Source organism: Gymnogyps californianus, chromosome 4 (genome assembly GCF_018139145.2).
Source record: "Gymnogyps californianus isolate 813 chromosome 4, ASM1813914v2, whole genome shotgun sequence".
NCBI classification, from domain to species: Eukaryota; Metazoa; Chordata; class Aves; order Accipitriformes; family Cathartidae; genus Gymnogyps; species Gymnogyps californianus.
The window spans coordinates 68984767-69273124 of record NC_059474.1 but is presented as its reverse complement, the minus strand read 5'-3'; the positions used below and the strand labels follow the sequence as shown (position 1 = coordinate 69273124).

General features: G+C 40.8%; 3 protein-coding genes across 6 annotated transcripts; 2 read left to right on the top strand and 1 right to left on the bottom strand.

Moving 5' to 3' along the window:
* The first annotated feature begins 66389 nt into the window (after positions 1-66389).
* SMAD1 (SMAD family member 1) lies at positions 66390-118164 on the top strand. Its single transcript, XM_050896189.1, is given in 9 exon segments — positions 66390-66415; positions 89690-89974; positions 89977-90312; positions 104835-105092; positions 107764-107880; positions 111722-111943; positions 113996-114252; positions 116762-116908; positions 117745-118164. Coding segments are annotated over 7 exon segments (1395 nt in total). The 5' UTR covers positions 66390-66415; positions 89690-89913; the 3' UTR covers positions 116906-116908; positions 117745-118164.
* Positions 118165-119781: 1617 nt separating this feature from the next.
* MMAA (metabolism of cobalamin associated A) lies at positions 119782-146801 on the top strand. 4 transcript variants are annotated; one of them, XM_050896499.1, is made up of 8 exons: positions 119782-119977; positions 135118-135239; positions 140484-140959; positions 142039-142161; positions 143580-143750; positions 144065-144150; positions 144753-144902; positions 146438-146801. In XM_050896499.1, exons 3-8 carry the CDS (start codon positions 140539-140541, stop codon positions 146723-146725), a joined length of 1239 nt encoding a protein of 412 aa, XP_050752456.1. In that variant the 5' UTR covers positions 119782-119977; positions 135118-135239; positions 140484-140538; the 3' UTR covers positions 146726-146801. The 4 variants fall into 4 exon arrangements, with proteins under 4 accessions (XP_050752456.1, XP_050752459.1, XP_050752458.1 ...); XM_050896502.1 differs by lacking the exons at positions 119782-119977; positions 135118-135239 and adding an exon at positions 139517-139551; XM_050896501.1 differs by lacking the exons at positions 119782-119977; positions 135118-135239 and adding an exon at positions 139817-139867.
* Positions 146802-170785: 23984 nt separating this feature from the next.
* ZNF827 (zinc finger protein 827) lies at positions 170786-281916 on the bottom strand. The gene is given in 15 exon segments (XM_050896187.1): positions 170786-174921; positions 177784-177961; positions 178055-178246; positions 181252-181418; positions 182903-183074; positions 184587-184724; positions 204870-204973; positions 209518-209575; positions 210283-210531; positions 226505-226738; positions 238418-238699; positions 238702-238900; positions 249217-249389; positions 254182-255192; positions 281832-281916. Coding segments are annotated over 15 exon segments (4008 nt in total). The 5' UTR covers positions 281875-281916; the 3' UTR covers positions 170786-174113.
* Between the last annotated feature and the right edge of the window lie 6442 nt (positions 281917-288358).

Sequence of the window (288358 nt, the reverse complement as noted above, 5' to 3'; positions counted from 1 at the left end):
GTACAACAGTGTCGTGGTTTAACCCCAGCTGGCAACTAAGCACCACATAGCCGCTCACTCACTCCCCTCACCCAGTGGGATGGGGGAGAGAATCGAGAAAAATAAAACCTCGTGGGTTGAGATAAAGACAGTTTAATAGGACAGAAAGGAAGGAAAAATAATGATGATGATAATAATAATAATATGACAATACTAAAAGAATTAGAATATACAAAACAAGTGATGCACAATACAATTGCTTACCACTTGCTGACCGATGCACAGTTAGTTCCCGAGCAGTGATCCACCCCTCCCAGGCAACTCCCCCCAGTTTATATACTGCGTATGATGTCATATGGTATGGAATATCCCCTTGGCCAGTTTGGGCCAGCTGTCCTGGTGGTGTCCCCTCCCAACTTCTTGTGCCCCTCCAGCCTTCTTGCTGGCTGGGCATGAGAAGCTGAAAAATCCTTGACTTGGTATAAACGTGACTTAGCAACAACTAAAAACATCAGTGTGTTATCAACATTATTTTCCTACTAAATCCAAAACAGTGCATTATACCAGCTACTAGGAAGAAAATCGCTCTATCCCAGCTGAAATCAGGAGAAACAGAAATGATAAAAAGCACATTGTGGTAAAAGCTGTTCCTTCTACTCTTGAGGAACACTTGTTCATAAAATGTCTTGAAGATGTTGGTCTGAACTCATAGGTCTGTGTAGTCAAGAAATATTGACAGGTGAGGCAAGAAAAGTCATTTAAAAGGTTTCTTAAGTCATGAATTGCGTTCTAAGCATGGCTCACCTTGGAGCAGCAGAAGTACTGAATCCTGGTTTCCCACAGTTTTGTGTCTTCTGTCTTTACATCACCTATACCCCTGTCCTGCCACAACAATAGCACGAGCTTCCTGCCATGTTTTCTTATTTCTAGATGCCACGCACATTGCTCAGGCACCCCATTAGACTTTTAGCTCTCTGACGTGCCTTGTAATACGTTCATCTTCCCTCTGTGCTCCCAAAGTGCTAGCCGAACAAGAGGTAGCAGGTGTCGTGCCTGGTTCTGAAATACACTGTGGTTTTGTGCTGAGGGGCTTGGCATGTGCTCATTATCTAGCCAGAAGGCCAAACAGGCCAGGTAACTTCAGTGTTCCACAGCGACAGTAATTAGAGTCTTTCTCCTTGAATCGGATATTGATTTTCCTGATACTTACAGAATCGTATCATCGCAGAGACTTCTGTTCCTCTGTCGCATTTGTTCACAATTTGCATATTGATTCCAAACATGTATGAGAGAGAAGAAACCAACAGATAATCAAGGAGACAGGATAAACAATCCTTTTTTTCCTTTTTTTCCCTTTTTTTCTTTTTTTTTCTTTTTTTTTTTCAATCTAGGGTAAAAGTGGTAGTCTTAACGTTAAAGATAAATGAAGGGTTTGTCTTTATGAGTTTATAATGCCTTTCACAGTCAGATTTTGACTCCAAAGTGGGAATATGTAAGTCTATCTGTAAACTTTCAATTAATTCAAAGCCAGATTTGTTACCTGAGGTATTGGGTGATCAGAAGAGAACAGAAGACCACAGGGAGAAGTTTGTGAAGTAGTTGGTACATATGTAGAGAAACATTACATGCATTAATATAGGATTCTCGTATAGCTATGGAGTTAGATGAGGGGTCTGGAGTGCTGTGCGATATCGAAGTATGCTCTGAGGCCAAGAAAACTGATACGAAGGAAGATGGCAGAGCCATATCCATTTAAAATAATGTCTTTAGTTGTATAAAGATAAAATGTGAGTAACTGGGTTCAAATTGGTGTAGGATATTACTGTAGGTAATGTGAACGGTTACATTGTACCCAAAAAATATACTCTTTCCCCAGTTTCTTTATACTAACATAGACTTGTATTGGGTTTGCATGGCAAGGTTTTGGTAGTAGAGGGGGCTACAGGGGTGGCTTCTGTGAGAAGCTGCTAGAAGCTTTCCTTATGTCTGTTAGAGCCAATGCCAGCCGGCTCCAAGATGGACCCGCTGTTGTCCAAGGCCGAGCCCATCAGCAACGGTGGTAGCGCCTCTGTGATAACATATTTATGAAGGGGAAAAAAACTGTAGAAGAAAACTGCAGCTGGAGAGAGGAGTGAGAATATGCGAGAGGAACAACTCTGCAGACACCAAGGTCAGGGAAGAAGGAGGGGGAGGAGGTGCTCCAGGCACCAGAGCAGAGATTCCCCTGCAGCACATGGGGAAGACCATGGTGAGGCAGGCTGTCCCCCTGCAGCCCATGGAGGTCCACGGTGGAGCAGGTGGATGCGCGAAGGAGGCTGTGACCCCATGGGAAGCCCGTGCTGGAGCAGGCTTCTGGCGGGACCTGTGGCCCCGTGGAGAGAGGAGCCCACGCTGGAGCAGGTTTGCTGGCAGGACTTGTGACCCTGTGGGGGACCCACGCTGGAGCAGTCTGTTCCTGAAGGACTGCGCCCCATGGAAGGGACCCACGCTGGAGCAGTTCATGAAGAACTGTAGCCCGCGGGGAAGGACTCATGTTGGAGAAGTTTGTGGAGGACTGTCTCCTGTGAGAGGGACACCACGCTGGAGCAGGGGAAGAGTGTGAGGAGTCCTCCCCCTGAGAAGGAAGGAGCAGCAGAAACAACGTGTGATGAACTGACCCAAACCCCCATTCCCCATCCCCCTCTGCCACTTGGGGGGAGGAGGTAGAGAATTTGGGAGTAAAGTTAACCCCAGGAAGAAGGGAGGGGTGGGGGGAAGGTGTTTTAAGATTTAGTTTTTATTTTCTCATTATCCTACTCTGTTTTTGATTGGTAATAAATTAAACTAATTTCCCCAAGTCGAGTCTGTTTTGCCTGTGACAGTAATTGCTGAGTGATCTCTCCCTGTCCTTGTCTCGACCCACGAGCCTTTCGTTATATTCTCTCTCCCCTGTCCAGCTGAAGATGGGGAGTGATAGAGCGGCTTTGGTGCGCACCTGGCATCTAGCCAGGGTCAACCCACCACAAGACTGTTACAGAGAAAGAGTCCCACCTTTTCCCCAGGCTTGTTCCAGCTCCCTCCTCTTGTACCTAGACTGTCCTTCATAAAAAGTAATTTGCTGTTGTTTTCAACAGCTTTGTTTCATCTGGATCAGAAAACTGATGCAGCTGACTGCTCGGCTGCAAGTACACTGATGTCAGTAAAAAGTGGACAGGGGGAGTCCATGATACGGGTTAGGAAGTGAAGGGACATAACCCTGTTTACAGAAGTAAATGTGTGACTGCAGCTAGAAAAAGTGAGGAGTCTGGCAGCGGTATTTTGTTTCAAAAGCAGAAAAAAATACTGTCTGTAACTCAGAATGCATAAACAGTAGCATATATTAGAGAAGTGGTTTAAATCAGCCATCATGAAAATTAATCAAATCAGTGAACAGGAAACTTTGATTTAAATGATTGCTTTTAATCTTGAATTACAGTTGTATTTTTTCTTAAAGACTGATTTTTCACTGATTGGTAACCATTAAAATGTGCTGATTATAGTCTTTATGCATAATTTAGCATTTTTTTTTGCTAACAAAGAGGGCATGCTATAGCTACATCTGAGACATTTCAGACTTTAACAAAACATTTATATGGATTCTTAATTTTTACATACATTTTACTATTTTAGAAGATGAGGACTGTTTCATTTCTTTTTTTACTAGATAATTATTACACTTTTACTTGTGTTTCATATCAAACTCCTAGTGGATAAATATGGGAATTGAAAGAAAATCATGAGGAAAAAATCCTTTATAGTTGCTTTTAGTTAAATAAGATCACTATAAATGTATTTGAACCTTCTTCTTAAGAAGATTATCTAAGTATGTTTTGCATTGAAAAAGGTCTTGTTAAAAAAAAGAAACTATACTTGTAGGAAGAGAATTTAATTGGTTTGATCACTCAGTCTTTCAAGCGTGTAGAACTAGTAGAGATCATCCTGTCCTTTCCATCTGTTTTTTATTTATGGAAGGAAATAATGAAAAAAAAATCAGCTGAAAAAAATTCATTTAAGTGAGCTAGTTGAATAAACAGAAATGAAGGAAATACTGCCACGTTGCTTGCAGAAAAAGATGCTTGTCAAAAACTGGTTTAACACTTCAGCAAACCGAGATTAATAGTTCAGCAGCTTGACTTTCCTTATAGCTTGAACAGAAAGTCCAGACTGCTTAATAATATTACTTTTGTAGTATTTGTTTTGTAAAGCAAACTTATTTAAAATTAAATTTTAAATTAACCAACCTGATTGATATTATTTTATTTTAGAGACCTGGAGAAGTTACCAAGGAAGAACCGTTTTTTAGCCTTACACTTAAATCGAGCACAACGTCAGGATCTTCTAGAAACCAGGTACTTTTATTCATGTTTAAGAAGGCTGTACATGATTGGAGGAGCCTGTCTTTTACCAAAGTTAGAAAAAATATCATTCAAATCTATAAATCTCTAATATTGCTGCAGAATATTCATTCTTTGACTTCTGATGTGTTTTGAAATGAGCAGCAGTTCATACTACTATCAACTTTGCTTGAAGTAAATGCAATGAAATAACATTCATCAATAAAATCAGGATAGATCATGTTACTAATAAAGCTCTAGCGATAAATAAAAAAAATAATATACAAAGAGATGGACCTTGTATGAGACAATCTTGCTGAGTAATAAGAACTGTTTTGGGGTTTTTTTTGCCATTCCAGCTAGAGCCTTCTGGTGCCTATGGTGCTCTCAGCAACAGAATAAGTGAAAGTCTGTAGCAGTTAGATGCAGTGGTTTTCCTTACGGTTATAAGGCTGGTGGCCATATATTGTAGTTCAGCTTATTAGCCTTTAGATGGCATTAGCTCCTTGGAACATTTTAGGTTTTAATTTTTCTACCGTGTTCAAGTGTGAGATGAGGGAACACAGCAATGACTTCTGAACTGGTATTTTGTTAGGGGAACACAGTCAGTACACTCAATGCATGCTGCCCCCTCCCCCCTCCCCCCCCCCAAAAAAAAGAAGAACATAAAAAGAGATTATTGACTGAAAACATAAAGGATGCAGCCCAGCTCCAGAGCACAGGGCTGAGAAACGTCCAATTCTGAGCTCAGTCTGTCCCCAGGCATTGTACTACAACTACTCTGAGGTGTAAATAAAGCAGCAGGATATTGTCAGGTTGTTTTCCCATCTATTCTGCCTCTGCCAGCTGTATACAGGCACAGAAGTACACTGTTTTGTTGGCTTGATGCCATGGTAGGCTCTTTGTATGCTGAAGTGATACATTAGTGGCTCCCTGTGCTGTGGCTAGGTCTAGTTCTATTGTTGATGTGTGAAGTGACGGTATTGCAGTACATAGTTGTGATTAAGATTATGAAAAGAAGTATAACCCATAGCACACTGTTTTGCTGAAATACCATTGTGTTCCTAGGTTTTGTGAACCACTGCAAGTAAAATTGTTTGAAACTATAGATTTTCCACATACTGTGTTGCATTTCAGTAGGATACAGGGCTTCTGCATGTTTTTAAGTACAAAATTCATGTGCGTTCTGTCTAAGAGATAGTATTAGTTCAGTTTATGATGACACATAGGGGCTTTTAAACTGTGTATGCCTCTACAGCAGAATGTTTTCAGTGAGATGCCAAATTAACTGAATGATGCATTAACTGAAAAGGAAAAGAATTGAGTAAGGCTGCATAGTTAGCAATGTGCAGTTCCTCCTTAACTGCAGACCTTTTAAGCCTTTTTTCATCTCAGCCTCAAAGCACAGAACTTCTTTAACAAGTGCTGCCAGATCCATTTTGTAGTTGAGGAAACTGGAACATCAAAATTTGATGATACGCACGTGATCGTCCAGGAAGTGTCTGACATATCTGGAAATGAAACCTGGGTGGATTCCTGATCTCTGTTCTTGTGCCTTAACTGCCAGATTAATTTTCCATTTGCTGTACATCTTTATATGGTAATAGTGTTGCTGTTTTCCACGAGATAGTCTGAGCTAGTGTCCAGATTAGAACAATGGCTATGACAACTGTTTTCTCTTTGATAGAGTACCATAAAAATGCACAGTGCTTTAAAGTAAGCACGTGTCAACAAAGAACACAAAGTACTGAATGCTGCCAATGCCTGTTTCCTTGGCTTAAAAGTGTCTTCTTTTGTGTGCATGAAGTTTAGACTCCACAGGATGCTACTCCGTGGATTTCCACTGTTTTTTCTGAAGTCAGTGAAGCTATATAAGTCAGTAGCTATATAAGTGAAGTCTGAATTTTGCCTTCTAGTTTCAAAGTCAGCATTTAACAGTCAAATAGACATCAGTGTATTTTGTGCTGGCTTTTATCTCAATGGTATACCACATTGCAGTTGAGTAGACTTTCATTGCAGCTGCATCTCAGTTTGACTTAGTAAGGTTGCTAAAGGAATGTCCTGTTCTCATGCCATATTTGTCTTGCTCTTTTTTGTAATTTATTTACTTTGGAGAACTGAACCGGACCTGAGCATCTGTTTCTCAATGAGTTTTGGGGGCGCGTGTTTTGACCCAGTATTACAGATGGTTTCACTAAAGAACATAACAGTTAAGTGATTAGTCCAAGGTAATTCAGTGAATGGCTCAGCCTTCCTGAAAATGTTAAACTCTTCTGGCTCCTTGTCTTTTAAACTAGTCTAGCCGCTAAATCATATTGGCTCCCAAATTAAATGAAACTTTAAGAACTGGAAGTCACTTTTCATACTGTCTAATTGCCCATCTTATGTGGGAAAATGTCTGTAAATATCCTGCCTGGGAATCCTACCAAATTTTTTTTTAATAATGTTAAACAAAGCTTTTTGCATCAAATAGTTTATTATCTGTTGACATTAATTCACAGGGAGTATACATACGTAAAGTTGAGCACATGTTTTACTGGAACAAAGCAGGAGTGCGCAGCACCTGTGAGGTGAAGTTGTATGTGATCTGCCCAGCAGAAAATAGATGCTGTGTAAGAAAAAGAAGATAGTTTCTGCTATAGCCAGTATAAAAAGAAAGGGAAAAAGTTATCTCAGAAAAGCATCTTTTCTTGTATAGTGATTTTTAAAAGACAAGCATTTCCAGTTACTGAAAGTTTTTCTTTCCAAGTATTATTCCAAGGGTTTCTTCTCTGTACTCTTTTCCCTTTCCCATTCTTTTTGTTCCAGCCTGGATAGTATTATGATGGCCATGGCAATTTGAGGCAGTAAGTGAGGAAAGATTTGTGAGGAGAATCTGTTATTAGACTGATATAGTGGTAAAAAAATGGCCATACTTTAAGGCACAGGTGTGATCTGAGGAAAGGTTTGTTTGTCCAGTACCTTATCTGTATTTGTTACTGTGTCATCTGGTTTAATAATAAAAAAAAAACCCTTGGCTTTTATTTTCCATTTGCCTGTCCAGTTTCCCTGTCCATCTTTGTTTCATTTGTGAAAACAATTTGTGAAAACAAAGTAAGTCAAAATGTGGAGAAAGTTGAATAGAAAAGGAATGCTAAAAGGTTTTTTTTACTTATTGACAGGGGATTTTGTTTGCTTTTGGGAGAGGGAGATGGCTTCTAATAGCAAAATATTATTTAAAAACAAATCAGTAAATGCTACTGTATAAATAACTTGTGCATATAAATTAATGTAAGAAAAAAATTGTTAACTGAAGATATGCACCTTATTATTTTAAAGTTTAACTTGCATCTTTGTATCTTTTTAAAAATACAATTTTATTCTGCATATCAACTTCATACACAAAATATGTGCGTCTTTCAGTTCTGTGGCTTACAATGTAATATTACCTACTGATGTAAAGGTATTTTACCCACATTAAATCCCAATTTCATATTTCTTTTAACATTCTTAAAATACAAGCTATTTTATGTAAATACCTCTCTCAATAAAAATCCTTCCTGATTTGCTAATAAGGTGAAGCTAAAGATATGTACACCTAGCTAAAGAGTAACCTGAACCAAATTCTAAAAGTTAAAAATACTTCCGAACTGGGAGAAATCAATGTTTGAATACTGAGGTTTTACACATCTTTAGAAGTGGATTGACATATCTGTTGCATAATCAGCTATTCCAGAATAACAGCTCTTGCTTGGATAGGCTCTTCCAGAACAAAAAATGGGTTTATTCCAAAATAATCAATCTTTTTACAAATTAGAATTACTCTTTAATGATTGGCTTATTGTATGCTGAAATAAAGTACTCACCTGAGAAGAGCTGGTTCAACCAAATAACCCCTTTGTAACAAATATTTTGGTTAGTTTCTCTGGGGTAGCTATGGTAAGATGTTGGCATCCTGAGGTTTTCAAACAGGGGGAAATTAAGTAAGTTTTGACTGAAACAAGTACCTAGCTCATTCTATCACTCCTAACTCATCAAGACATATAGTATGAAATTTCGGAAGAACAATATTTGGGAGATCTTTCTCTAAAACAAAATGTTATGTTTCAGGTGGAGATTGCTTGATTTCTTGTTAAGTAGCATTCACATTCAGTTCTCTTCAACATTGTCATACTTACTCTGGCAACAAACTCAGCTGATGTGTTTGGCTGACATTGTTCGCCTCTGCTCTGAGTTTAGGCCGCTGGAATTCTTAACATTTCCAAAGGGGTTTCCATTGGTTGTTACAGATTCAGAGCTCTTCCTGCTGTGATAGCAGACCATTGTCTCATCCAGATATTAGTCCAATGACGAGGCAGCAGAGTGGTGACTGAGACAGATAGCGTCTTCTCCTACTAGATTAATCACATATTTGTCTGTCAAATTACTCAACTTTCCTCTGTCGGCACTGGAACTGAGACTGTCTCTATTCTTGCCAAAGAGTATTCCCCTATCTTTGGCTATATTTTAAGCTTTTCCAACTTGTGCAGGCTATCTCTGCCTATTATTTTTCTGACATCATACATTTTGCTGTCAGTAATCCAGCAACACACAAATAATTTGTTTTTTATGTGTGTAATTTATGCTCCAGAGTTGAGTAAATTGCTGCACTTCAGACCCAATCCAAAGTCTAATGAAGTCATTGGAAACATTCCAGTTGACTTCACTAGGCTTTACATCAGGCCCGTAAGCAGTACTTGCCTGCCACTGAGTCAGAACCTAGACAAACAAAGCAGAACATTTTTTACCATTCTTAGCCAGTCATGTTAAGGAAAAACAGCAAACAAGATTCAGAATACAGTTTAAATTATAACTGTATCAGCTGCTAGTCCTAAATAGTGCTTCATTCAAAGACTCAGTTTGACAATAAAAAAACCTACTTAAGCATCACTGCATTAAAGGATTGGAGAAGAGGCTTCCTTTATTTATTTCTGATTTTTTTCTTATATTTTAATTGGATATTTAGTGGATTCTACATCGTGCTAACATGAGTAAAGCTCTTGTGATTGCTAAATGTTACTTTTATTTTCAAAGTCTCCTTTTTACATGTTACAGGGAGCAAAGTGCTGCAGCTAACAGCAAATGTGTGAATCGCTTGATGAAACAGAAAATTAAAAAGAGAAGAAAACTAAACAGTATTTATTTTCTCTTCTACAGAATCCAGGTAGGACTGTGAGAAAAGGGGACTCTTTCTCCTCCTAGTAATGCTAAAAATTGCATGAACTGTTAAACTTTTCTTGAAGGAACTGAACTTGAAATGTTTAAAAGAAAAAAAACCACCACACTATGACTTTTCCCCAGGGGTGCAGCAGCCTTTGTAAGGTAAACAAGCTGTAGCAGTGTGCTATGGGTGCAGGTGGCTAATTAGTGCTCATCACTCTCTTTAATCCCAGGGGAAGAGAGAAAACCTTTTAAATCTCTATATCAAAAATTGAGGTAGTCAAGCTGCAAAGGAAGCCATGACAAGCTGACTGTGTAGAAGCTGTGTGAACAGTTAATTCAATTAGATCTTTAATGCAAATATATTTGGTATACTGTTGCATTTGCATATCCCTCAGCTAGGGCTTAAGTCAACATTTTTAGTACCTCTATTGAAAATAAATTTGTGAAATATATATAACTTCAGCATCTAGAAGACAACAGATTAAAGTACCATTCATTTACTAAATGAAAAAGATTAACTGAGTTTTAGGGTGCCAGAAAAGAATCTGGCAGAACCTGAAGAATCTGGCGGAATCTGCCAGAATCTGAATATCTGGATTCTCACAATTCTAAACAGGTCATATAAGATCAGATTCACAGATTTAATTAGGTATCTAATTTCTTTTTGTCTGTAATGTTATTAAGGATCTGGTCCCTAGTTTTGCAGGTCTTGGTTCTATGGATGTTTCTCTCAACAGCATGTCTTCAAAAATAGAAAAAAAGGGGAGGGGAGGAGGAGTGCTTTTAAAGTTGGATCAGCTCTCTGATCTGGTTTATTATTCAGCTCCACAGACAATTGCATTAGAACAAACAGGGCGTCAGCACAGGCGTGGAAATGATCAGTGATGAGGAAAGGGGGCTGGAAGCACTTAGCGAGCTTTGTCAGTGTGAGAAGTGTCCTTGGAACCAGAGAGCCTCATTTCCTCAGGCCTCATCTGCACTACAAAGTTTTCTAAGAAAAGTTGTCTTGTGTTCCCACACAAGTTTGTAAGCTGGCAAAACACAACCCTTCCTTTGAAAGAAACTGTCTTCCCATACCACATCAGCCCTCAGCCATCAACCACACTGCTAATGACATAACAGCACTGGCACCTAGAAGCTTCTGCTCTCCCCCATAACAAACTTTTTTTAACCAGTAAAATTTCATATAGAGATAGACATGCTGCCCTGTCAAAGGCACCCAGGTGGGCATGTGCTCTGGTGACACTGCAAGGTCAGCAGATGTGAGCCAGTATGCTCAATAAGGTCTTCTGCCGCAGAAGAATAATGTCTTTGCTTCCCATACCTGGGAAGTGATGGGACTGGTACTTGCATATCTCACGGAGGTCTTTTGAGAGGTGATAGTAAAGGATTCCGGTACTGGGCTCCATATGAGCACTTTGGTTATATGGATAATACCTACTATGAAAACTACCCTTAACTGGTTTCTTGAAGAACGGTAAGTTAGAGGCTTCATCTTGAAATCTGTTGATTAAAATAGCACTATTACTATGAAGAAGGATTGAGTTCAACATTTATAAACTATGTGGTTTTGTCCATGTCACACAAAGTATTGTTTTGTTTTAAGATTGTCAGGGATAGTTTTACAGTTGTAAGATCTTGTAATGTTTAATATTTTTCTTATAGGCCCACCTGTAATGAGGAGATTATTTAAAAATACCACTACTCCAAAGAAAAAATGTCTTTCTAGGTCTTTGGGGGCAGAGGAGGGAGAAAATTTTGCAGGTATGAACCCCCCAAAATTTGAACCACAACAGACAAGAAACCTGAAAGTTAACGAAAAAATCATGGAAACACCGATTAAAGGGGGAAAGCAATAATATTTTGGTAAAATAGACCTCAGCTGTTTAATTAGAGCAGGAGCGAAAGAGGGAAAAATAATTTTATCAGTCTCAGTAATAGTAACATCATTTCGTACTCCCTGTTGTAAGGAAGTGAGGATTTTGGTATTTCCAGACCTTCAACTTCTCCACTATATTTTTGTTCTGTTTTTCAATGGAAGTGAGCCCTTTGCATTCAGACCGTTACTGCCAGTCCACTGTAATAATCGTTAAACCTATTGGTCAGCCAAACTTGATGGAGAAGTAGGGACGTCAAAGGCATTAGGAGACCCAGATACACCGCCTCCATGGTGGGAGAAAGCTGTTCCAACCCATCATCTTTTGCCTACAGGAAGCTGTAGTCACTTGCCTAGTCAGTGTGGCTACCAGTGAGGCAAACTGCTTGCAATCACTCTACACCAGCCATAGCACGTATTGCCACTTGCTAATCCAAAATAGACAGAACACCTAGAAGAGGACTGGGAAATAGGGAGAGGGGAAGAAAGGAGCACAAAAAAAAAAACCCAGGAGGCAAGTAATGTTAGTTAAAGTAGGATGTCACCTTGTAGTAAACCAGACTGTCTTTATTGCACTGCTTACCGAAATGATTTGGTCCCTGCAAACCATTTTCTGAGACCACCGGTCTGCAAGTGTATTTACATTCATGAAATGTAGCGTCTCAGAGCATTGCCATGCTTTAGATCAGGAAAATCTTACATTTAAAGACAACTTATTAATCATAGTTCTTACAGATAGTTCTACAGAAATAGCTGAATTTAAAAAAAAGAAAACATTTTCTATTCCATTCACATCTGGGAATGATAGGAATGAGAGGAAAATGGAATTTTATATCTATGAGCAGGTTTCCAGAATTTCATTTAATTGTATTTGGGAGACTTGTCTATTCATGTTGTAGCGTTTACACGGCATGGTGACTGATACTGCACTGCTTGGTAACTGTTCAGGCAGGAAAAACAATATAGCACAAAAGTAGAAACACATGTAGTAAACCAGCTTGGTGCACACAACAGCAGGAAGTCCTTGTGAATGCAGCAAGTGCGTGAGGTAGATACCATAGCAAAGAAGCCAAAACCAGGATAAATATTTTTTATTATTTCCTTACACAAAATACTTGGATCAGTTGCACTCTCCTATGATTAAGCCAACAACATGTTTCTTTTCTATTAATACTGACAGTGGCAAGTGGTTATGCAAAGAGGTGTACACCAGTGAAAGCAGTGGAACTGAATGAAAATTCTGTTCCTGTTCCCCACCTCAATATTCAATCAAATACACTAAATGGAGCGAATGGGTTTATTTTAAAAACTTCATTGTATTAATTGTCTGAAGAATGTCTGCAACACAAATAGGACTACTGTTTACATTTTGAAACTGATATTTTTTTGCTAAATTAATTCAGTTCTAAAAATGCTATGTAAGATATGCACATAAAAATTCCAATTCCTCACAACATCCTCACTTAGTGGAAACTTGAAAAACTAGGCCATGATATACAAATGCCTGTTTCTGTACTAATATAGTCTAGGCTAAGGCTTTTACAAACTGTTGATAATTTCTCATTCTGATGGCAGGTGCTGAGAACATTGCGGAACAGCAGTCTGATTTGGAAAAATAAGACCACAATATGCATAATTTCAAAAGTATGAATGCCATAGTCTCAAATTTAGGAGGGCTTCTGCTGTTGGTTTACATTATTCCCTCCTTTATGCAGTAGTATCAGAAAACGCACTGTTTATCATGATAAATTCCATCTGAATCATAATGAATGTGGTTTTCTCCTCATCCTTGAATACAGGGATATAAACCATTATTACCAAAAGCACAGAAAAAGCCAAGAAATCTTCATATTTCTTCATTGACTCCATCTTCATTGAAACATGTTATTGCTGTGATCTGAACATAAATTTCCCTGCGTTTGTAACTTCTGGCAATTTTCTTTTGAGTTTAATATTAAGACCTCTTTTACACTAATCAGATTGATCCTATCTTTCAACCAAAAGCCTTCATTCTGTGATTCTGTGATTATATAGATTCAAAATATCTTTTCTTCAAAACCGTTACCTAAAATAGCTAGTATTAATAGATGTGGGATGTAATACTATGGAATAACTATTTTGTATGAAGAAGACAGATACAGATACTGAACAAGTAATTCAGCACTGCAGCGTTAGCCCTTCTTTGTTATCAAATGAAACCTTAAAAGTACATATACTTTCAAATACCACTTTTATCTAGACTCTGAAAAATTTGAAAATAATGTAACTTAAAACTGAGAAATGTTTTCCCTGTCAGCTGTAGTGAGAATAATGTACAGGAAAAGGTGATGTAATGATCATATCACTTACATTATTCTCTCCCTAATGAATAATCTTCCACACTAAGGATGAGCTCACTTACTATTATTGGAGTCACATCTGTAGGCCACAGTACACTGCTGAATGTACTAGAGTTTTGATGCTGTATAATCTGCCTGTAGCTAACACTTTTCATTAGAATTGCAAAACCATTATATGTACTGCATATGGAGTAAATTTCCCTCATGAGGAATCCAACAGAAAAAAAGAAACAAAGCTTTTATTTGCAGCAGTTGTACTTGGGATTCACACCCTTCCTAAGCACAGCTATATCTTTCTTTGAAAACCAGTCCCAGAGTATTATTAGTTTGGAACATCTAAAACATGTGATGAATGTTTTCTGTTCTCATTTCAGCCAGAGCTCACATGAGTGATACAGTAGTCTAAGTTTAATTTCAAACTAAGGATAGAAAATCCTCTCTATTTCTATTCCTATTTGTAGCTTCAATGCAGACAGTCAGTGTGCTCAGTTGTGAAACTGTGTAACTTAGGTAATGTGCTTTCTGTAAATGATGAATCATATTCTTATTTAAAACTGGTAAAATGAGTAAGGCTGGGAGTCAATTTGGAATTCAAGAAATAACATAATTAGAGCCACCAACTAATGTAATTCAGTATTATAAATGTCTTGAATACACAAGCTTTTATTAATAATAATGAAGCAAGAATGGACGGAGAGGAATATAGTGTGCGTAGAAAGTCTAAAAGAAAGAATCTCTCCCTTAGAATAGGCACATTCCCTTATGCCGTTCACATTCCATGCATCTAATCCAAGAATTGTACTGGGCTGGAAAGAATACTAGGAACATTTTAGGCTCCGATTCAGGAAAGGGTTAAGCATGTGCTTAAGATTACATGTGTTTTGCTGAGTGCAATACTAGGAGCTGAACGTAGCAGGCCAGATTCCCTTTCTGTGGTGGTGGTGTGTATTTGTGGCAGCAGTGATTCTATGGCTAACTCTAAGCTTCTCATTTAAGTAGGAATTAAGTTTTCTCACTTCAGTGATTTGTCTCCATATTTATAAAACTGCTTTGAGAAATCAATTTTCATAACAATTTTTGAACTAAAAAGATATCAAGGATTGCGAAGGAAACTTAACAATCATTCCTCTTCCAAATATGATCCCAACACTGTAATCTTTCCCCTTAGCTAAACAACCTGTCATCACAAATCCAAAACTAGACGTGTATATATACCCCCATGTACACAGACATACCCTTATATAAGCAGTAGTTACAGTTTCAGATTCAAGAACTTTTCATATTTTACAGATCATCAGGAAGAAAATTATTTCCCTCTCATTCATCAGTCTTCATGCACATTAAAGGAAGCCCCGTGATTTCTATTCTCTTACACTTTTCCCACCTTTTTTCCTTTCTGTTTCTGCTTCTCATGATTGCCACATACATTAAACTTGGGTGGGACAGGCTGAGAAGTTGGGAACTCTGCTGCCCAGGCCTTATACATGTCAGCCACCTACTCCATCTCTGCTTCATCTCAGCTGTGCTTTACGTTTCTTTAGCTAGCCAGTAAGTTAACCTGCAGGCGTTTCCTGGATTCCTGCAGAATTCTTGCCCTTGAATTTATTTTTTTTCTGATTAGTAGACAGTTCATTGTCGCTTTCTCCTGTGAAGCTGCTTTTTTTCCTTGTTCAGAATACTGTGATTTTTAAAAGAAATGAATTAATAAAAACAAGCAAAAGCAAACAGGTTAGCATGTGAATGACGCAGATTAAACTTTTGAATACATTAGGTAAAATCTCCGTACATCCTGCCTACCAGAGTAAGAATGCTCAGTTGTACATGTGAGATAATTGGTAAGTTTACCTTCCTGGGTAGTATTAACCCACTCAGGCTCCCCCACATTGATACTCTGATGTCCCCGTTCTTACAATAATTGAGCTAGCTCCTAGTACCCCCTTGACTACTTCATAGCGTTCTGGCTCTCAGGGTCCCATGACAGAATTAGTCAATGATGTCTGTATGTATGAAGTGGGTGAGTTGCTGGGGTGATCTGTGGTCCAGATACGCTGCTCTGTGGAAAGTTCTTTTCAGGTGACCCTAGCTGTAAGCTGGAGCAGCTTGTTAAACTTGTGTTGAGGTTTGCACCAGCCTCAGGACTTGCCCAACTGGGCTGTGCTAACAGAAAAGTCCCCAGTTTAGATATAGCTTAAGAGGTACCATACCTCCTTGAAGACTTCATGTCTTCTATCCCTATGGTTATCTGTAGAAATTAATATCACCAACAACTGGCATTAGTGGAAGCTTGTCATGTGTAGAGATTTTCACTTGCTTATTAAAATTTGAACTGGACTCATTGCAGTGCAGTGACATTTTGTCTTCCTCTCTTACGTTTAACTGCACATCTTTCTTCCATCACTGTAAGAAAACATTTTAAACTTTAATTTTTGGGATATGGATGTTTCTTCTAGATTTACTAAATGGGGCCTACAGTGCTTGACACATTTCATGAACACTTTTTATGTTCTGTTTCTATCAGCTCTCTTTCTCCTAGCTGTGTACCACACCCTTTCCTTTGAGAGACATCAAGATTGATCCCCTGCCCCATTTCAAGACCTGAATAATTCTACAAAATTAATGCATGATGTCACCTATGGCTAGAAATAAGCCATTATGTCCCTCATCACTATATTAATCACTGAATTATTCAGCTCACTCTCAACCTTCATACAAATATATCACATTTTATAAAATTTCTGTCAGTTGATATTTTTAGTGGATAAACATCAGCCAGCAAAATAAACACTTCCATTCCATAGTATGAGATAGAAAGTAGGAAAATATGTTTGATTCCTCATATTAATTTCAGTTGTCCAAGTATTTTTTCTCAGAGTTTGTGTCTAGTCTTTGCCTGTGTAGCCATATTTCTGTAAATCCTAGAACAGATCAGTTTTGTTCTGTGCTGTGCAACGCCAAGTGAAAGCATCAGCCTGTAAACTGACAAGCCAGTGAGTAACTTTCCTCTGTCTCAGACTGCAAAATATTCAGAAATACATATGTATATATGTGTATTTTTTAACTACAAAATATATCTTCAGGGAATGTGAAATTTCTATAATCGCAGCAATGGGCACAGGGTACCGTAAAACAAGAGTACAGATGATTACAGTTTGCACAAAGTGAATGGAAGTTTGTTTCCCCATAGTGCAGCAGGTAAGGAAAACACATAAAACATCTTTGTCGAAAAGAGACGATGTTTCTGCATAAATGCACAGCTTTTACTTTTACAAAAAGCAGTTGTTTCGTCAATTTTCTCATTTAGCTTCACTTAAAAAAATCAGGCACAGGAAGAGTGAATTGAATGGAAAATAGAAATAAAACTGTTTTCTGTGAAGAAAACAGTGAAGGATTAGAAGTCTTTCAGACACACTGATCAGGCTGCCTTTTTACTCTTCACTCCTGCTTCAGCATTTGCTACCATGCTTCATTTCATATCTCAAAGCTGAATTGTAGTCTACAGCAGTCCTTGAAAGGGTTTTTTTTTTTTACTCCTTGATTTGAACATTTTTGAGTCAATGCTTCGTAAAGTGGTGAATACCTCGCAAGAACCATGTGATGAGAACATGCCTCCTTGATAGGAGTATCTGACATCAAAGTGTCTGCATCATAGAATAGAATCATAGAATTATAGAATCATTTAGATTGGAAAAGACCCTTAAGATCATCGAGTACAACCGTTAACCTAACACTGCCAAGTCCACCACTAAACCATGTCCCTAAGTGCCACATCTACACATCTTTTAAATACCTCCAGGGGTGACCACTCAACCACGTCCCTGGGCAGCCTGTTCCAATGCTTGATAACCCTTTTGGTGAAGAAATTTTTCATAGTATCCAATCGAAACCTCCCCTGGCGCAACTTGAGGCCATTTCCTCTTGTCCTATCACTTGTTACTTGGGAGGAGAGACCGACACCCACCTCGCTACAGCCTCCTTTCAGGTAGTTGTAGAGAGCGATAAGGTCTCCCCTGAGCCTTCTTTTCTCCAGGCTAAACAACCCCAGTTCCCTCACCTGCTCCTCATAGGACTTGTTCTCTAGACCCTTCACCAGCTTTGTTGCCCTTCTTTGGACACGCTCCAGCACCTCAGTGTCTTTCTTGTAGTGAGGGGCCCAAAACTGAAGACAGTATTTGAGGTGCGGCCTCACCAGTGCCGAGTACAGGGGGATGATCACTTCCCTAGTCCTACTGGCCACACTATTTCTGATACAAGCCAGGATGCTATTGGCCTTCTTGGCCACCTGGGCACACTGCTGGCTCATATTCAGCCAGCTGTTGACCAACACCCCCAGGTCCTCTTCTGCCGGGCAGCTTTCCAGCCACTCTTCCCCAAGCCTGTAGCGTTGCATGGGGTTGTTGTGACCCAAGTGCAGGACTTGACACTTAGCCTCGAACCTCGTACAACTGGCCTCGGCTCATCGATCCAGCCTGTCCAGATCCCTCTGTAGAGCCTTCCTACCCTCAAGTAGATCAACACTCCCACCCAACTTGGTGTCGTCTGCAAACTTACTGAGGGTGCGCTTGATCCCCTCATCCAGATCATTGATAAAGCTATTAAACAGAACTGGCCCCAATATTGAGCCCTGGGGAACACCACTTGTGACCGGCCGCCAACTGGATTTAACTCCATTCACCACAAATCTTTGGGCCCAGCCACCCAGCCAGTTTTTTACCCAGCGAAGAGTATGCCCATCCAAGCCATGAGCAGCCAGTTTTTCCAGGAGAATGCTGTGGGAAACAGTGTCAAAGGCTTTACTAAAGTCCAGGCAGACAACATCCACAGCCTGACGTACATCCTGGAGTAATTTGTCTGTTTAGAATATTGCTTACTGCCAGTCTTCCTCTTACGGCATATAATAAAGGACAGTCCAAATATAAAGTAAAATCAGTAGAAATCTGGTATTGCTGAAAAAGAAGAAAAGTTATTTCAAGTATAAGGATTATGGGTTCAGTTTTTTTCCAGTAAGGATCCAGAAGATTGAATTAGTTTCTGAAGTAAATCTAAATGGTTTACTTTGGAAATCAGATTGAAAACCCCAACTTCTTGCATGATTTAAGTGCTTTCTTGTTTCATTTGGGTTTGATGTACCACAAGAGTCAGACACTTTTGTGTTCATGTTTCAGTGCAGATGGTACTCAGGATAAATCAGTACATACATATGAATTGTCTTCACAGTTAATGTTAAAAGGCAGCTACTTCTGGGTTTAATCATGGTTACTGGTTATCAGTGCAGAGCAAAACTATGGGAAATTACAAGAGAAGTGAGATTCAGCTCAATGGAATACAGTTATCCAGATCAGTATTTCTCTATTCATCTTTCATTTAATCATATGTACTGGACTCAAGTTTTATATCTTGTTCAAGGAATGGCACTTCTAGGAGCACAAAACGCGTGAGTTTTTGGGATTTGTTCAGTAAAAACAATACTGCCACTCACTATAACTAACTGTATGAGAGCTTCATTTTTAGAGCTCTTATTCTTGACACCATGTCATTACATCAAAATTAGAGTTTTCATTTAACAGGTTAGTTTCTTCCTAATGGTTGCTAATAAAGGCATGAAAACATGACCCAGATGTGCTTCTTTTCATGATCTCTGCTTTCAAGATAAGTCAAAACTGCTACAAGATAAACCCAGTACCAGTATTCTGGGAGTCATGTCTCTTAAGTAACTCATCAATACTTTGTGCATAAGGGGGGTGAGAATTTTACAACAAGCTCAGCCTGCAAAGTATGCAGATACATACTTCAGCATTTTCACTAAATAGTAAAAAAATTGTGAAGGATTAACTAATGTTGTTTCCTCTTGCTTTCTAAGAGGGTCTGTGGTACCCTCTCTCTGCCACTCAAAATGGGAGTAATTCCACACTGGCAAGCAAAACAATGAAAGCCTCATGTCCTGATGTGCCCAAGACTTTTGACAGGTCGAGCCCAACTATGCAGCCACAATTACATAGTGCTCCAAGATGTCTCCTTTCCTAGTGTGGGACCAGTTGTATCCTGCTTACATACGTGAAATCCACTGGGCCAGAACACAAGGGATACAGCGTCCAGCTCAGTCATGCAATGATATTCACCATAAGAAAATTAAAACTTATCAGTGAGAGAGACACAATTTTCTCAACAGTCTCTCTAAGGCACCTAAGAATTATTGCAAATCATACTATCTTCTTTTCTCTGTACAAGGTAGACTTCTTGACCTGACTTCACTAATATGAATATACAAGAAGATACATATTAAGAAGCAAAATAGCAAATAACTAATGAGATATTTAACAAAAACAAAACAACCCACTGCATACAGTTCTACAAGCTAAAAAATTATCACATTTTTAATTTCAAAATATTTTTTAAATTGTGCAATAATACACAAGTAGATTTAATTTCTAAATGAAATAGCTTATTAGAACAGCTGGTTTCGCACACAAAACCTGTGAGTGAATATTATCTTTAAGTTCTACATTTTCAGGTGCTTTGAGATACATTGTCTCTGATAGATGCCTACTATATGAAATGCAGAGAGTAAGCTTTATCGATTTTATTTAGCCTAATGTATAAATTTATGTCTGATTTCTAAGTTCACTACAGGTAAACATCCATCTGCCAACTCTGAGAACAAATGTTTCAAGTATCAGAAAATTAGCTGTAATTTTAGCTGTATGATACACAGCTAAACCTGATACACCAAAAATAAAAATACTATAACTACTGTTAAAATTCCCTGTATTACAGATAAGTAATCTAGTGTGCTGTTGTATTTATATTATATATTCTGATTAATGGAAACTTAAATATTTAGATTTCAGTCATCTTTTTTTTCATTTCATGTTCCCTTTGTTGTAACTCCTGCCCTCTGACTGAGAAAGGATTTTTGAAGCCTTCTCCAGCCTTGGCTGGTAGGATAGCACTAAAATCCATGCAGCTACTGAAAACGTCTTTCTCTCTCTAGCTGCAGAAGCCTACACGCCTAATCCCAGAGAATTAATAAATCACATAAAATGGACAGTTAAGGAACTCCTGGACAATTTAGGAAGCACTGTCAGCCTTTCCCTCTGCCCATGGGTTCCCTACTGATGTCTACTCCAGTGGCCTACCTCAAGACTCTCACCAGATGTGATCAGCTGGGTTTCACACTCAGGGCGGTGGTGACACAGAGAGCCCATTCATCCTGCTGCAGAGCGCATGGGCAACTCTAACCCCCGACGTGGAATCTCCAGGCAGCTCAGAGCCCCATCTGGTAGCCATTCAGATGATGTGAACTCAACTAGTATTTGAAACGACTTCCTTCTTCTTTCACTATGCCCCATTGTTGTGATGAGACATCATGACTGATGTGAAGCCCAAAGCTTATTTCATGTTATAGCATTAGCAGCAAACAGTTTTATGAACTTCTTCCAGCCTTCTCAGAAGCTTGAAGGATGCGTGAATGTGGAAGCTGTCAATTTTCATCAAAAGTTGAGATAAATGCATAGATGGATAGGTTTAAGCATCTGTAAGATAATTTATTTCAAAAACATCTAAGAAAGCAACTGGGTAATTATTTACCACTTTGGTTACCATCATTGAATGTAGCTGGCAGTGAAAGGCATCTAAATTATAGTTCTATCCTGGCATTTGATGGATTATACCAGAATGTGAACAGAAGAAATATTTCCATCACTGGGCAGTAGTATCTTTCAGCTTTCATTTTACAAGTTGATAGTGTCTTATAGAAGACAGTAAACGGGAGGAACTCAGAAGATTTTCTAGATACTTCTCTTACTGTCGCTTCCTGTAAGGTTTGTTACATTATGTAGTATTTAAGCTTACTGATGTAATGCCAAGTTCCTCCAAATTTTAATCAATTTGTCAATCAGATTACTGTAGAAATAGGTCTGAAAACAGGAAAAAGTATGATATAATCAGAAGAGAAATGAGTCATATTTGCTGCCCTAAGGTCTAGAGTGACCTAGTGCATTCCATTGTACACTCGAGGATCTTAATTTGCTGGTCAATTGTAAAATGCACCTCTTGGTACATCTGGAGTCTTCCAGCTGTGTTCACAAAAGTATTAGATCAGCCTAAGTTGGTTGTGAAACCACAGGGTAAGATTTTTAACTAAAAAATTTAACTAAAGGTTAACTGGAGTGACTTGGATTAAAAAATGAGACTTTGTAAATACAGAGAAAATTACAGTAGTCCTATGTGAAGCTTGAGAAACAAATGCCTTCTTTAAAAAGGTGAAGTGAGGACCAGAAATTAGGGTTTATCAATTCAGAATTTATCTACTTGAGATCTTGCATCTAAACACAGGAAAATCTTCAGAGCTATAGGTCCATTATGGGACCCATAGGTAATAGTAGTCTCCTTACAGACAAAGAAAGCCTTAATCTACCTGCATAAATGCCAAGAAAAAGTCCTGAAATGTGTAACTTGAAATCAGAGCTGTCGCCACCAAGTTTCTTCAGGAAAACACCTGACTTCCATTCATTCCCTGAATGCAAGCTTCACAAGTATGCTTTTCACCATGAGGCAGATCTTGAGCTAGAAGTAGCCTGTTCTCAGATACAGTTCAGGTATATTTCAGTGCAGTAGAAATCCCCTAAAGGATGTACAGGGTTTACATCAAAATTAATGTAAAAGCTCTTAGGATGATATTCCAATATAGCCAGCTCCTACCTCAATTTTGATGTCAAATTTCATGAATTCAACTCTATCCTAATCCTAAACTGTGTACACCTTCCCATGGTGCCTCAGTAGAGTATATATCATATATGAAACACTCTTGCATATTTAAAGGCCTAAGAGCCAGGAATTAGAACTGGTTGGCTCTTAGGCCTTTAAATATGCAAGAGTGTTTCAGAGCACTCTGCTGAACTGCTGCAAAACTTGAAGTACAACTAAACCCTGTTACACTTCACCACTGCTGGTGCACTTAATAATAGGCCACCAGAATCTTCAAATGTGGTGCCAGGATCATTTACGCTAACCTAAGCTCATGGGCAGTGCCGAAAGGGGAGATCCTACTCTGCCCCAAGGTGTGCATTTCGACAGCCTCTCTCAGGTGTGACACTGGCATTTGAGCAGCCAGGAAATATGCCAGATGACAAAATTGATCCAGCTAAAAACTATGTCACCAGAAGAAAATAATCCATCTCAGAAAAGTGAGGTGGGGTGGAACCCTTTCTTTAAAAATTTAGATCATTTTAGCACAGTAATGATCCCCTAGGCTGGATCTTCTGTACTTAATGGATAATGACGTCCTGCCTGCTTTTTAAGCAGAAGATCTACATATTGAACAAGCGTGCTGTCTAATTATTGCAGGAATGGAAGGACAACTACAGTGCAGAACATACTATACAGTAACTATTTTTAAGCTATTCATGTGCCGGAAATTTGCATGAGGAAGAGGATTCTCATGTGAAAGAGGATTTAAGATTTTAATTCAGATGGTCAAAGTTAATGACTTTTTTGCTCTGACCACTGAAGTCTCCTAACTGTGTGGAACAATGAGCAATGGCATGTGAGTAGATTCTTATTTTGAGAATCTTGTTGCAACATAAATTTGTTTTATATAAAAGGTACTGCCTAGAGAGCTTTTTAACTGTAAATAAAAAAGCATTATGCAGGGACCTATAAAAGCATAATTCACAGGACAAATATTTCATTTGAACTAATGCAAAAAATAGTCTGCTATATTAGGTCATAAATGAAAATTAATATATAGAGTCTCTTGTCTCCGACTATTCCCATCACCAGAATATGAGATACTTTGGCAGAGGCCTACACAAAGAATAATCTCTCCTCAAAAAAGCTCAAGATAGTGATAGTGGGAATCTTACAAGCCAACAGTGGGAATAGACTCATCAGTATTTGTGTGGGCACGCACAAAGTCTGTCTGTGCTAAGCTTGGCTGAAGCCACTGCTATGAGTCACTCACAAATTTAAACAAAAAGCATTGTGGAAGATTAAACAGAGACTGAATAAGGAGTTCACAGCCTTCACCATGTGTATTTAAGATCCTGTTCATTTTACTACAGATTCACAAAGTGAACAAAACAAGGGAGCATTTAACGAGTGTTGAAGACAAGTGTCTTCAGTGTTCCAGGTTTTTCCTCATTCTCCCTTCTACTCCGTGCAGCAGTTTGAAGGCACCTAAAATAATTTGTTTAAAATGTACTGTAAATAAGTGTTTTCTCATCAAAAACTCTCTTCACATTTCAGTGCAGCTAGCTGAGCTATGTTGGTGTAGTAGAGATCAAAATTTAAGATGAGTTGTTTTGAACGCTTATTGACAAATATTTTGAAAATGTAAGTCTCTTGTCATATTTCTTTCTGACTGAGGAAAGCAAAGAATTTTGAGAAGGGATGTCTTCAGATTTGTAGGTGGAAAGACAGTAAGATGGGGCATTTCTGTCAGCTTTATATAAAACAAACATGTAGAAAGCAATAACAAGTGATACAATAGCTGTGTTATTCTATTACTCTACCAGTAAGTACTGGTAGTTTCTGAAGGGTATAGAAACAAAGGGATTGATTCTTCTATTCTGGTTTTATAGATCTCTGATGTTCAAGGCCTGAATATTCATTTTTCAGAAACAGAGGCTTTCTAGACAGCTTTAAAAAATAAACATAGTTTAAGATACTATGGAAAGGATCCTATCTTCTTTGCCTTTTAGATGACTATCTAGTTAAGTTTGTACTTACACTGTGGATATATTTGTCAGCTGCTCCTCTGGAAGTAACAAATGCAGGAGATTGTTCCATTATCTTGTAAATTAAATTACATACTAGTTAGCTGAGATGTGACACCGCCAGTGTACTGCAGCACATAATTCAATCCTATTCCATTTTTCTCGTATTTGTGTGCCACTTGTAAAATCCAGATGTATTGCCAAGCTCTTCAAACACATTTCCAGCAGCAACATGAGCTGAACAAGAGCCTCTCATTCCTTGACAGACTCCTCAGGCAGCTGCGTGGATGGCTTTGGAGTTTGTGCTCTTTCATGTGGTTGAGTTGCTGATGGGCTGTTTTGTCTGCTTTGCCCTCCTGGGTATCAGTTCCCTTTGATTTTGAGGAATTTCCACATCTTTATCCATCTGAGAATACAGTTCTGTGTAAAACTCTTCTGAATTATGCAAAATGTACTTCTTCATAAGAAAAATGTATCTTCTAAATCCATGACCTGGATTACAGTTGGATTGCATAAAACCTCAAAATGTGACATTGAACATTTGATTTCAACTTTTTATTTATCTGTTTATAATAAAGGGCATCCTTAAAAAGCACAACCTGATTATAGTATATGGAATATCAATAGAGAAACAAAAAAGAGAAGTTACGTGTTTTCCTGCAAAATTTCTCAAGCTAAATTTTGTGACTGCTGCGTCCAAACAAACTATATGTATAAGATATGGTTGTGTAGAAGCAATGGCACCGAATTGTGTTTTTAAACATACTCCCGAATATTTCAAAAACTGGCAAAATGTTAAGAGTCCTCTTGCTCTTCCTTCTCTTTGATCGGCTGCAACTCCTGTCTGTGCTCCCAAGATGTTAGGGGCACTGTTCATTTCTAGCTGGTTGCAAAATGGTACCATATGTAATCACATTAGCTCTTATATTTGCTTGGAAAAAAATGGTATACTATTTCCCTACGTGTAAGAGATAACACAGAGTTAAACTGCGTAGTTAATATGCTAATGAAGATTACAAAAATAGTTAAGATTAGTCCTAGGCTCCTGAAAGTCTTTACTTTGAATTGCTAACATATGACAAACCGTTAGATGTAAAATCTTTGAGTGTTTGTTAACACCGTTGAGCCTGTTACCACTTGTTACCAAGCTGCGGACACTGGTTTTTTCCCTTAGGGTGACTGTTTGTTAAAGAGAAGCTTTATCACAGTAGGGTTCCTGACATAACAATGTTTACCGTATAGCAAGAACAAATAAGTGCTCATGGCATCTGCAGATAAATACAGAGAATGTGAACAGTGATGACAGAAGGCGAATATGGTATTTATGATAGTTCAGTTAATTAGTATGATTAAATTAGAGACAGATGGGATAAACTGCAGCATACAGGCTAGTAATTTTTTCGACTCTGAGTTATTTTAGTTCAAATGATCTTCTAAGGGAAATGGAAGAAGCCTCTAGACTGAACAAAGCACACTGCTGTGGTAAGTAGGATGACTTAATAAATCTTTTTACCACTGTCTAACTCCTAGGCTACATTGTTCTAAGTCTTTATGATCTAGGGATATAGGGAGCTCCCTGACAATAGAAATGGTAGCATTGAGCTTGAGAATATGTTTATTTCTCCCTGATAGACTTGCTCTTGTCTACCAGCAAAACTTTCTTTTGGAAGTCTGTTGAAATTATGATCCCATAAAGTGGTTTATACTCCAAGTATAAATTTTTGACATACTGTTTAAAAAATGACAAAATCACAGTGAATTAAAAAGTCCTAAAGAACTGAATTTGTAAATGCACACTTAACAGAGCTCTGTCATAATAGTGACACTCTCAGACCTAGTCCTGTCCATCCATTAACTGTATAAACTGGGATTGGTTGAAAGGGTTGCAGTGAAAAGGCGGGTTGCAGGGCTGCTTTGATATGCCAGTGAAACCAAGGCTTATCCCTCTCCATCTCACACCATTGAAAGGTTTGTCTGGTTAAGGTGAGTACAGGTGAGAGCTAGCTAGAGATGAGTCTGAGGTAATGCTGGTCCACTGGAAGCAGACAAAGGTAAGGTGAGATTTGTATCCATTTCTTTATGGATGGCATATAGCTGCCGCTTGTGTTCTCCATCTGAATAGTTTGAGATCCTCAATGGCAGTAAAGCAACAGCACTCATTTCCAAAAAGGCTTATGTTCTGTCCGTATCTAGTCAGAAAATAGGAATCAGCATGGGCCTGTATATCTTCAACATTATCTACTCATGGATAGATTATTGGAATGTACAATATAGGAGTTTATTCCATATATCAGCACAGCAATGAAGAACTGGTACAGAAATTGCTTGCACTGTGTTTGGTTAGGCTACCTAAGCCTTTAACTCGGGTCTGAATTAAAGCTACGACAATCATTGAGTGCTATTTCTCCTCTGGCTCTCAGCAAGTAGACAAGCAGAGAGGGGAAATAAAATGAATGCTAGTTCTGCCTTCTGACCAAATCTGTCAACCAAATCTATCAGTAAGAACTGTTGAGCTGAGCTGATTATTGTAATTTGCTGCTTGGTAGGCATGGTCTCTTTTCCTTTCATGGAGTAATGAAGAGAACAGGGAAGATAATTGGGGTCCAGAACTCCTATCTCTGAGTGAAAGTGCTTCTCAGTGCTTCATCTGATAAATAAATCGGTTTCTGCCCACCCACCTTGGTAAAGGGAGGTGCCTTGAGCCACTTACTGGGCCTAAAATAGGCAACGCATGGATGAGAGTAACAGACAGATGCATCAGCTGCTCCGTCAGAAAATTAAAAGGAATTAGTAGAAATTTTATACTGTAGTAGTTCTGTCTGTATTGATGATAGCTTCGCCATCTAACAGACAGACTGTAAGGAGAACGCTTTTTTAGTAATGGTGCATATGCAATTGGATTTGGATCTGTCAAATTATGGCTATATGAGATGTTCAGACACGCTGTCTGAGTCTGCATTTTTCATTTTTTTTGTGTGTTTTTTCAGGCAGATGTTGTAAATTAGCTATAAAAATATTAAAGGCAGGCAAAAGTCCGTTCTGGTAGTTTCGAGCGTGATGTGGAATCCACACAGACTTGCTCACACAGATGCTGAAACTGATATGACTCAGCAAAGATCCTGAAGTGACTTGAAATGATTTTCTGCTGCCATTTGCCCACTTCTTGGCATGCAGCATCAGCCACACATCTTATTAGCTTCCCAGAAATCTGTGAAGTGTTGAGCTCTGATGCTTTCCCTCAGCCACAAAGAGACATGAGTACTTTAACCATTAGTCTCCTTTAGCACAGCCAAATAAATACAGTCTAGTGAATGTAACAGGAAACTTGTCAATATAGAGTTGCAGCACCATGGCAGTCACAGTTTAGAAGTAAGATTCCTATGATGTTTATAAAGTAACTTAAAGGTAGCCAGAATTTTGCTCCGTCTTTTAAATAAACTTGACTAATTTACGTGGTAATTCACCAGTGAGTTATCAAGCATTGCTTATTGAATACATAAAAGATTGTCTCCAGTTATGGTAAAACACGCACACTATTTTAATCAATATTGAAAGTAGTTATCAAGAGGATTTTAACTGTATCTGCTGACAGATAAATGTACATGAATAATGTACACAGATATGCTTTTACTGCTCTGTCAACTTTCTCTTCTGTAAGCATAGATACAGGTAATACCAAGGAGCTGTACAGTAAGGAGGTTTTTCCTCCTATATCCTGAATTGTTTGTATATTCAAGTCTAATAAGCACAGTCCACGGTCTTCTATTCAGCAGCTACATCAGTGTGGCCATATTGTTAAGCAATTGAGTTCGAGCTCTGTGATAAAGTAACACAAATTTGTTTCCAGCCTTATACCTTACAGCACGTTAAGTGTGTGATAGCTGGTGATAATCTGGTACAAAGAATCAAATTCCCCTCCCCTCTGTCCTCACAGTAAATTGCTGACAGGCTTTCCTGATGGTCTCTTTAAAGTAGAAGAGATGCAAGTATTTTAAAAACACCTATTCTTAAGGGAAAATAGAGTCTGAAAAACAGGGACTCCATAAGCATAAACCTACTATTTGAAAGCACTTTGACTCACCATCTGTGTCAGTCCCAGAAGTGTCAGAAGAGGCGGACTGCTATGTGTAAGCAGTTTACCTCATCAGAAACCAAATGCTAGTGGCTATTTATTTGCCTTACTTTCAGAGGAGTGATCAGGATGCAAGTCTCAGCACTTTCTATGGTTGTGGGTGGAATGACAGAGCTGCTGCTGTGAGTGAAGCCCAGTAAGTATCTCTGAAATTATCTCTTATCTCTAGAAAGTGTCTCTTAAAGCTTAAGTTTTAAGAAAGTCGAGACTTTTACACATGAACACAAGGTAATTTAAGGGTTTTTTCTAGCATCAGAGGACAGACTATGTTAGGATAGAGATGTAACTGGAGTCTAGTAGAGTGCTAAGTGTTTTCATCTTTATAATTGAGGCCTACTGGTTAGGAGAAAGGAAATAGTGGTAGTGCTGCTTACTAAATGGGGCACCCTCAAGGGTATCAGTCAAATCTTTTTCTTCAAAATTTGCTTGTTTGCTACTGTATTTATGACACTCCTTCAAGATCTCCTTAACAAAACAGACAATTTCCTTGCTTTCCCATTCTTCAAGTGTGATAATTATTGAGATTTGAACATGGCTAGAGATGAAGTTTATTCATGTACTTGGAGCAGATTATCCTTTGAGAAAATGACAATATTTGAGCTAATTGTCAAGTGTATTATCATTGCTTGTAACACACCTAGCTAATGGACAAACTGTAAACTATACCAGTGTGGGCTACTACATTCCTTATTGTACGCTGCTGCTCTTATAAATGACTGTAAAAATACGTCTTCAAGGAATTCTGTAATAAAAGTAACTATCTTGCAAGAAGTCAGTCTTGACTAACAGGAGGAAATCAAAAGCTTACTTTAGTGACTGAGACAAATAACTGGAATTCGTAACACGAGGAGCACTTTTGTTAAGCCAGCATTTGCCATATATACATGTCACTCAGAAGAGACGCATGCATCAACTTCCTAACAGTGTTTCTTTTAATTCATATCAAACAGTCTGTTATATACTAAGGGATGCCTATTTAGCCATGAAGGCCTAGCTTAGCATTTACAACACCTAGAAAGAAGGTTGTTAGCCTGTCAGAATGGCTCAGAATACCTGTGTTAGGTACCCAGACCCTGGGTAGTGTCAGTGGAGAACCAGAGCTATTTCTGGACCTAATCAGGTTGCTTTGGTGACAGTATGAGCATAACCTGTGCTTTGGTTATGCAATGGGGAGCATTTGCCCAGCCGCCTGCATAACACCACTGTTGCTGTATCAAGTCCTAAAAAGACCACAAAACCCACACATTTTGGTTAGCAATACCATCTTTTCCGTACAGACTTCCACATGTAACTCTGTGGGGCAGCTGCCATGGCCATTACAGGCTATAAACATCTCCTCCTATAAATTCTTGCTAAACCCCCAATAAAGGCTGTGTTTGTTAAACATCTAATTTGACATCCTAAAGGCTGCTATTGTCATGTAGTCCCAGAATTGAAATGCGGTCTTTTTTTAACTACATTTTTTCTGTCTCTTTTTTTTTTTTTGGTACTTAGTCTGCATCTCTTAGATACTGATTTTTCCACTGAGCTTCTTTATCTTGCAAACATAATGTCAGCAATTGCAATGACTTTTTAGGTGTATCATAGATACAGGTGTATGTTATGTATGGTTGTAAAACTTACTTTGTCAGCCTAGGTGCTACAATGTTTTGGGTTTTTTTTCTTCTGAATAGAGTGGTATATCTTTCTTCAGCTTATCTGCTGTATATATGCAGTGTACATTAGTTCTCAGTTTTCTTCAAAGGGACTACCTTTTCCAGTGCTCTGCATGTCAAGAGATATAGGGAGAAGTGGAGGTTGATGAGTTATACAACATGCAATAGTATTTCTTTCTAGCTCTTCTTTCAGTGGCTTCCAACTTGATCCAGATAATCTATGGATAACAAAACTTGTAAAAATACTAACACTGGTAGTGTCATTTTTGAGATTTAGAGCCAATACTCAGCCTAGGATGGCTCGAGGCACTAGTACACACCATTTCTTAGTTACCCTTCCCAGTTATCAGTATTCTTTATTAATGTTAATTTTTACATAATTGCTTAACAACAACAATATGCTTGCCATAAAATAAAGATCTGAAGTGTTTGTTACATAAAAAGAAACACACCAAGGATATAGCTACCTTGGCAAGTCTGGAAACAACTGAAAATACAGAGGACTGTTTTGTAGTATGGTGATTTTCTTTATAACCAAAATAGCTAGGAATTTTCTTAAAACAGTGTCTAAGTTCTGTAGAGACTGAAATACCACAAAGTGGCTGCAAGAGAGATTTTAGTATAATATATTATTAGCAATTGTTATTATATTTCTGTGGTTGCATGAAACTGGAAACAAAGTCTAGTGGCTTTTTTAATTGGTTGGAAACTGAAGTGCCAAGGTATTAACAGGACTGTCTCTTCTTATCCTGCAAACAGGCAGTTTCAAAGAATGTTTATCAGTATGAAAATGGCTATCTATGTACATATATATGAGTTCTGCATGACAGAGCTAAATGACTTGACAGCTATTTCTGTCTCCAGATATGTGTTTCTGATACCACAGCTCACTTTCAATAAATGCACAAATAAGGTTTGGATTATTCCGCAATTTATTCAATTCAGTGAAAGGTAAGCTGCAGACAGGATTTGCATCCATGAAGATTGTATGAACTGTTTGTTTCTCTCCTTTTTTAAACAAACTCCCTCATTATCAAAGATGCCAATTCAGAAAACAATATGAATCTGAGTATAAAGTTAACCATTTTAAATCTCATTAGCTCCAGTAAATCTCATACAGGCTTTTTAAATGATTTGCTGAATAGGAGACAGAGTTCTCAGCTACATTAGGATTAATATGCTTTTCACTCTTAGCCTTTCTAAGCGGTTAATCCTGTGCAAAATCCACCTTCACTCTTCTGATAGCTCGCTCTTTTTCTTTTTTTTTTTAGCTGGTTTATAGGAGCTTGTTGAGATTTTTTTTTAATTCATTTGTGCATCTAAAAATATTGGGATGTCTGCTTGGCTATCACAGGTTTAACCTTACTGCTGAGGTTTGGTTATGTGCCGTGGGTAATGGAAAAAATGTAACCATTCTACAGTGTTTTAAAGTTAAAGCTTAGTACCTTTGAATATGTACCCAACTACAGAGGAGTTTATACCTAGGTGTTGCATTCGCATCTACTACTACTTTTTCTGTTTATCTCATTTTTTCAAAACCAGTTAAGACAAATATATGTACATATTTCTGAAAGAGATGAAACTTGTTTGTTAATCACAGAAATTCTGGTGTAAATACAGCTGTGGCCTCTGAGAAGAATATAAATATAGAACAACATGAACATACAGGTTGTTTATGACAGGTATTTTTCTGTTTGTTTTATCCCTTCACTCTTGACTTAATCATGTGGCTTTTAAAACTTGTTGCCTACATGGTGTTACAAGTTATAAAGAATAAACCCCTTAGGTTAAAGTCTAGCATGTTCATTTTCCTGAATAAGCAGTAACACTAAAAAATTTTGTTATGTCCCAACTAAAACTGATAACTGTAGTAGTGACAAGCTCTTTAACAATATTGATATTTTAATTGATACTGATAGGATTCAAGGCTAACACAGAACAGTGACTTTGCAAACTTCTCTAGATGTTTCTGTACATGGACTTTGTACAGGCACAGATGGCTCCTCTTTAACTGTTGATAACAGTTTAGATCAGCCTCCCTATTTGCAGATTCACAAAACAATTCTTAAGGCTGTACAGCTATCTGGCTAGCAAACTTTCATTTGCTGGTTTTTCTGGCTTATCTTTCTGTGACCCCCTGGAAGCAGTCCAGAGACGTCTTGAATTCCATGAGTTCCTGCAGTTCTGTGGCTCACCGGCTGAAAATTGTTCTAGGCTCTAGGCCTATTCACAGAACTACTTTAAAAAATTGTCAGAAAGATTAAGTTATCTTGAAACTCCTTACTGTTTCATACATGCATAGACACAATCACTTTTGTTTTCAGTATGAAATGATAACTGAAGTTTATCAAAGTTCAGTTAATTCTTTAGCTAGTTAAAATATGAAGAGGAAAATCTATGAACGCTTTCCAGTTTATTTTCTCTTGGTTTTAATCCGCATTTAAAACTAATAGGTTTTAAGAAGAGGTTTTACGTCTTTAAATAAGCTGAAATAAAATACTGCTAACATAAATTAAAACACTTCATACTCTCTAGCTACAGACTTGAGCTTTTGTGTTGAGATTTGAGAGCTTTAAACCACGATCTTCCCACAGATTTTGAAGTGACCCAGACAACAATAAAGCTGCCTATGGCTCTGAAAATCACACTCCATGCTTGCCTGCCTAGCGTTGTTGGCCAGAATAGCTATTCAGGGTAATTGTGCATATGTGTACTGTCTTCCAAAATAAATCAATGATTTTGTGGAATAAAAATGTCACAGTGGGGAGTCATTCCAGGCTTATACCATCAAAACCATTCCAGAATAGCTGCATTATTCGCTTTTCCCATGCAGTCCTGCAGTGGTGTCCATGCTTTGTCCATGTTTTGTTGGTTTGTCTGATTAAAAGCTTCTACTTGCTTGTATAAACTAGATTTTAAAAAGAAGAGAGAAATTAATAGAAAATCCCAATCGCTTTACACTAACAACAAATATTAGCTCAAAGGCTAGGTCATTTAAAAACAGTGACATTCTGAAAAGGTGCTTCTCTCTTAATCTCCACCATTATATACAGTGACACTATTTTTTTTTTCCTAGCATGTATCAATTATGTATCTCAGGTTGCATGTTCAGTAAGCAAAAGATGACCTTGCACAAACTACACTGACAATGTGATTTGAGCAAAAGTCTTCGCTTAAAGCTAAAAATATTATCTCACATTATAAAAACTCTAGGTATTTCCACAGTGTATAATTTCAGTATATGAATTATGGTTTTTTAAAGTGTTAACAGAAAAACAGGATGATATCCCAATATAGAAGCTGCAGAAAGCAACAGGTATGGCTTATGACACAAACTCTGGACAGTGATGCTAAAATTAGAGGCTGATGAAGACCTAGAAGGTAATTTGGAATGTAGTTAGAATACCTGAACATAAGAACTACTCACATGAAGACAGACTAATGCATGTAGCCTGACTTCCATTTTGGAGCAACAATGGCCAGTCACAAACGCTTAGGATAAAGACAATAAGAATAAGCAAACAGACAGTGATATCCGTTTGTTAATCCTCTGAGCTAGTCTGCTAGTTCAAAACAAGATGGAAATTCATGTGACCTTTGCAGCAGTGTACTAGAGCATTCTAAATAGTTCACCAATGTTGTCCCATTCAGATGGTAAGTCAGGGTATGATGTGCCAGTACAAACAGAGTCATTGCATACTGGATTTGGACATTAATTCAGAAAGCTGGTGTGCCAAGGCCAAAGGGAACCCAGTAAGATAAACCTGACTATTCAAGGTCAAAACCCAGGAAAATAATGACTATGTTATTCAGGCCAAGTGCTGGAATGAGATGGGCTGGTCTGGGGATGTATTTAGCTGAATGCTGGGATTAGTTTTCCTGTTGGTTTGCATCTAGTTGTTGTTTGACATAGTGTCCAAGAATGTGGAAGATCTGACTGAGGTTTGTTTTTCTCATAGCTGAGGCAAAGTCTCAGGACAATATCCACAAAGGAGGACCCTGTGGATTCCAAGATGTTTAATAATTTTGTGCTTCAGCCTTTCCCTGATACATACCTGATAGGCAAACATATAGAGATATTTTCAGGGTCTTTGTCCTTTGTGCATTCCCCTTCTGCATAAAACTTAGTAGGAATGTAATTGCCTTGAGACCTTTATGCTTCCTCCAATCTAGCTGCAGTTGCCCCATGGATGAAAAAGGTATTCAGGTTGGGAGAAAGATATGTGCAGAGACTCTGTGATCATAATGATTTTGTTTCCATTAGGATAAAGAATAAAGAGAAATTTTATTAGTAATTCTTAAGAAGTTCAGGAACTCCTCAGCTTTCCAAAACTCTTAATGATAAAGGAAAAATCTCTTATGTATTAATGCAACATACCTATCCTTTACCTTCTCTGTAATGGGCCTTGTCGCAAAATAATCACAGCTGACATGAAGACAGTGGTTCAGCCTAAAACCAGAATTCCATCATTGTGGTAAAAACAAAAAAGCTCTCACTCTCAGACTGTGCCTTTAGCTTAGTAACCACAAGGAGGGGAGAGAGATATTATTGTTGAAGTGGGAGGTATCAAAATTCTAGCAAGTAGCTGCTTATCTGGAGTATGCTCACCCCGTATGCATCAAATTGATTCCTCTGTTGTACTCAAATCATAAAAGTCACCTAAACAATGGATCTGCAGTTAACAAAGATGGTATATACATACTATGAGTGGTATATAGGGGTGCTGGTAGTGCCTTTCCAGAAGGCAAGGTGTCACCATCAGTGGCATGTTTACTGTATTTAAGAGAAATGGCTACTTAGCATGATCTTAAACTCTAATTTGGGAAAGAAAAAATACAGTCTGGAACACATCTCTAGAAAGTTGTCAATCCCAGTCTTCTTTTAGCCATATAGGTATCTTTTTCATATATTATTGATTAGATTATATTGGTCTGCAATCTGCGTGAGCTGCTGTGGAAGCTTTTTTGGTCTGACAGCAAAATCATTATAACTGTCATCACAGTTATTACCTTTACTAGTAGTCAGAGTAGTAAGATAAAGTATCAGCTGGAAGTAGAGGCTAGCATTTTGTAGCTTACCAAAGCCTGTGGCTGCCTGTCCTCTCCAATTTGTGAGGCCTGGAAGACAACAGAAATTTTAGAATGTTTCTAGTTTTTCTCCTTACAAAGAGAGCCTTGAAAATATGGCATGATTAAAAAAAATAAATCACTGAGGTAGAAGACTGGTCACAGATTTTTCTGAGAGTTAACAGGTTATTTGCAGTTCTCTGACAGAAACTTAGTTCTGGAAACAAAAACATAGCTATGTGCCATGGGATTGCAGGGAAGGCAATCTGTGAGGCTATCAACCAGAGCATGAGGCTACGGCAAGCTCCCTAACAGGTAGCAGGAAGGAGCATCTCAGTAACACAAGATGCAGTTTGACCAGGTGGAGCAGACAGCACTGATAGTAACTACCTGGCTGACCTAAGTAATATAGGCCAAACATTCAAAGGACCTAAAATTGCATTATGTATGGCATTACAGCATTGCCGATTACAAGATTTTCTTGTTCCAAACAGCATTACAGGATAGGAAAGCTGGATTTTCTCCTACTATGGAAAAAGAATTAAGGTTTCAGAACCTGTTTTATGCAGCAGTGTTGGCAAGTTTTGTAGGCATTACACCTCTGGAAGATTTAGGACAAAAAAAGTGCTTCTTTCTGGCAATAGCGAAAATACTTTCAATACTGAGCTTTTATTCTGAAACCAGGTATAAACAGATACATTAAGAACAGCTCATAGTTTGTGCTGTGCAGGCTCCTTTTTACAGACAAATATCTTTCTTCTGTGTCTGTACAACTCTTCCCTGTGGGCACTCTGACCAACTCCACATTGCTGCTCATGCCACTACAGGCTGCTCACAGCTGAAACTCGGCCGTAGTTTTTCTTCTGAGCTGGCATATCTGCAGCCGCTAAATATATATTGACTGGCTATCCTGCTCTGTGGGTCCCTCTTGCCATCAGTCTCCTTGCTGTCACTGTATCTTTGCTTGCCTGACTGCTTCTACAAAAGGTGCTCTTTAATTGTGGTGGCAGCTAATTGTTGGGAATTTGATAGCCAAACACTGAGATGCCAAAACAAAATAGGCATGTTTGAAAATTTAGGCTTTCCATCTTAATCCCATGACGATATCCTGGCATCAGTGTGATACTGAAAGGTTGCTGAAAGCCCTAGACCTTTGTTACTGGCCATACGCTGTTGTCTCTTGGATGTCTTTAAAGTGCTGTTCATCGTTTTCTGCCAGTCACTCTTGATGAAGTATTTTTCCCATTAGCATGTGTACTCCTGCCTGTCTTAGAAGCGAAGATACAGAGCAGCATGGAGCTGAAGCTACTCCACTAGGGACTGCCTGACATGACTCAGAAGCAACAGCATGAGCTGAGTGATACTACCAATGTTAAATCAAAACTACATGTAGAGGCCGCACTGAAGACATTTGGGGCCCGTTTCCAAACAGTTGTGGTCAAATGGCAGGGAAAGGGTATAGCAAAGAAAATAGCTTTCACATCTAAAGCACCCGCTGAAGATAGATACCAGTACATGCTGTGGAACTAGAAGTACTGAAGATAGAGGAATGCATTTATTTTGTGGACAATATCAACTATAAATCTTAATTGTCTGTAGCGTTTAATAATCTAGAATTCAGCTGAATACATAGGCAGCTTCTCTTCACCTTTCACTGCTGTTAGCTCAGGCCCTGGCTTGTTTGGAGAGTTGTCATTTGAAAATATTATGTATGCCAGCAATTATGCCAAACTGTTCTGTCAGTAGAGCGGATCAAGTAGTCAAAATGATGCACCATTTACAAAGTGCTTAGTTTCTCATTTGCTTACTACAGCATATGAATAAACATCAAGCCGTGGTCTACACTGAAGAAAAACTTTCCCACAAATTCTTAACACTTCTAACCTATATTTGTGAAAGAGATTTAAAAATCATTGGAGGTGTGTAGTTTCAGCTCTGGCGACACATTGCACTTGCAAAGTGTTTATCGGGTTAGGAGACCCTTCTTTATTTGTTTCCATTTCAGGATACTAATATCTCTCAGGCTTTGCTAACAAAAGGGTTTCCTTTCAATAGCACTGTGGGAAAAACACAACTACATTTGAATATTGTCTGTATGACAGCTTCCTCAGGCTCTACGGCTGACAGCTATACTGATTAAGAGTTACAGGTTCAAAAAATCTCACAGTAGGCAAGGCTCTGCTGACTTTAATAGAAGTTACTTACATGATGACTACAAAATCAACGGTTGTTTTTCCCATATAAAGACTTGTTTGAGAGAACAGGTCTTCAGGAAGACTTGTTTAAATACAAACCAAGTATTGGATTTTTTTAAGAAGCAGCTACTCAATTCACACTAGTACAAAGTCAGAATCATTCATTCAAGGATTTTTTTTTTGTCACTAGAACATTAGGTAGGTTAGCAAAACAAAAGCGTTCATAGCTCAAGGTCTTTTCTGCCTGTTGTAGCTTTTAAACAAACCCATTTCTGAGTTTTCCTTTTGCACCTTTTTCCCTAGACTGATTAGCCAATGTTTGTTGTCTGTAGTTCTGTAATTTCCACTTCTTGGAAGATACGTAAATTAAGGAAACTTTATTATCTTGGAGCTTTGTGTTTCCCTGAAAAAAGCAAAAGGTTTACTGTTACGGTTATGTGTGAAAAGTCACCTTCTCATATGTAAAGAGCTCAGCTTTCTGTCTTTGTTTTGATGTGGGTGTGGATTAAGCGTTTAACAAAAAGTGTTGGTAAAGTTCACGCTACTTAATGCTTTTGTGAAGACTTGCTTAAATACAAACTTTCTAAAATAAAATGTAATTCAAGTCTTCTCAATAAACAAAGATATTTTAATTCCTTCTTTAGCTCATTGATACTCACCTGGGAGCCTTTGCTCAGTTTAAATACTGTCTACATCAAAAAAGAGTCCCATCTTTTATATTTGAAAGCTTGGGTGTTTTTCCCATCTCTAACACTTGTTCTAATAAAAGACATTACCTCTTCCCGCAAACCTTGCTTTATTATATTGTAAAGTGTAGCAGAAATAGAAGGAATTCAAGAGGTTATTACAGAGAGATTTCTGAATGATAGACCAAAAAGATCAGAACTTTTTTAGAGAGGGAGCCAAATACCTGACAGAGGTATAACAAATCAAAAAAAAGCAGAAAGAAAATAAATTGAACACACCTGATTACCTCTGGCACTCTCAGAATGTCAGAACAAAGGTTTTGCAACTAAACTGAAGAGCAAAAATACAAATGTTTGCTTTTCACTGGGGAAAAAAAGATTATTATTTCTTTCTTTCTATGTCTTTACTTAAAATGTCACCTATCCTTATTGCCTATTAGCTTCTGGTCTCTGTTGCAAGAACAGATGAATTTTAGTATTCATCTTTTTGCAAAGAATTTTTGAAGTTCTAAAAAGATGTCAAATTTAATTTTATCACTCAATATAGTCTTCCAACTGAGTGCTGATTTTTCTTTCAGCTACTCCCTAGCATTTGCACAGGGCCCGTTAAGAAGCAGCATGGAAATGCCATCACCAACCCCATCTGCTGAGAGGAGGTTTGCAGTGGGATTTAATATGAGTATTCGGTTCTAACAAGCAGTTTCCTCTCCAGGGAATGGCATATCAGACTGCACATCACAGTGCGAAAAGAGACAGCATCCAGCACTCCTCTTGGGTGCTAGCAGTTGTACCCATATTTTCAGCTACATACTTCTTGCCTTGTGCTCTGGGTTTTTTTCTGTAGTCTATGGGTTTTATACTAGGTAATGAGTGGCAGAAGAAGCAAAGAAGCAATTGGTTTGCCCTTTCAGAAAGCACTGAAGTAGCCAAAAAATAAAAGCCTTTTGCATCTAATTGCCCTGGAGATACATTTAGCAAGGGCATTGCAAATGCAAGTCTACATAGATACTTCAGGGTAAACTACTGTCAACTGTACTGATGCCTGACAAGTTCTTTGCTCTGATCTATTTACATTGCACCAGTTTATAGCCTGGTGACCAGATTAAGGTTTGTGTTCACCGTATTTCTGTTGCATTGGAAATGCTGTTTGTGTTAATTTTATCTTGATTTAGTACAGCAGCATACAGCATTTTCTTTGAAATATGAGGGATTAAGAGTTTTACCAGGAAGCTTCTGTGATTTCAAAACTCCCCGGAGAAAGGTTGGCTTCCATTTCTTTCTCAGTCAGATTAAAGTCACTTCCTACATCTGCATGGTTATATCATTCATACATAACATACATAGGTAGGTCATCATGATTTGTAATTAGGACATGGTTTGGGGACCCAGAAAGGTCTTATTTTCCAATACCAGCTCTGCCACTGATTTCATGAATAATTGTGGGCAAATCACTTGGTCTTTCAACCTCAGTTGCTGCATTTATAAACAGGAATAACATCTGATGAGGTTGTGCGTGAGTCTTGATTAATTTAGGAAGGCAGGCACAATTCTCCTTATGTTAAAAAATGGTTAAAGTTTGTCTGATAGCTATTACAGGCAAAATCATTACAGACTATGAACTTCTTAGCATATCAATGGGCTTAGACTTGGGAATACCTTCTGAACTATAACAGTAAGGGGTTGACAATTTTGCTGTGGGTTTTTTTGTCTTTAATAGGAGGGAGAGACAAGCTTGTCTTTCTTACTCACACTTTTGTTATCAATGTGACTGATGTCTTGTAGGATGGGACTGGTGACTCACAGAATAAGAGTAGTAAAGTGTTGCCCTGTGAGGATAACTTTCTGCAGGATGCAAAGGAATTTTGTGATTTCTAGCAGTGCTAATGGCAGTCATGGGGTGAAAAATATTGCACATAGGGCTGGAAAAATAGGGACATTCATTTTGACTTACAAAGATTTTTTTTAAGTTAATATCCATTATTTCTAACAAGAATTGTATCCATAGTTCTTTGCATTAAATAGAGATTTGTAGGGGAAATGGGAATAGTCTGTTCAGGTTTGTCATGTTCACCAGGCTAAACCGATCTGCCTAATTGCATACCACAGCATCCAAACTGTAGAATTGTTTAAAAAAAAAAAAAAAAACCCACAAACAACAAACTTCTCATTGCAACTAGCTTATCCTATGGCATTTAAAATGTATCTTTGTAGAGCCTAGTAAAGCAAACACTTCAACCTTTTAGTAGTTATCATGAGTAATTAACTGTTAACAGTGTTCTCAGGAAAAGCGTGACATTTTGTTAATGTTCTACAGGAACATATAAATATAACCAAGGGAGAAGTTTGTTGTGAGCATCACAAAGATAGCTGACACAGAAGAACTGGGGTAGATTGTAATGTGAGAGAAAAGGAAGGAAGATTAATTACTAATACATTTGCTGACATTCACCTTTATAGTCTCAAATCTTGTGGTAGCATCTCTCCTCCAACCTGTGAAGAAATATAGGGGTCTGACTCCCTTAAATTTAGTGAGTTTGTACCAAAGATGTGTTCAGTGGATAGCATTTTACGTTAAAATGAAGGAATATTTCTCTTGAGTTTTCAGAAGCAATTGCCTTTTCCAGGTGGATGATTCCCATTTGACTTACCCAGCACAGAATTATTATTTTGCTAGCTTAGTGAAAACTCTGTAGTAACTGAAAGTAATATTCCCATTTCGGTTTTCTGATACTGACTGTGGCCTTTTTTAGAGGAAATTCCTCTGCCAAGAAGAGGAAAAGGATTATGACAAAAAGTGATACAAATCTCATAGACAGCTTTTAAGTGCCAGGCCACTGTCTCGCTAAGGACAACACTGCATATTCCCAGCAGGACACTGATCTTATGTGTATTTCAGTCTTGCACTTCTGTTGGGTGAGGGTATCACTTCCCCAGGGAGGTATGCCTAATATTTGAAGAAGCTTTAAGGAGGGAGAGAAAATAATATGCATATCGTGGGAGAGGAGAAAAGAGAAGTGGGAAAAGAGAACCGGGAAAGGCAGCTGACTGGAGAGAGCATGACAATAGATAGCATAATAAGTTGAAATTGGGGTATAACACAGCTCATGGAAAAAGTCTTTGCTTTCAAGTGGCTGGAGTCAGAGAAAATGGTGACAAACATCAAATATGATGTTAAAATGGTAAACATAAAGCTCTGTTGTTATTCTGCCTGTGATGTTAGCAGGTGCTCACATTGGACGGGGTGGGAAGGAGTGGCTCCCCCAACAAGGATGCAGGAAGGCCACGAATATTCTGTCCAGCCTTTGTCTCTTCCCTCCTCATTTGCTCTCTCTCATTCTCCAACTCCCTACCCCCACCCAAAAACTTCCTTCTTTCTGGCCGTTTTGCGAGGAGTGTGACATTTCTACCAGCCCCCTCAGGATGGCTGGAAAGGAGATGAATGGGAAGAAGGGTTTCAGCTGGGGCTGAGCTGCCTTCTGTGCACGCAGCAGTGCTAATGGACTGGGAAGAAACTGCCTCCTCCGCCTCCGTGCTCTTCCCTCTCCTGGCCCAGGGTAAGCCATGCTGCTGCCACAGTGCTGGAGGCCCGGCGGCGCTTCCTCTTCTGCCAGAGCCCAGGCTCACCGGTTTGGGCATGGCAGCTGTGGAACGGAGCTATGAAGGGCAAGGCTGTAGGGCAAGAGGCAGTTGTCTCAGGAGGTGCCTTTGCAAGCAGAAGATGCAGGTATTAGGGAAATGAGGGGAAGGCCCTGGAGGCAGTGCTTTGATGAGGCTCTGAGGAGTGCAGAGAACCAGCGAGAGGTGCAAGGGGCCCCTGCTGTAACACAGGCAGTAGATTTGAAGAGCTTTGCCTGGATGGAGCCTGCACATACTTTGCTATGTACTTTTACAGGCAAAGACTTGGGCAGAGAGAACAGAAAGTGTGCACTGTTTCACTCGGAGAACTGGAACACCCGGGTTGGGGCAGGCAAGAAAGTGGAGGTACGAATAAACAGGAACAGGACAAAGAAAGATGACAAAAGCACTGAAAATGTGAACAATAATTTTAAAGAACCAACAGGAGTTGGAAAACTTCCCAAAGCTGAATTGATTGTAATCTAAAGGTTGTATCAGCCTTGAACTCCTTTTTCTCCCTTGCTTTCAGCAACAGGTGAAGACTGTTTTGGGAAGCAAGGCTGGAGGTAAAGAAACCACTGGTCAGTAGCTAGCTTAACTGAAAAAGTGGAACAGCGTTCTGGCTAGCTAGGGGCAGAAGAAGCAATTTTCTGTGTCTTTGTTTTCCCAGAAATGATGTTTGGTCATCTTAAAGTACTTTGACATAAAACCTTTTATGTAAGCAATGCACCACTGTGACCTGCTGTCCAGCGATAGCGATAACTTTGTCTTGATTGCAAGGTTGTCTTTTTGTGATACAAAGTGGTTAGGAAATACACCCCTGTTCTTGTGAGGCAGCTCAGTGAACAAATGCAGCTTTTTGGAATACCTTACAAGACCTGCATTTATGTTATTTAAAATAGATCAAATGTTCCACCTGCCTCAGTGGGCTACTATGGTGTGGGAGCAACAGTCAGTGGCAGGAGCAGAGGGATAGTTTATGCCAACGTTTCTGTGAAATCCACATAGTTCTGTGAATCTGCATCATTTAGGATCCTAAACTACTCTTCCACAGTGGCTAGATTAGAATATTTGCAAGTTCCTCAAAATCTTTCCTTCTTACTGACATCAGTCTCTTCTGAATTTGCAAATTGCTTTTCCCACCATCACTGATCTCTTGCTAATACCATCTTTCTCATTGACTGTACCTGAAAATGCAAAAGCATGATTCAGTGGATTATCACCTGTTTATTGGTAAAATCAGTATATGCGCCTGTGGAATCTCTCACTCTTTAGATGTGCTTGTCTAGACTTGGATAAAAGGTGAATTTTTGAGAACATGTTAGCTAGCTTCAACCTAATTATCTAATCCCATGAACATGCTAATGAAGTTTGCCTTGTCAGTATCAGAAACTTAGACCATGTTAAGAGTTCACTCACTAACAAGTAATAAAATAACCACTGTATTATTGCACTAAAGGCAAAACTGGACTAGTTTGGGGCAGGTGATATAAAGGAAAGGGGGGAATCTTGAATCTTAATGGGCTTTGCATAGTAGGAAGATAATTATTGAAAACTAACTCCCCACTTCCATTGCTCTCAGCCATGTGTTCTGCCCCTACCTTTGAATCTTTTCTGATATATGTTGTATGCTCTTATGTTCTTTGTTTAGATCACTTACCTAGTAAAAGACTAGACATCTCCTTTTTTTCCTGGATCACTTTTCTCCTAGATTAGTGATTTGAACTGGCTCAGGAAACGGGTCTGACAAGCTCTGAGGACAGCAGCAGGTAAACAAAGTAATCACACTGCTGGGAGAAGAGCAGGGAGACTAGGTGAGCAGCAGTGGTGAGCTGCGAGCTGCTGGATCCTCTGACCCCATCTTGTGTAACTTCATTTCCACAAAGGTATTGAACGGTTTTGGAAGGTTTAACAAAGCAAAGCTGTTCTGACAGCAGTGGAGTCCAGAGACGAGTTGACCGCTCTCTTTTAAGTTCCACTCACAAAATGAGCCCTATTCACATGGGTCATGAAAATGCAGTAGGTTGTGTTGCTGCTTTGCTTGCCTGGGCATCTTGATTTTGCTTGAATATGTTTTGAGTTCCACTGAACTTCTTTCTTGGGAGGCACAGAAATCAGGGTATCTCCCAAATACCATTTAACTGTGGCACCGAAATGAGACATTGCTCACAGTTAATTGAGCAGATCTGTGACTTTATCTCCTCCCTACTGCTGAAATAGTTAACGGTGTTGACATGTAAATTATCCTTACTGTTCGTTTAATAAAGAGCAAAAATTGTCTCTCCCAAACAAGTACAGTCCACCCAAGGAACCATTACACAAATACCCCAGGACTTCCTCCCAGCTACTTGGTTGGTTAATTATATGCCCCACCTCTTCCTTATCAGACTAGGAACCCTATTTCATCATCAGGAAAACTATCATCACAGACACAACATAGCCAGCAGCGTTTATAAGATAACTGCAATCCCTTCACCTAACATGCACTGTCAAAACACTGTTGGCCAACTCATCGTCAGAGTACACTGACTGTCATACTCGCTGTGGACAGATAAGTGCTGTGCAGAACCAGCCACTGTGCAGATTTCACCAGGGGTGTAATATTTGGACATAGCAGAATTACCCTCTCCACAGCTCGCATACTTTCCAGTTGTACTTGTCAGCCCAGCGACCCTGGTAATCAAAAATGACAACAGTAATGGGAAAAAACCTCTGACACTATTTGCAGCTTCTGCATCCATCCCAGTCAGATGAACAACTACCTGCCTTTGGGCTCCTGCGGTACTTCTGGAGCCAGTTTAACTGGTTCGGATATGGCACAGTCTGCTCTGCCAAAGCCAATAGTGCCTGGGGCACCCAGGACAGCCTGTTGTGCCTGTTGGTAGTGCAGAGGGTGCTTCACTCTTGCTCGGTAGCTTTTCTTTTCCATGCTGGATGATCTTCTTAAGAAGGTCACTACAGATTCGGATGCCATTGATTGTTTTGTGACTGTTTGGGTGAGTTCTGGGACTGTTTTAAACCTTGGCTTGTTTAAAAATAAAAAATGCCTCCATAAATAACAAGGTGGATAGAGAATTTCTGTTTCTTAGAGCTGTCTGCTATTATAGACTTTAACATAGAAATCAAATTGCCTGTTTTCTGGCACAATGCAGGAAGAAGCTCAAGGATGGGAATATGCCACTGGGGAAGTGAAAGGAACAGTGGGGATCTCTGTAAGCAAAATGCTTGCAAAGATCTGTTTAACCATGGCTTCAGTCATATCGGCATGTCACACTATCTGTGTACCTTTGCTGTACCTGTGAACCAGAGAAGGGAATTAAGTGCCTTTAGTTCTTTTTCTTTCCCAGACTATGTTACAACTTGATAGGTCCTTTATTCCCATTCCCAGCACAGCCGTGCACACTGACGCAAGGGAAAGGGTGCTATAAGTGAAATGTGGGCAGGTATAAACTGTGTGTGTGCAGGGGGGAAATTATGGTGTTTGGCTATACAATAAGCCAATATTACTGCTGAAACTACAGCCTGAGGCGCTACTTCCCCAAAAAAATAAAAGGGGGCAGCTGGAATATTTTTATTGTGTCTGAGTTTGGTTACCCACTTTGCAGTGTAGCCCCACAAAGTGGCAAAGCTGAAGGGACAGGATGCAGCAGCATGAGGTCAGGACAAACAGAAGGAGGATGCTGGGAGTTCCTGTAGCCGGCAGCGTCTGCACGGGGAACCACAGCCTCGGACCTCTGGCGAGCTCATGAAGTCACTTATGTGAAGGCTTGGACAGTAACTCAACACAAATGAAGTTGTAGGTGTAATGATGTTTTGAATCAAAACAAACTAGCTCAAAATTTAAATCAATAACAAGTGCTTAAAGCTATCATTCAGAGAGAACTACTACTGGCATAATGGTCCGCATTTTTGAAATGCAGATCAGTGAACCTCTCTGAAGGCCATTTGTTGGGCTCCCTGTGAAATTATATGTGGCTCCTGAGATAGGGCTTTAATGCAAAATGTATATCAGCATATTCTTAACTGTAGGTATGTGAATTGCTCATTGAAGTCTTGCTTACCTACATGGCTGAAATGAGACATAGGATGTTGTTTCACAACACTTTTAGCTGACATAAGCCAGCACTGCTGCCCAAAACAGTGCAAGGGTGAAGTTAGAAGATCCAGTTAGGCCAAACTAACAGGTCATTGCTGCTGAAAGGGGTGGTTCTTCTGTCCGCCCCCTCAACCTGCCTCCCTGCTGCTGGCCGTGCACTCCTTACACTTCTCTTGCCCGGGCTCTGCTATTCCTCTGATCCTTCAGTGAGCTGTTCCAGCTCCCATGCAGTTAAAACATGACAACAGTTGTCCCATAGTTTAATGAGCTGAGCTGGCTCACTGCAAGGTTGCTTGGGATTTAGGGCTGCACAAGGAAGAAGGACCTGCCTCCACAGCTGCAGACAGGTGTAGAGGAGAAGGGAAAGAGGGTGTGGGACTGATGTTTTTGGCAGCAGCAAGCTATTAAATTGGCTCGGCTGCATCTTCTAGCTGCACCCAGAGCTAACCCTGCTGCAGTCCCACCTGGCTCTTGTTTTTTGCTTCCCCACCACCTCCCTCCTTGTGCCAGCACCAGCATTTGCACCGCCAGCTGATGAACTGCGCCAGGCGTCAAAGCCAAACCAAAAAAAACATTGTTTAGCTTTATCCAAGGTCAGCTTTACAGATGAGTGGCAAGGGGGCAGGAAGGAGTGGAGTATGGGAGTGGAGGGAAAGACACTGGGGTTTTTTTCAGCAGCAGTGACTGCTTAAGGTGTTAGTGAAAGTACATCCCTGGAGGCCTGGTACTGTGGTTGAGCCCTAGAAAATGAGACATACTGAGTTTCCAGAGCGTATTTGCATGAAGCTCAAAGGGAAAAGGCAGTGGATTTCTCTGTTTCGCATTTTGTTCGCTGACTTTTTCCAAAGGGTAACTTGACCCAGTTATCCATCCCAGGCAATCCCAGATTTCTCCTCCTATTAAAATCACCCCGTGATTTAGTGAGGAGTGTGTAAATGAATCACCTTGTCAAACAAGTGGAAAAAAATACACTGCTTTCGCTTTTTGAAATACATCTGACCTGTTTGTTTGCTAGATATTTGTTTTAAAACATAATAACTGTTATTACTGCTGAGACAAACACAATACAGTGCCAAAAACTAAACTGGATTCGCTGTCGAGTTTGCTTTTTTAAGTTCCAGTTACTCAGGCTGTCTGTTTTCCGTTCCAAATCATCACAAAACAACCAGATTTAACTTCTCAAGAAATGCTGGATTTACTTGAAAGAACTTTGCAGACATTAAGAGGTTGTTGAATGTGTTTTAGTGTTGGCTGTAATGGCTGAAGTTTAAAAGCTTGAATTTTAGATTACACAAGACTAAGGAGCATGGAGGAAAAAATGGGAAAGTTGGACTGATGATGTGAATGTAGCCCACGCATCGGCTGCAGAGCTGAGTATACAATCACACTTTTTCTTAAAAATAGCCCCAATAAGCTACCCCACAAAGAGTTGTCATGACATGACTGAGAAGGCAGCAGAGGGTAGGAATGAGGTGGTGGGGTTGGAGGAGGAATGGGATAACAGCTGGGCCCCTGAAAGAAATGTCTGTATGGCTGTAACCTGCAGGGATGTCCCGATGGGCTGCAGTCAGAAAGAGAGAATAAGCAGTGATGCGGAGCGTGCGAGCAAAAGCAGTGATACGCTAAACCTGCCACCAAACACTATGTTCAGGGAAACCTCACGCCAGCTGTGGCCTTGTTTACAAGTATTTAGGATAACTACTTTTCTATTTATGGTTGGGAAAAAACCTCACTTTGCCACATTACAACCTCTTTACGGCAATTCAGTGAAAAGTTCACCATAAAAATGAGACCAACTACAGAAGCCTTTTTCTGATTATGTGTTTTGTTGGTTTATTTCCTCTGATACTGAAAATTTTTTTACAACATCTTATGCACATTTATAAAGCTCTTTGGTATTTGTTTCATGCCAATGTTTAGTTGACCATTATTGGCCGGGTATACTATTTTAATGTGCAGGTATTTTTTTCTGTCATACCTATCCTTGGATGTGGAAATAAATTGAGCTTCTGCTGCTGTTCCTTGCAGGATACTGAAATGTGCTATCTGTATACATGTATACAAGAGCAGCTGCAGTGTTCATGGGGAAAAAAGAAGGGTCAAGAAAAAGGATGAAGAAAATTAATTTTAAAATTTAAATTCACTTTAGATTTGTAATATTTTTTCTGCAGTAATCGTGCTTCTGTGTTACCTTGCTCTAAGTAATCTGCTCCATTAATTGAATGTGTGTGTTTTCAAATTAACCCTTGGAATCACAGACTAGATGAGTTCAAGGTAATTTAAAGATGTATTTTATGAGAGTCGGAGCTATAGATATCACCAAATGAGATGCAAGAAACTATTGTAATTCAGTCAAAACTTGGGCCAAGTAAGCCCAAATCCAAAGTATTCATTCCGCGAGCAGACCTCATCCTTAACATCAGCTTAAGCCAGGTTGGCCATGTACACAGATTTTTAGCATGCTATAAAATGCTTTTAGGAACAGACCATCTTTGGGCAAGGTCCACTATCTTATCAGAAGCAAGAAGAGAAGAACTTTTTCACTAAAGAAAGAAATATCGAAAGGTAGGCTTATATTACCACATTACTAATGATAATGATGAAAATAATACTGCATGGTATTAGAGCTATTTAGAAAGCATATCCTCAGTCAAAACAGCTTGTTGGTTTCCTTCAACAAAGCTGTTAGATTCCTTCAGACTCTGCCCGCTCTAGAGAATTTAGCTGTGCCATACTGTCTGCTGCCAAGCACTTCCACTCCCTGTCCTCTGTGGAACTGAGGACACCATCTTTATACAGTAGCCTTTTTGTACATTGAAAGGCTTATTTTTGGAAGGCTACACCCATGGAGCAATGCTGAGCACTGCTTGCCAAGTAAGGTGCCAGGATGCTGTGGCGTACAAGTTCCTATTTGTACCAGCTCCTGATTGTTTCATTGCCCTGTAGAGCGGTCTGATCCTGATTGAAGTTTTATATGTTCTCAGCAGCAGTGTGCTTGCCTGCCTGTGTTTTCGAGTGCTCTTAGACTGTCCATTCAGATGTTACAGTGTGGGCCAAGCAACTTCCTCCAGAGCTTTTGCCAGGATCACTCTGAACCTGAATGTTTGACACATGACTGAGACCACCATTGCTTCTGAGTGGTGGCCTTCTAGCGTATCAGACAGTATCCAAAGCAGTGGCTCCTTTTTCAGTTGTCTAAACCAATCTTGCTGCTGCAGCCCTTCTTTTGCACTAGTGCTGACCTTTGTCTGAGCTGTTCCGTTATGCTAATCCAGCAGAAAATAAATTCAGTAGAAAATAGTTTTCTGCCACGTAAGGAGTATTTCTATTACCTTTCACATCTGTCACCACTACTTTTGTTTAGCTTGTGTCTACAATCCCCTTCTCTATTCTTCCTGTATGAAAACATTATTTGCTTGCTGTAAGGTACAAGTTATATCGGTGGCTCTCCAGAGGGAATCACATGAAATTTCTTCACCTTGCCTAATGACTATAAATTGACTTTTTTTGTTTATGTCTGTGCATGCATATATGTTTGTTTGATTTTGGTTATGTATTTATGGCTTTGTGTCCTTAAATCTCTTAGTACATTAAAATTGCATTAATTTGCACTGCCCATTTAAAATGTCACCTTTTTTTTTAACCTAAAATGTAGTTTGATACTATAAAGATATAAAAGAATGCAAAATTTTTATAAATTAAAAGTTCAACTGTTCAAAATGAGGGCAAAAGCTATTGCATTTTGATTTGGTTGAGTCTTTTCATACAAGCTCAGAACATAATTTAAGAACAACTTCCATATTTTGCAAGCATGGCGCAATAACATACAAATATCCCATTGACACCTGAAGATTTAGAACCGTATTATTCAAGACTCTTATACTTTAGGGATTTTTGTACTTTGTGTCATGTATGCTGCTGAAATAAAGGCATGTTACACCTATGCAATTTCATCACCTTGTCATTTAGACTGGACCATAACATAACCTGAGATGATGCAGGCAGGGGAAATACAACATACCACTCATTTCACTAACTCACATGCTACATGCTGAAAAATGTTGTTACTCGTGTTGATAACCCTGTCATGCCCATTTCTATTAAGGCTTCACAGTTTAGTCTTTGGAAGTCGCTAGTGATGTTGAAAATGATGAAGAATGATGAAAATACTGTATGAGCTAAACTGTGAGAGTCTCTCTGTCCTCTCTCAATCTGTTCCCACTGTTGCTTTCACTCACACATGGTGTTGTAAGGCAATTAATATGAATTGAGTTTATTCATTTTGTTCATCCCAGAAGTATGAAGTTTCATGCATGTATGCCAAACTTATTGTCTCATATACTGTAGTTCTGTTTACCCATGTTTGGAAGTTTCAGAGAGCTCATCAGAGGAAAATAGATACAGTTTTTCCATTGCACAATGGAACAGGCACAATGTTAGACCAATATTATACCTGTCACAAAGAGAATATTATGCCTATGTCCCATTGTAATATCTTTGTTAGTTTAAAGACCCCAAGTCCCTCAGGGAGTGTCACAAATCCATATAATGTCCCTTTGTGCTAGATTTTTGTATTTCTATGTCTGATTTAGTAGACAGATGTGAAAAAGCATATGAAGCCAGATAACTCCCTAGTAACTACACAGCTGCAGATGTTGAAGAGACCAAGTTATTCTGGCTAAGGTCAGTATTAATTTATGCTCAAAACTTTCCTTCCAGACATGCCATTTTTTGATGGTATAATATATCTTACTGTTATTTTGGGCTGCTCCCTCCCACATTGATCAAACTGCTTCCCCATCTGTGGCCTCTTCTAGCATAAAGTTGTAAAGCATTCAGATCCCAGTATTTACTTTTTCTGGGCAAGGGGAGTAGTCTTAATTCACAGACAAAAGCAACAGTAGGTTAAAAAAGTCTCAAGACAGCAGAATTTCAAGGCTTTATGATATCTTACATCTATGAGAGTTTGCAAAAACAGTTTCTTCTCTACCTTCATCTTGTTATTTCTGCTCAGAAGGGCAACATGATCAACAGAAAAAAGTCCTAGTTTGCTTTTGTCACTGGCCAAATTCTGAATGTTCATGTCTTTTTTTCCCCTCTCTTTGATCTGTCTAAAGCTCTTACCAAATTCCCACTCTGCTATGACCCCAGGTTTGGCAGAACCACCAGTTGAACTCTGTATAATATAAGCAGATAGTACAAAATAAAGTGCTGCTTTATAGTCAATTGGCATTAGCTAGTGGTCATTCATGGTAGGGTAGCGTGGTTGCCTAATGCTTTAAAATTTGAGGTGCATTGGGTAACCATGCAGTTTTAAAAGCTATTTTTAAACTATTAACTGACCTCATTTAGCTTGGACAACCGCCTTTCCCATAAAGGAGAACATTGGTTTTAATTTTTTAAAGTGTATTTTAAAAGATTCTAGATTAGCGAAGGTCATTCAGAAGTCTTAAAGCCTCTTCTGGCATCCCTCTGAGTTTAGTAGAAGTCCTTCCGCTTTTTTCAAACATCAGTGGATGTTGAAAAACAACAAGCAGCTGGCCTTCAATGGGAAGGCTTCAAACACGGCATGGTACATTGCAGGCATATGCCTTTTTGCTATCAACCAGCCAACAAAGTTATAGAGCTGCCCTAACTTGGCACTTTGTCAGTTCTTACTGGTTTCAGCTCAGCACCACGCTAATGAAGCTGAAGGGCTTTAGGTCAGCTTGGAGCATGAGTAGGAACAAATTGTCATGTGCACAAAATATGTTGTTTAGATATACCTACAAAAGATTGCCCCAGATATACATTGTCCAATGCCAAATGAATCTATCACATTAAGACAGTATCCCAGCAAATGATCTTATTGACTCTGGGAGCAGCGCAAGGGGAATTCATGTGGAAAGGAATTGATTCAAGTTCAGAAAAGAATTGCAAAAGAAATGTCATAACCTATTGAAGCAGGCTAAGAATGGTACCAACACTACAGTTCTCCTTGCTATTATTTCATAGAAATGAATTATGCCTTGAGAAAACACCTGTCTGTGTAACATATGTCCTACCTCTTCCCTCACATGGAACAGAAATACCAGGTTCCTCACTGGAGAATCTCAGTATTGGCCCATGATCATGACTGGGGACAGACTTTTTAGTAGGGCCTGTAGTGATAGGACAAGGGGTAATGGTTTTAAACTAAAAGAGGGTAGATTCAGACTGGATATAAGGAAGACGTTTTTTATGATGAGGGTGGTGAAACACTGGAACAGGTTGCCCAGAGATGTTGTAGATGCCCCATCGCTGGAAACATTCAAGGTCAGGTTGGACGGGGCTCTGAGCAACCTGATCTAGTTGAAGATGTCCCTGCTCATTGCAGGGGGGTTGGACTAGATGACCTTTAAAGGTCCCTTCCAACCCAAACCATTCTGTGATTCTATGATTCTATGACTTGTGTCACAACCCACAGTACTGTGGTGTTCATGCCTGGTTTTGAAAATAGCTATTTTATTTCTGCTACTTACCAATTTTGCCTGCAGGTTTTCCTCCACATGCACAAAGGTGCAGTGTTTGCATATAAGGCAGCACGAGAGGATTTTTTTTTCCTTATAGCCACTTGCACTGGAAATTAAAAGAAAAAGTCATAGGAAAAATGTATGGTCTCAGGAAAAAAAAAAAAAAGCTTACTTTTGCAAAATTCAGATCTGGGGGCAAAATACAAGTAGACTGTTATCTTTTATAATTCAGGGAGTATGGTTATTTTGGTTTGGGTCATCAATACACAAAACTAAAGTATTTACTTTTTTTGAAATAAAAAATTTCACCCCTGAGAAAGCTCTAAGTTATCTTGAAAAAAGATAGTATAGCTCTAAAATTGAGATATCCACCAATTCTAAAGGATCTGATCTCTATAAGTCACTGGAACAATTCCCAGTGATTCCCACTGAATTAGAGTTGGGGCTTAAGAAACACCAGCTTTAGTTAGCTTACCTTTAAATATTCCCTTGGTAGAAAGCTGTCATGTGGTGTTGAGCGAATAGTAAATAAAAGTTGCTAAAGTAAAAATGGCTTGAATGACAATGATGCTCTTGGTCTCCCAGCCTTCTAGACCAGGGACCTGGCTAAAGCATGCCATGGTTCCCTCTCAGCTGACGTGCCTGTGTTTCTCTCCCTGTAGTGAAAGACAAAGTGGGAGCCTGATGAATGCATATGTCTCACTCTGATATGAGGCTGTAACATAGCTGGGATGCACATCCAGGAGTTTGGGAGTATTCTGGGTGCTCAAGTTAAGGTACAGTTAGTGATCTTTGGCTACAATAAACTAGCAAGTTAACAGAATGGGTTTAGTATGGTTGTAGCCTTCTGCATTCTTTGGACTTTGTTGCTTAAACAAGTATTTTTGCTATTAGATATACTTTTAAGACACTCCCTAGGTCCTCCTCAGTTTTGTTAGCATGTCTCTACTGCTTATGCCAGTGGTTGTATTCTATTCTTAGAGGTGTTACTTTGTCAATATACACTGCCCCTTAAAATCACTCTTATTTATTGCCTATAGCATACATGTAATACCCGTCTCTAGTAATTTGCAGATGATCTCTCAGAAATGCTGCCAAAATTCCAGGAAGGCTTCAGGATGGTCCCCCTTACTTGTTGGATATAGTGTTTAATGGTGAACCCATTTCATAAATGCTTGTCATGTTTTTTCAGCTGTGCACCTGCTTTGGAAAGAAATCTGAAGTGGAGCCTGATGTTGCCTTCACAAGATAGAGCATGCTAACCCCAGGCGCAGTATCTCACTAGGCAAGCAGAGAGTCAGCAGCAGAAATTCCAGCTACCATGTTTTGCAGATGCCAGATCTTAAGCTTCAGCTCTCTAGCACTAAACTGCAATGTGCCATGGATCTCATGCCAAAATTAAGGTTGCCTGTTCATAGTATAGACATGTCTTTCATGTTTGAAATTATGTCTAAGGAAGAACCGGAGATAAGACAGATACTGGCAAAGGGAGAGAGGAGAAGGGAATTTCTACATTTATTAGTCATGTTATTGAAGAAAAAGGAAAGATTTTATCATGTCTGTCTTGCTGAAAGCAAGGCTCTGGGTTCACAAGATCTGCTGGTAACAGTGCATAACTGAGTCTACTTTCATACATGTTAATGCTGGAAGGCTAGCATCACTTTCCTTACAATAAAGTTAGTTCTGTCATCCAAATGTTTGCTGCATGTATGCCTCTGTATGCATGACCAATAGGTGAGAATTAAGCTGGCATTTGTTCTAACCGTTAATAAAATGTGAGTGGGGGGAACACAGCACTAATCTAAACGGGGATGGGAGGAAGGCTATGTAATGCACGCTCCACTGGCCCAGCCAGATGAAAGGGCTGAAGTCCTCCTACCTACCCACTGCTTGGTAAATGTGTACCTGGTGATTAAAGTAGTTATCATGAATGAAATAAAGACTAATGATGTGAAGAGAATGACAGTATTCCTACTTATGGCAAGCCCTTTAATGGAAAAAAATTTGACTTATTAATTAATGAGTTTTGTTGTTTTACAGGTAAGAGGAGCATGGTCCCTTTAAAAGCTTTGGCCTCCTTTTCTAAATGTTGTTGCTGAGCTGTGCCCCACCCCTGCATAAGCAACACCTGCATACCTGCAGGGTACTTTCTTCTTGATAGCTTGTATACCTTGATAATATATGTTGGTGGAGTGGTCTAGATTCGTGATGTTTAGCCATCCATTTTATTAATGTAAGGACATTGATCTAACATTTGCCAGATCCCCAGTGATGTAATAAGTTATAGTGCTTCCAAATATCCTTTTTGCGGCATTTGTATTCTTGGTAGCCACTGGGCTGATGAATTTTAAAAGGAAAAAAAGACACATACCCCTCCAAGACACACTGAAATGGCAAATCCTAGCAAGAAGAATACAAAATGATTCCGGAGAGCTTGGCACTGTGGGAGCTGTATGCAACAGTCTTCTCAGCAAACTGATAATGTTTCAGAGCAGTTTCTCAGTGTTGACTGACTGCTTATGACATATGTTAAGCTGATTGGGGGTCTGTGCAATTGCTCTGGATACAGAAATGTGTAACATGTCCAGGAATCCTCAAAGTACAGATCCAACAGGGTCTGAGGAAGCCTGATGGATTTTAAGGAGGAGTGAGGCATTTGGGAGTGATACAATATTGAAGACTTCCAGAAATCTTTCTTCACCAAGCTGTATATATGTGTCTTGCTCTAAGAAGAAATAGTTAACTTGCAGGAAAAAATGCAGAGGATAATGTTCTTTGCCTCTTGACATGCATGCTGTTGAAATTCTACAAGGGACAAGACTGCTGCTCTCAGGAACAGTGGGTTTACTAACAGGCTTAAGGCTACTTTCAGCCATTTCTGTTTCTTACAAGTAGTGTTGAAGGGCTGTGAGCGGAGCACTACTGCTGCACTCTGATGGTTATTTGCTTCTGGTAAGATCCACCAGAGTAGAGTAGGCATCCCCCAACAGGTATTTTGGGTCCTCCAGCACACTCAACACACAGCCAGTGTATTGATAGATTAAGGTCACGTTTTCCTTGTTCAGTGGACAAATAGGGAACTCAAAGCCACTGCATTTTCACTTTTTTACACATTTAAAATGTAAATGGAGTAAATAAGATACTCCTTTGAAACAATTAATGAGATCTGCATTATGTGGGAAGGAGGGAGAGAGAGAAAAAAATGGTAGGAGTGAGACCAGGGAGGTAAAGACATGGAGGAGAAAAATAATCACAGAGCATAAGCACAACATAAGCTGCAGAAAGAGGCAGAGGAGAAGCAAATGTGGGGCTTACTGGGTTAGGACAGCAGGAGGCAGGGAGATGGCTAGCAGAGAAAAAATGAAGGCATGTGCATGCCCACCAGAAGGAGCTGCACAAATACCAGCTGGGGAGGAGCTGCTCTTGCCATGCTTTAGAGGATCAAAGAGCAAGTGCAGTATTTCGGTGTATGTTTGTATAGTGTATAACACAATGCAATTCCAGTCCTGATTACTATTAAAAGATACTGTAGACACAATCAAAAATGATCACATACAGGCCCCAGTAGGAAAGACGAGACAAGGGCCTGGCAAACCACTGGCTGACCTAGTCTGTCACTCCTTATTTTGTTCCCAGTTATTCATCATGGAGCTCATTAGTGGCATATTGTAGAACTGAGGTCATTAAGACTTAGACCTCTTTGTATCTTCTCCAGCTAATTTTAAAACCAACTAGAGTGTTTTGGTATATTTCCTTTTTGTAGACAATGCCACTGTATTCAAACCCCCCTTACTCTTTGTTTTGGCATTTGCATATTGTCACTGCCATTAGTAGGGCTTCCTTTCAACACAGCGCAATGGCTGGAGATTTCCCAGTGCAGACACGCTGCTGTTCTTTTTTCTGGACTTTAGACCTTGCCTGGCGTAGGTGGGAGCAGTACGCAGATTCTGCCCCACACGCTTCACATCAAAAGGACCTCACTTGTGTGTAGATTGAGAACTGGGCTGCACTAGAGAAAACTTCAAGGATGACAGACAGCTCTGGAAAATCAAATTAGCTTTAAAGAGAAACACACAGCATTTAGCTGGCTCCGCACTAATAACAAGCATTTACAATCACTAGATCATGACAACTGCACCATGCAGGGATAATTGTCTGTTATAAATGGCACTGTAGTAAGGAGGAGACCAGTGATCTGTCTTTAACATGATTATACACCACAAATCAACGATAAGGCAGGCATTGCTTCTCTGATTCCCTTTCATCAAAGATGAATGACCATAAGGCAAAAAAACCCAAAAATCAAAACAAAGCACATAATATGTGGATGGTTTTCATTCTAAAAAAATCTAGAAATTAATTCTTTTGTAGACTGATAGACTGATACATCTGAGCAATACAATCATAGAGAGAATGTGAGGTTTATAAATTCATTTTGGCCTTAACGTTCACTCTGCAGCATCCTGCACCACACAGCATGCAGGAGGTGTTACACTGTGAGGGACATAGGAGAGTCCTGACCACTTGCAATTACCAGAATCCTCACAAGCACTTTCCTCTTGAGCCAGTGGTGTCATTTCGGTGTCCTGGCTAAATTTCAGTTTGATTAGTTACATTCTGACTACTTAATTTCCCAAGAAGCATAGTTGTCATTGACTTTAATTATTTGGAGATAAAAATTTGCACGTGTTTTTGGAGCATGATAGTTACACATAAAATTCTACCTGCATGCTGTGTTTTGCAGGCAAAGAAAAAGATACAGGATTTGAACCAAGGAGCTTAAAATCAACATAAGGATGAAACCACATTAGAACAGCATCTGGGGAAATGAGTTGAGGTAAAGGTTGGTTAAGTGGGAGTGTGAATGGATGGGAAATGTGAATGTAAAGGAAAAGGAATCTATCTGTAAAGTGATAGATTATATAATTTGCTTTATTTTGCATATGTCTTGCTAGAAAGTTCTCATGATGTTTGCAGTCTTAAAGGAATCTAAATTTCGTGCTTTTGGTGCCCTAGTATTGAAAAGCTTTAAAATGGGATTTTGCAGAGAGAGGGCTAGCAGGTTGTACCAGGATCATAGAAACCAAACAAGCTCCCTTTCTCCATTTATGTTGCCTCTGAAAATGCCATGTCCACAAGCAAAGACAAGAATGATTTATTTAATTAATCACAAGACATGACTGTAATTTAATTTCTCATCTGAAAAACGAGAAATATGGTACCAGCAGTACAGTGCCCCTTCTACATGACAGACCAGGGACCTGTTTTGGGTACCTCAGACATCTGGGAATCTAGCCTAAAATTGGGACAGTACCGTAGCAGTTTTGTCAGCTGAATCCTAAATCCAAATCCTAAACTGTTTCTTACAGTATCTGTGTTTTCCCTAGAGTGTATCTCATCTGAACACTGACCAAGCTTGACCTATTTTGTTCAAGATTTGATGAGATCACAGTGCAAGCCTGTCTAACTGCAGGCCATAAATTGTTGTAATCCTCCATCTGGTCGCTCTCTGACAAGTGTATGCTTTGCTTAACCAGGGTGATATAGTCTATCAGTGCTGTCTTCTAGGTGCTGAAGGCCCTAGGCACGTGAGCAGAGTGGGGTAGCTGTAGGGTTCCCTAAGCTGTAGGTTTCACGTACTGTACGACTGGACTTTGCAGAAGCTGGACCAACTGTGCATTGACTGTAGGGCCACTTTCAAATTGCAGGTTTTCAGCTCGAGTAAGGCAGCATTGCTGTCTTGCTATTTGCAGTTTTCTGGGGGCCTTCTGTGGTGATGTCCATACTGAACATTTGATCCTTGTTTGTAAAGATGATACTTTTAGATGTCCAGATAAAATGCTTTACACTGAAAACTACTTTATATCTAATTGTCTGAAGAGGCAAATGGGTGCCTTAATTTTGTTTTTTTTTTTCTTCTCCCTCATTTTAAAGAGCCATTAACTGTGGTATTTAGAAAACTGTTTTCCTAAGTGTTGGTAAGCCATGTAGTCCTTTCCCTTCTCTGACACCTCCAACAACAGCAGAATCTCTGGATATGCATAGCATGCTTTGGTCCTTTAAACTATATTATTAGTGGACTGAGATCATCACTTGTAATTCAGGTTGCCCAGTACTTCCTGCATTGAGACTATATTGATTTTGTGTGTTTAGAAATTCATCAAACATTAATTGTCCTCGATGTGTGCTTCAGGCAGAATGTGTAGAAAATGTCAGTGAAACAGTTCAAGTATTTCTGAAAACAGGATAAAGAATAACAAATTGATTTGCCAGGGCTGAAAATATTAGAGGACTTTTTTTTGAGAGGCTCTAGTGCTTCTGTCCACTCAGGAAGAGAGATGAAATTTGGCAGGGAAAGGAAAGATGAATTTTGTGTCAAGAGATGAGCTATGAGCTGTAAGCCAGTCTCAGTTTTGCAACTAAATATTGCAAAAACAGTTTTCATAATGGCTAGCTGCAGCATGAACCCGGGGAGAAAACAAAATCACTCTCCATTATTTGACCACTATTTGTTCTGTTCACTGAATGAGACAGGGGTCTTTAGGAAGGAACATATACGAGCATGCAGTTAAAGACAGGTAGCAGGATGCACTCAAACTGAGTACTTAACTAAGATTATACCAGCAACACTAATTTTGATAGGTTGCAACTTTTAAGTGTTTAACTTAATTTTTTTTTTTTTGCAATTTTTACTTATAGTGAGGATTTACAGATATGATTTGTGCAATAGTGTATGAAGTGTAGATGAGGTTGCTTTTAAAGCTGCTCCAACTTGTTTGTCAAAAATTTGGCTGGTTTTGGTCAAGCAAGAAAATAGTGGAGTTTAAAATTAGTCTAAATGCTCTTGTCATGTGGGCAACCTTTTTCAACACTTTGTGTGACTGCCAGGATGTTTGAAACCTACAAGGTAATTTCCTCCTGAAAGTGCAAACGGAAACTAATACAATACATGTACATTTATTGTCAGGGCTGTCTGTTATTGAGAACTCACTAAGAACCCATTGCCTTGGGATGACTAATTAAATACTGATTTACTTACTCCAGAATTCAGTTTCTTCCACACCTTAAGCAAAGAGCAAAGGAAAGCTCTGAAACTGGAGAATACAGGAAAGAAAAAAACATGGGAATGTAGGCATACCCAGTGCCCATGTATCGGCTTCTTTAAGCCAGCTGAGCGCAATTCTGCCTTTTGAAGAGTCAAATAATAATTTTTGGTGGGATCCTTGCAATTCTTTGGCCTCTGTTGGTTCATGAACAGCAGAAGGGCAACAGGTTTTTTGCTTTTTACCATATAATGCAGTGTCCAACAGCTGCCTTTTCTAATATGCAGTGACCACCCCAGCACACTGAATGCCTCAGTCCTGTCACACTTTCTCCTAGTCTTCTGTTATTCACCAGTGAGCCCTGCTCCTATGCTTAGTGTAGTTCTTCTAAAACTATGTTTGCAGTTGTGCTCAAAATGAAAGTATTTTTCCTGGGTTAAAAGAAAGCTTGCTAAGTCTACCACAGTTTCATAACCACTTTAAACTGGCTGAAGCCAACAACACTATCAAAAAGATAAGTTTTGCCCTTTCTCCCACCTCAGTCCTGCCCCTGTGCAAGATCAGCACAAGGATTTGGACAACCACACAATGAACCAGATCAGGGAACTGATCCAAATTAAAAATGAGCTTGGCCCCTGAAACATTTGTTTTCCCCGGCCAGATCAGTTCCCTAGGCCTGTTCAGTTCGCAGCTGCACCAACAACTGTGCCAGCACGAAGGGGGTGGGTGACATGGGGTTAGGGATGAACAGCCGTTGTGGAGGAGGAAGGATGGGACTATTTTACTACTGACTTACGCAGCCAAGAGTCACACTGAACTCAGGCAACGTGACTTAGACTTGCACTAGTTTAGAAAAATTGAAAAGAAGTTTCTAAACTACTCGAGATAAGTACCATTTATGTGGGGAATAAAAATAAGACATGGTGCCTTTTTCTTTTATGTTTTTAATCATTACATAAAATGGGTTGAGTATTTTGTCAAAAAATATCAACAAAATGTGGAAGTAAAGGGATGCATTTAGATGGAATATGTGTGATTTTGTTAGTCTTCCAATGGTGTAATATAGTTGACTCCTCTTTGGGTATAAAGAAGGAGATAGAGCCCTGTATCCAGACAATTACCATGGTTTGCCCAGCCTTCATCCATCGCCGCAATCCAGTCCTACCCCAAGGCCTCTTTAGCCTGTGGATGCTAGTGCAACTGCCCGACTGTGGCACTCCCTAGCCCCACGTAGCAAGCTGTGACACACAGCCACTTGCACGGGCACCAATCATTAGTGCACTGGTTGTACAGCCAGTGCAACCAAGTGACCAAGTAGTAAGAGCTCAGGATTGCCAAACCACCTTTGATTTCTTTTCTCATAGAGTTATTAGCTTTAATTTTGTATCTGCCACCTGTCTGAATAAATTTTAATATATCATTCTCTGGTGGTTTTTGCAACAAGATGTAACTGGGACAAGGACTGTAAGAACTTGAAAACAGTAATTAAAATGGGAGATAAGATTAATCTTAGCGGTGTCTTCCAAGAAACCAGTAATAGAGCTAGGTTATTCCAGTTATGTAAATCTTTTTAAGCTGAGTGACTGAAGAGAAATTTAATTTTAAAAGAACCAATAATGTTTAGTTACATGGAGTCCATTATCTCTTGCTGAGGTGATAGCCAGGAGAAAGTGAAACTACCTTCAAAAGCTTCTACATGGATGCAGGCACGATAAAAAGGGAGAATTTCATTCTCGAGAAAGTACAATACTGGTGCAGTACAGGGGGCAGGAATACTGTGCTTCGTGGCAGCATGTGATTAGCCATCAGAACAGAGTGCAACCTCCCTTCTTTACCAGCAATGTAATATTGCTGGAGCAAAGTCCTTACGTCAGAGTCTATAGAGAAAACAACCAATAAAGGAGATAAGGGAGTGCCCTGCTTAGTACTTTGTTTTGGCCCAAACCTTTTGGATTCATAACTTTTAATAAGGATCTTGGCAGCTTTAGCTGGGTACATTAATCTTAGGAAAGTCATGAATTTTGGTATGAATCCCATCATCTCAAGGGTGGAAAAGATGAACAGCTACTCAATCTGATCAAAGACCTTTCTGGTATCTGTAGATAGATCTATGGCAGAAGCCTTATTTAATGTAACAGAGGGAAATACATGTAATAACCTTGTAAAATTATCAGTTCCACATTTATTCTATATAAATCCCACTTAATCATGGTGGGCCAGTTTAAGAAGAACTTCTAAGAATGAAATGGATTCTTTGTTCTTTTGCATATGAGAGTGAGTCAGGAAACTAAGGCAAGTCCCAAGTAGACATTTGACTCTACAGAGACAAACTCATGAAGGGTTCATTCTAGAAAATGGCCAGACACACCAAAGCAGGAGTATAGAGCGCCCCATGTCACAACTTCTGTCTTCAGAGCCTTTCACAACTTAGTTCCTCTTTGTTTGTATGTAACCTACACAGTGCCAGCTCAAAGCTTCTCTTCAGTGAGGGAAAATTGAATCTTGGCATTCAAGGACGAGGACAGATCAACTTCTGGCATAAAACAACTTACTTTGGCTTCCACTGGGGGATGCAGAAATCACTTTTGTGAGGATGGCACCAGAACAGTTCCCCCAAGCACCAGCCTCCTTAAACAGCTCAAGGTACCACCACCCCGATAATTCTGCATCCCCATTAAAGTGCTGGTGTTGGGCCTCTGTGCTTAGCCCCACTCGGTCAGCCTTGCGCAGGTGCTTGGGGCTGCTGAGGCTGCTGCGCTTCTGCTGCTGGGGAGCAGGGGAGTTGGAAAGGAGAGAGGTGGAGGGGAAGGAGAGCAGCCCCGGCAGCCCAGCTGCCCACAGCTGCCAGCAGAGCGCTCGGCAGGGCGGGTGGGCAGTAAAGAGGGCGGCGAGGAGGGCCACTGCGCCCTCTTTAATGGGGACAGGGTGTTGGGTGAGCAGCTCTGCTGCTGCTGTCATTTTGCTGCCCTGTTCAGTCTGCCTCTGGAGGCCACAGTTCAGTCAGCCCATGCCACCGTACCACTTCTGCTGTGGTGCAGGACTGAAGTATTCGAACTAGCTCAAACCCAAGTGCCTTTGTTGACGGTAGAAATCAGCTATGAACTCTGTGCTACTGTGGCGAGACAGGTCCTTGTATCCAGATGGGTTTGGAAAACCATACGCAGCTCTGCACAGTTATGACCGCCTAAAAATACTCCTTACCTTCTCCCACATGCTGTCTTCTGCCTGAGGCATCTTTCCTAAACAGATTTGTGTAGTTGCTAAACAGTCTGCATATCCTATTCTAATAATGCTGAGGTGGGAGGCTTGTTTAATACCTCACCTATTCAAAGAAGAAGCAGACAAGCCATGAAGGACAGGGCTTGATAAATTTTACCAGCCAGCCCAGGAAAGAAGGAAGTAATGAAATCAAGTATCCTTAGAAAGCTATTATTCTTCTTGACAGAACTGCCTCTTCTTTCTGAAAATACTGTTGGTATTTTCCCATGCTAGGGCAACACTGTAATGGCTAAAAAGAAAATGACTCCAGTGATTTTAATGTAAATAATAAGTTATGTGTTTGATACAATTTAATTATCCATGAAACTCTACTTTCTGGCAGAAACCTGGTGGCATAAAGGGGAAGCGAAGTTACTGAGTTTGGAGCTAAACTGTCTCCAGAAGGCACTCTCTATCCCTGGAACCTCTTGAATAAGCAAGATGAAGCCTGGCTGAGGTTAACAAGAAACACTAAATCATAATCTGCATATAAACTCTGATTTTAGAGGAAGATTGAAAACTAATAGTAGTAGTAGCAGTATTAGTAGTAGTATTTCATAAGTATTTGTTACATAATATAATAGTATAAAATATGCAGCATAATGAATATCTTTTAGCACTCTGCCTTCTGATAAGCTGTTTCTGAGACACAGATTTTAAAGTGATTAGGCAGGTGCTTGGTGAGATGTTAAAAAGTGTGTATGAGATTAAAGTTTCCTTTGAGAACCTTATTAGAAGTTTATCTAAGTGCCCCAACTCCATTAAAATTCAGGTTCACAGGCCTTATGACTGATGGTATCATTGGATTGTACACTTAATCTGATGAAAATTCAGGCTGTTTACGGAAGGGGTGGTTCTTCTCTTTCTTCGTTGCCCCAGCCTCACGGCCTGTTTTCCTTGCACCAGTCTGAATGATCATGTAGTTGCAGAGTAAAAAGAGAAAAAAAAATTCTCTGTCGCCTCTTGAGATAGCACAGTTATTCAGCCCAATGCAGAGGAGGAACACTGTTGTAGGAGTAGCATCAAGCTAGATACCCAGGTGTATGTGCCCCTTTGCTGTCCTTTTTTCAATTTCCTCATGTTATTCAGAAAAGCTAGGCAGATGCTAATGATGTTTAATTAGGGTATATTAAAAGTAGCCGATGGAGTTAGAAGTGGTGAATGTACAAGTAAGACACTGCTGATACTACTCACGCACAGAGTAATGGATTTGGACAGTTAGCTATGAGTTGAACATCCTAAAGTGGGTGGCAGACTGGAAGTTTTGACTTGGCTGTGTACCAAAACAGCCCGGCCAGGGAAGCCTCGTGGCAGATTTGACCATGGCACGCTGTTTCTGCTTGCCCTCTGGTCTTCTCACACAACTGATCTGTCTGAAGCCAGTTCTAACCAGCCCTCTCCAGAACAGCCATTCTGGTTATTAAACATCAGCAAAAGGCCATACTAGACTGTTTTATAGCTCTTTTTAGGTAAAGGAGCATATTAATGTGATCCTCCCCAAGCCTCAGTGTTAAGTAGAAAATAATTTAATTCTCTCATGCCGAAGCAAACCAACCAGTCAACCCTAACAACAACAAAAGCAGTAAAAATGTGGTTCTAACAAGACACCTGACGAACTGCAGTGCTTCCCTAATTATCTTCTTGTCATATCTGTTTAGTGTGAATCATGCACTGAATAGATACTTGAGCAACGAGGATCCAGCGGATGGAGCTTGCCGCCCGCCCCAGTCCTGCCAAGTCAGCCTGCAGAGCAGAGCAGAGCTCAGGCACGCGTAAGGCCTTTTCCATGTATTTCTCTGTGTGAGACTGGATCTCCAACACTGCCAAGCTCTTGGGGCAGATACTACTGCTGCATCCACCGCTCTTGACCCAGGACACTTGGCCCTGATTTAAGCACTACCACACTACAAAAACTAGTAGCAGTCTCATGTTTCTTCTGTACCTTGCTTGCAAATATCTTCATTACACTGACAAAATTTAAAGACATTTTAGTTTGTCTTGAGATAAACCTTTACCAGTTATATCTGCAGCCCAGTGCTGCACTGTATCTGTGCATGATTGCACGTAAAAAGAAAAGTTGACTTGCTAACTGTAATTGCGTACAGTACAACCACAAAATACAAGTTAAAGCTGATTACCGAAGTTCACTCATCTTGAATCATTTAAGGTTCAAAACTTAAGCAGTAAAATACTAATTGTATTCCAGGCTTCCCCATCAATATTATGGCGTCGTTCTGTGTAGGAGTTCCTCACTACGCTTCTGTTGTAGCATGCTACGTAACAATGTAGTACAATTTACCTGTTTGCAATTTCTGTAGTATTTACATGACAAAGAGATGGATGAATTTTAGATTATGAAGTCAGAAAGAAGTGCCAATATCCTCACAGACGTAAAACTGGGTATTTTTTACTTCTGCTGTCATGCTCGTTCTGTGACCTTGGGCAAGCCATTCCAGTTCTGTGTCTTCAGACTCGTAATGCACCTGGGTGGGCAGGTGGTAAGTCCAGGAGTACTGTTCATCTGGTAAAACTCTCAGAGCCTGAACTTCTCTGGGCCTCAGTTTTGCTGGGTTTTAAAATGAGGTTAATACCATACCTAGAACTTCATATACACGTGGAAGTTTACTGGCGTAAGTATAGAGATGTAATTATGCCAGTATAGGTGTATCGTAATATTTTGCCATGTAGAAACATCTTGCACTTGTTACTTCATATCTCCTTCCAGGAATGATGACTGGGTAAAAGCCAAAGTATTTGTTAACGAATCAGTTTCAGTTCAATCCTACTTGCGCTAGGCTCATCTGAGTACTGTAAAGATTCCTGTAAACATAGTAGGCAAGAGAGACTTACCCTTCCTCAAGTGGGCTGCAGACTTTCAGCTAGATCCACTGTCAAGCAGACACTTGCAGATTCAAATAGAGTTCATTTCGGAGGGCCACAGGGGCGAGACTTCATTACTATATATCTAATTGTACAAGAGGCCTCATGCACTTTAAGAGGCTTACTTGCATAAATTAGGAGTAACTGCAACAGTACCTATGGCTAGGATGAGGTCCCCATGTAGAGTACCCGGGGATAAAGAGTGGTCTTTTGTTGGAAGGTATTATAGCAATTACTTCAACATTAAGAATAGACTAAGTCAGGGACTGAATCACCTGTAAGCAAGAGGCAGGATGAAATCCAGTTCAATCAGAGCGTTACAGGAATTAACGTTAATTGCAAGTCTCACAGTATTTGGAGCTTTCCTTAAAGCCCCGGCTGCCGGAGCATCTCAGCCGCGCTCCAGCGGCTACGTAAGCGCCTTTTAAACCTCCGCCAGCCCCGAGGGCCGCCGACCAAACGTGGCCGAGGCCGGGCCCTTGGGGCTAAGACACCGGGACGGGGAATAAAGCCACCCAAGCGCCCCGCCGCGCTCCCGCTCCCAGGGCCGCGCCGCTGCCGGGCCCGCGGGGCGGCCGCTTGCCGGCGACGGGCGCAGCGCTCCTAGCGGGGCCCGGCGGCCCGAGCCGCGCGCGGCGGGGGCGGTAATTTGGAGAGGATCCCTTGCCGGGCCGGTGCGTGAGTGCGTGTGTGTGTGTGTGAGCGAGCGTGTGTGTGTCGGTGAGCGGCGCGCTGGCAGCGGGGCGCGCGGCGGCTGGGCGGCTCCGACTGCCTGACGCCAGCGAGACCAGATCAATCCAGGCGCGGAGGCAGCGCGAGCGCGGGGCTGCCCCGGCCCCCCTCACCGCCCGGCAGCCGGTAACAACTTCGCGTCCCCTCGCCTCTCCCCGCTGCCCTCGCCGGGCGGCCGTGCCTGCGCCGCCCCGCCGCCCTCCTCCTCCTCTCTCCTTCCTCCCCCCCGCCCCGCTCCCCCGGGTGGTCCCCGGCTCCGGGGCAGGGTGCGGGGAACCCCGCGCCGGACCGGGCCGGCGGGGAGCGGCTCCTCCGCGCCGCGAAGGGAGCGCAGCTCTGCTCTCCTCCTCTCCTCCCCGGCATGATGGCGTCCCTCCGGCAGCCCGGGGGGGGGACGACCCGGGGCCGCTTCCCCGCCGGCCGCTCCCGGCTCGAAGTTTGTGGGTAGGTGCCGCGTCGGGCCCGGCGGGAGGCAGAGCCCTTCCTCGCCGGGAAGCCGCCCTCCTCCTCGGCGAACCCTGTGCCGGGGCCGCGGGGCTGCGCTTGCAGCCGCCGCCCGGCCCCGGCCCCATTGTGCGCCCCGCGGGGGGACGCGGCGGAGCCCCGGCCAGACGGGGCAAGTGCCCTCCTTTGTTTTTGTGGGGGGAAAGCCTTTCGCCTCCTACCTCGGCCGATCCGTGTCCCTGTCCGTTTAATGTTTGGTTTGGGGTTTTTTTCCCCCTTCCCTTTTTTTCTTTCCGCAGCCCCCTTCCCCTCCTTTTTTTTTTTTTTTTTTTTTTTTTCCCCTTTAATGACAAATCTGTGCTTGGAGGTCAAGGAAAGTTCACTTAATTTTTTTTTCACCTCCCTGTTAGAAGGTTTGGATGCATGAGATTTTCCCCTCCTCAATGTAGTTTCTTCATATACTCGGGCTCTACAGCCAAATAATCTTATCCTGAATATAGATCTTTAAAGCTTATTAAAATTTACTGGTGTGGAAATATTCAGTCATGCATTCGAAAGGATCTGGGCCAAATCCTGACTTTTTTTTTTTTTCTTATAAACTGAAGTCAGTGGGAGTTCTGACTGAAGAAGGGTTGCTGTGCTTGCTCTTTTGTTAGTAGATCAATCTGAAGAAGATATGTGGTCTGACCTTACAGTTTGCTTTTACGGTATCAGAATAATTAGAGCTTATTCTAAAAGTAGTCATTATTTTGGTGTATTTTAGGAAAAAAATGATGCTCACTGCATGTAAAAAAGGTAACAGTTTTATTTGGGGAAGGAGAAATATTCTTAGATCCAGGTGGGGAAGAGTAAAAGTAGATATGTATTTCAGATACAAGCAAATGGAAAAGATCATTGCGTGAAACATGTCAGTGTTTAATGGATGTCAGTGTTTAAAGATACGGCATCTTGAAACTAACATGCTTAGGGAAAAGCTGTATTTCAAACATGTCATAGCTGATAGTTCAAATCTCTTTTGCACACAGAGGAGAAGTCAAAAAGAGAAAACTTTGTTTAATTTTTTCCCCCCAATAGTTATATGTGTTTTTAAGCAGCACTCAAGAATAAGACTAAAAACTGAAGACAACCCGGCCCACAGAGACCACTTTTCTTTGCAGGCGTGTGTCTAATTCTGCTAGTCTTCATGTGGCTAACTGTCTGCACCTTGTCCTGTCAAACAATAGGAGCAAATCATGTGAGGGAACCTGAGGTGTTAACATTGACTTAATTTGTTCTTTGACTTGTCAGTAATTGCTGAATTATGGGAGATGAGTTTGTTAGTTGCAACTGATTAATACTCGTTTTATTTTCGCATTGAACCAGAGAGTAGTGCTGTGAAGGTTTTTAGAGGTTCTCATTGGATTTTAGTGCATGTTTTGAGTGCTCGCTTCTTTACTGTGACTGGAAGAGCATCAGTATGAAAATGAAAGATACCTAGCCCTTTTTGAAGTTCTTGCTCTGGTCTTAGGGATGAAATCTTGCAATTTACTTCAGACTGTAAGCAGGCGCTTGAGAGAAATTTGCCTTGATTTGGGTGATCCAGAAGCCTTCCACAGCTACCAGAGAGGATCAGTTCAAGGCATGATCAGGTTACCCTAAGGGTAGGGATTTGTCCTTGCTTCGGCTTTGACCCCATCAACCATTGGGTATGTAATCAAATACATTTTTTTTTTCTACTCTGTCCTGTTCAGCTTGCCTTTTTGGGTACCCTTGAAGATGTGATGGTCCAATACATTTGAGAAAAGTGACTGAATAAACAGATGGAGATCTTTCTGTTTCTGTATAAATATTAACTATCAAATCAAATGTTTGAAAGCTGATGAGTTTAGTGTTTGCTTTTCCTCTGTAGTTTGAACACAAAGTAAAGAGTTGAACGTAAAGAAAAGCAATACAAAGGTTAATAAAAGTGCTACTTGTGTTTCTGAATACTGGGAAATTATTCAGATCAAATTATGAGTTTCTTTGCTTGGTATAAAGATTTAAATTTAAAAAATGAAGGGGTTGTGACTTTTTTTAATTGAAGCATGAATGCACTGTATATTACATATAGCCAGTGTTCTGCTCTGTGAAGCCCAAGTTGTGTGTGTAAAATAAAAGCTCATTTGAGTAGTCTTACAAGCCTAATGGAGGCATCATCTCAGCTTTATAAATAATGTAAGTTGTGTATAATGTGGAGTCCCCAGAGACTGCAGAGAAAGCATCATTACCAGCCTTTTCAACCTGCTGGAGATCTTAAATTGATTTACAGCACTGAACTGGTGCAAAATGATACATCAGGATGACACAGGGTCAACCTGTAAAAGTCTATGATGTGAGCCCGTTAGTTCAGTCATCATAATTAAACCATATTATGAGGGCAGTGAAGCAAGTGTCTGTGACATGTCCCATTGTGCTTCAGATATGGGTGGTTTAAAAATCAAATAAAGAGAGCACCATGTTTATTATTTAAGTTATGCAAAGAGCAGTTGAAATTAAAGCTTGTGGCCCTGTGAAGAATAAATACTGAACCAATTTAGGTTGACTCTTAACCTCTTTCTTGCAGTCATTAGCAACTGAAATAGATGAAGGCATGTGCAGCTTGGAGGTGTGTGGGGGGGAAAGTGGCTGTGAGTGAATGTCTCTGAATTTTATATATCCTTTCTCAAGCCTCAAAATCAGCTGGACTTTACCTGCAGACTGTGCTATCAGATATCAAAGCAACAAACAGGCAAACTAGCTAATTGTTTGGGCTTTTTTTTCGCCTAGTACTTTTATCCTACTAAAGTTTGTAACTGCCTGTTGAAATGTTCCTGCAGATCTGAGTTCTTGTATAAGACAGAGCATCTTAGTCATATCTTGAACTATATGACCAAACTTATTTTAGAACAGAGACGGTAATTTTGAATATGGGTTGGCATAGGCCGCTCTGCTTTTCTTAGTGAAGGCAACTGTGGCTTCAGATTCATGTTTCTGCTCTAAGTAGCTTAGAAAGTAGCATGCCACAGATAGTAAAACATTTATTATATGGTAAACATCTTAGGTCTTGCTGTTTCTGCTGATAAAATCACTATGAAGTGTTTTGGGAAAATCCTGCTAAAACTCCTTTTTCTTCTTTCTGCTAGTCACTGTGCTGCTTGGTGATTTGGGAGTTTTGCATGTATTAGTGGTTAAACCAACTCCTCATACCCGAATTGGTGTGAACTCTGCACTGCATCTCCTGAGCTTCTCCCAGCCAAGAAAGAAACATCTCTTATTTTTAGTCACAAAAGTAACTAAAAAAATAATTTTGAGGGGTACAAGAGAAGCAGAGAAAATAAATCGTCACTAGTGGTGAGAGATCCATTAGTCTCCATGTTCAGTTGCATCTCAGCAGCATGTGCTTTAGCTAAGGTGCTTTCTGAGTGGTAGATAAAAGAATTAAAGCTCGCTTTTGGGTGCAGTGTCTTATAAAATGTGGATATGGAGCTCTCTTCTGCTGTGTCGATGCAGATGAATAATGAAACTACCTTTTTAAGAGAGCGCCATAAAATCTGTGAAAATGAAAATCAGATTTCACAAATTGCTTTATGGTTAATGAAGTGATTCTACTAATGTTTTGTTTGGTTGGTTGGTGTTTTGTTTTTTTTTGTTTTTTTTTTTTCAATTTCTGTTTAGGTTTTGATGACAAACTCACCCAGTTGTGCTTTCAGAGTAGGGAAAGGTCTGTTCTGGCCATAAAAACTTCACTTGTTTCCTTCTAGTAGCTGCAGACTAGTATTCCTCCACTGGCCTTTCTTCTGTGTATAGCAATGTCTCAAAAAATTGAATGCATACAAGTCTTAATAAAGATGATATGCAGTTCCTAGAAGTTTACCTTTGAAGTTTACTGAACAGAAAATTCGAATTTAAAACATAAACACCAATTGGCAAGCATGGCTTGAAATGCTGGTGACTTAAAGGCTCATCTACGCAGGCATCTTGCACTTCTCTAGCTACTTTGGTCAAGCTATGATGGCGTAACTTTAGAACAGCGTAGAGGATTTTTATGTTAGAGCAGCAGTTTTCGCTTGGGATGGGAAAGAAGTTATTTTAAATTGATACTTTTTAATTGATAGAGTTGTATCCCTGCAGGCTGTTGTGTAACTATTTCCGTTAGAATGTTGCTATTCTTCAAGATCCAAAATAACCAGAGAAAATGTTAGATTGGGCCTTTTGTGAAGGGCTTTGCAAAAGGGTGGATTCAGGGGTGAGGAGAAGGACACTCTTGGCTGCTAATAGCTGCTACAAAGATCCCTATCCTCCTCCTCGGACAAATGTTAATTTGCATTACAGAAGCTTTTCGGTTTTGTGTGTATTTGAGTGGGGGGCATTGTTTTTTAACAGGATAGAGAAGCCAAACATTTCATAAAATAAACAGGCTAATTTCAAGGAATGTAAAGCATTTTCCAGAATGAACCCAGATCGTGCAGGATCTGTCCCTGCTTCAGTTTTATGCCTGCATGTGTTGGCTTTGGAAGTGCCTCATAGTTCAATAGGAACAAAGATCGAGCACACTACTTCTAATTAGACTGTGTGAAGTCATGTATTCAGTGCACGTAAGGGTGAACTCTGAGTTGTGTAGATGGGTCCATTTTTATTTTTTTTTATTTTGGGAAGGAGGGAGGATGTGTATCAGATGCTGTGGCACTGGGATTGCTATGGTGGAAGTGTTGCGCAGCTGTGTGACCACAGTGCCGCCCCTGATAGCGGTACTGTGTGGGACACAGCTGCTGGGTTGAGCCGTTGTTAAATTACGAAGAGTTTTCTGCAAGTACAGATTCCTTTACTCAGTCGTACTCTTCTTGCCAGTGCTGTGTCTTGGGAGACTGCGTAAAAGCTGAGTTTAGATCAAGAGTTGAAGCTTTTTTTTTCCCTCTAGACTTGCCAATGCAGGGAACCTGACCAGTACAGCTATTCTGGACACTTGCACAATTCAGTCATTCTAAAGTAGCTCTGTAATTGTTCTGGACTATATGTCGCTTTTATTTCAATATGGGGTATCCACTTGGGAGAGTGATATTAGAATAGATGTCACCAGTCTTTCTCATTTTGTGCTTCTCCCACCCTTTCCCTAGCAGGCACAGGCGAAGTCTAGAGTACAAGGAGGAAAACAAATTATTTTTAAACATGCCTTTATATAAGTCATTATATTTAGGCACTGTTCAAAGCACTATCATCCAAAGGCAACTATTATGTTGACTTGGCGTGTAAGCAAATCATTAATGTGGTTCACCAGTGATTTCTGAAGCATTATTTCATATTTCTGTGCTTATAAAGGGAACGCTCTTCCCAACATGGCAGCAGATGAGACTGTCTAAGTCAGTATAGACAGTCTGAATTATAGCACTTAATGGTATTCAGAAGTATTTAACTTGCAAGTTTTTGTCATTAAAATCATTAAAATGCCAATCCACATCAAAATGATCTATGGACTATCAATCCAATATTGGGTAACTTGGAAAGAAGATACCCATTAAAAAATTTTTACAATGCTAAAGTGATTATAGACAGAATCGTGAGAGTTTTCACTGTTTCCTTGCTTCTGTCCCCAGCATGGGTGTAAGAGTCACGTCTGCCCTCCAACTTCGACTGATGGACCTTCTTTCAGTACTCAGAACTGTCATTCAAGGGGAAGCTGAAAATGTATTCTCTTTATACAGATTTTGTGCATGAGCAGAAGTTAGATTTCAGGATTTAGAGTGTTACAGAGTTTCTTCTACAGAGGCTGCAAGACTGATGTACATGTTTAAAAACTTGTCGAAGTAGATGCAAGCAAAAAAGCATGTGAGCACACAGAGCTAACACTTGACACTTATGTGGCAGGTCAAAAAGTTTTCTATGAATTCAGAGAATCCTTTATGTTCAGATTGCTTGGGGCATGCAGTGACCATAGTTGATCATACTTTTGCTTGCTTTTCTTCCTCACTTTGTTCAATATTGGGACTTAGTATCTAATGTAGTATCTAATTTTTCTGTGTTTACATGAAAGACTGATTTACTGTGGATATTTTTCTTATAAATAACTTCAGACTTCTGATTTTAAGCATTTTAAGGCATTGACAGTAATAGCAGCAGTCTGGTGTAGCATGATGAAACCAGGGCATGAGACTCTTAAAGATACCTTATTCTTACGCTGGTATGTATGTAGGGTTGTTCACACTTGATAGGTATGCTGTATGTGCATGTGCACATATGAATGCCTAAAATAACATTCACTGCTGTTGAAAGTTAAATTATTTGGATCTGATAAAAGTAGACTAAACCTATATGTAGTTGAGAAGAGCCTGTAAATGTATCAAGGTGTGTGTATGTAATAACTATTTATGTATAAATACTTAAATGCTTAAAAGCATGAAATCAGTTTTGGTTAAAGATGAAGTAAATAACTGGAGAATCATGTTGCAACAAATTGTGGCTTCCACTTAAATGTGTTTCTAAGGGTGATAGGAGGAGGAAACATCTGCTGTTTGGTCAGATGCTGTTAATGAGTTGCATATTTGACTTCATTCTACCAATATATTTCACCTTTGTATCTGTTAAGTTTCATTTGAATATTGACGTGGGAGGAATTAATCAAATGTCCTTGCTGTCTTACATGTATCTTCCTAGTAAGGACTTTCATTCAGCTGACATGTTGAGGGACAAAATATGTGGCTTTGTAACTAGCTGTATTTCCTGAGGCAGTGGAGAGAGGGCTCTCAAAAAATTTTCTCCAAGACAAATTTGGAAGTGTGTGTGTGTGTGTGTAGTATGAGAGAGGGTGGAAGGTGGTGTGGAACTGACATCTCCTGCTGTTTCACTTGATGGTTTAATTCTTTGTGGTGTCCCTGTAAATTATAAAGCTGAAGAATAGCAAAAGTGTATGGGTTGGGGTTTTTTTGTTGTTTGTTGGTTTTTAACTCTTTGTCCTTTTTTTCTTTCTAGCCTTCCCAAGACGTTACAAAACAAACTCTGCTAGTGTTTTGGTAGGACAAAAAAGTTTGTAGAACACCTTTGCTCACTGTTGGCCAGTTGTCTTTTTTCAAGGGTTTCTGAGCTGTGTTGTATGAAACAACAGTTACTTTCCAGTTAGGCCACTAGCACCTGCGTAGGAGTGTAGATTCTCCTCACAGGTCCTGAAGAGTTACTAAAGCTGGCTGATCAATAAAACACAGTTCTATTTGATGAAGGGTCTTTCTCTTGAGATCTAAATGCTCTGTTGTGAAATTTGACATATTTTATCACTTTTGTGGTTTCCTGACTGAAGTCTACTTTGAGGAAGGCAGTTTTGGTTTGATTTTAATCTAGGGAGGACTTCAGGGAGGACTTTCTTCAGGTTAGTACAACTACAGATTGTCTCATGATTATTTTTTTTCCCCCGTTGACCTTACTCCATGTATATTAAAATAATCCATCTTGCCTTTGCAAATAGGCTGGGAGACAAACAGTACGTGAACATGACAAGGGTTAGTCATGGTTGCTTAAGGTATCTCTTGCTATAGTGATGAGGATGGTATGGGAACCTCTGTAGATCAGAATCTTTCAGTAGCTCACAAGCAGTGAAAAAAGGGGTGGAAAAGTGGCTTCTTACCAAGGCTGTATGTGAAGCAAGGTGACAGTGATGAGGACTTGCATTTTAATGGGAAAAAGCCATACATGAAGCCAAACTTCAAGGGTACAAGCAGTGAAGGAAGGATGAGTGAGGCAACTCAGAAGACTTCTGGATGCTTTGAAAATGTTCTAAAAGTTATGTAAAATTTGGAGAGGGATTATTTCTCATTATATTTTTCTGTGCTTTGCCTTCTGCTCTCCCTGGTTTGTATTTGAAGTTCTTAAAAGTAGTACAGTAAGGTCACAGGCCATTTTAAGTAGGACTTGGTGAAGTGGTCAAAATCAGGGAAACAAAGTGATCTGATTGAGGTTTTCATCATAATTCATGAGAGTCTATTCTTTGTAGAATTCTGGACAAATCTTCTATCCTCGGTTGAAATGTATGATTTTTGATTAATAGCGCTGAATCCATTGAGTTTGACTTCCTGGTGAAAATGCCATATTACTTTAAAAAGCAGTTCTCTCATGACTCTGCCTATGCATGGCAAATAGAGCTTGGTCTCTATCTAGTAGCACTTGATGTGATTTTGTATTTGTGCCAAGGCAAGCAGAGTCCTATCCAGTTTTCCTGAACCAATTGTTTTTCTGATGTGGACCAAATTCTTGTTTTCAAATGATTAGCAGGTGGTTGTTTTGAGAACTTCACAGAACCACAGGGTAGTTGAGATTGGAAGGGACCTCTGGAGGTCATCTGGTCCAACCCCTTGCTCAAGCATGGCCACCTAGGTTGGCCAGGACCATGTCCAGATGGCTCCTTTTTTTTCCAGTTGTATGACAACAGCATTATTGTTTTGTCACAACAGTGATGAAAGTAGATTTGAAATTTACCTAGACCTTCTCATAGACCTGACAATATGTACCTGATAGCTTCAGGGATTGTTAAATGAATAATGTGATTACACTGGTTTAATTTCAAACGTGTAGTCTTTCAGGAATCTCGAACACATCTAAAGTGTGTGCTTCCCTGCACAGGGAGGGAAGAGAGAGATGAGGGAGATGGCAACTCAACTCGTGTGGCTTTACTGAGGTCTCACCATGAATCTCTGATGTACAGGACCAGAGTTTAATCTCCTTTCACGCAGTCTCTTGGTCTTTCCTCTTGTCATCAGACACTTCTGCCTTTTTTATCACTGAGGAGATAGATAGATAAAACAGACATTGATTATGTCTTTGTCCCTGTTCTGCTAATTACCTGGTGAATGCAGTGATGAACTATAGTATTTTGAAAAATGTGAATTTTGACCTTGCTGAATGTCTCTGAAAACCTGGCTTGCATACAGGTTGCCATCTCGGCTATTAGAGTTTCCTGTTTTGCATTTTTGCCTGCTGCTGCCTTTACAGTCTGGCATACTTAATAACAGGCCCTTTATTATCCATGCTAGCTCGTGTCAGTGTTAAGTGCTTCCACTTGGATGTAGTAGCTAAAGGAAAAGTCTTTGTCTTTATTAACTTAAAAACTTAAGATAATGTAATTATAGTTTCTGTAATGTGTCGTATTAGATTTCATCTGGAAAATATTTTATAAATACTGTCAGCTTAAAACTCTGTAGTGTGTAGTATTTTTGGACAAATGGATATGAAATCACTCTTCTTTTTTCTGAAGTTTGCTGTCTAGTTACCTAGAGCAGAAGACGGTGGTAGCAGAGGGGGGTTGAAGTGCTTGCTAGAGCATTTGGTTATTCAGAACCAGCTAGGGCAGAGCTCATTGCTCTGGGGATGAGATGGGGTTTTGCAAATTGACTGAAGTACTCATGTCTGAGTGTGAACTAATCTTTGTCCTGGATATCATTTAAAATTAGGAGGGTGGCAGCTCCACAAGATGGGGAGAACTCTTAACAGTTTGGCTCCTCTAAACCCCAACCACAGATTTCTTTGCGTATGCTGGCTGGGTGACTTTGGTGCTCATCCTGCTCTGAGCTAATCCAGCTGTTCTGCAGAATGTTGTTGTTTTTGCCAGGTTAGGAAGGTGAATTGGCTGACAGACTGTAAGCAGAGGGGAAATTATGTTGGAGTACCAAAGCTGGCACAAGGGAGTAAAGGGAAACCTTTTCTCTTTGTGTGGGAGCAAGCTGTGAGAGCTGCTCATCTGCTTGAGGACCTGTGACCTTGCTGGCCCAAGGCAGCTGTTGGAGGTAGCCAGTTATAAACGAGTACTGTAGTACTCCCAGATGAAGACTTCCTTAATATGCTTGCCAAGGAAAGGTCTAATTTACAGGGTTTTTTCCCAGATACTTATGTTGGTGATTAGCATGGTGAGGTTAGACTGCCAACAGTTACGTCAGTCACAAAGCCCCAGTGTAGTTATATTGGCAGCAAAACGACAGTGATTAATGATAGAGTGTATTTTATGGGGGGTGAGGGAGGATGGATGGGGAGGAACACTTAAACAAGCTTTTCTGGTCAAGTGCTGTTTTGCTGGTATAAACTGCAAGCTATATATTAGAAGTGTTTTTCTAGTTTAATGCAACCATATGAGCAGAGCACATCTAGTGCTCTGTATGAGATAGGACAAATGTTTTTCCTCGTGGGGAGAAGAATGTCCTCCAAGTTTGACTTCTTAGTAGTAGAAACTTTCTTTTCCTCTTTAGAGGATGAAATAACTTGAAACAACTGGCAGACCAGGTACTGTTAGCAGCATTATCAAGAAATTAGAGAAAGGCTAAATATTAAATCCATTAAAAACTCTTCTGTAAAAGCAGGCTGGTGTTACCAGAAATCACTGCCAGTGAAGACAATTAGGGCGCCTGAAGCTGATATGTGCTGTAAGCCAATGCACTGCTTGTAGCTTTCCTGGGTTCTGCACCACTGCATAAGTGACTTTGAAATTTTTGGCTTTCGATCTACTTTTCCCAAAAGACATTTAGAAAGCACTTGTTTTAATGGTATATAGTAATGTGCTTAAAAAACCTTACTTTTTCTTGTTACTGCTAGCTATTTAACATCTTCAAACATTGCATCTTTGTAATATATTTCTTGACTTCAAGAAATTAGACTATCTACAAATTTAAAATACAAACTTTAGGTATTTTCCCTAGTGGCAGTGCTGGAGCAAGGTTCTCGCTGAATTCCCTTGTAGCCTTCTGCTATGCCAAGGAACTATCCAGACCCTTGGGAACCCAACTGTAATTTTTTTTTTTTTTTTTTTTTCCCTCTGGCTTGGCTACAGGCTTCTTTGAAATTTTGTTCTGTGCAGAAAACATCACCTAACATAACTGGCATAAACACTCCAGGGCTATTTACTACAGTTTACTGGATGACTGTTCCCTTTGCCCTTGTCCCCGCTAGTTTATCAGCTATGACTCTTGTTCATGGTCAGACCCGATGTATCTCCTGTGGTTTGTGAACTGGGAGCAGTTGAGAACTGGGAGCGCTGGTGGCAGGCTGCTTTGGCTGAAGTCTCATATGTCTGCGTATAGGCAGGTTTCCATCACACCTTTGCCTAGCCTCTTGCCTCCCCTGACTTGGGACACAAGGGCTCTCAATCTTCCAGGCCAGCCAGGTGTCAGGGCCGTTCGAGCCTAAAGGCTTGTTATCTCGGGAACTGGGAAGTACTGGTTTCAGTCCCAGAATAAAGGCATCTAGATTGTCAGCTTAAAGACAAGGAGTCTGAAATCTTTGTGTGCTCTTCTTGTGCACTAGCTTTCAGCCTAGAAGTAAGTAGTCTTGGAAAGCTGCAAGTCCTGGAAGTTCATCCCTGCAGTCTCACTTTGCGACATATTCGGGCTTGGAGTCCTGTCCTCTGTACTAGGACAGCTATGACTGTTGTTCAGTAGCAGGCAGCAGTGGAAAATTTGGGAAGCATTATGGCTGTTTTAGCTAGCCTGCTGCTGACCTGCAGAGCATGTGGTGTTCGGGAAATACTGTTTTGGTGTCTCAGCTGTAAAGTTGCAGTACTGCAACTTTGCAAAACCTGAATTTTGAAACTTTAAACTGGTCTTAGAAAATTACGGTGGAATGAATAATAAGTTGCCTTAATTCCATATGTGGAATCATATAGGCTCTGTTAATAAAAAAAGCTCACAGATAAGGAAAGGGTACTGAATAATTCTTTATGTGGCTCGATTCCTGTTCCAAAATCATAAAAAGCTTACAGATAACCAGGGGATCAGATAGATAGGTTACAGCCATTTTCTCGTGTTGTAAAACTTCCGTATTCCCAGTAAGCAATGTAGGAGGATATCTCCCACTTCCTTTCAAGCTATGTGGTTCCCAAGTGCTGTATGAACTATCAGTTCCTATCTGTGGGTTGAAGCCTTTGTACAAAACCCTCCAAAGCCTTGATCTCAGGAATATGACAAAACAGTTTGATGTGAGATTCTGCAGATGTTCTGGCACAGGGCTGTGACAGTTGCTTTTGCTTCATCCCACAGTTTTTTGGATCTCTCTGACTTCTCACGTATGGGTGCACCCTTGTTTTGTGCTTTTGGAAGGGGAAAGATGTGTCTGTGACTTCTGGGTCTGTGCTCGGCTCTTCCCTGTCAGCAGTAGGAGAGGCACTTCAGTTGGCTGCGATGAGTGAGGTAGTGCCGGCATGTGCCCCAATCTCAGCCGTGGCACCTTTGCCCTCTGGCCCCTCGCTGCAGTGGTCATTGGTTCTTTCTCAGGGCAAGCTGCCTCTGGCCGAGTGACTTACTGCCCTCTTCCTCCGTGGTGTTGGAAGTGTTGCTTGGGTAATGGCACGTGCTCTCACAGAGCTGTCTTGGTGCCATCCTGCTAGCAAACGTTTTGTGCCGGTGGTCACCTCTCCAGCTTTCTTTGTCTAATACTTGCCTCTCAATCGGTAGCTTTCAAGAGTTGTTAGCAGGAGAAGCTAAGGCTTGATGTGAGGAAGTGGCTTGCCCAAAGGAAATGGGAGCTATGTCTCCTGAGCAGCAGCCCAGCGCTCTCCGTGACAGTACTCCTTCTGCTGACAAGGTTTTACAGGCTTAGGTATAGCAGGAAAAAACTGCATGGATGGCAAATTCAGTTGCAGTCAGTAGACTTCTTTGGATTAAAACACTCCTGAGAACGGAGCTTTTAGACTTCATTGGTGAACCGACTGTCATCTGGAAGGTTGTTGGCCTCCAACCACAATAACATGCGATACCTGTTTTGTTCCAAGTGTGCCTGCTGGTTTGGGGGAAAGCTAGTGCTCCTAATGCCTGGTCTTCAGTTGAATCAATTATTGTTCCATCAGTTCTGTAGAGTAATTGTCTGGATGAAAACATTTGTAAAAGTAAGAGACCATGTAAATGCCTTCATAGTTGTGTGTCAATAGCTTTATTCTTCCACAAGTATAGCTTTTAATATTGGTGAAATTGTACCCTGTTCTAGGATTACATTGGGGTGTAGTTGAAGGCAGTTCAGGTTTTTAGTGTAGGCAAGCTCAGACTTGTACCTCACATGCCAGTAAAGGCCTTGATCAACCTAGATCTGTGTTTGCTGGTGTATTTTAAACACGAACCCAAAGCTTCCTTGACCTGATCTCAGGAGGATCCCTATAAATTTGTATTTGCCTGTAAATCGTAATCTTTAGAGAGTCTCATTTGCTTGTGTATAAGCTGAAGGGGCATCTCTAAACACTGTTATCATGGCTTCTTCCATTTGTAAAGGGTCTGGCGAGTTCAGGTGGCTTGACAAATACCAAGATACTGCCAGGGAGTATGTGCTACGATGTGGTAGTGCAGCTGCTGCGCACTGTCCTGGGGACCAGGAGCAGACTGGATTTTGTGTCATCTGAAGTCCAGTCCTGGTTTTCAGAAGGCCACTAATGGCATGCCGTAATTAAACAGTGTTTCATTGGAGGATGGAAATTTGGCAAATCTTGATGTTTGTTTCTGGGTTGTATAAACTTGTCTTGGAAAGCTATATCATCTTTAAACACTTTCTCTGTCCAGAATGGTAGTTGTGAGTTGCAGGACACTTCACAAAATTTAACGAAGATCTTTGGCTCTGCCTCTTGACATTTTAAAGACACGATGAAGATACAGTGTTTTAAAGGTCATTTAAAGGCAAAAAATATCTCCTTAGTTTTTGCAAATAAGGCAAAAAAGAGGAAAGCTAGAGGAATCCTTTTAAAAAAGTAAAGCATGCATCTCATGAAATGCATTGAAATGTCTTCAGTATTGGCAAACTGAAGAGGCTATTCTTATTTCAAGTGTGTAAATGGTGGGTGGGGGACTAATCTGTGAAAAGATTTATTTATTTTATGACGTTCTCTTTTTTGGTTTAATTTTCATCAGTTTATTCTGCTTTGCTGAGGCTTGACCTGGTAACGCTTTTATTAGTGAATAAGTAATTTTTCTTTCTCAGTTTTTGTTGTCTCTTGCTTTGGTGAAACATTCTGTTTAAAGCTGGGGATCTTGAGCTGTAATTTAACATCTTTACTTAATCTCTGATAAATGAGGTCTGGGTCACAGTCTTTAGAAGTGGTTTAATGCAGCTGATGTAACTGTATTGGTGCATGCTCTTGGTAAAATGAATCATTTGTAGGAACAGTGGCTTGCATAAGCTGAGCACAACTGGAGTGTGTTTGGTGGGGTTCCCTCCTTAAAAATACCCCATTGCAGCACTACTGTGGCTGGGGCTGACAACCCCTTTCTAAATCCATGCAGTCTGTGCTAGGCTGTGCCGTTCTGTGAAGACAAAACACATGTTGCATTTTATGAGCTTTACTCAATAATTTTGATGCCTGAGTGGTGATGGGCATCTTTCTTTTTGTTTTTAAAGATTTTCCTTTATGCTGCAAATGTATGTTTTAGCTACTTTAAAAAAAAAAAAAAAAAAAAAAATCCCTGAAAGTGACCTGTCAGTAAATTTCCCCCATCTCACCTGTGAAGGAAGTTTCTCCCGCCCTGTGCTGATGAATTGGAGGGAAATGCTTTTTTTCAACTGATAAAAAGAAATAAAATTCCGTGCCCTTCCCAAAGGAGGAATTCAACAATTGGACAAGTGGCGTGGGACCATGTGTTGGTTTGTAAAAGGATATAGTTTGTAAAGATGTTTCCTTTGATGCCTGTGATGAATATGGATGTGTTTCCGTTGGAGAGGGTTTTGATTAAATTATGCAATTAGAGCTGACCAGACAAATCTAAATATAGGAAGAGGTTTCAGTTATCCTGCCTTTGTATGTATTAACACACCCACACAGATGTGTGTTTGTTATTGTTGTAAACAACACCTGTTTTCTAAAGACAGTTCAAAAAGTCAGGAAAGGGAATGGTCTTTGTGGAAAAAGGGAGTTACACAGGAGTTTTATGATGACAGGGGAAAAAAAAAAAAATCCTGTTTTCCCCAGCTTTTTGACCTTTTAGAAAAGGACTTCCAAGTTGCTTTAATAGCTAGACTAGTCATGGCATCTTTGTGGATATACCACGTTCACAAAGCCAAAGCCAATGCTCCAAACTGGTCTATAGGTTATTCTGCGTTTTTCAGGACTTGGCCTGTGTCATCTAACAATGCTGACTGAGCTCCTTGCCCGCTCCTGTACTCCTGAGTGCTCCTAGTACCTGGTGGGACAATGTGTGGAGTTTAAATATCCACTTCACTTGTGCTGTGGGGTAAACCTGCCCCAAAGATGCACAATGAAATACCCACTGTGATAGCTTGTCATTCATTCTGTCTCTTGACAGCTGTTTGTTAATTTTTTCTTTTGAATGTTTTGTCTTAATTTGAGGATTTCTTTAAAAGGCCTTCAGCTTGGAGAGAGTGCGAAAAATGAAGAATCTCCTCCTCCATAGCATTTAGGGAAAAAAAACCCCACCTTATGAACACCATTCTGGCAAGTTTTGTGGTTCATAGCATTGTATTCATCTTATAGGTTATTTTAGTGAAGTTCATAGTTTTGTAATCCCATCTGTGCCAGAGTTTTGACTGAATCATCAAATTACAGTTCCTTCCTGACTTCAGTTAAAATATTAAGTTGTGGTTTTAGAGATAATCTTTGATAAGGCACCTGATTCAGTCCAACTGCTTGCCAACATCAGAAGGGATTTGTCCACACCTGGATATACATTTTGATGTGTCCTACTTCTACTAGCCCTGGTGTGCACCAGGCTTATCCAGCTTCCTGACCAAGTAACTTGGCAAACTTGGTGCTAGTTTTTTCTGTAGGCTTGGCAAGTCATCCTATGGGGCAACACAGCCAAAGAAGTTTTTGAGAAAGGGAAGAAAATAATTCAAATGCCTCTGAAGGCCGGTTTTGCCATAAAACAAAGTAAGGTGAAGGGACCTGCACAGGAGATTCAGTTTTTAGGAATAAAATGGCAAGATGGACATTTTCACATCCCAATGGATGTGATCCACAAAACAGCAGCTATGTCTCCCCCGACTAGTAAAAAGGAAATGCAAGCGTTCTTAGGCATTGTGGGTTTTTGGAGAATGCATATTCCCAATTACAGTCTGATTGTAAGCCCTGTCTATCAAGTGACTTGGAAGAAGAACGATTTTAAATGGGGCCCTGAGCAACAACAAGCCTTTGAACAAATTAAATGGGAGATTGTTCATGCAGTAGCCCTTGAGCCAGTCCAGGCAGGACAAGATGTTAAAAATGTGCTCTATACTGCAGCCAGGGAGAATGGCCTTAGCTGGAGTCTCGGGCAGAAGGCACCTGGGGAGACCTGAGGCCAACCGCTAGGGTTTTGGAGTTGGGGATATCAAGGCTCTGAGGCCCGCTATACTCCAACTGAAAAGGAGATATTAGCAGCATATGAAGGAGTTGGAGCTGCCTCAGAAGTGGTTGGTACTGAAACACAGCTCCTGTTAGCACCAAACTGCCGATGCTGGGCTGGATGTTCAAAGGGGAGGTCCCTTCTACACATCACGCAGCTGATGCTATGTGGAGTAAGTGAGTTGCACTGATCACACAATGAAGTCGAATAGGAAACCCCAGTCGCCCAGGAATTTTGGAAGTGATCACGGACTGGCCAGAAGGCAAAGATTTTGGAATATTGCCAGAGGAGGAGGTGACGCGTGCTGAAGAGGCCCCACGTTGGGTGCCAAAAAGGGCTGTTGTGGTTTAACCCCAGCGAGCAACTAAGGACCACGCAGCTGCTCCCCTCTCCCAGTGGGATCAGGAGGAGGATTGGGGAAAAAAAAGTAAAACTTGTGGGTTGGGACAAGAGCAGTTTAATAACTAAAGTAAAATAAAACATAATACTAACAATAATAATAAGCATATAGTAATACTTGTAATAAAAAGGAATATAGCAAAAAAAAAAAAAAAGAGAGAGAAATAAAACCCAAGAAAAGACAAGTGATGCACAATGCAATTGCTTACCACACGCTGACTGATGCCCAAGCAGCAATTTGGCCCTGCCAGCCCACTCCCCCCTGTTTATGTACTGAGCATGATGCTCTATGGTATGGAATATCCCTTTGGCTAGTTCGGGTCAGCTGTCCTGGCTGTGCTCCCTCCCAGCTTCTTGCACACCTGCTTGCTGGCAGAGCATGGGAAACTGAAAAGTCCTTGGCTTAGGATAAGTGCTACTTAGCAACAACTAAAACATCAGTGTGTTATCAACATTATTCTCACACTAAATCCACAACACAGCACTGTACCAGCTACTAAGAAGAGAGTTAACTCTATCCAAGCTGAAACCAGGACATTATAATAATCGAGACTTCAGGGGCAAGGATCAGTGCCTTGTCTGCCAGAATCTGAGTGGGTAGGCGAGTGGAGGAAAAGCTGTGGTTTATTGTAGAAACTGGCCGGACACTGTGTACTTGGTTTGAACTGTGGTGAGCATTGGGAAGGAGCTGGCAGATATTGGTAGTATAAGGTTATTTCTTCATGCTCTGGAGTAACTGAGCAGTGGGGGTTTTGTTGTTTGGGTCACTGTTGCCCTCCTCCCCTCCATCGGTAAAGCATACATTGGCCCTACTGTCTCATTTTAAGCGAGTGGTGAATCTGCTCGTTGGTGCTGAGGTCATGCTCAGAACTCATGGATTTGATTTGGCTTATCAAATAAGTTAGAAGTTGTGCAAGTCCTTCTTCTAAAGGCAAATATTACTGCCCTGTTGAGAACAGCTAGATTTTTCTTACAAGAAACTGTATGGGCTGCTGTTACAGTTAGCTGGGGTGCAGTCAGCACCTGCTCTTTACATGACACTCTCTTGCTCTCCTACCATCTGCTGAACTAAAAGGTGTATGTAGGTATCTAAATGGATTTTCCCTGTGGGCTGAACAATGATATATGGGAGGCTTTGTTGGAAGGGCAATACCTCAGACGAATAGTGTGAGCAATGGTCCTAGAGGAGGTTTCACAGACCGGGTGTTTTGGTCTGTCTCTCAGGATCCAAGACAGGCTACTTTGCAGAACAGGCTTGAAGTATGCTCCTTTCCCTTGCTGGGCCTAAGTAAGGGAGTGTAATGCAGTGTCAGGAAAAAAGCTACCTACTCCTGTTACGTATGTTGAAGTATTTTCAACACCAGTGTACTCCTCTATCCTCAAACAATGTGATACATATCAGAAATGAACACAGGATTGCATATTTAAGTGTTTTCTTGAATTCTTTCTACCATGCCAGGAAGACATATAAAAGAGTTAATTTTTTTTTTCTTCTTCCTCCTTGTCCTTTTCAGAAATACAAGGGAAGCCAAGTCAGGTTCTGTATAAACTCTCTAATGAGTTCTACAGCACTTTGAAATAAAACTTCCTTTCTTTTTGCCTGTGTATTGTAATGCCACTGAGGCTTCTACTGGGTTTCCATGCATTTTTCCAAGATGAGCAAGATCTGATCTTCTACCATAAGAAGGTGCAAAGAAAGAACTCTTTGATTAAAAACAGAGTAATTCAGCAGAAGACTCTGGACTTTCTGTTTTACAAGTCACATCGCTTGAAGAAAGAAATCGAAACTTTTTGCTGCTTGCTCCAAGAATAGGGAGCCAGAGGAAGTTAGTGCGCAATCTGTTATAACACATTCTAGCATTACAGCTGCTTAGACTGCATGCTTTTTAGTAATACATGGAAATAGTTCTTGCAGGAGTAAAGTGACAGCTCCCTGGTTTCTATGCCAAAATCTGATCTTCTTGCTTTTTTTTAAAAAAGGTCTAAGTATTGTACTGAGTACATGAGTTGCTGAAAAGATGTGTCTTTCAGAGGAGGTAAATTACTAAATATTTTTAAAGAAGCAAATTAAAATCTCTCTGCTTGTTATTTCTTTATATTGTCACTAAGTAGTGGATGCTGGGAGGAGGTACGTTGAATAAAATGAGATAAATTGAATTTTTAAAATGTAGTCAAAGACTAGACAGTTTTCTCCATTAACAATTATGTAGAATCTCTTCACTGTGGTTCCTGCACCTTTTTATGTCTAACTGTGCTGAGAATATATTAAAAATATTTAATAGGATCCTTTTTGCCTGCATCCCTAAGCCTGTAATACAAATAATGAAATTAGTAGAAGAGTTAGAGCCGCTTCTTGTTTACCTGAAACTTGGGCTAGGAGTTGTTTCACTCCCCTCCCCCCCAGGAGAGGATCATCTAATTGTCCTAACCCTTTCTCCACCCACCAAAAACAGTCATTTATGCAAAGTGGGACAGTTTCCTATGGGATCTCCTGTGGGAATTTGAAAACAGTCTCTTTGAATATTTTACTGTCTGCTTAGTGTTGCTGACAGAGTAACTATCTCTTCTTTGAGGGCTAAAAAAATAGAACTTCACTCTTAGGCACTTTGCCTAAATATGTTTGTTTAAATACAAGGCTGGCTAAACAGCTATATATATAATGCTCACTTTTTTTTTTATGGGCTTCTCACAAGCTGCGTGCAGGTTTGTATGTTAGTCCAAAGATTACACAAAAGATAGCGCAGTGAAGGAAGACAAATAAAGCAGCACTGGGATTTAAAATAAGTTTGTTGATTCCAACTCATCCATCAGCAGACAGAACGTATAATAAGAAGTGCATGGGTTTTGATGTGTAAAGAGTGGCTGATAAGTGGGTAACAACTCAATTTCCTTTAAACTGGTTCCAGGCTGCCTTTTGGAGAGTGTGCTGTTGTTTGGCCTACGTTTCTGTTTCACCCGTACCTCGTGAATAAACATACCCTTCAAGGGCTGGTGGTCACTCAACTATTGGAAATACTACCTCCCACTTTCCCAGAAGGGCACATGTGTTTGGGGAAGAAAGACGCAGACTGTGTCATCTGCTGACTTGTGGTTTAATCTTTATTTTGCACTTCCAGCTGATAAGACCACTTTGTGCAAAAGTAATACAGGAAATGATGCACTGCAAAAACCCAGAGTGGCAGAAGGGGAAACGGAATGTACTGGCAAGGGACGCGCTCGCTGCCTTTTGGAAATGAAAACCTCCACCTACACTGCCCTTTTTTTTTTTTTTTTTTTTTAGCTTAATACTGGTATTGGAGCTTAGTGTGAGTAGTATACAGCAGCCTGTGGGTTTTCTCCCCCTTTACTTTATCCTGTGGCTTGTTCAGGGCTTGGAGTGTGCTTAGAACTTTGTTCGGACAGGCAGAACTTCAGCAGGAGTCTCTGGGCTGGAGGCTGGTGGCCAACTACGTCCTGCTGAGCTGCATTACTTCCAAGCATATCTACAAGTACTGTACCTAATGCTACTCCTCCCGCTCCCAGCATATTTCTTGCCACAGTTGTTGCTACAGAGATGCCAGCTGTTAAGATAACACCTTTGATTGTGATGGTGAAATATGTTTTGGAGTGTATGATTGTGGGAGTGGGATGTGTGTGTTGCACGATTTGATCCAAAAACTTCAGAAAATCTATTTCTGTGGTCTGACTACTTGGGGCTGCATCTGAATGTCATCTTAGTCTTTGCAGAGCTTGTGTACTAGCTCATGTTAGGGTTGTATTTTCAGGCACTGGTATAAACATACAGTCTTAATAGACAGGATTTTTTTTTTTTTCACAGCAAGTAGGTTGGACACTTTTTTTTTAAAGTAGCTTGGTGGAAAGGGGTCAGGCCTAGGTAGAAGCATGTCTGCATTCATTATCAATGTTGAAAGAAGTTTGGATCGAGATTTAGATTTTGTCCTTTCTTTTTTATTAGAACTTATACTGAAGTCTTTTAAATTTTTTTTGTTTTATTAGAATGGATGTGAAGTAGAAAGCTTGACTTGATTACTTGGTGATATACCACTGGAACTTGTCACTTTTGTGTGTGGAACTTATATCTTTTGTTTGAAAGATACAGAAAAAAGATATTTACAATATTGATTGAGATACAGACTGTATATGAGTTGAGAATACTTCTGTTACTTACAAACACATTTGAAGCACATGTACTGGGGTTCTGGTAATACGGTTCTTAAATTAGCACAGCATTTTAATAGAGCACTTTACAGTGTGTGTAAGGGTAAAGTATACCTGGGGTACAGTCAGTGACAGTAATGGAGTTTCAGTTCCTTTAACAGTATAGCACATGCCCAGGTAACAAAATAAATCCTTAAATTTGCCCCAGGCTCATGCAAATCTTCCATTGCATTGACATTATTATTGCAAATACAATTCTTAGCATAAAAGGAATGGGAAGTACCAGTACAAAGTGCAGGTAGACATGGTCTGTGTCTTAGTCCATAATCATTATTCATATAAATGTAGTTTATGCATTCAGCCTAATAAAACTGAACCTTTGCAATTAGATAATTGTTTTAGTGACAAATGAATTTGAATCAAGTGGATGGTTTTCAGCTTAAAGTACTTCAAGTATAGTGGTACACTATGAAACCATTACAATGCCTGATAGTCAAGAGGGTAACTGTGGCATAGCATTTACAATTTTAAGATCTGCAATCTTTTCTTAGAATGACTATGAAATTCCATCTGACACGGGTGTGCTGACACCTTCTATTCTGTGTGTGTATAGGTTGCTAGTTGGTTGGATTTTTTAGTGTCTTTCTGATGGCAACAAAAACATTTATATCCTTTTCCCCTTCCCCCTTCCTCTGCAACCTGTTGGTATCCAGCCCAGGACACGTTTCCTGTCTGTCTTCATGCTCTGTTTGAAGATCACTGGTTTAGTGCTCTTTGTCTCATTTTCCCCTCCCTGCCAGTGCAGTCTCTCCTGCTTCCACCAGCTGAGCCTTTTGCGGGCTCCCAGCCCGGGCAAGTGTGAAACTTGCTGCTCACAGCAGGGGCTTCTTCATATGTGGAGTTCCTCCCCCTCTTCACCCATTGCTTCATCCCCATTCCATGTCTCCCAACTCGAGGACCACTGTGCTGTCTAAAATCCTCTTATCAGGACTTCCTCTTCCTTCCCACTCCTTCATGTGTCCTTGAGTACATCAGGCAGGCATTGCAACGGGAAGGCTCAGGATGTAATCGGTGAAGTAAGTTCATGGTATCTTTCCCTCACAGTCTGCTTATGTGCTGTGAGGGCTGTTTGGTGGGGTGAGGAGGTGGAATTTTCTTTCTCATGTGAGATGAGTGAGGGCAAGGATCTTTCTAGTTTCCTTTCTTCCTTTTTGATTTGTTCGTCAAAGTAAGTTGGAGGTGAAGCTGAACTATTTTTGTTTCAGATTGTGGTATGCACAAGTCTAGTGCAGTGATTTTTGAGCTGCATCACTGGCAATTTGGAGAGGACTGGGTAGCACAACGCTGTTGGGGCGTATTGCTTCCAGCTGCTCTCTAAAATAAATTAAAAAAAAGCGCTAGTGATCTTGCAGTGGTTCCTTGGGATGTTTTGCTGGTTAAGGTTGCAACAGCTGATAGGCAGAGGGGAGTGCCCTTCACACTTAACAGTGAAAGATGAAATCTGAGTGACTGTTTTAGGCTAGATTTAATATGAACTACATTTCTAATACAGGACCCTTGCCCTTTTGTGGAGTATGTGTGGGAATACAGCCATGTCATCTTGTGTTTTGGCTTTTTCTATCAAGCTTCTCATGGTACTAACTGAGGCCATGCTTGGGCACCGAGCGGAAGTATTGTCTGAAGCTGGCAAATGCAGTTGCTGTCACCCTTGCTGCATGGCACAAAAATCACTGAGGCCACACAGCAAATTGGATGCGGGAACTGAGCTGATGGGGAATTGTCCCACCACCTACCTCTACCCCTTGTCCTCTCCTCCCGCTAACCCTCCCTCCCCAACCTCTTTTGGTTTTGTTTATGCTGTGTCATTATTTATCACCTCATTTATTCAGGGCTGTTTGGGGGAGAGGGATATAGAGACTTCAGCAGCAGGCCCTGCTGCTTAAAAGTCTTCATCAGATACACCTTGAGTCCAGTTCTGGAGGCTGTCAACACTTTGTTGTTTTTTTGTTGTTGATTGGTTTTTGGTCACACCAGTCTTGCGGGTTGGGGGGGACATTTTTAACTGCTGTATGTTAATTTAAAAGGTAAAATCCTTTTTTTCTCTCCCTCTGATACTCTCCTGCAGGTTCTCAGCCAGAAGGCTTTAGAACAATGAGAAGGTCGCGTCCGTCACGGAGGGATGTCAGCGCTGCCTTCCTGGGACTGGAGGACTGAAAAGGAGAAAGGACCAGGATTATTTGATACAGGCTGCTTTTGACTACTGACACAATCTGCTGTGCCCTGGTGGTGGTGGAAGAACAAGAGAGTCTCTCCTGCTTAGTTCTGTGGTATCGTCACAGTGAGGTCACCATGAATGTGACAAGTTTGTTCTCCTTCACCAGCCCAGCAGTGAAGAGGCTGTTGGGATGGAAGCAGGGGATGAAGAAGAAAAGTGGGCAGAGAAAGCTGTTGATGCATTAGTGAAAAAATTGAAGAAGAAAAAAGGTGCTATGGAGGAGTTGGAAAAAGCGTTAAGCTGTCCTGGTCAGCCCAGCAACTGTGTCACAATTCCTCGTTCCTTGGACGGCAGGCTTCAGGTTTCGCACCGGAAAGGGCTACCGCATGTAATTTACTGTAGAGTGTGGCGCTGGCCGGACCTGCAGAGCCATCACGAACTGAAACCACTGGAATGCTGTGAGTTTCCCTTTGGTTCAAAACAGAAGGAGGTTTGCATCAATCCCTACCACTACAAGCGGGTAGAGAGTCCCGGTAGGTTCTTCCTTGTTTGTACCTTTACACCTTATCTGAACAATGCAAAGTATGGCAATTAATCATGTGACTCATCAGCTTAAATAAGCAAAAGTGGCTGTTTGCACATGTCAGATTCTTCCTCTGCAATTTATCTGGATGTAAGCATTAATTAGCAGTTCTCCCTTTCACATGGCGAATGCTTGACCTGTGTAAATGTTTTATCACTATACAGAGGCATAGTCTTAGTATATGCCTCAAGCTGCTGGGCCTGGTATCGCCTGGTTTTGTTGGTGACCACTATCCCTCAATTAATTTGTATTTTACTGAACTGTGCAGATCAGTGACTCTGTATGAAACATTGCAAGCTACCATAAAGGATTATTGCAGTCTGTGCATGAAAACCATTCTGACATACTGCGGTAGTGGTATTCTTATTCTTATTATTTCCAAATTATTATTTCACGTCTATCACTTTTGTTTCTTCATCCCCCAGAAGATAATATTGTCTTTAGGATCTCCCACAATTTTGGCCTTTTGAAAAGACTGTGATTTTAGACAGCAGAATATAATCCCCTCAATTTAAAGCTTTGATAGCAATGTTTGGTTGTGAAGTTTCAGTGAGCTGTTCTGTAAGTGCAGTTTGCTTACCTGTTACCCACTTCCCCACTTCTTTTTTAAGGTGCAACCCATTCTCTCTATCTCCTCTTCAAAGGCCAAACCTCTTTTTGATAAATCTGTGCTTAATTTTACTTACACAAGTTTATTATCAGGGAATACTTCCAGGGACTAAGATGAAATGTGCTTGGACATATCTACACTAGTCTCCAGCTACTTGTGAGGCTGTACAGGGACATCTGCAGAAATGCACTGCAGGCATGGGTGGACTTCCCTTGTTTAAATTTGGCAAGTCCATCTGTGTTAGGTATTTCATAAACTGTGAAGCTGTCTCTGCAGGGTGGCATGGACACTTTAAGAACTACAGTGGAAATAAGATTGTTGCAAGATTATTTTTCTGTGGATGGAAATTGCATTTGTCTTCGATCTGCAACACATGGTGCATATGCACACAGCAAGCTTGCTACCCTGGACTTCAGGAGAGCAGACTTTGGTCTCTTCAGGTAGCTGCTTGGTAGAGTACCATGGGATACAGCCCTGGAGGGAAGAGGGGCCCAAGAAAGCTGGTTAATATTCAAGGATTACCTCCTCCAAGCTCAGGAGCGATGCATCCCAGCAAAGACTAACTCGGGCAAAACTGCCAGGAGGCCTGCATGGACGTTTAACATCTTTGTCAGTGACATGGACAGTGGGATGGAGTGCACCCTCAGCAAGTTTGCCAACGACACCAAGCTGTGTGGTGTGGTCAACACGCTGGAGGGAAGGGATGCCATCCAGAGGGACCTGGACAGGCTTGAGAGGTGGGCCTGTGCAAACCTCATGAAGTTCAACAAGGTCAAGTGGAAGGTCGTGCACACGGGTCGGGGCAATCCCAAGCACAGATACAGGCTGGGCGATGAGTGGATTGAGAGCAGCCCTGCAGAGAAGGACTTGGGGGTGTTGGTTGGCAAGAAGCTCAACATGACCCGGCAATGTGCATGTGCAGCCCAGAAAGCCAATCGCATCCTGGGCTGCATCAAAAGAAGCGTGGCCAGCAGGTCGAGGGAGGTGATTCTCCCCTCTACTCCACTCTGGTGAGACCCCACCTGGAGTACTGTGTCCAGCTCTGGGGCCCCCAACATAAGAAGGACATGGATCTGTTGGAGCGAGTCCAGAGGAGGGCCATGAAGATGCTCAGAGGGCTGGAGCACCTCTCCTATGAAGACAGGCTGTGAGAGCTGGGGTTGTTCAGCCTGGAGAAGAGAAGGCTCCAGGGAGACCTTATAGCAGCCTTCCAGTACCTAAAGGGGGCCTAACAAGAAAGCCGGAGAGGGACTTTTTACAAGGGCATGTAGTGATAGGACAAGGGGTAATGGCTTTAAACTGAAAGAGGGTAGATTTAGATTAGATGTAAGGAAGAAGTTCTTCACTGTGAGGGTGGTGATGAGGCACTGGAACGGGTTGCCCAGAGAGGTTGTGGATGCCCCCTCCCTGGAAGTGTTCAAGGCCAGGTTGGATGGGGCTTTGAGCAACCTGGCCTAGTGGAAGGTGTCCCTGCCCCTGGCAGGGGGGTTGAACTAGGTGATCTTTAAGGTCCCTTCCAACCCAAACCATTCTATGATTCTATATGTAGTTAAATATTTCCCTTTGGTGTGTTAGTATTAACTTGGAAATCATGTGAATGGCAGACGTAATACCTATAATGTATGTATTTATGCAGCAGAAGCTTGAACAAAGGAACTCTACACTGGAAAAACAGTTCCTAAAAAATTTAAAATTAAAAAAAAAAAGTTAAAATTCTTAACAATTCCATGTTGAGCAGAAGTGGGATAGTAAAATAGTCGTGTCCTTGTACTGCTAGCTGTCAGCATGTGCCTGTGCTAGTTGCTTGTATTCAGTATTCCAAAATACTGAAAATTAAGATTCCTGAAAGACATCTGTTTCCGTCAGATTGAGCAACCGTTGGGCTCTTACTGTTACTGTAATGTCAAATGACATGTTCTAACTTATTTTGCTTTAATCTTGGAAATAATTACTGAGTTTGAGAATGTTCTCATTTGGATCATTTATACCATATTTAAAAATAGGTATTTGTAAATGTCCTGTCACCTCAATGAGATATAGAAGATAAAAATAGAATAAAACTTTCAAAAGGTGTCTAACTAAAACGTACATTTTTAGCTGAGTGCTGCTAAGTAGTTTAAGTGGTTGGAAAGCTGGGGTTTGAGTGTTAAGTCATCTTATGAATTTTGTATTTTTCGGAAATGGAGCAAAAAATTATTAACTGTAAGCCTGAATTCTGGAATGGTCTTAAATTGTTTTTGGATGAGATAAAAATCTCTACATTCATGTAGCTACAGATTTTTTGCTGGAAAAAAATCCAAACCAGTAACTTAATCAGGTTGGAAATGATAGAAATAAAATGCTTCCCTTTTTGTCCGGAGAGCACCCTTCTTCAGGAAAAACTAGATATTCTTGGTCAATTGCCTAATAGGCAACTGGGCAGTTTTCTTGTAAGCCTTCGGGCTGTAGTCAGTTTGACAGAGCTGACACAAGTATTCAGTCTTTTGCAAGCTCCATGTGCTGCTCTAACCACTTATATTCCGGAGGTAGCTGCTGACCAGCAGCTAGCATTCGCTTCTGCTGAGGTGCTCTGTTAAATCAGGGTCTGGAGGTACAATGTTACATGCATGCTGAAGTTACGTCTTGAACTTCTAACAGCTTGCCAAAGTGTGAGAGTGGAGTTGAATCCCACTGTGGTTTTACTGAGGTCTCTGGCTGGGTATGTAAAGGAGGAGGGTTTTATATTTAGTCAGCCACAGATCTGCCATTGTTTTGAGGAATATTGCATGGAGATGAGTGGGAAAACATGGCTTTTGGAAACAGGTGGTAGCTGAACTCCCATTTGGCTTGGAGAGCTGTGCTTCATAACTTATGACTTCTTTTTTCCTGTCTCTTCCTTGTTCTTGCTGTCCTCCAAGCATCATCTTTATCTTCATTTCCTGACAGTCACTCCCAAATTCTGCTAACCGTTTTTTCCCATTTTTGCCAGGACATTAAAACACCATTACTGCTGCATAAGTGCTTACGCTTTGAGATTAATGGGTAGTGGGAATTCATGCATGAGTCACTGTTTCCTACTCAAGCAGATACCAAGGTTTGTGTTTCCAAGGCTATCATCGCAGCCAGGAGGATTAGAAATGTACTTTCTCTTGACAAAACAAAATTGGAAGCTCAGATTGTGTACAACGCGCATTTTGTGTGCAAGGTATGTTGTGAAATTCTGGCTGTGCTTGACAGCATGGTCTGTATTTAGCTGCTTTGTGCAGAGCTGAAGCGTACGGTGTGTGCATGGGGTGGCATCTATATGTTCACTCTTCTGCTGGTTGTCATGTGATTTGTTTCAGTGTTCTGTAAGTTTTGAGGAAGGGATTAGTGGTAAATCCTCAAATACATAAAATCAGGTAAGGCTCTATGTTGGGAAATTAATGCTATGAATGCATCTCAGTTTTCATGGTGCCAGAGGGATGCATGGATTTTCTACCTTGATAGCTTATTCCATCCTTGCTGTTTAGCTTGAGAAGATAAGCTTGGAAAACATGAGAATTGGCACGCTCTGGTGTGTCTGCCAGCTACAAAGCTACACCTGAATCCAAACGAGATTTTTCTGTTGGCCAGGCTAGATAGGAACCGGTTGTAAACAGTCCAGAGGAGGCGGAAAACTATCAGCAGTCTCAGATAGGGAGCCTCCCAGGTGTCCCTGAGCGCAGGCTGTGCTGCTGCCCCTGCGCAAGGAGGGCAACGTGGCATCTGGCAGGCATATGGGTGTGACGTGGTGGTACCGTATTTGTGCCTAACCTGACCTAGAGGCTCTGCGCAGGCATGGGTGCCTATCTGATCCTGCGGCGAGTCGATCAAGAAAACTGAACAGACAGAAAACTATTTTTTGGCACGGTTAGCTTGGCAGGCTCGGTGCCCTCAGCTCGCTCGCTGCGGTGTCAGATGGGGGCAAGGCAGCATGGAGGCACAGGGCGGAGGCGAGGAAGGGTGGCCCTCCTGTGACCGTGTGACACTCAGTCAGCTTGGTATCAGCAAGCCGCCCCCCGGGTGATGGAGACCCGATCTGTGGCGGGGTGCATAAACAGCTCCTGCTTGCTGTGTTGTGCCAGCACAGCTGTTTGCGTGGCCTCGTGCTGAACCAGATCGCAGTCACTTTTTCCCTCCCCTGCTGTGTTATCTTCCAGGCTGATCAGAGCAGCGCCGGGGCTCACCACGTGGCTGCGGGAACATCTGTACCAACACAGCTCTGCGGACGACATGTGGGAAGGAGCGGAGGTGATGGGAAATGAGAGGAGAAAGTAGAGGCTGTTTTGTTGCTGGGAATGGGAATACAACCTTGTACCCGACTGCCAGGAAGAGATATCTCCTCGAGATGTGTTACAGTAGCTCACTGCTGCTGTTTTATACGTCTGTTGTATGCAGAATTATTTCTGGTGCAGGGTAGTTAATGGCTGTCAAATTTCCCTTGGCAAGGCAAAGCAAAGCTTTTAATTAAGGAGGGCAGGGTCTGAATTTGATGCCTTTTAAAAACTGGCACACTCAGCTGAACTGGTGTGCTCACTTGGCTGAATCTGCTTTTTCTCCCCAGTTTTATTTTTTGGTTTAGAGATACCTGGAAATCAGTCTCATACCTGGTTTGGGACTATCCTTAAGTATGATGAAGACTTGAGAAATAGGTGTAGAGCATACGTAGAGGCTGTGAGGAAAAAATGAACACTATGTTCCTCATCTCTGAAAATGCCACAAATGACCTCTCAGGTTTCACTGGAGAATGTGTGAAATGACATTTGGAAGTCCCTCCTGAGATAGTTCTTTCCTTTCTTTTATTCCTTTGGTTTCTGTGGAGGTACAGCCTCTGTTGCTTGCTTCTGTCCTCAGTTATGTCAATGGGTGAAAGATGTCATCCAGAATGTAGAGGAAAAAAAATTTTTTTGTTTAAGCCTGGATCCTGTTTGTTCTAACAGCAAAACAAAAGGAATGGGATAGGGAGCGGGGAGGATGAAGAGGTGCTTAAATTGACACCACTATTAAAAAAATAATAATAAATCACACTTCTAATGTGGCTTTAGGGGAGGAGGTTCAGTTCTTTTGCCTTAGCTAAAGGGAAGGAAGGAAGATGAAGAAACTGAATATTTCATTTTCTTAAAGTACTAGTGAACACTAGTTTTCAGTTCCATCTGATGCAGAATTGTGCTACTTTGCCTCTGCTAAGCATCCTTGCTCATTAGCCTGCTACGTTAAAGAGGATTTGAGTTTATAATATGTTACAAAGGAGGCAAAAGAGGAATTAACTTCTCTTTTATGCTTCATCTGTGGAAGTGGTTGAAGGTGCAGAGTGTTTATGTAAATGGCTACCCCTGGCCCTGCAACTGAATGCGCTCTCCTGAGAGTGTCCAGAATCTGCTGATACCTCCTCAGGGGTCAGGCTTGGGAGAAACCTACTCTTCGTTGATCTGAGTGAGCTTAAACCTGCCTTGGGAAATGCAGTTGTTAACTTTTCGATATTCATTTCTGGAGGTGCTTACTGATGCTCTGCTGTGCTTGAAGCGTGCAATGCCGGGGTACTAAAGCCAGTCAGTCCAGAAGCAGCCAATCTGTCCTCTGAAATATTCTAGTTGCATGGATCAGCCCATTAGCACAGCCACTTGGAGGCAGAAACTAACTACACTGGCTCAGTTTTGTTGTGACTACCAATAAAGCATAAATAAAAAAAGGCTGGATTATTTTCCTCTGTTAAGCTTCTCTTCTTTGGAGAGCTGGCTGTAGTCTTTTCTATATCAAGGGGCTTTATGAAGCTGATGGTGCCCATGTTTCACCCAGATCGAGGGATTAGCAGCGGTTGCTTATTTGTGACACGGACAAATACACTGTCAGAACGGTTGAATTTTCAGTTCTGCCTAAAGATGATGATATTCCTTTCCATTATAACCATGAATTCAAAGTGGATGTCTGCTTCAGCAAGCTTGTTTTGGCAAGAAACGTTTTACCTAAATGTACAGCTGCTTTTTGCCACAAGAACAGGCCAGGTCCCCAGGCTCTGAGGAGAGCGGTAGGTGTGTCGTGCTGTTTTTGCTCCCGGCGTGGACTCCTTGCCTATGACTTTAACCTGATTGTTTTCATATTTGTCTTTGATCTCCTCTGCTGTTTGCTCTGAGTGAGTCTCCATAAGGCTGCACACCTACTGCAGGCACCAGGGGTGCAGAAAGAAACTTGAAATGGTGGAAATCCTGGATAAGGCAGGTTTAGGCTCACGCGATCCTGGAGGTAAACGCTCCTTGAATGCTCCCCTGTACAGCGCTGCAGCTCCAGTCCTCAGTGAAAGAAAAATACGGCATGTTTAAAGGAGCTTTTTAATGCCATTTGAAATCACACGGATGTTTGGTTGTGTATATTGGTCTGGTCATGCTTGTGAGCTCTCTCTCTCTAGGTACTTTACAGAAAAATGAAATGGGTCAGTTAGTCATCCCTGTCTCGTCCCCCTGTACTTGACTGGCCTAGGATCACTACATATAAAATTAATATTCCCAAACTGTTTCTAGACAGGGTAAATTGAGAAAAGGATCTTTAAATACCCATCATGGCATACTTCCCCTGCGCTTCAAACCTGACGCAGCCTGTTGTGGCGGGTCGCCTGTCAGATCGCTAATGCCGCTTCCAGCAAGCAGCAGGGTTCAAACGCACATCCTGGGACTGCCAAATTGGCAGGTGCCATGAGTCTGTCCAGATCAAATTTGGAGCCAGGAGAGAAGAGTTGAGACTAAGCGGCGAGTCCCTTTGGGAGCGTGAGCTTGCCTGGCTGGGCTTTTTGGGGTCCCGGGGCTTGCTCGGAGGCTCCCAGCACCTGGGAGAACGGGGGTCAGCATGAGAGCCTCCGCACCGTTTCCGGCCAGATGGAAGAGCTTTGATGGCCCGGGCTGGGGGAGCCCAGCGGAGCAGCTGCCGGCGCGGCTCCCACAGCACCAGGCGTGGTGGAGGATAACGCCGGCAGCGCCGGGCGTCAGAGGGAGGGGGAGAGGGGCCGGGGGAGCGAAGGTGAAAGGGAAGCTGCTCCAGGGGACGTAAGGGAGGGAAAACCAATGCGTCCGTTCGGAGTTAATATGTAGAACCGAGTTAGAAAAATCCTTGTTCCCGCGTGATTTCCGTAGTAGGATTTCTGCACCTCTGCAGGCTGGGGGTGAGGGAGTAGAGAGTGTTGTCACAGAAGTTTTGCCATATCGCTGTGTAACGCTGCTGTTGGGCGTAACTTTAAAAATAGCATGCTACAACAGGTGGGCACGATTGTAGGATGGTTCCCCAAAATAGCAAGCAACTGTCGGTTTGCTTCGCAAGTAGTATAAAACTTTCTTCATTTCAGTTTTGCAGAATTCAGTTCTAAAATTCCCCACCAGAACCGACCTGGGGGAGAGGAATTGAAATGCGGAGGCAGAAAGGAGGGAGTGGTCTAACAGCAGGGTTTTCCTTGTCGAACGTCACCACGTGTCAGAAAAACCAGCTGCAATAAAGGGATATGTTGTCAAGAAGGATATGTTGTCCTTTTTTTTTTTTTTTTTCCCTTTCTTTCTTAAAATTAACCAGATTCAGATGTTTCTTCTGACTTAAAAGACCAGACTTCCAAGCTTTAACCTACTCAGTAGGATGGTGACTGTGGCTTTCGTGCAGGTAATTTGAACTCTGGTCTGTGTAAATGTCTGCGTTAATATACACTATCACACTGCAACTTCCTCCTGTATCAGGACTGCTTCTCCCCCCAAATCCGCTTACAAGAACTCCTTCACTAATGTGCATACAATTAGTACTAAATTCTGAAATTGACCTTGACAAATGTCAGTTTAATCAAAATGTTAGCTTATCAGAACATCCGCAAATAAAATCTGATGTTAGCTGAATATTATAATGCAGGAAATGTACTAATATTACTTGCCAAATGCATTTAGACCAGATGTCTGATGTAAAAGTAAAGCCAGTAAAGCAAGTCTTCAGTTGTAACTATGTAAAATGACGATCAAGCTGTGGGGTCTACCAAAACTGCAAAATAAAATTAAGAGTTGAGAAAACAAGACAGTTCTCAGCTTTCTCACGGAATACAGTCTGGCATGTTTGTCCGTCTGTCACCCAAAACAGGCTGCTGAATAGCTATTATTGAGCCTTTTCATTTGCAATTACTAGAACATAGGTTTGGAGCAAAAGTCTAAAAGGCTAGCATTTCTGCTTTTGAGAAAACAGTAAAGCAAAGCCGTGCTACCACAGCCAGTAGCACAGCCTTGCTTAAGCCAGGTGATACTGGAACAACATAAAGTAGCTAGATCCTCAGAGATTGCTTTTGCCACAACACTTAATTTTTTTTTAACCAAGAGTAAACTCTATCCTAAGTGTAGACACGTAAGTGTCTTTGTATGTGGGAACTTGTCCTCTGGTCAAAGAATATTCAATTTTGCCGGGTCTTGTTTTAGGCAACATGGGAAAACCTAATGACATTAAAACTTTTCTTTCTGCTTGGCATTTTGTTGTTTACAAGCAAGATTTTGGCAAGACCTTTCAGTCAGTGTGCTTCAGTGACTCTCTAATGCTACAGACAGCAAGCAGAACTAAGCACGTTCAGCTCAGCATATGCTGGTACCTGCTCTGTTCCCACCGTGGGACTGGACTGCTCACCAGGATGCCACAGCCAACTTCAGCTGCTGTGGCCTCAAAGGCAGGAAATTAAGCTAGGAGTCTTTAGGAGGGTTGAAATTTGTAACACCGCTGCTGTGTTTTGGGGTTGGTTTTTTTTTTTCTTCTCCTAACTCTTCGTTTTTCTTACAACTTTGTCTTTGCAGGCTTTTCTATCTAGAGCATGGAGTACAAGCCGCAAGTTCCTCCCCCACCCCATGTTTTCATACCCATTTCCAGATAGCATGAGCTGGTGTGCGAGGATTTCCCTCCTTCCCAACCCACAGTTCTATTTTTCTAGTAAAAAACATCAGTGGCTTTGCATAAATTCATATGAAAATACAGCTATATGATGCTTGGAAATTAAAGTGCACTGTCTAATGATAGTGCTTTCAGGTCTTCATTATGGCTGAGGGCCCTGTTGTAGTATAAGCCTGTACAAACCCTTCTACAGAACATACGTTGACCAAGTGGTCATGATTTTTAAGAGCAGAAAGTGCAGCAGCAATTGCTTATCTTTTTCTTTATTTTTATTTTTTTTATTTTCTAAAGCTCACAGAAGAAGTAGAATCTACTTTGGCAAGGAAAGATGATCAAAGTCTGCTTTCTTATATGTGGCCCCTTGTTGTATTTCATTACTTGGTCTTTCAGTTTCCAGACATGGAAAGAGAGATACCTACCCAAATCTTCATGTAACATGCAAAGGGGGAAAAAAAAAATGAGCCCTTGAGGGAAACTAGCTGTCATCTGGGCTTGTGTAAGATAACTGAAACCCATCTGGATAGAAAATATGCGACTTCGAAAGCACAGCAGGTCCTTTGGCTTGGATTAGGGTTTGGTTTTTTTTAATAGAGAAACTTTAAAAAAAAGAAGTTATATTCATAAATTGGAAACTTTCTATGTTTGCTAAAATCATTATCTCCAGAATGTGAAAATAGAACAAAAAAGAAAACCAAGAAAATCTTTACTCTAGGACAGCACACCTGTTAGTTTTCTGAAGAACAGGATGACATGCTGGAGATACAAAGAGTAGAGATCAGTAACTTTCTTCAAAGGCCACCATTACCTTTTCATAAAAGCATTTCTTTCTTGGTGTGGTTAGTTAGAACATTTATCTGAACAGCCAGGTTGTCTTTGGTCTATCTTCTATGTTTTTGGCATTCTTAGCTCTTAGATGAAATAGCCCTGTGGGTGAAATTGCCCTGTAGCTGTAATTTCTTTAATACAGCTCTGCTTGTTTGGTGCGGGCATACTCTGGGTATTATTTGCATGGTAAAAACAAGCTACCCAGTTCCCAGGCTGTCTTGACAGATACAGGATCTCTTCTTAGCTACAGTTCCACAAACATACCCAGCCTGGCGTCCAGGTGGTTTATCTTCCTCTTCAACCATTACTAGTAGCATTACTGCTAGTAGTCATGTATTAACTCTCAACTCCAGGTCTGCATCAGCACAAAATCTTGGAGCAAAATTTAGCCATAGTATAGCCCATAAAACCTTTTAATCTGGTGTTTGAGAAAGTACAGAAATCAAGCTGTCGGATGACTTGTGGTTCTACTCCATTAACTGGTTTTAACGATTTTAATGAGGTTGAATTTTCAAATCTGTTGCAGTAGCTTTTTAAGACAACAGTGTATTTAATAGTATGTTTCGTTTAAATATATGCATGCCTATTGAATAGAAACAATGATAATTTAAAAAAAAATCTTATTTTTTTTTGTATCTGTATTCCCTTCTGCTGAAGAAGGTAAAGAGAAAGGGAGAAATTCTGTCTGCAAACTGTTCGAGTAGCGTCCTGTGGAGATCCGCACAGCAGAGATGTGCACTGCTTCATTATTTTATAGCAACAGGTGTGCTGGCTTAGCACTGAATAACTCTCTCATGCTTTCTCCCCTTCAATTATACATCTTCCTGGAGCTGGCAGCTGCAACAGAGATCAGCCTCCTCCCCTGCTGTACTGAGCCTCAGTAATTTGTTATTCCATATGGTTGAGGTCTGCAACCTGACCAGAAGCTCAGCGCCTTACACAGGGGCGAGGGGAGCAAGAAGGGTATGCATCGCCCTTTACATTTTGAACTCCTGGCATCCTTCCATGCTTGCGAAGGGCCTGGTCCCTGCTCATGTCTTTACTCCTGAGTGAACAGCATTCAGATTAACTCCTCTGTGACTGCACTAGGGGCAGCTAGCCTGCAAAAAAGCCCGTGAGCTACAGAGAGATCAGGTTATGGCAATGAGTGACTCTCTTGGAGTTGGACTAATTGGAACGCTGTAGTCTCTGTCCCACCTGACGTGGCCTTTCAGGGCCTTTCCTCCTCATTTAAGGTTGTATGTATGCAGGGAGGATGTGAATTAGGGGCAGCACTCAAAGTAAATTCTGCAATGATATTTTTGAGAGTATTTGTACTGTATCAATACCAGTTGTATTCTTTTTCCCCCTTCCCGCTTTTCCATGTCTATTTTGGAGAAGTTGGCATTTAATCATTTGAAGTTGAAGTAGTTGAACAAAAATTGTAGGTTTGCATGAGGGAGAGCTGGGAAGAGGAGAGTTGTTCTTATTTCAAGTCCTTGTAAACTTCACCAGTGGTTCTGCCCAACAGGAGAAAACGTGAGTATATACCTTGGGAAAATCTGGCACTGCTTTATTTTAATTACAGAAAACATACAGAAAATATCCTGTTCTCCTGCTATTTTAAAATGCTATAAGTCGTGTGGCTTCCTATGATGTCGTGTGTGATTGTTTAATGTGAGGCAGGGGATGGGAACGGTAGGTGATGTGCTTTCTGCACAAATTAACTTCAGAAAACTTAATGGTTTGACCTTCATCCGTAGGAAAGGAAGAGATAGGAAAGCTGTGTTTCTAATGCTCGGAAAAGTAAGGAAGAATTCTAAAGAGAGAAAAGGGAAAATACTTTTTAACACATGATTTCATTGTTACTTTTTTCACTGGTAATTTATTAGCCCAGCAAATGTTGACTATGACAATTAAATAGCGCTTGACCTCACTGCAAAAGGACTGCTGAGTTTAACAGAACAAGCTTTATTCTGAGAGATCGTAATATTCAGAGAGTCTGGGTTTGACATTTGCTGTGTTGTGAATGAGGGGATTTGTGATGTCCACCTGAATGTTGAGTAACTTTTTTTTTTTAATGGCTTTTTCCAGTGACATGTGAGAATGGTTGCATTAGAGACAAGGAACAGTCTGCACAGCCAAGGGATATGCAGCTTCTCCTGGGGTGTTTTGCAATTGAGAACTTCCATAGAATGGCAGATGGACGTGTTTTGTTTCAGAAAATGCCATAATTAGGAACGTCGTATGTTCCTTGTAAAGTGGAGTTGGTTAAATTTTTCACATCTAAACAAATCTACTTAGGGGTGACATCTGCCTCAAATATTTGAGATCCGTTGGAATCTCAGTGAAGCTGCTCTAAGAAAGTGAGACATCAGATTAAATCTTTAAAACCTGCTTCTGACTCTAACAGGCAGCCTTAATTTCAGTAGTGAGGGGAGGGTTTTTTTCAGTGTATGTTCAATGAAGATTTCTGGGATCAAACTTTTCATGCATTAATGCCACTAGCGGCCAAAAATCTGATAGCTTAATTTCTCTTTTAGGCATATGCCAAAAAAAAGAGCAAGGGACACCTGCTTTCCCCCCCCCCTTCCCCCCCCCCCCTTTTTTTTTTTTTTAAGTTAATCTGTGACTTGCTTTAGGAATGGAGAGTGAGTTTTGTGTGTGGCATCCTTTTGTATCCATTTTAAACATGGACCTAGACCTCAGGCCTGGTCTATGTATCAAGTGATGTCCTGGTACTCTCGGACTCCAGGACGCTCACATAAGTATCTGAATGCTTCTGTATAACCAAAGTGCTAGAATAGTAAAGATACCCCAGTGTCTTGGAAGAACCTGTTTGTCTTGGCGAGAAGATGGTTTTTTTGCGATTAGTTTGTAGTTTAACCTTTTGGTGAAGCAGCTGTCTCCGAAACACCTTTCTTAAGGTGTTTCTATCTGAGTGATAGTTATGTCTGTATAGGCTTGTCATGTATACATGCTCCTGCTCCTCTTCTGTGTGCTCACCAAGTGTTGGGGACAGGGCAGGAGTCTTGGGGAGAGGGGATGGTAGCCTGGCTTGCTTTTGCTGATTTTTGTGTTTTTTCGGCACCCTCCCTTGAAGGCAGGCTATCCCGGGGGGTTTATTCCAGTCCTGCTCAGCCATGGAGCTGGGAAATGGAGGTGCTGAAAATGGAGGTGCTGGGAAATGAGGGCAGACGTGGAGAGGAATAATTTTTTTATTTCACTTCCACTACTTTGTGTACGGATTTCCCTCTCCCTGCCCTTGCCTCTCCTCTTCCCCCCATCACCCAAAAATCTCAATTTATAACAAGACTAGCTTTTAATCCTTTGAGTAGCTTGGACTTTGCTGTGAGGCGTTCAAAGATAGAAGCTGAGGCACTGGAAAAAGAGCTGATTCTTTTATCTTAGTGTATCTGGTATCATGTTCATATTCCCAGTTAAAAAGAGACCTTTGTTTCTCTGCTGGTGAGGAGGCCTTGAGAGTGTGGTGAGACTAGTAGTTTCTGATGTGTGTTTCTCTGATCCCATAGTAGCATATTGTTGGAGCTCAATTGCTGCTCAGTTGGTTTTTTTGAACTACATAATTTTGTTTAAATTGCACATTTTGTAAACTGACTTGAAGAGTTAATAACTGTTTTAATACTAACTTGTAAGAACATAGTCCAGGTTAAAAATAAAATTACAGCTGTTGGGACCAGACTGAGTTCAAGGCCTATTAGTACTGTCTTCAGAAAAAAATATCTGTCCTTATTAGCAAGGTTTTGGGTTACAGGCCATTACGTGATTAGCAGGATCACAAGTGCAGCAAAACGAACTGCATGTCAGCATTGTAACGTGCTTGCTTCCCAGCATTTCTTTGTGCGAATAAAACTAAAACGCAGAATTGCGGTTTGTTCTTGGCTCTTCTTCACTGGCCCTCTGTGAAAACAAGCTCCCATCTGGCAAACCAGGTAGCTAGCACAATCGCTATGAATTCAAGCTATGCAGTAACCGGATATAAGGAAAAGAGTTCTTGCTTAGACATGCGCTCCTAGATTTGACTACCTTGTTTTTAAGACAGATGTGATTATGCCCTAGGGGAGGAAGAATGTGTTTTTTTCCCTGTATAGCCTAGTCCTTCAGAACTGAGTCTCTAACGCTGTGGCTTTTCCCTCTTTCTCCCTTTCCAGTCCTTCCTCCGGTGCTGGTTCCAAGGCACAGCGAGTACAACCCTCAGCACAGCCTCTTGGCCCAGTTCCGCAACCTGGGACAAAACGAGCCCCACATGCCGCACAACGCTACTTTCCCAGACTCTTTTCAGCAACCCAATAGTCACCCGTTCCCCCACTCGCCCAACAGCAGCTATCCAAACTCGCCTGGAAGCAGCAGTAGCACCTACCCGCATTCTCCAGCCAGCTCAGACCCGGGAAGTCCTTTCCAGATGCCAGGTACGGTCAACTTTGGTTCCCCTTCAGAAGTGAGAAGGTGGTTGGATATCACTGGTATCATGATGTTTTTGCTCAATAATACCAAATTATCAGTCAACACTTGTGTTTAATAGTGAGCTGAGAGATGTAAGGTAATGAAGACTATGTAACCGCTTTGTCTAGTAATAATATTGAGGGGTTTAGTATTGTGCCTCTTTCAAACACAGTTAAAACATTACAGTAAAACTCTTCGGGGTGGGGGGGGGGGGGTTCAAAATGTTTTGGGGACCAGTTCAACAGTTTAGCCCACAAAGCATAGTGTTTAATGCACAAAAAGTGTAATGCTACAGATCATCCGTGCTTAGGAAAGAGATCATCATAAATTCAGCACAAGGCTTTAGTTCTGCAGAAGAAGGATGTTTCTCATGGGGATCACGCTATTGCTACTTGATAAAATTTCTTCATATAATGATATAATTTCAAGAAACAAACATACTTCAACTGAAAAACAGTTCCTTAAGGCCCTGAAAAGAAATCTTCGGGCTGTTTTACTTCCTAAAGTCAAAGAAGTGACAACCTTTCCTTGTTGACTGATGTCCATAGAAAATTCTGTGAAGCTGTCTTTTTTTGGTCTTTACATGAGGATGGATAAAAATACTGCAGAAGCAGTCTGTGACAGATTTCTTGATCTAAATGCTAGAAGAACTCCATACAAATGCTTACTGATGTTCTGTTTGCCTGTTTTTTTCAGGGGCTGAGGGAGGGCATGCGTAAACAAAGCAGCAGACTTATGAAAATCTGTTTTCTATTACATGAAATTAACATCCATAGATTTCTGCTGCTGATAGTTGTTTCTCTTTAAAATTTTCTCTTGTGCAGAGGCAGAAGGGAAGGAAAGAGAGTTTGTATTGGCTTTTCTAAAAAATGTGAAAAGTTGCCGCAAAACCAGCTGTCTTTCCTTCCTTTTTTTTTTTTTTTTTTTTTTTAAAGTGTGATTGGTGTGGTTGGGGCTCTTCCAGCAGAGATAAAGGCTTCTCCAACAAGGTCTTCCTGAACACTGGCTTGTGGAAGTTCAGTTGATCTTTGAGGGTCTGTTCTGTCTGCATGCCCCTAAAGACAAGTCAGCTGCTGCAGTGAAGAAATTGAATTAGAGGAGAGGTCAAGATACTGATGTCCTTGACGCTTAGCTCTGGACAGTTGTCTGTCTTGCACTAATGGGGAAAGAAGCTGACTTTTGGAAAATACAAAAAAAGGAGCAAAGCAGTTATCCAGAGATCTTGAAAACTTTCTGGATACTGGCTAATTCGTTGCCTGTGGCCTTGCAATCTTGTTTCCCTATCTGTGCATCACTAGCATCATGTTTGCACACACATGAACATTTAAGGCTTAGTAAAACAAAACACGAGACTTAAACTCCAGTACAGACTGTTAAGCTTTTAATGCAGTCCTGTTGTCATCTCTGTCTTTCTCTGCTGCTCTCTCGTCCAACTGAGGGTATCCAAGTAAGGGAATTAGCAAGGTACCTGCCAGCATTAGGTGTAAAGCTCTCAATAGAGTATCTCCTAAAGAATAAGCCATGAATAGATTTCATTAACATGTGTTTTCTTAAAAAAAAAAAAACCAACAAAAAACCTCCACCCCACAAAAACCCAAAACGTACAAAGCAGTGGTTTTCAGGGTTTTGGAGGCCCCTGTGATTATTTGTGGTGGTAGTTTGCAGTCCATGCTCTCAGTAACGGAAGTAAATGTGGGCTGAGCAGCAGCCGTGTTCACCAGAGCTAGTACAGTGGTAGTCTAATCTCAGCTTTTGTAGCGAAAGCTTGCAGGGATCAGGCAAGGGTTTCTCTCTTTTGCATGTGCTTCTGTGCAATTGATTTGGAGGAGAGTGTCCTCTGGTGTATCAGGAAATGGTGACATTGGCAACTTCTTGCAGCTTCTAAGAAGCCATTTGGGAAGCTTTCCCAGAAGTGAAATAGGCAGCTGAAGGGCAACGCGAGTACCTGGCTGGGACGCTTCAAACAGGGCTGAAAGCAGTGTGTTAGTGAGTACAGTCATTGTGCACGGGCTAGTTTTATGCTAGTGATTCAATCCTGAACGGGGCAGTAGAGCCAGTAGGAGACACTGACAGATAAATTCCAGACCCAGATGGCTACTTCTGTAGAATTTGGGTTCATGAACACTTTTGCCTGTTCCTAATCTAGGGAAATAGAGCTAGTACTTCGCAATGACAGTAATAAGGTCCTGGATATATCTGGGATGTTTGCATACTTTGCTAATAGAATCATGTTGGAAACAGAAAAGTTTGAACTGAAAGTTTTCTGCTCCAACTTCTGTTCACATTTACCATATTCAATGTCTACTCCTGGCCTGGTCCTGAGACCTCTTTGTGCCTTGATGACTATATGGCACTTTCAACCTGCAAAAAACGTGGGCTGGAAGCATAGCTGAGCTTTCTTTTGTGGCTTGATGGGGGGAAGTGACTTGTTTTTATTGCAGTTGTACTTAATATGCACAGTAATGCTTTGCTTTCCTGATTCAAGGTCCATGATAGCTTTCTCAGATTTCTGGTGGGTGGAAGTTTATAGCTGAGTCAGGCTGGAAGCATTTCCAGCCTAAAACTGTTTATGTGGGTATGTATGTATACTTTAAAGAGAGGAAAGGACTCGTCTATCTCTGCCTTTTCTATATTTAGCTGATACTCCCCCTCCTGCTTACCTGCCTCCAGAAGATCAGATGACACACGATACCTCCCAGCCAATGGATACCAACATGATGGCACCTGCAATTCCCCCTGACATACACAGAGGAGGTAAAAACACTTCCTTCTCATCTTCTGCTTCGCTTCTTAAGAGTAAAGAACTTTCAGAACTTACTTTTAATAATTGAGTCTTAATTTTGGATGTATGTTGTTTATGGAAATTTTTAGCTGTAGAAAAGAAAAAAAAACCCCAGCCATGTAATTTTTTTCTGTTGTTGTAAGGGATGAAATAGTGAATCTGGAGATAATGTAAATATTTATTTAGGACAAGAAGCTATCACATGACTCTTTAAAAATGTAAAGTGTATGGAATTTATTACTTTCTTAGTCCCAACCATCTCAATGACCAAAGTAATTTTATGTTTTATATCTGGAACTTCCACTAATGACCGAACAGAAAGAATTCCTATGATGCTACACATTTCTGCATGCAATGCTGAAATTACACATGTGCAAGGAAAGGAATCTCTTTCTCTCTTATGATTACATTGATTTATTGGAACAATGCCGTTAATGCTATATAAAACCTACTGAATTGTGGATGACAGTAGAAGTGGTCAAGTATAGCTCTCCAAGCAAAGACTTGATCAGAGGATGGATGCTAATACTGTCAGTTATGTAAATGCCCAGAGACATTTTACATGGGCAACTGGAATATCTGTATTTTTTCCTCTGAGACAGTACATCTCATAAAATTGTTTTTTTCTTATTATGTTTTTGTTCTGAATTCTAAACTTCAGTCCTTGAAGAGTATGCTCTGCTTTTAATAATTTACCCTTCTCCTGGTCATAAGGGCGTTTGAGTTTTTTTCGTATTTTGTGTTGTTCCACCCTCTCTCCCCATTTTTGTTCCATCTTTGAGTCATGCAGTGATAGCACTTGGTTCAGAATTCAGAACTGTCTGCCTGAGGTGTGACATTGCTACAGACTTTAAAATCGGTATTAAAAAAAACCCTATTGCTTTATGTACTATGACACAGACATCTTTTTACACATTGCTTTTTAAAGCCTTTGCAGCCAGCCATGACTGCTGAGTAAAGGATTTAGTGCATTCATCACATTGTGAGAAATAGCCCCTTTAGAGAACACATAAGCTTACACAGTTGTGGCCCATGCCAAGAAAGAGCAGCAAGCTGGATGCTGTGCCAGAATGATTATCAAGATCACAAGCGTATGAACAATATCACTGTTGTTTGATTCCCCCCCCCCCCCCTTTTTTTTTTTTGGTACTTGTTTTGTTGCTAAGCTTAATGTCTGGTTTCAGGAAGTATATTTGCCGTCTTAGAACAATTTGGATAGCTTTTGTGCTAACCTATTTACTCTCTGAGTGGAATGAGTTTTGCATGTGATAAACTCCATCTGTAGCATTTCCACTTTTTGCTGATCCAGTATACTCTGTGTGTATGTATAGTCCTTGCTGGCCCAAAGTACATTTATCAATGTTTATGCCTAACTGCAGACCTTTGCATGTTTGTCCCTCTCACAAAATACACGAGTACTGTAGAATTCCTCTATTACATGAGAGCTGATAAAGAGAAAAGGGTTTACATTCTTCTTGCTTTTTAACATTCAACCATTTCAAAATAAAAATTGTGTCTATTAGTATTTTTCCCTCCTGGTAGTTTAGTACAATGGATTTTCATCTCTGCCCCTTCATTTAAAAAAAAAAACAACCAAAACCGCCTTACTTCTGTGTGCCTTCACGTGTTTATTATTCATATATGTATGCTGTAGTTGCACTACTTTAAAAAAAAGTCTGCTGCGGGTTGTAAAAGAGTTTTTACTGTGAACTTACTGCAGCATTTTTGTTGCAAACTTTTTAGAAGCATGTTCTTCATGGTGATTTGTTAGTCTTAAGAGATTTGATTTAACAAGCTGCATCCTGTCAATGAAGTTGGGTAATTTCCATTGTTGGCCCATGCTGGGAATAGAGAGACTAAACGCACCTGCTCTGCATGACTTAAAGCAAATGTAAGGAAGTTAGTATGAAATCTGTGTGAGAGAGATATGATTCATTCTGTAAGAATGGCCAGCTGGCAAGATTTCTTCCTGACTTTGAGAACTGGGGCAAAGCTGCAACTTTGATAATTGCTGGCATCTTCATGGGAATTAAAAGTGTAGTAACCTCTTACTAATAATTAATGACTTATTTTTTTAAAATTTTTTTAATTTTTTACAGTGACGTGAAAAGATAGAAAATGCTAGGGTATCAGGAAAGATCAGCTCCTTTTTACCTGTGTTTTAAGCAAGTTATTGGTCAGCAGTAGACACTATGCTCAGAAGTTTTGCACAGTAATGTAGGATGTGTTATCCTGCTTTTGATTGTTTGCCACCTTTTGTATCTGCTGTGTTTGGGGGGAATTCTTTGGAGGTTTTTTTGCACATGTCAGAAAACTCACAGCGGTATGATCTGTGAGCAGAGGAAAATATGAACACTGGTCTTAGTTGGCTGATTTCAGTAAAGACTTAGGGCTGGGAGAAGGAAACCTCTGGCCAGAGAAACCAGTTTTCCTGTAATACCAGTCTGATTTTCACTTTAGCACTTTGACCTGTAGTTGGAGCTTTAATCTGCGAAGTTGGTATCTTAGCAGCAAGTCCAACTGTGCTAGGCTTAGCAGTGAAATAGTGTCCTTCATTTAAAAGAAACCACATAAAGCAACCACATCCCTTCGCTAGCCTCCTTTTATTTGGCGGCAGTTTAATAATTTGTAGCTGTATTTGGCACTTGAAAGAATGTGCACTGAGTGGAGATATCTGAAGAAGCCTGTGCTGTTGTTGGACACCCACTGGGAAACTCTTTTTGGTAAAGATCATCGGTATCATCTGGAGAAATTGTTCCCTGTGCGCAGTCACAAGTGTTACCTCAAGACTTCCATGTGTTTCTAGAGCTTGATGGGTAGAAGTCGTGAACCAGGAATTTCCTGTCAGCATTCTGCACAATTCCCAGCTTCAGTTAGGAGCCGCTGAGGAGGAGCTTCTTGTTACCAGAGTCTGGAAAACCACATTCTGAGAAATCCTTGCTATTACTCAACAAGTAATTCTTTTGGTGATGAACAGTTGCAGATTTTGCATTTGGTAGCACTTGATGAATAAAAGGTTCTCATTTAAATAATATCTTCCTCCATTTCGTCTGCTCTTCAGCCCAGCATAATTGTTAGGATCCTGCGCATAATGCCCTTGTTCAGCCTCTTGATCCCAAGCAGTATCTATTCATATTGAAGATGTGCTTCATGCATGTGCAGCAGACAAATGTCAATCTCTCTTAGTTTTTGAAGTCTCCTACCCTTCCCCCAAGAAGCCCAGGAGAAAGATTTGTGCACGCTCTGAATGCTGAAAGATCGATCTGCTGACTTCATATTTAAGCTACCTTGCTATACTTCTTGGTACCCGAAGTTACAAATGGTCTCTTGTGCAATTGTGTGATGCTGTTTCTCCCTGTCGCTGTACAACTTTGCAGTAAGCACAGAGGTGATTTGTAATTTGGTAGCTGAGTACAATGAACTGAAGTAGAAGTTCATTTACTAAATTGGAAAGAAAGCTGAGCTGTATAATCGCAGCATTTCTCTGCTGTCTGGGCCGGCACCAGAGTATGTAGTAGAAAATGCGGCAGGGATATTGGGGCGCTGCTTGGTATGTGCCCAGGAGCTTCCTGCACTTTTCTGTTGATATCTAGTGCCAACCTTTGTCTCTTGTGAGTCTTGTGCAAATAAAGTTGAGGTGAAATTACTCTGTTGTGTGTCTGTGGCTATGAAAAGTTCAAAATAACTGAAGGTAGCTTATCGGGCTCACCTTTCAGTGATCTTCAGCCAAAATCCACAGGTTTATGAATCTTTACACCTTGAGCCTGTATTTCAGCGCTGTTAGATTGTAACGTTTCCATTGCTGCTTTACAGATGTTCAAGCAGTTGCTTACGAAGAGCCAAAGCATTGGTGCTCCATTGTCTACTATGAGCTGAATAATCGCGTTGGGGAGGCGTTCCACGCTTCTTCCACCAGTGTCCTGGTGGATGGCTTCACTGATCCTTCAAACAACAAGAACAGATTTTGCCTGGGGCTGCTCTCTAACGTTAACCGCAACTCCACCATTGAGAACACTAGGCGGCATATTGGCAAAGGTGAGTTTTGGATCTCTGCATGGGGGGGGGAGCGTTTCCCCTAGACATGACAACCTGGGCCACTTGCCTCAAGAGCAGGCTGGTCTTCCCAAGTATATGGGATAAGTGCTTGTGTTGGTAAATATATAATTTTCTGGCCAGGTCTTATAAGCAAAGTATTTTTCTTACCTGGTGTGTAATTACAGGAAGCTTTTACCCTTAATCAATTTTTAATTGCCCGAAGGCTATCATAATCTTAATTAGAATGAGAGCTTAAGGCAGTTTGTCTAATGAAATGTCTTGATTATTGGTGTATATGGAAATCCAAATTATAGTTCTTGGCACCAAATTTTTAGCTAGCCTTAGTCCCAGCATAAATTAGCTATCTTAACATGTATTTAGAGAGACAACCTGATAAAACAGTTTTTCCAAATGCATTTTTCACGGGCTGGTGATTCTTTCAGTGGGAATTTTGGCTTCTCTTCTATAGCTGTGATAGTGTCCTGCAAACGAGAAAATCTTCTGTTTTGTGTCTGACTTAATACAGTCCTCTTTTCCGAGAACTCACCTATAATGCAAGTGACAGGCAAAAGTGACATTGCCCCCTGCAATGGGGTATTCCTGCCAGACAGTTTTTTTAGATGTTTACATTATTAGTAAACTCTAAATTTTCGGAGACTGTTGAGGGTTCAGCATGCCCAAGCAGTGGGGTGTATATTGTAAGTACCAATTAATGAAGTATCTTCCTCCTCCTTAGAGGAGGAAAGAATTGAAACTGAAGAGAACTGTCAGGTCTTCAAGTTTGAGCCCTCAATCTGGAGAGGTTTTCTCTGTACGAGGACTTGTGCAGCTCTCAGCAGTATGCCACACCTGTGCTGTGCCACTGAAGGCCTAATACTTCTTCCTTCTTTTCCTCCCCATCCATCTTACCAAGTATCAGGATATTTATTTAACACCTCATTCATTTTCCTGTTAAAAGTAACCCAGCCGCAAGCAGAGTTCTGCTGAAGCACTTAACTGCGTATGTACCGAAGCAGAATGTGGAATAGACAAGGATGCTGTTGAATAAGTAAATGTGTTCAAGTAATGATGATGTAGAACTGTTAGTCTTTGAGGAAGGAGGAGTAAATCCCAAACTTGAAGACATAGCCATAAATGTTTTTGCAGATCAGGTGGGAGTATGTATGTACCCACACAGGTACACGTATAGTCAGCGGCAAAACCTTACATGACAGAGCACAGTCAAGGCTTTCTGACTGGACTTCAGTTTAGTTTTAAATTCTGTGTGTTCACGTCTCTGACTCCTGACATTGTGGGAGGTGAAAGCTTTAAACAGCAAATAATCCATTTTTAAACACAAAAGGCAAATTTTCTTGCTTTCTCAAAGCCTTTGGAATTGAGTCCTACTGACGGCAAATCTCCACAAGGGTTCCCTGTGTGTCACTCTTCTGGGGTTGCTGCCATCTGTGGCAGGTGAAGGAGCAGGCAGTAGAAGGGGAAAGTACCAATAAAATTGGTGTGCACCCTCATTTGACAGATACATCTGAGGAATATAAGGGCCATTTTCTTTTTCCAGCTTTCTGGAATTAAAGCGAGCTGAAAAAACTCATGCTACCCAAAATAGCATTCAGGACTTTTCCAGAGAATCCAGCTTGGGGCTGCTTTAGCATCTACAAATTATGCAGTAGGTTTCTGCTCTGTCCTCTTGCATTCCCAATTATTGTTTTACGTAAATATAATGAGAAAAAGTTCAAGTGGTCAAGCCATCCCATGTACTGCATCAAAACTACTGCAGTGCTTGCTAGTTTATTGTTGTTGAATATACAACATGTTAAAACACAGGAATTGCTGATTTCCCTTATATATACATACATACACACCCTCCTTTCGAATCGCCTACTGATGAAACAGAAAAGTAAAAATCAAGTTTGAAGACAGACAGATGATGGTCTGATAAGCAATTAATGTTTATCTCTTTAAGCAGAAACATATCTCCGTGGAGACAGAGCATGAAAAATAGATACACAGTGTGAATTCGTCTCTAACCTCCTGATGTCAACCTTCTCCTCCCAGGTGTTCATCTCTATTACGTTGGTGGGGAAGTGTATGCTGAATGTCTTAGTGACAGCAGTATTTTTGTGCAAAGTCGGAACTGCAACTACCATCATGGGTTCCATCCCACCACAGTCTGCAAAATCCCCAGTGGCTGCAGTTTGAAGATTTTCAATAATCAAGAGTTTGCTCAGCTTTTGGCTCAGTCAGTGAACCATGGCTTTGAGACAGTGTATGAGCTTACTAAGATGTGCACTCTCCGTATGAGTTTTGTAAAGGTATGTGAAAATTTGCTTGAGATTATTTTGTAAGCAAAATAAATTATTTTTTCTCAATGTGGTGATGTCCAGTGCCTCCCTCCATTGTCCTGTTAATAGTTATTGAATTTTAAGTATGGAATAATGTTTGTTAAGTGTAAGACTTAATGAAACTTAATGAAACTAAGTTGTCTTTGTGGACAGAAATCCATCTGACGCACATACTTTGAAAGCTTGAGGTGACTTGCGGAAGGTGTTTCTTCATATAAGTCTATAGTCATTTGTGAAGCATTTCTATCACATCTGTTAACTATTCTAGTTTCATTGAATTGCCTCTTGTAAATTTGTAGTGTTTCAGTTGAATTCTTGTATTTAATGTGTATAGATAGTGTGTGTGTATATAGAATTATTTGCATAATTACTCGGGAATTATGGGGCTTGTCTTAATTTTGTGGAATATGGCAAGATACAGTACAAGTAAGTTTTGAAAAGAATTGAGTCATTAATTACTTGGCCTAAAAGTGGAAAAGCCACCAATTCATTATGTAGCATCAGCTTTTACCCCCTTTTTTGCCCATTGTTACGGTCCATGCCATCTCCTGCTCTGTAAGAGGCCCAGCTGAACTTCATGCTCCTGTTCCTGGGTGGTATTTTTGGACGGTTGAGCTGGCACTGCAGTGTAAGTCATTATAGCAGTTGTGAGAGTGTAGTTAGTATAATCCTCTAAATCGTTCTTGACCAGCAGCTCCCAAATTAGGAGCTGCAGTAATTATTTAGAATAATATACATACCTTTCTATTCTAGGGGGGCATGCAGGGTCATCAAGATTTGTGATGTGGCTGTGAGTGTCAACATAGGTACTAATATAAAAGGGCTGGTCACATCTATGAAAGTAGTCAACTGAAGATAGTAATATGCTGAAGTGCTCTTCTTGATAGGAAGAGAGAAACTTTCAGATGTGTTAGGACAGGGGTTCCTAAAATGGAATAAGTTGCTTATAGCTCTGCATCCTATAGAGTTGTATGGCAGTGTTGCCTGAACAGTTGCACAGGACCTCCTGTGTATTGGATGTTGCACTGCACAGTGTTTAGAGCTGCTGCCATCTGTGTTGGGAGCTGGGTAATGCCTTCATTAGGGGTTAATAAAGAGCAGAGCAAACTGTACCTGTGGCTATCTTAGTCTTGTCTCCAGACCTGCCCCCAAAATGGTTCACTTACAAAGTGATTTTGAATGCTGTTTAAATATCTGCTTATATCTTTGGTAATTACTGTAAGTGAGTCAGGTATGAGCTGAAACAAAACCTATCTTGTCTTAACTTGAGAAATAGCCTGCTGGGGAATGACCATGCCCTCTTTCTCCAAAGAGGAATGTTTCTGACTTCATTGCTCGGTTTATCGTGTCCGTCCTGTGAATGATGCTTTGGTTCTTGTCAGACAGATGCCTCACCCCCACTTCCATAATGTCAGTCTATGACCTCATTTTTTAATTTGTTGATCTGTTTGGCAGCATTTCGCCCCCCAATTTGTTCTATTTTTGGTCTTGGCAGAGAAGACTTGATTATCCCCCTCTTCAGGGGCTTTATTGGGACATCATGCAGCTGGCAGTGAGGTGTGGGGAAATTTTGCACTGCCGCAGGTTATGTCTTTAAGAATTTAAAGACTTCCATCCCAAGAGATCAAGAGATCTCAAAATGACACTTCCTCCAAATTTAATTCTTTTTTCTTTTTTCAACTTCAGATTTGTTTGTTGAAATGTGATAATAGTTGATGCATCAAGGGTGTAATGCTACCCTGCTGATTGTCTTGGTTTTGGCTGGGATAGAGTTAATTTTCTTCTTAGTAGCTGGTATAGTGCTGTGTTTCGGGTTTAGTGTGATAATAATATTGATAACACGCTGATGTTTTAGTTGTTGCTAAGTAGCGCTTATCCTAAGTTAAGGACTTTTCAGTTTCCCATGCTCTGCCAGCAAGCAGGTGTGCAAGAAGCTGGGAGGGAGCATAGCTGGGGCAGCTGACCCGAACTAGCCAGAGGGGTATTCCATACCATAGAACGTCATGCTTAGTATATAATCAGGGGGGAGTTGGCTGGGAGGCGCAGATCGCTGCTGGGGCATCGGTCAGCGGGTGGTGAGCAATTGTGTTGTGCATCACTTGTCTTTTCTTGGGTTTTATTTCTTTTTTTTTTTTTTTGGAAATATTCCTTTTCATTACAATTATTATTATTATTATATTATTATTATTAGTTAGTATTATATGTTATTTTACTTTAGTTATTAAACTGTTCTTATCTGAACCCATGAGTTCTACCTTTTTTTTCTGATCCTCCTCCCCATCCCACTGGGAGGGGGGAGGGGGAAGCGGCTGTGTGGTGCTTAGTTGCTGGCTGGGGTTAAACCACGACACTGATAATGACTGTTGAAAGCTAGAGTATTTTGGTAAGAAAGAAGATAATTGAAGTATGCTTCTCACGTATTTGATATTATAAAATAAGGTGATTTTTTTTCTTTCCCCACTTATGATTCTGTTTCCAGGGTTGGGGAGCTGAATATCATCGCCAAGATGTAACAAGCACTCCATGCTGGATAGAGATACATCTTCATGGTCCCCTTCAGTGGCTGGATAAAGTACTTACTCAGATGGGCTCTCCTCATAATCCTATTTCTTCAGTGTCTTAAAAGGTCCCAAGCTCCTGCATTTTGGAAATAATTGAGCCTTGCATGTACTTGAAGGATGTATGAGTCAGACACACACATTTTTATTTTTTTTTCCCCCCTGAACTGGCAACAGCTGAATAAGAGCCATGAAAATACTTGACTTCTGTGACCAACTGTTGGATTCAGAAAAAAAACCAAAAAAACCCCCTTTGACATACTGTTGGTATCAAGAATTTTAGTTTACATTGTAACGTACTATTGCAAAGTTGATTTGCAGGGCTTAGCGCAACGGGGACGACCGAGCCAAAGCCACAATCTGTCAGACCGAGTTCCTGAAGGATCTTCCTGTAGCTGGCACTCTGAGATTCTCTTTCTTCCTTATGTTCAGCGCTCGCTGTTTTCCCCTGTGTCCTCTGGGGCTAAGAGCCGATGTTGGTGAAGTCTGCTTTTTGCAGGCTCTCTGCAGTACATTTTAAAACCATTTGTCTAAGTTGATGGTTGCTGTTCTCTTTGAAAGAAAAAAAAAAGTCATAAGGTTTAATCTCAATAACTGTGTAATAATCTTTGAAATTGTGTCCTGACCATACTGCTGTAAGAATGTTAGGTATGTTTTTTGCTAAATGTATGTACGGTGTATTTGAAAGTTTAGAAATTAATTAGATTTAGACCATAAAGGAATTAGGAATATTTGAATGGGGGGAGGTGGGAGTGGGAAGGGAAGATGACAACTGAAATGTAGAATATATTGTAAACATAGCTTGTTAGTTTAAACTGAGGTCTGAGTTTTGCTGTGCATTTCATTTTTATAGTGGCTTCATCTTGTTAATTCTGACTATTTTTGCCTCTTCGTTTTCCCCCAGAACAATTGCGCAGCTGCTTAATTTTTACCCGTGAAGAGGACAAAATGATTAATTCCTGCAGTCTGAAGGCTGCAGCTCTATGTATTTCAAGACAAAATTGTACAGAGTGCTCTTTAACTATTGAGCAGTTTTATACAGTTTATGTAACAGAAGTAGGCTTTTAATTTTGTAAGAGAATCTTGTTTTGCCAAACCTAGTAACTGTTAATTGTTTGGAGGACTTCAAAATCCCTGTGTGGGTCTATTTCAAACTTTTAAAAAATATATATTTTTAATTTTTATTTTTTTTTACTGCTTGGTTTATTTTCTTCTCTTTGATCTTTTATATTCACGTAAGCTGTAGTACTTTAAGTACCTTTATTCCAAAACTAGTGGGTCCTCTTTACTGGAAATTTTGAATAAAACCTGTTGTTACTGCTTACATTTGATTAAAACCTTGTCTTGTCCACTTCTTAGTAGACTCTTAACAAACCAGATAAAGCTATGGTCTTGAAGGAGGAACAACTAGAAATGAAGATACGCTGAGCTTAGACATTTATGATTAGTACAGGTTAGTAACCCTACTAAACTCAGTATGAGATAAATGAGTACTCTAGACAGAAAGATTTCTTAACCAGGCAAGATTAGAATGGATGCAGTAACACTGAAGTGTCCTAGCCACTTAGTTAAATTTCTGTGAGATTTTAACATACAGTATCTGTATGAGAAGAGATTTTGCTGAGGTTGCACCGTCAGCGGGCTCTCGCTGCTCCTTGCCATGGTTGTGGTGAAGAGCCTCTATGCTCCTTTCCCCACACCCCTGCTTTTGCTGTGGGGAGAGGTGAGGGAAGGACTGTCCCTTTGCAGCTGCAAAGTGTCTGTCAGGTGCTGGGATGATGGAGTTTGAGAGACTGGAAGTTGACTGGAGATCCAGCGCCTGTGCCTGGCTATGACCATGCAGTGGTAACAGGAGCATGAGGGAAAGCTGAGCAACAGAGATGAATGTGTGTTCAGCCAGATGTATGCATGTGTATGTCACTGTAATGAGTAATAGCCCTTTTTGGAGAATGAGTCAATCCCATCTTTTTCTTCTTTTTTTTTTTTCCCCAAAGTTAATAACATTGCTTGGTTCAGTATACATTTTTAAAACTAACGCTTCTTCCCCTGCTAAGCGGAAAAAAAATACATAATGTTCAAGTTTCCTATTTAGGAGAACTTGGTTAGTGACTTTTTTGTATTTGTAAGTTCCAAGAACAGATTATTTTTTTAATTCAGTTTAACATATATTTTTCATAAAGAAGCAGTCAAAGCACAAATGTAAGTCTTAAAAATAAGTAAAATTTAAAGATGACCAAAAAGAGAAAGAATGCTGTTTGCTGTTCAATCAGTCTCTGTTTTTTCCATCTTCAGTCCCTGCTACATTAACTCCCAACTATTCCCAACCAGTTTCTTTCCTTTTGTTGGAATGCAGCACTGAGGTAGTGACTTTTTTTTTTTTTTTTTTAATCAGTGCTGTAACCATCCATCATGCAAGTCTTAAGAGTGTTTCTATTTGGATGTTTTCATATTTGGATGATCCTGTGCAAGTTTTGGCAAACTTTGAAATAGCTTTGGAGTACAAAAAGACAGTTTTATGTTGTGACTGCTTTTGAATGTTAGTGTTTTGTATGTTTTGGGCTGTAATGCCTCTCTGTTTTTCCTAAACAGGGATTAAAATCAGAAAATACTAGCTCTGCAGTGTCTCAGAAATTTTCAGTGGTAATAATTCTGCAGGGTCCCAGTTTTTCTAAGTTCCTTCTATTGTGAATTTTTCTATGCTGTTGATACTGTTGAAGTGCAGTGTACATAATACTTTCTTTATCTGTTATCCAGCTTTTTGTTTGTAGTGAGGAGACATTAGGTGTAAGGAAAAAGTGTACCTTCATGTGATGGCACAGAGTATCCCAGCTGCACTTATTAAATAAGCTGAGTGGATTGGAGTAGCACCTGAGACTAATAGCCAGAAAAATAGGACGTAGGACAGAAGTTACCTTGGAGGAGGCAACTGCTAGCCTAAGGCTCTTGTGAAGATTTTTGGAGCATCTTGGAGCAGTTTTCTTACTGATTTGCCCCACTTCGGATAGTTGGAGTCAGAAAGCTGGAAAAGGCACAGGACAAGACAGAAGGAAAAAAGTTTCTTGCTGACCTCTCACAAAACAGAGAATGATGAGAGCTAGAAACTTGGAGAGAGCCTACAGTGTCAACTCTGTAACCAGGTGAGTCCCTGCTGCCTATTTGGTTTTATTTCCCCATAGTTTCCTGAGTCTAGTCTTCTGAACAACAGAGTTAAACACAGAAGACACTACTTCAAGGTGAAAAGCCAAGATGGTCCCTGTTAGGAGAAACTGAAAAGGTATGGATGACTAGTTTAGAAGAAGAATTGAGGAAGAGCAGTGAACAGCAGATGTGGAGACAAATACTTCCATGGAGCTGAATGTGTTTTGAAATCTGTGCTTTGGCTTTTAAGTCCTGGAAAGAAAATAATTCTCCCCAGGTGGAGATGACTTTTTAACCATTTAAAAGTCTGGTGAACCTTTAAAAGTCTTGATGAAAGCTAAGAGAGGTAGTCATGGTTACTTGTGTGGTTTTAGGAAGGTATGGAGAGAAATAATTCATGTTTTAACATATCCTGTATCAGAATCATGGATCTGATCTTCTAATGCTCACTAACCTGGTATTGCTATCTAGTTTGATAAAGCCGTTCCCTTACTAAATCACTTCTCTTGCTACTGTAGCTATGTTTTCACAACTGCAGTTGTCTTTTCTAGCCTCAAAGAATGCAGTTATGTGACTATCATCGTTTGAAGACAATAAATCAATGCAGAGATGTCTGAAATATATATGGCCCTTTCTTGGTCTGCCTATGTCTTGGTTTCAGCTGGGATAGAGTTAATTTTCTTCTTATTAGCTGGTACAGTGCTGTGTTTGGATTTAGTGTGAGAATAATATTGATAACACGCTGATGTTTTAGTTGTTGCTAAGTAGCGCTTATCCTAAGTTAAGGATTTTTCAGTTTCCCATGCTCTGCCAGCAAGCAGGTGTGCAAGAAGCTGGGAGGGAGCATAGCCAGGACAGCTGACCTGAACTAGCCAAAGGGATATTCCATACCATAGAGCGTCATGCCCAGTATATAAACAGGAGGGAGTTGGCCACGAGGAGCGTATCACTGCTTGGGCATCGATCGGCGAGTGGTGAGCAATTGTGTTGTGCATCACTTGTCTTTTCTTGGGTTTTATTTCTCTTTTTTTGTTATATTCCTTTTCATTACAATTATTATTATTAGTTAGTATTATATGTTATTTTACTTTAGTTATTAAACTGTTCTTATCTGAACCCATGAGTTTTACTTTTTTTTCCAATTCTTCTCCTAATCCCACTGGGAGAGGGGAGGGGGAAGCAGCTGCATGGTGCTTAGTGCTAGTTGGGGTTAAACCACAACAGCTTATCTCCTTGATTTTTACTTTGTCTTGCCACACTTTAAACCTTTGATTGACATCTTGGAAGTCAGCTGTGTTTTGATGGTCTCTTTATTAATTGCTGCTGGTTCGTTCTGTTCAGCACACTGTAGCCTCTTATTCTGCTCTTGAGATGCATGATTCATAACTGTGAACTGGCCGTCACCTTTTTCTGGACGCATGCCTAAATATACAACATAATTCTACCATCACCAGTCATGGTAGAGCAATATATTTTTTACATGCATCATCTCACAGTTCATTTTCTTCAAATACATTTATAATTCTGTGCTGCAGAGAAGTGAAAATGGCTCTTATTTTACTCTGTCCCCTTCTGTCCTTGACTTAGAGACACCCTTGTCATCTTATCCTTTTAGGGGAGGTTCTCTCTTCTCTCTTCCCTAAGCCCCCTTCCCTGACTCCTATATTCTTGATGACTTTCCTTATTTTTTTGAACTCTTTGCAAACAGCTTTTTGTCTGATTCTTTTCTCATACCTGCTGGATACTGTATGTTTCAATCAGACAAAAAACCCTCCACAGTATGCTTCCCAAAGGCAGGTAAAGAATTAGGGGTTGCTGTAGGCACTGGAAGCCACCCATAAAGATATGCATGCTTCATAGGCACCACTTTTTCAACCCCTGCTGTCTCAAATGCTTTTTGGAAGAGGAAGGTGAAGTGAGACAGATTCATGCTATTGGATTTCACTTTTGCTTGGGATTATTGTTTTAAAGGTTTTTACAGTTATTAAGATTCCTTCCCTTTTCTCTATGGTAGTATGTCACTTGGTTTGCATCTGACTGAAATGACAGAAATTGTCAGCCGGGGTGCTCAGGCTTTGTATTTAGTGGTTGTGTTCCCTGACTGCTGCCTTCAGCTTCACAAGCAAGCCTTGCACTTGTTCTCATTATCTGTCTCTCCCAACAGGCTCCAGAATAACTTGTGTGGTTTGTAGAACGAAGCTCCTGTACTCTCTGCTCGCCTTGGTGACTTGCTCAGAGGGGAAACCTCTGCGGGACAAATGAAGCTGCGTAGCTGGGACCTGGCTCTCATTCGCAGGGGCTGCTGATATGTGCGGGCTGGCTGAAGTGGTCCTTGTTCCCAGGGGCTGCCATCCTTGTGAGGTGCTGTGCCTGTTCTTGTGCCACCGCAGGTCACACGTCTGTGTGGCGTGGCAAACGCCCACCAGTTTGTCTGTGTACGTTCACATGCTGTGAACTGCTGAGGCAGAGGGCTCCGATTTCCCACTTTTGTTCAGTTTAGTTGAGGTGGCTGACAAGGTGGCTCCTATTTCATTCATCCCAGCTGTGGGAGATGATGATCTCTTCAGCTGCAACAGCTGTGTCTGACAGGGTACATGGTGAATTGGTTTTCATGAAGCAGTTGCAATGGAGAGACAGCCTCCTGATCAAGCCTGTTGCAAACACAAAAGTAACTCCAATAAGATTTGTAATGTAAGCATCCCCTGGCCTTGACGTGGGTACAAAGATGAGCAGGTCTGTTGCAGTGAATGGACAAGATGGGTGTAGTTTTTACTCAGGTCTGATAAATGCTTTACAGTTAAAAATGGCATATGGATCCTCAGCGTATGTTAACTTGTCATGTGCAGCTGAAGTCATCAAAAGTAATGTCAAACAAACCCCTAAATTTTACGAACAGCCCAAAAGTCTGGAATTTGATTCGGTCATCTTTCAGGAATGTAAGACTTTTTATTCTAATGGGTGCAGATTCCTAGTTTCCTCTTAGGAATTGGTTTGTGATTTCCCCTTTTCATCCTACTGCTAAGGTATGAGTTGAAAAATCTATATCATCTCTTCATGATCCTGCCAGCTCATCTGAGACTTTAAATCCATAAAGCTCAGAGGAGGCTGCTGTAGGTAAATTTTGAAGAAATGAACACCTTCGGGTGCTTCAGATTGTAGACAGGACTTAAGATCTCTCATAGCAGTGATAAAAACCTGCCACTTATAACTCTGTATTGTAGTAAATGTAAAATGAGCTATAATTGTATTACAGAGGGGACTCTGCACATGCCAAACAGGCTTTCCTTGCTCAAAGAGTTTGGTTTAAGTGGACAGGTCACTTGCTTAGATGTGGTGGGAACAGCAGAGTTTGCCTTTGTAAAGAATACTCTAATTTTCCTGTTGCAGCTTCTTTCTTTCCCCAGTATCTCTGTAACATGTAAAAACATTCTTTTATATGAAGAAAAATGGTGTACCTAACTTCCCCTTCCCTTACCCTTCCTTATATGATGACTTTGAACTTCTCGGTTTTCTGTTCCTTTAGATTACTGAGTTGAACTTAGTACAAGCAGGAGAATGAGGCTTGATGTGTGTAGTGCTGCAGTAAGACTTACTATTTTCCCAGAGCACTTGGTTCTTGGCAGGAGAGCAGGGTCTGTCTCATCTCTGAGCCCTTCACTTCTGCCTTCTGTTGATACTTTTGGGATTGGTAATCCTGAGCATTTTCAGATATATATGTGGAGACTGGAAGATGGCTGCTGTCCCATCAGATATTTCTTCAAGCTTGTGGACCAGTCTCCTCAAGTCAAAATCACCATAGGCCGTAATGAGGGCAACAGCACTATTTAAAAACTAGATCCAAGCATGGCTTTGTTTTGAACATGACTCGGGCAATGGTTTGACTACAAACAAACTTTACAGACCTCTCAAACACAGCTTGATCCCTGTGTCTGTTGGATTTGGTCCATGCTGTTTTCTAAAGCAGTACAGAAAGAAGCTACCTTGATCTGCATGCTCTGAAGACTTACGGTTCCAGGAGTTGGATTTTTATCTTGTGCCAGGAGAGTAGCTTTGTAAATACTCTTTCATGGGGTAGCTTTTAATTTGGGTGTGGGGTTTCTTTGTACCCCTACTGGTAACAATTGATTTGGCGCTAATCTGGAATACGTTCTGGGCATTGTGGCCAGTCTGTTTTCTGACCCACTCTATTGCTCTTGGTCTTTCAGGAATGAATCATGTCATTGCCGTAAGTGTTCCTGTGATTTCCCCAAGTTGCAGGAACAAATTTGAATAGCAATAGGGCTTAGTTTGAATTTGATGAGCTTACATTGATAGAAAGCAGCTATTTGCATTCTTATAATCAAAATATTGAAACATTAAACTTTCTAGAAATTCATCATCTTCAAAACGGTTCCTAGAAAAGCACTGGGATGTCTTAATGTTGGCATGGGCACATGTAGCAATTTAAGCAGTTACCTTGATGTAGGAACCTCAAGTTTGAGGAGCCTGATTCAGCAGAGCATACTTTCAGTAAGGGGGCCACCCGCTCTGGCTCATGGGATCTATTAGCACCATACAAGCCCCAGATTAATCTGTATTGTGAGTAATCAGCAGAAGCAAAGCAAAAAAGGTGTGCGTACAGTGGCAAGGGAGGGTTCATTGAACTTGGTGAATTTTTAATTATTTATTTATTTATTTATTTTTTACAGGCTGGGCTGTTAGGGTTAGGGCTACAGCAATTGATTTCCTGGTCTTCTTTCAGAGGTAGATTTAGTGTAGTGGCCTCTGATATTTCCCCCCCAACACTCCCCTCCCTTCAGTTGGACATGAGTATGGTGTTGCTTTTATGATAAGCAAAACTGGTTAGGGAGATGAAGAGAACTGAAAGCTGTTCTTAGTCTAATTTCTCTCCCTACTCTGCCCCAGTCACCCTAAGAAACAAACTCAAGCCAGCGCTGCATCCACAACTGTCTTGTCAGGGAGGAGCATGAGGAGCAGCAGTGGTGACACTGATGTAGCCAGAGAGCTGAGCTGGTGAAGAGCAGGTACAGGAAGAGCGGTTGGCTGAGGAAGTACCAAGGGAGTGTGTTCACAGCCAGGTTTTCTTACCGTCACTTGAGAAAATACAGGGAATGTTTCTTTCTGTGCCAGCAGCTGTAGGTGGGTGACTGGGCTATGGCTGTGCCATTACATGGAACAATGCATGGACGCTGTCTTGCATGTGAGCATCGCATTGGACTAGAGTGGGGGGAAAGGATCGCCTGATCGCGGTGTGAGTGATCTCATTGTGTGTGGTGTTTATTTTCAGTGTTGTTTCAGAGTTGTCTGGGTGCTCTTGCACTGTTTTTCCTTCAATAGCAAGGTGGATGAAAGCGTATGCAGAGTATGTGGCCTTCCTTTTGTTTTTCTGCATGCTCTGGTCACCCCTTGTGTTTTGTAAAACATTACTGTGTCTCTTTGCATTGGAAATCACCGTGGCCTCATACAGGTGGTGTATACAAGAAGCCAGTCAAAATTCCTTATTTCTACAACTGTATATGGCATGCCTGAAAAATGTGACATGCCTGTCACATAAACAGGAAACGGCCCTTGTAGGGGACTGAGTGTAGCTGAAAGCCTAATCCAAATAACACTGTTAGTCATCTCCGTATGGTAACCTTTCAGTGCCACACAAGTTTGGAAAACATGGTTATAACTGGCTTCCACATGCTGGATGAATGCGCAGATACCAGATGTTGCCTTACACATTTAAGCCTTTTTCTAAAATAGATAAGACACACAAATATTTTACGTACAGCAGTTGTGGGTGAAAGCCTCCACACGTGAAGGTTAGTATTTACACAGGAACAGGGCTGGACCTGCACCACTAGAAGCAAGGTTGAGGTTTCTCTGATCATCTGAAGTTTCTGATGACAATAAGTAGTAAAAACCAGAGAGGTAGCATACATTATTAAAGATGTAGTTGTCAGAGATGGTATACAATGTACTCTCAAGTGCTGACTACTATGTCAGTAAAAGCTGGCTTAATTTCCTCAAAAAGAATACCATGTAATGTAACAATAGACTGATGATATCCTCTTTAGGCATATATAATAATTAGGCACTCAATTTCCATATTTTCACATGTATAATCTATGGATTATATTCTGTGTCTGGTTCTGGTTTTTCAAATGCAGAACCAGAACACTCTTTATGAAGTTCCTACCTCTCATTCCTTGTAGCCTGCTCCCTCTTTCCAAAACCTTTCTTCCTCTGAGCTCTTGCAGAGGTTTTTGAGAGCATAGTAAAAGGGCTAGTTAATGAAAGAAAGTAGAGTACAAGTTAATGTGGTACCATGAGAAGGTATTTAGTGTATACCTGGAAAAACACACAGTTGTGTTCGGGTTTGGTTTGTTTTGGTTTTTTTTTTTTTAAGTATCCTGTTTATTGTTTGTGGATTGTTTGGAGTGTAGCAAGGTTAACCTGGCATTGCTGGTTCACTACTAAGGTACAAATTCTGCGATTACAATTAAATTTTAAATTCCCTTTCTTTAGAGAAGGCAAATTCTATAGGACGCTATTTTTAAGGCACAGGTGAGAACAGAAAATAGTGATGTACTTTGCTCAATATGGGTTTGTTGTGCATGGCAGTTGCACTCTTTAGTCACTTTTCAAAGGAGCACAGGTCTGAGGATAACAGCCAAACAAATGGGTCTGTGATGTTTGTAGGAGTTTGACTGCTTGTTGCTGTTCTCTAGCAGCATCTGTTGTGAGTTGTGTATGTGTTTCCTCTGACTATCAAAACAGTAGAGTACCTAAAATTACTGTACCTGAAAAATGGAGCTCAGTCCCATTCTTACAGTACCCAGTAGCTACTAACTGGCACAGCAGTTGCATAGGGACCAGGTCTTCATGTGGTCCTGGAGTTCTTTTGCTCCATAGGTGCTTATACTCTTTAGATATACCGTAGCACTTCTCAGAGTGATAATGGACTAAGTGTTAAGAAACTAAAGTTGAGAGACTGTGGTGTCTGACAAAATGAAATATGCATTGTGTGTAGAATCAAACCCAGGCTAGGTTGGAAGTAATATTCACATGGTACAATGATTTGGAAATACATGATGTTAATGACAGGATCAAGCTTGGGGTGCATCACTTTATTTATTTTGTCTCATCAAATGTGCTTAAGTGATGATCTCTTGTGGGTTTTGGATTTTTTTGTGTTTGTTTTTTGTTGTTTTGGTTTTTTTCCTGGAAAGCTGGATGAAAAGAGGTGAGAAATTATAGTCCTGATATTTGGGGAGGGGGAGTACAGAGATATGCTTCACTTCCTTCCCTGCCACCTCCCCCAAATGAATTCTGCCTCTGTGGGTCTTACGGGAGGAAAGGGAAGAATCTGGAGGGACTTGCTCCATGTGGTTTCCTTCTGGCTAAAGCTGACCCAGCAACAGGGGGAGATCTCACAGTGGAACAGATGCTGTGTTCTTCAGAGGAAGTATGAATTTCAGCCTCTAGAAAGATCAGTCTAAAAGCCTGAGGGCTATGAGGGGGGGAAAAATACTTTAAAAAAACAAAACAACACTTTGGGTGCATAAAGATTTGAGAGAAATTCTTTTAGGAATGCTGCATCTGAAGCATTTTTGAGCCTCGTACGTGTTATGCATATGCAGAAGTGCGGTAAATCCCAGTCAGGTGATGGGCTGGCTGCATTGTGCATGCTTTCAGGTTGTATATGGTATGGACAGAAGGACTTTGTATAGGGATTAAGTAAAATTCAAATGGAAGGTATTTTGCAGTCTCCCTATGTACCCTGTTCCAGTTCTTCATCACCTTTTGTAGTTAGAATGTTTCTTTTACCATTTAGTGTAAATTTGCCTTTCTACAAATGAAACTGATTACTTCTTAGTCTGCTTTTGATGGTGATGCAGCAAATCATTTACTGTTGTCTCCATAACACCTTATGCCTTGAAGAAAGGTATGTTCTCACTCCTTCCCCTACTTTTCCAGTACTTGGTGAAGTTTTCCTCTGGGCTCCAGTTTGCTTACATCTCTTCTAGTAAGGTGCCTGAAACTGAGCACTGTGGTCTACTTGAGGCCTCACCAATACTTCAAAGCTATTGAGTGGAGAGCTGAGTAAAGTGAAATGATGACTTCATTTCTTTCTTGTAACACTTCTCTTAATACATCTCAGAATTGCATTTTGCAACAGCATTTCCAGTCTGTGGTTTCCAAGCCTTTTTAGTAGGATGAGTGCCTAGCCAAATGATTTTGTTTTATAGTTATGTGTGTATTTATTTATTTTATACAAAATGCTGTCTTTTGCGCTTGCCTTTAGTGATTGTCACCCCACTAGAAATACAGCGGGGTTCCATCGTATTTCTTGGGAATCTTGATGCATTCATCATCTCGTGATGCTTTCATAAGGCTCTTGTGAGAATGAGCAATGAGGGGAGGAAAAAGTTGGCCTAACTCCAGGGCTCTTAAATGCATAATTGAGCCAAAATCTTAAATTTTGTGTCCCCTGGAAACTGATCATGGGGAATGTCCAGTTTAGTCTTCAGAAAAGATTAATTAAGCTAATTGGCAAAGATAGTTCCCTTGGATGAAACTTTTTTTGTTCTTGCCTTTTCTTTTTTGACTCTGTTTCTCGGGTACCTTTTTAAACTAAAACTCTTAAAAGAAAAGGGTTGGGTGTTTTCTTGTAAGTATTTACTGTTCGTTCTTAAGTAAGTGTTGAAATATTTATCCAACAAGCATCTGAGAGTCACTATTTTAAAAAAATAAAGGGGGGGAGGGGCCTTCAACAGTTGCATTAAAGTGAAGAAGGGAGGCAAAAGGTTTTGTATTTTTTTTTTTTTTCTTTCCCTCTTATTTCAGTGGAAAAAATGCATGTGCTACCTTTGTCATGGATCACAAGGAACAAAAAGAGTTTTCTTTTACAGAAGTGTGGTCTTTGTTATTTAGAATGCATGAATTAAGAAGGTGTGTGGTTAGATAACTAGCATTAGGTCTGTACTTGTAGTCTTCTTCCAGAAAGGCTGACCATAAACTTGTCAGAAATAACCTTCAGTAAAATACATGCTGCCCTGTCGTCTGAGCTTTTGAGACACTGCAGTCATCATTAAGTAATCTAGGAGTGTTTGTGTGCGTGGTGGGAGAATCAAGTGAGGAAACTGCCTATCAGAGCTCACTACACTCACTGTATTACTATTGTTATTTATGGAAGGTTTGTTCTAAAATATAATGGTAAATAAATATGATTTAAAATTAACTGAAAAGGTCAGAGGAATGGATTTGTGACATATAAACGAGGCTTGCTTATTTTTAGTGGTTTTTTTTTCCCCTCCACATACAGTTCTGCTCTGCTTGCTAAAGAATATCAGATCAGGGTTGTACTTGTTTAGTTGGAAGTCTTTGAAGATTTTGGTCAGTGGCCTCTGTCTCTGCTCTTAACTGAAGAGATTGGGGGTTTTGTACTTTATGGTTAAGGAGCTTTTTCTATCACCTGTCCTGGTATTTAATACTATATTAACAAAACCAAACCAGATTTAACTGTTTAAATGCGCAGTTATCTTTGTGGTCTGCCCTGTTAATTTTACGTAGACTACTGGAATGCCCAGGTCCTGTAGAATAAGGGCTTTGACTAGTGAACTTTTGCAGGGTTTCTCTAGCTTCTCTGATCTGAAGATGATAAAACATATGCCACACAGATTTCTAGGAAAAAAATAGGGACAATTTCTGATGTTAAAAGTAAGTAGAAATTTGGGGAGGGGGAGAAGGGAGAAAAGCTTTGTGGTTGGGTTTTTTGGGGGGGGGGGGGGGGGTGGTGCCTTTGTTGGTTTGGTTTGGGTTTTTTTTAATTAATTATAGCAAAGACCAGAAAAGCAAGAAACAAAGAAGGCCAGCTTGCTTTCTACTTGCATTGACTCCTAAAGCTGTCGAGGTACTGAGATGGGTAACTTTGCAGCTGAAAAAATAGCTTGCTATTTAATAGGGACAAATGTGATATCTGACACTGCAACAAGAATAAACAACTGTGTGAATATAGGGACTAGATAGGAAGGAGCGTCCTTAGTGGTTCTAGTTGACCTATTTGGCTTGTACTCACATTTTTGCAACAAACGTCGAGGACTTGAAACATGCATAGAAAGCTACTCTGAGGAGGAAGAGTTCAATCCCTTTTCTCTACTTCATGGGGAATAGGACAAGAAATAGCAGACTTAAATTGCAGAGAATAAAATTTAGTTTAATACTGGGGACAGGGAGGAGAAATTCCTATCAGTAAAGATAGTAAAACACTGTAACAAGTTATCTGGATAGGTTTTGGAGAATTGGTCATTGGAGATTGCCAGTGACAGGTTAGAAAAATGCATATAGGGAATAGCTCAGGTGTCCTTGATGCTTTCTTGGATGCTTTCCTGCCCTGTGCTGTGACTGTTTAGGGCTTGGTCTGAACGTTTAAGAACTGAATTCTGTCAGAGATGCTGATGTTGAGGATCCCTTTGTCACTTGAGCATATTTTCATGCCTATTGAGACATACTGATTTAATATAAACCAGGCAAGAATATTTTTCCCCTCTTCTCTTGTTCCATATGCTTATGTAGTTAAAGTGAAGATGAGTTACAGCTAAAAAATTCAGTGATTTGCACAGCTATCCTAGTGACAAACCTCACTTTCTGCTGGAGAGCGTGTTCTGCTAATAGCATTTAACCTTCATTGGGAACGGCTGGAGTATGAATGCCTCATACGAGACCATCTGGAGAAGAGCTTTTCCCGAAGCTTATCAATATTCCTAACAGGAACCTACCCAGAGTCTTCACTCTCAGAGCAGCAAGACTGGAGAAGCAGTGACAGCTATAATGGCAGGGCACTAATGACTTTGGAGAAATGTTACTTTTGTAATTGGAAATGATACAAACAGTGTCATTAAAACAGATTGTTGATGCCATTTTTATTCTTGTCATAGGCTTAGTTATAAGAATGGATTCACTCTAAGGAGATGACATCAGAATTTTTATGCTTTCCACAATTAGATGGACAGACCATGAAGCTTTAACTCATGAAATGCTGTTTTTCCAGAACACCAGCTAAAGTAAGTGAGGAGTTGAATGACTGCTTACTTTTCCTTCAGTTGAACAGTAGCACAGAAGAGGTGAAATGTCATTGACATGTGATTCTGAAATGTGGCTTAAGAGCTGAGAGCTCTGACTTGAGCTCTGATTTTCTTGTTTGGTTTGGGTTTGGATTTTTTGGGGTTTTTTTTTGGTTAAAGATGTTGCTCTTTAACAAAAAGATCTTTATAGCCTAGTGTTTGGTATAAAATATGAGAAGCTTTTTTAAAGACAAAATCAAGATCCCTTCCCTTCAAGAAACTTCTCATTCCCCAAGTAACTCTGCTGTTCTAATCCTCTGAGTCTCCACTCATTCTGTCTTTTTTAGAATAAGTAGGTACAAAAAGTCAGCAATAGAAAGGGATGGTGGTGGGGAAGAGGCACTTCAACAAAGGAGGCCTTCTTGAATACTTTTAATGCAACACTATCAATTTTTGCTTATCTCATCATTTTAGGTCATTTTTAAGATCTAATGGGCATGTAAGGCCTTCTGTCAGACCTCCACTATTGGTGACTGACATCCTCATTGAAGTACTCAGCATCTGTTATCATATTCTAGTCTTGTTACATGAAAAGGAAATAGCACTAGGAATATATTCTCCTGGCACAAGCAGCAAACAAGGACAAGGAATGGTGTGTGTATATATATATGTAACACAACCTTGTGTTTGGGTGTTCCTCTGTTCATTTTTTTAATGTTTCATCCATTGATGATTTGAATAGTCTGCCTCCGGCTGAGCAGAGAGTTGGGAGTTGGAGCACTCCTGGAAGTTGATATAGCTGCTAGCAGAAATCGGCAGAAAGTCTGAATCTAGGCCAGATTAGGGACACACAGATAAAAAAACTAGAAAATTTGGAAAGAACTAGATTCAGCTTTTGACATCTGACTGCTGGTGTTTCTTCCCACAGCACTGTGAGAAAGGCCATCTAACATGGCTGATAGATTAGCTTTAATCAAATAAACAGCCGTTCGCTTAATGCTGAGAAGCTGAAATAGACTAGTTGATCAGAAGGAAAAACCTCAGTCGTTCAGTCTGTCTCCTTCTCTACTAAAATTGCAAAACATCAAATAACTACAGTTGAATCTGGTCTGAAAAGGATGAAGGATGCTGATGACCACGAGTCATCTCAGGTGAATACTGCAGATTTCTCTTCTTCGTTCTCAACAATAAAACATAAAGTCTTTTAACACTGATTTATGCAACAACTCTTCATACCTTTCATATGAAGTTTTCAGTTTGTTCCCCACACTGATACTCTGAATAGGTGTCTTAACACAGAAACAGAACTACTGGTTAGAATTTATGCTTTGTATTTTGTTTCTGGTTTAGGTGGGAAATAAGATGACATTCCTACGTAAGCCCTATGTTATATGGAGATCCGTGACTTACTGCAGCGACCATAGGGAGGGCAACAGCGAAATTCTGCTGGGAAGTCAGAAACTCACTGTAAAGGACTCCTAAATAGGGTTACAGCCACTTGCTGCTAGTCTTCTGTGAATAACTCTTCAAAACAAAACCAAGACAGAATTCATGCTGGCAGAGGTGTGACTCTTATATTTTACATTCTGAAGCCTACTGAATGCACTCTGAATAAATGTTCAATGTGTTCAAGTTCCTCAGGTTGTTAAAAGTCTGCCATGACCGAACAGGGTAGATTTACAATTGTGATGATGAAGTAATACTGAATTCTTGTGTTCAGAATACATCCAAGCTGTGTGACAAAAATACATAGCGCTAGCTTCCCCTTCTGGCCAAAAGAAGTAAGTGATCCTGAAGGCGAGAGTCACACGAATTATTTCTCTATTTTATTTCTATGTGCTAAAGATAAACACTAGTTTTCAGAGAACAAATTAATGCTTAACTGCCACTGAGGGGGCGGTGGGAGTGCTGGTGGAACATCTTTGCTTCTTGCAACATAATATAATGATGTATTGAGATAGGGTTGCTGTTGGAACATAGAATTCTTTTTTAAACATGGGCCTAATTTGGAAAGCAATTAGATAAAAATACCAACTTCTGGACAGAAAGATTCCCAATGTCCCTTCGAGACCCCTATTAGCTGATGCTAGAAACAAGTATTTTACTGCTTTTCATATTCTTTATGCTAATTTTCCCCATGCAGCTGCATCAGTTATGATTGTAACTTTTTTTTTTTTAGTTTGGGGGTTTTTTTGCTTGCCTTTTTGTCTTATTTAAAGATTCTTCTTTCATTTTAATTCTATGGTATGATATTTTGTAGCATTAGCATAAGCTTTGTAAATGTAGAGTGTACTAGCATAAAGGTGTTTATTTTGTGGTATAAAGCAACAATACACAATATGATCCAACATGCTTTTTAATGAGCCCTTTTTAAGTTTGCCAGCCTTTTACAATGTCGTATTACTACATTTCTGGATGGGTTGATCATATAACATTGAATCTTAGCAGAATCTTTCCTCTTTGTCATTTTCACTCTCATCTGCTACAGCTGCCTGGAAAAATGGGACATTTAAATCACTAAAGAATTTTGCGCTACAAGAAGACCAAAGTCTTGCTTTTGTGGACATGTGGGAGAGTAAGCATGCAAACACAACATGCATGTACATACATACATAGCAATGAAACAGAAACTTCCTGTGTGATAGCTTCATGTTTAAGACACCTAGGTGGACTGCAGGAAACAGGCTTCCCTGTTCATACCATGGGTTTGGTCCAAATTGGAAACACTTAAGTTTTCCTATATCTCAGTCTTGAATCCCAATTATCAGATTTATCATGGGCTTGGTCTTCCTCTTCATCTTGGCCGTGTCATCCTGGAATTGAAAATATGTCTTGATATGTTTTGCTGCAATGTTATGTTCCTATGGACAATTCTACCCACTATCTCACTTCCACCAATTGTGGTTTTCACCTGCTTGTGAAGCACTCAGCATAGGGGTGTTGAGACAAAGACGTCTGAGCACCGATGCTGTCAGAGATGCAGGGAAAAACACTTGAGTGCATGAAAGACTGTCTTTACTCCTAACGTTCAAGTTGCCTACAATGGTAAACTGAGTTATGCATTCATCATTCATTCCTTGCCCCAAGGTATGCTTCATCTTGTGAACTAAGGTATTCACTTTTTGGTGTGTAAGATTGTCCTAGTTTCATACCAACCTAATGAATCTTTAGCACACTAGGGTGGGGGGAAGGAGGATTGTATTTAGTCACTTGAAAGTGTCAGTCCTCTGCTCCCGTCTTTGTCAACTCCTACAGAACTTAGAATTTGCAGCCAATCAAGCCTTTCCTTAAGCAAAAAGTAGCTGGGAATGAGGGTGCCTTATCAAAGTCAAGTGTCAGATTGTATTATACTTCTTATGTTTACTAATATACTTGCTATGGTTTCATTGCTGTATTGAAAATCATCAGGAGAAGGCAATTAATGATTTCCTTTTCAGCTGTGCAATAATGAACTACATGAGAAATATTTTGATATCATGAGTCATTGGTGGCCATGGAGAAAAACATACTCTTTAAGCCAAGCTTTTAAATACTTTCTTAATTGAAAGAAAAAAATTAGTATTTTACTGGCAAGTGACTTGCCCTTCCACGTTTATAATTTTAACAACAAATCAGTCTTGGAGAGCATTATTTAACTTGCTTTTACAACCAGTAGGCTATATGAATAATGTTTGGGGGTTTTGCCCATGTAGTAATTTTATTTTTATTTTCTAAGAAATGTGAACATTTACAGAAAAGATAATTGCTTTTATAAGAAAGTATTTTTTTATCTGTCCCCTTTATATGTGATTTTATATCAGGCAGTTCATCATGGACAATTAAAAAACTTGTGCATAAGCAGTAGAAAACTTTCCTGTAACAGTTGATGTCATTTCTCACTAAAGTGCAATCATAGCTCAGTTCATACCAACAAGAAAATGTTGAAGTCACTGCTGTAAGGTTTTGTGAAGAAACTTCAGCTCCCTTGTTTATAAAAATGTTACACAAATATAAACCGTAGTTGTTTAAGATGCATTTTTCCTCCTCTTTCTTCAGATACTCTCTTGTACGTCTCAGCCAAAGCTCAAAGAGCAAATTTCTTTTTCCAGGCTCTCGGGCAGCTCTGACACTTCTGACAACCTTACGACTCCTCGCCAGCACGAGTACAGTGGCTCTGCTCAGCTGTTGGAGTCGTCCCCTCTTTGTAGGCTGCTGAACCTGGAAAGCTGTGGTAAGGCTTTTGTCTCCAGACCTAGCCAGGGAACCGACTTGCTGCTCTGTCCTGGCCTTTGTAGTAAAACCTTCAAATGCCCGTATGCAGCAAACATCTGTGTGTGTATAGCTGTTAATAAGCCTTTGGGGAGGTTTGCTTCTTTTGTGCTGTTTCCTTGCCTGAGTCACGAATGCAAAACCTGAGGCCTGGGCTCATGTTGCATTTAAACAGGCAAACTTTCAGCTGTGAATATACTATCTATTGTTTTTATTTCAGGTGTCCAATTATCTTTTAAGATGAGGCAGAAGGAATATTTTGTCTAAAGTGCCAAGACTGTTCTTAAAAGACTAGTGCTCTTTATTGAAAATAAGGCTGTAATCAGCAGTTACCTTGCTTAGTGTTGCACTGCAAAGAGGAGGTTGGTTCAATCGTGTCTGCTTGTGTGAAAACTGAAATGAATTGAGGGGTGTCCTCTGAAATAAAGAACAAATGGTCATTCAGTCGCCACTATAGTTTCAGTTTGTACTGTGGCAGGGACTGTAGCTATTCTGTAACTTGGCTAAACCTGATATGCAGGTAGGATTTAACCCTCACCACAAATTGACACTTGTTTGTTGCTCCCGTCAGCTGTTGTAGGTTGCAACGGAGGAGACCCCTCATTTCTCCTGTGCATTGGGAGGCAATGGGTCTGGTTCATAGCCACGAAAGGGGAAGCGCTGCGATGCTGGTTGCTGGGGGCTGGGGGACAGGCAGGTAGTGTTCGCAGGATGGACCCTAATAGAGTTTGGATGCTGAACTTCGATCTGTGTTATGTCAGCCAAAATTTCTAATGTAGTTTAAGGAATATCTTGGGGTTTTTTCTTGGACTGCTTGTAATAGCAATAAAACCACTAGTCTAGTTGCAGTCATACTAGCCAAGAACATGCATTTGCAAGCGAGCAGGGTGGACTATTACATGCAGAATGGAGAAATGTTGGAGGAAGAGAGAGAGTGAAAACAACCAGGTGCTATGCTGCAAGTGCAATGTGAGTAGTCAGCGTAGGAATTGCCACTGAATTTGTATTCCTGAATGAGAAGTTCATTTTGCAATAAGGCATAGTGGAGAGAGGGATTTGGGAGCATTGCAGAGCCTTCTTAAACACCCTTCCCATACTCACAGCGGGAGAAAGAACTGATGAAATAAAATCTCAGCTCTAAGAAATTATAATTTCTTCTTGTAAGTGATGCGAATTTCATAATTCTGTAACCATAACCAGTAGTGACTGTAGGCATGCCAGACCTTTTAACATACAGAGGGAGGGACCAATAGAGAGTTCCTAACAGAAGTACATCTTTATATGTTCAGGGAAAAGCTGGTGAGTTTCAAGCTGATGCTGTTTATTTAATTTCATCAATTATTTGTCCTGTTGTAATTTCATTTAGATCTTGGAGTCTTAGTTTTGTATTTGCCTTTGCAGCACATTGCTTATAGCTATGTCTATGAACATATTAAATATTGTTGTGATAATAATGTGCACAAAGATTACTTCAGGACTTCTTAAAGAGGAGGTGAACAGAGCACGGATATCAGAGTGCTGCCAGAGAAAGGAAGAACGAACGAATCCAACTAAAACTGCAAGGGGAAGCCAGTTAGACGGAATGTAAATTTGCATGGTGGAATTTGGCAAAGATGCTAATGGTAATACTGTTTCTGCTGTGAGAAGTTACAGAAGGCTCTTTTTCTATTAATTTATAATGACTGGGATTCAGTTGCACATTTTGTCTGAAGATTTGTGCATCCCGGCACCCTTACTGCATGGCACAATACTTTATAATACTTTACAGGATGTTTGATTTAATATTGGCTCAGAAGGAAGACTGCCATTTCATGAGTAACCAGCAGTACCGTTTTCTTTAACATCTGGGGTAGATTTGCAGCAAGGAGGTTAAAACAGATCATTTTCCTTTAAATCTTGGACAAGTTTGCAGACTGTGATGGAATAACTATGGGATGCACATTTTTATTCTTCTGACACCCCTGGGGAAAAGAAGCAGAGAGAACACAAAAAGGAAGAGGACTTAAATTCGAAATTAAAAAAAACCACAAACACCCCCCCCCCCCCAAATTAAAAAAAAAATCAAAAAAAAAAGAAAAAAGGAGGGGAAAAAAAAAGAGAGAAACAAAGAGGCTGATGTGGAAAGTACCCTCCTTGAATACTTCAGCTAGGATGTTAAGTGAATTAATAATGACTGGATAAAGGAACACATGAGCCAAGAGAACTCCATATGTTGGAGATCAGAAAGCACAAAAACAGTGAGTCTGACCAAAATTCAGTGGGCTGTGTGTAATAAAGACCAAAAAAATACATGTTTGGTCACATACATTAGAAGACCATAGGGGAAACATAATAGCACTATATAATGTGACAGAATGTAGAGTAAGGAGACTCTAGATCTGGTTCAGCTTCTAAGGAAATATTGTGCCTATTTTGGATGAGGTTAGAGTAACATAAAATCAGAGATGGTAGAAGAGCGCACAATTCTAGGAGACCTGCGTTCATCTCTATTCCAGAATACTGAAAGAAGGGGTCTCTATAATTGACGATGCAATCGGAAGTCTTCCTGTCATATCTGACATTCAGGGACTATAGTCTCCGACTGGAGAAAAGCAAACTTGTTGAGTAACGGAGTTGAGGGGAAAGGGGAAAAAAAGAGGTGACTTGAACAATTTGGATTTCCATGCCTCACCAGTGTGCAAGGTCTTGAAAAGGGTTCTTGTAGGAAGACTACTCTAGAACACATACATGCTTGTTCATGGTCATATCAGATTGGCAGTGCAACTGATGAACTATATAAAATAGCAGAAGTTTTGTTCTTAACTGCTGAATGCACAATTTAATCTCATTCCTATTATTCCAGTCCACAAGATTGCCAGACAGAGAACTGAACAATCCACTCTCCTCTTCAGCGTTGACAAAACGTGCAATTTTGTGTACCCATTCATCTAGTTGTTGCAACAAGGTCAACGACAAAAGTATTCAAGATGAAAGCACACAAAGTGGAATAAAATGCAGGATCAATGATCTGTGATGAAACCATAGCAGAATGGCTTTTTTGTTGTTGCCGCCGTTATTAAAATAATAGTGGGGATGTGCTATCTAGGTTTAAGCACAGCACTTGAAACAGCGAGCCTTAGAAAACTGGTTTAAGAAAGAGAGGGTAGTGATACGTGCTAACTGATGAATAAAGACCTGGTTAAACAGAAAGACTGCACAAGGCTATTTTGAAATGGTAATTCTTGTCTCTGCTGTGGTTTCATCAAATGCTGATAGGGACACAAAATTGCATGTTTTCTCAACTCTTCAGAGTGGATTGTTCAGTTCTCTGTGTATGATAATCTTATGGACCGGAATAATAGGAATGAGATTAAATCGTGCATTCAGCAGTTAAGAACAAAACGTTTGTTATTTTATGCAGTCCATCAGTTGCACTGCCAATCTGATAGGACTGTGAACAAGTCTAATGCATTCTAGAAAAGTGCTAGCAGCGTTGTAAGGCACTAGTAATAGCTCGGCCAGTGCATTGTGTGCGTTTGTGTTTATTGGAAATAAATGCACGTACTTCAACGAGAAGAGGTGCAGAAAAGGGAGGGTATGACTAGAGAAGCAATAACAATTCAAAAAAAAAAACAACAACCCCACAACAAACTAACATTCCACGAGAGGAAATTTTAAAAATCAGGTTTAACTTGGCAAAATGAAGACTGAAAAGAAATATGACTTAATAAACACGTTTGGAGGTTTAAGTGTTTCTTCTCCCTGCTATCTGAAATGAAATCAGGGAATAGTAAATTGTCGTGCACAAATTCAAAGTAGACGTTTTTAAGATTTCAGACCCGGAGAGAAATGATGATTTGCAACATCCTTCCTTACAAGGACAAGGCAAAGTACCTGTTATTACATCAACAGGGAAGTTTGTCTTCTCATTAAATGACCAGAAATGACTCTTGTGCATATCGACCGGACTCGATCAGAGCCACCGCCATCCTCCTTGCCCGTTCCCCTGCCCCACCCCGCTCTGATCCTGCGGGACGCCGGCGGCCACGGCCACGCTTCCCGCTGCAGGCGGGGCAGGGACCTGCCTGCCTCCAGCGACCCGCCGCGTAACGGCCGCGACGGCCCTTCGCCAGGGGGCGGGCGGGGCTTGGTGGCGCATGCGCGGCGCTGCCTCGGCGCAGGCCTTCGGCTAGGGCCGCCGGGGCGGCTGCGGCGGGGTGGGCCCTTCGCCCCGTGGCCGGACGGGTTCCGGCTCAGCGTGAGGGCGTCACTTCCCCGAGGCGGGGCAGCAGCCGGTAGGTGCCGGGGCAGGCGGGGAGCGGAGCCCGTGGGCGATCCACGCGAGGCTGGCCCGCCACGGTGATTTCCCCCCCCCTCCAACGGTCGCCCCCGGGCTGACGAGATTGAGCGGGAGCGGGGCTGGGGCTGTACCGGGGTGCCGGTAGCGGGGGGGGTGGGGTGTGCACCCTCCCAGACTGGTGGGGGCCGCCCTGTCCCCCGGGAGCGCGTCGTGGCAGGCAGGGTGAACCTCTCCCGAGAGGCCTCGGAAAGTAGCTGCGAGGGCGGCTTTTGTGAAGGAGCGGCTCCCGGACCCTCGGAGGACCTCTCTGTGTAGGTCGATCTTTCAGGCTTTTAGCGGTGCTGAGGTGGGTCAGAGCAGGCCCAGAGAGCGTGCTGGTCGTGCGCGGTGCTGCTGCTTTGTGTTGGTCTCTGGGAGGTTTCAGCTCTTTGAGTTTATTTCTAAATGTTCTTGTGTTTTGACTGCCTTTTTTTTTTTTTCCCTTTTGCCTCCCCCCCCCCCCCCGAAATAAGGTGTAAAAAGCTCATCCTGAATAATAGTTTTAAAAAACCCTGCAGCTGTGAAAGTGGAATATACAGCAATTTTAGTAAGCATAAGGGTTCGGTTGGTTGGTTTGTTCCTGGATTTTTAGGGTACTGTGTGTGGTCTTAGAGGCTGTCTTATTTTAAAGTGCTTTTTATTTATCTGCTTACTTATCAACATAATATCTTAATGTATTAAGCATGATAATAAAGAGATGCTATGCTATTGAAGATTTCATAGTTTCTTTTTGTTCTGTTTTTTCAATAGGAAGAGAGAACCGTCTTTTTTTGTTTAAAACAGTAGGCATGGATAAAACAAAAGCTGATGATTGCCTGTGTACATAGGTTTCATATGAGTCCTTACAAGTGGTTGGAAGGAAGTAAAAATGTTTTTCTTTCTCTTTAGGCTGTCTGCAAACAGAAGTGAACTGGTATCTCTGGTACTTTTAATTCCAAACAAGATGAAGATCCCCTCTTTGCTGCTGAGGTTCCCTCATTGTTATTTCTCTAGAAGAACTTACTTCACGAACTTTCACTTCGCTTCCAGAGCAGATTTCCTGTGCATTGAATCTCTTACACCAGTGCACCCCTATCGTACAAAATGGATGTGTTCATCAAATGGTTTGAGGAGAGAGCTGTGTCAACAAGCAGCCCCTGACCAGCAAATAGAGGGACTTTCTGACAGAGAACACAGACTGGTAGACAGACTTTACAGTGGACTAATCCAGGGTCATAGAGCCTGTTTAGCAGAAGCCATTACACTTGTAGAATCAACTCAGAGTAGGAAGAAGAAAATAGCCCAGGTGCTCCTTCAGAAGGTATTATCCTACCACAGGGAACAAGAAAAGTTAAATCAAGGAAAACCACTTGCCTTTAGAGTGGGTTAGTCTTTTTATGTCTGTCCAGTAGTTGCTTTGACGGAATTACAGTCCTCACCTTTCATTATCGCTATTGTTCTTCAAGCGTCATGGTCTGTAGTCTTGGATCATTGGTTTCTTGTGGTTTGTAACCAATCTAGATCACTTCTGTTGTCCAGTCGAATTACGGCTTGAGCTGGAAAATGATTTTGAAAAAGCTCTAGAAATTATTGTTGCATCTTGGGGGGGTGTTATTTGGGGTTTTTTTAATAACTATTATAGGCTGAAATGTTAAGTAGTTTGCAGATTGATACAGCTATTATCTATACTTAGATAGGGAAGGATGTAGTTAAGCAGACCTGGTCTTTTCCCAAAGAAGGTGTTTTCTGGAATACTTCTGAATCCCTTCAATCTACAAAAGGAAAAATACGTACCTTCCTGTTTTCTGGCCTTACTTTAAAGCAGCCTGAGGAGACTTGAACCTGGTTCTCTTGGAAACTATAAAATATTTTTCCCTTACAAAGAGATGGACTACTAAAGTATGTCATGCCCAGCTGTCATCTCACGTGTGTGTGTACAAAGGTAGTAAGAACAAGAACTTGGGCATAGGAGTGAGAAATATTTGGTGCTATTCTTAGTTTGTGTGCTTTGACATGCAAGTTAATTGCCTCATTTTCTGAAATAACAGCTCTTCAAGGTAAGGGCTTTTGCTTTTAGAGTGTTTCTTTTATAAATAGTTAGTAAATCTGAAAACTCCAGATTTAGGATATGATATTTTTAAAGTTCTGAAGGATAAGTCAGTACAAATAAATTTATTTGGAGGGGAGGAAATGGGGCTGGATAAACCCCATGTTATGTTGGTATGGGTAAGATGAGGGGTGGTGAAGTGAGTGCTGCTATGTTGGGTGAACCAAGGTAGTGTATTTCAAGTTAATTACAACTGCTTAGTTGGGTATATCAGTTGTAGCATAGCTTTCATTTGCCTTTGTTGTGATATTGTGTTAAAGTGTGAATTGTTATCAATTTAGATGTTGACAGTGTTCATGTGATGTATTATTTATTTGATTAACAAAATGTTTTGTTCTTCTTAATATGATTATTTAGGGCTGTCTGGTCCTCCTGGTGCTGGGAAATCAACTTTCATAGAGTGCTTTGGGAAAATGCTTACAGAAAGAAAATACAAAGTGTCTGTGTTGGCTGTAGACCCTTCCTCTAGTACAAGTGGTGGTGAGTGTGAATTAAAGTTTGAGTCAGGTTTTTAATACCTTGTCAATGGGAATATCTCTTTGGGCCAAATGGAGGAAAATTTGGGGCTTATAAAAGTAAAATATTAATAATAAATGTTGTATCAAGTTTTCATTTTTTCCCCATGTGATACAAAATTGGGAAATATGTATCAGTGTCCTAATTTTGTCAGGTTTCTTCTTTTCCAGGGTTTGAGTGTTGCCTTACAACTTTTTTGTCTGAAACTTTAGATAGCCGCAGCTTTCTCTCTCTAGTTGTATTTATTTATTTATTTCCCTGTGAGTGAAGGAGTAGAAGGGCATTAATTTCTGCTTAAATGTCAACAGTGCTAATGCTGATCACTGGGCAGGAAGCATATGCTAATTTAAAACTGTTTAGAGGATGCTGCAATCTGAACACGTAGATCAGGTTGGATTTTAGAACATTCATTAGTTCTTCTCAATAGGAATTTTTGGATTTCTGTTGACTGTACTGGTTTCAAGGTCTCCTGATGCAGTATCGTTGACCATTTGTCTGACTTGTAGCATGATTTTTTTTTTTTCTAAATTTGAAATTTTTCAAAGTTGTGTGGCTGTATTCTGTCACTCTCAAATCAAAAATTATAGGGAAATTACAGGCTGACCACACTTGATTAATGGTATCTCTGACATAAATAATAGAACCTTGATTTTGATCTTTTTCTAATGGGCGGCTGCCAGGGAACATCATTCCTTTTTTCCAGCTTCTACGCTGTTAGAGAAGATGCTGCAATGTGTAACTATTTAAAAAGAGAAAAAAGCTTAAGCATTGCAATGGCCTGGAGCTAAGACAGACTATATTCTTGAATGCATACATTCAAGACGCATCAATAGAATAGCAAAATATGATAGCAAGACTGCACCAGTTAAAAGAGTTTAGCATCTCTCATCGCTTGGAATGTGCATCATGCGTGTAGATCTCACTGAATCCGATTTAAAGTTTGTATGAATAGAACAAAGGAGGGATGCATGTCAGCTTTCTTAAAACAAAACAAAAAATGCACTATCAAGAGATATCAGAATCGTAAGGCAGAGATCTGTCCCTTTGGACAGAAGCAGCAAAGATTTAATTGTGTGACCTGCTGGTCACACATAGGCCTCAAAAAGCCATTCAGGAATTGTAGAATTCATTCTGACCCAGAACAAATTCTTCATATTTGGTAGCAGTAGGGTCTGCTTATCAGGCCTTTCCAGCTTCTGATAGGCAGAAGAACCAGGCAGTAACTTCCTTGTCCTCAGCAAAGTCTTGAGCAACTGTTATTGGGATATTCTTATTTGACTGACTTTGTCCAAGAGATCTGTCTTGTCTCACTCTTTTATGGGGGAGAGGGGGAAGTTTGGCTGTTTTGCACTTTTGAAATAATTTAACGTTAAACATTTAAGGTTCTCTATTGGGTGACAAAACACGGATGACTGAGTTGTCAAGAGACATGAATGCATACATCAGACCGTCTCCAACCAGAGGGACACTGGGAGGTGTAACAAGGACCACAAATGAAGCCATTCTGCTGTGTGAAGGAGGAGGCTACAATGTTGTTCTTGTGGAAACAGTAGGTATGTGCTTAGGGTTTTCTTTTAATTATCCTGTTGTGATACCTAAATAAGGCGTGTTACTAATTGCGTACTTTAATCCTTGATTTTGCTCGTGCTTTCATACATGGTCAGTGGTTGAAAATGAAAGCCCATTCTGTCAGTTTTCTAGTCCTGTATGTTTTGTAAAAACACTGTTTTGTAAAAACTGTTGTGTTTTCTGTTGTCTTTGTTAGTGGGATTTGTTCATGGTGCAATACTGGGATCTGTTATAATTACTGTCATTAATGTGACTGAAAGTTTGCAATAAATGGTGAACTCTGGATTTAATTTTTTAGGTGTGGGACAGTCAGAATTTGCTGTGGCTGATATGGTTGATATGTTTATATTACTGCTACCACCTGCGGGTGGAGATGAATTACAGGTATTTTTCAGTTTCTCTTATTAAGTATTACCTAGGACTAGAAAGAAAACTTAAATCCAAGATGTCGTATCTGTGCAGAAAGTCCAGATCAATAGTGTTTTGTAAATTACACTGCTACTATTGAAGTTTTTCAGGGTCTTATCAATTTATTGCACAGTTAGGATTTTATATCCGCCCCCCCGCCCTGATTTTGGAAGTATTAGGATGTAGAATTTTGATACTGTCTGACTTACTTTGGCCTATTTACTAGTTATATATGATTTTGGGGAGTGGCTTTGTATTATAGGAAAACAGAAATCAATATAAATAGGTTTGCAAACTTGGTCATGTTTTGGTTAAACTTAAGTCTCTACACATGAAATAGGTTATCGTGTAAACTCTGATATGCGTATTTAGTGTTCTTGTGTCAAAGTAGAGTAATAACTAGTAATGACAGAGGCCGTTGGTACTAGTCTTTCACGACTAGTACATACACATGCATGCACAAAAAAGTCTGTAAGAGCCACCAGAAGCTAACAAAGCATTTTGACCTGCTTTCTATGATAAATCAGCATGTCACAGTCCTCCTGGGTATTCATGATTTCTCTCCATGTTCCATTTAGGGTATCAAACGGGGTATAATTGAGATGGCAGATCTAGTTGCTATAAATAAAGCTGATGGTGATTTAGTTGTGCCTGCACGGAGAATACAAGCTGAATATGTTAGTGCTATGAAGCTGCTTCGCAAACGTTCCAAGGTTTGGAGACCAAAGGTTTGTGTACTTCACTATGGTTTATGGGGGGGTGGGGGTGGTTTTGTTTGGGTTTTGTTGGTGTGTTTGGGTTTTTTGCTTGTTTTTCTTTTTTCCCCACAGAAAAAGTGCTGAGTGAGTTAGAGTTGTTATCGTCTCATCTAGCTAGACTAGTCTCCTTGGGCTCTTCTATAAAAAATTTCAGTTTTGTTTAGTTTTACACTGTGCTAGAGAGTTGGTTGCTGCTGTTTCACCTCTGATCTCAAGGTGCCACATGAAACACTGTGCAAAGCCAGTCCTGCTCCCCATGATTTCTGTCCTGAGCTACAATCTCAGCACTAGCAGACCTATTACTAACATCAGTAGTGGTACAAACCTGTCTTGCTTTTAGTAAACTATGCATATCTTAAAATGTCCCATAAGCTATTTCTCCCTCTTTCATAACTCTAAAGCCTATGATTATCTTTTTTCTTTCACTTGTTCATGTGTTTCCTTTATTGCTTTAATTTTTTTTTTAATTTCTCACATAATAAAAGTTCTTGGACAAGAACCTCATCTACTTGTGTATGCAATGTCTAGATTATTGGAATTCTCATCCTGTGGGCTTTTGGTTTTAATGCAGTATTCCATCTGTTAAAAGGCTATGGTAAATTATTAAGGAAAAGAGTCAGTACTAATTTTTAATATGCATATATAAAATAAGCACACACACACTCACTCTATTTATATACGTGTATATATAAAGGTTTGCTCTACCCTGGTATTAAAGTTGACCCACTGAACTAAGTTTAAATCAGCTAGGCTACTTGAGGCTTAGCCATCATTCTGTTATTTTTGTTTCTAGAGCTGATGAGAGGTCACATCTGATAAACATGACCCAAAAGAACTGTTTGAGACCAGTGAACTAAACAAGTTATCAGAAATCTGTCTCTCTTTCAGTGATGGTGGCGTCTGACAACCGGAAGAAAGAAAATATTGATGTGTAGGGGCTGTATCCTACCCATTAGATTGGTGAAAGAGAGAGAGACTTTTTTTAAAAACAAAACAAAACAAAAACCTGTTCCATTTAAAAGATCATGTTGGATGTCTGAAACATTTTTGGCGAAATGAATTCCCAGTCTGGAAAGCAAATGCAAAAAATAGTCGACATACCTCCTTTCTGGAATATTTTAAGTGCAAAAGAGTAGCTACCAGAGTATGTCTACCAGAATACGTAATTAACTCTACATTTAATTAAAATGGCAACACTGTACCTTTTAGCTAAAGGACTCATTAAAAATGATTCTCACTCATTATACAAGCAGTTGGACAAGGCCTGTTTATCCCAAATATTACGGATCTCAGAGTCTACTTATAGTTGGTAGAATCCCAATTTTGAGAACTTTTTTCAAAAAAAAAGTAAGCAGAACAAAACTGCTTAGAGCTTCATGAAGTGAGTATATTGAAGTAAGCTTGCCTTACGCATTTCTTAATTTTCATGCAGCCTACCTGATGCAATAATTAAACCCTCAAGCCCAGTAGTTACTTGGCTTTAAAAATTCTTCTGCATCCAACAGGTAATGCGCATCTCTGCTAAAACTGGAGAAGGTATCTCAGATATGTGGGATAAAATGACAGAATTTCGTGACCTCATGCTCACAAGTGGCGAGTTGATTGCCAAACGACGGAAACAGCAGAAAGTGTGGATGTGGAATCTCATCCAAGAAAATATGTTGGAACATTTCCGGAGTCACTTGGCAGTCAAGGATAAGATTCCGCTTCTAGAAGAAAAAGTTCTTAGTGGTGTCTTGTCTCCTGGGCTGGCAGCCGACCTGCTACTGAAAGCATTCAAAGATGGTCTCTAAGCATTATATTCTACTCTGTTCTTGTTAAGTGCTTTATGTAAACATGAACATTAAATACAGTTTTTCTATGTGTGGATTCAAATGTTTTACTGCAGCAGACATGAATAGAATACCTATCCAGTACTCTGCAAAAAAAAATACTGTGGGATTCTGTATGTGCAAAGATCATGACAAATCCAAACACTCAGAGATAACTACAGACTATATTGGAAAAAAGTACACGTGACTGGTTTTGGGAGGGTGGGAGAGAAAGGTTTGTGGTGGTGCAGAGTTTTATTCCAATTATGGGACCGTGTTAGAGCAGTTGACACTGCAGCTTTCCATTCTAATATAGCATCAGCTGTTGCCAGTATGGATTGCTTTTTCTTTCCTCACCTTGAGTGACAGCAAGAACATTGGACCCCCTGGCAGCACCTGACCACAGTCTTAGTTTTAAATAAATTGTATGCATATAAATAGAATATAGTGGTGTTCAGTCCCTGTTTGGAAGCTATAGTTAGTTATTATACACTATACACTAGGAGAAGGGAATTTTAACCATCTCAGTTTCTAAATAGATGTTTTAATACAAAAGCAAAATTTAGTTAGACTTCTTTTAAATGCAGACATCAGATGGAACAAATGTCACCTAAGGTGTTTTAATAGCAAATGCCTTTATACTAGAATAATTGATCCTCTAATAATAATGGTTTGATGTTTTCTGATCTGACTTAAGTTTCTTGGGTTCAAACAAAATGCCCAGTTGGGTTTGGGTTTGGGTTTTTTCCCCTCTCTTGTAGAAGACATGACTGCTTACAACCAAAAGTACTTTTTTTTTTTTTTTTTTTTTTTTTTTAATTTCCCTTGAGAGCAAATCTGGAGGAAGCATTTTCCTAAGCTATGATCTAGAAAGCAGAGCTCATCTGGTACCTCCTAAATACGAAGGGTAAAGTGGAAAAATGCTGATTTTTTGGAGACCAGACAGAAAACCAGTAAAACAGGAGATTTTGTGAGTCTACTGTTGCTTACGTGAATTGACTTAAAAAAAAACCAAAACATTAGAAGTGATGATTTTTATGGTTTTGATTTTCCGGATGCATACATAAAAGGTATGGTGTCTTTAATTTTTATTTTAACTCAGTTTCACCTGTTTGGCTTCCTAAGAAGTATGTGTTTCACACAGCGTTTGAGTTCTGGCAACCTGAGTATGAATCTTTGGGACAATTCCAGGGTAGCAATGAATTGGCTTACTTAGATCCTCTTTCTTTTTTCATTCCTTTTTTTCCCCCAGATTAATTTTTTTTCCTCTTCTCCTCATTCCTCTCATCCCAATTGTTATATTGTGTTCCCAACTAAGTTTACTTTTTCCTGCTAGACCTCTGTGCTTCAGAATTTTGATTCCTGCATAGGTATAATTTGGCAACTATCAGAAAAGATGAATGATTTTTGAAAATGCTGAGGATTTTGTTCCTTTTGGTTGGTCCAAGTGGCACAAATTAAACAATGCAGAAGAAACCTCCATCCTCGATGCTAGCATTTCAGTTATTTTTCCCATTGTATGATGATGTCTGTATAAGCATCCATATATTTTTACTCTAAAAATATGAAGTATGACCAGAAAGTAAAAAGGAAACTGCAAGGCAAAGTAAAAATACTTTGTAATTAAAAGCAGTGATCCCCATGTATATTTGCAGTGAAATACTAACAAAGAGCATTACGGTGTTTTGTGGGACATACAGCCGAGGCATTTCTTTGTTAAGAAATTTTGCACTGGTGTAGCTGTTATTAGTGGCTTCCACCACATAAATTGTCAGAACTTCAGTGCTCTGACCCCCTTTTCCTCTTTCTTCAACTTTGCATCCCAAATGAGTAATGTGGGATTGCTGCAGTCAGTTACGTAGAAGTAGCTGAAGGAATGTAGGGGGTGGCAGAAGCACAGCGACTTCGTTATGACCATGCGGAGTAGTTGTGAAAAAAACATAGCACGGTTTCTTTTCTATTTAAACAGTCTCTATTGAATATGGCAGAAAGTGCCCCAAACCAATGTCTTATATCCTTTCAGCTTTAAATATTAACTGCATTTTTATGGTACCTGGTAGAAGAAATGACAGACAGGTGGAAAATGAACTAATGAGAGCAGCAGCATTTTAACTGGTGAGTTCTCAACTTTTTGATAGCCCATTTGTTTCAGGTGACAGTTTTTGAGGTGACCTCATTTGTGCTTATCTGTTAGATCAAATCCTTATTGTCATTATTTTTTCTTTTGTCAGGGACTGCTGTTTTCCTTGTCTGTTATATGTGAGCTGTCAAGTAAGTAAAATAGAACCTGCAGCTTTGTTTAAATGATGGCTGCACAAGCAGAATACGTTTTGCCACTTCTTCAGTATTTCTTGTCTGGACACAGATCTGTTGATCCGCTTAAGCCATGGGCCATCATTATTTTCTCGTTTTGTTGCTTCTTTTAACCTATTGTTAATTTACTAATGAACTCATAGCAGAAGACAGTACAATGGCTTAAGCAAGTTCTACTTTTCATTCAACTGTGTTTTCCTCTTAAAGCAGAGCATTAAATGAAAATTAGATTTGCCTTCTTTATGTGTTCATTTGTGCCTCATGCTTCAGTAGACAGAGAAATACCCTTATGCTGAAAAGGGTCTTTGGAAATGGCACGATAGATAAGGGTCCCTGCTTTGTTTTTCAGTGATTCGCCTACCAAATTGAAAAGCTGTACTGTGCAAACTATGAACTGAGCCTCACATGTGAGAATCAAATTGTTTGTTTTACAGCTTGTAAAATTTTGCGGTGACATGTTTTGGAGTCAACTGCTGTTCAATTAATTGTGCAGTTTTGTTTATGTCCTCACGGGCTGGGGAAATGCATTGTCTTCAGAAGGACTGCATAGCTTTAGCTGGTAGGCTACAATTTAGTAAACAATTCAGTATTTCCCAAGATAGGGCAGAGCATTTCCAGCTCATCATTCTAGCTCTGTGGGATTAAGTGGGGTAAAATGCATTAAAACTTTGTCATTCAAGTAAACAGGCTTCTGAAAAAAAGATAGTAAACAAATGTGTTGAGTAGGATGCTGACATATTCTTAGTTTCTAGAGTTGTTAAGTTGCTCTCATGTTAACATTTAAAACCACAGCTACTGCAGAACAGTATTCTCATACTTTATGAGAAAATAATAGCAAGATTAAGTTTGTAGCTAGAGGTATGATAAACTGTTAGGCAAATTGATGTGGGAGGTAAGGAACAAACTCTTCAGATACACAAACTCGTGTCCTACGAAGTCTTGCAGTTGTATGTAAGTGTGAAACTTTTCCCCAGGTCCCTGTGTAATAGATGTTGCTGGTGTTTCACAGCTGGAAAAACAAGTGTGGTGAGATCGAGTGATTTACCCAGGACTCTGAAACAGGTCAGTAGAGTATAAGGGTTACAGTTCAGTAGTCTTTACTCTGTCCCATGTATATTTACGGCCATGTTACTTAAGGTTGAAAAAATGCTCTTAGCAAGTTCATGCTCTCAGTGTGACTTATTCCTTTCATATCTAATCTCTGTTTTCAGTGAGAAGACCCAGTGACTCCTTGACTGTTGTAATGTCCTGCTTTAAGTAATAGAAAACTTTTCCTTGATATCTAATCTGCCCTTGCCTTTTGTAAATGCATTACTTCCTGTTATGCATGCTTGTTCAGTCTTTATGTTCTCCTCGCATATATTGTTTCTTTATTCGTGAAATCTGCAATGTGTTGGGTCTGCATCGCAGATCTAGTTGTGGGTCTTGAGATTTTGGGGGATGGGATTGAGCAAAGCTAAAGAATACAAATGAACTTTTTTTTTTTTAATAACCTTATGCAGTTACCTTCCTAAAGTTTTCTTTCTTAAAGTAAAGTGGCAAGATTCAGTTATTGACTTGCTCTGCACTGGTGTAAACATTATTTCCCCATTACTTTTCCGTACCCGGAGTGCTCTATTGCTCCCCCCTTGGACGCACAGTCAAGAAGTAACATTATCCATGAGTTAAAATGAGAAACATTTTTATAGAGCTTAGTGTTTCCGTAACTATTCCTGCTGGACTATTCTAAACATACCTCATTTGAAGAATGAATGAACAGAAATTGATAAAACATGTATTTAAAGAAAAATCAATGTGTTCCCTTGGAACTTATGATTTGGACAATCAACAGTGCACAGGTTGACTAGCAACAGGGTTTCTCTTCCAAAAACTAGTTCAGATACTCCATGGTCATATTCCTTATGGTTTATTTAAAAATAACCCACTCACCCCATGTTAGAACATTAACAAAATTTGTGGATTGAGAATAAAAATTCAAAATGAAAAACTCATAAGCAATTACAGTACATATTTAGAATGGAAGTATGATAGGCGTATTCTGTTCCTGCTGCCATACCAAGGTATGGTTTAGCTGGTGAACAAACAAGGAAAAGAGGAGCTGACATTCGTGGTAGCCTATGGAGAAGGTACGTTAGGGAGCAGCAAGAAGAATGTCTGTTTCTCTTTTTCTGTCCCATGGGAGCATAAGAATTATCTTAGACAATTCACTGGCAAACCACAGAAACTGATGTGATCCACTGTGTTTGCTGTGTGACGTTTACAAAAATGATAAATTCAATTCCCTTTTCTATCTTTTGGATTTGTGTGTTGTGTGGGACTAGTCTAATGCAGACACTTGTCCTTTGGAACTAGGTGGTTTTGTTTGTAATTGTGCTCTAAGTGGGGAAAAGCTAGAAGTCCTTGTAGTTTGAGTAAACAATTGTTCACTTGTAACAAAAGTCAAAAGCTTCACTTTTCAGAATGCATGATGAGATTCCTGTATTTTTCCTTAAAATAGTATGGCAAAATGAGCTCCTGCTGTATGTTAGTTACTATGTCTTCATTTTCTCTTATGTTTAGATCTCTTTCACTGATGTAGTAGTGTAAAAAAACTTTAGTTATACACCTTTTTAAATTACTCAAATATTCATAAAGTTAATCAGGGATTAATGATATTTTTGCTTTGTTTCTTCTACTGAAAGTGACTAATATAACCTAAAGATTATAACCTATTATAACCTAAAGACTATTATAACTTCAGATGACTGAGCTGACCTGCACTGTGGCAGACTGCAATGGCTGGGGATGCATAACGTACGTGTAATGAGAAGATACTGTCATTGGCTGTGTGGCTCGTAGCATTACAAAGTCACACTGCTAAAGGTTTCTGTCAGCCCTGAATCTATGACACAAAGATCCTGTTTGTAGTTTTCTAATTGCAACCAGCGGAAGACAAGAGTAATGTCAGTTTTTATGACTTGTTGCTTAGCAGCGTTGATCAACAAAAGTACAACCTTTTCTTTTCCTGTAACCTTGGTGAACTAAGGCTTGGACAGAGCTCACCAGCAGAAGACAAGGATTTCTGAAGTCGTGCGAAACTGTTGTTCAGTGTCTGTTAGCAGCATCTGAGGGAAACCATCTCTTCTTGACCCCTTCATTACCTTTGCCCTTTAGTCTTCTTTCTCTCTGTCATCAAGTCTTAGAAGAAAACAGGCACCATCCTAGGAAGGTGTGGAGGATGGGAAGTTTAGAGACAAGCCAACTGTGCTAAGATGTATCCTGCTGCTTATGGGGAAAAGCTGGTTCCCAGGCTGTGATGTCAGACCCTGCTCTCATGGCAGAAGAAACAGACTTCAGCCGTCACAGTGAGGATTATTGTTATTTAGAGAAGCTTTCCCATTATTTTAGAGTAGGCAAAATAATCCATAGAGGAAAGGGAAATTAGGGTGCTAAGAATTTCCTGATTTACATCTTTTAGGAGGGATTTCACAAACTGAACTAGAAGGGATATTGAATGTGTTTGAAAATGATTAGGGATCTGCACTGAATGTAGATATAAAGACAATTTTCCCTTTTTTTTTAAATCTGATCAAATCTGGCAAAGCCTGTAAAATAAGTGCAAAGAGTAAGTTGCTTGTTTCACCTTACTTCTAAACTGTAAATTGTTAGTCTAACTGGACAAAGGATCTTCAGTGACATTACGAACTGCAACAATGTGCCTTATGATGTCAGAAGCTTAGACTAGGAGCTTTTACTGTTACTCAGATGCTTGTCTTTTACTTCTAGATCTAAGTAAGAAACAGCTAAGTATTTGTATACTTTTTCTGCCAAAAGTTATGATCCTGAGACATCTGTAAGTTTGTGGACATTATGTAGAAAATAATGCCTTGTCAGTCTGCTGGTTTTCTCCTTTCCCCCCTCTCGCCTCCGCTACCGACTTCTCCCCTCTATCCACACTTCAGGATTCGTTGATAGCTGTTAACAGCAGTACGGGTCAACATATTCAAAGGTCGGCATGTGTTTCACAAGCCTGTTATGCTCTGGTGTCCCTTCTCTTCTGAAGCTCAAAGAGAAACTCTGCTGTTCAGCTATCCCAGTCTCATAAAATTCATGAGAGGACTAATATTGCTGTAATCGCACAACTGAGATCAGATACTCATTTCAGAAAGGCAGCCACACAAGAAACTGGTTTCTGTCCTATGTGTCACGTCAAAAGCATGGCAAGCGTATGGTATCTGGCAGAGCTCAATCAAGTAAAATAAACAACAAACTGGAATGTGAATTGCGTTGCAAATATTGCTATTAATTTTTTTTTTAATTGCACAAATCTTAACAAAGTGATCTACCTGGAAATCCTGACTGCTATCTGAGACTAAGAGGAATGACTTTCCATGCCCGTGCTTGCTGAACAGAGCAAGTTTTGTTCACCAAAACAGGATTTCTTTTTTTTGAGCTGGGAATACGATTTGTCTGTCTGCAGTGAACAACAGCTGCTAGTATTTGATATCTGCAGGATTCAAAACAAGTAGCTGAAGTCACGTTCTTCACTTCTAATTTACAGGAGAAGGAGGGAACTTAGGTTCAATAAGCTTTTAAAAACAGCTTCAGTAAAAGCAAAAAAACCTTTTTTGTTGTTTATAAGTGGTGTGATGCAGAATACCTGACTAGTTCTTCCTGTGTGCAGTGGCAATAGAACCTGAGTAGATTTGAAAATTAACGTTTCAAACTTTAGATAATTAAAATATTGTTATCATTCACCTTTCCTTTTAGCTATCCGTTATAACGTGGCATTCTCTTATAAGCGAAAAAGTGTCTTTACTGTGACACTCTTTAGTGCTGTCATTTCCACAACGGCAACAACCGGGCAGACCATGCCCACTGTACAGCACTAGCACAACTAAAAGCCACTGAATGTTTTATTTCTGTACCAAGATTAATCAGTTATTCTGCATTATGACGTGTTGAATAGGGAAGTCCCAGTTTCATGTCTTGCAGGATGCACGTGGCTTTCAGTTTAGCGTCTGACACTGCTCCGCGCACCCGTTCCCACCGCACACAATTCCTTGCTGTGCACTTGCTCGTGTTAGAAATGCTACCGTTTCTGACCGTTTATACCCTGACATCAGGAAAGGACGGCATTTGAGCACGTGCCTAAGTGTAATTGAATAGGGGTCCTAGAATACAGGCTGCCTGAGTTTTGTCCCATTAGATGAGTCAGTTTTCCATTTTTGGGATAGTAAATTTCATATGCAATGAGACAGGAAATTTCAGGGGGAAACTGGAATAATTAAAATAATCTTGTTTGGTCCACTGCCAACTCTTTCATCTTAGAAAACATTGTTCTGGAGACATGCACAGATCCTGTAAATGAATCTAGTCTGGCTAGCTCTCATCTAGCATTTTGAACATGTATCCCTTAGTGAGCATCTAAAGTGCAAGGACATTACTGTGGGACGGTTTGAATGGTTTTGGTTTCATAATTTTTTTTCTTTATTGGCTGCTGCTTGAGATTAAGGCTGGACTAAGTGGATCTTCAGGTTAGCGTGGCATTTCCTCACGTAGATTGCATCACAAAATCACCCCAAAAGAAAAGATTTTTACAAACAAGACTTGTATATCTTAGGCAGAAAAATAATTTTGCATTGAAAAGCTGAAATAGAGATTTAAATATTGCAAAAGCTGGATAGAATCAAGGCTACTCTTGTTTTATAGTTTCTAAATCTAAAAGTCATAACATTTTCTCTCCTCCTGTGCTTAATCTGGAGCGTTTGTAGTAATCCACCTTGTTTGCATACTGAGAAATTGCAACGGAGAGAAACAAATTGCTAGAAATGACAAAGGTAAATCTTTTTATTCTGAAAATTATTCCTCGGCCAACTTCTCAGTAACTTCATTTTCTAGATGATTTTTGATGAAACAGTGATTCACAGAGAAAACAATTGCTTAGAAAGTGTTCTTACGACGACACTGGTGGAAGGGCAGTGAATGCGGCCGGGAACCTGAAGGCTACCTGGGGGCAGCTGCAGTCCTTACGTCTCCGTTGCAGTACTTATAGAGAGCCCTTAGATGGTGCTGTATAGCAGCGCTCAGCCCTTCGGTACCCTGTTCAGCGTCCCAGGTGGTAGCTCCTCCACGGGGTCAAACTACGTTAGGGATGCGCTTGCCCCAGCTGAGTGTATGCTTTAAGAAACTGGTAAAAGGCTTCCTTAGCAACTGCCCGATTTCGTCACCCACTGATCTTGGGCTACTGATGAAACTGAAACTTTTTTTCATGAAGTTGTTGGGTAAAAGAAAATTAATTCCAAAACGTTGCGGGAATAAGTTGTAGAAGCAAAAGTGACCATCAGGGCCTGTGTGCTCACATCAGGGTGTTCCACACAAGTCAAAGCTTTCTGCCCAGGAGAGGAAATGCCCCCCTTTGTTTCCTAAGTGTTATAACCAACCACTTGCTAAGTAAAGCATCTTCCTGTCCTTTGTTTTCTGTATATCCGTGGATACATAGCCCAGGTCTAAAATTTTGCCATAGTTCAATCTGGAGAACATGGATAAGCTGTCTCTGGGCACTGTTAATTAAGATCAGTAAATGCAATCTGTCAGTAGAGACGTATTAAATATTAAATTCAAACATGGATTTCAATAACTGCTATAATTTAATTCTTATAAAACTTGAATCATGTCATGCTTAAATATCTGCGTCAAATATATTGCTGTCTATCTGTCTGTAAAACAAAGTGCTTTTAAATAATAACTAAAGAGTTTTTGAGGGCGTTTGAGGATCATCATGATGGAAGAACAGTGTTCACCCTGGGAACTTCCTCACATAAATATGGGTGTGGCGTTGTGGCTTTCAGGTTAAATCTTCCACGCTGTGAAACTAGCTTTATTTCTGAAGAACTGGGGATGCAGATTCAGGAATTTGAGTTGTGCTGTCAATTACAAAGGAATTGAAATGGAATTTCCTCCAGCAGGATGGGTCTCAAGCCATGAAGTAAGTTTTGGAAGCTGTTGGTGAAATTATGAAAGGGAGTTGTTAGACAACTCTCAAATACTGTATCAGTATCTAGCCTTTTCTTTTGTAGTGAGGCAGGAGAGAAGTGAGATGTTGAAAATAAATTGATCTCTGCCCCTTGGAAAAGAATTAAGTGATTCATTTTTAGTAAGTTGGGAGTATAGCCTTCCTATAGTTTTATTGTGTGCTTATGTACGTTCCTGTAATTTGTAAATGGATCAGATTGTTTCCCGCCTTTTACCACAATTTGAGGGGGTTAAGCCTGGGAATATTCTGCCAAAGCAAATTAAATAATTCATGTTTTCAGAATGACTTCATTTAGTCATGACTTTTATTTAGAGAGAGAGAGAGAGAGCACTGGTGTTGTTACAGTCTCTGCTCTATTTTTTTAATCTCTGTAACTTCCTATAACCCAACTATTTTTTTTGACCTTTGAAATGTACCAGACTGCATAAACTGAGTATCCACTGTGCATTCTGCTCGTCCCAGTAATTCTCATCCTATGATCTCTGCATGCTGTTATTTTAGGTGTATCCTTTGCCATTAAGTGAGTTGTTAACATTACCCCAGATTCTGCTGGCATGTAGGTGGGAATAAGTACTGAGCTTTTTTTTCTTGTGTGTTGAGAAACTCCGTAGCTGAAATCACTGACAAGTTAAATGTTACTAGGTGGTGACTTGTAGCCTAAAGCTAGTGGCTCTAAGTTCTCACCTGTGAAAAGCAAATCTTGTAGCTCTGCGCAATATGTTCTTCCAGCTGCAGCTGAATTTCTGCCGTGTTAAAATCCTTAAACAGCTGCAGCAATGTGTCACACTGATCTGGCATCCTCAAAGCTCTGCTCAAATATTTGAACTGAGTAAAGCACTCCACAGAGCTGAGAGGTAGGCGAGTGTCACTACAACTTTACAGAAAAAGAAACAGCCCCTGAGAGGTTAAAGCGACTTTCCCTCATCATGCAGCAAGTCAATGGTCGAGCTGGAATTACAGCTCGGGAGGTTCCTGGCTCATGCTACACTACAATGCTGTGGAGAAAGGTCATTTCCCAAAATAGTACAGAAAGTTCCCATTTGTTATTGATAATAGGGCAACAAAGGGTTCTAGATGTATTAATAGGTCACTGTGTAATGTCCTTAACAATACGTAATTAGCAACCTTGCAAAACTGGCTACATCACATTTTTCTGGGGCAGTATCATTTCCACAGTTAGTTTTGTCTACTATGTTTTGTCTCTTGATAGGTATTTTTGTTTTGGCTCTTCTAACACAACTTTATTTAAAGTAGATAGGGACATTTACAAAGTAGGCATAAATAGCCTCCCCATTAACAGCCACATTAAACTGCATATTCAACTCACCTTTCAGATCAGTACAGCTCCTCTGCTGTGATCAGTACGTGTTTGTGGGCCTGCGGGCAGCAGCCAGGGCACTTTCCTCTGCCACTTTGAAGCCATTGAGCAGAGCTCCGTCTGCCTGGGGAGAATATAGAGGTGATAGAGGATTTTGGTGGCAACGTTTTCCCTGTGTTGTGTGAGACAGAGCCAGCGCTAGCATACCTGGGCAGCATAGGAGCTGAGGTGTCAGATCTGGTGATGGTCTTTAGGCCTTCCAGGGAGGAAGGCAAACCCCATCCCTGCCCAGTGGGACAGGAGAGGATGCTGAATACTTGTGAAGGGGTTTTTCATTGAGATTTGGTCCCAGCCATTCCTCAAATGTCCCCAGGGCTGGGGTATCTGGTAGGTATTGCTGGATCTTGTAGATTTTTTTTTTTTAATCTGCCTTTTATAAAATGCTATTGATCCCCTTGGAACCTATTGGCTTCAGTAGTGTACTTACTGAAGCTTTCTGTTTCTTGTTTTTCCTCTAAATGAATTATTTGAACTGCTAGGTTACTTAGCAAATTCAAAATAGTCACTGAGTAGTAAGTATGAAGCTTGAGTTTATTTTTTTGCTGAGCACCTAGATCTATGCATCTGCAGTTGAAAGAACAACAAAATGGTATTTTCTCTTAGCTAAGTCTGAAAAATTGCAGTGAATAATGGTGGGAAGAACAACATTCACAAAACAAATAGTTATTGAATCAATTTACTCAGCCCTGTTTTGGTTTGAGTCTGGGGGAAGTGTTTCCAAACAGGCAAACATCAGGGGGAAAAAAAGTGGAAAACAAAATGTATAAGGAAAGTTAAGAAACCAGAGCATGTATAGCATACAGAAATGGCAAGGGTGCTGTTCTCTCATCTTTATATCTGCAGATATATGTATTTGAATTAAAAAAGCAATAGGAGCTTTACGTGCTGCATTTGCTTTTTAATGCTTGTTGGTTGAAGTAATTGGATCTATTGTTGTGGGCATTGGGAATGCCAGCTTGGCTCTTGCCGTCACTGACTTGTGAACGTGACCTTCTGGAGGTCAAGACACTGGAGAGCTTGCTCTTGTTTAATTCTCAGAGGTACCAGTCATAATACTTACTGCTTTGAAAAAACAATGTAGATGTTCCCTGCCTCTATCTAGTTTGTTGTTTGTACTGAATTGTGGTGTGGTTTTTTGGTGGTGTGGTTTTTTTTTTTTTTTTAACTAATTCATCTCTTTAACTATTTTCAAGTGGATTCAGATTTTTGGAGTGGTTTTTTTTTTAAACCGCAATTGAGTATTCACAACTGAAGTTGGTTAAATAACTGATCAGAGATTGAACTGTAAATGTTAGTCAGTGTTTTTGAGTGATGTTTTGGTACTTGATCAGGCACCCTGTTTTCATTCTTCCTGGTGATCAAGTCAGCCAGACATAGTCAAACAGTCCCACATAGGAAAAACAGTGTGCTTTCAGCGAGAGAGAAAAAAAAAATCTCTTGTGATTGATGCCAAATGATTCATGGTAAATGCTGATGGCTACATAATTTCAGCGTTGAGTACATCTTCCTTCCCTACTAGGGAACTCCAGAGAGACCTGAGTAAAACATCCTACCAAAAAAGAGACAAATGATCTCCTTAGAGTCTCTCAGTTCGTGCTCCTGGTCTCGCCGTTGGGGCAGTGCGAAGCTTGAGTCCTTGTGGCAGAAAGGGAGGTTTCAAGGTCTGTGTGGTTTGTGTTTTCTGGCATCAGATGGCTTAGTGGTTCCTCTTGGTATGAATCCTTTCCAAGAGCTAGGGGAGTTGCTGTCAGTCCTCAACTTTTGTCCTACAAACCTGTCAAAACATATAGTATTTTAACACCAAGCATGACATAAAACAACCCATAGATTTTGTGATCCATCACCAGATCTGCTGGACTTACAGCAAAACAGTCATGGCATTGGTGATTAGATCGCCTCCGGTAAGGTTCCTGGATGGTTCAGAGGGGGATAGTTGTACTCCCTCAGAACTTCTTTATCTCTCCCTAAAAAAACAGCAAGATACCATGTTGCCCCTATCAAAGATTCAATTTGAGCTGATTTGAATGTTTGGGTTTTGTGTTGTTTTTTTTTTTAACCCTGGTGAATAGCCTTCTTGCACCACACTGCTCCTTAAAAATGCTCACATTACCAGCTGAAACCTGCATCTGCTATAGGGCTGTTTGGGATCTGCGGGTAGGCTTACTCTGTCTAGGTAGTAGTGATGTTTTTCTGGAATTAGGAGAGTTTAGACCTCCTTAAAACTGGACTCCTATTTACAACAGATTTGAGTATTTTTATGTCTTGCTAGAGAGCCTTATTTTTTCTCTGCTGCTCTATGGCTTAGTCAGGGCAAGCAGCATGCTGTATATCTGCCTGCACTTGTTTGGGATTGATGTGCTGCACTGTGTGTTGTACTCAGATTTACAGCTAAGGTAAAAGGAACAACCACTTGTTACCATCTCTTTTTTTCCCCTCCTCAATATGTCAAACTGCTCCATGCTCCTTCAGAAGCGTATTGGACTACTCAGAACCAGGGAGAATGTGCTAAAGAAAACGGTGAGCAGAGTCCTAAATCAATTGCCTCAGGTCTCATTTCCTCTGGGGTTCTGCATTTCTGACTTGTTTTTGACCAGGGCTTTTTCACTGCTTTGTGGTGGGCAAGAACTACTGAGGATATAAAAGGTTTTGCAGCTGGAGGAGAGAAGATGCAGGGCTGGCAAGATCAGGACTCCCAGCTGTTGTGTAAATAACTTTAAGGGCATAACTGCAAACAGGCCTCTTGAAAAAAGTTCAGTAGTTCAAGGCATTGCTCTTAGTCAGGAAACCTGGCTTCTGTAACCCCAACAGATTCAAATCCATTTGGATCCTCCCCCTCCCTCTTATTTTTCCTTGATATCTTTTGTTTACATGGTGTGGCCTTGCTAAAGCTATCCGTCCCTCAAGTTTTCCTTCTGCTCGTATTTTAAGATTCTCATGAAGGTGTATTTCTGCAATCTTTCTGGCACTGAATTGCACTGTGTGTTATTCCCCTTTTCCTTACTCCTGTCCACAGATGGAAAGCTGCTAGAGCCGGTGTGAAATTCATGCTACTTTTAATTACTAAGAGCAAAATCCCACTTTAGCAAAGCTCTTCTCTTTCATTTCTTTCCACACGGTATCTTTGCATCACTGTCTTCTGACTCATTTGGCAAAGGCTGACAGACCTCTCTCTAGCCTGAGAGGGCAGGTTACAATCCTGGCAGTAAGAGGCACCTGACAGATGCAGCCCTCTCCATCAGTGTTAGATGTGGTAAGGGAAAATGCATTTTTCAGTTGGAGTTAGAAAAGGAACCACACTGTAGTACCTTGCCCAAAATCCTGACTGTTTCTCTTCAAAGGATGCTGAACGTCTATCGTGCATCTGAGTGGCTGGTGTCACAGTATGAAGTCTTTATTTATAGATGTATATAAATAAAAATCAATCTTCCTCTACCAATTGTCGAATTATATTTCCCAAAAGCTGAAAAATGTGCAGTCTATTAACTCTGGAGTTAATGAGTGAGCCTGAGTCTCTAGAAAGAGCACCTTTTGTTCAGAAAGACTTGTTTGTTTTCGTTTAGCTGCTGACATGGGTTGTCTGCAGTTTCTTCCTGCAAAAATAAAAAAAAAAATACTGCTTTTGAAGTGTTAAAAAAAAAAGTCACCGCACTGTGGTATTTAGTGTGTTTGCATTATTTCATATTTTGAGTAAAAGAAATCCTGTATAGTTGAGGGGACATATGATATAGTGGCAGCACAGACAAAATAAGATGTGCAGTCAGGGGATGAGGATGGATAATTGCTTAAATAAGGTGTTCGTCTTCTGACATTATTTGTGCAAGGAAGAGGGCAGATCATTGGAAGAAGGTGCCCTGAGCAGCTGGTATGCCTGTCTGCTGTTCACCTTTCCAGGGCATGGGTTTGAATTACGCTCTATTGTTCGATCATAAACAGGAAAAAAGAACCATATTTTGAACTGGAAGTACCTTGAGGTTATCTTCCATGCCTTATAAGTTAAGAAAAACCAGTTGTTTTGCTTCAGGGCCAGCCTGCGAACCATGGTGGATGCATTCCCCATTTCCTAGGCTGCATTAATCTATTTTTTGACACCTCTCATGTCCAAAATAACCCGCAGGCTCTGTCAGGGCACAGCCATATTGAGCTTGCTGGTGAGAAAGTGTTCATTTTGGGTCCTCCTACAGCTCTTTGATTAGAGCCTCCAACTCCTGCCTCTCCATTCCTGGAGAGTTTTATTGCCAATATCTCAGGTGTTACCACCCGAGTCTCAGGTCCTCCCTTTAATGACCTGAAGACTGGATGGGGTCTGGCACATGCTTGATTGTCCATTAGTAAGAGAAACTGTGCTTATTATCAAGAACACCACGAGATATATCTGTATGGGCAAATGGATGGTGTGCGGCCAGGCTGTTGTCCTCTCTTGGGCTGTCTCTGTCCCAGATTGCCTGCTGGAGTTGAAAGGGTGAGACTTTCTTCCCTGCAGTTTCAGAGCATTTAGCGGCTGTCTCTGGCCTGTGCCCATGGGTGGGAGGCTTCTCTGTGTTCTCCCACCTTCCCGGGAGATCTTTCAAAGACCTTTGAATAGGTGGGAGGGGATCTTTCCTTGAAGGTAGCTTTCTTCATTGGCTGTCCTGTTTATTGCCAGGAAGGAAAGGGGAAACAGGGCTACCATCGGAATTCAAGTGGAATGCTTCCTTGGGATGGTGTAAGATTTCAGATTTCACTTGACTGACAATACTGAGTGCATTATTGGGTGTTGCAGGTGCTTTTTCCTTTTATGTTAACAGGAAGAAAGTCTTCAGAAAGTCCCCTTGCATTAGTGGGCCTGTGATGAGAAGATGTGAGGGACTTAGCAGTCTTACTGTAGAAGCAGAATAATTGATTTGAGTTTGTTATGACGCTGCAACTTGTTACAACAAGTGGGCCACCCTCTGCAAGAATAGAGCAAGAGGAGACAAGGTGCGTGCACTTCTGTCAGTACTGTTGGGGTGGAAGTTCTCTGGCTTTCAGTGTTTGCACAGTAAATTCAATGTCAACATATGTACAGACAGCAGATCTCAGGGGAGTTAGAGGTAAATAGCCTTTCTTTTTGAGGTTTCCAGAAAGGGCTGCAGAGCTCAGGGATTTCTTTGAGTTTTTGGCCTGTTGTGAATTGGCAGATGACTTGGGAGGAGGTAGTCCCTGGTCATTTGGCAGTGCCAAGAGCGAGCTTTGAACCACGCAAGCTTTTGGCAGCTAGGGAACATTCACACTAGAGGCTTCAGAGTCCTGGCCTCTCTTTGGCTGCCAGTGACAGTTTTTGGTGATCTATTTTTTTTTTTTATTTGGTCATTAAAAGTGAGGTGTCTCAGTTCCTCTGTTAGTCTAGCCCAGGAAGCTAAAACAGTCCCATGGGAAACAAATTTTCTGAACTATACAAAAACCACCCCACCCATTTTGTTTTGGCTCCCTAAACGTGGAGGATTCTTGAAGTCTCTACCGCCAAATAAGAGCCTGGATCTTGACAAGCTATTGATTAGGTGACAAAAACCTAATGCTAGGACTTGTGACTTGTGCTGCCAATGGCAAATATAACAGTTCAGGAACTGGCTATTACAGTGACAGAATCAAAAATCCTGATGGAAAATGTCCAGTTTCTAAAGAATGCTTGGGAAAACCTCTCTGTGTAAAGGATTTGGGGAACCAGATCCAAAGGCAGTTGGTCAGAACGTGGCCAGTAGCGCTCATGGTCAGGAACCACAAATTCTGCTCCACAGGAAATTCCTCTGTCTTTTAAAACTTGTCTGACAGCAAAACGTTCCACTGGAAGAAACCTCTGAGCAATCCAAATTTCTGGATTTTTTTTAATTCTTCCTTCTTCTGAAGTGTTAGTAGCATTTACCCTCAGAGCAGGATACTGGCTGGGATTGAGGAATCTAGCAGGGTCAACCCTTTTACCACATATGAAAGTGAACTGTGAGCAGAATGAGCTTTTCATGTAAGTGGAGAGGGCCAGAGGAGGGTAACAGCGATGATCACAAGTACGAAGCGGCCTTTGCTTGTGGTGAGAGCAGACAGAGTGGGACTGTCCAGCTCAAGGGCCTGCAGCAGGCAGCCATAAAGTAGCTTGGGGAAGGCTAATCAGGAACTATTTTTGCAGTGCAAGTACTGAGGGGGCAAATTAATGTATCATCACAGCAGCAATCAAAGTACTTTTTTACATAGTGGGTTTACATGTAACTTGTGGAACAAGGTGGTGCTGGAGGTATGAATAGGTTTAAAGAAAAGACCAGGCTCAGTGACAACAGGTCAGTCCTGCCTCTCTATCATAAGTACTTTTGTCTCGGACAGTCATGTTAAGGAAGACGTCAGATGTGATTTACTATGGCAGCACCAAAGGGACCTCAGTTAATTAAATAGAGCTTGGAAGAAAACTTGAGTGGATTCTTTTTTTTCCTGTTAAATTCCTTGTTACACAAGTTGAGCTGGGCCAGGATACTGGGAATGCCGTGGAGGGGGCTCTTCCCAGGTACACACGCTACCATGACTGCAACGTGCCCTTGCAGCAGCTGGAGCTCAGCAGCAAGCGAGCGTTGGGCCATTAGGTGATGTGTGGGGCCGTTGAGTGGGCTGAGACCTTCCCCCTGGAGCTGAGTACTGCCAAACCTGTACGCACTGATGGGCTCACTGTCGTAAAGCAGAGCTGCTGCAACTGAGTTAAAGGAGGTACTTGCGAGAGCTTTAGGTGGTAGGTGCGCACATGTTGATGTGTATAATAACCTTTTGCAGTGCACATGGCATTGTTTTCCTGTTAAAATTGGATGCGAATTAGATTTTATTATGCAATTATTAGCTTTAATAGACTAGCCACAGGAAAGTAACAATGTGTTTATCGCAAAATGCGTTTATCCGTAAAATGTGATATCCCAATTTTGGGAAGTGATTAAGCACACCCTTAATCATATTTTCCTGGTTTGAGTGGCTGGAGAACTGTTCTTCCTGGCTCTGTCTATCTTGGAGAAATCTGTCACTTTGAATAAGAATGAAACTTGACTGGTAAAAATGCAATCTTATCACAGTATCACCAAATAACTGGATCTTATTTATTTTTAATTGAAATGTCAACTTAAAAGATGCAGTGCATATTTTTAAATCACATTAACATTGTATTTAGATCTTTTCATTAAGTTCTAGGTATGCAGTCCTATTAAAAATAGGTAGCTAGGTATAAAAACATGAAATCTTAATGCTTGCTTACTAAATATTCAGAGTGCAAACAGGTATCGCCCTGATAACACCTGTGAACAGAGCTATTCTGGTACGTTTTAAAAGTGTCACTGGCATGAGTGACAGCCACCAATGTATGCATATTATTTCAAAATCACACTGATGGAGGGAGCACTCCGGCAACTATTTACCTTTACTTATATTCCCATGCCATTTAATTTTTTTTCTCAATTTCAGGCAAAAAAGGTACTGTGATTTTATTGCTAAAACAACTACTGCTTCTAACTGTAATGGAATGCAATTGTACACTGTGTACTGGAAAGTCTAGACATCAGGAAAGTGCTAATCCCTGCAATACGAGAAATACAAGGCATGTATAGTTTATCATAATTTATTTTGCTGGTTCTAGCAAGAAATTCTGCATTAATCTACCCACACAGTTTTAGAGAAGTTAGTCCTACAAGGAAGCCAAATGACTTTTTGCTTTCTCCTCAAGCAACACTTGCTCTCAGTACCCAGACAAACTCTGTGTGCGTGACGCTACACAGTGTGAGATGTGTGACGGCGTGGAGGTGCCTGAGGCTGGCTGCGGCGCTGCTGGCAGGGCAGAGCTCTGCTCTAGCCCTTAGGTCTGGCTTTTTGGCAAATTAGTCAGCGTTGGACATTGCACTGGTAGTGCTGCTCTTGTGGGTGTTCAGGCAGGGAGGAGCAGCAAGCCTTTTCTGAGTAGGGGCTAGACCAGGCTCGTGTGGTTATTTGTGTCAAAATGCTTAAGGAGGCAGCGAGAGCAAGCCGGGGAAACATGCTCATATTCATTCATGCAGCTATGCATAAATAGGTTCTAAAATCCGACTCAACTATGCGTGAGCACGTTAGTTACAGCTTTGACCCTCCCAACTGGCTTCCTGTTAAATCTACTAAAAAGCAAATTCTTCAGTCTAGCGTGTGAATGAACATTCCAGTCTTAAATAACAGGGAAAGAATCAAGAAACTATTTGATTTTTTTTTTTTTTTTTTTTTTGACCAGCCAGAAAGCGAGGCCTAGTTTTGGTTTTGGTCACATTAGGCTGTGCTGCGAACATTGGCATGAAGGTCTAGGAGCTCAGCGATAGAGAGCATTTTTCTGTTCTTTATTTAAACAGGCACCTTCCCAGAAGAGTAACAATCCAAAGTTTGCAGTTCCAGTGAAATGCTGTCTGAGAAGTGCTGGGAAAAAAAGGTATGTGATAGAAAGTAGAGGTTTGAAAACTGAAGTAGAGCAGAACTACATGCAAACAACAGAGGGTACTACAGGAACTCAAAGTCTTTTTTCATTAACTATAGCCTAAACTGGAAAAACTGTTGGTTTTGCGGGTTTTTTTCAGAGTTGTGCCGTATGTTGCATTTTAATAATGGTTGAGGGGGAGGGAAATGGAACAATTAAAAAAAAAAAAAGCCAAAACAAAGCAAAACCACCTCCTAGCATGGAATACCCTCCTCCCCCATCTTAAAGTAGGGAAATAGGCCGCAGAGGCTTCACAAGGCTGCACAGAAGTGCCAGAGTGTCACTTTGTGCTCTTCTGCTGTACAGTTGTTGGGGGTTTTTTGGGGGGGTTGTTCTTGTTCTTGTTTTTTTTTTAACTTAATGAAACATTTCCAGTTGGTGTGTCCTACCACCCCGCTACTGCTCCGCTCCAGCTCTAAATTATCTTTTTTTCTTTTTTTGTTCTGTTCTTTTTTAAAATGGTGGGTACTTAAGAGAGTCATACATGTAAATATAGCCACTGCCGGGTTGGTCAAAGACAGCTGTTGTGCACATGTGGAAGCACAACAGCTGCATTTCTGATGTATTTCCTGGTATCTAGCAACTGGATGGCTTCCTAGTATACATAGCATTATGTTCCCAAGAGCTATGCAGCAAGCCCACCAGCCAAGTAAAATTCTGCTCTTCGGCTCAGATGTAACCTGTTAACTCAGCCTAGATTTACCAAGCCATGTGTGACGTCTGAGCTGTCCTGACTGGCTCGATGCCAGCAGTGCCTGTGCTGGTTTTGGCTGCGATAGAGTTAATTTTCTTCATAGTAGCTGGTATGGGGCTGTGTTTTGGCTTTGTGCTGGAAACAGTGTTGATAACACAGGGGTGTTTTGTTATTGCTGAGCAGTGCTTACACAGAGTCAAGGCCTTTTCTGCTCCTCACCCCACCCCACCAGCGAGCAGGCTGGGGGTGCACAAGAAGTTGGGAGGGGACACAGCCGGGACAGCTGACCCCAACTGACCAAAGGGCTATTCCATACCATAGGACGTCATGCTCAGCATATAAAGCTGGGGTATGTTCGAAGTGACGGCGTTTTGTCTTCCCAAGTAACCGTTATGCGTGATGGAGCCCTGCTTTCCTGGAGATGGCTGAACACCTGCCTGCCGATGGGAAGTGGTGAATGAATTCCTTCTTTTGCTTTGCTTGCGTGCGCGGCTTTTGCTTTACCTGTTAAACTGTCTTTATCTCAACCCATGAGTTTTCTCACTTTTACTCTTCCAGTTCTCTCCCCCATCCCACCAGGGGGGAGTGAGCAAGCAGCTGTGTGGAGCTTAGTTGCCGGCTGAGGTTAAACCACAACAGCCTTTGATGCCCAACGTGGGGCTTGAAGGGTTCAAGATAACAACAGATTTGATTGGAATGTGCTAGATCGAATTTGTAGCTGTTATTGCTGTTTAGCTATTAATTGACAGGCTTCTGTGCGTGCCATGGGGCTTGCTTGCCTCACTGTATATTAGTCTAGCACTCGTTAGTGGCTGCTTTTTGCTTTCACTGCTTGCTGTACTGCTGTACTGCTGATCATCTTACTCTGCTGGTCCTGGGAACGTTTTGATAACAGCAATGGCGATGTGCCTGGGCTGGCAGATGGCCAGGGCATCGCTGCTGTTTCTGTACTGCTGTACTGGACAGGCTGGAACTCCACTGTGAACTTCAGTCGATGGGACTGTGACCTGTGCATGAGTCCACGTGGGAGCAGGACACCCTGAAGCATCTGTGGCCGTGGTTATGTCTGTGCCGCAGCAGGTATACCTCTGAAGATTGTGGCCCAAGGATAAGGCCACGCTGGAGAAGGTACACCTCAAAGCATCTGTGGCTGTGGATAAGTCCATGCTGCAGCAGGTACACCTTCAAGCATTAGTGGCTGTGCATGAGGTCATGCTGGAGCACCTCAAAGTGTGTGGCCATGGCTAAGCCCACGACAGAGCAGGCACGCCCCTGGAGGGACTGCAGCCATGGGTAAGGCCATGCTGGAGCAGGTTTACTTCTGAAGGGACTGTGGCTGTGGGTAAGGCCACGCTGGAGCAGGTACGTCTGTATATACAGTGCCATACTCCAGCCAGTGCGCACTCCTGGGGAAACAGGCAGCAGGCTGCTCCCTGTAACCTCCCACCAGGATTTTTAGGCCAAGATTTTTAAAAGCAGCTAGTGGATTTGTTTGGTCAAGATGAGTCGCCTTGAAGACGCTCACCTTTCAGGGGGCATTGAACTCAGGGCACTAAACCCACCCCCACCCCTTTTCCAGGGGCTCCTGCTGGGCACTCAGGCCTCGGCTGCCCCACGTCCAAGGTTAGCTGTCACTTCTGGAATTTTTAGATGCTTCACTGGTAGTTTCTAAAACTTTGATGCAAAAGACGGTGCCTCTTCCCTTGCAGACAGAGTGCCTCTGCGATGAGAAGATGACATACCACTTACTGCAGCTCCACAGACACTGTAGTGGTTGGCAGATCTCTGGGTGGGGGTGATCGTGCTAGTGCTTTATTAACTCTCAGAAAATATATAGCAGGGAAGAGGCTGTGCAGGCTCCTGCACGGTCTGCCTGAGCTCTGACCCCTCGGGCAAGAGGCTAGATTGCTTTTACAGCCAGTACTTAACCTTGCTGCTGAGACTTGTCAACAAGGAGGCCAATTAGCAGCAGATATGATGGTGGGTGATATAATGCAGATGTCTGTTTGTTAGGAGCACAACTGATGTATTTTTAACACAACATGTATTTTAAACCATGGCTCTGCATAAATGATTCCATCCCCTGCAAAAGAATCCTGCTCTGCAGTCAAGCGTTACAGAAAATTTTAGGGTTTTTTTTCCAAAGTCTCTCTCTTAAGCCTTGTTCTGCTGGGCTCATGATGACTATGGCAGGTGTAGGATTATAAGAAATAATTCTGCTTGAAAAAATGTCCACTTTTAAGTTAATTTTTTTTAACATCTATGGCATATTAAAAATATACGTAGATGCAGAATGAAAACAGGGCAGTTCTTGCTGTCCTGAGAGGGTCAATACACAAACAGAGATGTTTTCTATCACCACACATGTATATTGGTGTATCAGAAAAGACAGAGTTAATTGATTAAAATTGTGCAGGTGTACAAGCGTGTTATAGCCACCTGCTGCAAAGGACAGTGGCTCTTTATCACATATCAGTGTGTGACACTAATACCCCTATTTGGGTGCACACATGGTTCTTCTGTCAGATGTATGGTTTTTGGTAAAGCTAGAGAGGCTGATTGCAGAGGATGGTTGATATTTTGGTTGAGATCGGGCCTGAGCTTTTAAACAAAAGTTTACAGTAAGACTCAAGGGCTGGAGCTACTACAAGCCTTGCACTTAGCTGCTGGCAGACTACTTGCGCAGGCAGGGTAATTCAGTCCTCTGCTCAGCCCCCTCCTAGAGAGAGTGGGACGCTGTCAAATAGTGCAGTGTACCGCTTCCACAGACAGCCCTGTCCCCTTTCCTCTGCCAGCCAAGGTGCTGACTCACTCCCTGCACCTTCTCTGCTTGTTTTAACTGAACATTTGAACCTACATCTTAAACCGTTGTCTCAATTAAATGAAGGGTTATAATAATTTACAGCAGAACTGTAGCAATGTACACAAGCCGAGGGCTGTTTTAAAACCATCAAGATATAATCAGGGCTTGGTAGATCAATGTCTGAAATACCTTTCAAAATTAGAGAATTTGCATGATCGTCTTTTAATTGCTAGGATAACTATCTATGTCTTGCGCAAAAAACCCCACATAGAGTATCACTGTATATTTTCTATTACAGATAGAGCGCAAGAGGAGAGAAAGACCACCTCTTCTTGAAGGTGACTTACCAACCCTATGTCAAAGCTAGCGATGCCTTCCCTTCACCGAACGAGTCACCAGCAAAACGAGGAGCAGTGGATTCAACACACAAGCTGTTAACAGCACCACGTACGCTAACAAGGTACTGATAGAAGCCCTGAAAATTAGTATCCACACTCCAGTAGAAATAACTATAAGAATTTTTCAGTTGATTAGACCTTAACACTGCCCCAACTGAGGGCAAAGGGCAAGCCACATCTATTTAATGTTAATATTAAGTTTCTCTGAAGATAATTTTTATCTAATGAAAACCCAGATTTTTTTTTTTCCTTGGTTAGTGTTTGAATACTCTTAACTTCCTTTTAGGATGTTAAGTATCTTTTCTTGTTCAGTGGAGCCAATAGTATCTTTGCTTCTTGGAAATTTGTCTGCTTTTAGGGTTTCCTTCTTTAGCCTCCTCTGTGGATTTTAATTATTTCATTAATCTTTGGTGAAAAAAAAATAGCTTTTTCGAAAATGCTGACAAAATGCGTACATGATATTTTTACAATTAAAAAACCCAGATTTCCACTACAATCTTTTAATGCACAATGTTCCTTTATTCACTGCGTAGCTCCTCTTTAAGGAAAGAGTTCTCCTGATTTCACTGGGGCTACTCCCAAGCAAGGCCAGGTTCACCAAACTACTGCTTAAGGATCTGGTTTTTGAATTGCAGGGCTGAGGAGGGTAGGGCCAGAGTGCTCTGCCATCTCCCGCCTGAGCAGACTCCTCAGAAGAGGCATTATCCCCCTTGCAGAATTGACCTGGCAGGTTGGTACAAGTACAGAGCCCACAGAGAGAAGTCCTGTAGCCATCCTAGGAGTATTTGCTGTAGTTCTTCATCAGCAGCGATAACCAGAGCTTTCCTTTTCAATTTCAACCATTGATAGCATCTTACCTTTTTTCTTCCTATCTTCTTGTCTTGTAGGAGAATCCGTTCCCCCTCCCTCCAAATCAAGCCTAAATCTATTTAAGGTGAAAAAAGAGAGGAAGGAAAACCAAAAAGAAACAAGAATATAGCCAACTTTTTTAATTAGAGTATATTGTACTTCCAAACTGGATACACTAGAAATTGGCAATGCAACATAAGATGCAAAGAAATATACCAGTTACTGTCAAAATGACCCTGTACAGCCTTATAATGCAAAAAGCTTTATACAATACAAATTTTTATTAATGTACACAAACCTTGACAGAATGATATTTGAACATAATACAACAAGTAAAAAAAAAAAAGACAGGAGAAAGAAAAAAGTGCTGAGAACTTTAACTGAATTACTGAATGGAAAAACACGCTAGCTTTCGTTAAAGAATGCATAGTGAAAACCAGTATGAAATTACCTTTATGGTGGGGGGGAATTTATCAGAACTGTTGGTCATTAGTCAGTAGGGGGAACCTCTGGAGAACATTCCTTTCTTTAGCCTTGAACTGCAAACCAATTACTTTAATATGCATGAACTCTGATAAATACTGTATTTTTTTTCTTAAAAAAATAAAAACCTCCTAACACACTTTTCCTTACAGAGAATACTTCTATAACTTGCCAGAAAGAATTAATTTATCCTTTCCAAAGTGCTAAACAAATTTCCCAGGTACATTAAACATTACTATGTCAGATACTGGTACAGTGGAACATTGTCGAACACGTGGCGTTCGCATGCTGACAGCTCATTCTTGGAAGTTCCAGCCCTATTTAAACTGCCGTTTGGTTTACATAAAGTGTCCTACTAATATTCCTACTTATTCCTTCTAGACAGCTGTACTTTACCTGTCGGTTTGAAAAATAAGCTTTTTGATTTGGAAGTGTTTGCTCTTCTATGGTGGGGTCAGAAATAAACGCACTGAGTGTATTTTAAAGAACTCGTATAGTTTCTGGATGCAGATTGCATATTTCATGCTCTCAAGATACTCAATTTTTTATGCTTTGAGTATTTACTAATACAGCATTTTCTATTTTGTCTGTACTCCGGGGTGGGTGGGGTGTTACCAGGAGTTCTGATGGAGTAAAGCATGGCAAACAGGGCCCTGAGTTACTTAGGTTGTTTACAAAGGTTTATACATACTTTGGAACAGATGGCTTTTCTTTACTGCGTAGACAGACAGAACTGCCACATGCTCGTTAGAACCAAAACTGTCTGCTGGAATGTAAACAAAATGGTGGGGCTTCTCTGTCCATTAATTAATAATGATATAATCCAAATGATAACCTGCTACTATTTTGGATATTTCCCCCTTGTAAATAGCTTCCAGCATGTTAACAGGAGTGCACAGGTTAGGATGTCCTCCCCAAACAGGAAGAGTTTGGTCATGACAGTGGAGAATGTTTGGCCATCTCAGTGCAAAACAAAGGTAGGAATCTTGCAAATAGGTTAAATGATGCACGTTTTGCATCAAAAAAGTATTTCTACACAAGCTTCATTTAAGAACTAATGAAGACTGAGTTACGTTTCTAGTTGTGCATATGGCTAAGAGCCCTTGTGGACCAGAAATACCTTCCTGAACCGGGGCGTTGCTTTAGCGCTGTCACGAACAAGGGGTTGGCTCCGACTGGCCTGTCGGATCCCCCCCCATCCCACGACAACCTGCAGAAGAAGGTCCTTCAGGACAGCGTGAGGGTGGGTGGATAGCACATTAGGTGTGACTCAGGGCACCTCCTACAGTGGCTTGGCCAAGGGACAGAGAGGGGACTCTGACAAAAGCTAGGTCAGACATTTCTGATACCTGGTGAAAGACAGCGAGATCCGAATCCAAGAGACACCACGGAAAACAATAATCTAGTAAGAAAGCATTCCTGTAAGTCACACGATAATTTTGAAATGTTTCATATTTTATACTTCCAATTTTAATGCAGAGTATTTTTAATCCTGATCTTTCTTCCTGGATATTAAGTTGTCTAAGAAACACAAATCAATTAACAGTCAGTTAGCTTCTCTTAATTTAAGATCACTCTTGGCATTTTGAGAATAACAAAGGTTATACAACCAATCCGCATTTGCTTCTTCCTGCAATAAAGTGCTACATATACCGTGTCATTTTAATGACCACAAGTAGGAGCGTTAAATAAGTATAAAGTTAGCTTCCTAGCAGTGTACACTCTATCCGCCATTAACAAAAAGGAATAAAGTATTACTAATAACATGGAGGGTATCGATAGGACTGTAGAATTTGCAAGTACAATTGAAATACTGAGGGTATAAAAGAGAACTGTATGGTTCAAACAGCATCTTTTTATAGCTTTATATTTCAAAGAAGTTACTGGTACCTTTTCAAATAAACAGTCTTCTTACCTTCAGCCCACAAATTTTTTTTTCTTTTTTTTTTTTTGCAAGTGAGAAACAAACTAGTGCAAGACTAAAGCACTGTGCAAAACTGCCTTTTTTTTTAGTCTGAGTATTTATACCCAGAATTTATCCATACCCTTTTTTTAATCCCCTTGTTGGATTTTTTCCACCATAGAATTCTAGTTATACAAGTTGTTCCTGCAAACTAAAAGGTAACCACTGCATAATACAGTATATATATATATATAATATTTATATGCCCTTTTAAAACAAAAGATGTATGCTATGGCCCAGACACAGGTCTTTGTTACACCTGTGTAACAGTTAAGAATTGGGCCTGCTGTGTGGGTGTGTAGACTGCACACACGGCATATGCATGTGTGTGCATACACACACACGCTTGTCATTGTCATACTCTCATCCTGCAGTGCTGAAAGCAACTTTTTCCTCGTCAGTTCTACCCCAAATCCTCAAACCTTGACAACTGAGTACAAGGCATCAGACAACTAAAGGAAGCTGCAAACAGCACTGAAATAGTACACCAGTCCACCCTGAACCAAGCGTTACTCCTTCCACAACTCTGCGGTTCAGGGGGAGACGGAGGGAAGGGAGGAAGCAAGTGCGTGAAAAGAGGAAAAGAATAATAATTAAATAAGCCAATACAAGGGATGTGCAAAAGCAATATCATGGCACGCTACAGGCAGACTCTCTTTCACACACCCGCACGCACACAAAGCCCAAAAATAAAATGCATCAATATGTAATCTTACAAGTGCTGATTGCCATTAAGGACACTCTTTTTCAGCTTAACAAGACAAAATAGTTTCTTAGATAAGAGTACTGGGAACATGCCTCTGAAGGTAGAAGTATGCAGTAGGTCACCTCTTGAAGATTTAATAAAGCAGCTTTCATGTCAATGCAATAAGTATACACACAGAGCCATTTTCTAAACCTTACTAATGATATAGTACAAGTGTTCGTTACCTCTTCGGTCTACGTTTTGCAGCAATGTATACCTGCTGGGTTTGTCGGGGTATTTTTGGTACAGAATGTAACTGCCCTCAGACAGTTTCTGCCCTTTCTGTTAGTCCAAGGTAGGCAAGGAAGGAGTGTTTAGGTGAAGAGGCACCTCCCGGTGCAGTCTGAGGTCTGGGTGGATGGAATGTGAGATCGTAGTGGTTTTTGGGGAAAAACATTGTTAAAGGAATAAGGTGGGCAAACTCTGAGTTCCAGTATTTGTCAAAGCACAGGGAAGTGCCGTTGATGGCCAAGGCTTTCACTGCCAAGTTTGGCTCTGCCCCACTGCCGTGTGCAGCTGACATAGCCACCGTTTGCAGAGCCTGGGAGGCAGACATAACTGAGAGGGGTGACAGGAGGTTTCTGGAGCTGTTCACTGGTAGGAGTGGACTGGCTTCCTTGGAGGTTGAATACTGGCCCTTCTTCTCCTCTTCGGAGCAGTCCCCGTTCTGGTGCTTCTTCACGTGGCGGCTGAAGACAAAAGGGTGGGTAGTCTTGAACAGGCACTCGTCGCAGCTGAAAGTCTGGCGTGGAGCATGCTTCAGTTTCTTGTGCAAGTTGAGATTGTCTTTGCGTTTGCAGCTGTAGCTGCACTGGTCACAGTGAAAAGGGCGCTCACCGGTGTGGACACGCACGTGTTCAATCAGCTTGTTGGCGGTCTTGGACAGGTAGCCACACTGGTCGCACTTGTAATGGTTGCCAAGGCGGTGTTCTCGGATGTGCATCTCCAGTTCCAGCTGATTTGCTTTCACTGTCTGGCAGATCCGACACTTGTACTCCATCTTGTAGTGAGTCTTCAGGTGGCACTCCATCGCTGTGGGGCGGTTAGTGGAGTAGATGCAGAACGGGCACCTGGCAACACAGCAAGGGAAGGCAGGGACAGAGAAAAGAGAAGTCACTCAGCTTGAAGACCTGCATTGCTGGTTTAACCCTGTCACTCAGCCCCTCTCTGACCTACTAAAGAGGAGAAAAAGGCACTTAGTTCTCCCTGTGAAGCCTCTTTCGAATACTTGGTTCACCTCGACACATCTCTACTTAGAGGCGCTTGCCCATTTAATGGCAGTAGAGCTCTCGCATTCCTAGGAAAACACCGATTCACTCTGAAGGAGCATCCCTTTAATCTTCTGGCTTACCTTGACGGGGAAGATTCTGCAAAGCAGGCCGGGTAGTGCAGAGTGGGTGACTGATTCACGGGTACTTTGTGTAACGACATTCCTAGTGTTTGCACGAAGTCACTTTGGCCTTTTTTTCCATTAAGAAGTGGTTTAAAGTGAGTGTTTACAGATGAGTATGAAAGCAGCTGTTTAAGTAAAGATGGAATAAACTTGTAATACCACATGTACAGCAAAAGCTTAGGAAATTCCTTTTATGGGACCTTGAACAATAAGTTTGCTGGGTATCCTGCTAGGAGCAGCTGAAAGCCAGTCTGTTAGGATGATTTGTAGGGATTCCCATTTCTGGCAGATGAGCTAGCCATGCTCAAAGGGGGCGTGTGTTTGGCAGTGTTTGCCTACAGCCGCCTCTGCCACGCAGGAATTGTTCCTGTGTGGGAACAGGATGTGGGCTCCGCTTACTCACAGCAGCAAGCGTCCGGACCGGGGTGGACGTGGCAAAGGGCCTCACCCCTGGTTCCTGGACCAGGAAGGGCCGAGAAGGCTGGAGGGGGGAATCTTGAAAGCTTGGAAGGAAGCCTGAGCTGAACAAGCCTGGACACCAACGAACCCAAAACACACCCGCTTTTGCTTTCTGTAGCTGAGAGGAAGTTGGTGAGGACAGCTACCTGCCAGGGATCTCTGCTGGATTAAAGAAAGCACGCCCCCTTCCAGATCTAACTGGTGAGCTAAAAGAGCAGGTCTAGATAAAAAGGTACAACTAAGGCATCTGGCTACTGTCTTACAGATGCTGCTCTGCGTTCACTGTTTAGCAGGTCTGCCAATTGGGTTCTAACATTTCAGATCATTTCTAAGCGGAGATCCTCTCTCTCCGTGTGTGTTTTTCCTTGCTACAACTGGTTGCACATACAGGTTTAACATTAATCTACCCGCTAATCGAGAGACTTTTGAGCACAGTGAGTAATACAGGAGGACAAACGGATACTAAAACATTCGGACACTTTTCCTGATGCGCATCAAGTACTCTGATCCAGAGAGGGAGCCTGGCGTTGAGGCTGCTAACGTGATTAGTTCTACTGCAACAGAGGACTCAGCTGTCTATGCACACATACCTCTCCTGGGCTGGGTGCTCTCTGGATCAGAATCTCAGATTTTGACCTGGAGCTGGAGGAATCATGTTTTTTTCTCTTCCCCCACAGCAAACAGGAGACAGAAAAATAGAATTTACTTAGATCTCTTCAGGCTCTTCTGGATGCCTTAAAAAAAAAAAAAATCAGAGCTTTTTCTTAGGTGCAGCTTTCAAGGTACCTAACTATTACTTGAGTTGGGCAGGAATAACTTATGTAGACTGAGAAGCCCATTCTGTCAGGAAGGCCTGAGTCATAGGTCATGGTTTTTCCTTGGTAAATAGAACAGATTCTGTGCAGCTTAAACCCAAAGTACATTAGACAACTGGTCTGTACGTCCAAGACAGACATCCCGTCGTTCTGGCACACTACTTGTTTCTCAATCTGGTCGTCTTCCCAGATTCAGTCATCACATCTCAAGTGACCACAGATCCCAGTTCATGGAACGACTGAGCTGGAGACCAGACGCTGCCTGGCAAACAGAACCAGTTTTCAAAAACTGCAGTGCAAACTGATAGAGCTACTTGTGGTAACGTTCAACCTGGTGTGCTCGTCATGTGACAGTTACCGTGCACTGAAAACATCAGTTTGCTTATCAAGAGCAACAGAAGCAGGGAGTCAGTCCTGTGCTGAACCCTAGCTGGGCTCGAAGTCGTTCCAGCCTCTTTTCCTGCAGCAGCTGGAACAAACAGGGACCAAGGACACGCATCTTGCATAACGTCACATTGCCCGCCCACAGAGAGCAAGCATATGGCCCCAGCAGTCACTCCTTCCCTCAGGGGTCCAACTTTGACCGAAGGGCACGCTCATTCTCTAGAAACACTGCTCTGCACCAACAGACCTTAAAGGACACCACCTTAGCCAAAGCCAAAGGGCTTTGTTCACAAAAGAGCGTATTACTCGTTACATGTTAATTTACACAACAGTGATCATTCTGGGGCATGCAAACCAAAGCAGAAAGCATCAAAGTTATTAATTCTTGGAGACGACTGACTTTGCATTAGAGTTTGCACAGGTTACAACCTTTACGGTTATACCTTCATACCTAGTTGCAGAGACTGTACAGGGTTTAGTTTCTTTGAGCCAGGTGCAGGATAGAGCCTGTGCTGTGCTTCTCCTTTGCTCTGATGCCTTGAAAAAAAGCCCTCTTAGTTTGCTAACACCCGTGTGTAGTGCTGCCTCATTCTCTACGACCCATCACATACTGTCTCCTATTTGACTGGAAAAGGGAAAGGACCGTACTTTGTTACAGCTCTAAGACCAGTGGATACAACATCCGCTGCTAGGTTACCGATCTGCTATAATGATGCAAGCCTACGCTAAAGGACTGGGCTTGGGTCATCTAAATAAAAGGAAGCCCCAAATCTGGATTATCAGACATTTAATAACCCTTTCTAATTGACTTCCTTTTGTCCTGTCCTCACAGTATTAGAGGTGCTTAACACAGTAAAAGTTTGTGTACTTGCTTTCCTTACTTGAGCCCACCGGTGGGGACAGTGTGGCATTTCTTGTGCTCCAGTAATTGCTCAGGTGTCTTCATGAACTTGTGGCACACATCACACTCGAACATCCGTGTGATCAGGTGGATTTGCAGGTGGCGCTCAAACATATTTTTTGTTTTGCAGACGAAGTTACAGAAAACACATTCAAAGCCTGAAAAATAAAACAGGAAAATGTATTCCTTACATTGTGGCCAGATCGACTGCATAGAAGGTGAGAGTTTGTATTTGTTTAACAGTGTTTTACCTCTCTCTGACTTCTCTTCAGTGTTCACTGAGGTCTGACTACCAGGCACTACAGAAATGACTAGCAGGTTGTTTGAACCCTTGTTTTTTGGGGTTATATCTGCATCTTCTTTGCTGTTGGCAGAGTCGCTCAGTGCTGACAGCGAAGATGAAGATGGACTGTTAGATTCACTGGGTGTCTTCCTCTCTTCAGCTGAAAAACAGGAATAAAGAGCAATAACTAGTACAGCAGATTAGATGGAATCTCAATGATCCTGTTTTAAATTTCAGGAAAAAAAATTATATTTAAAGTTAATATTCAAACATGCTTATAAACAAGTCTGAAATTAATTGATCTGTTCAGAAATCATAGATGCACCTCCTTCCTTTTTATTAGCGTTTACAACAGTACATCTCTCAGTTTATCCTAGAATTGAGTCTGTCTGTAATGGTAGTGGGAAGGAAGCATGCAACTCTACCTCATTACCAGGCTGAAAGAATCCCAAGAAAACACTTTGATTAGCTCACAGTTCAAAAACAATGATGAACCTCTCACTTAGAAAGGAGACAGAGCTTCTGTAGGTTTGGGGTGTGGAAACCAAAAGTGCCTACTGGTCCAAGCTAAACTTCCCCCACCTTGTCATTTATGTGGGTCCAGCGGGTAAATTTGGGAGTAAGGGCAAAGGAGAATAATCTCACTCGTTGTACTGAGGAGCATCCTCAGTAATGATTGTAAGAGGTAACAGCGTGGTCTCAAGATTTATCTGTTTTTATTAGGACCTCTTATTGAAGATAATTAATTTAAAAAACATGTTACTTAGCTGGATCTAAAGCTGAAGACCATCAGAGTTTCCTTATGTGTGCAATAAATGTATGAAGTTCAAATCCCAAACCCTATCACACACTAGAAATGAACAAGAGTGAGAGTTCTCACATGAGAACTGACGTGAGCCAACGAGGCAAGGATGGGCAAATTATTACCTCCCACCTATGTCCTGGTGTAATCAGAGCTGTGTTAAAAAGAGACTTTACTAAAACTTCGTATTCTCTATGTGGTAAAGTCCCCTGACCAAGGCTTCTGCAAACACCAGTACCTATGTGCCTAGCTTTAAACTGATGAGCGGCACCTTTAAGTCTAAGATAAAAATGTAGGAATGCACTAATGAAATCTGATGACCCGAGCTGTCAATAGGGAGGATGACTGGGATATCATATAGAAAGATTCACTGACCTTGGGGACCAGAGTAATAGAAATGGAATGAAATTTAATAGTACAGAGTACAAGGTTATGACCCAAAGGGCCAGTAACAAGAATTTTTGCTACAAATGAGGAGTGCTTGAGTTGGAAACAGTCAAGGAAAACAAAAGAAGAATTTGAGCAGAACATGGGATGAATGTGAGCAATCAGTGTGGGGGAGCCTTCAAGGAAGGTAAATATGATCACAGAATGTTATTGTGTGAGCTATTCCCAGTAGCTGCTGCTGTTTTACACTGCCACCACTACTTATTTCATTTCACCATGTACAGCTGTGATTGCATATGTTGAGAGCAGGGGTTCTAACAAGAACATATGCAGTGAGGGATTGGTACAGTGAGAAAACTGTTTCACAGAAGAAAAGGCTCAATGTACATTTAGAGGGAGAGGGTTGTTCTCCATAAATATACTAAGGGCATAAATACTGTGGAAGGAGAGAAGAAAGGTGGAGGGAGCAAGAGGTGGACTGCTGTTTCAGACAGTTCTGGCACAAAAACAATGTATGTGTATTCTGATTATCAGTAAGATGCTGGAAAATTTAAAAATGTCCCTAATCTTTAATGCAGGAAAATCTGCAGCTGCCTGTCTGTAGAAGTAGTAGGTTTAAAACAATTATACTTGTTTAAAGACATATGCCAACATCCTTACAAACAGGCCTTTTATGACTTGGTAACATCACAGGCTAAGGGACTTGAGTCAAGCAACCCAGAAAATCCATTCTATTTTTTACTGTCTGCATTTGCCATACGTGTAAGCATTTGGCCGAATCGCCAGCTGAGTGGCTCAGTTTGAGAGGGTGAAGGAAGAACAAGGGGGGTTTTGTCTTTCTTTAAAAGACAAGCAGCAGCTCCAATCTTTTAGCCACGATAGGAAGATACAGTAGAGTACAGCTCAGTTTTGAGCTCCGATGCAAGCTTTTAATGTGGCTATGGGTGGCATTTCTCATTTGCCTTGACTTCCTATATATGAAGTGGAGTTAGATGGAAACACCTCAGATAGCAGGGAGTAGTGCCGAGAGCTATGCTGGCATAAAATCCCTTGAGAGCTTTCCAGTAGTTTGTATTTCTGTAGTTACATTTAACTTAGCTATCTGTGAGCACAAACAACTGCATTCTTCTCTCCCTTCTCCTTCTCCACCCCTCCCTGTTTTCCCAATTTTATTCCTGGTAGGACAGGAAAAGCAATTTAGCTTAGCAATGGAAAAATTGTGCTGAATGTAATTCAGGTTCAGTATTGGCAACACAATTGTTAGTAGTTTGTGGCAGCAAAATGCTTCTGCCTGGTGTTATAAGAGAAATTAATTAAAAGGATTCTAATTTTTTTCTCCTTAAATTATGCCAGACTTCATTAGCTGGGCTAAGCATATGGAGCTTGTTTGAAAACTGCTATTGCTCTTATCTTTGGCTATTAAGTGAACAGGACCAGAGAGAGAACACATGACTTGTTCTGTTATTTAATATAAAGTTACATTTATGGTATTGCTGAATCACAGTGTCAACGAAACATCAGCGTGAAATTCCAAACTGATAGACTGTGGAGGCAAACACACTGGAGAGCGAAGCTCAGCATATTGCGTATTTCAAACTTACAGCCAGGTATGCACAACTAGCAGTCAAAGTCACCTTATCATGACTGAAGTCAAACCAGGATTTCGATGAAATAGTAAACCGGTCAGAAAAACAAACAAAGTATGCCGACTTCAACAGGGGAGGGGATTTGGGGGATAAGGCGAATAGGAAGAAGGAGGGCTAAGTAGCCCTTCATTTGTTTCGCTAAGCTTGAAAATTGATCTGCACTACCAGATTATTTGTCTGGCTGGAGTCCAATTCACTTCAACTTTGAGAGATCAGGCTTTAATTAGCAAGCGTTTCAGTGAAAGTAGAGTGCTAATGGGAAGTGTGAAGGTTGCACCTAAAAAGCAAGGAAGAGAGAGATCACTGCAGCTGGGAGAGAGGGATCATCACCTGCGTGCTTGCTGTTGACGTGAGCCTTCATATCTGCCTCTTCCATAGTGACAAAATCGCATGCTGTGCAGCAAATGGAGAACATCCACTGCTCTTTATCCACATGGAGGGACATATGACTGACAAACTGGACATTCATCTCCGTCTCAAACCCACACACATGACAGCTGCAGGCAGAAGGGAATTCAAGAGCAAGAAACATTAAAACACAAACCACAAACAGAAGCATATTGCCTTTCCCTGAATTTGCAAGAAAAAACTCACTGCACAGATTTCTTCTCTTCCTCACTGTTGAATGTTCACTGCAAAATTCTTTTGTCTGCTGAACTGCCTTTGAACTGATGGCCATGCCAACGTGATTAAGGGCAGGCACAATGCAACAATCCTGTACATGCTATAATGACGCTAAATAATCATAAAGTTAATTAAAAACTACAGATTCCAGATGCTGCGCATCACCTAGCTGATTCCTTTGGGCAATAAGAGGCATTGCAGCTTTGCCAAGATGTTTAGTACGGCTGATACACTGACAAACGGAGAGCTTGCTGCACACTCCAGGAGTTATTTTCAAGCCCTGGAATGGTTCCCATGCCAAACTGGGATCTTGTGCAAAACTGCCTGGCAGTTTCAGTGTAAGCAAGTAAAAATGGGTTCAAACATTTCTTATGCTTGACTGGAAAACAGCAGTCATCAGCTATGCAAATAATTAGCAGGGATACAGATTTCACAGCCAGTGCATAAACAGAGTGATATTGAGAGGCAATGGAAAGGACTCTTTAATTTAACTTTCTTTGCAGAGTCCTCCTCTTGCTTTGATTAGGCCATTAACATTTAAAACAAGCCAAAAACATTTAAAAAGGCATATACTCTAGGGCACTATTTTGCTTTCCTAGGGGGACGGACTAGATAATCTAATCCAGCAGGTCTCATTTATTTCTTAGTTCTATGATTTTGTAATTAAATCTGCTCTTGGCACTTTGACTAAAAGTAAGAGTGATTTGGTAATCTGCTTGGCCACTAGAGTGCATATCACAGTTTGCAGAGCACACAACGGTGCGTACAACAAGGAGAATGTCCAAATATGCATTTTATCTGGGCAATTCCTTTTAATTTTTCAGACAAATTCTCCTAAAGGTTTTCTTTCTTTCATCATATTGGTCACTGAATGTATATACCTCTAGCAAACGGAGGAAATGTGTATATTGATATAACAATTCTTATTGCGCTTTACTATTTGATTTTGTAGATTTGGCTGAAAACAATGGAGCTGTCAGAGGCGACTGGAAGCACAGTGCTTTAGATTTGCTGTGAATCTGCGTACATGATGGGATGTTTCCAAACACAAAACTTAAACACTGCATAAAAAGTTAAAGAGGCTTCTAAGAGCCTGTCTGCCTCCCAAAGCCGTTTACAAAAAAACCAACCCCACACCAAACCCCAGCGTCTTTCCCAATGGCTAGCCAAGTCAAACAGCATGAGGCAGCCAGCTGGGTTTTGCTGCTTAGCCTAAGTCAGATATGGGCAAGACGAATACTTTCATTGCAGTTCCACCCTGCGACACCAGAAGGGTGGCCCTGTAACACGTCCTTAGCAGGCAGGTAAGACATTCAGATTCCAGCGTCTGGTGCACAGCCCTTGTCTGGGTCCTCACCTGTAGTAATAAGGGTGCTTCTTTCCATCACTGCCTTCAGAAGTGACAGCGCTGACAATGTCCTCAGTGTCTGTACTCACCAGCTTCACAGAATGGACGGTCAGGTGCTGGTTCAGATTAGCACGGCACTTAGCAGCATAGGGGCACAAGTGGCATTTGTATTTTCTCTCTTCTGAAAAAGAAACAGAAAACCTTAAATGTATAGTTCATTTTGAAGCAAGCTATTTTTAAAGCTGCCAGTAACCAAGTATGCATTCCTTTGGGTTTCTCCGAGCAGCTTTCAGAATGAGGTACTTTGGAAGCTTGACATTTTGGAAACTTACAAGAGTTCACAGCAATTACTCAGAAAAAAAACTAATTTAGAGGTAGTTTAGGGCTGATTTTTTTAACTTGCTCTACCATCTGTAGTCAGGTAATATAAAACTTTATAAACTGGAAAACTGGGGCAACTGAGCTCTGAGAGCTGCAGCAGAGCCAGTAGAGAAACAGGTCAATAATCTACAACTGCTTCCTTTACCTAGCATCTTTTATTTGATTTTTGGGTCCAGTTATTCTTGAGGTTGCCCATGTGATCACTTGCAGAGAGTTGATGGTTGATGATTTTGTATTAAAATCTGAGGGTGGGGAGGAAAGGGAACGCTGTATCATTAGGCCAGTTCTGAACACAAACTAACAAAAAAACCTCATTCAAAGAACAGTTGAAGAAATTAAACAAATTCATCATGAATTTCTGATGCTTCACAACTTAAATAAAATTAAAATTATTTTATTTTAAATTAAACATTTCTAAATCCTAGCAGCACTTTTTTTAATATGTGCTAGGCTTTATTTTGCGAAGAGGTGATTAAAATAACCAAACATTACATCAGGTTTTACAGCCTTTCCCTTTGAGGAGCTGCTGCTCTAAATTTGAAATACAATGCTACAAGTGTTAGAGGAAAGGTGCAGCTTAGGACTAAGAAAACCCCATGACACCACGGAACAGAGCATTTGAACCTTTTCAGCATGGCTCTACTAGATGGTACAACAGACACTGGCATTATACCAACAACATTTTTCAGCACTGAATCAGAAATCCTTGCTTTCAAGTCTTATTTTGTGCAGTGCACCTCAGCAGGCTGACAAGGCGCATCTTCCATATAAAAACTGTTAGTCTCAGCTGATTTGAAGCTGATTCACTTTAAGAAAGTTGGTATGGGGCAGAGCAGCCCCTGTTCCTCTCAGAAGAACTGGACGATGAGAGCAAAGATGAATGACAGATATTAAATCCTTTCAGTTTCACCAGATCTGAAACACCAAGGCCAAATCTTTTGTTGTTCAGTGACATTTAAAAAGCTCATCAGGTGAATGTAAGAAAGGCTGTGCCTTCTCTTCAGAACTCCATTAACAGGCTTGGTTAACCAGCTGGTATCTACAGGCTGGTCTACTGGAACCCGGACAAACTTGAATTTACACATTTTGTAAAGATAAATTACGAGTAGGCTGTAAAGAAATAAAATGTTAGTTAACTCCCTAACACCATTGACATTCTGTCCTGTTTCTGCACTTGGCTCTGCTCTAAGTGCAAGGAGCTGAGGATGGCTCACACACTCTTCTGCTTACCTTCTTCCCCCTCTACTTAAACCATGACGAACACACAGATTTCCTCAGTGCTGTAACAATCAACCACAGAGCATCGGCTTACCTGTGTGCAGCGAGAGATGCCGGGACAGAGTCTGCTGTCGACCAAACACTTTTCCACACACGTCACAGGGAAAGAGCTGGTCATTAAATTTCCAAGATGGCAATCCATTTCCCACCTCCAGCCCCATCTTTTCTGTTTCTATGCCAAAAACCACATAAACAGAAAGTCATATTTTAAGAACTCTGAAGACTTGCAGATTTCATTCAGTGGAGTCCTGTAGGTGTCATACAAAATGCAACACCTCAGCTGCATGCTGTGTGATCTGGCACATGAGTTCATGTAAAAAGGAAACTCCTAGCGATGGAAAGGAAATTAATCTTTCATACAGCATCTTTCATACATACTCTAAAGCAGAACACTTAGTCAAAGTGTTCTCGACATAGATATAGTCAAAGAGTTAAACCAGATTCTGTAAAGAAAGAAAGTCAAGAGTGAGCAGGGCAAAGCATTAACCTCCAATTCTGTTTTTGTGGAGAGACCACTCCTTTGGCTTTTTGAATCAGCCACCTTTGCCTGATGCATGAAGAAGGCCTGGTCTGCGATGGTGGTCTGTTTTACGCTGGATTATTATTCATGGCTGAAGGAAGATATCCAAACCTTTTCTTTTCTACTGCTGCAGGAATTTTTGCTACATGAGCAGTTTTACATTGAAGGAGAACAGAAGATTGCTCAGGCAAATGTTAAACCAAGAGGACACAGAACGGCAGTGAGTGGGTGGCATCCGGGGTAAGCTCTACCCAGCACCTGCTGCCCTCAGGCATCAAAATCCCCAGCAGCTTAGAGGGCATCCATTGAAAAACTGAGACCCAGAGCGAGCCATTGTCTTTAAAGAAGTGTTTTTAATTGTTTCAGGAACAGAGGGGATCTGCGCTACAAAAAAGAAACTCCACACAGCATAAAACACAGACATGAAGGCACTCTGTAAGGAAGTAGAGAGAAAAGGACTAGGAATGAGGAAGAGGAAAAAAGGTACACAGTGCTTCAAGAAGTTAAAAGCATGGCCAGTTTTGGGCTGGACAGAAGGGAGCAGAGAGCCCATGGAGACTGGAGACAGCAGTGATACTACTTATCTCAATAAGAGAAACAGTATCAGCAAGCCTTGTGTAAAGAAATATTCTCTGTAAGGGTCCTGTTGCCTGAGGAGAAGGGACCGCTGTTCTAAGAGGTGCACAAACTGCAAGGGTACTCAGCAGCTCTCCAAATACAACAGCCAGTGGCGAGGGGGCTTGCTTTAAGACTTACTTCTGGTAAAAGACCACCTATTTCCACTGGAATGAAAGATGCAACATGCAGAGCACCTTTCTCTAAACGGACACGGCCTGTGGGACTGCTGCCCAGAACTAGCTCCCATGTGTGCATGCCGTGATGGAGGAAATGCATTTGGCTGGGATTTTCAGGTAAATGGGAGGAGAGGAGCTGAGGACAGGAGTACAAAAACATCTTATTGAGTGTAAGTTACTATCGTGGAGGTTGGCACAAACCAGCAAAATCTTTATCCGGTGAAGCACTGAGGAATAAACACCCCCCCTTGTACAGGCAGCCCCTCACTGACAGAGTCACCTACCACTGGAAATTTGACTGCCATGTCTGAAAGAGTCTCTCCTTCACAGATAGGTGTGCAGACGGCTCCACTGTGGTTTAGGCAAAGAGCTGTCAAATAATGTAGTTAATTTAAGCAATAATAAAAACAATGCCTCATTTGGGGCAGAGATTCCACATAGCAGTCTCAGCAAGTTTAGGGATGGTCATGCTTGCCAGCCCCTTTTCAGCCGCTGTTACTTTCTCCTGTAACCCTGTAATATGTACAATATTCAGCACACCAGAGGAATTATGAGGCACTTCTGAGTGCTACCACCCAACAACACATTTTTCTTAAAAGAATTTCTAGTTAGAGAACAAGTTTTGCCTATTCAAAATAGTCATTTTGTGAAATTAAAAAGGAAGACCCCCCCATCCCCTAAGGGCTATAAGTGACCCCTAACCTCCAAACACTTCAATAAAGAATGATTCTTTTTGTTACTATCCTTGAGTTCAAAACAATGGAAAAATCTGACTGTACTAATGCTACAGATATTTTAGCAGAGCTTTTTAAGTACATAATCAAAAGAGGAATATGATAATAATTATAAGAGAAGGTCACAAGGGTGTAGGTTGCTTCAATATGGTCACAACAAAAATGAATTAATTGGGACACACACCAAACAAGCAGGCTCAATTAAGTAAATAAGTCTCTTAACAATTCACTTCAGCATTAGTCATCAGGCCTCTTTTACCTCTTAAGAAGAAATATAATACCCTCTTCCCTATAGTGGATTTATAGCTATCAGTTTTGGGAAGCTCACGGGAAGCTGGAAAAATATCAGCTTTCTGATTATCTCAAGTTGGTGAAAGGTAGTCTCTTGCAAAGCAGCTGCATGTTTTTCATTGATGCAAATGAGGGTACTGTAGGTGTCTTGAAAGTACTTCTATTTACTTTAAAGATTTATTCCTGGAGTCCTAACTAGAGTACTTCTTTCTTCTCTTTCGACTGAATCTTCTCTCTGTAGCAAAGTGCTTTTTCTATTCAGCAAGCTTCTTAGCTTGTTCATGGCAAACCCGAGTTGGTCTCTGGTGCCACAGGAGCCTCAGCACTTCATGGAAGATTTCTCAGCTCCAAGGGAAACCACCTACTTCCACCCACCTTACCCTCTGGGCAGCTTTGTCTGCAGCCTGGAAACTGGAGCTCTGTGTCCATACAGTGGTCCAGAAATCTTCCCAGAACGTACCCAGCAACTGACCTCGCCAGTGACCTGAAGAATCAGGTGAGTCAACAGCCACGTTCAGTCCTTGGGCACTGTCTCTAATTAATGCCAGGGAATGGCGTTTTCTGTAAAGTGAGTACAAGTCCAGTGACTCTGAGACCATAATACTGGTTTGTGCACAGCGTTCTCTGTGTATCCCAAAGCACTCTACCAAGACAGTCAGCATCGTTATCCCTTAAGAACACCTTACACAGTGGCCAGGAAGAAGATGGACTGAGACCAACTGATGTTAAATAATAAATCACCATTGTGAGAGACATCCCACAGAAATCCATCTTTCACCATGACATCCCTATACTAAAATGATGAAAAAAAAAAGAGAGAAAAAAAAAGGACTTGATGCAAGATTTCTGTGTTAGAAAAGCATACATGACAAAATATAATATTGAAATTATTAAGTAATAGACTGCATTTCTGTATGGGTTTTGGAGTCTAAAACAAAATATGCTTAGTAAAATGGAAGGCCTCCAAGTTCTCCAGTACATCATTAAGAAGTAATAGAAAGATTAAGACTCAGTATATTACAGGCTAGTAATAAAATTATTTTTAAATTGTTTTGCATAGAAGTCTTAAGAGCTAAAAATTTTATGTAAAGGTTAAAACTTAATTCTCAATGAAATTTAGTGAAATACGTCTTTATGGACACCTTTCCTGCCCTTCTGCGTCACCTGGTATCATTTCCCTACCAACCCCAAGTCAACTTCATAATGAGTAGCTGTGTAAAGCTGATCATCCAAGATGGGGTTAGAAACTGCCGGGACTGTCACCATCTGTATTTTCCCTGAGGTGAGGATAAGGTGGACATCAACTTCAGAAATGTTATTCTCTCCCTCCTCTTGCCCCTCCAAATAGATTGATTTCTGGCAAACAAAGCCCAGCAGCTTGAGAGGGTTACTATTTACCCCTTTCCTAAGCTGTTGGGCGTAATTCTGAACATGTATGTATTTTCAGTCTTCTCATTTAGTGATTTTTTTTCTCTTATCCTCCAACTGGTAATATCAATGTGGAGAGTGCATTAACCACCCCTTCTGAAAAGCCTTTAGCCTGACTTTTGTCAAGAAATGCTGAGAGAGGATACCATATCTGGTTGAAGCTGTAACTGAAGAAGAGAACAAAGTGTGACCTGAATACATAAGTAACTGTCTAAAGTCACCAAATCAGCCTTGTGACTGCTAGTAGCTGTCACGCACAAAATCTTCCCCAGGGACTGGCTTTGGACTCTGATATGTGGTACTTTGATTACTTATTTTCTTCTACTTAGCTTACGTATTTTTCAATTACTGCTTCACAGTGTTTTATACTACATTATCTTTTAATCTGTTGTTCAATGCCATGCCTTCATATCTTTATACCAGTAACTGAAAGAATGAAACCACTATTTAACTGAAAAAGACAAAGCTAAGAAAACAAACAAAAAGTGCTGAAGTGTCATTCAAAGAAGATAAATTTGTATTTATAACCTTTGCTGGTTTACTGTCTGCTCTCACATCCTATAACTCACTTAAACAGCTGCTTCTCTGTTTCGTCTTCACACCTCCATAGACCTCGGAAGCAACAAAATCCACAAGGGCAGATCCTTATGGTCACATGGAATCCTACAGATATAAATTAAATAGATTGTCCTTTGCAGTAAGTATTCCTTAAAGAGGTAGAAGTGAGAGGTGCTGATGAGTCTTAACAAGGAAGGTCAAAATTTATTATCTCTCCATTCTTCTGGAAGTGTATGTCATATTTACGCTTTGGGTTATTCAGACAGTTTAACACCACACAGATGGTCAAGAAGAAATCAGGTAAGTAATTTTGAAAATGAATTGAACAGAAATCCTGTGAAGGGAGAAAATAGAGAGTGGTGGTTAGACTATTTTCAATCAATCCTGCTTGCAAGCCAAATGCAATGAAGAAAACAAGTTAGATGTCTAGAGGATCTGGTGACAGAATAGCCACCCAGAGTGACGCTGAGAGCTAAGAGGGAGAGATGGCCAAACTCAGAACAGGAGGTGAACTGGGAAGAGGTAGATGATAGCAGATACAGAAGACGACGAAAGGAAGCGTGCAGTACCTCCCTCCTCACACTCCAGGGGATAAAACTTGATGCGAAGAATATGAGATGCAAAAGGAAGCTCCCATGGGAGAACGCATCTAAAAAATTCCACCAAACCAGAAAATTAATAAACTGACTGAGAAACAGTGCTGGACAAGGTAACCAGGTTTCTGTGAGCTCATGGCAAGAGGATGAACTCTACCAGTAGTGCAGATGTCCCACAGCAAGGCACCTCACTTTGCTCTGAAAGACTTAGGACATTCACAGTCATCAGGTAACTTTTGGTTACTACCAGCCTGAAGTGGATTGCTGCTAGCCTGTCCTTTGAGATCTTTCAAGTACCCCACGTTTACCCAAGAGGTAAATATACTGTATGCAGCTCTATATGAATGTCACAAAAGCTTGTCCATTTGTAAGGTTATTTCTATTTTGTTATGTCTAAAAGACAAAAAGTTCAAGAAATGATTTATTCAGAAACAAGGCATTCAGGTCAGGCAATCATGCAAACGCTGCTTTAAAAACATTTATTTGGTCAAAGAAATTTTCTTTCCTGCTTCTGTCTGCATTCATCTATGTTATTATATACTACTTCCTACTTTCTGCAGTGTCCCCATCATCAAAGATGCATTTTATTGCTTTGGAGCCTTCCACTTACATGTTCATCTATCACCTCTGGCAAGCACACTGTATTTAAAAATTGAGAACTCCTTTTGTGAAATATGTAATTAAGGCTCTGCTGCAAGCTTGTTCGCTGAAAGCCTGCAAAAGGCTCACAAGCTCAAAAAATATATTGACTACATAAAATTGCAGCACTTCAAATACTATATATCTTACTCCCTTCCCAACTTACTTTCACAAAGGTTTTATTTGTAGCACCAGAATTCTTATTTCTATTAAGTCAGTTAAAATAAATGGTGGAATCCTTCCAGATACTGTAGTTCCTGAGTAAGATATGTCTTGCGACTTATCTAAGGTATCTGTGATCCTGAGTGGTCCCTGCAGTCTTCATTTGTCACTGCCAGCATCACAGCAACCTGTCTGGTGTTATTTTAGGATGTATCTTTTACTGTGAGCAGACTCATCCACTCTTAGCCAGAGATAAGCAACTGCTTTTTTGGCATAAAAATTTTCTGTATTCCCCAGAAAAATAAAAAGTAAGAAAACTTTATTTTTTTAAAACTCAAACTTCAGCTGAAATTGCAAGCTGGTTTGCCTGACCCCTTTGTGGTGGTTTTTTTAATGCCTTTTTGTGGCTATTAAAAGCAGTCAGTGCTGTCCCCTCTAATACCAATTCAGGGGCATCTGTTCAGACAAACCCGAGTCCCCTTGTGTGTGTTGTGGGCCGGCCAGAGGTGAGAGCTTGCACCAGCCTGGGAGCCATCGAGCGCTGGCAGCAGGGCCCTGTGCCCAAGCTAGCGTGTTCGAAGCGTGACCAAAGGAAGGGTCTACGTAGCCATGCTCTCAGTCACAACATGCGTCAGGTATGAGAAGTTATTTGGATGGATTTAATAATACTCTAATAATAAAAAATAAAAAGTAACACAAAGTTATTGCTCAAATAAAAGAACCCTAGTTCCACTTGTGAGGGGGGCGTGTACTTTTTGTTTCATAAGTCCCGAAAAACTGCACATAATCAGACAGTCTGAATGACAGAACAACTGCACAGAGGAAGCAGAGAAAGTCTCCTTGCTAAATAAAAAACTTTACCAGCTAATGCTCTTATTTTTTTCTCGAATGCTTTTGCAAATATCCAACATTACTATGGAGTATGGTAAAAAGCAGTAATGTTATGATAATTTAAAATCCTTGATATGGAAGAAAATAGAACCCAAGTGATTTTATGTATCAGTAGCATGGTGCTTAAGTTGCTCTTTCTAAAAACATCAACCATGAAATTTGGAAATATTTCAATAAAGAGCTTGCATGAGCCACAAAAAGAAACATTAATATTGTGCACGGAAGTATTCCAAACGTGCAATGGTATGCAACAACACTTGAAAAGGTCACTGAGGAGTGATAAAGATGTTGGGATTTGTGAAAAGAATAGAAACAAATAAAAGATGAACTTTAAAGATGCCTCCATAGAGGAACATGGGTACACAGTGAAGCCCACTTCACTGCTAAGACTGAGCCCGTTGCTCAAAAATGGACAGTCAGAAGCAGAGCGAGAAAAACAAAACCTGAGTCAGCGCAAAGACAAGGTAGGGACACACTGACTTCAAAACACAAGGCCACTCCCCACCTTCTACCTTTGCGTCAAAACTAACACCTATTTTAACTTCACTTATACAACAGAAGACTTCTGAGTAAACAGTGAGGCTTATGATAACCTTCATCTGCATTATAAAGCTTTGACATTTGCTTTTATTGTCTGTATTAAGCTCAAAACGTAAGAAACAACTAAGAGGAGAGAAAATCCCCAGTTCAAAACTTAAATCAGTCTATGTAAATTCTGTGCAAGGTGACTGGAGTTGCAGATTTTTAAGGAACCCTAAAGCTGCAATAATGTTGCAGTCATTTCTTGAAAATTATTTTTACAACACGTACACCATGACGTCAAGTTGAGGATAACACTGGACAATACCCTCTATTCCCCCAACTTGTATTATCCACTGTACTGCTTTAGCATAAAGCATAAACAGGATTGTCTTGGTGGTAACTTCATTCCTTACACAATAAGAAAGAATAGAACAATGTAAAATTCCTGACATATGCGAAGTAAGGCCCTGAGCTGTGAATTTACTGGCCAAAAAGAAGTAGTCGTGGAAGAGTCCCTGTAGCTCACTGCACAGGCTCCAGGAGTTCCTCAATCATTCACAGTTATCACAGTGAAGAAGGTCAGTTTGGTTTCATGACTACAGATGAAGTAATGCAATATGGCCCAGATGGAAACTGGTTTATTTTTTTCACTGAGGGAGTTGAGACATTGCAAGAAAGGGATAGGAAGCACCAACAAATCCGCTCCCCCAAAAGTGTTTTTAAAAGCTTACCGGATCATTGTTGGCCAAGAGAACAATCGGTTCTTTCAGTGGCAAAGAGCTCCATCATCATAACTTCACTTTTTTGTTTGTTGAGAAATAATAGCTATTGTAAATAAAAGTTAAATTCTGCGTCCATTGTCAGAGAAAAACCTGATAATGCGCTCTCTGTTATCTTTGCACAATATATTTTATTTCAATATAATGCTAGAATATCCTCCTGAAAATATCTTCATGATAACTGTAAGATGTGCCATAATGAATTTACATAAGCGCTCTCTAATTCACTCCCAAGCAGGTAGCCCTCACATTTAGCTCAACGATTTACATTGCTTGTAACATTTATTTTGGGTGCTACAACATTGAGTTCATATGAACTTATGAAAGTATAATTTGGTCCTATTGTTATTTTTAAACCACAATTAATTAATTTCCATAATGCCAATAGGTTTCTACCCTTTTAATTTCTTTCCTACAATTCTGCTTAAGACACACTTCCTAAGAAACCCTTTTAAAAATCAGAGATATTTGTGCACATTTAGGACCATTATGGTGTATGTACAAATTTTCCTTTTTTTCTTTTGTTTTTGTCACTGTGCCAATTTCTACTTGCAAGTCCACCTGAAATAGGGGCTTTTCTTTCATAGAGAGAAGGTAATAACACATCTAGGGCACTTTGCAGAGGCTAACACTAGTACTCCCCATCCAGAATTCAGATACAAATACAGACAAATTGGCCTTTAGACTACATTTTTCTTTTCAGCCTTCTGCATCCTTTTTAGTGAGGCAAAAGCTGCTGTACTAGAGAAACTGTAAGCTGGTGACCAGAAACCTCAGTGGGGGAATGCAAAATAAAGCCCCAAACGCAGACTGAGTCCCTCTTCCTGAGCTAACTGAATTAACACAAAAGAGTCAAAACTAGATGAAAGTAACTGCGAACATTTGGCCAGATCCACCTTTCCATGTTTCAGCAAGCTGCCAGGGATAGGCACCACCCTTCACCATACATGGTTGCTGCTGTAAAAGAAAACATTCTTGCTGCTTTTATTGCAGATTCCCCAAGTGATAAGCAGTGAATCTGCCATTTCCTTGAAGCCCTCAACTCACTCTTTTAAGAGATTTACCTCTCTCCTTGCTCTCCCTCTTATCACAAGCACATGCATCTACCTGCAAACCATCCTCTCCTTCCTTCTGCACCACTCTCCCATCTGCCTTCTGCTCGGGTTGCATTTGCAGGGCCCTAGTCAGCACCACGACTGCCCCAAACTCAACTAAAACACCCAGCAACCAGTAAGGCAAATTTGTACCCTGATTGAAATCATGCTGTAGAAGGGAAAAAACCTCTCCTCAGCTTTGCTTAGATTATTTTTAAACAATGGTCTTTTTTTTAATATATATATATAGCTGTCCAAATAGCCTGATGAATTTTGCATTTAATTTACTCTAAGGCAGACAAATATTATAGAAGACAACCTTGTACAAGATAAGATAGGTGAGGACTGGAGAGTCCCAAGGTAACTCTAAAAAGAAATGTCAGGAATGATGTGTTCCAATTCCTTTTGCAGAGCGAGAAAAGTAATTTTAAAACCTGTCTTTCTATTTCATGTTGAGCTTGTATTTGGAAACGTTTCATATTCAGCAAACAGTCTGACTCAATGCTAATGTTCACTTTTACAAAAGATTCCAATATTAAGAAAGACAAAAGAGGATATGAAACTATAGATGGGTTTGAATAAGATGCAGAGTCTAAAACACAGCATGCTGAGTATTTATAAACCAAAAGCCTCATCTATCAAGTCTCTTTCAAGAGGTTATTTAATCACCATTATAGCTTTGCTACTGAATTTATATCACAGAATTAGAGCTGGAAGGGACCTCAGGAGGCCATCTTGTCTCTCCCTCACCCGGAGGCACACCGGCCACACACCAAACATACCCATCAGTCCCGACAGGTGCTTGTCTAACTTATTTTTTTAAAAACCCTCCCGTGACAGAGGTTCCACAGCCTCCTGTGACAGTTGTGCCAGTGCAAAACCACCCCACTGCTAGAAAGTTTTACTTGGTGTTTAACTTAAATCTCCTCTGCTGTCATTTAAGCCTGTTATTCCTTATTCTGCTCGCATGAACATAGGCAAGGTTTATTCTTTTTCTCTCAAAGCTGTCATTTTACATATTTGAATACTATTACGATGTCTCCCCTCTTTTCTTCTCCAGACTAAATAAACACAAATTCTTGAACCTTTATGCACAGCTCATGGTTTCTAGACCTCTGACCACCGCTGTCCTCCACATTGTTCTTGGATTACAGAGCCCAAAATTGAATTCAGGGCTCCAGCTGTAGAGCAGAATTACCACACGTGCGTTACAAACAACATTCCTGACATCTCAGCCGAATGTTTGCCCTTTCTGCAATGTGTACAATGTCAGCTCTACATACAGTGTCTGACCAAGACTAATCCAGATCCCTCCCTTAAACTGCACTGCCTGGGCATTCATCCCTCCCCTTTCTTTGTGGCACTCATCATTCCCCCAGGCACACAATTTGGTCCTCACTGAACTGGCTACTATTTTCCAGACTGTTTCTTCAATTCCTCGAGATAAGACTAAACTCTAATTCTGCCCTCTGAAGTGCTTATGGCACCTCCTCGCATGGTGCCACCAGGATGTGTAATAAACATGCTTTCTCTTCCATCATCCACGACATTAATAAAAGGACTGATTAATACCAGAGCAAGCACAGACCCTTGCAGAACCGCACGTGGTCCCTGGGGTTTGACAGCTACGCTTAACCACTTAAGTATAGTTGTACCTACTCTCAGTTTCCCTGCTTACTATGAGCACATTGTGGGAGGCAGCACGAAAAGCCTCACTTAATTCAAGAGGTCAAGTTTCTTTAAGGACCTGGCAACAACTATTGTTAGGCTTCTTTCCATACAAATCTCCAAGTTGGTTACAGGTGTCCTTCCTGAAGCCAACTGCTGTTATTTTGCTGTTTTCCCTTCTTCCTTTCCCGAAAAATGCATTCTATCAGTTCATGGTTGTTCTTCACCAAGTTGCCTTCCGTCACCTGCATCAAAACACAGGTCCCAAGAACTTGCCGGACAGCCTTGTGTAGTCCTGAATTCACTTGCTAGCAGAAGACAAGGTAAACAAAATCCCACATTTCTCATTCTGTACTTTGGATGAGTGTAGCTGCTCAGGAAGCCCTTCTCAAATTTGACCTCCACTTGTGTTACATTTTTATTTAAAAATATTGACAGCAACAATTATTTTACTTTTTTAAAAATCACTTGCTGTTGAATAACTATTAAAGACTCAGAAAACATACCAAAACAATGATAAGAGATGCCAAAACCTGCCCTGTTTGAAACGGTAAAAAAACCCAAATTGCTAAGTTTTATTTTTCCATGTGGGATGAAACAGTTATCTTTGGCTGTTTTGCTTTGGATTTGATGTTGGTGATATTTCTTAACAGCTTTTGGTTTGCTGGGTTTAATGAATGGGGTCTAGTTTGGGTTTATTCTGAATGAAACCAGAAGGTATTTGTTCTGAGTGAAATTACTTTGTTCTTCTGTCCTTTACCATGAGGTTGATCCTGCTTTAGGAGGAACAAACATAAAAGGGAAATGAAATAAAAATAAATATTTTTGCCTGTATGAGAAGACTGCACAGTATTAGAGGGAAAAAAAGTTACCCTGTATAAAGGCAGCCCATAATAAAACAAGGATCACAAATTTTCCAATAGATGTCAAGTGTCTTTCAAGACAGCCATTAGACATGGACCTGAATGTGTATCTTTCTGTTTGTCTATTTTAACTAACACCTTTCATCTTGAGGGTCCTGTAAATAATTAGCAAAATAATTAGTGCAGTGACTTCATGAGGAAAAGAAGTGAACTCTGTATGCCTGTTACAATTCATGCAAAGTCCTGCTATTTAGCATGTGTTGTATTGAGAGAGGGACTGGCCAATTCACCAGGAGTTTCATGTGTTCCTCAGAAGGATCTGATCACATTCCCCTTAGTTGCTGTGGGAATGGCCAATAAATACTGATTGTTGAGAAAAAATAAAACATGTACAACTATGCACATGCTGCACATTTCACTTGTCCTATTTTAGCCAAAGAACGCACCGTGCATGTTTGAGCAAGAGGCGATTTGCTGATTTGAAATGGTCTGTTCTGCGTAATAACATTTTCAGTTCTCAAAGGGACTTCGTTATGAAGACTATGTGGCTGCTCAGGACAGTCGCTATTACCGTATCACAGATCTGCAACACACGTGCAGTAGATGCAAACCTGTTTGGCAGCAGACCCAGAAAAAGCTGCAAGGGAAATGTAATGCTGTAATCAGTTGCAGCCGCATTGGTTATGATCCCATTAAAAGAACCAGAAATGTGGAACCCTCTGCTCAATGACTGTAGTGCAAAGCGGTTGTCAAGGCAGCTGGGTGCATAGCGAAAGAAGGCTGCACCCAGGCAGACGATCATGGGAATCTGAAGACAGGATGCGATAGATAAAAAACATGCTAGAGCCAGAACCACTGTCACACAGTTTAGCACTGAATTATGTTGAACAAATTCTGCAAAATCTGTCTTGCTTTGGAGAACTATGCCAAGCACAGCCCACTTCTATAGCAGTCCAACCATCTCACCTTCCTAGAATCACTTTCCACAGCTTGCCAGCTATCTGTCTCTTGCTATCAGACTTCAGAGAGCAACCACGATGGCTGACAGTCCCTAGCCTTCTAGAGAGTGCAAAGACAGAGAGTGTACACCAGTCAACGCGTACCCAAAAGACATTCTTTTTGTGTGAAGAATGAAAGTAAAATGCACATTGGAGAAAAAGAACTAAAATCAGTTACTCAAATCAATCTGCGACTCTGTCACAAAAATTTTCCTACCATCTATGAAGCTGTCATAGAGGTTGGATTTGTCAGAGGGATCTCTCCAGTATTCTTTTTCATGCATCTGCATGGATTTTTACACAAACATACACATGCACACACATACACAAAAAGAAGAGTATCTGGTTGAATCTTACCCTAGACAGGTACCAGAAGAGGAACAAAATTAAATGGGTGCTTTTGAGGACCGAGAGAACCAGACTTTGCAAGGCTTAGTGAGTACCTACCGTTGTGTTCTGCAGGCCGCGATGACAGCAGTGTGGCATCTACCTCCAGCACCGCTTTCAACAAGCACATTTCATAGAAATACGGAGATAGAAATGAACAACAGGACCAAGTACCTGATGGAGCATGCCTTGCTTAGTGAATTAAGTGCCACTACACTTTTCCATCCTGCCAGGAAGCCAATAGGGGTCAGGCACTCTCATCATTAAGAAACTGAAGGGAATATCTAATGTCCTGGGTGGGCAGAGCTCATAACTCAGACCAAAACTGAAAGCAAACAAAATGACCGTAAGCACTAATAATGGGATAAAGCAGGGGAAAAAAAAAACGCGCTATACAAGTCAATTCATGTGTACGTGCACTCCCTCTGCAACTATATCGGCAATAAAAATTGCTGTTCCATCACAGGGACAGAAACCACTGTCAGGATCTTGAAATATTCCTTTAGACTTTCAAATAAGCCTGAAGTCCAGCAAATATGATTAAGGGATTGGAGCATCTGTCATACAAGGACAGCCTGAGAGAGCTAGGACTGTTCAGCCTGGAGAAGAGAAAGCTTGGTGGGATCTTTCCCATCTGTATAAATATCCAATGGGGGGGAATAAGAAGATGAAGCCAGGCTCTTCTCAGTGATGCCCAGTGGAGAGGAGGCAAGGGCACAAATTAAAAACACAAGAAATTCCATTTAAACATAAGAAAACACTTTTTTTACTGTGAGCGTGGTCAAACACTGGCACAGGTTGCCCAGAGATTGCCCAGAGAGTCTCCATCCCTGGAGATATTCAAAACCTGACTGGACACAGCCTTGAGCAACAAGCTGACTCTGCTCTGAGGAACGGGGTGAAACAAGACTTCCTACCTCCAACCATTCTGTGATTATCTCAAAAATAATAAAACACCAGTTCTGCTGTCCTGAATGAATTAGAAATCAGTTGCTTGTAATTGTGCTCTTAACCCCTAGATTTCCTTTACAAATTCTAGCACTGAGGACTGTGAAGAAAGCCTTCCTGAAGTAGGAAGAGGATTACCCACAATGTGAAGTTAGAGGCTTTTTGGCAGATGTAAGCAAACAACAACCACCGTAAGAAGGTGTGAATTGTTCTAATTAACTCCATGGGTTCATAGCTGGGAAGCTATAGAAGGGCAATTTAAATGTCAACATTTCATTGCTGATCACTTTAGCAGAAATCCTCAGGGCTTGTGCGTTTCACAGTCCCCTAAGGCCTAAGGACATTTTCCAGGGTGACAGAAGTGCCAACAGTCCCCTACACAGAAATCAAACCCTCAAGGTGTTCCTTCATTTCTGCAGTGCAGTTACAGTGGTCTCAGGGACAATGTAAGATAAGTTGAAAGTAGAAAGTCTGGCAGCAGGCTAAAAGAGACCAAGAAGGAAAACTGTCACTGGCAACTTGTGAAGAAATGGAAACTATAGTCAGATTCACTCTAACCTCATATTCAATTTATTAAAGTCCTAACTTTCTTAACTAACCTAGTGATAACCCAAAATTCAGAGCTGGTTGCTGTAGGTGGTTGCACAAGTTTAGTTTGCTGCAGAGTACAGGAGACCAGAATCAAGCACAAATACTGCCAGAAAATAGTATATAGCAAAATAGTATATATGAATGAGCACGTCTGCAGGTTGGACCAAAAGATCTCTTGCTTTCTAGATGCTTCAAGCCACACAAAATTACAACATCAAGAGGTATATTGACCTTAAAGTGTCTTTAAAAAGGGATTAGGAAGGAAGACACATGCAAACTACCTCATACTAAAGAATGTGGTATCTGTGCAACATGAACAGCTTGATTATCATGTTCAAGTTAAAACTCTAAACTCTCAAGAGGTATTTTTCAACTACAGTCACAGAAGAAAGTAAACAAGATTAAGTGTGGCCATAGGCAGTCAATCTCACACAAATGCTGAAATTTCACATGGCTGAAAGATATGGCCTTGCCTCCACCCTGCTCACATCCCAACATTCCCACAAACTATTGGGGGGGGGCGGGGAAGAGATTAGTTCACGACTTCCCCTGATCTGGCTTACAACGTGGCTACACAAATGTTAGTACTGCTGTGTTGGAGAATGTGCAAAGATGAGGCCCAGGGAGCAGGCAGATTTTCCCCTTTGAGTATATTAAAGTTACAGTGGAATTACTGCTTTAGAGAAAAGAAGTGGAAGGAGGGTGTGTGAACAGTAACAGGAAAAACGTGTACATCTCCTGAATAGCCCTGTAGTTCCAAACATACGGGAATCTTTGTTATACATATTACCTTAGTTCAATAAACATAAATATGGGATAATGCCACTAAGTACATAATCAATAAAAATACAACTGACAGTACCAAAATCCAAAATTTTTGCACTATGTTCCAATTTTCTACTGAACTAAGGATCATGCAGCTGATTCAATATTGACTTCTGGACATTTCTGATGAGGAAGCACGGCCTATCTGTCATCTTACAGGTCAGTAAAGAGTGTGGAGACACAGTGACAGAAGAGGCTCCGATGCATTTTCAAAAAGGTACTTGGGGACAGAAGCTTCATTGGCTTTATTTCATTGAAATAACACCAGTAAATTTAGCTCTAGCACCAATGGACAAAATTTAAAAAGCCAGGAGTATTCATGGACTACAACTCCCCAAAACCTACATCCTCCAGTTCCAAGAGTCTATTTTAGCCAAGTGAAATTTATTTACCACAATCAAAATTACAGTTTTGCAAGAAGTAGTAAATTTTCACCAAAAGATGGATTTTTTTTTTTTTTTTTAATTTAATTCTCTACAGATAAGATTGTTCCAATATTTGGCACTGTCAGTGTAAATAAAGGAGAATACCAGGTCCTTGAATAGGAGAGAAAATAATGAAATATTATTATACTACACACAGATATACATGGAGAAAAAATACTCCCAAAAACACATGGTTGGAGTCTTCGCCAATATTAATGAACTGACCGGAAAAGGAATAGTGAGTATCACTCATCTGGATTTCATGAGGGCAGGTTTGATTTAAAGAATGAGTCAGTGAGATAGCGGAAAACTATTAAAACACATTAAAAATTGGCTAAGGGTCACGAACACCAGCATAAGATCAAGTTTTTAATTTATCTAGCAATCTGGACTGAACTATATAGTCTGACATAAAACTAAACTCTATTCTGTCAAAAGAAGAGTCTTATAAAACAGAAGATAAAAATGCCCTTTTAAAGTGACTGTTTAAAATGAAAATTTTCATTTCTTCTCCCTACCTTTTGCTAGGCCAAAAAAGGTCATTTTGTTATTCTTATCGGGGAAAGCTGAAATTCTTGAATTGTTTTGGATATGACTTTGTATTAGATATGACTTTGATACTATGGTAATTTTTGAGTGAAGTGTGTTTGATTAAGGTGGACATCAATACTATTTTATTTTATTTCCATTTTTGAGTACAAATGAGCTTATTTGGACAGTAATAGTAATACAGAAAAGTGTAATGTAACTAAAACTAACTTTGTATGGTTATTAACACACAAAATACTTTAAAAAGGAAAAGAAGTAGTTCCCCAAATCTATCCAATGCTTTTGAACTACATACTATAGGAAACTACTTTCTTCCCGTCTCAGAATACTAAGAATTCACCACAGATTATCAGGGAGTTACCATGACTTCTGCTGGGCTTTTGAGTCCCCTTCTGACAGCTGTTCGAGACTTCATTGTTCTTTCCTTGGGTACCAGACTTAAAAGTCTGCATGAGAATCGCTCCTCCTGCCTGTGATACTGCTGCTGATCAGGATTACTTCACCTTTATTTCAGGCCAAATCCATCGCTATGTCATTATTTATTTAGGGTTTTTTTTTCTCCAGTAAATGCCCTGATCAGTGCATTGCTCTCACACAACTTTTAATAAGTCTTTCCTAATTACTTCATACTCCTTGGGGATCTTATATACTTAATGCCCTACAAAGAGTGCTCTTCCTCTTAAATACCTGATCTTGCAATTTTCTTATAAACTGGCTACGAAGAGAAGTGGTTTGCACTGAGGAGGCCACTAAGCTGAAGTCTCAAGGACTGAACTTTGGACCAACTGTACTTAAAAATCCTCTTTAATAGCTTCAACACAAAAAAAACCCAGGATTGCATTAATGAAAGCAATATCATCAATATGCAGAAATTTCAGAGTATTAAAGAAATAATCTTGAGAGCTAGAGTAACAAGTGAAACAATTCAAATTACAAGGTCATATGCCTAGAAAGTAGGAACAAGAATTTCTGTTGCATGCTGAAATCATCAGCTGAAATTGTAAAGGAAAAGAAAAACATGTTACTATTTGATTAGCAAATGAACTGAGAGTCATCAGCATATTGTAGTTACAAAGACTGTGATTAAACAGGAGAGGCATTTCCAATATACATCTAGAAGATTGCATGCCGCTGAAAAAGTAATTGGTAAGACCTCCTGTAAAATAGCATATATAGTTCTGACTACTCATATTTGCAGAAATTAATTTCCCTAAACAGAGGGAGAAAAAGGCTATGATGTCTGTCAGGAAATGGAAACCCTACCATACTAAAGGAGACTGAAAGACATTGGCTGGCTTTTCCAAAATGAAGACAGGATTAGGGGGATGTAAGATGACACATCAGATGGTGAACATCACAAGGGAGAAGAATTATCAAAGTTGAAGGACAGCATTGGTGAAACAATAAAAGTAGAACTCGCTGTGAATAAATTCAGGCTGAAAAGAGAGTGGTCGTAGCCCTTCAAAGGGGTGAGCTTCTGAAACAGTGTCCTCATGCAAATAATAAGGATGACAGGTTTAAGATGGATCTTGATAATGAATGAAATTACATAATGTTGTTACCTATTACAGAAAAGAATTGAATTTGACACATGAGATATCTTACTGTCCTATGTTCCTGTCACTTTTCCTAATTCCTCTGCAGCTAGGGTGCCAAGAAGTCTGCAGACAGAAAGTTGGCAGGAGTCTGGGGATACAACCGCCCATATTGGTGCTCTCTTAGAAGGAAGCACTTATGTACATGGGGTTCCACCAAGGCCACCCAGACCAACTGGCAGCGAAGGCTTCCTCATGCCACTGCCTGCCTGAGTGAAGCCTGGTCGCAGAAAGCCAGCACAGAGCAGCAGCTCAGACCCCATGCTTGTTCATTAGACACTGCTAGCCGTGGGGACGTGGCACAGAGTCGCATTTTTAGATATGGGCACTGCTTAATGAACACTCTTGGCCATTAGCAGTTAATCTGCTTGGATTTTAGTTGATGACTTGAAGATGACACTGGACTAGGAATTTCCTGTCATTTTCTTACGCTGTTCTTTTCTACTTCTTACTATCCTGTTTCAGGGATGAAGTGACCTAAACCAAATCTCAAGTGAAGGCATATATACCATTTATCCACGGGACACCACATAGACATTTCCACAGCATTTTCTGTGACATCCTGTTGGCCTTTACAATGGTTTGTTACTGTTCCTTTATGCTGCTCCCTGCAGGGATAAAGTTTCTTCTGAGCTATCCATAGCACTACATAGACTATTTCTTCTTGCAAAGCTGAAACTAGTAGGAAATCTACCTGTGGGTATTCTGCTGTTCTTTTACATGAATATCACATTTGTAATTGATTAAAAATTTAAATCACATTCCTGGTGCTACTGTGAAGTTGCACTTCAGGTCCAAGAATTTATTATGAGGCTGAGAAAAAGCAACATATTTGGAATGATAGGGTCATTCCAAAAATAAAAATGAAGCAGAAACTGGCATTTTTTATTTTCAGTATACATGCTGCTATTACATATCAGAGTCTTATAATCACAGAGCAATATGTATTATAATACACAGACCTATCAAGGTAATACTTATATTCTATAAGGCAGAATATGGGGCAGCATAAACATACAAAACCCCAGTTCCTCAGAAGCCATTCTAACACTCCAGGATGTCCTAACCAACTAGATACTTTACATCTTTTAAGCAGAAGATTAAACATGTCACCAAAACCCATCCACAGTTTTAGTGGCCTCACTTAAAATGAAGTCTTACAGAGAATTAAAATTCTTATACATTCATCTTGGTATGATGTAAGAGTATTGCTGCCAGAGGCCATGTCCTCTGAGGTATCAAGCACTGGCTGAGGAGTCTAAGAGTTCTCGTCTTTCATCTGGGTATATGAATATTCCATGTTATGCCAAGGTCAAAAGTCAGGATTGAAGTGCTAACCTGGTTTACATTTTAATACTTAAAAGCACCACACCTGATCTGGTTCTCCTCGCCCTGAGCTACAAAATCCACTACTTCCTTGCAAAAGTGCGGCTGAGGCTAGCCTGAAGATCCTTGTCCTTATGCTACAAATTTTCTTCTTCTTCCTGCTATGCATATTTACTCTTAGACAACATCTAGCTCTTAACCTCATCTGCCACTTCACAAGCTGTCAAATGAGTATTCAAGCATTAAAAAAAATGAAGGGTCTGTTAAGTTGTAAATTAAATGACAGTCTATAGCTGAAAATTAGCAGTAACGTGCCCAAAACTTTATTGATTGCTAAGAAAAGGTGAATAACCCCCCTTACGGCTGGCTGTGTAATTACTGACCTTTAGAACCCAAGAGCTATTAATTTAAGAACAGATAGCAGTGAACTAGCAAATGAGTTATTTTGCAACAGGACAGTAAAGGCACGTATCAAGTTTTTGCATGTGTTCAGTGCCACCTTGAATAGCATTGTTACGTGCCTATATTTTCCATTTTAATGCAGAATATAACCCAAGCTACATCAGGACATAACATGCCTGTCAACTAGTTCGGAAGATCAGTGGGCATGTACCCACAGATACTGAGGCCTTTCAGAACAGTTTAAGAACTCCGCATCCTTCCAAAAAGGTTTCTAAATTACTGTTAAAGGCAGGAAAATTGTATTGCCAAGCTCAGCCACTCTGATACATGTACTGCAAACACTTCATCTGTACTCTGAGAGATGGAGATGGAAATGGCCAGTAAGAGGAGAATAGCAGACAGTAATCCGATATCAGCAAAGTTCCTTTACGTATGGGAGACACACATACAAAAAAACCCCACCTCTATTAATACTGCTGAGTTTAATCTGTTATAGACTCTTGTACAATTCACAGAAACAGTAGTTTAAAGACTATTAATACAAATGCTTCAGCAATATTTAACTTTTTTCTTTTTCTTCTTAATAATAAGCACTTATTGTGATGGAGAGATAGTTGCCTTCTGACAAAGCTGATTACATTTTAAGAGCATTGGTCAGGTGGTGGAGTTTACAGTAAGAAAATTTTAAAAAGATATATTAACTGGAAGTAATGAAAGAAGAAGGTATCTGACCTGGTGCAGATGTCCTTCCATGAAGAGTAGTTTCATTAGGCAGGAGATCTTTTGAGTTGGAAGTGAACGGTGATTGTCTAAATGTGTCTTCAGAAAAGAAAGGGCTATAGGAAAAAGTAAGACATCTTTTTGTAAACAAAATAGCAGTGAACGGAAGAAGTAAATATTATTTTTCACCCTAACACCAATACCATCTTGTTAAAAGCTCTGTTTCATTTACAGAATTCATGCTGAAAGATATGCAGACCATGAGGAGAAGAGGCATGCTTTGGTACAATTGCATCTCAGAGTGAAAACTGAAGTCCTCCCAAAAGGCTTTTAACTACATTTCAACATCTCAGATTTGCTGTATCACAACACAATATGGATCATTGAAATTAATGCTTCAAAATTTTGTATTCTACTGTCCAAAAATTTGTATTCTACTGTCGTATCTGGAGAGGGCAATCAGGAAAGGTAGAAAATATTATTATTTAATAATCTGAGGTATATAGTAATTATTTTTTAAAACAAAACTTTTCAAATTTTAGGTTAAGATGCTGAATAGTTCTCTTTTGACACGGCATTCCATGAATGAAATCAGCTCCAAGAGTTTGATTTTTAAAGCAGGAAACAATTCATATAAGCTAACTGAATGGTTCCTTCCCAAAGAGTATTAAGTGCAAAAATTATCAGCTACTTGACTCCAAAAAGCATAGCGTGCTTTGCTTTTAATTAACAGGCAGTAAAAAGTCAATTTCAACAGCGAATTGGCGTTTCTGTCAAAGTATTTTGTTTTCTGCTCAATTAAAGATCATAACAGAAACAAGAATTCCTTATCTACAGTACAGACAGACATCAGTAAGAGGTACATCAAAAAATTCAAAATGGAAGAGGACAGTCTTTCTTGGAAAACTGTTTTCTAAGGCAGTGTATTCCATCTGCATGCACACTATCCATTTCTTCTAAGCAAAATGAGAATTACATTAAATCTGATCTCTCTCATACTGAGAATCCTTAACAGGCTGGTGCTCAGTAGGTGTTTTAAAGGTGCAGAACGGGAGGCCAGCTCATTTCTGCAGCCTGTTCTTATTTAGTAACAAAATCCAAGAACCTTTTCAGGATAAAGAACGTACTATGAGGTCTTACGAAGCGTTGCACAGCGGGTAGTCCAGACCCAGAAAGTATGTGCCAGCAGCACCAACCAAGTGGACCCTACCAGTCCAGATACCCAAGGTGTCAATCTAAACAACGACACTTGCATAAGTTTTCCTTCGTACAGTTTTCCTGCAGAGAGTGAACAAAGTGTTCTCCACTGAGTCACTTGTATTCTTAGTCAGATCTCTTCTGCCTTTGAGAAACTTGTTGATAATTAGTTAACTTGATCATGTAACACTTTTGGCAATCACATTATCTACTTTCTCATTAAGTTTTTTGGCCACTATTCCTTTTGTGCTGTTCCGTATGTGACAGTTAATGGGATATTTTGGTATTTCTACAAAAGTTTGAACATAACCATAAACAGTCAACATTAGGTTGTGCTGAAGGGTAAGGCATGAAGCTGCCCCAAACCTGAACAGTTCAGTGTACGCAGATAGCTGAACAATGCATAATACTCAAGAAAACAAGTGATCAGGATAAAGCAAAACAGCTCCAGCCCACATGTGCAAAACTTAACTTTTTCCAAGACTCACACTCCCACTCAGGGGTGACATAATATAAAACAGACTGACGCTGTATAAAAATATGGCATCATTTATTGCAACATTCCTCTCACTGGTTTAATAATGATTTGAAAGAAAAACACCAATAAAAAAATTTTTATTACTGTTGTAACTCTTCAAAATCTTGTAATCCGCTCAGGCTTCCATGTTGGCCTTCCTGCTTGTGCCTTAGATTCAGTCACTGGGACACTGCTCATTGCTGGTTCTAAGCAAAATGGATGATGCAGAGCTTATCTATTTCAGGCTAGGCCATATATCATGAGCAGGTTGCTGTTGAAGACTGCATTGTGTTGTGTCCCAAGGATTTCCCTCTCCGCCATCGGCCTGCAGTGAATTACAGAACCATCCTTGCATACCTCTTTTCTGCCTTCCTCTAGAATGGCAGCTGAGTCTCTTCAGAGTTGGCCCTATTATTTTTATTTCAGCAGATATGTCCTCCAATTCCCTGTGCAAAGCATGGAGGGAGGAGCTCCTGCTTCATAGTAAGAAACTACATAAATTGTTCTCAATCACTGCACAAAGTCCCTTCTGATGAGGATTAAGATTAAGCTTTAGGATTTTTTTTTCTGGCTGCACTTTTCCAGTTTTATGGCTACACAGTTCTCTAGATGAAAGAAACTTATCTTGGCATCTTACGCTGGCGTACTCACTTCCAGATTATTTGCTTCTCCACTTTCTGTCTTCATATCACAGATGGCAGGCTCTACCATCTCACTCAGCCATTGAACTGTGAGGAATCCTTGCCAGTTTCAGCTGCTTAAGCAAAGTCATATGGAAGTATATGCTCGCAAAGTCCAGGAATACTCACAGGAGGAATAGCAACAGATAGGCGACAGTTAGAAATGTTAATATGGAATAAGACAGCAAAAAGTGCTTGTGCATCCCATCTTGCTGGGCTTTGCTGGTTTAAGACTCACCAATGACACAGCTTAATCTCTCTGCTCCCCAGCTACTCACAGGTGGACAACACTGACCTCACCTTGGCTCTCTGCAGCTGTCAGCAAACTTGATACAACAATTGTGATTCAAATGCCTTTCTGTCATTACTCCAGATGTAGGTTGGTGAGCCAAACTGCAACACCACATGTTTTCTTAATGCAGTCTGAGTGCCTCTGTCCTCCACTGGCTGCTCCATCACATTCTATTTTTGAGAAGGCATCATACCCTTACCAGTAAAGGCTTCCAGCTGTTTGTTTGGTTTTGGGTGGAGTTTTTTTGGCAAGGTCTTTCAAGTCAATCTGTTTGAACTCGCAGGATTTAGTAGACTGACTCACTTCCCCTTAAGAAGCTCTTCTCATTCATGTCTTCTTCTGTTGATAGATAGGTAAGATAAGAAAAGCACTGGAAGAATTGAATCAGGCACTCAGCATTTCATGCCCTGATGGGTAGCAGCCATTATCAGGACTTCTCAGTAAAACTCAGTGCAAGTTTGACAACAGCCAATTGTGCTACCCTCTTAAAAGTTGGCAGCCAGAAGAAGGTGAAGTTATCTTTGAACTGTCCTCAACCTTTCCAGTTTGAATTATCTTTGATAGATCCAAAAGTAGCTCTGGATTCTCACACCAGTCCTGCTGGTAACATCATGAGACACTGAAATCTATTTTCAGGCTATTTGTCACCCCCTCCCTGCAATGCACACTGGATGGTTAATGAGTAGTTGGATAATATGTGCATTTATCTCCATATGTATCTCTCAGGCTTATACTTTTTAAGTAGTCACAGGAAGGTTATGCAGGCTGCATATCCCACAAATTCCCAAACTAGCAAATACGGGAAGCATTCACAGTAGCCATAAGTTAAAAGCTCAATTTAATTATCTTTCAACTTGTAACATCAAAAAGTCTCTAATGTACATTTACTGAGCTGGTCAGTTTATTAAAAACAAATTATTTATTTATTACAGTTACCATGAATGAATGGGATAGGCCTAGGAATTTAAGAACAGCATATTTTATAGATCTTTTCTTCTGCAATTGAAATGCTTTTCAATTTCTGTCTGGACAAAGTTGTCTTAGTTAGCAGACACTGAACATGCTGGGAACTTCTGTAGAAGGAGCTGCAGAGGCACAGAAGGTCTTACTCTATCTCTGAAGGAACTCTTTGTCACTTTAGTGTGCTCAGTCTCCAACACATCCACACTGATTAGGGTACTTTCAGGTAGGAAATGTACCCTTGCCAATTCCTGCCTACTCCTCGCCATGGGCTCCTAAGTTTTGACCAATTCTAGCTACCCTTTGTTACATAAAAGCTTTGAATTTTCTCATAGGGACACCTCACTTTGCTGCTCACGTATATGCAAACAACTTGTGGGCTTGTTCCCAGCCACAATACTGTAAAGTGCATATTTCTGTAACAGCACGTGCTATAATTGGATCATGTTTTTAATTCCTGGATAATTTCACTTATTGTATTAATGTGACTGTAATCTTTAACAAATGTTTCATTAGCATTGTCTTGCAGTCTGACTTTCAAAAATTCATCTCTAGAAGGCATTGAGATGATAGAAATACTAAACTGAAATCTTATTAAAGAAATCCAAGTTTGACAAAAGACTGTATCAAAATCACCTCTTCTTACATTGGTCCATGTCTTAAAATCCAGTTGTCAGCCTGTTCTTCCCTCAAGCACTGCATGTACTATGCAGTTTCTTTAAAGTTTCAGTTTTTGAAGGGAAAAAAAAGAAAAAATAATTCTTAAAATGATGTGTGAATACTTGATCAGAGAAGAACAGTCATTTTGGCCCAAAGGCCTTTTGTTTCATGAACTCTAAGCAATCAGATCTATAGGTGTAATTTTTCAGATACAGGTTACATTACTCATTAAAATATCTTATACTTGTAATATCAGGTCACATTTGAGGAGACAGACACATTTGAGTTCACAAGGCAATATGAAGCAATGCTATTTACACTACAGCTTTGCAGATAACAATGGACTGTACTTACCTGGCTGTAGTTCTGATGGCGTTATCTTTATTGTGGTTGTGCTCTTTGCTCACCTTTTCTGCAGAGGAACATACATGTTGTTTTTGTGATTAGCATATATCATATTTTCCCTATCAGGTTTTATTCAGCAGAACTATCTTAATGCTTTCTGATAACAGCATAATCCAGAGTAATTTAGGGTAAATGGTTACAGCATGATCAGAGAATGGGTATGACTTTATTTAAACTAACACCCAACAAATTTTTTCAGCTTCATATTTCAGTGTTAGTGCTCCATGCAAAGTATGCAATACAAGCATTCATTAAACACAGTGCTGATATCATTGCCTTTATGTAATAGCTGAGGTTCACCTTCTTTGTCAAGAGAAACAGACAGTGCAGGCCCAGGAGCACTGCATGCTGCAGCCACTGGCCACTTATGCCAGTAACTGCCATCTATAGGTTTCCCCATACTCCAAGGCCTGGATCAACCAGTTGTCACAAATTATTTAATTAGCTTTCAAAAATACAGAAGTTGAACTCCGGCTTTTCCAATTCAGTTCAAATATTGTGAACCTGACCTGACTGTCACAGTGCTCTAAAGCATATGCTAACTATGGGGGCCATTTGGCAAGGCGTTCACGTTCGAAATGTGAGGGTAGAAGGTCTCTAACTCCTATTATTTTTCAGCCTTAGCAGTCTCAAACTTTCATAGCACCTTAATGGTTATACACAATCTCTTTTTGTTCTTTAAATTCAACTACAGACTATTTCCACTGCTTTTACCTGATAACTGGAAGAGCAGCTCGGATGCCATCTTCACTGATATATCTTGGCTGAATAGATTTCTCTCTGGGAGCACACGACCTTCTGGTGCCTTCTGTATGTGTTCACTAATGTCTCGCCCTAATAAAGTGCTGTAGCCAACATTTTGGCTGGGTTGGCTGGGTGACGCTGAAGCCTGCGAATCATGAATGTCAACTTCCATTGGTTCTTCCTTTATCTTTACCATCTGGGTTTCCTTGTAACTCTCAGCTGCAAATATGTATTTGAAAAAATAAACAACTGCCACAATTATTTAATTAGGCTACAATTTTTCAGAGTACTCAAAGCAGGAATCACAATTACGAAGTTATAATTTGTATACCATACTACTGCAAATGGTAAAGGAAGCAAGCAGCTGACTGCTACAGTATTCTTCTGGGGATTATAAATAGAAGCAACCTCTTGAAAATAATTTTTCAAACTGGAGAGCAGAAAACAGTTGCGTATTTGTAAATATGAGAGTTATATCACTTTCTGTGAATACTGGGTGATCACACACCAGTTAGTGAAGCTTTGTTTTCATTTATTAAATGAAGTTGCAACTACACAGCAGCTCTCCAAAGGTGGGCACTGAAGACCTCTTTATCAGCAGAAGTACCAGCACAGTCAGTCAGAAGTACTGGTATGGGGACAGGGGTGGAGGAGGAAACCTCATCTGTTCCTCTTCCGCTGTCTTTCTCTTTTATGGAAAATTCCAGACAACTATGTGAAGAACCGTTTTGTTATATCTGCATATGCTTTCAAGATGAGAGGAGTATTCTGGGGCCCATGCTTTTCTAAAGTCTGATTTTGTAACAAGCACAGATATTCCGTCATACATTACAAGATCCAATAACCTTAATGACCAGTTTCCATAAGCCCATATCCTTCCCTCCTTGCCTTCCTCTCTGGTGTCCTAGGTCTAGCAAATAAAACCATAGTCTAGAAGCCAATTTGTGTTCACTTTCTACACTTGAGATTCCCCGGGTGTTGCTGAATGCTCTGCTTTGGCTGCAAGGTAAGTGATCATTTTTTCTTCAGAATAAAAGCGCTGAAATCTCAAAATCAAAGGCTCCAAGGTAACTTGCCTACCACACCCCAAATACCTACACAGCCCTTTTGATTCAGACTTTCTGCTGTGAAAAGATATGTTGTAGACCTGTAGAATTTATTCTCATTTTGTTTCAGAGAAAGATGATGAGTTTTTTTAATGATTTTCATTCAGAGTGCTCCTGAAAAGACACTGGTATCATGGCAGAACTGCCCAACTAGGTGTTGCCTCTGCTGGCTGGATGCTGACCAGACACTCCGGAAACAGGCAGCCTAAGACAGGCAATATGCCTGGGAGAATCAAGAAAATAAATAAATGCATGAACACAGTTAAATACCAGAAGGGCCATCCAGGTAAGGAATCATTCCAACAAAAAAAATGCACACGGGATTTATTAATTTTGCCTAAACCTGTACATGTACTTCTGGTACTAGCCAAGATACTGAAAATCTTAAGGAAAATCTGCTTCTGTTTACTCATGATTAGCACATGCCCTAAATTGTCACCTATGTAGCCTCCACAGCTAGAGTCAAGGGAAAGCGTGAGTTTGAATTGCTCAGACTTCATGAGCTGAAGGAGGAAAAGGCAACCCTAGCACCCAGCAAAAGAGGCCGTGGTAGAGGGTAGGGACAGGCACACTGCAGCACACAGAGCCAAAGAAGCAGAGAGCTTAGATGCTAAGTGGATTAGGACCTGACAGAGCAGTCTGGCCCTTGTCCAGACTGGGGGGACGTGATCAGATCTATGACCGTGGGCCAGCATGTTAACTGGTACAGACAGGGGCTGGCCATCGTGATAGCATCAGGTCACTGATGGAGGCACTCTGCACAATGAGTTTCCTCACATGGAAGTTTTCTTGTTATCTGTCAAATTTTACTACTTAGAAGGCTCTGATATTAAAAAATAAGTAAATGAATACCAGTTCGTATGAAAAAGCCCGAACACAAACAGTATTTTCTATTAACTTTGGGTCAGAGAGAAGAAAACGGGGGGAATCCACTAACTTCACTTGATAAATTAATCTGTTGCTGCTCTCTCTGTCTTTCCTCTCCTCTCTAACTCACATATGATTGTGTCAGCCTCACAGATTTTATTCCAAGTGTGAATGTTTCAAACACCGCCAGGCCTTTTGTTTTCAATTACCCAATATTACAATGAATCTCAAAGGCACCAAAACATGGTTTGGTCATCCGTGATAACATCCTCAAGCTAGTCAACTGGTTGGTGTCATCTTGTAGTCTCTAGCCAAAGACAAACAGAATCCCTTTAGCATAAAGGCATATGCATTCCACCTAAAATTAAACTGATGTGTGTCACCAAGTCCTTTTTCTTTCCCCTGGTTTCTCCCTCTCCCCACATTCCTGTTGTTCTTAAGTGGAGAAAAAGTGGCTTTGCTGCCTACAGCTCTTTTAAAAAAAAAAAAAAAAAAAAAAAAAAAAAAAAATCGAAGCCAGGAGATAAAAGCCACTTGGATATGTTCCAGGAACGATTTACATGAAGTGCTCTCAATCTTTTCTTATGACATTTCTTGACCTTTAAAAGAAACGTATAAACACTGATAAAAATCTTTACCATCTACGATCCACCAGATGCATTTCAGACTTTGGAAATTGTCATAGTGAATTCTCAACTGAAGACAAGTTAGAAATATCATATAATGCCTTTTTTGTCCTGTTAGGCAGATTATTCTTTCTTTCTTTATTTATTTATTTAAAGCTTCCATTAGCCTCTTATTATAAAACCACAGAACATTGCATCTGTGTTGAAAAGTGTAAAAATAGCATGCTGTGCATTGAAAGCAAACACAGAACAGCAAAGAAACGCATCAGGTAACACTGTCAATCAAAAGCTCAGGTAACTCCACAAACAAATGAGTTCTTCAGATGTCTGACAGACCGAGCTCTGCACCCAGCTGCCAAATTTAGGTGCAGAGTCAAGCTGACCTTTGCTGCTCTCTGCTTTTAAAATATTCTTTCTATTTCTGTTCCTGCTCCATACAGTTTAATTCCCTGTCCTGAAAATGCTTTTGAATCAAACTGATATGACCCCAACTAAGGCAAGAGTCAAGCAATATCGACGACCTTCTCTCCCTCACAATCAGCTAGCACTCAAATTGCCCTAACTAAATTTACATATTTGATCATTTCCTTTGACCTTTATCTTCCCAGCTGCGCCCTTTTGATCTGACAGAATGTCCCTGCCAAGTGTGAATCCTGTCATACTCCGATTCCCAAAAGCAAACACACACAGAAGACTGAAGGAGGGTCTCTATGATAATTTTACAAGAGCTAACAAAAGGGAAACACAGTCAGTCTGTCCCATGAGCAGCAATCACAGGCATACAACCCAGCTGTGCTAGACCTTGTGCTGGTGAAAGACTGTAATTAAGGTTATGCCCATATCCATCTCACCATACCGGCAGTCAAACTGTAACTTCTTGAAGATTATTTTCCCTTCTGTGCTACAGACAGTTCATTTGTGGAGTAAGGGGATACCCCTTATTTCCTTACATAGGTATCTCACATGGTCATAGCTCAGCTAGAGTTTTTCAAGTCAAGGACTGGTACACTAAAGTGTCTCCTGGTTCAAATAATTAAAATCATGATAGCTTTGGCTTTTTTCCACTTTTGCATTTCTCCTTGAGTAGATGGGCTAGGTTAAATAAACTGCAATATATCAGAATACAAAGTTAGTATACGGGAGTCATTTTCTTCATACCAGATTTTTATACAAGTACAGACACCTAATTCCTAGCAAAAATCAGCAGGGGATAGACTCAAGCAGCTTTAAAGTATCCAGACCGTGATCGCCTAAACATGGTCTGCTATTCATTCAAAACTAACCTGGATGAAGCTCAGAAGAACAGCACAGCAGTGAACATTGCTCATCTGGCAGAAGATGAACTAAATCACCTAATATGCCTTTTTCTGCTGTTAACTTTGTGATATGGAAACAGCTTAACAAAATAAGAGAAAATCATTGCATACATGGATGTACTATCATCAAGCCACAGAGATGCTGTTTCTTTACAGAGCAGTATAACTTTTAATCAGCTGATCTATAAAAGCCTCTATGAGCTTCATCCTATTCACATCGAGTGAGGCAATGTTCCACATCAGAGATAAAAATGCAGTATTGGACAGTTTTAGAAAGAGCTTATTCAAGCTACTTCTCTCAGTACGTTGGGACTACCACAATCCAATGCAAGTTGTGCACAAGTCAGCAATGTCCCCTTGTGGCAACCAAGGCCAACCGTATTCTGGGCTGTGTTATCAAACCTGTAGCCATCAGGTAGAGGGAGGAGATTCTTACCCTCTATTCTGCACTTATGAGACTGCATTTAGAGTGCTGGGCCCCATTTGGGGCTCCCTAGTACAGGACAGACACTGACATCCTGGAGCATGTTCAGTGGAAGGCTACCAAGATAGTTAGGGGGCTGCTGCAAGACATAAGAGGAGAACAGCTAAGAGAACTGGGTTTGTTCAGCCTTAAGAAAACAACACTAAGGGGACATTTTATTGCTGTCGACCACTCTCTAAGGTATAAAGGGAAGGTATAGAGAAGCTAGAGCCAGGCTTCTCAGAAATGCACAGTGATAGTATAAGAGTTGACAGACAAGTTGGAACATGGGAAATTCTGTTTACATAGAGAGAAAAAAAATTCACTGTCAGGATGGTGAAATACTGGCACACATTGCTGAGAGAGGTTGGGTTCTCCTTGGACACATTCAAAACTTAATAAGACCCTCAGCAGCCTGGTCTCATTGGACCTGCTTTGAGCAAGAGTTTGGATTAGATGAACCCCGGAAGTCCCCTCCAAACTAACTTATTCCATGAACCATCGGCACTAGATCAGATCAGCTGTAGGTATATCTAGCAGAACTTTCAAAACCTCCAAGCAAGGGAAAGCTACAGCATCCTTGGGTAACACTTGTTCTAGTGCTGCACTAGAAATTTTTCTTAATGTCATCTCTGAACCTTCCAAGCTGCAGCTGGTAGCTGTTACCCTTTCTTTTACTATCTGCCACTACAGAGAAGAGTTTGACTCGACTGCTTTTCTAAGTTTCCTTCAAGTACTTGCAGGCTGTGATTGGATCTGCCTTTAGTCCCCCTTTGGCAGATTGAACAGGCCCAGTTCCCTCAATGCCTCCTTGTAGGTCCTTGTGAAAGACCAGTCAATGGATGATGGTCCATCTACACCAGAGGTGTTGCCAAGGTCAGAAAGGCCTACCACCCGTAGCACGACCACCTCCACAAGGAAGAAAAAATGGGTTATAGTTGCAGGTGACTCCCTTCTGAGGGGAACAGAGGGTCCAATATGCTGGACAGACCCTCCTCTTAGGGAAGTCTGCTGCCTCCCTGAGGCTCGGGTTAAGGACATCACTAGGAAGCTTCCTAGCCTGGTACAGCCCTTGGACTATTACCCATTACTGCTCTTCCATATGGGTGGCGATGAAGCTGCAACGTATAGTCCAAGGGCAATCAAAAGAGACTTCAGGGCCTTGGGATGGTTGCTAAGGGAATCTGGAGCACAGGTTATTTTTTCCTCTGTCCTTCCAGTTGTGGGCAGCAACACTGGAAGAAACAGACGGACCCAGCCTATTAATACATGGCTCCATGGCTGGTGTCACTGCCACAATTTTGGGGTTTTCGATAACGGGATGGCCTACACAGCACCAGGCCTGCTGGTGTCAGATGGGATTCACCTTTCTCAAAGGGGGAAGAAGGTCTCTGCTCACGAGCTAGCGGGGCTCATTGACAGAGCTTTGAACTAGACTTGAATGGGGAGGGGGATAATATCAGTCTTGCCCGTGACAAGCTGTGGGATGACACGCCAAGGTCAGAGGGACAGGGGCTAGCGAGGGCCCTCAGCCTGTTGCTCTGAGCCATGCTGGGTACATTGCAGCATACTTGAAGTCTTACAGAGATGAGCCAGGGGCTCCTGAGGTAACAGGAGCCAAGAGGGAAACACCAGTGAAATACCTCAAAGGAACTAAGGGGTGTTCCTCTAAGAAGGTGACATGGCAGACAGCCCAGCTGAAGTGCCTCTACACCAATGCACACAGAACAGGCAACAAACAGGAGGAGCTGGAAGCCACTGTGCCGCTAGAAAGCTACAACCTAGTTGCCATTACTGAAACTTGGTAGGATGAATCCCATGACTGGAGTGCAGCTATCGATAGATACAGGCTGTTCAGAAGGGACAGGCAAGGAAGGAGGGGTGGAGGGGTTGCCGTCTATATCAAGAAATGGATAGAGTGTGAAGAGCTGTCTCTGAAGAATAGCCAGAGCAGGTTGAAAGCTTACAGGTAAGAATTAAGAGACTGAGGCTACAAAGAGAACCTTGTGGTTGGTGTGTACTACAAGCTGCCTGATCAAGGGTAGCCTATTGACGAAGCTTCTTACTCCAGCTACAGGAGGCATCGCGCTCGCAGGCTCTCGTCCTGCTGGGGGACTTCAACCACCCCAACATCTGCTGGAAAAGTAGCACAGCGAGCTGTAGGCAATCCAGGAGACTCCTGGAGTGCATTGAGGGTAACTTCTTAAGCCAGTAAAAGTGCATTGAGGGTAACTTCTTAAGCCAGGTAATAGACAGCCATACCAGACAGAATGCGATACTGGACCTGATTGTCACCAATGCAAGTGAGCTAATCGGTGACGTCAAGATATGAGGCAGCCTGGGCTGCAGTGATCATGCACTGGTGGAGTTTGCAGTCCTGAGGGATATGGGTCAGGCGAAGAGTAAAGTCAGGACCCTGAATTTTAGGAAAGTAAACTTCCAGCTCTTCCAGGAGTTAGTCAATAAGACGCCCTTCGGAAACTGCCCTCCGGGACAAGGGAGCAGAACAGAGCTGGCAGATCTTTAAGGATGCTTTCCATAGAGCACAAGAGCTCTCCATCCCCAGGTGTAAGAAATCAGGAAAGGAAGGCAAGAGACCAGCATGGCTGAGTCAAGACCTGCTGGTCAAACTAAAGGGCAAGAAGGAAATGCACGGGCAGTGGAAGCAGGGACAGGTATCCTGGGAAGAGTATAGGGGATGCTGCCCAGTTGTGTAGGGATGGGGTCAAGAAGGCCAAGGCACAGCTGGAGCTGAACTTGGCAAGGGATGCAAAGAATAATAAGAAGGGCTTCTACAGGTATGTCAGCCAGAAAAGAAAGGTCAAAGAAAGCGTACCCCCCTCGATGAACACAACTGGCAAACTGGTAACAATGGACAAGGAGAAGGCTGAGGTAGTCAACAACTTTTTTGCCTCAGTCTTCACTGGCAACCTCTCTTCCCACACCTCTCGAGTGGATGGACTGCAAGACAGGGACTGGGGGAGCAAAGTCCCTCCCACTGTAAGAGAAGATCCGGTTCGTGACCACCTGAGGAACCTGAACACACCTAAGTCTATGGGACCTGACGAGATGCATCCCAGATTCCTGAGGGAACTGGCTGATGTAGTTGCCAAGCCACTCCACGATATTTGAAAAGTCATGGCAGTCACGTGAAGTGCCTGGTGACTGGAAAAATGGAAACATTGCACCCATTTTTAAAAAGGGTAGAAAGGAGGACCCTGGGAACTACCAACCTGTCAGCCTCACCTCTGTGCCTGGGGAGATCATGGAACAGATCCTCCTAGAAGCTCTGCTAAGGCATGTGGAGGACAGGGAGGTGATTCAAGACAGCCAGCATGGCTTCACCAAGGGCAAGTCCTGCCTGACCAACCTAGTGGCCTGCTGTGGTGGTCAGTGGACAAGGGAAGAGCTACAGATGTCATGAATCTGGACTTCCGTAAGGCCTTTGACACAGTCCCCCACAACACCCTTCTCTCTGAATTGGAGAGAGATGGATTTCATGGGTGGACTGTTCGGTGGATGAGGAATTGGTTGGATGGTCACATCCAGAGGGTAGTGGTCAACGGCTCCATGTCCAGATGGAGATCGGTGATGAGTGCTGTCCCTCAGGGATCCATATTGGGACCAGTACTGTTTAATATCTTCACCAATGACATAGACAGTGGGATCGAGTGCACCCTCAGCAAGTTTGCAGACGACACCAAGCTGAGTGGTGTGGCTGACACGCCTGAGGGACAGGATGCCATCCAGAGGGACCTGGACAAGCTCAAGAAGTAGGTCCATGTGAACTTCATGAGGTTGAACAAGGCCAAGTGCAAGGCCCTGCACCAGGGTTGGAGCAACCCCCAGTATCAATACAGGCTGGGGGATGAAGGGATTGAGAGCAGCCCTGCCGAGAAGGACTTGGGGGTACTGGTGGATGAAAAGCTGGACATGAGCCGGCAATGTGCACTCGCAGCCCAGAAAGCCAACCATATCCTGGGCTGCATCAAAAGAAGCGTGGCCAGCAGGCTGAGGGAGGTGATTCTGCCCCTCTACTCCACTCTCGTGAGACCCCACCTGGAGTACTGTGTCCAGCTCTGGAGTTCTCAGCACAGGAAAGACATGGACCTGTTGGAGCAGGTCCAGAGGAGGGCCACAAAAATGATCAGAGGGCTGGAACACCTCTCCTGTGAAGAAAAGCTGGGAGAGTTGGGGTTGTTCAGCATGGAGAAGAGAAGGCTCTGGGGAGACCTCATTGCAGCCTTGCAGTACCTAAAGGGGGCTTAAAAGAAAGATGGGGACAAACTTCTTAGCAGGGCCTGTTGTGATAGGACAAGGGGTAATGGTTTTAAACTAAAAGAGGGTAGATTTAGGCTAGATACAAGGAAGAAATTTTTTACAGTGAGGTTGGTGACACACGGGAACAGGTTGCCCAGAGTGGTGGTAAATGCCCCATCCCTGGAAACATTCAAGGTCAGGTTGGACGGGGCTCTGAGCAACCTGATCTAGTGGAAGATGTCCCTGCTTATTGCAGGGGGGTTGGACTAGATGACCTTTAAAGGTCCCTTCCAACCCAAACTATTCTATGATTCTATGCAGCACTCACCTGTTCTGGAGGGGACACACTGAAAATGCTCTTCTAATGCGGCACAGTCTGCTTTTCACTTTATTTGAGATGAAAGTCAAAATCAAGTGCACAGATTTAATAAAAAACACAAGTCATGCAGTAAATATTGCTCTTGCTGATACAATAGCTGCCCAATGACTTTCAATTGCTGAAATGAAATTAATCCTTGTTAAATCATTCATGCTTCTTCTCACCATTTTATTTGAAACTTCATCCTGTAACAAAAATTCTAAGTTGCTCATACTTGCTGAAATGCCCATCAGCTTTACAGATCAACTTTATGAATCAACTTAGAAAAGAAAGCCTTTCCCATATGTCTCATAAATTGGACTCATGTACTGGTTTTCACAATCAAGCAGACAGGGGTAACTAGTGGGTCAACTTGTACCGACTTCAAAAGCTTTCAGTATGGAAAAGCAGGCATTTTGTTACGCTAATTGTTCTGATTTGCTAGAAATAAACATGCCCTAAAACAGCTTAAATAAAACCTCAGAGGTACGGAACAGTTGGCGAGCCCTGAAGGTTCTGCTACAGAGACACAACAAGTAACATCTGACGTTCCCTAGGGTGTTGTGCTCGATGCTTTATTTTGCTAGTATTTTTTTCAAACGCTGTTTTATATAAGACAGTGTCAATGGGCCTTGAATCAATGTAACAGGATTCTGCATTAAAAAAAAAAAATCATAAAATGGCTCATATTTGTTAAACTGGAACCTCTGAACTCCCATGTTATAGAATTTTGCAACTACAGGCTTAGTTTCACAAAAATGCAAGCCAACAACAACAACAAAAAAAAGGGAGCAAATTAAAGCAATAGGCTAATTTGAGTTGTGATACGCATTTGCTGCTCCTTCCATTTAAATGGTAGGATTATGGTGCTTATCTGAAAGACCCTACTTGCAGAACACAGCCAACCCCTCAAAACATAGACTGCAAGAAGCCCTTCTGCAGATACTGTGCATCCACAATCACCTGACACTTTGAAAAAAATTAACCTGCCCACTTTCCATAGCTTTGTGGCCACTCCTACGTGGCTGAACATCATCAAGGATCAGGGGGTTTGTTTAAACCCTTTAGTGACAATTCCTAAAAAAATAAAATAAAGTAGATCCAGAACACCAAAAGAAGCACGTTTGAACCACAGACATTATGATTTCTTATTATCCCAAATTATCTAATCTTTTAAATTAATGTGGTTTTCATTAAATGTCAAGATTACCCTGACATGGAAAAAAGGAAGAAGGTGAATTCTAACAACTTAAAGGTATAGTATAGCAGCTACTGAAGTAAAAGCTAGGCTCTGTTATAAGGTACTTGTTTTTTGTGATTTTTGTTGTTTTGTGGGTTTTTTTTTTTTTTTAAGATCTATAGGGGAAAAAAAACCCTTACACTTTGCAGATTTCCATACTTCTCATCCTATACTTTTGTGAAGGGGCAGTATTTTTTCATATTTTTCCTGCTTTTGGATTTAGACATTAATGTTGTCATGAAACATGGCAAAACCCATCAATAGGTAAGAATCCATTACTAGCTGAGTTCCTTTGGGATTATGTTATTATGCAGATGTCATGGAAAAGCTTATTAAACTGAATGAATGTACCACGGCCTGATACAAACTTCATGTAGTACAGCATGGTCAGGAGAGTCTCAAAATCTTGAAAAAAAATCTGGAACCTGATACATTACAATAATAAATCTAGCTATCTAGAAACTTGTATCTTTTTTCTATACTGTAATTAAAACACAGCTTCACTCTAACCATTCACAATCAATTTCACCTTTCTGTTAGTTAAAAACAACAACAACAACAACAAACACTTGGCTAGTAGCGGGATTTAATCTGGTGATACGATTTGCCATGGCTTGCCATCTCTCTAGTTCCCATAAAGAGAAAGTCTTATTTTGGGTCATACACTTCCCCGCTTACTTTTCTGGGCTTCTACAGAAGCATTTGCTGCTGCCCAGAGCTTTCTAATGAGCTATTTAGAGACCAAGGAACAAAAGACTTCCCTGTATTTTCACTCCTCTGCCCATTATCAAGGCTCTCTAAGCAGGGATGAAAGCACTCTTGACAGCTCCCCTGCAATCTAGGTACGGAGACTCTTACGAGGTCCTGACAAGAGCTATCTCCAAAGACAGCAGCCTGGCTCCACACAAGCACTTCCCAGAACAGTCCATGAAGTTATGAAAAAGAAATATATAGGAAAGTTTGTTTCTCTGTCCCCCACCTTCCCCAAAGAATGTAGTAATGTACTTTTTCTTCATCATAGTAACAATAAACCAAAAGACTGCCAACGCAACCCACTAAACCTGGAAAGATTTTGTGACTGCTAAGAATAATAGCTTATTAGCCATGGACTTGTTTTTGTCAATTCACATTGCTGATGATAGCCAAGCATAAAGCCACCCAAGCCTTAAAATGAGGTAAATCTGACACCAGCTGTCCAGCCACACACGCATAGATAGCACTCCTAGTTAGCAAACTTTTTAAACTGATATTGTTATTTAGTTCCTCTGGAAGTCTGTGCTGTTGTGACTGGACAGGTTTTGGTATGAGCTAATTTAAAGCCTTCTCAGATAGCCCTTCACCTCGCTGTTCCCTAACGCACAATGTGCCGTTTTTGGAATGGGAGTAGCATTGAGGTGTTCTGGCCTTCATCTTATGCTAGAATTGTACTATCATTCTTTTTTCTTTTTCTTCCTCTTTTTAAATAGAAATTCCAATCCATGTGGTTTCAGTTAAATGTAAGATATAGTGTCAAAAAAATTAACTAAAAGGCACGAAGGAGGAAATTAGCATAAACATTTTCAAGTGGATAAAAACTTAATCAAAAAAGGAAAAAAAACCAGTAAACCCCCCACAATAACGAGTTGTGCTGAAAGAGGAATTGTCATATAATTAGGTGATAACAAATAGAGTTGATCAAGAATGCTTTTGGAATCAACTGTATGCAACATTTTACTTCATGACCTTGGCACAAAAAGTAAGTATGCACTAATTGCATCTGCTGATAACCCAAAATTATGACACATTATTGGTACTGGGGAATTGGTGTATTACAAGAAGCACTGTGTGACCCAAGGATTGAAGTACAAAAAATCCAAAGAAACTGAATAGTACAAAGGTCATGCATTTGCTAGTGATAACAAGGATATATGCAACACATAGGGAATTGATCCACTGAAAATAGAGAGAGGAAGAAAACAACCTGAGTTACTACTGAAATGCAAAATTACTACATTTCACAAATAAGACATAGCTGAAATAAAGGCAAATGTGATTCAGACAACATTTCTAGGAAAGACGGTGACATACTAATGTTATAGTTCAAGGCACCAGGGTAAAATATTACTTATAAAATGCTAGTACCTGAAATAGGTTTTATACACCTCCAGCTATGCATTCAATTTTGGACAAGAAGGCAAAACACTGTATGCTTCTGAAAGATAATACATGCCCAAGACATATTAGCAGCATGACTATTTCAACAGAAAATAAGTTTCTTGACTCAAACATTAGCACGTAAATGCAAACATTTATTTTAAATTTCAGTCCTCTGAAATCTACCTTTCAATTTACAAGACCAAGTGTATAAAGCTGACCAGGGATCACTGAGCGCACCACTTAATTAAACATTTTGAGAAATAAATTAGCTTTTCCATGAAAGAGAACTGGTAAGAATGTAGAAAACTGGTTCAGGTGTATTTAAAATACATTACTTCTATTTCTTATAAGTGATTTTGTGCAACATTTAATAGGCATTTAAAATCTTGCAGGGATGGCACCTTTCCAAACAGAGATGAGAGCAATTTGCCCCACTCCATTATCTCCTCGAATCTGTTTGCTTACCATTGGATCTAGTCTCAGTCAAGACTTAGTAACAGACAGAATTCACAGCTCACCTTTGTACATTCGTATAAATCATGGTAGTCATTTTATGTTCTTCTGTAAAATGTAGGTTGAAAGTCTACACTGAGGCTCGAACTTTGCCTGTTAACCCCCAGAGACCATTTCTTCCAAATGGGCGTTTCATTTATTTTTAAATAGCAGATCAGTTGTTGGGAAGTTTTGTTTTGACTATCTGGATGGAAATGGGTTCTGCCTAGACATGCCCAAGAGACATTAGCCTTCTTAGCTTGAATAACTCTTCGGAAGAAGTGCGACTTGATATCAAGTGACTAGGTACCAAGTTTGTGAACTGTGAGGTTGAAGATCTGAATCCAAGTGGAACACAGTGGAGAAAAAACTAGTATAAAAGGGCATAGCATCTCCAGATAAGGTCCAACTCCACCAAAGTAATATGCTGGGTAAGGGCCTGATCTTAAACACTGGTTGTGTGCTGCTAGAAGCACACAAGTGTCCTGACAGCTTTTTAGCTTAATGAGAAAAGAGAGCGCCTTGTGTAGTAGAACTAAAATAGACAGCTGCATGTGATTTTCTCTTGTTTCTGTACATCTGCCTCTACAATGACAACTAGCAAATGTTCTGTTGACGTTCTACTACAGTAAAATATGTTTATTCTTCTAACTTTTCCTAGCTTTAGAGTAGTTTCTGAGTGGCTGACAAGTCCCTCCATTATAGGGGCTGGTAATTTGCAGTAAGTCTTTCTTACAGTATGTACCAGCCCAAACTAGGCTCCAGAGCTGGAAAGGCCTTCCACTACACTGTACAAGCTCAGCTAAGAGCTAGCAACACAGCATCTCTGTTTGGGAATAGAGATTTCCCAGTGAAAAATATAAACCAGTGTATCCTTCACATGAAAGGAGACAGCAAGGTCTATGCCTAAACCCCAAGAGGCTCCCATGAGGCTGCAACAATCAGCAATATTATTGCTCAGAGGATAACAGAAGCATGTATGTCAGGAATGCAGAAAGCAAAATACTATTATGTTGGAAATCCCTTGCTGAATTTGTACGCAGTGCAGGTTTTGGTAATTAGTATTACACAGAAAAAAGTGAAAATAACAAAGCAAGGATGTAATCCATTCAGTCTTTACCAAGAATATATAGAGCCTGGAAGGATCTGACTTAAACCCAATTACATAATATGTCAAATCTTATAAGGGCACTTGACTGAAGATTTCCCACAGACAGTAGAACATCCAGACATACTCATTCCTTTCCTTTTTTTTTTTTTTCTTCCCCCTCCTTCCAGTACCAGGAAAAAGGAGGAAGTTTGTTCTTGTTTTCACTTTATTCTGAAGTGGCTTAATTGTTTAAGTTCTAAATCACCAAAAAGAGAGTGCAGAATTGCTTAAGATAAGCTGGGAAGTCAATAGTAATCTCAGAGTATTCTACCAGATAAAGTAAACATTAAAAAACCACTAAAGAGGTTATTGATCTTAGATATTCCTCTTATATTTGTCTTACATTAAACTGTATCTTCGTGTTTTCCTCCGTCATAGTTTCTGCCTTAGATGGTAATTCAGAAAAGTGCAAGTTAAAAACAGTGTATGTGATAAACTTGGTATAACCCCACCCACTGGCTGATTCAGGAATACCAACTGCAGCAATACCGACTGAGTAAATCCTAGAGTAATTCTTTACCTTCTAATCTACAGATGAACCAAAAAGACCGCTATCAGCAAAAACTGCTCAATCACTAAGAGATTATAAGAGAAATGTTAAACTGGTGTATTTCTTACTACGACCTTTAAAGACTGGAAGTCCCCAACAGAAGTGACTCAAGACTTGACTGATATTTTATACATGCCAGATTTCACTCATATAAACAGGTATTTAAGGCACAAATATTCTAATATAATAGTCTGTAATAAAACTATTTAAACACAGCCTGCTAGTGCTGAATTCAAGATTCACAATGAAGAACCCTAGTGTCTCTGAAGTACTTGAGAAATCATTAAGTTACGGAGCTCTTTCTTTATGAAAATAGCTATATAAATTTATACGCACCAAGAAAAATAAAGTCCCAGGTTAACATTCATTAGGTTGTAAAGTTCTGTTACCAGAACACCATACTCAAACCAGTTACCAGCAGCAACAGTGCGCTATATCAATAACCAATGTTTAGTATTTGGGAGTCTGTGAAAAATTGGGAAACTTCTGCTCTGATCAACTTTTGTGCCTGGGAAGCACTTTTTACACCATTAACACAGAAGGCTTGCAAATCAATTATTCAAATTCTTCTGCAAATTAAAGTGTGCAGGTATGAACAGGAGTGAATTAATTACATGTTAGAATTTATGGGGGAGATCCTAGTCAGTTAAAGTCTTTCAGGTATAAATTTGAGTTCAAATTCGTTGTTGACAGTATCCAGTCAAGCCAAATAATTTCAGATAGGTTTGGCAGGGATCTCAGAAGTTACTAAACTTGTAAGCATTTCCACTGGCACCTCTTGCGTGACTTTGGCATACTTAAAAAAATAAGTCTTGTCCAGTTTTGGAGAAGACTTAAAAAATAACTGATCCAGTTTAGGCACGGAAGTACGAAACCCAGCCTCCCAGACTGACTTTCACGTCTCGGTCCTAAAAATTGAAGTCTATTAGAAGTTCAAAGCCTTTTCGTCATTCACTTAACCTGTTCCCAGCAGGGAGAATTCAACCCTTTTACTTTCCTCAATTCTGACAGTTAGGCAAAGCATAATTAGCAGAACATACATTTTTATTTGACTCCCTCCAGCTGTAACAGTACATATGTGTATACACATGCACACTGTCTACTTGTCTGGCAGAAGGATGTATCACTAAGGCAGTGTAGGCAAGTTCAAGTGGTCTCCCTAACGCAGAAAGCTGGCTCAGTTTACATTATTTTTTTAACAGTGTATCTTATAATTTTGAGTACAAGATACTGTCAGAAAAATTAAAAGGCTTTAAAAGTCATAATTTATAAAGCTGTATCAGGTATAGTTCAGTACAGACACACATTCTCATGATGTTAATTAAGTAACACATGAATAAATTGGTATTAACATGTTTTGGTACATTTTAAAAATGACAACATCTAAAAGCTTTAAGGCATCATTTCTTTTGACTTATCCCACGGTCATTAATTTGAAAACCAGAGCACAGAGAATTACATACTATGGCAACAGACCAAACTGAGAAGTCTTATGGAACCTGTGTAGACAGACCTTTTCAATTGTTCCTTCACTTGCTACTGAAGCTAAACATTCCTTCGGCAAGGTAACCCTGCTAGCACACATGAAAAAAATGAAGAAATTGAATATTATTAAATTAAATATCTACCTGAGAGCTTCATGAGGAGCTCAGATGCTGCCTTGACTGACATGTCCTGCCTCATCACATTTGCCGGCGCTTCCTGTGGCTTGAGTTTCTCCTCAGGGACATTTGGAGCTGAGGCTTTGGATTCCTGGCTGAACACATAGCTGGACTGAGACAAGGCTGAACTTGCAGCTTCTTCATCCTTAGGCTCCTCTTTCACTTTAAATTTAGGAGTCAAGGGCTCTTTCTGATTTGCAGCTGTCAAGAGAAGGAAAGAAGTGACACTTAATGAGATATGTAATATATAATCATAGAGGAGCTAGTAACAGGAAGAAACCATAACCTGAGAAATGCTAGAGCAGGTACTGGAAGCAAGCATGTCAAACAGTATTCAAAGATGCTTCAAGAGGTAAACAAACTTCTGCATCTTTTGTACAAAGGGACAGTTTTGAAACACAAAAACTGCATGTACCAGAGCTCAAGAAACCATCCTTCTCTTCTTACTTTTTTGCACCTACTCCTCCTAAAAGCATTCCCCTGGTCATTGGTCTGTAGGTCTTCTATAGTGATGGAAGTTTAAAACCTCATTTCACATGAGAGCAAATTTGGCAAAGCCCATAGGTACTACATATTGAGTTCTTAGAGCATGGAAAAGAGGCAAGAGATGAAGAGTAGAAAGACAGGAAACCTAAGAGGGGAGTAAAAGGGAAAAGAATAGCAAATTCTTAGGTCCTAAAAGTTGATATTTGTTAAGAAAGAGAACAGAGGGACTTTCAGAAGACAGCTCTGCACTGGAAGATGCTATTAGAGCACCGTTCCAAGTTCTACGTCCATAAAAAAGAAAGAGAGCAAGTTTAAAATAACCCTTTCAAATACTCCATGTAAGCAGCTGCACAGCCTCAGAGAAGGGTACAGAGACCTTGGGGCTGCTTAAAATCTACACACTGAACAATGTTGTTCTTGAACGGTCTTTCCGATACCCCTTGACAGTGGTAGATCCTTTGCACTGCCTTTGGTTGAAGGGATAAAACCAAGAACGCCTCTTAAACGATACTTCCAAACCCAAGCAATATAAATTCACAGGCAGACTGCATGACAAACAGGAGGCTAAAGAAGTTGCACTATTTTTCAGCAGCTCTTCTTACAATTCTTTATGTTTAACCATTAACAGATACTTCCTTCCCTGTCTCTTAGTAGCTTTTTCTTGTTCAAAATTTCACTTTAAATTCCCAGTAACACACAGCAGATGACTTGTTCAGTGCCCCAAACTTTGATGAGTTTACATCTTTCTCACCTCTCTAAACCTCTGCCTCCACAAATATGAAAGATAGAGCATCGTCCCCATTTTATTATTTTTCTAAGCTTCTCGCCATTTACCTCACTACCTTTCCTACATCTTTTCCTCATTCCACATGACAATCCCCTGCCTACCCCCATGACTCTTGCAGATGAGCTCTGTCAAATCTCACTCAGACCACGTAAGAAGGATGTACCCCACCACCCCTTTCACAGGCTGCAGCAGGGCATTAGAAGCCAACATGCATTGCCTGATGCAGAGAGCTGTTTGTTTTACAAACCCATTACATGAACAGGAAAAGCTGAGGAACTGGCATCTTACAGGGATCGTAATATCCAGCTGAAGGGGCAGGGTACCAACAGGTCAAATCAACCCAACAAAATCTGGCAACATACACCTGCTTAAGCCCTTGGTCTACTTGTTCCTCCACTGCACTGCTTCTTACCTGCCCTCCAGCTCCTCACTTTCCTGGCTTATTTCCTCAGATACTCTCCTTCTCAGCAGTTCCCTCAAAATCTGACTCCTAGAGAATCTGAATTCCTGCATCCCTCTGTGAAGTGCTCACCATCTCCCAGAGACTTCAACCCTAAAATATGGGGTACAATTGCCATCTTTATTGTAAACAGACACTTCCGTTTGCTACTTTGAGCTTTGTTCATTTTCACACAGTCCATTGTTTTGTGGTTTTCTGTGTTTGGGTGGGTTTTTTTCGGTTTTTTTTTTTTTTAAATTTTTAAAGCTACTACATTACCCTGTAACACAACACTTACAACTTTTCAGTTTATATTCCAGGACTGTTTGATTTTTCTCCTTTCTTAGGCAAGCCATTACCAAAGAACAAGATTAAAGCAAGTGGTATAAACAGTGTACACATAAGCAGCATGTACATACACATTGGTGCTATTTACTACTTCAGAAATTAAATTAGCTTGTATGTGTAATTTTTAATATGACCTATAAGCACTTTTACCAGTATTAGGAATTGCTCTTTCCTTTTTAAAAAAAAGAGCAAAAGCAGAAATATGAAACATTAAAGCATGCTTTAATTCATCAAAATACAGGTTAAGGCTCTCAAACCAATCTTAACTTTACTAAGGTACTTACAAAAAAAAAATCCATCTATTTTCTTTATCCAGGTCTACACCTTTCTAGCTCAGTCTATTCTGGGATTTGACCTGGGGTGATGAATGGTCACCAAAAAAAAAAAAAAAAAAAAAAAAGACCCAAACTTTCTATGCCACACTACCTTCTGCATTCCTTCTCTTTTAAAACATGCCACTCTAGCTGCTACTGAAATGAAAAATACCTCCACCAGGAGCTGAGTGCAACTGATAGAGAGCATTCTGCCTGAACTTTCAGAGAACCTGGAGGAAAAAAGAAAAAAAACTTTTTAATTTATTCATTTCAAGAAGGTATTAATTCAAATTGTCCCAGAAAATAAAGGAAACATGAGTCTAAGTGAAGAGGTATAGATGACCCACTGAGAACAATCATTAACGTGTGAAGCCAGCTACGTTTCTGCCCATGAACCAAGGCAGAAAATGAACCAGGTAGAGGAAGCACTATAGACCAGGTCAGCATATACTTTTACCATTTAAAAGACAGAGGTGATATTAAACTCACGTACATAGGTCAGTGTAAGTTTGCAACCATACACTGTGGTCCATTATAAGCCAGGTTAAGAACAATGTAAAAACATCCATACAGAAATAAAATCACTGTAACAGAATTCAAATAATATCACAGCCTTAAACAAGGAAGTTTTTTCAGAGTCAGGTGCTATAGTACGCAGTGGCAGATGCCTTATGGATTCCCCTACCACAAGAAGGAGGATCAAAGGGGGCACTTTTGGAAGAAATTAGCATTTATTAAACCCTCTTACCACCAAGCCAAAACCCAGCTGCCAGTCTGACCCAATCCAAGGGCAAGTGTCAAGTGGTACCTCTATGCTCTTCATCCCAGGGTATTGTCAAACTCTACTGAGATGAAGCCAAGTTCTAATAGCTCAGAGAACCAAAAATTCAAGGTAGGTCACATCAGAGTTTAAATAGTTTCATGATAGTGACACACCCAGAACGACTTGAACAGGGCATCCATCAAGTTTCCCTCCTTTCCTATGTCTCACCTTCCCTTTCTCTCCCTACCCCACACATTAGCTCTCCTACTGTGACAGCACGTGCTGCTACAAGCCACTGCTCCCTCACACTTCTGAGCTGCCACCCGGGATAACAATGCTAAAACTACGTTGACAAGAAATCTAGCAGCACAACATCAGCCATAATGTAAATGACCTCTTCATGAGATCTGTATACTCAGTTCGTCCCTGTGTGTCTACAAGACATCACCTATGAGAAGTATAAAACATGGTCAGAGTGCTACAATCCAGAGGAAGTCCTGAAGATGTGCATTTGGCAGTATTACATGAAGGGGAAAAGAAACCCAGACTGTTGTTCTTACCTATGTTGCTGGTTCTGCCTACTCTAGCTGCTTTGCTTTGGACAGAAGATAGAATTAACAAATTAGGAAAGAAGTAGTGTTTTAGTTAGTTAGTTAACTGACAGCACATTCCTTGAACTGACCACACTTTCCAAAAATCAAACATTTTAATCATAGACAAATCACAAAAATATGAGAGTTATTTACCTTATTTTTCTTCCCCCAGAAAAGAAAAACAAATAAAATCAGACAACTATTGGGTTGGCTTCAACCCAATTGCTTCAATTAATGGGGCTTTTGCTTCAATTAATGAGGCTTTTGCTCTTTCTTGAAATATACTAAAGCAGATTCCAATGTAAGTGAAGCTGAAATAGAAGGACAAATAAAAAAGGGGGAGGTTGTCCAGTCTAGCAGATCCATACATTAAAACTAGAGGGGAAAAAACCCCACCCTAAACCAAAAAACAAACGACCCCAAAACCAACAAAAATCCCCACCACTCTTGCCTCTGTCCCATCTTGGATCCACAATTATGAGCAAAATTGCTAACACATGGGAAATAATGACTATGATGCATCACTAGTCATATTAGGGAGAACAATAAACAGATGTAAGAAAAAACATTGCAAATAAGGGAAATAAAAGTTGACTGAGACCAATTTTTAAAAAACACTATGATTGAAGAATCTTTTAAAAATTAGAACTAGACAAGGATTAAAAAGATGATGTTGAAGTCTATTAAAGTATATTTGAACTACAAAATTATTACTTCCCAGAAGGAATAACATCTTCTATCTACATACAAAAATAGATACACATACATATACTTAATCTGTATTTAATTTACATTCATTCTGAACTGCAATGAGAACAGACTGAGGGATGTGTTGCCTGCAGACTGAATCCAAAAAAACGCAGCAATTTAATTTTGAAATACACAGCAAGGAAAAAAAAAAACCCATCCAGCAAATGCAACCAACAGGCAGCAGTCTCTCAAGCAGAGTTGATAATTCTCCATTTGTTCCATTCCATTCCATATCCAGAAAAAAACAAGATCAAAGAAGATTCCAGACTGCTGATTTTTATCTTCCTGGCAGCTGGAATCATTTGATCCATTTGGCAAAAATAGATGATGAAAGTTATAACACTTTCCTAAAACTGCCAAATGCCACAAGAAAAGCTTAGGGCATCTGCCACTAATCTGAAACACTCTGATAGAAGCTGCTACCTGCATCAGTCCACTTACAAGGATTTCTAAGTGCTCAAAATGTTTATAATTGAAAGAGGAAAAATGGGCTGATTACTTCAAGCCAAGCTCAATCTTACAAGTCACAATCAGCAGGAGTTGCTCACTGTTCCATCCATCTGAGCAAAGAACATGAGAAAGAAAAAAGAATCCAAAACAAAAATGCTGCTACAAAAGAGGCCATGAGAAAAAGCATCTACAGAGTCTGGGTCGAAAGGAACTGTGATGAAAACGCCACAGTACACTGCTGCACCATCATATTATGTTAGAAGTGATGCCTGACTACAGCTACAAAGATGAGGGAGAGCAGGCCAGTCATGGCTGAGGGAAAAGGGGAAAGTGAGGACACGTTCCAAAAGGCACTGCAAATTGAACTGGTCTCCTTGAGATCTTCAGGAAAACCTCCCTTTGTGATTCTCCTCAGAGCCACCATGGCAAGAGAACCATGGCATGTCTTCTACCTGAGGAAGAAAGGGCAGTGTTTTATCCAGGTCCTACTGGAGCTAGAGCATCTGAATGACACAGGGAGCCTTCCATTCCAGGTGGTAACTTCTGAGCTGCGGTGGTTAAAAGAAACCGAGGACCTTTGACAGATCAGTTCCGCAGTATTTGGAAGACACATTTCCCCGACAGTGGGCATCATTGTCCTGAAGGCAGCTGTGGTCAATAAAGGGTATGACTTGGGTCTTCTACTATTTTTGCTCTAGTAATTGAAATGTGCAGGTAGGTGTTGGCATTCTGCGTGGAGACTATGGCTTATATTTGATGACATTCAAGAACTGAGTAAGGCGTACAAACACTGCAGAAGAAGCCACTGGTGAGCTAATTGCTTTGCAAGAAAAATCTATGCAATTGGAACCTGTTGGAGAATCTCCAGACTAAAATCTAATTGGGCTGATAAGTTATGTTCAACTTATTAAACATTGAGGCTGTCTACACTGTAAGTGGCCCAAAAGGAGAAACACTGCTCTTCTGGCAGGACAGTCTAGCTGGTCTCTCATTTCTTTTTAGTGCCTTCTGCCCTAGAGTATTAATCTGTCCCAGAGCACCTCATGTTACCTAACGCTCCTGTGAGTGCTAACTCAATTACATCTCATTTTCAAAGCCCTCTACTCTGCCCTCAGCCAAATAAACTAACCTATAGGGCTCCAAGGAAGAGGATGGGAACTATCAGTGAAAAAGCTACTTACGACTCAAGAGCGCTCAGCATTAAAACATGTCTTTTTATCAAAGCAGTGGGATGGCAGAATAGACAATCATGAGAAGTATGATGATGGCAAGACTTGCACCTCTGGGCTTCCAGAGACCACTTAAAATATGAGGTCTTCCAAACCATCTTGCTTAAGTATGTTAAAAATGTGTAAGCAGAGGTTAAGAAAAGCCAGCTAACTATCCTGATCTTCTCTAAAGCTGCTTTGCATTTAAGGAGCTGTAGTCACGCAAAATGAGACACAGTGCTGGAGAATGACCAGACCTGCTACTGTTCCCTCAAAATTTCACAGTTTTCTAGTCCAAGTGGAATGGAGGAATTAGGCAAATTGCTAAGGCACCTGTAGGACCACACATTCCCCCAAGACGTCTGTTATACAGTTAAAGTCCCACCTGCTAAACAAGGTTGTAATATCTGCCAAGACCATCTTTCCTTTCCAGGTAAAAATCAAAATAACAGCAGAATAGGTAAAATTCTGGGGAAGCTGGAGAAAAGAGGGGGAGGAGAGTGAAAGGAGTGAAGGGAAATTTGTTGCTGGTAGGAAAGAATTGTTTGCAGTACAGAAATTTCTTCTCTCTACAAAGGAACAGAAACAGAGAAGGAGAGAAACACCACCAGACTGATCTTTATATTTGTTTAAGAAAACAAAAACCAAAACAAACAATCAGAGATGATTGAACTAACAATGTCTTCAATTCCCATTTTGGATAGATGTGACAAAGGCTCATGAGCTAGGACTTCTGGCCCAGAGTAATGGTGTAATCAAGGAAGCAAAAGAGCCATCAGTCTAGTCTAGTCTTATACTCCAAGTGTAAGAGTTTGTGTAGATATTAAAAATAAATTGTAAGCACAGAGCTGGTCCAGAATCATATTCGTGTCTTCTTTAAAGTTATATTGGGCTGAGTATACAAAAAAGCAGTTTGTTATCCTGCATTTTAAATGACTGAATTAGAACAGAGTCTACACTGTTTTATCTTGCTAAATTTTACATATTCCTTCAAGGTGTAAAACATGATGGGTATGATTTTAAGGATTTTTAGAGATTATAAGGGTGGTGATATATCAGTGGCAAAGATTAGTACAAGCTTTTATTTGCCCAAGTTTTAATTAGCCGTGCTATTGCCCTTTTTCAGTTTTATTTTAAATTAAAGGTCTATACGGAAATTATGAAAATGTGAATCTAGAGAGACACTTCAAAGAGAGATCTTGATGACATCAGGGGTATTTACACTGACAGCAGCATTATGGAATTCACAGTATTTTTAAATTAAGGATATGGCTCAATAATTGCCAGTCTTGTGCACTTACATATTCTAATTGAAATTTTACTTTCTGGTATAAACTATGAATCCTAAATATAGGCAGCATGGTCTTTTCTTTGGAACTTGCTACACAAATACATCAATTATGACAATTTAATTGGATATGCTTTTATTTTATTAAAAATAGCTGTTTGAAGAGTTCAAGCCAGTCAGTTCAGTACTGTCAATGGCAAATGCTAAAACATTTCAAAATTACTTGTGCTACCTTTAAGGAATGCAGTAATTTTCAAGAGCCAAACAGAACAAATAATCTAACTGATTACTTAGCTTATCTACTAATATTTTTTGTGTAGCTTTCTGATGATTTACTATTTTGTTATTCCATTAATGGAATCAGCTAATAAAACATGAATGCAAAGTCCAAGTACTTTGGACAGTCACCAAAATCCCATGGTGGCATTATTTTCCAAAATAAAGATTTGACTCCTCACATGATAGTGACAGCAGATATGACAAACTGGAAGAAAACATAGTTTCTCATTTGTTTAACATGACCAGCCCCAAACCCTCAACATGTTCTCTCTCCTTCCTCCTCTCTATTTTAAAGTTTTTCCATGCAACAACTTGGGGAACATAAAAAGAACTGCAGAACCAGGGCACACTTCATAATATACACTGTCACAAGATGAAGAGACATGCTTTCTAGAGTAACGCACTTGGTGAACACAGAGAGGTGGGGGAGAGAGGACAGCAATGAAGTATGCTTTACAATTACTGTTTCCACACAGAATTCCTCTGAGATCAATAGTGCAAGAATCCCATTCATTTTGAGGGGATTCATTTATTTTCGAATGTTATGAAAAGTAACTGCAGCACATAACATAGGCACAGTAATAACTTCACTAGAGTACATCGGCCATTGTAATTTGGATCACTGTGAAAGTCATTTTTTATTACAAAAGAAAACAAGCCTTAGAAGTGGGTGGAAGGACATCAGTATTTAAAGAGATGTGTTGTATAACGTCTGCCACTGAAACCTTTGGAACAGGAAAAGCAAATACTCTGTAAATTAAGATATGAATGCAGTTACAAAGTTTCAATGTGGAATTAATGGACTGGGGGAAGAAAATATTCTGGCAAAGCACTAATCCAGCAAAGTACTCGGGCAACTTAAAGCATACAAACAGTCCTACTGAAATAAGAGGGGGAAGATTTGAAGGTAAAAACATGCCCATGCGTAAATATTCTTCTGTTTACATGTTAAGTCGTCTGCTAATTGTCTTTACAAACAACAACCCTTTCCAAATTTAAATAAAATTTCAGAGAAACCTTTTAAATTTCTTGTGAATTTAAAAGCATCTCCTACCTTAAACTAGAACCTAGAGAATGGAATCTGGAAAAAATGACAAGATTTGTTTCTGCTGCTCTCCTTTGAAGTCTTTCTAACTATCCACACTCTTCATAAACTACAGTGCCAAAACCTTGGACTTCAGCAAGACTGAGAAGAGCAGAACTGTTTCCCCCTTCTTTGAGGCTGTTTCTCAGTGTATACATCCCAGTACAATGACTGCCTTTTTAGCATCAGTATGATGTTGTTAACTCCTGTTCCTTTCCCACAGAACTGTTACCTAGCTAGTTGTGCTTTTGTATTTGTGCAACTATTTGTTAAACAGTTGCACATTTTTTACAAATCTCTTTGACTGCGACTCTTCTCTTTTGACTGTGAACTACTTTCAATGTACTGTTTTCCAACTATCTGATATCCACTTCATCTAGACTAGAAAGGTACTGCATTGCACAACCAGAAATAATACTGAGAGTCAAGATTATATATGTTCTTATTAAGATTCAATTTTAAAATTCATAATAGTTAATAAACACCAATTTTGTACCGTCTTTCACCCTAGGCGCACCAGTTAAACTTCTGGAAACTGTAACTCTTAGGTCTGAAGGGAGACAAGCACTCCTCTGAGTCACACACTTGGAAAAAGAAGAGGCTGAAACCACACAGAAATGAAAACCAACAGGCCCTGAGGTCTCCTATGAAACTGGAGGCATACAAACTGACACCAACAAAGAAGAGGAGGAGCAATAAACATTGGCAAGCAAAAATAAATGTTCATTTAAACCATCAATATTCAATAAGAATAAATGCCAAATTCTAAAAGTCTACTATCTATCTACTGCTTCTTTCTTAGCCACAAGGCCTGTCAGAGAAGAAAATTAGATTGTTTTGACATAATTTGGTCTCGACAAATCTGTGTTGGCTGTTACAATTGGCATACACAATTTGAGATGTCAAAAGATTTATATCATTGAAAAGGTAGGGCCAATAATTGAAGTTCTGATGGGCCTAACGAGAGTGTCGTAATAACAAAATCACTCAAAGGAACTTGGTTCAGCACAGCAAGCAGTCAAAAAAATGCAGCTAATACTTAGCCAACTTGCTAAAAGAGAATTACTTCTACTCTAAATTTATGCACACTGTATGGAGGAAAGCATGAGCTAAATGTATATAACACAATATAAATCTCAGGAGAAAAGAAATTCCTTTCCTTTTAACATTGCTCTTCTTGTGTAGTAAACTTGGTGACTGGCAGTACATTTTCATCCAAATATGCACACATACAAAATTACAGATACATCTCACTCCCCCAGTGACTTTATAACATGTTGCTAGGTAACAGTGCATACAAGTCAGGTTTCAAGACCTTTAGTAAGTCACCATAAAATAACTGCATAGGCCTTTTGCATGAATAATGTACATTTGTATCCTTTTTCTGATGCCAATAGATCAGACATTGAAAACATGACCATCTGCCAAACTGTAAACAGCTCCCCATCAGCTCCCACATGAAAAAAAACCACATCAAAATGTTGTATGTTTTCTCAGCTTTCAGGCTTTCCCCCCTCTCCTGCTTTTTGCTCTCATTCTTGCTACACGCAGCCATCATGAGCACTACCATCTACAGGTCAGTATAGTTGATGTGTTGAGCCACTTAGTGCACAGCAACTCAAATTTAAGACAGACATCAGAACAACAATATATATGGGACAGCTGTCAGACAATGTAAAAAATGGATTTCATATAGAGTCCAAATTTGAAACTCAATTAAAAAAAGTACAAGTAAAAAAATGTACAAGCAAAACAGACTCATCCTCACTCATTTTTTGTTGGTCATAATAATAAATTATATCGACAGTTTGTTTTTTTTTTTTTTTTTTTTTTAAAGGGGAGGTTTCTGTGGCTTCTTCCAACCCCCACAGCAAACCATTTGTGCCAGCTCATTTCACCTCCTGTTTGTCCTCAGCTCTTTTCTGTTTTCCTGGTTGGCTCCATGAAGCCTCAGGCTTGATTTCTTGTGTTTACCCATTCTACTAGATTCCCCACAGAACTGCGATCCCAGAGGTATAAAGGTCTTGGGAGATGAGGACAGTAAGCTTTTCCAAAATAAACGGCTGCGGTTTCACCAAGGCAATGGCATTAGGACAGAGCTAATTCCTTAGTTTACCTGACAATAAAATTTGCTAAAATGCAACTTACATTCCACTTAAAGGAAAAGGTGATCAATTATTCTCTATTGAAAAGGGTATCTTCTATCTCCAAAGTCTAAAACTTGCCAAAGGGACTGCCATCTCCTTGTGAAACAGAAGTTTCTTCAGTGACATTTTTCCTGACTTCTTTCTCTTTAAAAATTAAAGGCCAATTTTGAAAACATTTAGTATAGAATATCCCTCCAGCACGTCCACAATTCTGAAGCGTTCAGTCAAATCAATAAAAGAGCACATAAAATATAATAGATTCACCCTAAACACATCCTCCACTTCAGAGTCTCACATATGAATATCATTCTTACAGCAATAATCTGACAGTGAAAGAAAACACAACAAACACATGCTTTGCATTAGATATGGATTTCAATTAAAATAGTAAAAAATTTAAAAGCTGTTCATGAATCTCTAGGACTACCTTTTTTTAAGTGTTATAATCAAGAAATGCAGTTAACATTCATACTTCACATGTATTTACTTGTTAGACCTCAAATACTACTCTGAAAGGAAGGTGATCAATACTTTATTGGTCCTATTTAACAGATGGGTAAAGGCAGAGAACTTAAGAGCTGAATTTTCTAACATGCTTGGCGCTTGTGACCCTCAGTGATTTCAAACCAGAACTACACGTATTCAGCATGCCTGAAAAACACACCAAATGAGATTTGCCGAGGTAATTGTCAATGAACAGGAAAGCCTGGATAAAAAGTTCTCACTCCCAATCCCAGCAATTAAGCAGCAAAATCCCTCTCTTCTCTCAGCGTTTCCCCTCTTCCCTCCGTCATGCACCTCTTCTTATCAAAAGAAACAAGAAATTATAAGTTAAGAATTTGCCATGTTTTTCTCCCTGCAATTCCATGACTTAGAAAACCCAAGGCAAAGTGTTTCTTAGCCCGTAAAGGAGCAGCTGATGCTGCCGCTTGCTGCTCAATTACCTGACAGCTTCATAAGAAAATCTGATGCCATCTTGACAGAGATGTCTTGGCTGAATAGTGCTGATGCTGTATTGGCCACAAAGTCAGAGGAGTCTTTCAGCTTTGTGTTGTTGGGGGCTCTGTCAACAGTGCTAAGAGCAAAAGGTGCAGCTGAGATTCCATTGTCATCTTTGGGCTCTTCTTTCACTAGTAAAGGTGGAATACCTCCGCTAGGCTGCCCAGCCACATCAGGTGTTTTAGATACAGATGCTGATCCCATAAGGTCAGGTCCACCTCCTTCCCCTGTGGTCCCGGGCAGGAGTCACTATTTAGCTGTGGTGACCCCTTCACCTCAGTTTCTGGTATTTCCTCCTTCACTTTGGATTCTGTCCTGAGGAAATGTTGATGGCAACGCATATGGAGTTTCAGGCTGAAGTGGCGGGAGGAGGTAAAAGGGCATAGCTGGCATTGAAAGGTCTCACCCCTGTCTTGGTGCTGATGAACCTGGTTCAAGAGGTGAAAGATAAAAGCATGTATTAAGCAAAACAGTTTACTAGCATTATGGAAATCTCAACTCTACACTTCTCACACCATTTTAAAAAAAAAAAAAGTAAACTTATGAGTGAACTCTTCATTCTGAGCACTTAGAAGGAGGTCAGGCACTAAGAACAGTAGGATTCTTTCACACATAAGTCAAAGAACATAAACATCAGACTCAACTAAAAAAAAAAAAAAAAATCAGGAACATCTGTTCCTGCAGCATGGAAATTAAGTCTGCTTTGGATCAAACAGTCCTTACAACCAGATCCTGATGACCTGTCAGTGCATAAAAAGACATCCAAGCTATAACTAGTAGCTTTCTTGATTAAAAAAACAAACAAAAAAACCCTGTATCTATTACATGATCTGCTAAGCATGATCATTCTGTGCAACCTCATAAATAACAATTGTTCAGAGCAACCCAGCAAAACACCAACCTGCATAGCAATGTCCATCATCAATTCATGTATCATTAGAGTAAAAACACAGCACCTGGCAATACCAAGGCACTATTGAAACAGTTTGTTGCAAATTACTTCTACCAGAAAATAAACACCTCTGTTATGATAAAATACAAACACGAGAGATGGTGTTTGCCATTTATTCTATTTTATCAGTCAATTAATGATCACAGTTAATCTTACTGTTCTCATATTTTGACTGCAGGCTCTCTCTCATAAAGACTGCATGTTCCAGTATGACTACAATGCCTAGTATCCTCAGGCGCGATCCTGATTACCTTTTAAAGAGAACTCTATCCATCCATCCAAATGTAATGGTTTACATATTATTTGAACAGACACACTCATTAATATAAACTATATACATATAATTATACTATTTCTTGTTTAACACAGTACTCATGAAAGGGAAGGAATATTTGAGCCTAGCAAAACAGTGGCAGGTATATTGAAAAGTTTTTCTCTATAGCTTTACAAATGAATTTTAAATCCTGACAGTAGCACTCCAGGCTACTCCCTGCAGAAAGACTGGCAAATAAATACATTTGTTCCTTACTAATTGATGAACATGTGATCAGGACAAACTGGCACCAGACTGAGTTCCACACATTCATTTTCACTTGTGACTCGAGTTGGTTGGAAACATTTCAGTGAGACAGATTTTTGTTGGAAAATGGCAATTTGTTGAACGCAAATATTTCACCTGAAACATGGAGAGGTTTGATGAACTCTTGGCAAACAAGGCGTGATTCCCCTACCCTACTAAGTGGCACTCTACTCCCTGCTCCCTGGGCTTGGCTCAGAAGCAGACAGCTGTGCCAGCGATCCAAGGCTCGCTGCTATAGCCTGGGAATCCAAAAGCCCTGAGAGCTCCAGCTCTAATCAAAGCTCAGCTCTACACCAGGGAGCCTGGAAAACCTAGCTTTAGCTAAGGCTTTCAGCACTTTCCAGTTTCCTGCAGAGCTCAGATCTAGATCCCGAGAGTCCTGGTTACAGACACTGCAGAGCTCTGGGGTAACAGTAGCATTTCCCAAACACAGCTCTGTCAAAATTCAGGTTGGAGTTTCCCATGGTTGTAGATTTGGCCTGATTAATTTTCTATGTAGTAAGACGAATTCAGTCACAGGCTCTTATCCAGTGTTCCCAGCTCTACATACACAGAACTTGAATTCAGGTCTGCTAAAATGTGAAGCTGGGAGACGTCCCTCTTCTAGTCCTTTTTGCATTCAGTGAAGACACATTTCATTAGTGCTGTATAACTTTTCATTCAGTAGTTAAGGGCTCCGGAGATTAGGTACTAAACAAACAGATAGCAAGAGAGAGTTTCTCTTGGCCAGCTGCTTTACAGAATGACACTCTCAGTATCGTAAAAACATGACATTTATAGACGAACTAATTCTGGAATCTTATAATTGCACCGGACAACAAAAAAATTAGAAGCTAATGCTAACCTAAGACAGTTTTAAAGCAACAACCTTGCACAAGAATAGCAGCACAATAAATTCTAAATATTAACAGGTTAAAACAGAAATGCCAACCAGATTGCCCGTCTACACTACTGGAAACAGGATGGTCTGTGAGCACAGCAGTATGTAAGCAGTCTTCTTCATGAAGAGCATCGAGATGTACTAATGGTAGCAAGCACTCTCACCATGGCAACTTTATCTCTTACACCCACTGAGATTCTTTGTGCCAGGGTTTCTCTCCAGGATCCCCTTCAATCAACATTTCCCTGCCTACATATTTAACCACTTCTTCCAGAGGCCCTGTATCACAATCATCAATACGATGCCTTCTGAAGGCTATCACTGCTACAGTCAGGTGGCAAAGTCTGTGTGGGAGCCCACCTTCTCTCCCCAGGAGTATGGCGTGCCACCCACCCCTGCAATATCTTTTGAGAATGGATGAGAATAGGTGGGACTGATTCATCTGATTTGGATTTTTCTCCTGCCCAAAGACAATAGCAGCATCACCAATGGATTTCTCATAAAGTACATTTATAACTTGCAGCCAAGGAATGACAGAATTCAAACCCAAACATTTAGAGTTTTGAAAGGACGAATTTTAGAGCTACAAAAAAACCATATGAAACAACATCAAGCCCAATATTTAGCCCCCAATGTCCTGGGCCCAGTCCCATTTTTTTTTTTTTTTAATTCTCAAAAATAAATAATAATATTTATTTAAAAATTTGAACACTATTAGAAATAGAAGCTAAGAATTAAAGCCCCTTTAAAGGAAAAACTATCCTTTATTTTCTCATTCGACAGCAGCTAAAAGAGCCAAGAATTGCCATTCTGTGCTATTCGGAGGGAAAAGTCAAGGCAGCAACTACTTGCTGCAGAATAAGAAACAAGAAACCCTGTAGAGCTACACAGAAAGCCACAGGGGAGATCCAGGTCACACAATGTTACAGTCCAAAAAGCTGCCTTCTCCCTCCATGAGACAGAGAATGGCTCTTACACTGTGCTAATGCTACCCAATCCATCAGATGTCCTCTTTAGACTCAACTAGGCTGTTCTTGCAAGAACCACAGGCTGCAAGAGACAAGAGGGCAGCTGACAGGTTTTCTCCAAAGTCCCACTCTGAGCCCGGCTGCTGCCAGATTTGGATCTCTCTGAATTACGCTGCAACAAACCACAGTGCACAACCTGCTCATAGAGAATGGTTCTTTCAAAATCCCATAAAACTACTGTTTGACTTGTGTCAGAAACATTTAAGGACTTCTGCCTTCTAAGTTTATTTCATTTAACCATGGATATTATCCTTGACTGTGCAAAGTACTTGTATCATCTTTATTTTAACCTTACAGTCTTCCCAGTCTCAAACGATATTTCGTGGTTCTACAGTTTTTTCAGTGTGTGCTTGGTATGACGTACGCAATAATTTTCAACAGAACTATACACTTCTTACAAACTTTAGGCCTAGTTTGAGGACTTGGGTACAAATTATCTATTTGTCAAATTTTTTTTTATTTGTTTCTTTCAGTTTTTCTTGCTGCCTCCTCATTCTCATATTACAAGAAAAAAAAAAGAGGCCGTTCAATTTATCTTCTCTATCACATGCATTATTTTGATCACACCTCCCTTCTATACCTGGCAGTCCCATTCTTTTCAGCTTCTTTCTTTAAAGGGAGTTCTTGCCATCCCACTAATCATTTTCATTGCCAGCTTTTAAAATCCCTTCTATTTCTGATACGTCTTTTTGACACAGTGACCAGAAGTGAATATCCTAAGTGGCAGCATACCATATGTTAATAGCAGCATTGTAATATTTTTGGTGTTATTTCTGTTTTATTCTACAGTCATTCAAATATCTAATGTACTGTTTAACCACTGCTGCACATGCCAAGAAAAGGTTTTCATTGAACTCTCTACAACCATACCCAGATATTTTCCCTGAGTAGTTACAGTTCATTATATCAGACAGCCAGGTGCATTATTAGACTCTTGTTTCCAAGGTGCAGTACCTTGTATTTGTCAACAACAACTTCATTTGCCCCCATGTTTATCTGTCAGCCAGCCTCTTTTTGTCCTCTTTCAAGCTTTGCCTTTTCTAATCTTGATTCATGCACAAAGTTGTATCGGCTACAATTCTCTTACCCACAGTCATCATTTTGTGCAGATCACAGTCGCTAAAATGTGCACAATTGCACTCTTAGTAATGGAAAACCCCTCTCTTAGCCTTTTGTCATGCTTAAAATTGCTAATTCCTTCCTACCCTTTGTTTTACTGTCTCTTGGTGAATTTCTTAATTTGCCATAGTACATCACATTGCTTAATTTATTTGGCAGCTTCTCAGTGAGAAGCGTTGCCAAAGGCTTTTTTAAAGACCACATGAATTTCAACTCATTCTTAAGTCCATGATTTTCCTGACATGCTCAAAACATCTTATAGAAGAACACATGATTTTCTTTACAGAAATCATGTCCCTATCATATCACATCATTCGTATCATTGTATTTTTTTCTGCTATGTTTTTTGTTGACATGCTAACATTTCTGGTATCATAAGCAGCTTCTTAAATCATCTTTTCATACTTAAAAGCAATATCCCTGCTGATTTACCAGCCAATTTAAGTCATGGGAAGTACACACTGGCCCGTACAGATGTATCACCGTTACAAATACACGTGATCCCACCTAACAGGGTACAATTGGGAGTATGGGTGAGGGAAAGAGTGACACAGGCACATCCTGCAATTTTGTAGTACTGGTGAGGTAGATCTTTTCTTTTCCCCTTCCTTAAAGTTGGGGTAATGCTTTGCACAGACTCTCCCTTCTAGTTATGAGGCACAGGAAGGGAAGGACTGGCATTCACCTTTCTTTTGTGGGACTTAACAGGGGTTTTTTGTTATTATTTTTTAAACACTCAGAATAAGAGGAAATGTTTTTTCTGAGAACCTTCATCCCTAAGCAAAATCAGAACATAAGGGGTTTGGGGTGCTGAATCCATTCACTGCTATATTTGCTTTGGGCTACTCACTCTTTACTTACTTTCTGTGACCTAATTATCACTTTTTTCTTTGCCTACTATAGGTTTTATTTTTCTCACCAACTTTCAAGGAGATTAACATTTCCATGAGGGGCATCTGTTTAAGCAACTACTACAATCAACAACTACTATAACCTGGCCATTTAGCCATACCTGCCTACCCACTGATTTTTTGGGGGGGGGGGGGTTGTTGTTTTTTTTTTTTTAACTCTCTTTTAGTAAAATGCCGCCTTCTGCGACTGCATTTGAGTACACTTGAGAGGTCTCCATACTGCATCTATCATGTGCCCTCTGCTTTTTCATTTCATGCTCTTTTCTGACAATTTCCCACATTTTTTAAATATTGCACTTTCAAAAGTTCAGTGCTACAGTGCTAGTTTTGATATGATCCTTCCCCTCAGGACACATACATTATTTATATAGTATTTACTTTTTGAAACTATTTCTTTGCTTTGCTTGAAAGCAAAGGGAAAAAAGCCTCTCTGCAGGGCTGGACTGGACTAGGTGTTCCAAAAAAAATTTTTTTTTTTTTTTTTCCTTTTTTTCTTTAAGGTAAATGCATAGCCTGTCTTATCCTTGTCTCATATGCAAAAAGTGACAAAATTAAAAGGCAGATATTTGAAGTCATTTGTGGTACCCGTCTGAGACCCAGGGCACAGATTTCACTTGTTGAAAAGCTGTGCAAGTTTGCATTACCTCCCCTCAGCTCAGGGGAGGTAATGGAATCACAGGTGCCTCCCAGGGCTCTTTAAGGTTAGCTTAAACCAAACTAAACAAAAAAACCCTCCCATAAACCACAGTCAACCTCCTTCTGCCAATATGGTGAAGATGCTTTAAAATAACCTGTCCTATACCTCATCAAAATGGATTAGGAATGCTTATTCAGTTGTGTGACCCTAGTTGAGGAAGAAAGAGGGAAAAGCAAATCACTAAGCGGTAGTGAGCACCTGGCTACATTCTTCAGGGCCCTTCCTTATTCCCGCTATCATGTAATTAATAGACTCTCCCTAATCAGGAGGCTGATTATAACCCTCTTCATATTACACAGGAACATTAATCTGAGATCTCACTACATGGTCCCTCTTCATAAGCAACAGAAACAGGAAGATCCCGTGGTTGAGCATCACATGACCTGCCCGCCATTGCATCTAACTTTTCTGTTAAGCTTAATCTTCCCTTTCCTCATTTTCTGTCATACCATCATGCTTTAGCACGTGTTCACAATGCCAAACTTCTTTTCCACTGCTAGAAGAGCTGGCTCACCCATTTCTGCCTTATGTCTATATAGCAGCACAAGGAACATTTATAGATATTATTTTTGGCCATATGCTCCTCTTCCTCATTCCCCCTTCCAAGTGCTCAGGCTAATATCCTGTTGCTTTCTTGGAACATATCTGTATGATCTCACAGTCTACCCGACCACCAATTGCTGAGGAAGATGTGTGCATGATCCAAAGACACCAATTGGCCAAAGACTGACTGATGCTTGTGGTATTGCTCCGAGGTAAATTTAATCCCTACTTCCCTACCAGGAAAAACAGAAAAGCCTGAATACATCTTGCTGAATTACACCACCCCTTTCCATTGCTTTCTGCAGAAGTAGTACATAAGATACTCTCTCTCTCAAGAATAAAACAACATAATCCAGCTGAAGATATGTTTAGATAAACAGAGAGAAGGACTCAAGCACAACCCTTGCTGCCTGCTTGGACAAGACACCTCTCTCAGTTACCCATTCATTTTGTCCAGCTTCATTTTCAGTATTCTCAGCACCCCTGGAAACCATGCTATGATACCAGAATCAAGTCCTGAGATGCTACCCCCAGATTCCTGAGAATAAGGGCCAAAACTTGTGGTTATGCATGTGCTATAATTTGTCTCTACAACAGACTAATAAAATTCCGTACTGTGTCTCTTTTAGGATTTTTCTAAGGTGCCTGTCACTGTGGAATCTAAATGAAATATAACAATTACAGATAACACTATGTGCCTTAAAAGGCAGTCTACTCAGTCTCCCTTGTTCATTGTGTGTCTGTGTGGAAACTTTCCTTCTGCTTCCCTTCTTGCCTTTCACTTCCTCACCTCCAGTTGTGAGTTGGTCCTGACAAAGTGCCCTTACTGGAAGAATGCTTCATCAACATGGTGGGTAGCACATGTAGATCTGAATATGGGTCAGGGCTGGAATCAATCCAGCTCTCTATTAAGATTTTCTCTAGCAGGGGACAAGACACCAAAAATGTTGGCAATGTTGTATTCTGGGTCAATCAGTTTGACATGTTATAATTACCATAAAATTACACAGTATTTATATTATATAGTTATTATTTATTAACCTAAAGATACACACAATAAGGAAGGCCCATATGGACACACACAAACCACTCATGGAAATTAAATCTCTAAATAACCAGTTTCAATGGAAAATGCCTACAAGAACCTAGAAAAAAAGAGGAGATGCTTCAGCTCATGGCTACACTGCCTAGGAGGAAACAAAGACAACACTACTAGATTTTGAGGACTGCAGCTGGACAAGACACCTCAACAGGTTTTGCCTGTCATCCTTATCAATAGAACATAAAACCTGAAAACCGAAGAACAGCACAAAGTAAAAAAGCTTGGCTTGTGATAGCATCCTAGAATAAAAATTAGCTTATAATGAATGACAAACACCAGCCTAGTACCCTAATTTTGAGTAGCCTTTTTGGTTTTGAAAAACATGTCTTCACCTCTAGCCGCAGTTGACTCATGGGGAGGGAGAGAGGGGTGGAGAGCTAGAGGCAGCTCTGCCTTTGTGGGTTGCCTGCCAGGAAGGAGATAAGGCCAGGTAGCTCCCAAAGGATCCTAGGACAACGAAGAGAACCGAAACATCTGACTGGCATAACCAGAACACTGCATCCTAAGTAGCTCCCAGCTGTAACGTACCATTTCTGATGTGTATTCATTCCATTTTGAACACTGTTGGCTTATATACATGTCAGTTATTATAATCTCATACTTATTTGCATACAGATTTAAAAGCAGCACTTTTTTATAATGAGAAAATAAATGTCATAATTTTTATTTTTAATCTTGTTATCAATTTATACTTTCACCAAAGGGAATTCAAATTATGCCTGACACTGTTGGACACATGACTAACATGCCCCTACCTCATTCACCTGCTTCAATTTTGATGTGATGTAAAAATATTTTTACAAATGGCCTACTCAATTGAGAAAAGTGTATGAAACCCAATGAAATTAAGGTAAAACATTATCTTTCAGATTCTTGTGCTTGTGATTCTTTACATCTATCCCCAAGACTATTACAAGGATAAAAGACCAAATACAGGCCATCTAGTTTTGTAAGACAATTGCCGCCTTCTTAAATAGGGAGCAGTTTTACCAGCAAAGACCACTGAGTCCATCATGACCTGCGTGATTGGACTGCATTAACTGAGGAGACTTCAGATCTTATCTCTATAGTAAGGCTACAGGAGGCTGTAATCTCTTACATTGTGTCAAGGAGCTCTGGGCCTGACTCTGACCTCAATGATGTCTAAATGAGCATTACTGGGTAATAATTACTATATTACCAAATAATTAACACTACATGTTACATGTTTGTACAAGGGGTCTGTTTTAAGATGACATGGGCTCAATTAATGAAGGGGTTTATGTTAGGTGGGGAGCAGAAAAGAGCACAAGGGCTTCAGATAGACATCAATTTGATAGCACACAGAGACAGTGAAAAAGTCCCTAATTTTCTCCAACATCCTACCTGTGACCACCTATGGAAATCACCATACCAAAAAGGAAGGAATAGGCCCTCAACCTGCAAATAATAGTTCCAAAAAGGCAAAAAAAGCAGAGAACAAGAATTTCTGCAGGGAATAACAGGGATGTCCTTTACAAAGCAGGAGACAACAACAGGTCTTTGCCAGGGAATAGCAAGCTTTTATAGGTGATGCATGCTTCTGTGCAGGCTGTCAACAACCGAAAACAAAAACCCTTTCTTATCATGCTGTGTTCCCATTCTTTCTACTCATCTTCTACTCAAGATGGCCATCTGTGCCCTCTAGTCAACACAGAACACCAAGTCCTAAAAGAAAGAGCCATAAACACCAAACCTACTTGTACCTGAGAAGGATTGGCATGATACACCAAGGATGCCTGGGAATAGTGCATTGATCCACAGTAGGAGCGTTAAGGGATGAGCCTTCAGAGTTTAGGGGGATGATTTCAGACCTAGCAAAGACCCGAAATACAGCAAGATCTGCTGTTGTGATCAGTGCAATCATCTGAATCATTTACACTGAAGTGAATAGTTAATTGGGTGTAAGCAAGGTCAGACTCTTGTCCAGTGATCTCAGATTCTGCAATAGCATATATAAAAGCTGAACAGTCATTTCTGTCCCCCTCCACACCAGTCTGGTACTCTGTTACACACATTTGTCTAAAGCAGACAAAATACTAACTATAATAAAACATTTCACTGTTATTATAAAACTCAACTGCATTAACAAGGGAAACGTTTTGCACTTCAGCTTCTTCATCCATGGGCTAATGGGTCAGGTACCATTTTTACTTCACCAAACATGTTCTACAGCTTGCAAGACTAGGCACTTTGTATGTTGCAGCCATGTAGTACTTCAGCTAAGCAGACAGAGAGTTTCTTCACATTTTTATATTTTTCTGTATCAACACAGATGTGGCTTCCTTCAAAAGATCATCTTCAGTTTGAGCCTAAAACTTAGGCTGAGTTAAAAGCACACTTTAAACTTAATGGAAACACTTGAAAACAAAACATTACAGTATAATCTGTCATTCATTTTGGTTTGGATGCTTCACTGCTGAAGTGCCTGCAGTTAAAAACTACAGCAAGAAAAAAGTTAAAACTGCAGGCCTGTCTGTAGAAAGTAATGGAGAGATCCCCTGCTGGTGCTGGCCAAGTTGGTATGCCCACTTAGTGTGATGCAATGGCACGCAGAGATGCTAGCTGGCATCCTGAAAAACAGCATTGCTGTATTTGCATGGTGTCGCATCTCAGCTAACATCCCTGCTTCTGGTGGTTCCAGGTCCAGAACTAAATTAGTCACAGACAGCTGTGCTGCACCAAGTTGACATAACCCAAGGCAGTTTCCACATTGCATAAAATGGAAAGGCAAGCAAAGGAAAAAGAGTTATTTCTTTCTCTTTTTATGGTCTCTTTATTTAAATAAAGGCATCATTAGTAGTACGACTAGGGAAATTTTGTTCTTGCAAATGCAAATGAAAAAGGTTTGTTATAGTATCATTTTTTGATTGACGATTCAAGTGTTTTGATTGTCAGTAAACACTTCCCTTACCTTCATGTGTGATTTGAGATTGTCCTTGCGTGCACAGCGAAACGGACAGAGTGGACACTGATGACTTTTCAAACCTGTATGAATCACCATGTGCCGTTTCCAGTAACTCTTCCTCTTGATAACCAAACCACAGATCGGACACTGGAAAGGTTTTCCTCCTTCTTCTTCTGAGGCTTAGTAGAAGGGGGAAGAAAAAGAGAGGATCCTTTACAGCCACTTGTCGAATACCTTCCCCTTGTAACCATACTCAATATATCATTTTTCAATGCTAGAATTTCATCTGCAAAGAGACACATCAGTTAAACAACAACATGTACCAGAAATTTCAGTTCCTCCCCCCTGCATATCCCTTTTCCCCTTAATCTAGTTATTCTCCCTCTAAGAAAGGTGACTATAATTTATAAAGGTTAACATCCCAAACATCCTCTGGCTAATCAGTAGGGGATGCTACTCTATCTCACCTGGTCCTAATGTTCCTTATAATTTAACTGAACTGAGATGGATGTCTCTCATAATCACCACTTTGCAGCTTCATTTCCTATCAAAGGCTGGCTGTAGTAGGGTATGGAAAATAAGTTTAACTTAAAAAATGATCCATTTCCATATCTGATGGTCAGCTAGCAGGGGAGCAGGACATAAAGCATAGAACAATCCACAACTTAACTGAAAAGCATGCTGGTATTGCGTATCAGAGCTATTTAACTCCAGAAGTGAATGACTTCAGAACCCCTGCTGTTGAAATTGTTTAGTTATGGCTCGAGCAGATGCTGCTGCAACTTCAGCCATCAGGGGTCTTTGGGTCGTGGGTTTCCTTCTGCTCCTCTAGTTGCCACGGCTTTAAATCTACTGCCTTCCTAAATGTTTGCACTCTGCTTTACTGCCCAACTCACCTAAGATAAGAAAAGGATTTGGTGGCATTTATCAGGCAAATATGGTTGGTCTACTGAGTGTAGAACCATCACAAGGTTGAAGGAAAGAGAAATTCCTTGCTGCTGACTTTACACAACTAATCATCCATTCATCTTCTCACCATGATTTCCTCTGCTTATTATAAAGATAGGCCTAGTATTACTGTGAAATTGGAAGCCTTTTTCCTCACTGTAAAAGACAGACTATTTTCAAATATCCAGAGCTCAGCAATGTGCATCCTGCTATTTAGAAATTCTCTCAGAATATTTAATCTCATTATTATCAGTTATTTCCTACTGATAAGGATATAGCAAACATCAAATTCCCTTGATGAGGAACTAAGTGATAAAAACCTCCAGAAAGATTTGTCATATCCTAAAATACAATTCTTGCTATTAGGTAGGAAACAAAAACATCATAATTCAACTGATTAGGTAGTCATTATGTAAGTACAAAAAAGGACACATTGTCAAAGCATGCACTTCTGCAAGTTCAGAAATTCTACTCATGAAATATTCTATCACGCTCAACATATTATCAAATTGTTCCCCTCTCTGCACCTCTAAAGAGTAAGCCAAAACCAATGCTATAATTCCTTGTGTTTCAGTTTTTAAATATCTTTACTTACTTCTTCACAAAAGGCAGGAGAAAGACAAATCACAGAAAAAATACATTGGTAGCATTTTTACCTATCATTTCTTTTCCTTCTATCATATCTTTTCTCCAGCCTCTGGTTATCATCACAAAGGATCCAAAAAAGAAATGTGTAACAAGCTATTACCTGTTTTCCATCCCATTAAAAATAAATCTGCAAACAAGATGGATCAATACTAATTTAGCACATTACAAAATATGCAAAGAATTGGACTGAATGCATGTGACTTCACCAATAACAATCACAATTAATGGTACACAGGAATTATGTTAATGCTCTCCAAAGCTGAACCATGTTAGCTCTTTACTATACTACATAAATCTCAGCATAAGAAAGAAAATCGTGGGCTTCAGCTTTCCTTCATTTATATTGATGTCTATTTTATGTCACACAGTGTCAATTAGTTGGAAAGAGTGACTCCAGTGAGGAGAGAATTAGCCAGTGCTTCCCAAAGAAGCTTCAGGAACAAAGTTGCAAGTATCGCAGGCAAAAAGTTACACCAAACAAGCATTTTCAGCGAGTAAAAGAAGGGTCTGCCACCCACATTCTTTCAAAAACGACATCAGAACTTTAACAGGGATTCCAGGCTTCCTTTTAAATTTCATCCCAAACGTGACCATTTTATAAAATTGGCAATATTAACAGATTGATAGAGAAGTTAGTCTTCTCTGTACCGCTTTATTATAACCTATGCAAGTGATGATTAGGTCCACCAAACCTGATATGCAGTTTCAGAGGTGACTACGCTCTGATAAGCCACGGCTCCAACTTCTTGCCTGAAATAATTTTGAGCAAATAGCTCAACATGGTGGACAAAAGACCAGCAGGCATACTCTTGTTATTAACTTATTCCTCTTTAAATAGCCTCCATCTTTGCTGTTCCTTTCTTGTCGACATCTAATTAATCTCACTGAGTATTGATCTCATAACCAAAGCTAGATGTTGCTGGTGGGTAAGTGAATCAGATTCGTAACAACAAAGCAAACTCACCACTGCCTTAAAAGTTCAAAGTATGAGGGGAAAAAAACACCTCTCAAGCTATGTCTACTGGGAAAAGATCTCTCTCTGGGAACAAGACAAAAAAAAAAAAAACAAACATGTCTCAAGGAGCAATCAGACAGACACAAAAGGTAAAACATTATCAAATGAAATACTAATTTTTGCTTTTAGTGCCATAAGGTCGTAGGTGCAAAAGTAATCAGGAACATGTGACATTTATTTTCATGGCAAATATACACACTCAGCTGCCCTACTCAACTTTTACAGAAGTGAAGTCTTCAATCAAAGGTCACTAAACAGTGACCTCTTTTTGTAAGCTGCATTTCTCCATGGCTGAAGGAATCAAGGAGTCTGGCTTTCCATAATCAACATCCAGATATGCTAACCAACATCTTGCTTTTTATTTTCAGTTGGTTAATTATTTAGAAAGGAAAAACTTAATAGCATATCAGAAAATGGACTTAAAGAACTTTTGTTATGAACATTACACTATAAAGTTTGCTTGGATGCCAACTGGCATTGGCCCAGTGCGTATGAACTGAAAGGAAACACCCTTCCTCTTGGGATACTAGTCCCATATATTATAAAAAAATGAATAGTTGTTCCTTGGTTACCAAGGACCTGAGGCAGTCAGCCCCCATTGTTATCTTTTAGCAGCACAGTATGCTTGGGCCTTCAGCAAAGAGAATAGTTGCCAGGAATTTGCTGCATCAGAGCTAGTTTATAAAGTGCCAGTACTACCAGCACACTTGTGCACTGGTACAGAGCACTCCCCTAGTATAAGCGGCATAGACAAATCCCACAGTTTGTTGGTCAAACACAGAACCTGGATTTTACTACAACCATTTACTTTTCCCCAGTAAAAACTTATGTGAACAGCTTTTTCTCCAGCAGAAAATAAACTAATACCTTCAAATAAATTTTAACCTTACTCCTTTTCTATGCATTGCTGCCTTTCTTATATGAAGGCCAGTCTTCATGGGGAAAGTTACTTTAAATTAATGTCCACAGTCACACTGGTGTAGCTAGCGTGGGTACTCCTATTCCCACACAAAAGGACCTTTTCTTGCTTTAGCTTATGTTACTCCAAAAAGGACTTCATCTAAACTCATAAAAACCTTAGGCCAGATCCATGCCAAGAATAGTTTGCCACTTTAATTGCCTTGGCAAAACACACCAGCAAAGCATTTGTAGAACACATGTAACTCAGAACAAAAAACTGGTACCGGCTGCACCTCATCGCATCCCTCCCCCTCCTCTCCCAAGGGAGGAATGAGCATTGCCGTCCATCCAATAGCTTCTACCCTATGAGTTTTTGCCAAGAGCTGCACAGGGACAGATCAGACCTCATAATATCCCTAAACAAAAAGGTTAGGTCAGAAAGACGGCAGTGCAATTATACAACGTCCATGTCAGGCTTCATGTCTGTACACTGGCTTGCAACACCTGTACAGTCAAGCTAGTATTCCTGATAAAACTCAGCCTGATAAAGCTCTAATATACTGAGCCACTTTGTGCATCTTGTGAAGACAGCTGACATGCTTCCTTCCGCTCTGCAGTGGAATGCCACTCCAGGGGCAACACTGACGACACCTGAAGATGTATGTTCTACCAGAAATATGAATCCATGATGTGAACTTTTCATAGAAAGAGATGAAAGAAACCTTATTTTTCCTGATTTTGAAGATGGATCATTTAAATTTCCCTGCATGGCTTGCCAGTTCTTGAAAGCTTTTGTTACCAAGACTGTTTCTTCTTATTCCCTGATTCCTTGACTGCCGACAGCTGGAACTGGTGGAGGGAAATCAGAAGTGTAAAATGGTTCTTGTTAAGCAAATTAGAGAAATGCAGTTCACTTTTTTTTTTTTAAATGACAAAGGATTGTAAAATACCGAACTGCTGCAAAAAATTTTAATGAAAAGTGGCAACATAATAATATACTCTGGTAAATTAGGACAGTGTAGTAAGCGATTATACAAAAGTCCATTTGTGACAGAGACAGCAGGAGGGAGAATTCTCCCTTGTCCAATATTTCAAAAGCACTAGTTTTGTACATGCTTACTGATACCGTGAGCTCGCTAACAGGGATTCTTTGATCTTCTCCATTAAATATTTTTTGTGGACTTATTCTGAACTTGGTAAGAGGGGGAAATACTATTGTATGGAATAAAAAAAAAAAAGTACTGAACTGTACACTCATATCTTTCAAATATGGAAACATTTGTGACAGTTTGGTCTTCAAGTGGTATTTTAAAAAGCTTTTCTATTGTTTACCTTAAGTACCTATTCCTTACTCTCATAATACATGGAATCAAACCAAATCCAGACCCATTGAAGAGATGTTATATAAGCCTATAGCAAAAGAAATACATTCTACTTAGTGGCTCAAACTGTATTCATACCTGTACTAGTGGGTTTGGATGCTCTTCCCTTAGGGACTGGCAGTAACAATAATTCCAAAGACTGTGGTGGAGTTGCTTTCTCTTGTTTCATCTCTGAAAGCTGCAGGGGATCCTCAGTAACCAGTGATTTCTTCTTCTCAGCCAACAGGGTGCCTGCAGCCCTTGCAGCAACCTCCTTGAGAAGAGCAGCTGAAGAGGTCATGGAAGCCAGAGAAAGGAAAGAACTAGCTGGAGGTGGGTGCTCCTGCCCGGGAGTCATGCTTCGTTCACTCACTTTCTTAGATAAAGCTGCTAACGTGGAGCTGGCTGACTGAGAACTAAAAGGTGAGGAAAAGGATTCGAATCTTACAGTGTCTTCAGTCCTTGACAGAGATTTGTCCTGCAGAACGGCATTGGCTGCGGCTTTCAGTTTCAGGATAGCTGAATCAGGGGACAAACCGCAGGTGGTGGTTGAGTTTGGCAACCACTTACCTTGATTCCATATAAAGTGACTACTTGCATTGTATTGGTCACTTTGTTCCTGTTTCTCAGCAAGCTTTCTGGCAAGAACACTTAGCTGCTGGGCATGATGAGCAGGTGGAGAGAAGGAAAGATTTGAGCCAAGATTTACCGGGGACTCGACTCTGCCATTGACTGTAACAGCAGCATCCAGCTTGAGGGAGCCAGCCTCCAGTAGCCGCCTCAGGTTACTACTCAGTGGCTTATTTGGACCAGGAGGTTCTTCTTCACACAGAGATGACACATCAGGAGAAAGGTGCTCTTTGCTCTGTAATGTGTCTCTTAGTGCCTCATTTTCAATGGATCCTACCTCCGCTGTGTTGCTGCTAGGAGTTGCACTTTCCAAAGAAGTATCTGGGGAAGTGGACTGCTCTTGGATTCTGTCCTCAAGCGACAACTTAAAGTTCTCCTGGACTTCTCCATATGATGCTTCTGAAGGAGTTTCTGAAGAATTTCCAAACCAGCGTTCTTCTTCACTGAGTTCACCTTCCACTTCTTCCTGTCTGGTACCATCTGTGTGGAACCAAGAACAACAGTATTATTCTCAAATCCACGTAAAATAACTTCTTAGCATGAAGTATGCCTGGCCTCTGCATGACCTTCCTGAATAGTCACCTAACATCCCCCTAAAGTGCGTGGACTTGGCATCAGCCTGGATTGAGTGACCAGGAAAAAGTTTTTTGAAAATCAGTAAGTCTTTCTCTGAAGACAAAATCATGACAAGCCTGTCATCTTTCAGTCAGCATAACTAAAACAGCTAAAACTGCAACAACATAAATATACATAATACATATTCATATATTGCAAATATTTCATTATCGGTATAGTCTGTACATCCTGCAAAATATTATGAACTCTGTGATATGAAGCAGGGATTTAACAGGTCCAGAAATTACTGGATACTTGTGTCTTTGTACAGCTAGCACAGGTGCACCTTCAAAAGCAGATCAGGTGTGTAGCTACTCAAAGTAGTTTCTTCCAGTGACTTCAAACCTCAGCCCAGTCCTGCAGTGACCCCTATCTAAAATAAAATAAAATTTGTACTGACAATACACAATTCATTCCTGAATAGCTGAAATGACTAATACATGAATGCAGGCTAAAGCTCTCATCTCTCCAACTATTTGGGAAAGGAATATCATACACACAAAACTAATCTTTGGGTTTTTTTCTTCTTATATAGACACTACTGGCTTGTCATTTGCTTGTCACTCTTCATTAATGTTAAAATTTTAAAGACCATCCTAAACTGAACTTAGTTTAGCTGAAAAGAAAAAAAAAAAAAAGAGAAAGAAAAAAAAAGTGTTAGTCTCAATGCAGTTAGTTACGTTTTCTCCTCTCCGGTAACTGCAACACATCTTGTCTCTCCTGAGACCTAACTGATAGTGTTTAAGGCACTGTGACCCTCGATTGCTCTTTTTCCTGATAGGTATTCAAAGTCATACAGACATGACCAAGACTTTTTTTGCAGATCTTGCTGGCCAATCAGTACGTAGTTAAGAACAACAGCAATGCTAGAATTAAATTCATGTTATCTTCTCTTGCCAGATACCTCTCACTTTTAGACTCAATGTCCCAAGCTACAAAAGAATCTTTGTAATCATACTACAGCAAAACAAAAGGATTTAATATAACCCTCCACTGACATTCTGGAAATAAGCCTGCATGATATGCACTCTATCTATGATCATGTATTATTCTCAGATTCCCTATATAATTCCAGCAAATTACAAAACTTGGAGAGAAGTTGATGGATAAAAACTTAGATTTATATTACTGCTTTGATCCAATGAATTTAAGGAGGAAAAATCCAGCCAAATGTATCATGAGTGTAGAGATACCAACATATACTCTGAAAGCAAAGATTTTTTTTTTTTTTTTTAATGTTATACAGAATATGAGGAATAGTCTCTCACAGTAAGTTCCTTTTACTCCAAACCCTTTGGAAAAAAATTCACCAATGTTTTAAGAGCCCACAATAAAACCACTGAGTTACCTTAGATTAGTAATTCAAGCAGAAGAGGGCTAGCATCTTTCCTATTCAAAACAAACAAAAGTCAAGCAAAACCCAAAGCACTTAACTAAAATTATTTTGATATCATCCAAGTTAACATCACAGACACGGCAAGATTAACAATAACATGCGCATAAAGGCCGATACTATGCATATTCAGACAAAGAAGATAGATGCTAATCAGTTGAACCAGCACTCATGCAGGTTAAAGGAGAACTGAATGTATTCCCTTTTCACCCTGTGAACATTAAAAAGTAACTTGAGGCATGTCTGTACAGTTGGGTGCACTCAGATGAGAGATCCGTCCACTCATCCCAGATGCAAGCAAGTTCTGGACTGGAAGCCAAAAAAGCATTTTACTGGCACTTTGCCTGAACCAATCCACCAAGAGCAAGGCACATCCTCTGGAACACAGCCTAGAGTTGACACCAATACACAGCTTCTGAGCCAGAGCTAGCCTGCATCCTACCACTTACATCTGTATGGCTGCTTACATCTGCCTGTGTTAAAATAACCCCTCCAGTCCCCTGCAAACCCTACTCTCTCTGTGTCTCTGCTCCCCATCCATAAATAGGGAGGGAGAATTGCATTTCCCTTCACTCAGAAAGGCATCAAAAAATTACAGTTTCAGAGATATTTAAGTGTAAATGGTTACAACAGGAAGTGGGTTTCTGTTTTAGAGAAATCTCCAGCTTACTAAACCCCCAAACTTCTCTGTTTCTTGCCATGTACCTCAATTTCTTAATGTTGATATGTTTCCTAGTTGCAACCAGCCTTTAAAATACCAGTTAAATAACACTGTTTTACAAATCTCTCAATCTTGTTCATCCTACTTGCACTGGAAATGAATTCTTCATTCTCACCTGCACCACTTTTTGCTCCAACCATAAAAGTAATGTCCCACATACATTTTTACCATCTATCCCTCCTCTCTAAAGCTGACATCTTGGGAAACACTCACAGTAGCTGAGGAACAAGACACTGGTATTTGAAGTTGATGGTAAGGATGGGGGGAAAGGAACTACATCTGCTATGGCAGAGCTGTAATACAGCTTTCTTTGACAGTAACACAACTACGCTATGCCTGGAACCAAAAAAATAAGGTAGCAATAGCAGGAGAGACAGGAACAGGACATGGATTGCCTTTCTTTTTTCCAGACATGCACATTCTCCATTGGTCTTGCCTATATGAAGAGCAGCCACCAACATTTTATTGACACGGAGCAGCAGGAGTGCAGTACTCTTCATTTAAAAGCTTGCTACCAAGTCCAGAATTTCCCTCCTCTTCGGGTAACGCAGTGAGAGCTCCCCCTCCTGTTGCTAATCTACCTGTAACCACTCAAACACTCTCAAATCTCCAAGTGGTCTCCATAACAAAGGGCAAATTTCCTCTGCAGCATCTCTATCCCAAAAGCCAGCTGGATCTTTTTTTTCCACCAGTGCAGTTTCCTTCTGTACCCAGAAACCAGACCTCTAACTGCTGACACAGTTCTGATTTTCCTTTTCTCAGTAATTCCCTCGGTAATTGCTGCAGTACCAAGTCCACTGTATTTTAAGGCTGTAAGGTCAATGCTGAATAAGCCAGCATCAGTGTCTTATCATGAGCTCAGTCAAGTCTCCTTTTAAACACTAGTGAATCGGTTTAGAAGCGTTAACGGTGAAGCCTGGCAATTTCATTTCTAAGCAAAGTTGCCATTCAAGGCCTTCAGGGCAGGATTTTAATTCACATTGACTTGTGAGCCTGTGAGTTTGAACAAGCTTGAGAACTCCAGGAGAAATCAGCCCAATCCACCAACTTTCCTATGATTTCAAATTAAATAAATCCTTCCCTCAGAACTCAGAGGGTTCATGGGACACCCAGACCAGGTTTGTCTGAAACAGGGGCCAACATCTATGTGTCTGTCAAGAAACTTCAGCTGTTTTTCAGGTCTGTGTCAGAAGATCTGCATGACATGTTTTTCCGTTCTCTTGCAACACAGCTAAGGAGCTCCAGTGAGAAGTCCTTGAAAGCTAGGAATAGAAATGTAATACCACATTTAAATTTGTTCTCTCCACCATAAACATACCATAGATTGTTATTACAGAATTACTTATGAACATTAAGCTACTGGCATTTCATTTCTATTGCAGCCTGAAATGCTAAACATGGGTAGGAAATCACATGGAAGTTGCAAAGCAGGGAAAGGTAACTTCAGAGGTAGGGGCAAATTTTCACTGACTTCATTTGGAACAAGACCTGCCTGGGAATCTCACCAACTTTTGCCAAGTAACCGCTCATCAGATTGCCTCTTCTCAACATAATTCAAGAGTCAAGACTTGTCAGTGCTTCTCTTTCCTGATTTCCATAGCAGTTCTGGAAGTAGAACCGCTTCCCAAACCATTTGCCACTGGCAGAGGCTAGTGGAAGTTACAGGTGTCCTGCATGCTTCGGGACTACCCCATCACACGGCACCCAGGAGCCTCACACAAGTACTTCCCGCTCCTATCAGCGATGACAAAAGGTATCAAAGTACTGTTGGGCAACTGCTGCCACCGATCTAGCCCAATATCAAACAATCTCTGGCAAAGCCACAAATGTGTGCAGAAGCACTGTTTGAAGAAGTGCCAGTTTGCCTCGCTCGCCCACTCATCTGCTTGTTTTCAAATACATGGAAGTTCTGTTTCCTCTTCAAGAGATCAGTTTGACAGACAAATCTTATTGATCCCAAAGTATGTTATTTCACTTTGTGAGCATCTACCCTTTTACTTAGAGTGGTGATTAGAATTTGACCCTGATATCAATAGAAATGTAAATATTAACTTGCCCAAACTATTTATATCCGAAAACCGAGAAAGACAAACATGTTTGTTGATTTATACACTGAGCCACCCAATTCAAATGCTGGAACCTTTAACTGTACCCAACGTAATGTACACATGCCATTCCTGAAAGTGGCAAGTGTGAGATGATCCACAGTTCCACTTTGTAGGACTTGGAGTGGAGAAATATGAATGTAGTAGGCTAGATCTAGAAACAGTCTGTGCGGCATACAGAAAAGGGAAGAGTCTCCAAGTTATGGCACTGAGTGACAGACATGGGCAGTGAAAACATGATTGAAAGAACACCATTTGGACCACCAGAGATTATCTGAGAAGAGGCTACAACTAAGGAACCCACCCCAAAGAGACTGAACTTTCATGCTAAGAGGAACAAAATTTCACTTTAATTTACTCATCGCACTGAATGATTAAAGAACTTCAATCCAGAATTAACATTGCAAATCCATATGCCACAGTGATATGAAACATATGGAAATTGTAATTATGGGATTACAGAATGAAAATTAAAATAAATATAAAAGTAGGTAGAAGTCAAATAATTTCAAAGAAATGCACACAGGAAAATTGCTGATGAGATAAATTAGGTAAGATTGCCCTAACTTAAAAAAGAAAAAAAAAGAAAAAAAGAGAAATCTGGGAATCTACAGGACCAGGATTTAAAGGGATAGGAGAGCCAAACCTCATTTTTATTATCTTGATATCAAATAACTTGATATATAAGGATTTCAGATACGAACATTCAAGTTTGTGTCAATCTAAATAAAGTTACAATTGCATTTGTTGGCTATTTGGCACCCAGGTCTCATCTTCCTAATTTGTTGCCCCAACGGCTTATCTTATTCCATCTCTAATGCCTATCATAAACCATTTTCTGTATTATCTTATACTAAACACTATACCTAGGCCTACTGAAAGAGCTAGGATTAAGTGATAGGTTTACACTAAGGAACTGAGGAGCTCTGCAAAGATACCTAAAGAATTTAAAAGGACACATTAAACTTAAATGAAGCAGTAAGCCATCCATAAGGAGTTCTGAGGAAACACAGACTGACTCAGATGAGCAATCAGTTTAAGGCCAAGTAAATAGGCAGATGCATCAAAAATATGGCAGAGACAACACCTGAGCAACCTAGAACTTAGCCTTGTGTGGCTTTTATCAAGAATAGTAGGAAAAGGGGAGTGAATGAAGAGAAGCAGCAGCTGACAGCCGAGAAGGCATGGACAACTGTAATGGCATTTAACTAGTCATGGACAAGGAAGAGGTGAGACAGATAGTAAACTGGTGTGTTCATATTTGGCCTCCAGGATGGCTTCCCATGTCCTACTCCCTCCTGTCTCCTTTCTTAGAATCCTCAAACAAGGATTAGGGATCAGGCCACATGCCAAAATTCGCTCTTCTGGCAGTCCATTTCAGAATACCCTCCCTTTACAGGTGCTGTAACCCAGGTTCCACCATGCATCATATCCAAATAAGAGGAGTTTCCCATCACGTGATGGCTGCACTTTCAAGAAGAGAACACAGGCCCACAATGTCTCCATCTTAGCTCTGTGACAGTCAGCCAACTTACGCCCTTTAGAACTGGAATACAGAAGGATGCTCCCTTCCTTCAGTGAAACCTAGTAAGTACCATTGGCATGGAAGCCTTAAAATTTGCCAGAGACTGGTTGCTAGCCACCCTCGGCAGAATAGTTTTAGTGGAACAAGGAAAGCAGAAGCCATACTGGAGAAGCTCCAGGATGAAATTAGAGGAGAGGAACTTGAAGTCCTAACTGCAAACAGCACATTCAGTGAGAACTATCAGCCACAAAAGTGTCACATCAAAATTTAGTGCAGACCAGATAATACAAAGGAGAAAAGAATGAAGGAGCTAAGGACTGAATACAGTAGATACATAGTGTACATAGTTTACCTAAAGGTAAGTGCATCATTTTAGCAATGGTAAAAAATAATTGCAAGAGGTCACTGGCTAACATCACATCACTTTCTAATTCACATTGTCTCTGGGTGTCAGCTTCACACAAACCCTTGCTGATTTCACAACCGGGTACTATAGAAAGCAGCATGCACAGGCCTAAAAATGGCAGTCATATCTGGGAAGTCTATTCTGTGGTATCCTATATAAATTGCTTAGTCTAGCTGCCTACAAACTACCCTTTTTGTATTCAGGCTGGTTTTTAAGTATGTCAAATAAAAAAGAGTGAATGTCATTTCTTTGGGCTGAACAACCTTTGTGGGTTCCCAGACCCATCCCACCATGTGGATGTGTGTGCTGTAGGACTACCTCAGAGAAGCTGGGCACACTGTGCACTGACATCCCACAGGCTCCACGTCTAAAAAGCACTTACAGCCACATCTGATTAGACTATACATCCAGAGCAGCAGCTATGTTGATTTTCCCATAGGGATGTGTATTGGGTTTGCGTGGCAAGGTTTTGGTAGTGGGGGGGGCCTATAGGGGTGCCTTCTGTGAGAAACTGCTAGAAGCTTCCCCTATGTCCGATAAAGTTAATGCTAGCGGGTTCCAAGACGGACCCGCCGCTTGCCAAGGCCGAGCCAATCAGTAACAGTGGTAGCGCCTCTGTGATAACATATTTAAGAAAAGCAAAAAAAAGTTACAGGGGGTGGGAGTTGCAGCCAGAGAGAGCGGAGTGAGAAGATGTGAGAGAAACAACTCCGCAGACACCAAGGTCAGTGAAGAAGGAGGGGGAGGAGGTGCTCCAGGCGCCGGAGCAGAGAGAGAGATTCCCCTGCAGCCCGTGGTGAAGACCATGGTGAGGCAGGCTGTCCCCCTGCAGCCCATGGAGGTCCATGGTGGAGCAGATATCCACCTGCAGCCCGTGGAGGACCCCACGCCGGAGCAGGTGGATGCCTGAAGGACGCTGTGACCCCGTGGGAAGCCCGCGCTGGAGCAGGCTCCTGGCAGGACCTACGGACCCGTGGCCCCATGGAGAGAGGAGCCCACGCTGAAGCAGGTTGGCTGGCAGGACTTGTGACCCCGCGGGGGACCCATGCTGGAGCAGTTTGTTCCTGAAGGACTGCACCCTGTGGATGGGACCCACGCTGGAGCAGTTCGTGACGAACTGTAGCCCGTGGGAAGGACTCACGTTGGAGAAGTTCGTGAAGGACTGTCTCCCGTGGAAGGGACCCCACGCTGGAGCAGGGGAAGAGTGTGAGGAGTCCTCCCCCTGAGGAGGAAGGAGCGGCAGAAACAACGTGTGATGAACTGACCCAAACCCCCATTCCCCGTCCCCCTGCGCCGCTCGGGGGGGAGGAGGTAGAGAAAATAAGGAGTAAAGTTAAGCCTGGGAAGAAGGGAGGGGTGGGGGAAGGTGTTTTAAGATTTGGTTTTATTTCTCATTATCCTGCTCTGATTTGACTAGCAATAAATTAAACTAATTTTTCCCCAAGTCGAGTCTGTTTTGCCCGTGACGGTAATTGGTGAGTGATCTCCCTGTCCTTATCTCGACCTTACGAGCCTTTCATTTTATTTTCTCCCCTGTCCAGTTGAGGAGGGGGAGTGATAGAGCGGCTTTGGTGGGCACCTGGCATCTGGCCAGGGTCAACCCGCCACAGGATGCTTGCAAGAAAACATGATTTTAATAAAGACACAAAGGCCTGCCTTAACTCTTTTTATTATTTCAACAGCAGCAAATAAAACTTAAAAGTCAGTTACATAAACAGTCATGTGCTAGAGTGCCCTCGGTCCCCCATCTTCCCCTCATGATTTCTGTGACCTATAATAGGTAAGCAGCACAGGAAGTCACTGTCCTCTTTGAATGGAATTTCTGGCTCACTCACTTATTAACGGGATGATTATTCAACTCTTGACCTCATCACAAAACGGTTTAGCAGTGTTGCTGGTGCTTGAACCAAATTTCTCTACTGCAGGCTGACCTAGAGAGAGCAGCACAGCTGCAAGAAGGAACTGCCAAAAAGCCATAGCTCTTCTGTTCTGTCCTTCTCCCCTGTGTTTAAGATGTGTGAAAATACTCACACAATTAGACAGGAAAAGAAGCCCTAGGTAGGACTCTGTATTTCATCTCCACATCTTCTAAAATAATGATTTTCCTAACTGGAGGGAAGGAGGAGAGGGGAAAAGAAAGGCACAGCTTTTAAAGACAAGGCATATATCCTCTACTTTTATCCCTAACTTAAAGTGACTTTGAAAAAATCCACTTACAAGAAAACCCCAGAATATTCACCTAGCAATTTCTCTAGTACTGCTTTTTTAAAAAAGGCCTCCAAGGCAAACAAGATTAGAGAAAGTTAATTACCTTGCAGTAACTGGAACTCTTCAAGATGCTTTGCCCATATGCACAAACAACTGTGAATGTGCAGAAGTACCATGCATTCAGGTTTGCCAACTGCTAGACAACCACAGAAGGTCAAAACGCATGTACAGCACCTCAGTTTCCTCTCAAAGGCAGAATCCAGGTGTGATGGACTCTTCCAAGGAAGAAGGAAGCAGGATGGATTACTGAAAAAGCTTGTCACAGACAACATAAAACTGCCTTTATTTCCTTTCCCTCAAAGGAGAAGAACTTTGTGGTAGACGGGAAACAGAGACAGTAGCCTTTTATTTTCAGCCACAAGCCCCAGAATAAATGTGTCAAGCGGGTTTCATCACCTGCCAGAAAGATCCTTCTTTTACTAGCTAAGTATCAATGGAAGAGGACAGAAATACATGGTTTCTCCTGAGGTGAGCTGTCACTACTTGATGAAGGTTCTCAGGGCTGTTGACAGACCACAAGATAGGACCTTATAGTGACAAGTCTGATCTCCCCCAAAACAAGTTCTTCAAAAGATAATTCCTAGTACGATAGATGTTTGACATCTTGCCTCCAAGAAAGATTAACTATTCTTCTGTTCTAGGCAGGAGGTTATAGTTAGCAGCTGTGGGATCAGTGTTTGAGGAGTGTTGCTTCGACTGGGACTCAGAGATTTTAAGCACCAAATGAACAGGCAGTGCCTTAGAGTGCAGTTAGAAGACACTGTTAAGGTGACAAAAGCTCAAGACTGACAGAAGTGGTGGTCCTGTGCCCTCCCTCACCTTTGCTCTGTTGTTTGTTTGACTGCTTGGTGAGCCAATTTCAACTTACTAATCTGGCAGAAAACTACTCACTCTGCCAAGAAATCAGAACAAAACTGATGCGAAGGAGGCAGGAATGGGGAAGCAGGAGAAGGAGTCAACAATCTGAGCCACCTATCTCCTGAGGTCTTTCGGGGTGCAAAGCATATCGCGTCTTGTCAATGAAAAACACCAGAGGATTCTCCCTCCCATCCCAAACCTCAACAATGTACTACACCTCTCAGAGAAGAGCTGGCCCTTACAGTCAGGATGGCCACAGCAGTCAATATCATGCAGGCTGCTTTAGAAGCCTTATCTGGGACACCTGCAGCTGGGTTGGCCACCATAGACTCTTCTGATACTAATTAAAAAAACCTCTTCTCTAGAATTGGTTGGCAGTGTCTTCCTGGGAGAAGAAAAGTCCTAAAGACCTAGAAATAATATCTTAACAGTGAGGCCCAGTAATCAGCAACCCTGAAAAGTAGGTGGGCAGAGCAGTATGTCTTATAGTGTAATATACATGCATAACAATGTTACTTATGTATATGTACATATATATAGTATATGTGTATAATAATATATGTATAATATTTTGTCTCACTACACTTTAGAATTACTTTGCTCTAGCTGGATTTTGCCACTATTTGAGGCTTAGTGAGCTGAAGTACTTGAGGTGTGTGCAAGAAACAGAACACACATGGCCTTACAGGAGGGGAGTATTTTTGAAGACCATTTCTCAAGCAGTATGCCACAAAAGAGCATCCTACACAAGAAGCTTTCATCAGCTGACTTGACCAATACCTAGAACTCCTGGAGAGAAGGTAGACAAAGACAGCTGATTTTTATGATTGAGGTTTTCAGAAGAAACAAATATTTCTGAAGTCAGCTTACGCTGCAAAGGCTCGCTAGTAGCCCCAAAACAGATTCATAAAACACATAAAGTGTCAGTATAACAATAGAAAATCATGTTCCTTACAAAACATATTTTATGGTACTGATGTTCTTCTTGTAACACTTTTATGGAGATGGAACAAAATGCCACAGCCAGCCTTATTGAAAATTTCTTCCACAGGCCCTCGTGAACATCCTGTAATAACCTATAGTTGAGTTTGGGCACACCTTTCATGAAGCACAAGATAGTGATCAGTGATTTATACACTAAAGGAATATGGCCAACTGAAAACCTGAAGTCTGTACATTAACATATCAAAGGAATACACCTCTTTTGCCTGATGAAAAGAGAGAATATGATAAACCATTTGCTATAAAACCAAACACTTTTTTAGGCAGCAACTTCTGAGCCAGATTCAAGTCCCTTATCAGGAATTTCAGGCTTCCCTGGGTCTTTTAAAACCAGCTATGATATCAGATTAAGACTCTGATAGAGTATTATAAATTTGAGGACAAACTAAATATGTGGGAGATCAACTGTTATTCCCACAGCTCTATTTGAAATGGGAATCAGCTTTAACAATCTTTGATGGTTCAAGCGGTCCGTGTGCAAGTCTACCCAGAGAGATTCCCTGTGCATGGAGTAGTAGGGTATCATTTACATCAGTGCATATTTACCATTGTGGGCTCACTTGCATGTTAAGTTCAGTATAGTGATCAGAAATTCTACCTTTTCTTAGTTATAAGGAAGTTTAAAAACTCCTTACAATTATTCCTAGTTAGCCAAAATTCACTTTGCTTGTTCATTCGTTTTGCTCTAGATAGATGTCTATGGCAATAGGCTGTTGCAGTGAGAAAGTATCAAATACCAAAAGGTAATAGGGATGCTGGCACCTTGAAAATAAGAAGAGTTAAACATTATTCTCAAGACTTCTATTATCCTTAGCATATAGAGTCAAGAACTATCATCTCAGCCTACTTCATAAAGGAGGGGAAATATTTTAAGATTTCCCACCATGGGCCTTCATTAGAAATGAAAGCCCAAACAATTCCAGCAAACAATTTGGAAAGCTGGCTACAACCAGAAGATCTCTAAATGAGGGAACTTAGTTTCCACTCTAGATCAAATTATTGTGGGAGATAATCACATGAATGCCAAATGGTCAATATAGGAATCCATAATATTTTAAAGCCATCCTTGAATGACAATTAACTCAATGAATGAGAAAAGATTTTATTCCTTTGGCAGGTCATTAATGAAATCTTCTTTGAAAAGTTGCTTAGGGAACACAGAACTAGTGTCTCTATTACGAAATTCTAAGCAGAAACACAAAACTGCCTTATCTTAAACATAGTCTAGCTGCAAATCAGAGGCTCAGTTACTCAATTCCAAATGGCTACTTGCTGTGTAGTAGTTTGATTCTAAGTCATAGTCTTCTATTGTATATTTGAGGTAGCAGACATCAAGATACAGATTTTTTTTTTTTTTTTTTTCTGACAAGATCTCAGGCTGACTTACAAAAGAAAAAGAGATAGAAGGAAGGAAAACCATGGTCAGACTAGACAATCACTATGAGCTCAAGCAATGAAGCAACTCAGTACTCTCAATCTATCATCATACAGTTCTGTTTAGGTGTTATGGAAGACAAGATCCATTCACTTGGACAATTCTGCTTGAGAAAATGGAAAGATCATGCTACATTATTAAGACATCTAAAAGAAAAAAGCAGAACAACAACCTCAGTTCTTCAGACCTTTCATCCCTTAAAATGCAATGGATTTCAAGAAAAGAGGTGGGCACATGTGAATGATCATGGAACTAGACAAAAACTTGACCTATGACCTGGAATAAAAGGCTCAGAAATAAAGGAAATTTATCCATTTTCAGAGAGGTAAGCCTCTGCCTTGAACAGCTCAAGTAAGACCAGCAGAATTTCTTTCTGCATACCCTACAATGCTTTTTGGTGCTGTAATGATCACTCTCCAAGACAAAGACTAAGCACAAGACATGGTTTAGAGGATCTGTCTGCTGACTGGATGGGTCAAGGCATCTCAAAGTGATTATATTCTTCTTGGCTGTCAGTGCTATCCACAAGGCTTTGGCAAACACCAGAAGAAAATTGGGAGAAGCACCCTTAATGGTATCACTTTTATGTAGCGAGCACTTCTCAAGAAAAGAAACCTCCATAGCAAAACTGAAGGCATTAAGCATGAATAGTACAGATTCTTATATCACATTTTGTATGATCTAGGTGCCAAAAAAGGCAGGAAAGCTTTGCTTTCTTATCTTCATTTCATTTGGTAACAAAAAGAATTGGTGGTCCACTCTATTTTGCATACCTATGTTCTCTGTTTTTGAGCTACATCTATAAACTGCCTGCTCTTACTCAATGCCTTCATCAGCTAACAATTCATCTTAATTAAGGCCTGCACCTGACCTGCAGCCTCCCCAGAACTGGCTGCAGTGATAGCTGTCTCAACTCTTTACGGCAACAAAATGCATCTTCATTGCCTGAAATGCACTGCAAGCCTCAGCACAGTCACAACCCCAACAGTAAAAAGTAGACACAAGAATCCTCACATGTTCCTCACAATTTACAGCAGCCAAGAATAAAGTGATCTGTTTATGCTATAGATTATTGTAACACTGATTTACCCTCAATACGTGCAACTCATTTTAGTGCAGCTAGTCATTTAAAACTGACAGGGTCACCACAGCAACATGATTTTAGTCACCCTTACAGTTGGAAAAGAAGCGGATGAGAAGTTGCAAGTGTCAATTCAGCTGGCAAAAGGGGCTGACTAAAGTGAGAAAAGTGTTCAAACATGCCACTTCATTGCATACAAACAATTTGCAATGAAAACAAATAACTCCCTGATCACAATTGCAACTTAGCATTATGGCCTGGGAACGGCAATCAGTTTACAAGAAGTTCTCGTATTACCTGAAACACTAAAATTGATCTAAAAGCTCCAGGAAAAAGCCATAAATCACCTATGCTCTGAGCCGCGCTGTGCAGGGCAATTCCAAACTTTCCTAGGGGACAAACCATTGACCAAAAGGGTAATGGAGGCACCAAAACCACATTGGCTGATTACCTGCTCCTTCACCCATTCATTTCAAGGAGTTGCCCTCATGTGCTGTACACACCATATAGGATCATGCCCTTAAGCAATCCAGAGTAAATTTACCATAGCTACCACGATGTATCAGAAAAAATTGTCTGCTAAGGTTGATAAATCAGTCAATTACCTGCTTCCTTGACTTTTATTCTTGTGTAAATGTTTTCATCCTTACATTACGAGTACCTATGAGAAGACAATCTGTACATTGCCAAAACCAACTATTTAAATTACTAGCAAATCCTTAATTACTATAAACAAGATTACAACAGGCTTATTTAAAAAACGTTTCTAAACACCAAAACAATAGCTCCAGAAAATAAAGCTCCCTTGCTGTCATTATTCGAGGTCGCTGTCTCCATGTTTACTCTTGTTATGTGCACGACCCTCAGTGCTCCCTCAGCCCACCTGAATGCCACAGCAAGAGCACCTACTGTCTCTCTATCGATACCCCCTGCATGGCTGAGCATATACACAGGGCATGAAGTTCCCAGTCTCCCCTCCTCCTATTAAGTCCAAACCACCTTCCTCCTCAGGCCCCTCTAAAACAGGAAGAAATCATTAACATACAGAGGAAGGTAAAGACGAGCAAATACTACTGAAGCACCACAGTTATTGACTTCATCCTCAAGGTAGAGACGCTTTAGTGCCCCTGGTGGGAATCTAAAGAACAGTCCATTTCTTGCAGGTGCCAGGAGAGTATGGGTAAACCACAGAAGGCCATTGTCCTTGCCGGTAAACTGGTTTAGGCTCAAAATGGAATATCAAATCTATGCCAAGGTAGATGCGCATAATATCAGGTAAAATTTCCCTTTCCATACTTCCTTTCTCACTGGTAATAGCAAGAGATTTCCAGAAAAGAAGAAGAGAAAATATCTGACTAATGACACAGAAGCTGAAACCAAAAGGATAATGATATATCATCCTTCTTCCTCTACACACAGAAGTTATAAAATACAAAGGACTGTGCAACAGATCTTGTTTCCTGTATCTCTTCAAAGGCATAGTCAAATTTTGGAATTGAGAAGCGGAGAACTCCCACCAGGGTTTGTACAGGGACAGACTAATGTAAGCACAGCATAGCTTCAATACTTGAGGAAAGCTCTTTAGAAGGTTTCAGCAGCACTGTAAAAACATACAGCAACATCCAGAACATATCTAGTCATTTCAAGGAGCATGTTTTCCATCTTTTTTCCCACTTACCTCTGTTCCTCCAAGGGACAACTGCTATACAGATGCATAACCTCAACCATTGTTACTTTGATTTCCCTGAGAAACTGCCAAATGCATCTTTCCTACAGGACATCTAATTTAGAATACAAGCTCTCTTTCAGGCTGAAACTATCTTTTTGTTGGGTCACACGTGCCTAGGACAGCCAGCTGACTCCCTGGCTTGTACTCCTATGCACTACACAAATACAACAAAGGAGAAGGAAACAATATTTCCTTGTCTCTCACGCACAAGGTAATCCTTGAGAGCACTTTCTGATGTCTAATCACTACTGTAGAAAAAAGAAGTCCAGGAGACACTCAGGTGAAAGAGTAATCAGAAGTCCTACAGAAGAATATGGTATTTCTGATCTGCTTTCTCCATGACTACTGGCTCTAATTTCCCAAGCCAGGCCAACAATGCCAGGGATAATACAAATGGCAACCTTCACTTTTCCTCTTCTATCCAAGGGATTAAAGGCATGCTGTGTCTTCTCTTGAACCAGTTCCAAACAACTTCTTATTCTATTAACTTCTGAAACTGCCAGTAGTCTTCAGGCAGTGACACTGATAAAGTAGTGATATTATCAAAATGAAAAATGGATATTTCTCTACTTTCCTACCTTTCCAATCTTCTCCAGCTGGTCTAGAAAACTTACCATAAATATTGACTGGTAAAGGGTGAAAAAAGAGAAGAATTATCAGTGATAAAAGCAGTGATTATATCACAAGTGGTTTTGGAGAAAAAGGAAGAAAACTAATCCTCGTCAGTGTAGTAGTGCTACATAAGGATTAAAGCTGAAAAAAAAGCTGTCTGTGAAGCTCTCCCAATAGGTGTGAAGAATCTCTGAAGAGAACTTGCTGTTGAGCCACAGGAAAAAAGAAAAAAGAAGAACTCAAAAAAGCTGGAGATTTCACGTCTGTAAACTGTCCTGCTGAGCCTCCAAACATCCCCACAAATATCATACAACCCCAACACTCTGTCATTGCAGTCTAGAACTCTTGGACCCAAAAACCGTTCCAAGGAACACAGTTACAACTTACAGCACCAGTAAAACAGCAAGAGAAAAATTCTTGCTTGCCAAAGGGAGGTTTTCATCTCCTGAGCACAAAGTTAACCCAGCTAGCTTCTAAGGAAGGAAGAACAACACAGCCTCCCTCTCTGTCTCTTTATTGCTGCAGGAGGCTGGCTGGCTGCTCTTCATATAAAGTACATACTGGAGTTTGAAAAACTGTCAAAGAAGTGGTTGCATTTGCCTGCCTTGATGATATGATGTACTGTTGTACATTCTGACCTATGCTTACTTTGACTTTTTTGGTCAGCTCATTATTTCCTTCTCTGAGCACAAATAAGACATCTTAACTTCCCAACAGCCCCAGTGGCATTCTGGCAAAAGCAATTCATTCCACTCAATTCGGAAGAATCGCTACCGCTATGTATTCAATAATCCAGACACTCCTGTTCAGTTTATGCATAGGGCCAGGTTCTCTCCTGTGTGACATGTATTTGGCAAAGGAGGAACACAGCATGAACCTTTACAGCTCTCCGATTCTCCTTTGTGTTTTCTAACCTAGACTCAGCCTGGAGACTGGCTCATCAACAGCAGCTGGAAATGGCTGTTAACCAGCAATAAGTAGATCTGAGTGCATTCCAGCTGCGGCTTCATCTCTGACCCACAGTCTATTCTAAGTTGCAATGATATGAAGATCTATAGAACAACAGTATTATTTCCCCCCTAGGAACATCCCCATGCAATGAGAACCCCATCGAGGAAGGCCAAGGCAACTTCCATAACATTTGCATCACTCTAGCAGCACAAGAGAGATCAGAGGAAGGCTGCAAAGCTGGCCCATTGCTGATAATAAACACTCAGTCCTACTTTAAATGTTAAGTGGAACTCAGTGAAGTCATCTTAAATTATTGTAAATATTGAAGTTGGAAAGGTAGTGACAGCAAATACTGTGAACTTTCTTTCCCTTTTATTAAAATACAGAAAGAGAAACCCCCACACTATCCACTCAAAACATTGACTCTTAGAAAAATACTTTAAAAATATACGGAATTGTTGCTTTAAAACACATTTATGAAGGTTGTTCCAGTAATCAATAAAGTAAAAGAAACAACAAAACCAACTAGAAACCCCTACGTCACCTTAATACGTAGGCTGCAGTAAACAAAACATGGGAAGCCTCAGATCAAGCTGCTGCAATGCCTTTAATTATCCCTATTGTGTTTACAACCTCTATCAAGGGGTCACAAAGTGAAGGGAGGAGATCACAAACCGTATGCACGACAATATTCAAGCATAGCAGGTGACATCAGGCCAGCATACTTGCTCTAACAAAGATCTCCTTTGTTTTTGACTAGTTTCTGTTTATTTTTGCTATATGCAGCTTCTCCTGCTCTATTTTTGGTAAATAATGTGCTCCTGATCTACCATTTTACTCTGCCCCATTACTCACCTGAGGTGCTTTATGCACATTAGCTTTCTGACTGGTTCAGAAACAAAAGGTTTAGGTTTTAGATACTGAAATTATTCCTTCCTGTAAATGTCACAGGAATCTAGTTCCCCTATAATTTAATTTTTTCCTCTCTCCCAAAGTCAGATTAAAACATGGTAAATTATATTCTCTGTGTTTCTAGTTCCTCCCACAAGTATGATATTATGGTAACGTATCTAAGGGAAGCTTCAAGAAGTGTTTGTTTTGTCGTGCTGTGTTTGCTACCAAAGACAGCTGCTTTCTCTGTCCCTGAGAGGATTGCTTGGGGTTAACAAGCAAAGCCAAATACGAGAGGATTAGGAAGCTACTCATAGTGGTAGGCTAACACACAGAAGCAGATCTTTCCATGTGGAATAGGCACTCCTCACTCCTAGATGCACTGTTTAAGGCACTACCTCAGCTTTCAACCTTAAGAAAAGTCAGAGGTCACATAATTAACGTGCATGCACTGAAGAAAAAGTGGACATTCCTCAAACCTTATTTTAAAGAGATTTAGGATTCTGTGCCAAGCTCCTGGTACAAGAAACTAATGCTATGGCTACTTAGGGCACAGACACAGCATAAATGGCAGCAACCCATTTCTGCATTCTGCCTAAAAATCCACCTAAAATTCAGATGCAGAGGAATAGCTAGAAGCGAAGGGGAAGTTTCATGTTCATGTCCATTCCATTGCTGGCTTTTCTGCTGAACAAACAAACAAGTGTGCCAATAGCAGTGGGATTTGATTTTATTTTTTCAAAGTGCATTTCTTCGCTGAAAACTCTGTGGGCTTTACCAACACTTTTTATGCAGGCCAGTAAATGCCTTCAAAGACAACAACTCTGATTCTCATGAGAGTATGTCTATACTAAATAACGCAGTGCTATGTAGTGATATCTGAGCCAGCCTGAGTATACTCACAAGTATTATAGCTGAATTAACCTGGGTAGACTGCTGTGATAACTGCCTCCTGTACACAAGGTAGCTTATTTAGAGCTTGCTTTGTTATCTCAATGTGGCATAGCACTGTGCAGGAAGACAATATAAACAATTATGGTGAAGTCTATTTAGACCTTATGGGCAATGTAAAAGTACCTCAAGGTGGGCAGAAGAGCCCCCTTCAGAGTTATTCGCTGTGCAAAGAACTCCCTTTGGCAACGCAGAATTGACAAAAGGATTATGTCAGCTCTTCCTTTCCAGAACAAGGAGCAGGGTGAGAGCCTGGGGGCAGCAGAAATTAGAGCAGCTCTAGGCTGTTATGCTTACACTGGTGCCTGAGAAGGGCTCTTCATGGGCTCAAAGTGCTAGAAATACAGAGGTAGATAAGGGGAAGTTCTGCTCCAAACACAGATAAAGAAATTCCTCAGTCACTAGTTGCCAGGTCTAGATTTGGCACAGTGGTCTATAAGGGGAGAGACTCTGGCTGTGCTTCAGGAAAGCAAGCAAACACAAACAGCTACGCCACCAGCTGCCATCTAAATCCACTTGCCTGACACCCTCTCTGTTCCTCACCTACTTTTCACTGAATGATCATCTAGCTGTGGAAGATCTGTTCTATTTTAATTTTTTATTTTTTTTTAGATGAGTAATTATTTGTACTACTACACAAGTTGAAGTGAAGTCTAGAAGTAGCTTGCAAAGAATTTGTGTTCATTAATAAAGTCACACATGGGGATCACTCATTAAGCTTAATACACACTTGTTAAAAGCCATCAATTCTTTTAGAAAAAGTCATTAAAAGCTACTTGCCATTTACTTTTAAGAATTCACCAGAATTCTCATTTTTGCCCTGATAAAGCATATTACAAACTCTAACAGGCACCAAGATCCAGGACATGTCCAAAACATTCACTTAAAATAGGAAGTTGTAATTTTAAAGTAAGCTTGTGCCAAATCTTCTCCCTTACAGAAACTTTCAGATAAAACTTCTATCCTCCTAATTGAAGACCACGAAGGGAAGAATTCTTTGTACCTGCACAGAAAGCTCTGCAATAGAGGAAAAACACATCCAAGCAGCAAACCCCAGATGAGGGTCAGCAGAGCTATAAAACCTTCTTGAGGAAGGGAATCCCTAGGGGTAGGACCACGCAGAATTCAAAGGGATAATGACAGTAGCTTGCTTTGAGTTGCTTCAAAAATTTTATTTCTATGCTAGTGAGAAAGCGTCCCAAATAAAAGAAACAAAACAGTGCAGATATTTGGAACCTAATTTCACTTTCTGCAACTGCTGATTAAACCATTCATTACAAGACCACTACCACTCAGTAACCCTTTCATTTTTAACGCAATTTATTCTAAACAGCGGCTAAATCATCAGTCTTGCATAAAAACTTCTCTCTCTTGGTCTACTGTACTATCAGCACTAGTCATTCTTTCCCCCCAGCTTCCATTCCTACCGCCTAAGTACCGAAAAGAACAAGGGAAAGGACTATTTATGCAGCCCAGTTTTTCTCTCCTTACTGCATGTTTCTAAAAAAAAATCCCCCATAAGTCTTTCATGATTCCAAATTAATTGAACTTGGACTCTGTGTGAATTCTTAACCTGCAAAACAGAACAGGCTTGTCTTAGTGTTAGGCTTAACTTGGGATTCCACTACTCAGTGTAATTACACCACAAGCAGGAAATCCCTTGAAAGGCAGGACAAACTTTAAGGAATAGAGCTAACTACTAAGCTGACAGGGTCAGACTGAGCATTCAAAATATTTGGAGTCCAGACCAAAGAGGATACCAGCCTGTAAATGCTACTGAAGGTACGTGAGAAAGAGAGAAATTGTCTTTGGGAGCATAATGCTTCCATAATTGTGACCCTAAGTTAGCCTGTAAAAAAGAAAAAATAAAATATAAGGTCTCATGTGACCTTATGGATACATGTTGCTGAACGCTGCATTAAAGTAGCGACAATGCAGTGTGTATGTGCAGAACCAATGCTGACTGTACCCTGCAGCATATATACTTTCAACTGAAGTATGGATCAAGTCTGAGTTTTATTATTTAACTACATTAAAAAAAAAAAAATCCTTGGGGAAAGGGGTATTATCCACCTTCTTGAGGGATTTTTTTCTCCTTCAGCCCAATATAATTTATTATTCTTCATGCCCATATCAGCCCATATGATTTATCATTCTTCACAGAACACATTTTTTTAAAGTGGAGTAAAAATAAAAAGTTTTACTTTGGGGGGCTGAAAGAGAGAGGAAGAGAATTCCCCCCCACCCCCTTGAAAACTGGATTCTATTACATACTGCTAGCTACTTTGTAGTCCAGATTTTTTGCATACTATTATTTTTGTAAAACACACAATACTTCAGCCTCCATACATCCTGAAGGGTTTTGTATGCGTAAACCTAAATGATACAAATCATGTACCATGAATGGCAAACTAGGCAACAAAATATGGTACACTAGAAACCAGGACAAAATATTATTTAGAAGATACACTCTTCAGGCATGACTTTGGAGTAGTTTAACAGCTGTAACAGTAAAAGGATTCCAGGCATAAGCCATATTAGTTCTCCCTAACCATCTGAACTAATGTCTATATTATGATTTCTTTGCAATGTGAAAGAAAAGAAGTTCTCTATATGGTGCTTCATGACAAATCACATGCCTTGTGAAGCTTCATGTTAGAAACCCTTTTAACTTCCAAAAAGTCCTTTTTTGTAGGTCATGCTCTCATTATCTTGCTCTGGGATCTGGTCTGATTAAATTATAGGAAATTACTAATACTTCACTTTGAACAGCCAGCTCCTCCTGGCTCTTCTTCTTCTGCTTTTTTTTCTAAACTTAATTCCTCCTACTCCTGCCTTCTTACATGTGAAAAAGACAACAATCACTCTGTTACAAAGATTAAGTCATACTCTTTCTTCACCCGTTTTAAAATTTAAAAGTAAAAATGCATTCTGTCTGCATGTTCTTACATTTACCATTCCACTACTCTACCTGCAGGTTTTCCTGTTTGGCCAACTAAAAAGTTTGTGGTTTTGTTCTATAATCTTTTGCACCCCTGCCCCCTCTAAAATCTAATTCATAAGATCCTAAAGACTTAAATAACTTAATGAGCACAACGCTGACTCTTTGGTAGTCCAATTTATCCTCCAGTGTGATTTATTCATATTTTGTACTATCAGACAACACTAAAACATAGTCTACCATTGAATGGCTTTAGACATTGATCATTGAATGATTTTATACAAGTGACTTAGTTTGTATAATGCAAAAAAAAAAAGCATACATATTTAAAGAGACAGAGACTTTACATGTCAGAAAGAATCCCCATAAAGGGAGAAGGTATTTCTGAAAAGTCTCTGATGACTATGCTATCACAAGATGGACAAAATAAGAACAGTGTTTTCAGGTGGAGTAATGTGGATGCTACTCCATCCACCAAAAGGCTGCTGTTCATTTGAGAGGTGCATTACAGTACCACCAGGACAACCATGATGATAGCAATGAAATTATTAACCTAATCATACCAAGAATAATAATTTTCCCTACATGGATCCTCTTGTCGACAATGAGCTATATCATGATCCCTGCAGCGGTAAGAGGTTAAAAATAGTAAATAGAAAATATGTTAAAAGCTTCCCCTTGTACATGCAATGTCTGCTAGTAAGGTAATAAACGCTATTAAAAGAGAAAGATTCCTGTTCCTGGCAAAAGCCTTTTGTCTTGGAGGCAACTCGCAAATGCCGAATGATAGTAAAGGCTTTTCTGACATTGAGAAGTCTTTTGAAAAACCCATCCAACACATCCTCTCTTGCTATCAGAAAGAATCAAATGAAGCAAGCTGCAGAAATAAAAAAGGAAGCTCTAAATCACTGTTAATTTACTTGTTTGACAGTACTTTCTTTACACTGTGATGATATAATCCAGCAATAAAAAACAATGTAATAAAAAGCTTCACAGAGTTTAAGAGTTTTTTACTGTATAGAAACAGCTGAACACTTCAACACAGTATCTGGAATATCTAACACTATACCTGACCATGAAAGCAAGAAGAGTTATATCCCCTCTTTATCACATATCTAGCTTTTGATATTGAAACTGATATTGTATCAATTCTGCATCTCCTTCTTTAACAAAATAAATCCAACAGAAAATACCATTGCAGTTTGTCCTACGTTATACACATTCTTCAGAAAGAAGCAGTAGTTCAAACTTCTCAATGTAGCATCTAATTCTGCCTGATACTCTATAACAAATACAAGCTTTGTATAAATGGTATTGTGGCATTCATTCACAACTGCATTGCTTACAAGCCTCTGAGACAGAACCAAACCCCAAGGAGTATCGATTGCTACACTTAAGGCAATGTAGTGGTCTAGATCTTAAACTTTTGCTCGAGTGCCTCAAAATTTCCCAAAACTTTTACTTTTCAGGCTGAACTCTTCCAAGTCACCTTTGTGCAGTTCAGAGGAAAGAGACTTCCAGGAATTCTCAGAAAAGAAAATAATAGTTGAGGTAGAATGGAAAGTAAGGCAACAAGGAGAAGAAACACAGAGTAAAATTGTATTTATACATACATTTTTAAAGATTCTGATGCTGACTGAATAGATGAGAAAAAAATATCTAAGTGCTGAAGTAGCTAAAGGGGAAAAAACCCCCTAATAGACACACACACACACACACACTAAGGAATGAGCAAAATTCATTTAAACATTCCAGTGAAAATGAATTGACTTGACTTGTCTGAGTTAGTCACATCCAAAAGTAATCATAAGACACACATGCACTGGACAAATTTCTAACTTATGGACCTAAGTCTGTCATTGTAAACTGAGTCTACACTGCCATAGTATTTAGTTTGGGTATGAATGAGCCATTGTCTATCCAGGAACTCCTAAAGTCCTTTCCTCCTTCACTTGTATCTTAAATTAAAAAGGATGCACTTTCTCTTGTATTTCACAGAGTGCGAGTGAAGACATTCTGCTGGCATCTGTGACTAAACAGTTCCCAAAACCTGACTTCTTTACACACAGAAGCTCCACTTAAAATACACATTAATATCAGAGTCTCAAAGGGCCCATCCACCTGATTGAACCCCTGAGGTTCATCCTGCTTTGAGCAGGGGGCTAGGCCAGACGACCTCCAAAAGACCCTTCCAAACTAAATTATGTTGTAAACAACTCCAATGACTGAAAGCTCAACCTTAACTCTGCCCTTTTAAGCAGATGCCACCAAAACACAGTATTATTGCATCTAATAATATCAATCCTTTTTTTTTTCCTTCAAGCACTGAAGCCTCAGTATCTAGCAACTCCCTTGAAACTAAATTAAATTGTTGCAACAGCCTGATACATCTCTAGCAAACTCTCGTACAGACAACTTCTTCATCACAGCACGCGTTTTGGCAGTGCAGTCTTCTCTTGTGAAATTGCCTCTAAATTTACACGAGGGCTGTCCAATGAAGTCAATGGACAGAAGTATAAAATCAGGGTCCTGGTCAGCAGCAGCTGCATACTGTCACTTCAAGGATTGTGACAGCGTTCTTCAGGTGCATTTCAGGGTATGTAACAATTTGGAAGAAATTAAGTAAGGCCTAGAGATCCTGAGAACACAGCTTCCTACCTAAGCTATACTAGAGTCCACACGACTTGCCAGACTGTTACATTTGCTCAGTTACATTGTAACACTGGTAAATTAGTCTGTGTATCAACATCTTACTATTTATTTCCCAAACAATTGCAACAGAATCCAAAATATCACAGAGGGGTTCAGTAAGACGCTACATCATTTAGGTGTACTGGAGAGCATGTGTGCACCAGCAGCAACCTGTAACATAACTTAGGACTGAATCATAGGGTAATATCCACAACGGGGCAGAGTTAAGGTTGAATACAGTATTAGCCATCTTCCTGCTAGATGTGCATGGTGCACTTCACATTCTTCTGCCATCATTAATACTTCAAAACGAAATACGCACACTGTTCCTCTAAGAAATGTATTGCTAAAACCAGCAGGAATTGTAGAATAAAAATGTATTTTACACTGAGTACCCATTAAAGCAACATGCTGCTAAAAAAAAAATAAATCACTATTTATAGCATTTGCACACTGAATGCAATGGATTCCAAGGCATTTTCTGAATCTGCAGGACTGCAGGCTAGAACAGTATTCCTGCAATTCTTCCTGAATTATCCAACATATTATTATTGTCAAATAATAGCTTTTGGCCCAGTGTAATCTAGTTGTAAAAGAAATTAAAATAAATAACTCCCATTAAAAAGTAGCATTCGTGTGGGACATACAGCATGTGCGTGTTTCACACATCAGGAAAAAAACTCCCACGAATTGAACTAAAAAATTAATCCGAAAGAACTGCAAATTAGGCCGTGCATTTAAAAAAAAAAAAAAAAACAAATAAAAACAAATAAATAACACACGCACAACTCGATTTGCACAATGAAGGCAATTGTTCCTCGGCCCAGAAAAAGCCGTGACTTCCCCTGGCGCGGGCGGTCAGGAGGTCGGGGCCGAGGGGAGCCTCAGCCGCAACCCGGAGGCAGGGGCAGACGAGAGCCCGGCGCCGGAGCCGAGCCCCCGCCGCCGCTCACGGGAGCGGCACGCCCGAGCGAGCTAAAATGGAGCCCAGGTTTGATGTCAGCCCGAGAGGCAGGCGGAGGGCAGCCGCACCGGGGCGGGGGCGAGGGCAAGGTCAGCCGCCGGCCCAGCCGCAGCGCCCGCCCCGCCGCCGCCTCCCGCCCCGAGAGCCCCTTTTCGCCTCCCCGCTCCCGCACGGCTTCTGCCAAACCGGGGCGGCGGCGCTCGCCGCCCCCTCCCCCCCCCCCGAAACGCCCCTCCACGGCCACGCAAGGCCCTGCGCGCCCGGGCTTGGCCCCTGCCCCCGCCCGCCGCGCCGGGGCCGGGGCGCTGCAGAGGCGGGCGCCGCGCTCCCGCCGCCTCCCCCGTGCCAGCCGCCCCGGCCCCGGCGCTCTGCGCGGGGAATTAGCGCCGGGGCTGCCGGCTCGGCTCCTCTAGCGGGCGGACCGCGAAAGGGCTGCGCGGGGGCAAACGGCGAGAGGAGGGGAAGGGAGAAAAGAAAAAAAACAAACCACCAAAAACCCCCCAAGCAAACCCCACCGCAACTCAGGCCCTTGACTCGACGCCGGCGGGAAGGAAAAGGAGCGAGAAATATTCGCGGGGCTGCAAGTGCCGCCCGCCCCCCCCCCATCCCGCCACCCCCAGCGCCGACACCCCCAGCCCCGGCCCGTCTGCCGGTGCTGGAAGGGCGGGGGGAGCGCTGCCCCAGCCCTTTGGCCCGCATAGTGGAGGGGTGGGGGGAACGGGCCACGCTCCGCCCGCAGCGGCGCCCCCCCGGGCAGGAGCAGGAGCCGGGGTCGCGCCGGTGAACTCCCGGTGACCGAGCCCGGCTCCGGCACCTCATCTCTCGCCCTGCCCCGAGCCCGGCGCGGAGGGGCTGCAGGCACGCTCCGAGCAGATGTGCCGGAGACAGACAACCGACCCCTCCATCCACCCCCCGCTCTCCTTAAACCAACCCTGGGGCCAAGCAGGGGCAGGGTATTTTTAGGCTCCTTCCCCTCCCCTCCGCCTCCCTCTCAATAGCTGCCGAGCGCTTAATACAAGGAGAGGGGGGAGAGCAGGCGGGAGAAAAGTTAACTGTTTTGCAAAGAGGGGAGAAAATAGGCGGCGAGGGGGGAGGGAGCGAGAAGGAGCAGGGCAGGGTGAGCTGTGTCAGGGGATGTATGTGCGTGTGTGTGTGTGTGCGCACGGGGTGCCCGCAGGCGGAGGATCGGGATGCACTTTAGCCCTGTGCTCTGCTGCTCTCGTCTGGGGCAGCGCCGCCGAAGCCCGAGTCTCGCCTGGCTCGCCTGACCCTTCATTTCACTGCGGCCAGGAGGAGCCCGGAGCCCGCCGCCGCCGCCTCTCCCTGCTCTGCAGGGACCTCGCCTGCCACGGTCTGCCTCCCCGCCGCCCCCCTCCCCCGCCGCCGCCGCTACCGGCGGCCCCGGCCCCCTACGGGGTGGCCGTGGGGTCGGTGTGGGGTGCCGCCGCCGCCGCCGTCAGCCCCCTCCGCGGCCGCTGCCCGCCTCCCCCCGCTCCCGGGCCGCCCAGCCCCGCCGCAACCTTTAGCCGGGGACGGACCTCTCGGCTGGTTCCGCACAAGACGCCAGCAGCCGCTTCCCCTCTCGCCGCCCTCCCCTCCGGTGCTAGCCCCCCTCCCCACCCCAATAAAACAGACCCCCCCCTCCCTCTGGCCCCAAAGAGAAACCCACACCGCCCCCCCCTCCCCCCAGCACAAATGCACAATCACGGGCGAGGGGAGGGAGAGGGAGGAAAGGGCGAGAGACGCGAAGAAAGAAGGGGGGAAAGGAGAGAGAGAGGAAAAATTAAAAGGGCACAAGGCTGTTCATCACCAACATGGCTGCCTTAGCTCAGACCTAAAAGAGGAATAACCCAGGCTGTGTCTTTGTCAGTTTCACCTCTGTAACCCTAAACTAATGCACGAAACGACGGAGGCGGCTGCAGAGGGGAAGGAGACGGGGAGAGGAGGAAGGAGAAAATGGCAAAAAGAGGGGGCACTTACGTGAAGAGAGGCGCTTGGGCTGCTCCTGCTTCCTCCTGGGCATTTTCCCCCTTTTTTCACATTCTCCTCCTTGGTTTAACGGGAGATCAAATAAGACCGGGAGAGGGGGGCACAGACAGGCACAAAGCCGGGGCCCCCGGGGGAGCTGCTAACCGGGGCGGGTTTTCCCTCTTCGCCGGGGGAAAGGGGGCTGAAGCCGGTTTTCCCGGAGCCACCGCGAAGGGCTCCCTCTCCCCCTCTCTCTTTTCTTTTTCCTCTCCCCCCACCCCCCCCACCCCCCCCTCCCCGGTCGTGCACCTGGCTTGTCCCCGGTCGCAGTATCCCTCAGCGGCCGGGGATGTGCTCCCGGCGGGCGAGCGGGCGCCGGGCGCCGTGCCGGGGCGAGGGCTAGCGCGGCGGTGCCGAGGGCTGCGCCCCGCGCGCCTCCCGGCCCCTAACTAACACTAACGCCGGGATCAAAGGGCAGCGGCGGCGGCGGCGGCGGCGCTCACGGCTCGCCCGCGGGCGGCAGGCAGGCAGGCAGCGAGAGGCAGACAGGGACACACACACACACACACACACCCCGGCGGGCGGGCACACGCGCGCACACACACACACACAGACACACGCGCGGCCGGGCAGAGCAAAGGGGAAGGTGCCCCCGCTCCCCCGCTGCGCTCCGGGCGCGGCGCGGCGCTGCGCGCCGGCGGGGTTCAGGCGGAGGATGCGCTGCCCCAGTCCTGCACCCGATCCTAATTAGCTCTTTAAAAAAAAAAAAAAAAAAAGGGGGGGGGAGGATCTGTGGGTCTCGACCATTCGCGCTGTAATTCCCTCATTTCTGGTGGGAAAGAAAATAACAACCACCCTTTTTAAAATTAAGACGTTTTGTCTTCCTGTGTTAGAAAAGAAAAATTGTACTAGTGCAAAGCTAACCCCATAGAATTTCTTGGATGTGTTCAGCTATTCCTTCACAAAGCACAGGGGCCGGAGGGGCTCACTGGAACTGAACTTCAGTATGGGGGGGGAGAGAGTGATTAGATACAACTCCCTCCGTGCCAAATTAACTGTACAAAATAAGCAAGAAAGGAAGGTGGGCAAGTTACTATGTGGATACGCTGTTCCAGTATCAGGTTCTGACAGTTTCTAGTGCAGGTTTTAAAAAGTGGAAAGAATGCAAGCAGCATGAAAATCACAACTCCTTGAGAAGGGGGGGGGGGGGGGGGGGGGGGGGGGGGGGGGGGGGGGAGGAGGGGAGGAAATCAAGATTAGGTCACCCCTAATGGTTGATTTAACTGCTACATGATACTTCTACAGTGCACACAGCAATCTGGACTTCTGAAATTTACTTTTTTTCCTGCTGTAATGCAGGTATATGAAGCTTTATCCTGAAGCAATTCCAGTGTGCATTATGAAGCCAGGATAGCAGTTTTCATTAACTGATACATACTTTCATTACTTCACAAATCACACATCTTTCTTCAAAGACAGACATGAAGGTGGGGAAAAAAAATAAAGAGGGATTGGGTCTCACTAAAGCACAAAAGGTACTTCGTGAAAGAGAAGTGCTCTCTTTGTGACTTGCAGTCATTTGGATAAAAGTTCACACAGAGGTTGTTAATGATTTAAACTCTAAAACCTGTTACTACAATTGAAGTAAGATGGTTTGAAGCACGGTTGTTTCATATAGCTCTCTCTTTGTGTAAGGAAACTTTGAACTTGGCAGAATACATAATTGAAATCATGAGTCAGATGTTGCAAAAATTCAAAAAATGCATTATTCTAGCATGTATACCTGTTAGAATTTTTTTGCTTTTGACAACCTGACTCATCATTTTATCACATCATTTTTTACCCTAACTTCAAAATACTTTTTTTTTTTAAATAAACAACTTTCTAGGAAAACACAAAAGAGCAATCCTCTTAATCACCTCAAGTTAGAATGGTTTCAAATAACATTATACCCATTTTACAGCCATGATTCTACAGAAAAAAAAAACAACTAAATAAGATTTAAAAGATTATATACATACGAGAATCTCAGGTTCACTAGCATGCATGTGCAATTCTGAGTTTTAAAATCACATGTACAGAGTACACTTCTACTGAGACAAAATAGAGTCCTCCTGACTTCAGCTGGTTTATCATCTCACAATACAGGTAAAATATTTCATTTTCATGGAGAGATTTACTTATTTTTAATCCAGAAGTAAAAACCAAAATGTATAACTGACAGAAACAGGGCTGGAGATTTTTGGGGGTGGAGGTGATTCCAAACAGCTACCTTACACTTACTCATGATCAAGAGTACGAGAGTCAGAATTCCCTCAGAATATTTAGGTCCTGTCTTTTCCTTCAGTTCTCCAGATTATGCTGGTTTTGGAGATTTGTATAGCATTAGTAATGATAACGAAAAACGTCACAGGCATTCTTTACTATTGCTCACAAACCTCAATTTTGACACGCCTGGGACTAGCAACAGAACTTTGTTCCCTAATAAGAGTTGCAGTGCTTAACCCTTCTTAATTATTTTTTAAATACACTCTAACGGCAATTGTGTTGAACTAAGCCAGCTTTGTGAGCAGCGGCTTTCTGTCTGTCCGAATGATCCTATCTGTGCAGGAGGCCGCACAGTAGCCGTTTCAGAAAGGGAAAGAGTACTGGCCCTGTGCTACGACCCACTGCTGCTGTGGCAGCCCTTCTTCAGGTGCTCTAGGAGAACGCGATGTAGGAAATACTGCGTTCCACATCATCACTCCTTCCACCCTCTATTCCTCATGCATTTCTAGCATAAATTAATGTTGACATTGTCAGCATTAATTTACAATATGCTGTGTGGTTTTTCTTCCCCTCCATCATCTGAAACCCCCTTTAGGGGAGCTGAGGTGGCTGCAGCAAAGACACTACAGGAACACAGCTCTTTGAAAGGGCCATGGGGACTGGCAAGCAACAGAGCAGCACTAAATCTCTCTGAGGGTGACCTTGGCTTCGATAGACATCCCAACAGTTTGCCTAAGAGTTTAGTGGGCCAAGCCTTAAGCCTGTTCTGCAGTGAAAGAAATCCCAATGGTTGAATGAATTACCAGGGAGAAACTTTATATACTCTAGCTTTGAAGAGTTTCTAATCCCACGCCTGGAAATACTCTCTATGGAAACAACTTGGTTCTTCATATCTATCCTGGTTAATTGCGTTATTCCACATATTGTCCTAGTCAATACATTGTATCCAGCCATCACATCGAAATCAAAGACACATCAGTCCTAACTTTACGTTCTTTTGTACATTGGTTTAAGGAAGATGACTAAGGGCATAATGCCATTTTAAAAATAATCTTCCATTATATGTTTGATGGTATAGTAGGAAAAAGAATGAAGTCAGCTGACCATACTTTTGAACACTTCTAGTCCAAACACAAGAAAATAGTTGCAAGTCTTCCACAGATAACATAATATAAATAATGCATTGCTTCTGCAGGTCCTGCTATTAATAAGTAATGATTGTATGGCACCTTCCAAACACCAAACCTAGTTACACATATGAATTAAGTTCAGCCTCAGAAACCACTTTTGAACTAAGTAAATATTTTCTTCACTTACACATGAGAAAAATGAAACAAATTGAGTAAATAAGATTTTACACAGTAATAAATGATGTAACATTCTTAAAACCTTTGCAGGGTGTCCAGCATCCAAACTATCTTCATGTAATGTACCAAATACTTGAAAAGGTCACTAAACAGAAACTTAAAAATTAGCTGACATCCTTGCTTTATTCTTTGGAACTTTAAAGAGTTCTGTTCCCAGGCTCAGATTTTTTTTAAAAAAGTGTACTGAGTGGAAAAACGGGACCATTTTAACCAATTCTTGGGCCCCAAACCCAACTATGGTATTAGGCCACCTCTGCTTAAAGTACAGCCTACCAAAATGATGGTCAGGTCAGCTCTGTGTCCCTAAGCATGCAGAGGAGCACTGTTCAGGCTCCACGGGCTCTCTTTAATGGTACTCCTATCTTTAGATAAATTTCCTATTGAACATAGAAGATATTTGCCTATAGCCTCTTGTATCTTCAGTATCTAATATGAGGCACACTGTTTTTCATCGAAATTACCCTCTCTCTCCCATACCTCTTGGAGGGGTACCCTCAATGGCCTAAACTCCTCTTTTTTTCTATTTTAATTGATGTCAATATTTCTATGCTCAGCAGTAACTATGAATCAATCCTGCAAACAAGATTTGATTACAAACTTCTCTTTGCTCTAAAGCGTTTAAGAGGCAAACACAAGGGGATGAACAAATCCATAGGATAACAGCTCATGGATACCATCATCCATGTTTGCAAATGCTCTGTAAACAAGTAACATTAAGTAACGGATTTGTAATAATAATTAATAACGACCAGTTAGTGACTGGTAAGGCCACCAACCGGTTTCACAAAGGCCAGTAAACAATGAGCAGAAGTAATTACTATCTGATGATTATTACCTTGGGACAGATAATAAACAATTACAAAGTGGGAGGTGGAGTTGCATAACCAGTGGATCCTGAACGACAGACAGGCTTTAGCTGTTGTAAAAGGCAACCAAGTTCTCTTTCCCCAAAGTTTTTAACCTCTTCCTTCTTAAAATGAAAGGAAAATGAAAGGGCCACAGTCGGTGAACTATCACAGCAACCTAGACAAGAACTCTTTTTACAACCCTTGAAATCACTGGCAGTGCTCTCCCAACTCTTTAGATGCCTATGCCATGCTTGTGAACAGAGAGCATACTGAATCGGGAATGTTCTTCAAGACTAAGATTCTCGTGAATTGCACTACAATCTTGCAGCCTCAGAGTGGAGAGCCATCAAGAAGGAGGAGTGCAATATATCCTGCATCTCTTAGCTTAACCACAACTGGTTTTCTCAGAATCTTGTCTAAATCCTGCCAAACAAACTAGTCATAATCGTTTTATAATAATTTCAACACAAGATACTTCTAGTTGAAATGCAAATTTAACATGTTAATACTTCTTCAGAAGAACAATGGTGTTTATATTTTTCACCTGTTAGTATAGCACCCTACCTAGGAAAGGTGATATAGCTCCTAATTTCAATTTAAAAAAAAAAATCAATACTTAAAGCTGCTAGCCTTAAACCCATGCTGATATATAATTCTAGATTTTGCAGGCCAGAAATACATTGTCTATAGGTCCGGAGAGGGATAACATTAGTGTCCACATCTTTTTGTTGCTACTCAAACACTATGGGATGTTTCTTCAGATTTACCAAGGAGGTCTCGTGATTCTTATCTTACCATAAACGCAGTTGGCTTGTCAATTCCGTAATTCTCTGTACCACCTCTTCACACCCTTTTTTTGTAAGCACATTGTGCAAAAAAACTCACTTGAGCCTATGACTATTAGACTTAAGTCTACAGATACTTGAAATGCAGAATTTCTCCCCCAAATCTGAGCCAGCAACATCTTACCCAGTACAGATTAAATATAGAAAAAATAAATTAATATTTTACAACATAAAATACTATGCAACTTCTGAACTGATGAGGAGAATTTGTTTAGTCAACTGGGGACTGGAACACTTAGCTCAGGGCTATTACAGTTACAAATGTGGAAATAAAAAAGGATAAATATCTGCTCCAATCCTGATCTTTTTGCACCATTTTCCATTCTCCATTTAAATGCATAGAAATCAATAACTTTTTACCCCATCCTAAGAATGGTTTAAGTTAAATTAGAGTGAGACCCAGAGGAATCCCTCTGTCATTTTGTTTCCACTTAACATTTTGTTAGTCACTGGTTAATTGAAGGTTTAGGCACATGCTCATTAGCAAACACCTGCCATGGTTTAAGACATTACCATCCTCCTGGAGAAGCTAACTGCTTCCACCCCCAAACTGGGAAAAGAGAATGCGTTTGGCCTCCTCATCTGCTTCAGTGTGAAGTCTTGCAGCTTAGTTAAGTAGCAAGGCAATAGCATTTTAAGCCACAGCTGTTTGCTAAATGAAAGTGTGTCTAAGTTCTTAAACACCGTGTTACATATACATTGAGAGGCAGAGTCTCTGCTACACCAGCGAGGTGGCAAATTCCTCAGGGAAATCAGTTCTGGTTTCTCAATTCACTAGCTAGTTTTCTGTTAAAACACTAGAGTAATACTGAGACTGCGCTGGACCCCAAGAACTGGCAAGATCCCAAGGAGCTTGTCTACCATCTAGGGCTGTGCATTTACCCAACTCATCTCTCTCTCTGACATAGCACCTTATCAGAAATCCAGGAGGAAGGCAGGCACAAAAGTGGATGTTAGCGATACTGATGCCAACTATGCCCTCTTTGCAATACCTTAACAGCTTAAAGAAGGGTGAGATAGAACAGAAGGGCAATTGGGAGACAAGAAAACATGGCGGTGCTGAGATGCTACGTTCCCAGGGAAAAGAAACACATTAAGGTAAGGGAGAGGAGGAGTATGTGGAGACCAAGCTTCTAGCAGACTTCACCTGCCTGGTGTGATGAATTTCATATGGCATTCAGCTATGCTTCACCATGCTGCATGTCCTCAGT

Coding starts and splice junctions, on each gene's coding strand:
- MMAA (XM_050896499.1), top strand. CDS start 140,539: ATGAAGATCCCCTCTTTGCTGCTGAGGTTCCCTCATTGTTATTTCTCT. Junction 140,960..142,038: donor ACCACTTGCCTTTAGAGTGG/GTTAGTCTTTTT, acceptor ATGATTATTTAG/GGCTGTCTGGTCCTCCTGGT. Junction 142,162..143,579: donor TTCCTCTAGTACAAGTGGTG/GTGAGTGTGAAT, acceptor TAAACATTTAAG/GTTCTCTATTGGGTGACAAA.